Genomic DNA, 243,535 nt, shown 5'->3' on the forward strand with positions numbered 1-243,535 from the left:
AGCTCAGGCCACACTGCCACGGCCAAGCCTACCCCAAGAACACACAGTACACAAGGAAACGGGTAATTAGTAGACCAGATGGTGTAAGCATAGAATATAAAAGTATGTTATTTTCAAACTGATAAAAATCCTTACGTGTGTTCCAGAGTTCAAAAGCAGCGTTGTTTAGGTTATTCATTCTGGAGGGAGATTTTCAGAAGTTTGACTGGCCCTTCTCGTGCCCCAACCATGTCATCTCACACCTCCCACAAACCCAAATACAGAGAGAGGTTCAGGGCCCTGCCTAGTTTAACCTCAAATACACTAAAAGTTTAAAATGTCCAACACTGCAGGAAAGTTATCCTGCAACAAGGTGATCAAATTAAAATCTTACATCTGTAACACTGCTCATAATTTGTCTCTTCCAACCTGAGGTACAATTTGACCTCCCGCTGTTGACATTTCCTGAATTGCCCCCCGAGTACTCTGTTTCGGTGGAAGCGAAGCCCCCTCTTCTTGAAGAGAAAAGACCCCGATTGAGCGAGACCTAGGCCAGACACCCCACTCACCCCAGTCTGAGATTAGATACAGAAACATAAGCCCTTCATGGAAGACAGATGGATAATGTTTGGCAGAATATACAGATGGATAAGGTTTGGACTCTGCTGCTCCCCCGAGCGCTATGGAAGGGGGACTGGAGTGCTCTGTTCATCCCAGAGAGACAGAGAGCGCTGAGCTGAGCTGACCCCCTGCACCTCCACTGATGCTTTCCCCACTGTAGGGCATATAGGGCACAAGGGAAGTGCACACAATCGAAAGGACGAAGTGTGGATAAAGACTCATTAACTCTGTTCATTCCAATTCCACAGTGTACAGCCCTGGACTCATCAGCCCACAAAGGGCTCTTCTTGGCACATGAGGCTCATCGATCAACATGGCCAACTGCTGTATGAAACTGTTGAAGATGCTGAAAAGGAACTAAGAGGTGTTGTAGTGTTGAAGCCCTGTGTTCACCTTGAAGCTGATCTGGCTGGTATTCAGGAGGTGCAACAATATGTAACTTTGCAGATAGAAAAGTCCCAGGGCAGTACTCAGTCTAAAACCCCCCAGCTGACGAAACAGGGAATGAAGGCTATTACCGTAAAACATGGCCAGCCATCAGCTAAACCACACTATTACTACAACGTGTTCTTCAGACCACACATCATCTGGGTTAAGGTGTTGCATGTGATTGGGGTCCATTGGGTCTTCATTGGTGGACAGTGAGAGCAGGGATGGACTTGCTTTTCTACTGAAATGACAAGGAGTCATTGTCTGGAAACCTGCCCATATGGACACCGTTATACTGTACTACAATAAATATGTTTGAGAAATGCAAAGTAAGATTATTTGGAAGAGCTGAGATGATTCCAGAACGGCTAATATTGTAAAGTCAGAAAATTGTAAGTTAAAGCATACTGTCATTGGAAGTATGAGTAATTTGGTTGTCTGTGACCTGACTGGGTTTACCACAATCAAACAGCTTGGGGAGAGTCTGACTCACATACCTCATTCCAATATGCTTTCAACGACCTGACACACACACAAACACAAACTCAGAGAAGAAATCAAGATTGTGCAATGCTACAGAAGCTGTTGCGAAGAATAGTGCTGTTTAGCGCCGACTAAGAGAGGACAAACACACTACAGTACAGTCGTGACCAAAAGTTGAGAATGACACAAATATTAATTTCCACAAAGTTTGCTGCTTCAGTGTCTTTAGATATTTTTGTCAGATGTTACTATGGAATACTGAAGTATAATTACAAGCATTTCATAAGTGTCAAAGGCTTTTATTGACAATTACATGAAGTTGATGCAAAGGGTCAATATTTACAGTGTTGACACTTCTTTTTCAAGACCTCTGCAATCTGCCCTGGCATGCTGTCAATTAACTTCTGGCCCACATCCTTACTGATGGCAGCCCATTCTTGCATAGTCAATGCTTGGAGTTTGTCAGAATTTGTGGGTTTTTGTTTGTCCACCCGCCTCTTGAGGATTGACCACAAGTTCTCAATGGGATTAAGGTCTGGGAAGTTTCCTGGCCATGGACCCAAAATATCAATGTTTTGTTCTCCGAGCCACTTAGTTATCACTTTTGCCTTATGGCAAGGTGCTCCATCATGCTGGAAAAGGCATTGTTCGTCACCAAACTGTTCCTGGATGGTTGGGAGAAGTTGCTCTCAGAGGATGTGTTGGTACAATTCTTTATTCATGGCTGTATTCTTAGGCAAAATTGTGAGTGAGCCCTCTCCCTTGGCTGAAAAGCAACCCCACACATGAATGGTCTCAGGATGCTTTACTGTTGGCATGACACAGGACTGATGGTAGCGCTCACCTTGTCTTCTCCGGACAAGCTTTTTTCCAGATGCCCCAAACAAATCAGAAAGGGGATTCATCAGAGAAAATGACTTTACCCCAGTCCTCAGCAGTCCAATCCCTGTACCTTTTGCAGAATATCAGTCGGTCCCTGATGTTTTTCCTGGAGAGAAGTGGCTTCTTTGCTGCCCTTCTTGACACCAGGCCATCCTCCAAAAGTCTTCGCCTCACTGCGCGTGCAGATGCACTCACACCTGCCTGCTGCCATTCCTGAGCAAGCTCTGTACTGGTGGTGCCCCGATCCCACAGCTGAATCAACTTTAGGAGACGGTCCTGGCGCTTGCTGGACTTTCTTGGGCGCCCTGAAGCCTTCTTCACAACAATTGAACCGCTCTCCTTGAAGTTATTGATGCTCCGATAAATAGTTGATTTAGGTGCAATCTTACTGGCAGCAATATCCTTGCCTGTGAAGCCCTTTTTGTGCAAATAAATGATGACGACACGTGTTTCCTTGCAGGTAAAAAATGGTTGACAGAGGAAGAACAATGATTCCAAGCACCACCCTCCTTTTGAAGCTTCCAGTCTGTTATTTGAACTCAATCAGCATGACAGAGTGATCTCCAGTCTTGTCCTCATCAACACTCACACCTGTGTTAACAAAAGAATCACTGACATGATGTCAGCTGGTCCTTTTGTGGCAGGGCTGAAATGTAGTGGAAATGTTTTTTGGGGGTTCAGTTCATTTGCATGGCAAAGAGGGACTTTGCAATTAATTGCAATTCATCTGATCACTCTTCATAACATTCTGGAGTATATGCAAATTGCCATCAAACTGAGGCAGCAGACTTTGTGAAAATGTATATTTGTGTCATTCTCAACTTTTGGCCACGACTGTACATTACTTCCTTATTGTACAGCGGCGTACCACATCATCCTTTTGTTTGATCAATTGTGGCATGTGTGTCTAGACGCTGTGAAAACAGCGGGGCTGGAGCAGGGCTTGGGGAGGGGTCATCCAGTGTGTGTGTGTGTGTGTGTGTGTGTGTGTGTGTGTGTGTGTGTGTGTGTGTGTGTGTGTGTGTGTGCAACAGAAGGGGCTGGGCTCCCAGTTATCAGGAAGTCCAGAGAGAGGCTCTGTTATTCTGCAGCTCAAAGACAAACTGGCACCAGAAGCAACCAGGCAAGCCACTGCTGGCTGACTGCATGAGACAATACGCGCCAAGACTGGACTCAGACATTCACGGTCTACTTGCCTCCCTGGCTTGGCCCGGCCTGACAAGCTCAGCCAGTATGCCTGTTATATAAACCCTCACCACCTCCCTTTCTCACTGTCTCTGGTGCTGCCACGTAGCCAAACAAGCAAGAGAAAAAGAGAGAGCGAGTAAGCGAGAGAGAGATAGAGAGAGGGAGGGGGAGAGAGAGATGGCGAGAAAGACTGGCACTTTGAGGCTTACTGGGTGATCTGAAAGGACTCAATGAGTTCGTAGCAGATCTACAATACAGGCCGCTCTCCCTCGTGAATATAACTTTACCTCTTTCTTTCTCTCTCTTGCTCTCACACTCACACGTTTGCATTCACACACTTGCATTTTAGACACACATGCCACACTTGCCTCACCATCTCACACACAGGTGTGGAAAATAAGTTGGCTCTGCCTGGAGAGCCCCACACACACACACACACACACACACACACACACACACACACACACACACACACACACACACACACACGCACACACACACCATCCAATCCAGCCCCAGTTCTTCTCTCAACACCAGCCTCTCCACTGGGGTGTTAATGAGTCTGATGTGGTAGTGTCAGAGTATAACAATTCTGTAACTACATGCTGGGAGACGGGAAGCAAGTACAGGGTGAGGATTTAATAATAAACAGACATGTAACTAAACAAGAACAGCATCTTAACAAGAGAAACAAAACAACATCAATGCAGACACAGGAATGAAACTGAGGAAGTGACAGAATTAGGGGAGGCAATCAGTGCCGTGATGGCGTCCAGGTGAGTCCGATGAAGCACTGGTGCGCGTAACAATGGTGACAGGTGTGCGAAATGATGAGCAGCCTGGCAAACTCGAACGCCAAAGAGGGGGAGCCGGAGCAGATGTGACACAGAGACCCCAGGGAGAGAGCGGGGGGCAGTGTTAGCTAGTTGGTGTGCTGGCCTAGCACCCTGACTGAGCCAAGGCACACAGGGCTGATCTCTGATGGACAGCATGGGGAGAGAGTGACAGCACTGCACCACAGATTTTTGTACAGGCTGGATCACACGTGTCGAGTGAGAAGCAGAGCATTTCCTGTACATGCATACGCTGGGGGCATGGACATAAAGAATGAATGAACAGAGACAGGAGGAAGACAAGGAGCAGAATCACTGGATTACCCGTCAGAACACTGCAAATCCAATGGAGGATGAAAGTGGAGTGAGTTGCAAGGAATAGTTTTACGGAGCTTCGGAGCACCACACCCAAGATGAGATATAGCACCACTCTGATCTTCTCATGTGAAACTCCTAGTATGGATGGCTCTCTTAAGAGAGTGTAGGATGTCCATTCAAAAACGCATCTTTTGACTAATGAGTCATGTTAATTGTGTATATAATGCTCTAAGAAAGTCAATGGTCTAAACCTCATGTCACTATCACAATCTGTTTAAGTTATTGGAGTTTTTACCCTTGTAGGATAGCCAGAATTAGGGTGACTAAATCAATGGAGATCAGATTTTTTTAAAAAAAAAAAGATAAAAGAAAACTGGAAAATTGCATCGCGTCAGTTAGGCTAGATTCTGTACAAGAATTAAGGCTACTGGCTACCTGACAGGCTCACTTTACCATTGAACTAGTCATCTTTCTTCTCGAATCCGTAGGACATATAGGTAAGATAGATATCGATTTTGATACAAGACTTAGTATTTCCATATTTTAGTATACGCTTTCAAATTAATTCAAAATTCACTTCTTTCTTGAAGTTTTCTCACAAAAACAAGCTTGTCTCTGAAATGTCAACGCAGCACTGAACATATACCAAGCATTCTATTTTCCAAAGCCGTTAACATTTAATTCAGCTCGTGTCATTCTAATTTAGCTTTTTGCGACCTGTGGAAACAACTTCAAAGACAACAAAATGTAAAATCCTCAAAAGTTGTTAGGAGAAATCTGCACCGCTATGTCAGAGCTCAGTGCTTATTATCAGATGTATTAGGTTATAAAATCCGACTTTTTGGATATAATGTTAATGATATGCTAGAGAAAGACCCCCCTGAATGATTCAGAACTCGAGTAATCATATTTATCTTGGTAAAATGTATTTTATAACATAAGGAAGTTCAAATTCATAACAAAAGCGCCTGGGGATGGCGCTGGAGAAGGCGGCTGACGTTTTACGTGTTCCTATCCAATTGTGTTTTTTTGTTTGTTTCTTTGTGTTGTTTGTAAGTTATTTTGTACATAATGTTGCTGCTACCATCTCGTATGACCGAAAATAACTTCTGGACATCAGACCTGCGATTACTCACTATGAACTGGTAGAATCAAGGAAGAAGCCACTGCTCCAAAACCGCCATAAAAAAGCCAGACTACCGTCTGCAACTGCACATGGGGACAAAGATTGTACTTTTTGGAGAAATGTCCTCTGGTTTGATGAAACAAAAATATAACTGTTTGGCCATAATGAAAATCGTTATGTTTGGAAGAAAAAGTGGGATGCTTGCAAGCCGAAGAACACCATCCCAACCGTGAAGTACGGGGGTGGCAGCATCATGTTGTGGGGGTGCTTTGCTGCAGGAGGGACTGGTGCACTTCACAAAATAGATGCATCATGAGGACAGAAAATGATGTGGATATATTGAAGCAACATCTCAAGACATCAGTCAGGAAGTTAAAGCTTGGTCGCAAATGGGTCTTCCAAATGGACAATGACCCCAAGCATACTTCCAAAGTTGTGGAAAAATGGCTTAAGGACAAGAGAGTCAAGGTATTGGAGTGGTCATCACAAATCCCTGACCTCAATCCTATAGAACATTTGTTGGCAGAACTGAAAAGGTGTGTGCGAGCAAGGAGGCCTACAAACCGGACTCAGTTACAAAAATCACCCAACTTATTGTGGGAAGCTTGTGGAAGACTACCCAGAAACGTTTGACCCAAGTTAAACAATTTAAAGGCAATGCTACCAAATACTAACTGAGTGTAAGTAAACGTCTGACCCACTGGGAATGTGATGAAAGAAATAAAAGCTGAAATAAATAATTCTCTACCATTATTCTGACATTTCACATTCTTAAAATAAAGTGTTGATCCTAACTGACCTAAAACAGGGAATTTGAAATGTGAAAAACTGAGTTTAAATGTATTTGGCTAAGGTGTATGTAAGGGTATATATTTTCTCAAGCATTTCTTGAGAAATGTATTATTCCAATAAGTAAATATGTGTATGTGACCAATACAATTTGATTTGATTTACAGGCAATGATTCTCCTATATGCATTTAACAGCTGCTGCTAAACCGTTGCCCCTAATGATTTTTTTCCCAAGAAAAGATCTTTAAAATGGTTAAATGTTCTCTCTGCCCCATGGCAAAATTGTCTCTGCGGCCTAGAAGAGGGCCTTGGCACTGGCCACCACCCTCCCGCTAACTTGCCACTGCAAGGGGAAACACTAACATGTTACATATCAGGAAGTAACAGATCATGGTTTGTACAAACATCCGAAATCATCACTGGACCTTTTGTTCCAAAGGTCTTTAGGCCATTCTACACCACATAAATTCTCTGCACAGACGAGGAAATGCTACTGGAATTTGCACTCTTATCACAATGGAAAAGCTCTATCGCTCATACAGCACATTAAGTCTGGTCTTGGTCTGTCTTCGAGACGTTTACAACTGTCTGCCTCTGGGATCGTCTCTTTTTCGGACCCAATAACAATCAAGCATGAACAGGTAGAGACATACATTATTTTTAATGTATGTTTTTCAACCTAGGGTACTACTAGTTCCCCTGGAGATACTTGAGGGGGTACTTAAGAAAGTCTTAAGAAAACTCAAAGCTATGACCAGTTGCACATGAGGGGGACAGGTACTTTGGGTACAGTTAAATGTGATTGGGAGTTCAGTAACCAAAGATGGTTGAGAACCACTGTTTTAGAGGATAGTATCGCCTTTCCAGCAGCCTCTTCTCCTTGCTTTTATGGTCACTCAGTACAAAGACTTGGATGAATCAAATGACTGGTTAGATTTAGGAACAAGACACGCATGAGAAATGGAAGCACCTGTCCCATGTTTAAAATAGCTAAATCAGGAGATTCCTCTGAAAGCGAGGCCAGGAAACCAAATCTGATTACTAAGAGAGACTTCAAGCAGACAGAAACTCTGCCAGCACATGTTCACAGCAAACAAACTATATCTGTCTGTGAGTCAGTCATTCAGTCATTATGTTTCTAATAAAACAAATCCAAATGGTGCCAAATACATGTAAATTAGGCTATAACGCCTACATAACATATTCACAATGTTTCAAACATATTCTCTCATAACCTAGGACTAGGCAATGATTAACGTTGATGACAGAATGATCACATTTTGTATGGACAGCCACACCTTGTATGGAGAGCCAGTGGGTTTGGGGACGAGTATGAAGCGAGGGCCAGCCAACGAGATCATACAGGTCGCAGTGGTGGGTAGTATATGGGGCTTTGGTGACAAAACGGATGGCACTGTGATAGACTGCATCCAATTTGTTGAGTAGAGTGTTGGAGGCTATTTTTTAAATGACATCGCCAAAGTCGAGAATCGGTAGGATGGTCAGTTTTACGACGCTATGTTTGGCAGCATGAGTGAAGGATGCTTTGTTGCGAAATAGGAAGCCGATTCTAGATTTAATTTTGGATTGGAGATGTCTAATGTGAGTCTGGAAGGAGAGTTTACAGTCTAACCAGACATCTGGAATATGTGGACAACTACAATTACTTAAGTCAGAACCGTCCAGAGTAGTGATGCTGGATGAGCGGGCAGGTGCGGGCAGCGATCGGTTGAAGAGCATGCATTTAGTTTCACTTGCATTTAAGAGCAGTTGGAGGCCACGGAAGGAGAGTATGGCATTGAAGCTCATCTGGAGGTTAGTTAACACAGTGTCCAACGAAGGGCCAGAGGTATACAGAATGGTGTCGTCTGCGTAGAGGTGGATCAAAGAATCACCAGCAGCGAGAGCGACATCATTGATGTATACAGAGAAGCGAGTCGGCCCGAGAATTGAGCCCTGTGGCACCCCCATAGAGACTGCCAGAGGTCCGGACAACAGGCCCTCCGATTTGACATACTGAACTCTATCGGAGAAGTAGCTGGTTAACCAAGCGAGGCAATCATTTGAGAAACCAAGGCTGTTGAGTCTGCCAATAAGAATGTTGTGATTGACAGAGTCGAAAGCCTTAGCAAGGTCGATAAATACGGCTGCACAGTAATGTCTCTTATCGATGGCGGTTATGATATCGTTTAGGACCTTGAGCGTGGCTGAGGTGCACCCATGACCAGCTCTGAAACCAGATTGCATAGCGGAGAAGGTATGGTGAGATTCGAAATGGTCGGTAATCTGTTTGTTAACTTGGCTTTCAAAGACCTTAGAAAGGCAGGGTAGAATAGATATAGGTCTGTAGCAGTTTGGGGCTAGAGTGTCTCCGCCTTTGAACAGGGGGATGATCGCGGCAGCTTTCCAATCTATGGGAATCTCAGACAATACGAAAGAGAGGTTGAACAGGCTTGCAATAATTTCGGCTGAAAATTTTAGAAAGAGAGGGTCCAGATTGTATAGTCCGGCAGATTTGTAGGGGTCCAGATTTTGCAGCTCTTTCAGAACATCAGCTATCTGGATTTGGGTGAAGGAGAAGTGGGGAAGGTTTGGGCGAGTTGCTGTGGGGAGCACAGGGCTGTTGACCGGGGTAGCCAGGTAGAAAGCATGGCCAGCCGTAGAAAAATGCTTATTAAAATTCTCAATTATTAGTGACAGTGTTTCCTAGCCTCAGTGCAGTGGGCAGCTGGGAGGAGGTGCTCTTATTCTCCATGGATTTTACAGTGTCCCAGAACTTTTGAGTTTGTACTACAGGATGCAAATTTCTGTTTGAAAAAGCTAGCCTTAGCTTTCCTAACTGCCTGTGTATATTGGTTCCTAACTTCCCTAAAAAGTTGCATATCACAGGGGCTATTCGATGCTAATGCAGAACGCCACAGGAATATTTTCTGCTAGTCAAGGGCAGACAGGTCTGGAGTGAACCAAGGGCTATATCTATTCATAGTTCTAAATTTTTTGAATGGAGCATGCTTATTTAAGATGGTGAGGAAGGCACTTTTAAAGAATAACCCATTACGGATGTAGGCAATGAGGCAGTGATCGCTGAGATCTTGGTTGAAAACAGCAGAGGTGTATTTGGAGGGCGAGTTAGTTAGGATGATATCTATGAGGGTGCCCGTGTTTACGGATTTGGGGTTGTACCTGGTAGGTTCATTGATAATTTGTGTGAGATTGAGGGCATAAAGCTTAGATTGTAGGATGGCCAGGGTGTTAAGCATGTCACAGTTTAGGTCACCTAGCAGCACGAGCTCAGAAGATAGATGGGGGCAATCAATTCACATATGGTGTCCAGGGCACAGCTGGGGGCAGAGGGTGGTCTATAGCAAGCGGAAACGGTGAGAGACTTGTTTCTGGAAAGGGTAATTTTTAGAAGTAGAAGCTCGAATTGTTTTGGTACAGACCTGGATAGTAAGACAGAACTCTGCAGGCTCTCTCTGCAGTAGATTGCAACACCGCCCCCTTTGGCAGTTCTATCTTGGTGGAAAATGTTATAGTTAGGGATGGAGATTTCAGGGTTTTTGGTTGTTTTCCTAAGCCAGCATTCAGACACGGCTAAGACATCTGGGTTGGCAGAATGTGCTAAAGCAGTGAATAAAGTAGGCTTCTAATGTTAACATGCATGAAACCAAGGCTTTTACGGTTACAGAAGTAAACAAATGAGAGCACCTGGGGAGTAGGAGTGGAGCTAGGCACTGCAGGTACTGGATTAACCTCTACATCACCAGAGGAACAGAGGAGAAGTAGGATAAGGGTACGGCTAAAGGTTATAGGAACTGGCCGTCTAGCACGTTCAGAACAGAGAGTAAAGGGAGCAGGTTTCTGGGCACGATAGCATAGATTAAAGGCATAATGTACAGACAAAGGTATGGTAGGAAGAGAGTACATTGGAGGTAAACCTAGGCACTTGAGTAATGAAGAGAGAGATATAGTCTCTAGAGAAGTTTAAACCAGGTGATGTCATCGCATATGTGGGAGGTGGAACAACATGGTTGGTTAAGGCATTTTGAACAGGGCTATAGGCTCTACACAGTGAAATAAGACAGTAATCACTAACCAGGACAGTAATGGACAAGGCATATTGATATTAGGGAGAGGCATGCGTAGCCAAGTGATTGTATGGGTCCAGTGAGTGGTTGGGCTGGCTGGGTACACGGCGATTCAGACAGTTAGCAGGCCGGGGATAGCAAGCTAGCATAAGGGCCTTAGAGGGACGTCGCGATGGGGGAAAAGTCTGTTTTTGCCTCCTCGTGTGATGACGTCGATAGACCAGTCGTGGAATTAGTAGGGTTCCAAGTAGCAGAGGGGTCCAAGTCCAATTGGCAAAATGGGTATAGTGGTCCAAGAAACTGGCCGGTGGATCAGCTAACAGTTCAATATGCTATAGATAGCTAGCGGGCAGTGGTTAGCAGAATGGGCCTTCAGGGGACGTCACGCCTGAGGGGCCTGTTGGGATCCTCGGGCAGATTATGTCGGTATTCCAGTCGTGAAGGATCGGCGGGGTTCCGTGCCCTGTACCGGCAGTAGAAGGGGTCCGGATATTGTAGCCGAGGAGTGGGCTTCAGGAGTAGCCCAGAAGCCCTAGCCGGGAGATGGGTCTAGCATGGGCTAGCCCCAGGCTAGTTGGTGCTTGCTCCGGGACAGAAACGTTAGCCAGTAGTAGTCAACCCGGGTTGCGGTTAGCTAGCTGCCATGATCCAGATGAAAGGGTTCAGTTTGCGGTAGGAATCCGGGGATATGGAGAGAAAAATTGGTCCGGTATGCTCTGGTTTGAAAACGCGTTGTACGAACTGGCGAGAGCTTTCCGAGCTAAAGGTTAGCTGACTAATAGCTAGCTAGCTTCAGTTGAGGTATTCCAGTTTGGAGGTAAATAGAAATACTTTAGAAAAAAAACAGATCCACAACACATTGGGTGAGGCGGGTTGCAGGAGAGTATTTTGAAGTTGAGTTTTAGGAAAAATATTTAAAAGAATGTGAAGAAAAAGATATATACATGGGACGAGACAAGACAAAGACGTCTGACTGCTACGCCATCTTGGATTCCATATGCATATGCCGCTGCTCCTGCTTATTATCTATCCTGTTGCCTAGTCACTTTATCCCTATCTATATGTACATATCTACCTCAATTACCTCGTACCCCTGCTCATCGACTCGGTACTGGTACCCCGTGTACATAGCCAAGTTATCATTACTTATTGTGTACTTATTATTACTTTTCTATTATTTCTCTTTTCTTTCTCTCTACATTGTTGGGAAGGTCCCGTAAGTAAGTATTTCATTGCTAGTCTACACCCGTTGTTTGGGGAGCATGTGACAAATAACATTTTATTTGAAAAAGGCTAGTAAACATTTACAAGGGACCGTATAATATGTAAGAAATAGTCCTATAGCCTAGGGCTAGGCTATTGTAAGATGCACAAAAGTCAAGTGAAGTCTAGATTATGCAGGTTCTAATTATAACAGAGGACAACATTGACAGTAGTGCCACCTTCATCGTAAGTCGATCATATAATTTAAAATGCAGGAAGAAAGGAGTAGGCCTAACATTCAATAGTTTCTCTGAAAGACATGCAGCCAAGGTCTTACAGCAGTGCAATGCACATCCCACCCACTTAACCCACTAATGTACACAGACACTATTGATGGAAGCTCCTCCTCCTCCACTCATAACTCTACACACCTTAAATAATCATGGCATTGAACTCTGCTATCTGACACTATGTTGAAAACAAAAGTGGCTGCTATGGTTTCCAGTTACCAACCCCACTGGCTGCCCTCACTTCCCCACTAAAAAGTCACTCCTCCATTCTGACACTTCCGTCCTTTTCAAATTGCCCCCACAAACTAGAAAAGTTTGTGGTCATACACATCCTTAAAGATGTCGGTGCTGGGCTAATAAAATAAAACTTGTAAAGAACAGGAAGGCCAGCACACCGTTTATGCTCCCAATTCACCGCTTTATTGACAGCGTTTCGATCTGAAACCTCTCTCTCTCTCTCTCAATTCAATTTCAATTCAATATAAGGGGCTTTATTGGCATAGGAAACTTATGTTTGCATTTCCAAAGCAAGTGAAATGGATCATAAACAAAAGTGAAATAAACAAAAAATGTACAGTAAACATTACACTCACAGAAGTTCCAAAATAATAATTTCAAATGTCATATGTCTATATACAGTGGCTTTACACCCCCTGCGATAATGTGGATGAAGAGTTACTTGTTTAACAGAACAGAGGGTGTTCTTTAATGGAAGGCTGATTGGTTGTCTATTTGTGCCAGTAAAGGGTCTTGGGTAGCGGAATGACTTTAGCTTCCCTCCAAGCCTGAGGACACACACTTTCTAGTAGGCTATAATCCTCAGTAATTTTCCATCCAGATTGTCAGACCCCAGCGGCTTGTCATTGTTGATAGACAATCATTTTTTCACCTCTTCCACATTGACTTTACGGAATTCAAAAGTAACATTATTGTCTTTCATAATTTGGTCAGATATACTTGGATGTGTAGTGTAAGTGTTTGTTGCTGGCATGTCATCCCTACGTTTGCTTATCTTGACAATGAAAAAAAATTAAGTAGTTGGCAATATCATTGGGTTTTGTGATGAATGAGCCATGTGATTCAATGAATTATGGAGCCGAGTTGGCTTTATTCCCCCAAAATGTAATTTAAAGGCGCTCCAAAGCTTTTTACTATCATTCTTTATATCATTTACCTTTGTTACATAGTATAGTTTATTTAGCTTAGTCACATGATTTCTTAATTTGCAGTACGTTTGCCAATCAGTTGGGCTGCCAGACTTATTTGCCTCATCCATCTCAACCATACAATTTTTCAATTCCTCATCAATCCAAGGGGATTCAACAGTTTTTACAGTAATTGTCTTGAAGGGTGTGTGCTTATTAGTAACTGGAATAAGCAATTTCATAAATGTGTCAAGTGCAGCATCTAGTTGCTCCTCATTACACACCACAGACCAGCAAATATTCTTTATATCATCAACATATGAATCACTAGAAAACTTATTGTATGACCTCTTATACACTATATTAGGCCCAGCCTTTGGAACTTGGGTTTTCCTAAGATTTATATATTGTGATCACTACATCTTATGGCTTTGGACACTGCTTTCAAGCTAATTTCTGCAGCATTAGTAAAGATATGATTAATACATGTTGATGATTTCATTCCTGTGCTTTTTGTTAATAATACCCTGGTAGGTTGACAGACAACATGAACCAGGCACTGGTTACAGTTTGACTTTTTTTTTCTTCAACTCACTCACTCACTCACCCAACCATGTTCTGTTATAATCTCCACCTGGCACAGCCAGAAGAGGACTGGCTACCCCTCATAGCCTGGTTCCTCTCTAGGTTTCTTCCTAGGTTCTGGCCTTTTCTAGGGAGTTTTTCCTAGCCACCGTGCTTCTACACCTGCATTGCTTGCTGTTTGGGGTTTTAGGCTGGGTTTCTGTACAGCACTTTGAGATATCAGCTGATGTAAGAAGAGCTTTATAAAATACATTTGATTATCAAGCATTTCACACATATTATCCAGATACTGACTGTTCACACTTGGTCTATAGCAGCTTCCCACAAGAATGAGCTTAACTTCAACAGTATTTAACATTAGATCGTCTCTAAGCTTTACAGGAATGTGGTTCTGAATATAGACCGCAAAACTGTTGGCGTTTCTGTCTTTCCGGTAGATGTTATAACCATGTATTGCTATCACTGTATCAAAGGTATTATCTATGTGAGTTTCAGAGATCATAAGAATGCATGTCATCCGTTACAAGCAAGATATTGACTTCGTGGACATGGTTTCTCAGGCTGCATCTGTTAATATGGGCTATTTTTAGCACTTTTCTGGGTTGCTTGATTGTTTTTAATGCTTTACTGGGAAGCTTATCAGAAGTAGACTTGCTCATCTTATTTATATTGGAGCTGATCGTGCAGGGTGAGCTGCACAAAGTGGTCTTCCTACTTGGAAACACCTAGCACACATATGGGAGTTTATCAAAATTGTATTTGTTTTCAAATTCTTTGTGGGTCTGTAATCTGAGGGAAATATGGGTCTCAATTTGGTCATACATTTGACAGGAGGTTAGGAAGTGCAGCTCAGTATCCACCTCATTTTGTGGGCAGTGTGCACACAGCCTGTCTTGTCTTGAGAGCCAGGTCTGCCTTTGGCGGCCTTTCTCAATAACAAGGCTATACTTACTGAGTCTGTACATAGTCGAAGATTTCCTTAATTTTGGGTCAGTCACAGTGGTCAGGTATTCTGACACTGTGTACTCTCCGTTTAGTGCCAAATAGCATTCTAGTTTGCGCTGTTTTTTGTAAATTCTTTCCAATGTGACAAGTAATTATCTTTTTGTTTTCTCATGATTTGGTTGTTTCTAATTGTGTTGCTGACCTGGGGCTCTGTGGGATCTGTTTGTGTTTGTGAACAAAGCCCCAGGACCAGCTTGCTTAGGGGGCTTTTCTTCAGGTTAATTTCTCTGTAGGTGATGGCTTTGCTATGGAAGGTTTGGGAATTGCTTCCTTTTAGCAGGTTGAAGAATTGAATGGCTCTTTTCTGGATTTTGATAATTAGGGTTAACTCTGCTCTGCATGCATTATTTGGTGTTTTACGTTGTACATGGAGGATATTTCTGCATGCAGAATTCTGCATGCAGTCTCAATTTGGTGTTTGTCCCATTTTGTGTATTCTTGGTTGTTGAGCAGACCCCAGACCTCACAACCATAAAGGGCATTGGGTTCTATAACTGATTCAAGTATGTTTTGCCAGATCCTAATTGGTATGTTGAATTTTATGGTCCTTTTGATGGCATAGAAGGCCCTTCTTGCCTTGTCTCTCAGATCGTTCACAGCTTTGTAGAAGTTACCTGTGGCGCTGACGTTTAGGCCAAGTATGTATAGTTTTTTTGTGTGCTCAAGGGCAACGGTGTCTAGATGGAATTTGTATTCGTGGTCCTGGCAACTGGACCTTTTTTGGAACACCATTATTTTTGTCTTACTGAGATTTACTGTCAGGGCCCAGATCTGACAGAAACTGTGCAAAAGATCTAGGTGCTGTTGTAGGCCCTCCTTGTTTGGGGACAGAAGCACCAGATCATCAGCAAACAGTAGACATTCGACTTCAGATTCTAGTAAGGTTGTCCCATCCACATCGAAGGGACAGTAGTGGAGAAGATGGAAAGTTTTAAGTTACTCGGCGTACACATCATGGACAAACTGAAATGGTCCACCCACACAGACAGCGTGGTGACGAAGGCGCAATAGCACCTCTTCAACCTCAGGAGGCTGAAGAAATTTGGCTTGTCACCAAAAACACACAAACTTTTAGAGATGCACAATCGAGAGCATCCTGTCGGGCTGTATCACCGCCTGGTACGGCAACTGCTCCACCCACAACCGTAAGGCTCTCCAGAGGGTATTGAGGTCTGCACAACGCATCACCGGGGGCAAACTACCTGCCCTCCAGGACACCTACACCACCCAATGTCACAGGAAGGCCAAAAAGATCATCAAGGACAACAACCACCCGAGCCACTGCCTGTTCACCCTGCTATCATCCAGAAGGCGAGGTCAGTACAGGTGCATCAAAGCTGGAACTGAGAGACTGAAAAACAGCTTTTATCTCAAGGCCATCAGACTGTTAAACAGCCTTCACTAACATTGAGTGGCTGCTGCCGACATTCTGACTCAAATCTCTAGCCACTTTAATAATAAAAAATTTTACGTAATAAATGTATCATAGTCACTTTAAACAATGACACGTTCTAGTGCCCTCGCCAATTCGTTGATAAATATAGAAGAGGGTGGGCTTAAGCTGCATCCCTGTCTCACCCCCGGCCCTGTGGAACAAAATGTCTGTGTTTTTTTGCCAATTTTAACTGCACACTTGCTTGTATACATGGATTTTATTAATGTCGTATGTTTTTCCCCCACCCCACTTTCCATTAATTTGTATAGCAGAACCTCATGCCAAAGAGTCGAAAGCTTTTTTGAAATCAACAAAGCATGAGAAGACTTTGCCTTTGTTTTGGTTTGTTTGCTTGTCAATTAGGGTGTGCAGGGTGAATACGTGGTCAGTCGTACGGTAATTCGGTAAAAAGCCCCATTTGGCAATTGCTCAGTACATAGTTTTCACTGAGGAAATATACGTGTCTGCTGTTAATGATAATGTAGACGATTTTCCCAAGGTTGCTGTTGACCTACCGTACAGGCTAATATAGGGGAGACATGTCATTCAGTGCAACACATAAAACTATGGGGCTGAAACTGTTACAGCTCAAGAAAAATACTAGGACTGTGGACCATGGTGGATTAATCTAACCATTGTGAGTAGAGGGGAAAGGGACTTAGTCAGATAAATCAAATAAGACAAAGCTTTTGTCCAGTGATTTGTTTCTAACCGTGTGTTCGGCTAAGAAGGCTCAATATCCATGTTGCTAAATAAAATAAATACACAACTCTTAGACACACACAAGTGCACACACCTTTCCCTACCACCACACACTTACTGTATAGTCCTAGCCCTCGTTAATCTGAATTTGACATGTAGGTTACATTCCGCCTTCAGGACAATTACTTATTATTTGAACAGCGATAATATTTCATTCTTTCAAATATTTTTTCATTAATCAAACAAAGCCTTGTTTCCCATTTGTTTCCATCCATCCACCCATATCACCAGAAGTGAATTTACCGTTAATCCCAGTCATTTCTCAGTCTGTTACTTCATTCTATTAGTGCATTATAAAAAGTCTAACTTAAACTCAGCAAAAAAAGAAACGGCCCTTTTTCAGGACCCTGTCTTTCGAAGATAATTCATAAAAATACAAATAACTTCACAGATCTTCATTGTAAAGGGTTAAAACACTGTTTCCCATGCTTGTTCAATGAACCATAAACAATTAATGAACATGCACCTGTGGAACGGTCGTTAAGACACTAACAGTTTACAGACGGTAGGCAATTATGGTCACAGTTAGGAAAACTTAGGACACTAAAGAGGCCTTTCTAATGACTCTGAAAAACAAAAGAAAGATGCCCATGGTCCCTGCTCATCTGTGTGAACGTGCCTTAGGCATGCTGCAAGGAGGCATGAGGACTGTAGATGTAGAAAGGGCAATACATTGCAATGTCCATACTGTGAGCTGCCTAAGACAGCGCTACAGGGAGACAGGATGGACAGCTGATCGTCCTCGCAGTGGCAGACCATGTGTATCCATACCTGCACAGGATCGGTAAATCCGAACATCATACCTGTGGGACAGGTACAAGATGGCAACAACAACTGCCCGAGTTACACCAGGAACACACAATCCACAATCCCTCCATCGGTGCTCAGACTGTCCGCAATAGGGTGAGAGGCTGGACTGAGGGCTTGTAGGCCTGTTGTAAGGCAGGTCCTCACCAGACATCACCGGCAACAACGTCGCCTATGGGCACAAACCCACCGTCGCTGGACCAGACAGGACTGGCAAAAAGTGCTCTTCACTGACGAGTCGCGGTTTTGTCTCACCAGAGGTGATGGTCGGATTTGCGTTTATCGTCAAAGGAATGAGTGTTACACTGAGGCCTGTACTTTGGAGCGGGATCAATTTGGAAGTGGTGGATCCGTCATGGTCTGGGGCGGTGTGTCACAGCATCATCGGACTGAGCTTGTTGTCATTGCAGGCAATCTCAATGCTGTGCGTTACAGGGAAGACATCCTCCTCCCTCATGTGGTACCCTTCCTGCAGGTTCATCCTGACATGACCCTCCAGCATGACAATGCCACCAGCCATACTGCTCATTCTGTGCGTGATTTCCTGCAAGACAGGAATGTCAGTATTCTGCCATGGCCAGCGAAGAGCCCGGATCTCAATCCCATTGAGCACGTCTGGGACCTGTTGGAACCCAGGGTGAGGGCTAGGGCCATTCCCCCCAGAAATGTCTGGGAACTTGCAGGTGCCTAAGTGGAAGAGTGGGGTAACACCTCACAGCAAGAACTGCCAAATCTGGTGCAGTCCATGAGGAGAAGATGCACTGCAGTAATTAATGCAGCTGGTGGCCACACCAGATACTGACAAGTTACTTTTGATTTTCACTCCCCCTTTGTTCAGGGACACATTATTCCATTTCTGTTAGTCACATGTCTGTGGAACTTGTTCAGTTTATATCTCAGTTGTTGAATCTTGTCATGTTCATACAAATATTTACACATGTTAAGTTTGCTGAAAATGAACGCAGTTGACAGTGAGAGGACGTTTCTTTTTTTGCTGAGTTTAGAATAATTTACCAATGTAAGTACGGATATGGAAATTTCCTTTTATATTGTTGGACCAGTTTATTGGTAATTTCCAATTGGATAATTGTATGGACCTGGTAGGGGCCAAGTGCATATACACATACAGATTTTATTTCTCAAGGGGAGGAAGTGTAGTCTTGCCCTCTACCTGTGGCTGTTCAGATTATATCAGGCTTAATCTGTCCTGAGGCTATTTCTTTAGGGCTGTTGCCCGTGTATATTTTGTAAATCTACTCGTTTGATATATGGCACCTTTACTGTTGGATCAGCAAGACTTGTAAATAGATCTACATTGAGTACTTCGACCTGCTTTCCTTCCACTGATTATTGCCCTTATGACTGCTACAACATTTGTAAACACTTGCATACCAAGACATAATTGGGTCATTAGTTGGAATCACGGGCAGAAAACGTGTTAATATGCCAACTTTGTTTAGAGAGTGGTTGTCATCAGGACCTAAACATTTGCAGCTAGTAATAATAACTTAGGAGAGAGAATAAGGAATAAGTAGGGTAAGTGGAGAGAGATAGCATGGAGGCATTCCTACCGAAGCTGAGAAAAGTGAAGGAAAGTATATGGTGGTGTGATATAGTATAGTAGTCTATGAGAGGTGTGCTATTGGAAGTAGAGAGACAAGGACACCAAGGGGCCAGTAGATAGACGCACAAGGTCTTCTGGAAAGGCTATTTATGAAACTTTCCCAATTTACATGTCACAACTGACCCATGACCAAATTAAACAGGCATTGGAAAATTTGACTTAACACACAATTTTGCTCTCAGGAGTAAAGGCCAGCCTTAGTTTAGTTCACTAAGCTGTCAGTTTTCAACAGCACCATGCTGTAGACTTTAGCCTCCACATTATCCAGAACCTCAGTTGACAGTCTGATGAGTATATTTCACTTCTAAATTGGCTTCATAGTCAGTTGCTTATTTCCATTGTGTTTAAGCCTGCTTGGACGTGGCGTCACCTTGGATGACAGCCGTTCTTAAGACTGGATGACACAGTGACCGTGACCAGTGGTCAGCCCCACAGGACTCAAACAACATAACATGCAGAGTAAACAACCATCACAGACACGTCCATATGGCATACCACAGCCCAGCACTGTTCCAAAACCACCATTAGTAAGCACAACATTAAAACCTATTTAGGTTATCTCCACTTCCATTAAGTCATCCTCATCCTGAAAACTCCACCCATCTGTGCTCCCATTCTCTTTTGACTGAGAGGACCTTCTAAAAGTCTTCCTTCTGAGCAAATATGTGAACCCACGGGGCTCTGTAAATCAGTGAAGTGTCAACTTGTGAATTTATGGACACTCTTGCTGGTTAAACAGCCTTGAAAACGGAGGTGGGCCGGGGTGTGGGATGTAAGACTTAAAATGCAGCCTTCTGCCGTGGTCTTCTCATGCTCTGTGTACGGGGGTCCCTAGGGAGCTACAGTATTGCCAGGCAAGAGTCCAAGTCTCTAAACAAATCTGCAACTCTGTGAAGCCTTGGGCTAAACATTCCCATACTTCAGGCCAGTCCCTACTCAGCACTCATTAGTCTAGTTCCAAAAACAGTCTGGGCAGATATAGCACGTCTGATGGACAGTGCTTATGCAAACAGGCAGCACTGTCAGAAGGCATTAAAATCCCTCTGTCACTCTCACAGCTACCCTGTAGGCGACAGTCACTATGCTATTCAACATGTTGTTCCCTTGTGACAGCTAAACCAAGCCCACACCCAGAATGCAGCTAAATCCATTTTAAAGAAGCTGTACATCAAGGGTCATGAGGTCATTTCTGAGCAATATGTCCGTCCATTTAATGGACAACTTTTGGCTCAGGAGCACCCCTAGAGGCAACATTTCTGTATAGCCACAAAGTATAAAGTATGCTACAGAAATGTTTTAAGTTAGGCTACATATGAGGGGAGAAACTTACAAATCTAATAGCTAAAGTCTGTTAGCTACTGAATTGCTACTGTATTGCTTTTCTCAGTCTAAATTCCTAATCAATTTGGCTTCTGTTCTGTTCCCAGAAATAAGTAAATCAATGTTGAACTGCTATCTCAGAATAACACCACAACACTGTGAACTCACTAGAGTGAGTGAAAGAGAGTCCTGTGAAGTCACAGCCTTGTTGGCTCCACATATTTTCTGTAATTTCATTATCAAAGTAGGTAGGCTGATTGATTCCAGGTTTACAATTGTCAGAACTGAAACGCTTTGGCCGTGTTTTTAGGTGGGCTGATTTATTTACAGTTGTACAATCATCAGAATTTAAATGCTTTGGCCATGTCTTAAATGACAGCCATCTCTAAGCATACACCATGCTGGAGTATAGCCTTGGAATAGCCAGTGTGAATGGGATTCCAGTTAGAATAGGATGCATGACATAGGTTTACCATCAATGGACATTGTGTGTTAACATGAAACTTATGAAAGGGTTACACAAATGGTTGTCCCTTGTCCCCACTGCCTTTTATATCTTCCATCCACTGCCTTTTATCATATCTTCATTCACAAGGCCCACCTACATCACAACCGGTGCCCTGAATTAATCTTTCCAAAAAACACAAAGGCGAAAAAAAGTGAAGCATTGGAACTTGTTTCGAGCTATGCAAATACCTTCACCATTACAATGAGCAAAGGTTGTAACTGCAACCCCATAACATAACTCCAATGCCAGTGGCTCAGGGGGATAGAGTGCTGGTCTTCAACAATCCCATAACTTTCCTTGTGACAGCATTCCATTTCACAGTGATGTTGTGCTTGGACCCGAGCTTGTACTGCTGCTTGTGCAGGCCAGATTGTGTTTCTCCACTGTTTCCTAGAAAGTGGATATGGAGGCCCATTGACCAGTTTGACTTTCAGTCATTGACGTTTGGTCATATTCAAAGTCCTTTGGGAATCGTGTCAAATCTGATAAGCCAAAACCAGACCCTCAACCTGTTTATCAGACAATTTCCTCACACAACCTCCTTTATGATACAATAGGTCATTCCAAATTCCAAATCCACTGACTAGCCATGTTAAACCCCTGTCCTCACTGGGATAGGCCTAGTCCTCATCTCAATAGCATTAGGTCTGTTCCGTTGGTTATTCCCTTGGTTCTCCATCTCTAGATCCATATTTATGTCAGGACTTTGTAAGACTTTCCCTTTCAAACAACAAACAAAAGCTGTATTGAGTAACAAAGGGAGTGACAAGAGCAACAGATGGGTGGGGAGCGGAGGACTGAGCCATGCTTCATAGGCAGGCGATGAGTCCATCACTGTCTCCCTCTATGTGTCTGGGACCAGTCTAATGGCTTCTCCATTGTCTAGATCTGAAAAAGACTGTCTTAGAGAAAACAAAGTCTCAACGAACCAGCAGGTTAAGGGATTTAGATGTGTCTGTCCCAGAGAAACAAAACAGGCCAGAACGAACAGGCAGATTGAGATCTTGTGAGTGTGTGACAGGGTAAAAATCAGGCTGCTTGGCAGGTGCGGGGGCACTTTCCCCGTCTGGCCGATCCACTCCAGGCCATCAGTGGAATGTCTGGCGTCCGGCGATGCGTGCGGTTGCACTGCCACACCTGGAGACACCTGGGATACCAGTCCTGGGAGTTCTAGAGTTCTAGTTCCTAGTGAGGGAGATTGACAGGATCATCTGACCTGTGATAGAGCAAGAACAGAGCACTCTTTGTCCCATAGCCAGTCATCAGTTTAACAGTGTCATGAAAGCTTATTGCCAGCTAACACCCGCTTGCATCTCACATTGGCCCTAAAAAAACGAGTTTCTGTACTACTCATAACAGAACGGCCTATGTCTTTATAGGACAGTGTACATATTATATACATCAGCGATGGCTACACAGGGCCCCCACATAGAGTTGTGAACTTGTGACAATAACAAGTTTCCCAACATTCCAAAATATTTGGAGAGACATGCTCATTCTGTAGGTGAACAAGTCAGGGCTAGGCCCCATACTCTCACAATCATCCAATGGCACATTTTCCCAATTAGGACAGCATTGGGTTATACCTTGGTCCAAGTATTACAGCCCAGACTGAAGAACATTAGGATTCACACAAAACCAGTCCCTCTCAATCACTGGCTGCTCTTCCAACCAACCAACCAACCAACCAACCAAGAGTGCTGGCTAATGATTACTTCTATTTGTTAAAGACAGAGGATTATGATAACCCAGCTCCATTTCCAGGGTCAGCCAGTTGGCATTCCAGCACATCCTCGTTGTCCAATCAGATACAGTGCTGTTCCACAGAATATTCACTAAGCCAAGAACACAGATTAATGGACGTCTGTTGTCGGATGGGCCATCTGCGATGTCAATGTGGACAAAGAGTTACTTGCCTAACAGAACACAGAGGGTGTTCCTTAATGGAAGGCTCTCAAACATAATCCAGGTAGAATGAATTCCCCAGGATAGCTGTTTAGGCCCCTTGCTTTTTAAATGTTTTACTAATGACATGCCACTGACTTTGAGTAAAGCCAGAGTGTTTATGTATATGGATGACTCAACACTATACACGTCAGCTACTACAGCGACTGAAATGACTGCAACACTTAACAAAGAGCTGCAGTTCGTGTCAGAATGGGGGGCAAGGAATAAGTTAGCCCTAAATATTTCTAAAACTAAAAGTATTGTATTTGGTACAAAACATTCATTAAACCCTAAACCTCAACTAAATCTTGTACTAAATAATGTGGAAATTGAGCAAGTTGAGATGACTAAACTGCTTGGAGTAATCCTGGATTGTAAAACTGTCACAGTCAAAACATATTGATATAATGGTAGCTAAGATGGGGAGAAGTATGTCCATAATAAAGAGCTGCTCTGCCTTTTTAACAACACTATCAACAAGGAAGGTACTACAGGCCCTAGTTGTCACACCTTGACTAAATCAGCAGCAGTAAAATAACAAGCGAGGCTATATACAGGGGGTACCGGTACAGAGTCAACGTGCGGGGGCACCGGTTAGTTGAGGTAATATGTACATGTAGGTAGAGTAAAAGTGACTATGCATAGATTATAAACAGAGAGTAGCAGCAGCATAAAAGAGGGGTCTGGGTAGCCCTTTGATTAGCTGTTCAGGAGTCTTATGTCTTGGGGGTAGAAGCTGTTAAAAAGCCTTTTGGACCTAGACTTGATGCTCCTGTACCGCTTGCCATGTAGTAGCAGAGAGAAGAGTCTATGACTAGGGTGGCTGGAGTCTAACAATTTTTAGGGACTTCCTCTGACACCGCCTGGTATAGAGGTCCTGAATGGCAGGAAGCATGGCCCCGGTGATGTACTGGGCCGTACGCACTACCCTCTGTAGTGCCTTGCGGTCGGAGGCCGAGCAGTTGCCATACCAGGCAGTGATGCAACCAGTCAGGATGCTCTCGATGGTGCAGCTGTAGAATCTTTTGAGGATCTGAGGACCCATACCAAATATTTTCAGTCTTCTGAAGGGCAATAGGCTTTGTCATGCCCTCTTCACGACTGTCTTAGTGTGTTTGGCCCATGATAGTTTGTTGGTGATGTGGACACCAAGGAACTTGAAGCGCAACCTGTTCCACTACAACCACATCGATGAGAATGGGGGCGTGTTTGGTCTGACTGTTCAGTCATGTGTTCAGGTGCCACAAAAAAAGAACTTAGGAAAATTGCAATTGGCTCAGAACAGGGCCCTTAGATGTACTGTGAGGGAAAAAAGTATTTGATCCCCTGCTGATTTTGAACGTTTGCCCACAGACAAAGAAATATATATATATATCAAAAATATTATAAATTGATTTGCATTTTAATGAGGGAAATAAGTATTTGACCCCCTCTCAATCAGAAAGATTTCTGGCTCCCAGGTGTCTTTTATACAGGTAACGAGCTGAGATTAGGAGCACACTCTTAAAGGGAGTGCTCCTAGTCTCAGCTTGTTACCTGTATAAAAGACACCTGTCCACAGAAGCAATCAATCAATCAGATTCCAAACTCTCCACCATGGCCAAGACCAAAGAGCTTTCCAAGGATATCAGAGACAAGGTTGTAGACCTACACAAGGCTGGAATGGGCTACAAGACCATCGCCAAGCAGCTTGGTGAGAAGCTGACAACAGTTGGTGCGATTATTCGCAAATGGAAGAAACACAAAAGAACTGTCAATCTCCCTCGGCCTGGGGCTCCATGCAAGATCTCACCTTGTGGAGTTGCAATGATCCTGAGAACGGTGAGGAATCAGCCCAGAACTACACGGGAGGATCTTGTCAATGATCTCAAGGCAGCTGGGACTATAGTCACCAAGAAAACAATTGGTAACACACTACGCCGTGAAGGACTGAAATCCTGCAGCGCCCGCAAGGTCCCCCTGCTCAAGAAAGCACATATACATGCCCGTCTGAAGTTTGCCAATGAACATCTGAATGATTCAGAGGACAACTGGGTGAAAGTGTTGTGGTCAGATGAGACCAAAATGGAGCTCTTTGGCATCAACTCAACTCGGTGTGTTTGGAGGAGGAGGAATGCTGCCTATGACCCCAAGGACACCATCCCCACCGTCAAACATGGAGGTGGAAAAATTATGCTTTGGGGGTGTTTTTCTGCTAAGGGGACAGGACAACTTCACCACATCAAAAGGGACGATGGACGGGCATCAAGTCTTGGGTGAGAACCTCCTTCCCTCAGCCAGGGCATTGAAAATGGGTCGTGGATGGGTATTCCAGCATGACAATGACCCAAAACACACGGCCAAGGCAACAAAGGAGTGGCTCAAGAAGAAGCACATTGACGTCCTGGAGTGGCCTAGCCAGTCTCCAGACCTTAATCCCATAGAAAATCTGTGGAGGGAGCTGAAGGTTCGAGTTGCCAAACGTCAGCCTCGAAACCTTAATAACTTGGAAAATATCTGCAAAGAGGAGTGGGACAAAATCCCTCCTGAGATGTGTGCAAACCTGGTGGCCAACTACAAGAAACGTCTGACCTCTGATTGCCAACAAGGGTTTTGCCACTAAGTACTAAGTCATGTTTTGCAGAGGGGTAAAATACTTATTTCCCTCATTAAAACGCAAATCATTTTATAACATTTTTTACATGCGTTTTTCTGGATTTTTTTGTTGTTATTCTGTCTCTCACTGTTCAAATAAACCTACCATTAAAATTATAGACTGATCATTTCTTTGTCAGTGGGCAAACGTTCAAAATCAGCAGGGGATCAAATACTTTTTTCCCCTCACTGTACACAGAGAGATAATATTAATAATATGCATGTTAATCTCTCCTGGCTCAAAGTGGAGGAGAGATTGACTTTATCACTACTTGTATTTAAGAGAGGTAATATCATATTGAATGCACCGAGCTGTCTGTCTAAACTACTGGCACACAGCTCAGACACCCATGCATACCCAACAAGACATGCCACAAGAGGTCTCTTCAAAAGTCCCCAAGTCCAGAACAGACTATGGGAGGTGCACAGTACTACATAGAACTCTATTCCACATCAAGTAACTGATGCACGCAGTAAAAATAGATTTAAAAAACAAAGAAAAAAAACACTTCATGAAGCAGCGGGGACTGTGAAGCAACAAACATAGGCACAGACATGCATACACACACAATAACATACGCACTATTCACACACATACACATGAATTTAGTACTGTAGATATGTGGTAGTGGTGGAGTAGGGGCCTGAGGGCACACAGTGTGTTGTGAAATCTGTGAATGTATTGTAATGTTTTTAAAATTGTATAAACTGTCTTAATTTTGCTGGACCCCAGGAAGAGTATCTAATGGGGATCCATAATAAATACAAATGTGGAGCCTGTGGTTACAAATGGGGTATCCAATTGCTGTTCTGGTGAAGACCACAGTTTGATTTTGGGCTGAAATGTTACATAACACCAGCTATTTAAACCTCAAACTGCATATTACTGCTTAATCAAGGGATCTTCATTTTCTGGAGAGTTGAAAGTTGATGCCAGGTTGAACTTTGCACCATTCCACACTATTTTGGTGAAATTGAATACCAATCCATGATGAACAGCTGAAAATCTTCTGTGCATCATAGGGGTCTTCTGAGGAGAGCCATCTTCCTTAACATCCAGAGATGTCAGAGGACTGTCCCAATTCAAGGTCTTCATTGATGCCACCCTGACCCTCTAATGAATGCTAAAGGCAAAGTGTCCATCCATAGCGTGACCAAACTCAGCACAGGGTTAGCCTAGTTAGCACACAAAGACTGACTGAATGGGCATCTGTTGGATCACCTGCGCTCCACTACCTCTGTGTTTGAGGTGAAACACAATCCCTGATAGGGCGCTCAGAGAGAGTGTTTCACTTCTTGTTGTTTTTCATGCCAGCGTTTCGTGGCAGCCCAGCAAGCATCAGAGGGCTGCAGTGTGGCCTGGGAGCCTGGGATTCACACAGGCTTCTCATTAATACCTGACCAACTCAGAGAGACAGAGGACGTCTGTGGAGTCCGGCCAGCTCTCTCTTCCTCCCCACAGAGACCCCTTTCTTTGCCTCGCTCCCCACTTTATTTCTTTATTGCGTGGTGTGCACACAGAAAACACACCTATAATATCCTGTTCCACCTTTTCAAAGGGGCGGAGTGAGTGTTGAGCGAGAAAGGAGGGGTACAAGGTGAATGGAGAGTGAGTGGAGGGGGATGAAAACAAAATTGACTCCTGCAGATGTGAGGACACACCGCTTTTAGCAACCTCCGTCCCTCGGCATCAATTAGTGTGTTGTCCTTCTCACTGGCTCCTGTCTGAGGCTGAAGTGGGTCAGGTGAGGGAGGTAAACACATATCCCCAGGGTGTGCTGAACCCAGGAGATGGCAACAATGTCCCACTGCTGGGCCCACAGAAGGCTGCCTGTTGTTGAGAAGCATAACATGCTTTAGCAGGCATTTCCTACTTTCTCCTCTAATTTCCTCCTGCTGGTTCATGGACAAGGTTGACAGTGAATGGTTCACCCCGCTGCATAAAAAGCCTTTTTCTCCTTTTTCTCCTCCTCTCCTCTGTGCACTTGTGTGTTTAAGTGTGTGCCAACGTCAGTTTCAACTTGACTTATGAGGGTATCAGGTAGATCATACCAAACCAAAGCTGGACCATTCAAGAAGGCAATCTCAGTGTCTTTGCACTTAGTGTTTATACTTCATTGACTGCTGGCAGTCAAAAATAATTGTGGTTTAGCCCTACTTATAGAAAAATAAACGTTCTTTAAAAGAATAGCATATCTATTGTAAAGGACAATCTCGGTTATTATCAATTGACAAAGAGAGAAACCCATTGTAGCCTTCTTTGACTGATGCAAATAGACCAGGCAATTTTTTACTCACACTGACTATTAAGCCTGTACTTTGGTCCTCACAGTCTTTTGGTGTATTAGGCCTAACTTAATGTTTTCCAGACGAAGTTCGTTTACTATAGAAGGAGAGTTAAATAAATAGGTTGCTGCACTCCGTCTCCAATGACTCCCAATTTAAAGCAGTTTGAAAGCAGTTTCTCTTAATTAATCTCATTAAACCCCCAGTCTTCTCCAAAACAAAGCAATAACACATGCTCTAGCGAGCTCATTACGACAGGATACATAGAAGTAACATCAAAAACTCAGACACAGAGGGATGAGCATAGAAATAATGGATAGACCAGCCAGGGTCTCTAGGTCTATAGCTCATAGCCTAGTTCATGTGACCAAATCCAAAATGGCCACCCAAATAAAATATTGTTGTGCTGACACGTGTCTTTGTGGTTTGCACCTAGTGAAGCATGCTTGAGAAGTTGTGCAACTCAAATCAAATATCCTAACCATTCCTTCTGGAATTTCAACATTCAATGCCATTCAAGAATCAAATTCACTGTGTTTGTCTGACCAATCAACTTGTCAAATTCACTGTCCAAATTCAAGCTTGCACTGAAGGGCTAATAGCTCTCTTGTACAGACGGTCCATTCAAACCACTTGGGCGCAAACTGGGATGTGCGGCAGGTAGCCTAGTTGGTAAGAGCATTGGGCCAGTAACTGAAAGGTTGCTGGCTCGAATACCTGAGCTGACTAGATGAAAGATCCATCGATGTGCCCTTGAGCAAGGCACTTAACCCTAATTGCTCCTGTACGTCGCTCTGGATAAGAGTGTCTGCTATCTGACTAAAATGTGTATTTAATGTAAACAACCAGTTTACTAGATGTAAACAAACAATTTAGACAGGGTTCAGAGCTGACATGAGCAACTTGAGTTAAAACAGCAGAAGCAAGAACCTGGCTCAAGCTTTTAGTCTATCAATGATTGGGGCTTAGAATCAGATTCATGGCAGATTCAGTGCTCCCAGTGACCAATATCACATATGCTACCCTTGACAAAACCCCTTTCTTATTGGATTAACAATAAATGTAGTTATGGAACTGTACAACACAAAGCAAAGCCTAATCATACTCCACCATGCAGCCAGCCACATTCACTGTGTAAAAAAAGGCTCCACTCAAAACCATCATGCGGTAGGGCACATTACGCATTAATAAAAAAATTGTGACCTAATTTTGTGTCACATTGCACACACACATGCATGCACGCACACAAACACCTGTGCATGCACTCCTTGTGTGAGAGCTGGTCTTAGAGGAGTGGACTCATTAACCTTCCTGACAAACTGGGCTTTGTGTAAGCAGTGGGGCCTTCCGTGTCCCCCCCTCCAGGAGGCAGGATGTTTGAACTGCACTGACTGACTTATCAGCAGCTAGGTAGGGACAAGGACCCTGACAACCCTTTCAACAGTAGTAAATGCCCCTCTTTATCAGATAAAGGAGAGCTTTCACCCAAAGTCCTCTGCTGCTGAATGGCATCATGCTGTGCTTCAAGGCAATCAGAGAGACATTTTGAGACCAAAGGTGGGGAATATAGCAGGGGTCATTCAAAAAAAAAGATGGTTACTTAAGGCAAAAATGAAAGTAGGGTGGTTTGTCAGCAATATAACACCAATGTCTAGCAACCCAAAGGTTGCGAGTTCGAATCCCATCACGGACAGCTTTAGCATTTTAGCTAATTAGAACTATTCAACTGCATAGTACTTTTTAGCTACTTTGCAACTACTTAGCATGTTACCTAACCCTTCCCCTAACCCTTTAATCTAACTCCTAAACTTAACCCTAACCCCTAGCCTAGCTAACGTTAGCCAGCTAGAATTTGTAAGTTTTGCACATTTGTAATATATAATACAAATTGTAATTCATAACATATCATATGAAATGGGTGATGGACATCCACAAATGAATACATACCATACGAAATGTAACATATCATAATAAATGGAGTGTCTCGGATTTACCCACAGACTAATATTAAATGCTCTAAGAGCTGGTTGCCCCAATCGGTCCCAATTAATGGACAACGGCAATACAACAATAATGGAGAGTTCAACAGGCAATTCGTTTTTCTGACTTTAGTACACTACAAATGTCTAATTAAACAGTTTTGTTTTTTTCTGTTGACAGATGGCCCACAATTTGCACTCATCGTGATGACCTGATCAGAACCATGGACAGGGATAGTAAGCTGTCACTCTCCCACATGTTGACGAACAACATGTAGCCTCACTAGCCTGTGACCGAAAATCTATAGGGGAGGCGTGGCTCGTGCGACCAAGAAAAACACTAGAAAGCTCCCTCGGTTACCACAATGACTATGCTTTGCAGCCTAGCAAAGCCATCTCCTGACCTTTTGGCTAATTTCGTTAACCGTTGTGCCAGCCTCTCTGTGCTATTTTGAAAACATATTCCTAAAGTGGCAGCCTGTGACAAAAACTGGAAGAGTTTTTCGAAGTCTGACAAGCAAGTCGAGGGTGGACATATGCTTCCATAGCTTCATTCCACTCATGCAACGGCGAAGGTTACCAGCTGACCGACTTTAGTTCTTCTTCTCGCCAAATGAAAATATATTGTTAGCTCGTTAATTTTAATTCACAAGTCTCAATCATCCACAGTGGGCTGGCTGTCATTTAATATTTGAAAAGCTGAACTTGTGTAATGGGTATTACGCGGGGAGGATGGGCTTTCGCGTCATTTCTTGTAGCTAGGGGCTACTAGAAAAAAACGCAAAGGCGAGAGTGGAACAACTTCATGTAAACCGCTTCGAGGGGCATTGTGCTCCTTTAAATCTAAATATAGCCTGCTCTGAAGCTGATACTCCTAAACATGTAGGCTAAAGCTAATACTTCGTTTAGAAAAGAAACGTACAAAATAAACACAAAAAGCACTTGTTTTGGTTACCTTGTTCAGGTAGGGGTTACGTGTAACGTCATACCCCCTCTTCTTCGTATAAACAAAGATCTTACTTTGGTCTTCGGGTTTATGCATCTCACTCTCAACTGATTCCCGTTTGACTAAACCGTGTGCCATGTTGCCTCCCTCTTTAAATAGCGTACAGTAACCCTGAACTCTGTTGTGAACACAAGTCAACAAGTGGATGCGCCGGTGAATGCTCTCCCAGTTACAACACAGAACGATGAGCACGAGCGCAACGGATCAGTCTACCTACCGCGAGGAATGAAGTTAGTCTACATTCATTAACAACAATACTATTTTATTGCTAGGATAAGACTCCTTCATACCTTAATGCAACTATTTACTTTATTGGACATTTTATCAAAGCCTATTGGATGGCATCTTATTTTTACAAAGGACAGAATCATTTATAACTCACTTTTTCCTACATATAGGTACAGCAGATCCCCTTATTGTGAGAGAGTTTTAGAGGCAATGCAATTCAATATTCATATTTAAAACAAAAGCAATTTAGGTCAAAATAATTCATATTAACAAAGGAAATAGATATCATGACACAAGGCGAGACCCAGATGCAGACACAGGAGGCAGATGGTTGGAGTCTTAATGTTTTTTAATCCAAAGGGGTAGGCAAGAGAATGGTCGTGGACAGGCAAAAAGGTCAAAACCAGATCAGAGTCCAGGAGGTACAGAGTGGCAGAAAGGCTCGTGGTCAAGGCAGGCAGAATGGTCAAGCAGGCGGCTACAAAGTCCAGAAACAGGCAAGGGTCAAAACCAGGAGGACTAGAAAAAGGTGAACGGGAAAACTGCTGGTTGACTTGGAAACATACAAGACGAACTGGCACAGAAAGACAGGAAACACAGGGATAAATACACTGGGAAAACAAGTGACACCTGGAGGGGGTGGAGACAATAACGAGGACAGGTGAAACTGATCAGTTTGGGACAATTGAGGAATTTACTGTACAGATAGATAGCAATAAAAACGTACTATAGAAGCACAGAATAAAAGTAATGGAGTAACTTATTTAAGAACGATAAAGTGTACTATATTATAAAAATAAAGCGATCTGGATGAAATACCAATTTTTTTTTTTATGTTCAACATTTCAATGCTACCAAAAATAATGTACTGAAACTTGTTACCCATGATTCACCAAAAAATATGTTGAAAGTATGTTGAAAGAGGAAGCAAAGTACTTTAAGCATATGTTTTCATTTCAGTCTCCTCCATCTCCACAAACCATAGTTAATTGTAAGGATTTCTTTTCAATTAATAATGTCAAGTTAACGGCTGTACAGAAAGACTCATGTGAAGGCCAAATTACAGAGGAGGAACTTCTTGATGCAAATAAAGCCTTTAAGTCTTTTATTTATTTTCTATTTAACCTTTATTTAACCAGGTAGGCCAGTTAAGAACAGGTTCTCATTTACAACTGCGACTTGGCCAAGATAAAGCAAAGCAGTGCGACAAAAACAACAACAAAGAGTTACACATGGGATAAACAAATGTACAGTCAAAAAACACAATAGAAAAATCTATGTACAGTGTGTGCATATGTAGTAAGGTTAGGGAGGTAAGGCAATAAATAGGCCATGGTGGCAAAATAATTACAATTTAGCATTAACACTGGAGTGATAGATGTGCAGATGATGATGTGCAAGTAGAGATACTGGGGTGCAAAAGAGCAAAAAAAAATAATAACAACAATATGGGGATGAGGTAGTTGGGTGTGCTACTTACAGATGGGCTGTGTACAGGTACAGTGATCGGTAAGCTGCTCTGACAGCTGATGCTTAAAGTTAGTGAGGGAGATATAAGCCTCCAGCTTCAGTGAATTTTGCAATTCGTTCCAGTCATTGGCAGCTGAGAACTGGAAGGAAAGGCGACCAAAGAAGGTGTTGGCTTTGGGGATGACCAGTAAAATATACCTGCTGGAGCGCGTGCTACGGGTGGGTGTTGCTATGGTGACCAGTGAGCTGAGATAAGGTGGGGCTTTACCTAGCAAAGACTTATAGATGACCTGGAGCCAGTGGGTTTGGCGACGAATATGTAGCGAGCCAACGAGAGCATACAGGTCTCAGTGGTGGGTAGTATATGGGGCTTTGGTTACAAAACAGATGGCACTGTGATAGATTACGTCCAATTTTCCGAGTAGAGTGTTGGAGGCTATTTTGTAAATGACAACGCTGAAGTCAACGATCGATAGGATAGTCAGTTTTACGAGGGTATGTTTGGCAGCATGAGTGAAGGATGCATTGTTGCGAAATAAGAAGTTGATTCTAGATTTAATTTAGGATTGGACATGCTTATTGTGAGTCTGGAAGGAGAGTTTACAGTCTAACCAGACACATAGGTATTTGTAGTTGTCCACATATTCTAAGTCAGAACCATCCAGAGTAGTGATGCTGGGCGGGTGGGCAGGTGCCGGTAGCAATCGTGAAGAGCATGCATTTAGTTTTACTAGCATTTAAGAGCAGTTGGAGGCCACGGAGGGAGTGTTGTATGGCATTGAAGCTCATTTGGAGGTTTGTTAACCCAGTGTCCAAGGAAGGGCCCGATGTATACAGAATGGTGTCGTCTGCGAATAGGTGGATCAGAGAATCACCAGCAGCAAGAGCGACATCATTGATATATACCGAGAAAAGAGTAGGCCCGAGAATTGAACCCTGTGGCACCCCATAGAGACTGCCAGAGGTCCGGACAACAGGTCTTCCGATTTGACACGCTGAACTCTATCTGAAAGTAGTTGGTGAACCAGGCGAGGCAGTCATTTGAGAAACCAAGGCTGTTGAGTCTGCTGATAAGAATTTGGTGATTGACAGAGTCGAAAGCCTTAGCCAGGTTGATGAAAACGGCTGCACAGTACTGTCTTTTATCTATGGCTGTTATGATATCGTTTAGGACCTTGAGCGTGGCTGAGGTGCACCCATGACCATCTCGGAAACCAGATTGCATAGTGGAGAAGGTACGGTGGGATTTGAAATGGTCGGTGATCTGTTTGTTAACTTGGCTTTCGAAGACTTTAGATAGGCAGGGCAGGATGGAAATAGGTCTGTAACAGTTTGGGTCTAGGGTGTCACCCCCTTTGAAGAGGGGGATGACCGCGGCAGCTTTCCAGTCTTTAGGGATCTCGGACGATACGAAAGAGAGGGCGGATAGTTTTAGAAAGAGAGGGTCCAGATTGTCTAGCCCAGCTGATTTGTATGGGTCCAGGTTTTGCAGCTCTTTCAGAACATCTGCTATCTCGATTTTGGTGAAGGAGACACTGGTGAGGCTTGGGCGAGTAGCTGTGGGGGGGGGGAGCTGGGGGTTGGAGTAGCCAGGAGGAAGGCATGGCCAGCCATTGAGAAATGCTTATTGAAACTTTCGATTATGATGGATTTATCGGTGGTGACCGTGTTACCTAGCCTCAGTGCAGTGGGCAGCTGGGAGGAGGTGCTCTTGTTCTCCATGAACTTTACAGTGTCCCACAACTTTTTGGTGTTAGAGCTACAGGATGCAAATTTCTGCTTGAAAAAGCTAGCCTTTGCTTTCCTGACTGACTGCGTGAATTGGTTCCTGACTTCCCAGAACAGTTGCATATCACGGGGACTTTTCGATGCTATTGCAGTACGCCACAGGATGTTTTTGTGCTGGTCAAGGGCAGTCAGGTCTGGAGTGAACCAAGGCATATATCTGTTCTTAGTTCTGCATTTTTTGAACGGGGCATGCTTATCTAAGATGGTGAGGAAATTACTTTTAAAGAATGACCAGGCATCCTCGACTGACGGGATGAGGTCAATATCCTTCCAGGATACCCGGGCCAGGTCGATTAGAAAGGCCTGCTCGCAGAAGTGTTTTAGGGAGTGATGAGGGGTGGTCATTTGACCGCAGACCCATTGCGGATACAGGCAATGAGGCAGTGATCGCTGAGATCCTGATTGAAAACAGCGGAGGGTTATTTGGAGGGCAAGTTTGTCAGGATAATGTCTATGAGGGTGCCCATGTTTACGGATTTAGGGTTGTACCTGGTGGGTTCCTTGATGATTTGTGTGAGATTGAGGGCATCTAGCTTAGAATGTAGGACTGCCGGGGTGTTAAGCATATCCCAGTTTAGGTCACCTAACAGAACGAACTCTGAGGCTAGATGGGGGGCGATCAATTCACAAATGGTGTCCAGGGCACAGCTGGTAGCGGAGGGGGGTCGATAGAAGGCGGCAACAGTGAGAGACTTGTTTCTGGAGAGATTAATTTTTAAAATTAGAAGTTCAAACTGTTTGGGTATAGACCTGGAAAGTATGACAGAACTTTGCAGGCTATCTCTGCAGTAGATTGCAACTCCTCCCCCTTTGGCAGTTCTATCTTGACGGAAAAAGTTGTAGTTGGGTATCGAAATCTCAGAATTTTAGGTGGCCTTCCTAAGCCAGAATTCAGACACGGCAAGGACATCAGGGTTGGCGGAGTGTGCTATAGCAGTGAGTAAAACAAACTTAGGGAGGAGGCTTCTGATGTTGACATGCATGAAACCAAAGGCTTTTTCGATCACAGAAGTCAACAAATGAGGGTGCCTGGGGACACGCAGGGCCTGGGTTTACCTCCACATCACCCGAGGAACAGAGGAGGAGTTGGAATAGGAGCAGATTTCTGGGCGTGGTAGAATAGATTCAGGGCATAATGTGCAGACAGGGGTATGGTGGGGTGCGGGTACAGCGGAGGTAAGCCCAGGCACTGAGTGATGGTAAGAGAGGTTGTATCTCTGGACATGCTGGTTATAATGGGTGAGGTCACCGCATGTGTGGGAGGTGGGACAAAGGAGGTATCAGAGGTATGATGAGTAGAACTAGGGGCTCCATTGTAAACTAAAACAATGATAACTAACCTAAACAACAGTATACAAGGCATATTGACATTCGAGAGAGACATACAGCGAGGCATAAAGTAATCACAGGTGTTGATTGGGAGAGCTAGCTAGACAACAACGGGTGAGACGACAACAACAGCTGATCAGCTAAAACAACAACAACAGGTAAAATGGCGATGACTGGGCAGAGAGGGTCGGTTAACTACACACAAAGCCTGAGTTCGCGGATGGAGTATTCGTCGGCAGACCAGTCGTGGTGGTGCGGCGGGGCGCCGTGTCGACAAAGGATCCAAGCCAGATGGCGAAAGAGGTATTGTAGTTGTAGTAATTTAGTTTGCTAGCCGGAAGATGCGCCTGGCTCACGGCTAACTGGTCCTAGCTTCGGGGCAGGGGCGTTAGCCACTATAGCCACTCAGTAGCAGCGGTGATCCGGTGCCAAGGTCCAGAGCTTACGGCGAAGATCCGGTGGAGTAGTGGGTTCTAGCCGTGTTTGGGTGGAGTCCGGGTGAACAACTGAGTAGGCCGGGAGGTGGGCCTCAGAGATAGCTTCGGTACTAGGTAACTCGGTGGGTGCTAGCTAGCTGTGAAGATCAGGAGTAATGGTCCTGGGATTACGGCAGGAATCTGGCGTTGTAGTGGAGAGACAGTCCGATACTGGTAGGCTGGCGAGTATTATCCAGGCTAAAAAAGGGCTGGTATCTGTGCAGAAGGTAAAGCCCGCTAGCAGTGGCTAACAATGACTAAATAGCTTGTAGCTAATTAGCTGGTTAGCTTCTGATGGCTACGTGGTTCTTGCTATAAGGTCTAAAAATAAAAGATAATAGCGATTCCGTCTCACATTGGGTGAGGCAGGTTACCGGAAGGTATAATTGAATTAAAATGGAAAAGAGATTGAAAATAAAATTGAAATATATACAAAAAAAGATGAAAAATACAAAAGTACACGAGAACATTTACAATTGTTTACAGACAGATTATTTCACCTATAATTCACTGCATCACAGTTCCAGTGGGTCAGAGTTTACAAACACTAAGTTGACTGTGCCTTTAAACAGCTTTGAAAATTCCAGAAATGATGTCATGGCTTTTGAAGCTTCTGATAGGCTAATTGGCATAATTTGAGTCAATTGGAGATGTGCCTGTGGATGTATTTCAAGGCCTACCTTCAAACTCAGTGCCTCTTTGCTTGACTTCATGGGAAAATCAAAATAAATCAGCCAAGACCTCATAAAAAAGATTGTAGACCTCCACAAGTCTGGTTCATCCTTGGAAGCAATTTCCAAACGCCTTAAGGTACCACGTTCATCTGTACAAACAATAGTATGCAAGTATAAACACCATGGGACCACGCAGCTGTCATACCGCTCAGGAAGGAGATGAACGTCTCCTAGAGATGAACGTACTTTGGTGCGAAAAGTGCAAATCAATCCCAGAACAACAGCAAAGGACCTTGAGAAGATGCTGGAGGAAACAGGTACAAAAGTATCTATATCCACAGTAAAACGAGTCCTATATACTGAAGGGCTGCTCAGCAAGGAAGAAACCACTGCTCCAAAACTGCCATAAAAAAGCCAGACTACGGTTTGCAACTGCACATGGGGACAAAGATCGTACTTTTTGAAGAAATGTCCCCTGTTCTGATGAAACTAAAATAGAACTGTTTGGCCATAATGACCATCGTGACCATCGTTATGTTTGGAGGAAAAAGGGGGAGGCTTGCAAGCTGAAGAACACCATCCCAACTGTGAAGCACGGGGTGGCAGCATCATGTTGTGGGGGTGCTTTGCTGCAGGAGGGACTGGTGCACTTCACAAAATAGATGGCAACATGAGGTAGGAAAATTATCTGGATATATTGAAGCAACATCTCAAGACATCAGTCAGGAAGTTAAAGCTTGGGTCTTCCAAATGGACAATGACCCCAAGCCTACTTCCATAGTTGTGGCAAAATGGCTTAAGGACAACAAAGTCAAGGTATTGGAGAGGCCATCGCAAAGCCCTGACCTCAATCCTTTAGAGAATTTGTGGACAGAACTGAAAAAGCGTGTGCGAGCAAGGAGGCATACAAACCTGATTCAGTTACACCAGCTCTGTCCAGAGGAATGGGCCAAGATTCACCCAACTTATTGTGGGAAGCTTGTGAAAGGCTTCCCAAAACGTTTGACCCAAGTTAAATAATTTAAAGGCAATGCTACCAAATACTAATTGACTGTACGTAAACTTCTGACCCACTGGGAATGTGATGAAAGAAATAAAAGCTGACATAAATCATTCTCTCTACTATTATTCTGACATTTCACATTCTTCAAATAAAGTGGTGATCCTAACTGACCTAAAACAGTGAATTTTTGGGATTAAATGTCAGGAATTGTGAAAAACTGAGTTTAAATGTATTTGGCTAAGGTGTATGTTAACTTCCGACTTCAACTGTATATGGAAATGTTTGCTCAACTCAAAATTACAGCCAACTAATTACAGATTTACTGCAAAAATGGGGGAAAGTGGAAGGGGGAGAAAGTAAGGAACTTGTCTGTCGGCCCTGCTTTAAATACCAAAATTGGTTAAAGAAAATTGTGAGTAATAAATGGCACAGCTGTGCCATATAGATTACAAAATAGTTGGGAAGAGACTTTCAATGTACCGATTCCATGGCACATGGTTTATCAACTGATACTCAAGACGATGCTGCATTCAAAAATGTGTGTTGTCCATTTAAATTATTATACAAAATTATAGAATGTTTTATATATGGAGGATACAACCATCCCAGCTCTGCATATTTTGCTGTGAAGAGACAAAATCATTTGTTTTGGTACTGTCCATATGTAGCTTGTTTTCGGTCCCAGGTTCAGGAATGGCTGAAGAATAGCAACATTTACGTGGAGCTAGCTATGCAAATATCACTGCTGGGTGATTTAAAAGTCATAGTCAATCGATCAATAATATATTAATACTTTATCTTTAATTTACAATCTGTAGAAACTATGAGAATAGAAAGGTTCAGAACTTTTGTGAAACTTCACAGCACAGTTGAACAATGTAATAAAAACAAATGGAAACGGGATGGTGTTCAGAGATAGATGGGAGGAGCTGAGGGTAAATGAACGATGGGACTAAAAACAAACAAAATATAACTATTGTAAAATATACTGTGTCCGTAAATATATACAGCAGTATGTACAGTACATTCAGAAAGTATTCAGACCCCTTGACTTTTTTCACATTTTATTACGTTAAAGCCTTTTTCCTCATCAATCTACACACAATACCCCATAATGACAAAGAAAAAAATGATTTTTTTGCACATTTATTAAATATCAACCAGAAATATCACATGTACATAAGTATTCAGACTCTTTGCTCACTACTTTGGCAGCGATTACAGCCTCGAGTCTTCTTGGGCACACCTATATTTGGGGAGCTTCTCCCTTTCTTCTCTGCAGATCCTCTCAAGCTCTGTCAGGTTGGATGGGGAGCGTCGCTGCACAGCTATTTTCAGGTCTCTCCAGAGATGTTTGATCGGGTTCAAGTCCGGGCTCTGGCTGGGCCACTCAAGGACATTCAGAGACTTGTCCCGAAGCCACTCCTGCATTGTCTTGGCTGTGTGCTTAGGGTCATTGTCTGAGGTCCTGAACGCTCTGGAGCAGGTTTTCATCGAGGATCTCTCTGTAATTTGCTCCATTCATCTTTCCCTCGATCCTGACTCGTCTCCCAGTCCCTGCCGCTGAAAAACATCCACACAGCATGATGCTGCCACCACCATGCTTCACTGTATGGATGATGCCAGTTTTCCTCCAGACGTGCCGCTTGGCATTAAGGCCAAAGAGTTCTATATTGGTTTCATTAGACCAAAGAATCTTGTTTCTCATGGTCTGAGAGTCTTTAGCGGGCTGCCATGTGCCTTTTACTGAGGAGTGGCTTCCGTCTGGCCACTCTACCATAAACGCCTGATTATGGAATGCTGCAGAGATTGTTGTCCTTCTGGAAGGTTCTCCCATCTCCACAGAGGAACTCTGGCACTCTATCAGAGTGACCATCGAGTTCTTGGTCACCTCCCTGACCAAGGCCCTTCTCCCCCGTTTAGATGGGAGGTGGTTCCAGACTTCTTCCATTTAAGAATGAAGGAGGCCACTGTGTCCTTGAGACCTTTAATGCTGCAGACATTTTTAATTAAGTACCCATCTGTGCCTCGACACAATCTTGCTCTGCAGACTATTCCTTCGACCTCATGGTTTGGTTTTTGTTCTGACAGGCACTGTCAACTGTGGGACCTTATATAGACAGGTGTCTGCTTTTCCAAATTAATTGAATTACTTTCCGAAAGCACTGTATAAGCTGGAAGTAGAAGCGTAAGTGTTATTGTCCACTAGTTTCCTCCAATTAGGGAGGAGTAGTAGGGTTAGGGGAAAATAATGAAGGAAAATATATTTAAAAAATATATACACTACCGTTCAAAAGTTTGGGGTCACTTAGAAATGTCCTTAATTTTTTATTGTCCATTACAATAACATCAAATTGATCAGAAATACAGTGTAAATGTTGTAAATGACTATTGTAGCTGGAAATGGCTGATTTTTCTATGGAATATCTGCATAGGGGCGGCAGGGTAGCCTAGTGGTTAGAGCATTGGGCTAGTAACCGAAAGATTGCAAGTTCGAATCCCCGAGCTGACAAAGTACAAATCTGTCGTTCTGCCCCTGAACAAGGCAGTTAACCCACTGTTCCTAGGCCGTCATTGAAAATAAGAGTTTGTTCTTAATTGACTTGCCTAGTTAAATAAAGGATAAAAAAATAGGCGAACAGAGGCCCATTATCAGCAACCATCACTCCTGTGTTCTAATGGCACGCTCTGTTTGCTAATCCAAGTTTATCATTTTAAAAGGCTAATTGATCATTAGAAAACCCTTTTGCAATTATGTTAGCATAGCTGAAAACTGTTGTTCTGATTAAAGAAGCAATCACACTGGCCTTCTTTAGACTAGTTGAGTATCTGGAGCATCAGCATTTGTGGGTTCGATTACAGGCTCAAAATGTCCAGAAACAAAGGCCTTTCTTCTGAAACTCATCAGTCTATTCTTGTTCTGAGAAATGAAGGCTATTCCATGCGAGAAATTGCCAAGAAACTTGGCAAATTTGGTTTTCAAAAACAAGGACATTTCTAAGTGACCCCCAAACGTTTGAACAGTAGTGTGTGAATATATATATATATATACATATATACACACTACTGTTCAAACGTTTATATACATATATATACAGTACCAGTCAAAAGGACAAAGTTCCACTGATCTAATGTCTATTGCTTGTATTTCTTGGCTCAAGCAAGTCTCTTCTTATTATTGTCTTCCTTTAGTAGTGGTTTCTTTGCAGCAATTCGACCATGAAGGCCTGATTCACGCAGTCTCCTTTGAACATTTGATGTTGAGAGGAGTCTGTTACTTGAACTCTGGGAAGCAATTATTTGGGCTGTAATTTCTGAGGCTGGTAACTCTAATGAACGTATCCTTTGCAGCAGAGGTAACTCTGGGTCTTCCTTTCCTGTGGCGGTCCTCATGAGAGCCAGTTTCGTCATAGCGCTTGATGGTTTTGGCAACTGCACATGAAGATACTGTAAAGGTCTTGAAATTTTCCGCATTGACTGACCTTCATGTCTTAAAGTAATGATGGACTGTCGTTTCTCTTTCGTTTTTTGAGCTGTTCTTGCCATAATATGGACTTTGTCTTTTACCAAATAGGGTTATCTTCTGTTTATCACCCCTGTCTTGTCATAACACAACTGATTGGCTCAAACCCATTCACTTGTTATGGATAGGGGGCAGTATTTTCACGGCCGGATAAAAAACGTACCCGATTTAATCTGGTTATTACTCCTGCCCAGAAACTAGAATATGCATATAATTAGTAGGTTTGGATAGAAAACAATCCAACGTTTCTAAAACTGTTTGAATGGTGTCTGTGAGTATAACAGAACTCAAATGGCAGGCCAAAACCTGTGAAGATTCTGTACAGGAAGTACCCTGTCTGACCATTTCTTGGCCTTCTTTGTCATCTCTATCCAAAACAGAGGATCTCTGCTGTAACGTGACACTTTCTAAGGCTCCCATAGGCTCTCAGAAGGCGCCAGAACGTTGAATGATGACTCTGCAGTCTCTGGCTGAAAAACAGTAGCGCATTTGGCAAGTGGTCGATCTGAGAACAATTAGACGGGTGCGCGCGTGCACGAGACGACTCCATTTTCAACTTTGAGTCTTTGAACGAAAACACGCTTTCCCGTTCGGAATATTATCGCTATTTTACGAGAAAAATCGCATAAAAATTGATTTTAAACAGCGTTTGACATGCTTCGAAGTACGGTAACGGAATATTTTGAATTTTTTTGTCACGATACGCGCCGGGCGCGTCACCCTTCGTTACCCTTTGGATAGTGTCTTGAACGCATGAACAAAACGCCGCTATTTGGATATAAATATGGATTATTTGGAACCAAAACAACATTGGGTGATGAAGTAGAAGTCCTGGGAGTCCATTCTGATGAAGAAGAGCAAAGGTAATCCAATTTTTCTTATAGTAAATCTGAGTTTGGTGAGTGCCAAACTTGGTGGGTGTCAAAATAGCTAGCCTGTGATGGCCGGGCTATCTACTCAGAATATTACAAAATGTGCTTTCACCGAAAAGCTATTTTAAAATCGGACACCGCGATTGCATAAAGGAGTTCTGTATCTATAATTCTTAAAATAATTGTTATGTTTTTTGTGAACGTTTATCGTGAGTAATTTAGTAAATTCACCGGAAGTGTTCGGTGGGAATGCTAGTTCTGAACGTCACATGCTAATGTAAAAAGCTGGTTTTTGATATAAATATGAACTTGATTGAACAAAACATGCATGTATTGTATAACATAATGTCCTAGGAGTGTCATCTGATGAAGATCATCAAAGGTTAGTGCTGCATTTAGCTGTGGTTTTGGTTTTTGTGACATTATATGCTAGCTTGAAAAATGGGTGTCTGATTATTTCTGTCTGGGTACTCTGCTGACATAATCTAATGTTTTGCTTTCGTTGTAAAGCCTTTTTGAAATCGGACAGTGTGGTTAGATAAAGGAGAGTCTTGTCTTTAAAATGGTGTAAAATAGTCATATGTTTGAAAAATGGAAGTTTTCGGATTTTCGAGGAGTTTGTATTTCGCGCCACGCCCTATCATTGGATATTGGAGCGGTGTTCCGCTAGCGGAACGTCTAGATGTAAGTTAATTAAGAAGGAAAGAAATTCCATGAATTAAATTCCATGAATTAACAATTAACAGGGCACACCTGTTAATTGAAATGCATTCCAGGTGACTACCTCATGAAGCTGGTTGAGAGAATGCCAAGAGTGTGCAAAGCTGTCATCAAAGCAATGGGTAGCTACTTTTGAAGAATCTCAAAATATATTTTGATTTGTTTAACACTTTTTTGGTTACTACATGATTCCATATGTGTTATTTCATAGTGTTGTGTATGTTATGTTCTACAATGTAGAAAATAGTAAAAATAAAGAAAAACCCTTGAATGAGTAGGTGTGTCCAAACTTTTGAATGATTCTGTATGTACACTGTGAATGCAGTTTAGATTTTTTTTACCTTGGTTTCTTACCAGGGTTAGGGTTAATTCCATTTAAATTCCTGTAAAGACCAACGCTGGAGACAAGTAGCAAGTACAGGGAGTGAACATTTAATGGAAAACGGATATCAAACAAAACAAGAACAGCGTCTGGACGGGGGAACAAAACAACATTATGAAAATAATGTAGACACGGTGAACAAAACTGAGGAACAGACAGATATAGAGGGGGCAATCAACAACGTGCAGGAGTCCAGGTGAGTCCAATGAGCGCTGATGCGTGTAATGATGGTGACAGGTGTGTGTAATGAAGGACAGCCTGGCACCCTCGAGCACCAGAGAGGGGGAGTGGGAGCATAAAACACTGTTTATTTTCAGCCATATTCCCAGACCTCTTTCCATGGTTAAATGCGGTGGTTCGCGCTTTCAGTTTTGCGCGAATGCCGCCATCCACGGTTTCTGGTTAGGTAGGTTTTAATAGTCACAATGGGTACAACATCTCCAATGCACTTCTTTATAAACTCACTCACTGAGTCAGTGTATAGATCAATGTTGTTATCTGAGGCTGACCGGAACATATGCCAGTCCGCGTGATCAAAACAATCTTGAAGCAAGGATTCCGATTGGTCAGACCAGCGTTGAATGGTTCTAGTCACTGGTACATCCTGTTTGAGTTTCTGCCTATAAGACGGTAGGAGCAAGATGGCGTCGTGGTCGGATTTGCCGAGGGCGGGGGAGGGCTTTGTACACTTTGCGGAAGTTAGAGTAGCAGTGATCGAGTGTATTACCCCCGGGCGTAGTGCAATCAATATGCTGATAGAATTTAGGTAGCCTTGTTCTCAAATTTCCTTTGTTAAAATCCCCAGCTACAATAAATGCAGCCTCAAGATATATGGTTTCCAGTTTGCATAGAGTCCTGTGAAGTTCCTTGAGGGCCGTCTTGGTGTCTGTGTAACCAATGTGAAATGGCTAGCTAGTTAGCGGTGGTGCGTGCTAATAGCGTTTCAATCGGCGACGTCACTCACTCTGAGATCTTGAAGTAGTTGTTCCCCTTGCTCGGCAAGGGCCGCAGCTTTTGTGGCGCGATGGGTAATGATGCTTCGTGGGTGGCTTTTGTTGATGTGTGCAGAGGGTCCCTGGTTCGAGCCCAGGTAGGGGCGAGAACAGGGAAGGAAGCTAAACTGTATCATCTGCTTGAGGGGGAATGTAGACAGCTGTGATGATAAATGATGAGAATTTTCTTGGGAGGTAATATGGCTGACATTTTATTGTTAGGAATTCTAGGTCAGGTGAGCAGAAGGACTTGAGTTCCTGTATGTTGTTATGATTACACCATGAGTAGTTAATCATGAAGCGTACACCCCCGCCCTTCCTCTTCCCAGAGAGGTGTTTATCTCTGTCGGCGCAATGTATGGAGAAGCCTGGTGGCTGAACCGATTACGACAACATATCCCGAGAGAGCCATGTTTCTGTGAAACAGAGAATTTGACAATCTCTTATGTCTCTCTGGAAGGCAACGGTTGCTCGAATTTCATCTACCTTGTTGTCAAGAGACTGGACATTGGCGAGTTGTATACTCAGGATTAGGGAAGTGGTCAGTTCTACTTTGCACACTGAATCACTCCTGCACCATTTACATGTTCCTAAATCATTTCATAGCTTTATCATGTGATTTAATAGCATAGGTCTATTCCATACTGTACATCTTTTTATGTTTATAGTGGTTGCCTCTAGAGTAAGTCTTTACTCTCCCATATTAGTCCAATTAGTTTTACAATCACATTTAACAAGACATCAAAAGAGTTTCAAAATGTGCAAGAATATGAAACCAGATAAGTCCTTTGTGTGTCAGCACTCATATTGTCTCTGCAATGACAACAGGCTGTTGTCCTTCTGTTTCTACTTGCTTGTGCCTGTTCAACTGTAACATATTGCTGTCCATAAAATTGCGATAAGGAAAGATTATGTGGATGTGCATGTGAAGCTGTTCTATCTGGACCTTGTTCCGTGCTGGTGCATGCGTGTGCATGCTTGTGTGTATGAAGACATGGAGAGACACAGAGACGTACTGACAGAGTGAGAGAGAGAAGAGAGAGAGAGATCAGCTAGAGTAATTAAAGGCCAACTGAACGACAGTGCGTCTGGCTGGCACTTAGCTTTGTGCTGACTCACAGATCAAACAGTCAGATAGAGTCTGCTGCTGATTCACTGTGACTGACTGCAGGCCTGGCTGGCAGTTTGTCCTCCTTGGCCCTGAGTCAGCGCTACAGCGCTCTGCTGCCTGCCTACTGGAAGAGGAGGGCCAAACACGCCCCCAATCACATCGACACGGTTCCTTGGTGTCCACATCACCAACAAACTATCATGGAGCCAAACACACCAAGAAAGTCGTGAAGAGGGCACGATAATGCCTTTCCCCCCTCAGGACACTGAAAAGATTTGTCATGGGTCCCCAGATCCTTAAAAAGTTCTACAGCTGCCTCATCGAGAGCATCCTGACCAGTTGCATCACCGCCTGGTATGGCAACTGCTCGGCCTCCGACCGTAAGGCGCTACAGATGGTAATGCGTACAGACCAGTACATCACTGGGGCCAAGCTTCCTGCCATCCAGGACCTATATACTAGGCGGTGTCAGAGGAAGGCCCAAACATTTTTCAAAGACTTCGGTCACCCAAGTCATAGAACAGGGCTGCCAAGCCCTCTTCCTGGAGATCTACCGTCGCCCGTGTTTTTACACTGCTGCTACTCGCTGTTTATTATCTATGCATAGCCACTTTACCCCTACCTACCTGTACAAATTACCTCGACTAACCTGTACCCCCGCATATTGACTCGGTACATTATTGTTATTTTACTGTTACTTTATTTTATTTTTTTTCATTTAGTTTATTTGGTAGTAAAAAAAAATTCTTAAGTCTATTTTCTTAAAACTGCATTGTTGGTTAAAGGCATGTAAGTAAGCATTTCACAGTAAGGTCTACACCTGTTGTATTTGGCGCATGTGACAAATAACATTTCATTTGATCAGTGACAGAGAGGCAGTGGAGACCCCTGACTGAGACTTTCCACCTCATGCTAAGAGCACCATAGAAACCACTGAAATTACTTGGGCTTAGTAATAATGTAAAATCTATTCAGAGCATCACTCACCAACAGCTGCTCTGCTGCTACCTGGCTTACATCAGTGGGTAAATTCCATTTATGCATGGTTATTTTATTAGAGAAACTGTCAAAGATGAATGATCGGGGATAGTTAATTGTTAAGATAGACCTCTTCTTATACCAATGGATGGTGACATACATGCCATTCAACAGGCCCCTTGCAAGGCAGACAACTTCCCTCTGTTCAAAACACTCAGGGTTGGAGGATATCATTGTTCATTGTGCTGGGTGATTTCTCATTTTTCCTAACTGAGTAGTTGGTTTACTTAAAGAATAGGGTGTCGAATGAAATTTCAAAGTGTACAACTACAGGATGGAAGAGCAAAATGCCAAGAAGTGAAACTTGAACTACAAGAAGTGAAACCTGCACTACTGAAGCCCAGGTTTAACCCTCTGCAGCCAATCAGCTCTGCATGCCCAGTGAGTTTAGCCCATAGGAGGGCAAATGGAAACCCATTACTCCCTTTTTCCCCTCAAGAACGATAATGTGTCAATCAGACTTTCCAGCTAAATCCCTCCAGAAATCTAGTAGTTTGATAATGGCTGAGCATCCTGGCACTCCACACTGTCAGAAGACTTTCACCCAAAGTCTCAATGATTTATCCAGATGACTAACAGCTGTTGTCTCCAATTGGACCGGGAGCCGGGAGTAACTGTGTTGCAGGTTGGGCAGCTAGCCAGCTGGCCGAGGGAGGAACATTTTGGGAACCACCTCCACCGACCATATCAACATGTTGGTTAGAGAGGGGGAAAGGAGCTGATCACAGTGCTGGATATGATCTACAGGAAGTTGTATACATCTGGTGATAAAGCACTGGCGGTAGGGATCCCTTGTTGTGTGTGGTTTGAAGAAAGAGAGATAGAGGGAGCTGAAAAATAGAGAGGAAGACTTAGTTTTAGAGGGGTGGTGCATGTACAGCATAGCTTTTTTATTTATTTCACCTTTATTTAACCAGGTAGGCAAGTTGAGAACAAGTACTCATTTACAATTGTGACCTGGCCAAAGATTAGCATAGCTAAGGCCAAAGGTCACCTTTTAAGCATCAATATGTTATCAGGCTCTCTGACCTTGTGATCTTCGGGTAAATGGATGTTCCTGGTTGAATAACATACTGTACATGACATGGTCACTCACTCTACATTACACTGCACAGGCCTCATACCTGAGTAAATACCCTCGTAAAAGCTAGTACATTCACCTATCAATAACTTTCATTGTTTTTCCTCACTCATTTGTATTTTCTAGGAAAACTGAGTTGAATTGTGAGGTAAATACTGTGTATCTGTCTCGAAACCGGTTCAAGCTTTCCATATAATTACCTGTGAATAATGCTTATCTAATGGCCACAATCCTGGTTTAGATTTATCCACGCCTTAAGACTTTGTTGATAGATCATTTCTTGCAATAACAAAAGTTAAGTTGTCAGGTTTTTGATAATGGTCTGTTTGTCCCATCAAGGCGTTATAATGACAGACTCTCTGATTAAATACACTTGCCATACATAGCCTGTATTTGAGTGAAAAATATTAACTCCATTCACATACAACAAGTAGCTCAGTTTCTTCTGTGTGATGTGTTTAACCCTTTAGGGCACTACTAACAGGAGAGGGAGGGGAAGGATGAACAGAGACGAGTGAAATTACAGAGGGTCAGAATGTCTGCTCAAACAGGATTACCGCACTTCCTCCGCACACTGTATCACAACAGCAACACCTGGTCACACTTCCATAGCTGGGGCTGATGCTAAAGGATTTATTCACAGACACGCTTATTATATATGATTACAGACAGACTGCCAGGAATGAGGAAACCTACCAGGCCTGGATTTACACCTGCCAATGCAAACTATGCATACAGTAAGAGTTCATAGCATGAAGAAAAAGACCACCAGAAATGCATGGAATGGCTCCGTTTCAGTTCCCCTGGCGGAAATGACTTTGGTCAGTTTTAACAGGCTGACATCCACATTGTGAAGTTCACTGGTGTGAGTGAGAAAGGTACAAAGGAGGAGAAATATGAAAACAGCTCCAGTGGTTTGGGGTGTAGGAAGAGGGCTGAGTGGGCTGTGGGTGTGTCTGGACCAGGAGTGACTGTTGGAGAGATTTGGATAGGAGAAATATGGCTGTTGGGGTATGGTGTTGAATGTCAAAAGGGCATAAAAAGTTCATTTGAAAATTCCCAAGGTCAGGGAGTAGGATTAGCAATAGCTATAGACTAACTCTCTCAGGTGTGTTAACCTGCTTTAGTCCCCTAAGGTGTAGCACTCTCCCTCCCCCTTTCCCATTGACCACAGCTGTAGGACATATAGTAATGTGAGTTTCTGTGTGTGTATTCTGCCTCATATGCCTAGCTCCATGTACTAGACCTGTTCAGTATCCTGGAATGGGCGCACAGATACGCACATACTACGTAACATAACTTCCTTCTCTTAGTTAAAGCCATCCATCCCTAAAAATACCTGAGATCTATAATGTACTTCCAGCAATCTGAACTTTTACCCCAAAATTCTGATCGATGCCAGAATCAGAAACACATTTCTTCCCTCTGGGTGGGTGTATTAAAACCTAGTTGTTGTTTGGTTCCAGATCAGAACACACACAACGGTACTTCTGGGTTTGGCAGGTTGAGATGGAGGAAATGGGTGGATGTTTTTGAGACTGTCCTGTAGGACAGTGCCCTTCCGGATCTGTAGCCATGCAGTTCTTACCACCAGCACTTTGGCTCTGGCTAAGATATCAGGCCCATAGGCCCTGTGTGGCCTATGGGCCCACTTAACACCACCAGCCTCCTATTCAATGGGGCCTTTTACTGATCATGGGAATTAATGACCCAGTGTTTGAGCCCAGGGATATTTTAGGGATGTTGAAACTAAGAATAACAGCTATAAGAAATCTTGAAACTTAAGTTACTTTCTTGCTTTATTGCAAAGAGTTGGGTTGCAATGTAGGTATAGAGCAAAGAGGAGTCTGATCATTTAAAGGCTAGTTTGATTTAAGGTCCGGTTGGTTCAACATTTCCGCAGAAAAGCATTCCTGAGCCTATGATTTAATGAACTATTTGAACAGGTTTATCAACTGGTTTCTTTCTTTTAGCAGTCGGTTTGTGTGTGTCTGTGTGTGTGCATGTTTATGTGTGTCTCTGTGTGTTTGCGTGCATGTGCGTGTGTCTGTGTGTGCATGCTTGTCTCTGTTTGTGTGTGTGTGTGTGCGTGCGTGCGTTTGCTTCAACAAAACCCCCTTTCTTCTACAGGGCAAAGGACATTGATTTACATAGTGGGGTGTGTTAAGGTATGTTAATGTGTGTGTGTCTGTGTGTGTTTTTGAGTGTGAGTATGCATGTGTGAGTGTGTACATGTACTGTATGTGTGAGTGTGTGTGCACACACTCGTCTGCTTAATTTACTAAAATGTAAATATTAAATGTTTGTGACAGGGCTGCTTGTAATTGAGTTGGATACTCTCACTAAGCGTGTAAATAATGTCCAGGCTTCAGAGAGCAACTATGCACAACTTCTGAGCTCATCAAATAACTTTTTTTTTGTTTTTTTTACCCCTTTTTTTCTCCCGAATTTTGTGGTATCGAAATTGGTAGTAGTTACAGTCTTGTCTCATTGCTGCAACTCCCGCACGGACTCGGGAGAGGCGAAGGTCGAGAGCCATGCGTCCTCCGAAACACAACCCAACCTAGCTGCACTGCTTCTTGACACAATGCACATCCAACCCGGAAGCCAGCTGCACCAATGTGTCGGAGGAAACACCTTACACCTGGCGACCTGGTCAGCGTGCACTGCGCCCGGCCCAACACAGAAGTTGCTAGTGCGCGATGAGACAAGGATATCCCTGCAGGCCTAACCCTCCCTAACCCGGACGACGCTGGGCCAATTGTGCGCCGCCCCATGGGCCTCCCGGTCGCGCCGGCTGCGACAGAGCCTGGGCTCAAACCCAGATGCGATGCAGTGCCTTAGACCACTGCGCCACCCGGGTGGCCCCTCTCATCAAATAACTTAATCCACCGACTCCTCTCTTCTCCCTTCAACTGTCTCGAGTGCTGGCTGGCTGCACTAATCTCTAAAGAAAACACCTCCTCTGTCCAAGTCTTCACTATAAACAAGAGGCCTGTCAGGCTGACTACATGTCCTGCGTCAGCTTGTTTGTCTCAGCGTGTATAAATTGATTCATGGATTATTGTTTGCACAGTCCTTGAGGGTATGATAAGGCTTGACTGTAGAATAACAATATACGGAAGTTACAGTATTTGACTAAACTAATGTGTGTGTGTGTGTGTGTGTGTGTGTGTGTGTGTGTGTGTGTGTGTGTGTGTGTGTGTGTGTGTGTGTGTGTGTGTTTGTGTGTGTGTGTTTGTGTGTACTTTGTTGTGTGTGTGAACCTTATTGGCTTGCCATGATAAGACATAAGGTTGTGTATATACTGCAAAAATACTGCATTGGATCTGGGTGGTTTGTGTGTAACACGCACTGAGATCATGTTGGGTTTGTGTTGCCTCTTTTCACGCTTGAACCGTTCAGCTGCACTGTGTATGTTGGCACTGGGACCAGAGATGATGGGGGAGGACATTTCTTCACTGTAACTGGGCTGATTGCACCAGACCGCTTTGATGGCGAGAGCGATTTCAGTGCCTTGCTCAGTAGGACACAGCCAAAGCATGTTCTGTATGCAGTATAATGAGGCTTCTGTGTGAGAAATCATTGAAACAACAAAGTTAGGGCCCTTAAATGGCTCAGCAGCAGAGGACCAAAGACATCCTATTTCTAGGCCGCACATTTCTGTGGGCTGAAACTCTTAGCTGCTTTTCCTGTGAAATGTAAGAAGTTATGATTACTGTACACAAATTACAATCTCAATCAAGGAGGCTTTATACTTTAGATGTCCAAAGTTAGAACAGAGTCTTACTCATGAGCAGGGGAACTTGCTCTCCTCCTTAATCTTTCTTCTCAATGGTGATATTCATTAGGGATGACCTTGGTTGTAGCCAGGTTGCTTCAGGTGGAGATATGGGATGTGGAATGTGCATGTGTGGTGTAAGAGATATGAGTGATCAATTTAAAGTGAGCTCCAAAAGTATTGGGACAGTGACATTTTTTGTTGTTTTTGCTCTGTACTCCAGCACTGTGGATTTGAAGTGATACAATGACTATGAGGTTAAATTGCAGACGCACAAATATCATTACCTCCCCCCCAAAAAAGAAATTATGCTAAACTCCCCTGTTATTGTAATGGTGATAGGCTAGCAGGTCTTGGGGTATGATATTTGTGCGTCTAACTTTGTCACTCATCATTATTCATTCAGGATTATCCGTAATCATACTAGCATCCACGTTAATGTAGAAGTGTTTAGAAAACATATTATATTCTTATTTACTAAAAAAGTGACTCCAAAATGACACAACACATTATTTCCCGTTCTTTTCTATTGGGCACAAAATAAAATGAAACACAACCAAAACCAACAGCAAATGCATCCAACAAATGTATAGATTCACAAGCTTGATGTAATCATTGCGTGCTATGAATATGGGACCAAATACTTAACTTTTTAAGAGTGAATTTGTCCCAATACTTTTGGTCCCCTAAAATGGGGGGGGTTATGTACACAAAGTGCATAATTACTAAACGGTTCACCCAATATGGATGAAAATACCCTCAAATTAAAGCTGACAGTCTTCACTTTAACCTCAGTCATTGTATCATTTCAAATCCAAAGTGATTGTACCGAGCCAAAACAACAAAACATGTCACTGTCCCTGTCACGTCCTGACCATAGTAAGATGTTATTTTCTATGGTAGAGTAGGTCAGGGCGTGACAGGGGGTGTTTTGTGTTTTTCTATGTTTTTCATATCTATGTTTAGTTCAAGTTTTCTATTTCTATGTTGTTGTTTTTTGGGATGATCTCCAATTAGAGGCAGCTGGTCCTCGTTGTCTCTAATTGGAGATCATATATAGTAGGGTTTTTTTCCACCTGTGTTTGTGGGTAGTTGTATTCTGTTTAGTCTGTGTACCTGACAGAACTGTGCGCTTTCGTTTTTCTCTTTGTTATTTTGTCTTTAGTGTTTTTGAGTTAAAATACATTTCATCATGAGCACTCAACACGCTGCACTTTGGTCCCCTCTCTGCGACAGCCGTTACAGTCCCAGTACTTTTAGAGAACATGTGCATGAAAAAGTAGGGACATACAGTGCATTCGGAAAGCATTCAGACCCCTTGACTTTTTCCACATTTTGTTACGTTACAGCCTTATTCTAAAATGAATTAAGTAGTTTTTTCCCTCATCAATCTACACACAATACCCCATAATGACAAAACAAAAACAGGTTTAGAATTTTTTGTTGTTGCAAAAACTGAAATATCACATTTACATAAGTATTCAGACCCTTTACTCAGTACTTTGTTGAAGCACCTTTGGGAGTGATTACTGCCTCGATTCTTTTTAGGTATGACACTACAAGCTTGGCACACTTGTATTTGGGAATTTCTCCCATTCTTCTCTGTATCAAGGCACAAGGCGAGACCCAAATGCAGACACAGGAGGCAGATGGTTGGAGTCTTACAATGTTTATTAATCCAAAGGGGTAGGCAAGAGAATGGTCGTGGACAGGCAAAATGGTCAAAACCAGATCAGAGTCCAGGAGGTACAGAGTGGCAGACAGGCTCGAAGTAAAGGCAGGCAGAATTGTCAGGAAGGTGGGTACAAAGTCCAGAAACAGGCAAGGGTCAAAACCGGGAGGACTAGAAAAAGGTGAATGCAAAAAGCAGGAGAACGGGAAAACCGCTGGTTGACTTGGAAACATACAAGACGAACTGGCACAGAGAGACAGGAAACACAGGGATAAATACACTGGGGAAAACAAGCGACACCTGGAAGGGCTGGAGACAATAACGAGGATAGGTGAAACAGATCAGGGTGTGACACTCTGAATATTCTTTCAAGCTCTCAGCATGGATGGGAGCGTCGCTGCACAGCTATTTTCAGGTCTCTCCAGAGATATTCGATCGGGTTCAAGTCCGGGATCTGGCTGCGCCACATCAGGACATTCAGAGACTTGTCCCGAAGCCACTCCTACGTTGTCTTGGCTGTGTGCTTAGGGTCGTTGTCCTGTTGGAAGGTGAACCTTCGACCCCACTCTGAGGTCCCGAGCGCTCTGGAGCAGGTTTAGATCAAGGATCTCTCTGTACTTTGCTCCATTCATCTTTCCCTCGATCCTGACTAGTCTCCCAGTCCCTGCTGCTGAAAAACATTCCCCACAGCATGATGCTGCTACCACCATGCTACACCATACGAATGCTGCCAGGTTTCCTCCAGACGTGACGCTTGGCATTCAGGTCAAAGAGGCCAGAAAATCTTGTTTATCATGGTCTAAGAGTCCTTTAGGTGCCTTTTGGCAAACTCCAAGCGGGTTCTTGGTCACCTCCCTGACCAAGGCCCTTTTCCCCCGATTACTCAGTTTGGCCGGGTGGCTAGCACTAGAAAGAGTCTTGGTTGTTCCAAACTTCTTCCATTTAAGAATGATGAAGGTCACTGTGTTCTTGGGGACCTTCAATACTGCAGAAATGTTTTGGTAACCTTCCCCAGATCTGTGTCTCGACACAATCCTGTCTCGGAGCTCTACTAACAATTCCTTTGACCTCGTAGTTTTGTTTTTGCTCTGACATGCGCTGTCAACTGTGGGACCTTTATATAGACTGTTGTGTGCCTTTCCAAATCATGTCCAATCAATTGAATTTACCACAGGTGGACTCCAATCAATTTCGAGTCTCATAGCAAAGGGTATGAATACTTGTGTAAATAAGGTATTCAGTTTTTTATTTGTAAGAAACTGGCAAAAATGTCTGAAAACCTGTTTTTGCTCTGTCATTATGGGGTATTGGGTGTAGATTTCTGAGTACAATTTTTTATTGAATCCATTTTATAATAAGGCTGTAACGTAACAAAATGTGGAAAAAGGGAAGGGGTTTGAATACTTTCCGAATGCACTGTACAAACACACAAACTCACAAATTCACAAACAGACACAAACACACCACTGACACTCACACTTGAGTGAATACAGTAAACTTTATGACTTGTTGAAATATCAGGGGTGGTCTCATTCAGCAGCATACTGCCTGCCCTCCAGGACATCTACAGCACCCGATGTCACAGGAAGTCCAAGAAGATCATCAGGGACCTCAGCCTCCTAGCCTCCTGAGCCACAGCCTGTTCACTCTGCTACCATCCAGAAGGCGAGGTCAGAACAGGTGCTTCAATGCTGGGACCGAGAGACTGAAAAACAGTTTCTATGGCCAGGCCATCAGACTGTGAAATAGTCACCGCTAGCTGGCCTCTGCCCAGTACCCTGCCCTGAACTTTAGTCACTGTCACTAGCCAGCTACCATCCGGTTACTCAATCAACCCTGCGCCTTAGACACTGCTGCCTATATACATAGACGTGGACCACTGGTAACTTTAATAATGGAACTCTGGCCACTTTAATAATGTTTGCATACTGTTTTACCCACTTCATATGTATATACAGTATTCTAAGCAAGGCCTATCCTATTTAACTATTGCTGTACATACGGTATACTATTCTATCCTAAGTATTATTCAGATATACTACATATTCTATCCATATACTGTCCCTAATGTCTATATATCCCATCATAAATATATTTATACTCCGGACTCCGTCATTGCTCGTCGAAATATTTATATATTTCTTAATTCCATTCTTTTACGTTTTAGATTTGTGTGTATTGTTAGATATTACTGCACTGTTGGTGCTCGGAACACAAGCATTACACTACACCCACAATAACATCTGCTAAATAATTGTATGCGACCAAATACATTTGATTTAATTTGAGGTTTGAAGTGAAGGACTATTATTTATATATACACTAGCTCAGTGGTTCCCAAACTTTTTATAGTCCCGTACCCCTTCAAACATTCAACTTCCAGTTGCGTACCCCCTCAAGCACCAGGGTCAGCGCACTCTCAAATGTTGTTTTTTGCCATCATTGTATGCCTGCCACACACATACTATACGATACATTTATCAAACATAAGAATGAGTGTGAGTTTTTGTCACAACCCGGCTCGTGGGAAGTGACAAAGAGCTCTTATAGGACCAGGGCACAAATAATAATATAATAATAATCAATCATTTTGCTCTTTATTTCGCCATCTTACATATAAAACTTTATTTGTTCATCGAAAATTGTGAATAACTCACCACAGGTTAATGAGAAGGGTGTGCTTGAATGGATGCACATAACTCTGCAATGTTGGGTTGTATTGGAGAGAGTCTCAGTCTTAAATCATTTTCCACACACAGTCTGTGCCCGTATTTAGTTTTCATGCTAGTGAGGGCCGAGAATCCACTCTCACATAGTAGCAAAGGGCATCAGTGTCTTAACAGCACGATTTGCCAAGGCAGCATACTCTAGCCACTCGGTAGCTCACCATATAAGACGCTTCTAGCCCCTTCTTATTAATGATATCTGTTGCTTTTATACATGTCTTACTACTCGAAATTTGTCTTACTTTTCAAATTGGCATGTTTTGTTTCTAAATGTTTGCACAAGAGTGGAGGTTTCATCGAGTTGTGAGACAGTACTTTTGCACATATAACACACTATGGCTAAGGAAAGGCACTACTCCCAATATAAGTGAACCCCAAATCAATGTAGTTCTCACCATATTTGCGCTTCTTCGATGGTCCAACGTCCCTGTCTGTTGTTCGGTGCTTTCCCGGGTAAGGGGGCAGTAGCTCTTCGGCTGCATCAGATTCACAACTGTCAGTGTCAATGCTAGCTGGGCTAACAACAAATGTAGAATTACTGATGCTAAAATTGGATGTGCTTGTGGAAGCAGAACAACTTGTGTCGTCGACAGTTGCAGGTGTAGTACTGCTGGTAGTAGCAGTACTACCATTAGAGCTGGTATGTGTTTCTATGGGCCTTACTTTTTTAACCCTTTATCCATTTTCGAGCAAAAGGAATGAGCAGCAGCTACGTTTGGCTACATACGGACCATTAGTGGAATTCCCGCGAGAGAGTAATGGTTAATGTGAATGGATGTTAATTATTTGACTAGGCTACCTGTATTTGACATTGTGTTGTTCTTTCGCTGAACACTAGACGGTTTAATTACATTTTTGGCAGTGAAACGAAGCTACTCAGGTGAGAGAAAAAAAATCACCTAAATGTATAGCCCCGTTGCAAAATATAAATGGACAGTTTGAAAATGTGAAAAAAACATATATATACTACCGTTCAAAAGTTTGGAGTCACTTAGAAATGTCCTTGTTTTTGAAAGAAAAGCATTTTTTTTGTCCATTAACCTGTTAGGGCTAGGGGGCAGTATTGACACGGCCGGATAAAAAACGTACCCGATTTAATCTGGTTACTACTCCTGCCCAGAAACTAGAATATGCATATAATTATTAGCTTTTGATAGAAAACACTCCAAAGTTTCTAAAACTGTTTGAATGGTGTCTGTGAGTATAACAGAACTCATTTGGCAGGCCAAAACCTGAGAAGATTCCATGCAGGAAGTGCCCTGTCTGACAATTTCTTGCCCTTCTTGATTATCTCTATCCATTACAGAGGATCTCTGCTGTTACGTGACACTTCCTACGGCTCCCATGGGCTCTCAGAAGGCGGCAAAAAGCTGAATCGTGGCTTTGCAGGCTCTGGCTGAAAAAAAGTAGCGCGTTTGGGTAGTGGCTGGTTACAGTACTGTGAGACTCAGGCGCGTGCCCGAGTCGACCTCATGCTTTGTTTTCTTTCGTCTGTTTACCTAAACGCAGATTCCCGGTCGGAATATTATCGCTTTTTTACGAGAAAAATGGCATAAAAATGGATTTTAAACAGCGGTTGACATGCTTCGAAGTACGGTAATGGAATATTTAGAAATGTTTTGTCACGAAATGCGCCATGCTCGTGACCCTTATTTACACTTCGGATAGTGTCTTGAACGCACGAACAAAACGCCGCCATTTGGATATAACGATGGATTATTTTGGACCAAACCAACATTTGTTATTGAAGTAGCAGTCCTGGGAGTGGATTCTGACGAAGAACACCAAAGGTAATCAAACTTTTGTAATAGTAAATCGGAGTTTGGTCAGGGCTAAACTTGGTGGGTCTAAATAGCTAGCCGTGATGGCTGGGCTATGTACTCAGAATATTGCAAAATGTGCTTTCACCGAAAAGCTATTTTAAAATCGGACACCTCGATTGCACAAAGGAGTTCTGTATCTATAATTCTTAAAATAATTGTTATGTTTTTTGTGAACGTTTATCGTGAGTAAATTTAGTAAATTCACCGGAGGTTTGCGGGGGGTATGTTAGTTCTGAACGTCATATGCTAATGTAAAAAGCTGGTTTTTGATATAAATATGAACTTGATTGAACAAAACATGCATGTATTGTATAACATAATGTCCTAGGTGTGTCATCTGATGAAGATCATCAAAGGTTAGTGCTGCATTTAGCTGTCTTCTGGGTTTTTGTGACATTATATGCTAGCTTGAAAAATGGGTGTCTGATTATTTCTGTCTGGGTACTCTGCTGACATAATCTAATGTTTTGCTTTCGTTGTAAAGCCTTTTTGAAATCGGACAGTGTGGTTAGATTAACGAGAGTCTTGCCTTTAAAATGGTGTAAAATAGTCATATGTTTGAGAAATTGAAGTAATAGCATTTCTAAGGTATTTGAAAATCGCGCCACGAGATTACACTGGCTGTTGCGTAGGTGGGACGATTTCGTCCCACCTAGCCCAGAGAGGCTAAAATAACATCAAATTGATCAGAAATCCAGTGTAGACATTGTTAATGTTGTAAATGACTACTGTAGCTGGAAACTGTTGATTTTTAATAGAATATCTACATAGGAGTACTGAGGCCCATTATCAGCAACCATCACTCCTGTGTTCCAATGCCACGTTGTGTTAGCTAATCCAAGTTTATAATTTATAAGGCTAATTGATTATTAGAAAACCCTTTTGCAATTATGTTAGAACAGCTGAAAACTGTTGTTCTGATTAATGAAGCAATAAATCTGGCCTGCTTTAGACTAGTTGAGTATCTGGAGCATCAGCATTTGTGGGTTTGATTACAGGCTCAAAATGGCCAGAAACAAAGACTTTCTTCGGAAACTCGTCAGTCTATTCTTGTTCTGAGAAATGAAGGCTATTCCATACGAGAAATTGGCAATAAACTGAAGATCTCGTACAACGCTGTGTACTACTCCCTTCACAGAACAGCGCAAACTGTGGGAGCGGGAGTGGGGGGCCCCGGTGCACAACTGAGCAAGAGGACAAGTACATTAGACTGTCTAGTTTGAGAAACAGATGCCTCACAAGTCCTCAACTGGCAGCTCTCCGACGAACCATCAAACAGGCAAAGCATCAATACAGGACTAAGATTGAATCGTACTACACCGGCTCCGACGCTTGACTAATGTGACAGGGCTTGCAAACTATTACAGACTACAAAGGGAAGCACAGCCGAGAGCTGCCCAGTGACTCGAGCGTACCAGACTTGCTAAAAAACCTCTATGCTTGTGTAGCGTGGTTCGTTCTGCTTTGTATACTTTTAATTAGGACACTGCCACAACTGGAGGTCTGCTGGTTGGATTATTTTTATTTTCCCTGCACACAAAGAGACAACACACAATATTTTAGTCCTTGGCGCAGTCACAGCTCTCAGGCACCTTGCTAGCCAAAGGTCAGGCAAAAGAGAACGCCAAAAAAGAAATAACAGGTGTTGCGCGCACACATTCAGTGCACAACAGCACACCATACAATACAAGTAAAATGATATAGAACATAATTCGGACAAAATAAAAGACATACCTGCACACGAAGAGACAACACACAATATTTTAGCCCTTGGCGCAGTCACAGCTCTTAGGCACCTGCACGAGCACATAGAAACTCACTCAAACACTGTCCCAAGTACTCACAAGTTACAATAGGTACCCTAGTTAGCGAGCTCGGTGAAACTTGTTAACATAAATCTTTATATTGTCCACATTGTAACAAAACTTCTGGTTCCATAACAGCACATTGTGTAACATTACCACGGTTTTATATTGAACAATTTCAGAGCCAAGGACAACATACCTTGCTAGCCGAAGGTCAGGCAAAAGAGAACAATAAGGGGGTACGGAAATACAGATAACCTGCGATGGGCCAAACCAAATATACAAAACATTTACAATCATGTGTATGTACAATATAGATATGAAAAAGTGTTTGTACACCAAAAACTAACATTAGCTATGCAGCTGTAATTAAATAAAAAAAACACACTGAATTATTATTATCAAATTATTAACATCCCCTCTTGACTTGACCTATTTGAATTGGTCCTTGTGTGCAACTTGGTGCATAATCTAGGGGAACAACATCACACTGCTACACTCGCTTCGGGGCAAGTAATACTGAAACATGCATGAGAGCATAAGCTGTTCCGGACGACTGTGGGGTCATGCTCTCCGCAGCCGATGTGCGTGAGACCTTTAAACAGGTCAACATTCACAAGACCGCAGGGCAAGATGGATTACCAGGACATGTACTCCAAGCATGCACTGACCAACTGGCAAGTGTCTTCACTGACATTTTCAACCTCTCCCTGTCTGAGTCTGTAATACCAACATGTTTCAAGCAGACCATCATAGTCCTGTGCCCAAGAACACTAAGGTAACCTGCCTAAATGACTACCGACCGTAGCACTCATGTCTGTAGCCATGACATGCTTTGAAAGGCTGGTCATGGCTCACATCAACACCATTATCCCAGAAACCCTAGACCCACTCTAATTTGCATACCGCACCAACAGATCCACAGATGATGCAATTTCTATTGCACTCCACACTGCCCTTTCACACCTGGACAAAAGGAACACCTATGTGAGAATGCTATTCATTGACTACAGATCAGCATTCTACACCATAGTGCCCTCAAAGCTCATCACTAAGCTAAGGACCCTGGGACTATACACCTCCCTCTGCAACTGGATCCTGGACTTCCTGACGGGCCACCCCCAGGTGGTAAGGGTAGGTAACAACATATCTGCCACGCTGATCCTCAACACGGGGGCACCTCAAGGGTGCGTGCTCAGTCCCCTCCTGTACTCCCTGTTCACTCATGACTGCACGGCCAGGCATGACACAACAGTGGTAGGCCTGATCACCGACAATGATGAGAAAGCCTATGAGAGGAGGTCAGAGACCTGACCGTGTGGTGCAAGGACAACAACCTCTCCCTCAACGTGACCAAGACAAATGAGATGATTGTGGTCAACAGGAAAAGGAGGAGCGAGCACACCCCCATTCTTATCGACGGGACTGAAGTGGAGCAGGTTGAGAGCGTCATAGTTCCTTGGCGTCTACATCACCAACAAACTAACATGGTCCAACCACACCAAGACAGTCATGAAGAGGGCACGGCAAAACCTATTCCCCCTCAGGAGACTGAAAAGATTTGGTATGGGTCCTCAGATCCTCAAAAGGTTTTACAGCTGCACCATCGAGAGCATCCTGACGGGTTGCATCACTGCCTGGTATGGCAACTGCTCAGCCTCCGACCGCAAGGCACTACAGAGGGTAGTGCGTACGGCCCAGTACATCACCGGGGCCAAGCTTCCTGCCATCCAGGACCTCTATACCAGGAGGTGTCAGAGGAAGGCCCTAAAAATTGTTAAAGACTCCAGCCACCCTCGTCATAGACTGTTTTCTCTGCTACCACACGGCAAGCGGTACCGGAGCGCCAAGTCTTGGTGCAAGAGGCTTCTAAACAGCTTCTACCCCCAAAGCCATAATACTTTTACGCTGCTGCTACTCTCTGTTATTATCTATGCATAGTCACTTTAATAACTCTACCTACATGTACATATTACCTCAATTACCTCGACACCGGTGCCCCACAAATTGATTCTGTACCGTTACACCCTGTATATAGCCCCGCTATTGTTATTTACTGCTGCACTTTAATTATTTCTTATTCTTATCTCTTACTTTTTTGTCTGTATTTTCTTAAAACTGCATAGTTGGTTAAGGGCTTGTAAGTAAGCACCTGTTGTATTTGGTGCATATGACTAATAACATTTGATTTGATTTGATTTGAAATACTATATCAGGGGATGACCTTTGCAGCCCACAGTTCCTCAAAAGGTCAAGAGGTGTGGACGGTAGTTGAACAGGATTTAGTTTCTTCAGGTCTACAATGATAATGAACTATTATTGAATTGCTTCCAGTGGCTGTGTTTTTTTGCACCATTTAAGGTGTCTCATAGGGTGTTCGGTAGAGAGGTAACATTGAGTTCAAGATCAGTCCTATGGTCCATGAGTGCATAAGTTCATAAGCACGTGTGAATGTGTGTTCTGTCAGCCTTTCATCAATATGGCTACAGTTTCTACTGTAAACTTGGCATACTAAACTTTTACTCAAATATTTACAATTACAGTTTTTTCTCGATTGCTAAGACACTTTTAATGAAACTGGGGTCCACTCCATCATCACCTAATGAGTGCAATGCTGTTATTTTTTGCAAAACATCATTTCTCATTGCTTTCACACACAATGCAAATACTAAGCACATTTTCCAAAACAGCAAACACAACTCTCTACAAAAGATGCAAAACAGTTGAGTAAATCATGACCAACAAAATTAAAAGGCAGAGGCAGAGGGGCCCATAGAGGAAGATAGTTCATCTCTGAGTTAAAATGGAAAAGGTCAAATAAAGCCTTTTTTTCTGGATTTTCATATTCAGTGAAATTCTTTCTGCATTGGTAATCTTTGGTAAAATAATTTTAGGACAAAAGAGGACAGCCCATGCTGTGATAATATGTTTACTTGCCTTTTATGGTGCATACTATAGTTATAGTATCAACAAATAGCACAGTCATATAAAAGACAGTTAACCATGTTAGGTTTAGGGTCTTAATGCATTTTGCAAATGAAATGAAATAATTTTGGCCAACGTGTTAATTGTTTTGAAAAAGTGAATTCTGTTTTCACCAATGTGCTCAAGCAATTGGGAAAAACGGTAAACAGATTAATCTAAGTGGGACCTTTCACCTTTGGGACCTTTGTCCCATAAGTGTGTGCGTATGTGTGTGTGTGTGTCTGAGTGTCTGTGAGCACTCATGACATATGTTCATGTATACAATCACATAAGTAATCCAAATGAGTGTAACCATGCTAAACAGATCAGGTGGATGGAATGGACCTGCTTTTCAGGCTCTCAGGTTTACTGGTCAGGGCCTTGGGTGTCCCTATAGGACTGAATGTGTAACAAGAAGTCAGAGTATTACCCCACCCATACACTATAACAACCTATGACTGTCATGGCAACCATTTCAATGTGAGATAAAGAAACATAGTAACTTTTCTGTTTTCAGTCCAAAGTCAAAGGTCATGAATGTGGTGTGAGAGAGGCTCTAAATGGAAAAACAGTGAGTGATATTTCTGGTTATGTTTAGGGTCTGGTCTGCAGGGTGCATAGACAGGCTTTTGTACCTCGGAACACCCTTGCAGGAAGTCCTCCTTCTGCATTCAGAAGATCCAGGGCGTTCTAGGGGGTTTAGGCAGCTCAACGTTTAGGTGATATATGATGGTGTATGTTTTAGACGAAGGAGCCAGTGTCCAGTTTCAACATAATAAATCACTATGAATCACTAAGACCTGAACATCCAACTGTCCTCTTACTGAACACCGGGTATAGAGATTAACTGCAGGGGACATGGAGGGATATTTATTTGTTTTCAGTTTAGAGGTGAAGTACAGGGTACTGATTTACAGCTTTGATTCAAACAATAATAACCTCGCCAATTATGACTTTGGTCTATTATATAGGCAGACCACACCAATAAACCATCTCAGTAGGCAGTAATGACCCAGCCTTCACTGCCACATGCTTTATTTGGCCGTTTAGCCACTATTGACAATTCACACTGAACACAGACTGCCATTGATCAGCAGGTCCTCTAAAGTTTAAACCTCTCTCGCTATCGCTTTCTCCATATGACTCTCTTCCAGCCTCTCTCTCTCGCAACCTTTCTCTCTCGCTCGCTCTCTCTCTCTCTCTATTGCACTCTCTCTCAACGTTGTCCCCTATCAACCTCTCTCACACACACACACACACCCACACATGGAGGAGGGGCTGATATGCTCTACAATGTTTGTGAGTGCATCAGTGAGTGTAAGCCTACTGTACATCAAGGTCAGTGACAATGTGACTACATGTGGATCAGTTTCCAAGTGACATCCTGTAATCCACTCAGTCAGCTTGGACCGAATATGTATCATTGTACCTCCCTTTTCTCTCCATTGAACGTATTCTTTCCATCTCTCTTTTCTTGGCTCCTTGGGGCTTTGACAATTGCCACTGCATTCCCATCTGCCTCTGGACCTGGCCTGACCTCACAGGTCCATAGACAAAGTGCTGACATGCTTAGATATTCCAACACTCAACTTTGAACACATACTCTCTCAATCTGGAATTAGTTGCTAGCTCATCATCACAATGTCCAAGTCCACTATGATACACACATTCTTGAGAAGAAAATACGGGACATTTCTTTCCATCAACACATTTTCTTCCAAAGGTTGTTGAACTATTGGTTTAGGGAATACTATTGTAATACTGTAAATACTGCTATAAGCTAAAACAAATCATGTTGATTAAATGTATTGTAATTGTAAGGCAACCAGATGCAATAGGATTATGAGTTTTCTCAACATTTGGGCATATACAGTTGAAGTCGGAAGTTTACACCTTTACCAAATACATTTAAACTCAGTTTTTCACAATTCTTGACATTTAATCCTAGGAAAAATTCCCTGTCTTAGGTCAGTTAGGATCACCACTTTATTTTAAGAATGTGAAATGTCAGAATAATAGTAGAGAGAATTGTTTATTTCAGCTTTTATTTCTTTCATCACATTCCCAGCAGTGATGCCAACTTAGCAATTTGTTGCTAGATTTAGCAACTTTTCAGACTACCCTGGCAACTTCTTTTTCAAACAGCACCTAGCAACAAATTTAGCTACTTTTAAAAATGTATTTTGAACTTTTAGCAACTTTTGAAAAGTGACTCAAACGCTAAAATGCACGCATTTTCCCTCTAAATTACACCAAAAAAATTTTTTTCTCTGTCACACACTCAGTCACAACACACATGCCTGGCTGCAAAAGTGCATTGTAAGTGACGTCAGCAGCAGGCGCTCAGCTCGTGCACAGGCAGCAGCAGGCCAGCAGCAATTTCAGCAAATTGCATATCATTGTTGGCTGACTGCAGCAACAGTAGTATGCGTTCGACAAGACAAACCCAATGCATATAGTTGGTCACGAATGTTTGATCTTGAACAGAACTTACATCAATTAACATGTCTCAATCAAAATTGAACAGTCAGAGGTACAGAAAAGAGCGGGAGTCTGTACCTGAATTTAAATTGTGGCTGAAGCCAGTAATTGGGGATGATTGACGGGCATACTGTGCGTACCGCAAATCAGATATGCTTGCAAAAATGTATGACATCAAAAAACATTGTGCTACAGCAAAGCATATAAATAAATCAAAACCGTACAACCCCGCAATGCAGTCTACATTACCACAGTTGGTTAAGAAAGTGGATAACTGCAAAAGCGCATTGCGGAGCATTGCTCGCTGCTAGCATGCAACCATTTAGGTATGGCTCGCAAGGCCGCCTTTTCAGATTCTGTGGCAGCAACAAACTTCCAAATGCACTGCACCAAGTGCACAGAAATGATTAGGGGTAACATCAGATGTGGGGGATGAGAAGTTCAGTCTCCTTTTGGATGAGTCCATTGATGTCAGTGTCTCAAAATACCTGGGTGTGGTGATTCGGTATTTCAGTGCTAAAAAAATAACAGTTGTGTCCACATTTCTCGGGCTGGTTGAATTGGAGCGGGGCAATGCCAGATCAAAAGCAAAGGCGGTAGTTGAGTTTCTTGAGAAGTGTAACCTTAAAAAAGAGAATCTTCAGGGTATTGGCACTGATAATGCGTCCGTGATGACTGGGGTGCACAACGGGGTGCACAAGATTTTAAAGGAAGAATGTGCTTTGCCCAATTTGGTACTCATCCGCTGTGTGTGCCATTCTTTATAATTGTCTGTCAGTGCAGCATCCAAAGAAACCATCCCTAGGAGTGTTGAGTACTTAATCAGGGAAACCTACAACTGGTTTTCGATTTCCCCAAAACGGCGTGAGGCGTACAAAGCAGTGTATGCCACCATTAATTGTGGCCGGAAACTCCTGCAGCTATCGATTGAGCCTGCGGTAACTCGTATATTGAGCCAGTGGGAAGAACTGAAGCTCCACTTTGAGTTGACAAAGGCCAGTGAGCATTGATACATGGCGGGTGTGCTCCACGCTATGTACATGGACAAGACCAACTATGTCTACCTGACATTCTTGAAATCAACCCTGTCTGACGTACAAGTTGCAGTGAAATCATTTGAGGGAGAGCAAACAGATCCTGTCAAGCTTTTGGACAATCTGGTACACCTCTTAACATCAATTTGCAGCAGAGTAGTCAACCCTATGGCAAAAATGTATGTCCTGAAGGATGCCATTGATTGACATCTCAGTCCATCACCATACATTGGGTACCTTTTCGAGAGCAGGGTGTACCAACTCAGTCTTGCGCCAGAGGACGAAAAGGTCATTCGGAGACAGTGCATCAACTACATTGTTGCTTTAAGCAAGGAGCTGCAAGCAAGGCTCCCAGACAACCTAGAAGCCTTGCGAAACATGGCCTTGTTCAGTGTTAAGGAAACGCTAAAGCACAATAAAGGCACAACTGAAATTATTAAAGTAGCTGAGCTACTGGGGTATAAGCCCCAAACAATTGATAAAATTGTTTCCCAATGGAGTAACATCCATCTGTTTAGGTGGGACTCAACTGAAAATACAGTTGAGTTTTGGAGTGAAGTGAATGACTACATGGACTCTTCTCTTTCATTTGAAGAACTGTGCAAAGCTGCACTCGCTGCCCTCTCCTTGCCACACTCAAATGCGAAGGTTGAACGGCTGTTCAGCCAAATGAGTGTGGTCAAGTCAAAGTTAAGAAATAGAATGTCACTGCACACTCTCAACTCCATACTCCTGGTGCGGAATGGACTGAAGCTTGCTGGTGATACCTGTTACCACCATAAACTACCAAGTGAAGTTCTGCAGCAGTTTGGCACCACAGCAGCATACAGCTTTAAGGCCGCTCCATCCTCTTCTGCTTGTTCCAGCTCCGTGACAATGCAGTTGGACAGTGAAGATGAAGAGGATTTCCTTGCCAATCTATGATTCATCATATTTACAGTACGTATGCAAGGAGTGGACTTTCTGGAACTGGCGGAGACACACAGCTGATGGTGACAGTGTGCACTGCAGTGTCAACAAGAACAGTGGCCATATCTGGAGGAAACCATTGAGCAGCTAGCCAGCCCAGCAGCACAACAACCTGGAGAGAGCTGGAGAGAGATGCCTAGCATACACATCATTATTTGAGTTAAGTTGCTTGTTCAATAAGATAGCATATATACCTTGTTATTAGCTTGTACCTATAATTGTTGATCAGTTAGGTACCATGTTAACTAACTACCAATACATTGCTTCAAACTATAATTGTTCAGAATGTGTAGTTTTACTAGTTAAAAAGAAAATAAGTAAAATGTAATTGTTCAATAATGTGCAATGTGTAAATGTTCAATAATTGAATGTGTTGTGTTTAAAAATAAAAATATCTGATCATATAAAATGTGTTGTGTTTATATTACTTTTACAAATAAAAATATGTGATGATAAACAAACAAATCTAAACAAATGACAAATCATATTTCTCGCCGAGAAAGCCAGTCAATTTGAGTAGCGTTATTGTGTATTCTACGTAATGACGCAGTTTTACGTAATGACGTCATCACGCAATGACATCACAATGTAATTTAGCTACTTTTAGCAACAAATCGACCTGACCCTAGCAACTTCCCCTGAAAATTAGTTGGCAACACTGATTCCCAGTGGGTCAGAAGTTTACATACACTCAAATAGTATTTGGTAGCATTGCCTTTAAATTGTTTAACTTGGGTGAAACGTTTGGGGTAGCCTTCCACAATCTTCCCACAATAAGTTCCTCCTGACAGAACTGGTGTAACTGATTAAGGTTTGTAGGCCTCCTTGCTCGCACACGCTTTTTCAGTTCTGTCCACAAATTTTCTATAGGATTGAGGTCAGGGCTTTGTGATGAACATTCCAATACCTTGACTTTGTTGTCCTTAAGCCATTTTGCCACAACTTTGGAAGTATGCTTGGGGTCATTGTCCATTTGGAAGACCCATTTGTGACCAAGCTTTAACTTCCTGACTGATGTCTTGAGATGTTGCTTCAATATATCCACATAATTTTCTGTCCTCGTGATGCCATCTATTTTATGAAGTGCACCAGTCCCTCCTGCAGCAAAGCACCCCCACAACATGATGCTGCCACCCTCGTGCTTTATGGTTGGGATGGTGTTCTTCAGCTTGCAATCCTCACCCTTTTTCCTCCAAACATAACGATGGACATTATGGGCAAACATTTCTATTTTTATTTCATCAGACCAGAGGACATTTCTCCAAAAACTACAATCTTTGTCCCCATGTGCAGTTGCAAACCGTAGTCTGTCTTTTTTATGGCAGTTTTGGAGCTCTGGCTTCTTCCTTGCTCAGCGGCCTTTCAGGTTATGTCATTATAGGACTCGTTTTACTGTGGATATAGATACTTTTGTACCTGTTTCCTCCAGCATCTTCACAAGGTCCTTTGCTGTTGTTCTGGGATTGGTTTGCACTTTTCGCACTAAAGTAAGTTTTTCTCTAGGAGACAGAACGTGTCTCCTTCCTGAGCGGTATGATGGCTGCGTGGTCCCATGGTGTTTATACTTGCTTGCTATTGTTTGTACAGATGAACGTGGTACCTTCAGGCGTTTGGAAATTGCTCTCAAGGATGAACCAGACTTGTGAAGGTCTACAATTTTTATTCTGAGGTCTTGGCTGATTTCTTTTGATTTTCCCATGATGTCAAGCAGAGGCACTGAGTTTGAAGGTAGGCCTTGAAATACATCCACAGGTACACCTCCAATTGACTCAAATGATGTCAATTAGCCTATCAGAAGCTTCTAAAGCCAGGACATCATTTTCTGGAATTTTCCAAGCTGTTTTTAAAGGCACAGTCAACTTAATGTATGTAAACTTCTGACCCACTGGAATTGTGATATAGTGAATTATAAGTGAAATAATCTGTCTGTAAACAATTGTTGTAAAAATGACTTGTATCATGCACAAAGTAGATGTCCTAACTGACTTGCCAAAACTATAGTTTGTTAACAAGAAATTTGTGGAGTGGTTGAAAAACAAGTTTTAATGACTCCAACCTTAGTGTATGTAAACTTCCGACTTCAACTGTAGCTGAACCATCAACATTCTCAAGTTGAATTGTATGTTCACTTTGAATTTGCTTGAGTGAACATACAATTCAACTTGAGAATGTATTCTACCTTATTTGCATATTTCCCAGTGTAAAATTTAACTCTTTATGACAATACATTACATATATCACAAGGCCTTTCTTTGAGGGACCAGTTACACCCTAATGAAGTGGTCTGAAACTCCTGCCTTACTGGCCACATCAAGCTTGCAAGTCACATTGTGATGGCTTATAAACTCAGCAAAAAAAAAGAAACGTCCCTTTCTCAGGTCCCTGTCTTTCAAAGATAATTCGTAAAAATCCATATAACTTCACAGATCTTCATTGTAAAGGGTTTAAACACTGTTTCCCATGCTTGTTCAGTGAACCATAAACAATTAATGAACATGCACCTGTGGAACGTTCGTTAAGATACTAACAGCTTACAGACGGTAGGCAATTAAGGTCACAGTTATCAAAGATGCCAGGGTCCCTACTCATCTGCATGAACGAGCCTTGGGCATGCTGCAAGGAAGCATGAGGACTGCAAATGAGGCCAGGGCAATAAATTGCAATGTCCGTACTGTGAGACGCCTAAGACAGCGCTACAGGGAGACAGGACAGACAGCTGATCGTCAACGCAGTGGCAGACCACGTGTAACCATACCTGCACAGGATCGGTACATCCGAACATCACACCTGCGGAACAGGTACAGGATGGCAACAACAACTGCCCGAGTTACACCAGGAACGCACAATCCCTCCATCAGTGCTCAAAATGTCCGCAATAGGCTGAGAGAGGGTGTACTGAGGGCTTGTAGGCCAGCAACAACGTCGCCTATGGGCACAAACCCACCGTCGCTGGACCAGACAGGACTGGCAAAAAGTGCTCTTCACTGATGAGTCGTGGTTTTGTCTCACCAGGGGTGATGGTCAGATTTGTGTTTATCGTCGAAGGAAGGAGCGTTACACTGAGGCTTGTACTCTGGAGCGGGACTGATTTGGAGGTGGAGGGTCCGTCATGGTCTGGGGTGGTGTGTTACAGCATCATCGGATTGAGCTTGTAATCATTGCAGTCAATCTCAACGCTGTGCGTTACAGGGAAGACATCCTCCTCCCTCATGTGGTACCCTTCCTGCAGGCTCACCCTGACATGACCCTCCAGCATGACAATGTCACCAGCCATACTGCTCGTTCTGTGCGTGATTTCCTGCAAGACAGGAATGTCAGTGTAGTGCCATGGCCGGCGAAGAGCCCGGATCTCAATCCCATTGAGCACATCTGGGACCTGTTGGATCGAAGGCTGATGGCTCGGGCCATTCTCCCAGAAATGTCCGGGAACTTGCAGGTGCCTTGGTGGAAGAGTGGGGTAACATCTCACAGCAAGAACTGGCAAATCTGGTGCAGTAATTGAGGAGGAGATGCACTGCAGTACTTAACCTGTTAGGGCTAGGGGGCAGCATTTGCACGTCTGGATAAAAAAAATGTACCCGATTTAATCTGGTTACTAATCCTACCCAGTAACTAGAATATGCATATACTTATTATATATGGATAGAAAACACCCTAAAGTTTCTAAAACTGTTTGAATGGTGTCTGTGAGTATAACAGAACTCATTTGGCAGGCAAAACCCTGAGACATTTTCTGACAGGAAGTGGATACCTGATGTGTTGTATTGACTTTAAACCTATCCCATTGAAAAACACAGGGGCTGAGGAATATTTTGGCACTTCCTATTGCTTCCACTAGATGTCACCAGCCTTTACAAAGTGTTTTGAGTCTTCTGGAGGGAGATCTGACCGAACAAGAGCCATGGAACGATGATGTCCCATTAGACACCTGGCGCGCGAGTTCATGTTGGGTACCCTCGTTCCAATACGTTATAAAAGAGTATGCATTCGTCCACCTTGAATATTATTCATGTTCTGGTTAAAAAAAGGCCCTAATGATTTATGCTATACAACGTTTGACATGTTTGAACGAACGGAAATATATTTTTTCCCCTCGTTCATGACGAGAAGTCCGGCTGGCTTAGATCATGTGCTAACAAGACGGAGATTTTTGGACATAAATGATGAGCTTTTTTGAACAAAACTACATTCGTTATGGACCTGTGATACCTGGAAGTGACATCTGATGAAGAGAATCAAAGGTAATGGATTATTTACATAGTATTTTCGATTTTAGATCTCCCCAACATGACGTCTAGTCTGTATCGCAACGCGTATTTTTCTGGGCGCAGTGCTCAGATTATTGCAAAGTGTGATTTCCCAGTAAGGTTATTTTTAAATCTGGCAAGTTGATTGCGTTCAAGAGATGTAAATCTATAATTCTTTAAATGACAATATAATATTTTACCAATGTTTTCTAATTTTAATTATTTAATTTGTGACGCTGACTTGACTGCCGGTTATTGGAGGGAAACGATTTCCTCAACATCAATGCCATAGTAAAACGCTGTTTTTGGATATAAATATGAACTTGATAGAACTAAAAATGCATGCATTGTCTAACATAATGTCCTAGGAGTGTCATCTGATGGAGATTGTAAAAGGTTAGTGCATCATTTTAGCTGGTTTTATGGTTTTGGTGACCCTGTCTTTGACTTGACAAAACATTACACACAACTCTTGTAAATGTACTGTCCTAACATACTCTAAATTTATGCTTTCGCCGTAAAACCTTTTTGAAATCGTAAAACGTGGTTAGATTAAGGAGATGTTTATCTTTCAAATGGTGTAAAATAGTTGTATTTTTGAAAAATTTGAATTTTGACATTTATTTGGATTCAAATTTGCCGCTCTTGAAATGCACCTGCTGTTGATGGAGTGCACCACGGGTGGCACGCTAGCGTCCCACCTAGCCCATAGAGGTTAATGCAGCTGGTGGCCACACCAGATACTGACTGTTACTTTTGATTTTGACCCCTCCTTTGTTCAGGGACACATTATTCCATTTCTGTTAGTCACATGTCTGTGGAACTTGTTCAGTTTCTCAGTTGTTGAATCTTGTTATGTTCATACAAATATTTACACATGTTAAGTTTGCTGAAAATAAACGAAGTTGACAGTGAGTGGATGTTTCTATTTTTGCTGAGTTTAGATAGGTTTATTTGATCATTTTAAACAAAATACAACCACACGTGGATAATACATTTAAAATTATTGAGGATGACACAAGAAAGTTTGAAAACGTATTTCCATTGTGGTCCTCTGTAAATAAATGGCTTAAACAAATGTGCAAACATAACATAGTAGGCCTAGACTACTGTAGTAGACTTAACCTACTAGGCATACTTGGATTACAGATATAATAATAATAATTACTCAATTTATTAACTTGTATTGTGCTTTTCAAAGAATCTCAAAGTGCATAAAATGTAAAACAACGAACAACCATTTTTTATTTAACTAGGCAAGTCAGTTAAGAACAAATTCTTACTTAGAAGGGCAGCCTAACCCGGCCAAACCCGGACAACGCTGGGCCAATTGTGCACCGCCCTATGGGATTCCCAATCACGGCTGGATGTGACACCTCTTGCACTGAGACCACGGCGCCACTAAGGGAGCCCATTTTAAATGATGGAGATTGAATGTCTCAGTCGGTTTAGGATGAAGTTGAGACAGTTTGGGCTGGAAAGGTAGTAGAGATTCAGTGGAGGTTCAGTGGAGGGGGCATCGATGGGACAGCCAAGGATAAACAAAGACAGTCTAAAATAACAGGCCCCGAGCTCTTCAACAATGCACCACACCTGCTTCTCTGAATGGTAAGTCACTTCATTGGAGCCACTCCTCAGGTACTGGTCCTCTATTGCCAAGATTATATCACCCACCTGGGTGATGCCATGGCTGCTGAAAAGCCACCACATCTTGGCAGTGGTTAGGAGCATTCCCTGAACAGTATCTGAACTTCCTCTGCTACCTCTGGACATAGCATGCAGTCCTTGATGTAATACAGATTAAACAACAAACCAATCGTAGTCTATCAGATTCTACAGCAGTGACTTATGTAGCATTATATTCTACTGTTATTAGTAGGCTGCCATTGCATAGTTTCTGTAACTTTCCAGCTCTATCCAGCTTGCTCTCGCATGCTCAGTAGCCATGCCTCCAGATAACATCTAGCCCTTGATCATGACTCTTAGTTCCATTACAGTATACATAAGAGTAATTGGACGAAGGAGTTTTCTGTAGGGGGAGAATTGTTAGGATCTTGTCGCTCGGTCTGAACATTAACATGCATCGCTTGCAGTACGGTTTTGGAAGCATAAGAACCTTATCTTGTATATCAGCGTGAAGTAATTTTCACAAAACAACTTGATAGGGTTAGGGTTAGTGTTACCACAGGGCAATATCTCTGTTACATCACTTGTTTACGGAAAACCGACAGAAGACAAGAGGCAACCACCTCTCTCGTGCTAATTAACTATCTAACATGCTCTGAACACCTGTGTGTAAGCATAACTCAGGAAGTGTAGCGGAAGTGTAGTTTCGTCAGATGGAGACACCCATAGCCTTGTGGATCTATGCAAAACTGCTACAGTAAATGTATCTTTTTTATTCTTTCTCGCTGATGAAAGATGTATTTATTTTTTTCACCTTTATTTAACCAGGTAGGCTAGTTGAGAACAAGTTCTCATTTGCAACTGCGACCTGGCCAAGATAGAGCAAAGCAGTTCGACACATAGGGTGTGCAGAAGATGAATGTGCAAGTAGAGATACTGGGGTGCAAAGGAGCAAGATAAATAAATAAATACAGTATGGGGATGAGGTAGATTGAATGGGCTATTTACAGATGAGCTATCTACAGGTGCAGTGATCTGTGAGCTGCTCTGACAGCTGGTGCTTAAAGCTAGTGAGGGAGGTAAGAGTCTCCAGCTTCAGAGATTTTTGCAGTTCGTTCCAGTCATTGGCAGCAGAGAACAGGAAGGAGAGGCGGCCAAAGGAAGAATTGGCTTTGGGGGTCCCCAGTGAGATATACCTGCTTGAGCGCGTGCTACGGGTGGGTGCTGCTATGGTGACCAGTGAGCTGAGATAAGGTGGGGCTTTACCTAGCAGAGACTTGTAGATAACCTGGAGCCAGTGAGTTTGGGTACGTGTATGAAGCGAGGGCCAGCCAACGAGAGCATACAGGCCGCAGTGGTGGGTAGTGTATGGGGCTTTGGTGACAAAACGGATGGCACTGTGATAGACTGCATCCAATTTGTTGAGTAGAGTGTTGGAGGCTATTTTGTATATGACATTGCCGAAGTCGAGGATCAGTAGGATAGTCAGTTTTACGAGGGTATGTTTGGCAGCATGAGTGAAGGATGCTTTGTTGCGAAATAGGAAGCCGATTCTAGATTTAATTTTGGATTGGAGATGTCTAATGTGAGTCTGGAAGGAGAGTTTACAGTCTAACCAGACATCTAGAATATGTGGACAACTACAATTACTTAAGTCAGAACCGTCCAGAGTAGTGATACTGGATGAACGGGCAGGTGCACTTGCATTTAAGAGCAGTTGGAGGCCACGGAAGGAGAGTATGGCATTGAAGCTCATCTGGAGGTTAGTTAACACAGTGTCCAAAAGAAGGGCCAGAGGTATACAGAATGGTGTCGTCTGCATAGAGGTGGATCAAAGAATCACCAACAGTGAGAGCGACATCACTGATGTATACAGAGAAGAGAGTCGGCCCGAGAATTGAACCCTGTGGCACCCCCATAGAGACTGCCAGAGGTCCGGACAACAGGCCCTCCGATTTGACATACTGAACTCTATCGGAGAAGTAGTTGGTGAACCAAGCGAGGCAATCATTTGAGAAACCAAGGCTGTTGAGTCTGCCAGTAAAAATGTTGTGATTGACAGAGTCAAAAGCCTTAGCACAGTAATGTCTCTTATCGATGGCGGTTATGATATCGTTTAGGACCTTGAGCGTGGCTGAGGTGCACCCATTACCAGCTCTGAAACCAGATTGCATAGCGGAGAAGGTATGGTGAGATTTGAAGTGGTCGGTAATCTGTTTGTTAACTTGGCTTTCAAAGACCTTAGAAAGGCAGGGTAGAATAGATATAGGTCTGTAGCAGTTTGGGTCTAGAGTGTCTCCCCTTTGAAGAGGGGGATGACCGCGGCAGCTTTCCAATCTATGGGGATCTCAGACGATATGAAAGAGAGGTTGAACAGGCTAGTAATTGGGGTTGCAACAATTTCAGCAGATAATTTTAGAAAGAGAGGGTACAGATTGTATAGCCCGGCTGATTTGTAGGGGTCCAGATTTTGCAGCTCTTTCAGAACATCAGCTATCTGGATTTGGGTGAAGGAGAAGTGGGGGAGGTTTGGGCGAGTTGCTGTGGGGAGTGCAGGGCTGTTGACCGGGGTAGGAGTAGCCAGGTGGAAAGCATTGCCAGCCGTACAAAAATGCTTATTGAAATTCTCAATTATTTTGGATTTATCGGTAGTGACAGTGTTTGTGGGCAGCTGGGAGGAGGTGCTCTTATTCTCCATGGACTTTACAGTGACCCAGAACTTTTTTGACTTTGTACTACAGGATGCAAATTTCTGTTTGAAAAAGCTAGCCTTAGCTTTCCTAACTGCCAGTGTATATTGGTTCCTAACTTCCCTTAAAAGTTGCATATCACGGGGGCTATTCGATGCTAATGCAGAACGCCACAGGATGTTTTTGTGCTGGTCAAGGGCAGACAGGTCTCGAGTGAACCAAGGGCTATATTTCTTCCTGGTTCTACATTTTTTGAATGGAGCATGCTTATTTAAGATGGTGAGGAAGGCACTTTTAAAGAATAACCAAGCATCCTCTACTGATGGGATGAGGTCAATGTCATGCCAGAATACCCCGGCCAGTTCGATTAGAAAGGCCTGTTCGCTGAAGTGTTTTATGGAGCGTTTGACAGTGATGAGGGGTGGTCGTTTGACCGCAGACCCATTATGGATGTAGGCAATGAGGCAGTGATCGCTGAGATCTTGGTTGAAAACAGCAGAGGTGTATTTGGAGGGCGAGTTAGTTAGGATGATATCTATGAGGGTGCCCATGTTTATGGATTTGGGGTTGTACCTGCTAGGTTCATTGATCATTTATGTGAGATTGAGGGCATCAAGCTTAGATTGTAGGATGGCCGGGGTGTTAAGCATGTCCCAGTTTAGATCACCTAGCAGCACGAGCTCAGAAGATAGATGGGGGGCAATCAATTCACAAATGGTGTCCAGGGCACACCTGGGGGCAGAGGGTGGTCTATAGCAAGCGGCAACGGTGAGAGACTTGTTTCTGGAAAGGTGCATTTTTAGAAGTAGAAGCTCAAATTGTTTTGGTATAGACCTGGATAGTAAGACAGAACTCTGCAGACTATCTCTGCAGTAGATTGCAACACCGCCCCCTTTGGCAGTTCTATCTTGGTGGAAAATGTTACAGTTAGGGATGGAAATTGCAGGGTTTTTGGTGGTTTTCCTAAGCCAGGATTCAGACACGGCTAAGACATCCGGGTTGACAGAATGTGCTAAAGCAGTGAATAAAGCAAACTTAGGGAGTAGGCTTCTAATGTTAACATGCATGAAACCAAGGCTTTTACGGTTACAGAAGTCAACAAATGAGAGCACCTGGGGAGTAGGAGTGAAGCTAGGCACTGCAAAGATAAGGGACATACGTTTCGAAAGCCGTATCACAAGCGATGATTATTGACGTTTCTAAACGTTAAAACATAGCGTCGGGTTTGTATTTCACGAGGCAGTTGTGGCCGAAGGTTTGTGACTTTAAGAAAATCTGTTTTTTGGAGCTAACTCGCTTGCCACTTATTCCATGTGTTTTCTTCCTTCACAGACTCCATAAAATGATGACCTCTTCCTAAATATTTGGTCATACGATTCATTTTGTGTATTGTTTCCTGGATACAAGGGGTGGCTGAACTAACACTTTGGCTCAGCTTACCCCACTCTCCCCTACAGTGTTCTCTTCCAAACATTCATTTGTAATTCCACTCAACAAGTTTTTATACATTCAGATTACTGTGAGCAAAGTTTGTTGAGTGAACAAATGTTCACACTAGCTCAATTTCTTGTCCTTCTGAAGTCCACCCAACTCACAGAATAACGCTGATTAAGCAATTGGTTAAATTGGCTTTTTTACAGTACATGGATAGTCAAGTGTGGCAGAGGAGGCTGGTGGGAGGAGCTAGAGGAGGACGGCTCATTGTAATGACTGGAATGGAATTAATGGAATGGAGTCAAACATGTGGTTTCCATATGTTTGATGTGATTGATACCTTTCCATTTATTCCATTCCAGTCTTTACAATGAGCCTATATTCATATAGCTCCTCCAACCAGCCTCCTCTGATTAGTGTGGGTATATCTTTACACATGATGCATGTGTGGACAGACGCAGATCCAAGTGAAGCACATCCTCCCTATAAAACTGGAAATGAGCATCCATTAATTTACTCTACATCCCGTTGGACAGTTAGCTTCACTATTCTAGGCATGTTTTCATGAATAGTGCTCTCTGTCACCGCATGGGTGCATACAGCGCAAAGACCCCCTGCCAGTGTGTTTACCACTTCATCGAGCACAGAGACAAGTGCAGCAGATGTGGAAGTTCAGACGGGCGACAATGAAAACAGTCTGCGAGGGCCATTGTGGGCTCCCTGGAACTAATTCCAGTCCCCGGTCGAATGAAAGCTCCATTGAATAAAGCGCACAAAATGACACTGAAATGTAATATTTCCCTATTTCATAGGGCGCAACAGCATCTCATGAGCGCACCATCCCATTGACGACCACATAGGACTGTTGGGTTGCATAGACGGACTAATACTCACTCATTCAATCAATCCAGCCTTTTTAGCTGGACCGGCTGGTCACTCCCATGTAGGCCTATGTAAACAGCTTTGTCGCAAGTGAAAAAATATTTTTCAGACCTTTTTTCCCTCCTCCCTCTCTCAGCATCAAGCGCAGCCCGCACGGAGGGCTCTGGCTGCTGCGACTTTCTCTCAGCCTCTTTGGTGCAAATGCGATGAGGAGAAGGGGACTGTCGTCCGCTGATTAAGAAGACGTCTTAGATGCAATAGCAGTTTCTTTCTGGAAATAAAAAACTGATTTGCGGAATTGTCATATCAATCAATCGAATGAAAGCAGGTATGGAGTTCCAGAGCCTTTTGTTTATTTTGTTGATGGAGCCACTTGGACAATGGGGCTCTCACTTCATTCTTTTCATAATACGGTTTTTGATCTATTTTCTTTATTTCTGGTGGTCTGGTTTGGTAATGGTGATATTGCAAAATTATATATTGATGTGAATTTTCATTTTATTCTATTCATTACAAGGCTAATTAGTCATTGACACAACAATATGGAATACGTGACAGTTCGTTTTTTTACATGAAAATGTGTTAGGTTAATTCATTAACTAATTGTTTTTTTATTCTTGTTTCGTTTTTAGGCTACAATCTTCTTAATAATATATTTTCCCATAGAGGTACTTCAAAATAAAATATTTATATATAGTAACATAAAACAATTATTTATAATGCACATCATTTATTTAACCTTGAGATTAGAAACCTATTTTGCCAGGTAATTATGGATTTTTATATTAATCGCCAACTCATGGCTTTATTGATAACCAATAGTTGATCTCATTTTCCCTTTGCAAGATAGGTTGTGTGAGTCTAAAGTTATTAGCAAAAACATATTTGCAGTGATTTTTATTGTATCGACATTTTCCACTTTGATTTTAGCGGATGTTTTCCAATAAAAATCAGAATTATGAACAAAAAAATGAAGGAGCGCGCGAGAGAGATTGCGTTCTAGCACCATCTTTTCGACCACGCGCTGGAGTGGAAAATGGTGTATTGAATGGCGTTTGAGAGATTATACTGTAATGGAAAATCACTCAGTTAAATGCAGGCCTTCTTTAACAGAAAATTATACTGGCAACATATCAGTTTCCACTCTATCCTCAGTAATTTCACTTTTCTGTTGAATTTGTGCTATTTCTTGGTCTGGGAAAACTTGTCTTGTTGGCCAGAAACCTGGGTCAAATTCCTGACATCACATTTCTAATGCATTGAGTCATTCTAATGTCATGTTTTATATTCTACCTTGTTTTATTTCAGGGTAAGGTTGGTTTGAAGATGTATGGCGTTGTGTACATGGCTATCCCATCCACAGTTGAGCGATTTGATTTGTAGACAAAAACTGAGGCCAATAAATAAGAATACTCAGGTGTCAAGACCTACCATTGACAGAACTGCATTAAGATTACATAACATGGCATTATACATGCTATTCTGGGATAGGTCATGTGTGACCTTTGCCCTTACAGTAGACATACCACTTGTCTGAAACAGGCAGGGCATATGGTTTGCTACATGAGGTGGAAGAAGGATAACCCCCCTGTGAGAGGTGTGGTTGGATAATGCCAAACTGGCCTGGTCCCCTGTAACCTATGGTTGGTGATGCAACAGCACATCTTTTGATGGGATTATTTCCTACCATTTGTCTTCTTCATCTGTCCACCGTGCAACGCCTGGTGGCTTCTCACTTTCACACTGCCTAGCATCTGATTGAATGTGAACGCAAGGAAGACACCTGGCCACCAACGCTCGCCCCTCCCTCACAGGCCAGCTGGAAGGTCAGATGTTAGCCAGTATGCCAAAGGCTATTTAGGCTCTTCAAACAGGCTGGATGAATGTACTGTAATCACATCGGGGTTTTTTCTCACTTTACCTCTATCCCACCCCACCATTGTTTGAAATGGTTGTTGGATTTGTACTACTGCACTACTTCACTACAGCACTACTGCTTAGGCCCCTTTATGAAATGCACTGTAGCTCAAATGACTTCCCCTGTTCTATTCTCTGTATAGAATTGCGGTTGAGCTACGTCTAGGCAACTGCTGACAAAGGGCTATTTCTCTGCTCAGTAGTGAAGTGATGGTCTGTTGAATGAATAAAATGCCCTGAATTAAAATTTCCTCCACAGCTATCAGCCCAGTTTGGCCACAGTCTAACTCTCATCTTGTGTGATGTCATGTCGGCCTACGTCTTCAAACTGTGGGCGGAATGAAGCAGAGAGCAGCATAGACTCAGAGAGAAACCAGATATGGTCATTACTGACAGCTAAAGGCTAACCATGTGGCTAAGCTCCAAGCCACCATCTCAGTACAGTCAGAGCCCCCAGGATGGTCCTCTCTTCCTCACTGGCCACAGCCTCCACTCAGCCTCAGGCTCCATAAATCTGCTCTCAACCACACAGCTCCTATGTTAACTCAATGAAATGCTATGATTTCTTGAGAGACCGTTGGTTATTCTGTTGGTTATATTTAATCGTTTCCATATGAAGATGCTGCGACCCCTTCTTTTTGTTGATATGAGCATTTTGAAGATGGTTGTGTCCATGAAAAAAAACTGTGCTAGTAAACAAGGAGTGCTCTTGTGTCTTTTGTTAGCCACAGACACGGCCCACTTTTATGACAGCTTTGCTTCTTCTCAGTGCTCTGAATTTGGCAACTGTGAGACTTTCATTTTCTGGGTTACATTGCCCTCCTGTGGATGTGGCACGCTGGTGCTGGATGTATTTTGGGGAAAGGGGGGATTTGACCTCATTTATCTTTGTCTGAGTATGTTTCTATTCAGAGTCAGGCTTATAAAAATACCCTCCAAATGAAATTCCATCCCATCCCAGCTGAAAGATTTGACCAACAACAGATGGATGCCTCAAACTGTAAATTGCCAACAGTGGTTTCTGTAACAACCACATGAAAAGGTGTTTTAGTAGAACGTTTTTACTAACCCACAGATTTGGTTGCCTATACTGCTTGTGTGTGTATGTTGTGGGAGTAGAGAAGCAAGCACATTTTTGTCTCTTTCTGTCTATTCTATTCAATAGAGACATATGAAGCCATTTAAAAAGCCCTTCATGCATGTTGACAAAGCATTGACAGCACACTGTATTTGCACCTCAGCGTTCTCCACCATCCCTTATAGTGTCTTTCTCTCCTCTCCCCTCCAGAGCCAGGCCCATCTATGCAATGGTCCCCATACCCCTGTGTCTCCTGCTCTCAGTGACGTCGCTGGCCGTGGTGGTGGCTGTGGAAGCCCATGAGGCCACAGGAGGAGATGATGAGTATACCTGGCCGCAGTGGAAGGTGCCGCTGGTGAGGAACAGGAGGACGGTGGCCCTTAGCAGCCCCGGCTTCACGGCCAAACCTCAGGGAGAGCTGAACGGGACCTGTGGGATTGAGTGCCAGCGTCACCTCCCCGACCCCTCTCTGGCTGACCTGGAGGAGTTCCTGTCCTATGAGACGGTGTACGAGAACGGAACGCGCACCCTGACCTCTGTGTCTGTGCAGGGCCTCAACGAAGTCAACACTTGGCCTGCTGGGAACTCCTCCTCTTCCTCCAAGTCACGCCGCAGACGGGAGGTCTATGGCACAGACACCCGCTTCAGCATCGCTGACAAGCAGTTCTCCACTAAGTACCCCTTCTCCACCTCCGTCAAGATCTCCACGGGCTGCTCTGGTGTCCTGTTATCCCCCAAACACGTCCTGACGGCCGCCCACTGCATCCACGACGGACAGGACTACGTGAGCGGAGCACAGAAGCTACGCGTGGGCGTCCTCAAGGAGAAATCCCGGCGTGGGAAAGGAGGGAAGGGGAAGAGAGGACGAGGTAAAGGCAAGAGGAGGAAAGGAGGAGACAAGGAAGAAAAAGAGAAAGAGGAGAAAGATGGAGAGAATGAGAGGAAAGGAAGGAAAGGGAAAGACAGAAAGAGCCGCAGTCGTCGCAGCGCAGAGGTCGAGAAGCCATCCTTCCGGTGGACCAGAGTGAAGCAGACCCAGGTCCCTAAAGGCTGGTTCAAAGGCGGGGCATCGGACGGTGTGGCGGCTGACTACGACTATGCCGTGCTGGAGCTGAAGAAGGCCCAGAAGGTCAAGCACATGGACCTGGGCGTCATCCCTTCGGTCAAGAAGCTGCCCGCCGGCAGAATCCACTTCTCAGGCTTCGACGACGACCGGCCCGGCAACTTGGTGTACCGCTTCTGCTCGGTGTCGGAGGAGTCCAAAGACCTGCTGTATCAGTACTGTGATGCCAAGCCCGGCTCCAGCGGCTCCGGGGTCTACATCCGCCTCAAAGAGCCCGGCAAGAAGAAATGGAAGAGGAAGATCATCGGGGTGTTCTCGGGACATCAGTGGGTGGATGTCAACGGCAATGGGGCGCAGCAGGATTACAATGTGGCGGTGAGGATTACGCCCCTCAAGTATGCCCAGATCTGTTACTGGGTCCATGGGGACTCCAGCGAGTGCCGGGACGCCTGAGGGACACACAACATGCCACAACACCCCTCCACCCTCCTCCCTCCATCACCAACAAACCAGGGGCCCGCCCGACTGCCTCTCCTCTGTCTTCTTCTCTATTACCTCCTGTGCTTCCCACTGGCAACTGGCACAGATTGCCTCATCACAGCATTCATCGCACACAAGCGGCCATACAGACTCACTGTTGTTGATTACAGGAACTCGTCAACAGATCAAAGAGAACTATGGCTGTTCTGCCTTGTCTAATTTATTTAATTATTAAAAATTATTAAAAAGCAAACATTCTAGAAATATCATGATTATATATTGACAGGTCCTACTAGGTCTGTGTTTATGCTAACGGGAATATTTTTGACAGATTTTTAGGTTAGACCAATTTTGATAACATTTTGTATATTCAGCTGTTTCAGGGGAGCGATGCTTGTTATTTCATATATTCCAGGCAGGCTTAATGAACGCAGAGACGTTAACATTTTCAAATGTGTTCCCTTTTCTAGCAAAAGGAACAAGAAAGTTTGCATTGGCTTTGGTGAACGACCCAGAAAAAAAGCAACATTTTTTCGGAGAAATTAACATTTGAGTATATTAAGAGGTTATAACTGTCTTTTTTCTAAATCAACGTGCTGGTGTTTAAAAGAGTGTATATATAGCTCTTTGAGTTTCCTGTAATGTCCCTTTTTGTAAAACGACCTTTTCTTATAAGATTATGTTTCTATGACTAATTAGTGAAAGGTTTCAGAGTGATCCTGGATGAAACATGATTGTTTTCAGTCCTACCGTTCGTTCTTTTTTTACTCTAGCAGTGCATTAAATTGTGGTTTCATTGCCATGCACATAAAAATGATGGTGCTTATCCAGAGACTTGGTGCTAATTTAATTAATATGAAATTGTACACTTTGGGGAGACCTATTGGAATATATTTTTGATAGCCTATTACTGTAACTATGTATTTAATATGAGGCTACACAGTGGGTTTGATGTAACAGAGCTTTCAGATTAAAAACGTTATTTCAATATTCAGTTTCCCATTAGATTCATGTAATTTGAAGGGTAGTGGTGACAACAAATGCCATAGTGTTATGTGATGAAAATCAGCACTCTAAAGGGTTCACGTTGATGAATCTTGTTTATTATGTGCCACAATTTATACGAGTTTGCCATTGATGACAAAATACATCAAATTAATCAAATTTCACCATGATTGAAAAAACAACAATTAAACCAAGATTACAACTTGTATGTGTATGTGTGTTTACCGTGAGGAGAAGTGATGTACTGTATGTATCTATGACACATCTATGCCTGTAGCCAGGGTCATTAGGCACCAAATGGAAGAAAACAGACTGAAACATGGAGGGACTACTTGGACTTGTCCAATAAGAAACAGTCATTAACATTTTTAAATGTTTTCAGTTGTGCGCCCTAATGAACGCAACCCAGGTTAGGCCTACTGATGTCATTACAATGTCATGACATTTAGTGCACCAGATTAAAAATGCAATGCGTCCATGATCTGATATATCAACATGAGAAAAAGATGGCCGATCATTAATGGGCGATTCTTTCCATCATTGAGTTTATTGCATCTCAAAGGGCTTACATGCACTGGGGAGGGGCATAGTAAATAATAATAATAATAATAAAATATTTAAAAAATGTAACTCAATAATGAAAAAAAAGAACGTTTTCCCTTTTTTCTAATCCATATTTTTTCCCACAACAATTGTGGAAACATACTTGTAAATGACACAAAGTATCTGTTATATCTGGGGGTGTACAGCACAGGACTGGTTTCACTGGTTCTAAACAGCTACCTAGATATACATGGAAGCCACACTGTTCAACAGTGTCCTCTTCTGACTGGGTATACACAGGCTCTCCTCTCCGCCCATGCTACCATGTACAATATTACTGGTTCACTAACAAGGGGGGAGGAAATGGAACAGAAATATGTAACAAAATCTGGGGTGGGGGAATAGGGAGATAAGGATGTTTCTGTTTCTTCTCAAATACAAAAATAACACTACATATCCAGTACCTAACCGTGGTCTAGTTATAGTAATAATGCTAATAATAAAGTACAAGCATTTATGAAAATCAAACAGACCACTGATGAGGAGGACAGTGATAGGTCCATAAGGAGAGTGCCGGTGATACCAGGAAGTAGACTAACTGTACACAACTTGTTTTAGTGGTTTAACAAAAGACTGTTCTCCTCTGTATTGAGATATGAGGTACTGGCAACATCTGGCTCCTGATATGCACTCTTTGAACTTTATCTTGAATAGGAATAGGAAAACACATTTTCTCTGAAAATAAGCGGTAAGATACGATCTGTTGATAAAAATATCCGACAATGTTTTACAGCAGATTCACAAACAATGTCAACAGAGAGAGAAAATACAAATAAAGCTGGACATGATGCGCAAAATCTAAAAAAATAAATAGAAAAATAAGCGCTGAAAAAAAAAAAAATATGCTGAACATCATTAAAAAAAAAAAATCATTGGATGGTCATTTAGGATTCAGGAGCCCATACATGTTACTTATTCATATTAATCATATATTCATATCATATTTGTTTCTAAATACGTTCAAAAGAAGACGGGAAATAAGATAATGGTCACATGACTTCTTACAATTTGATATCAGATTCACATCAATATGCTCTTCCACAGACATACAGAATAGAGACAGAATCCTTAAAGATTTGCCAGTGTAATGTATATACAACAACGAAGAAGAACTTCTGCGAACGACACATTCCACGTTTCATCCAAAAAATGACGGGGCTGCTTTGCTTACCCCTCTTATCCAATCAGGGTGAGGCAGGGTGGAACCCCCTCCTCTCTTGAGTGATCAGAAGGCCAGTGCAGGGCTGAAGGTGGCGCTGAGGGCATCAAACAAACACGCATCCATCATTCAACTCAACACGCCAACACTACTGGAAAAAATTATCTAAATACATACAGCACATACGGCTTCAGCTTCCGCTCGAGTTTCTGGCTTGCTTTGATAGACTTTTTTGTTTTTTTAGGTTTTGTGTGGTTTTGTTTAGACAAAGGGTTACATCTAGTTAAGCACACATTTGTTTTTTTTCCTCACTAAGGTTTCACTTTCACAGTTTGTGCTACAACATTACACAGGGGGCTGGGATGGGGTGGAGGAAAGGGGTCTCCTATGGGTGAGTAGCTGAGGAGGGTCTCTGGTGTCCCGGGATGTACAGAACGCCAAAATAGGACAGGTGGCCAGAGGGCTCAGCTCCAGAAAAACAAGAGCTGGAAGACAATAAGGAGAAAAACATACCCTAAGTTTGACCACTGACACATGACTAGCATTAGCCTGGTCCCAGATCTCTTTGTGTTGTATAACCAACTCCTATAGTCATTGGCATGACAATGAACATAAGTTGCCAAAACCACACAAACAGATCTGAGACCAGGCAAGACTAGCATCACACCAAGATGACAGCTGAAAGTGCTGAACACACACCTGGGCTGGGAGATTACATTAAGTCCTTGAGGTTGAGGTCTGCCAGTGGGTCCTTGGGCTTTTTGCTCTGGGTGGCAGCAGGTCCTGGAGACAGCTGCAAAACAGAACAACTAATTGAGTACCACTTCAAAAACATTGCCTTTAAAATATATTTATTTTGCACATACAAGCCTCATAGCTTTCCTAATAGAAAGCCTGTGTTTACTTTGTAGAAAAGTCTTATGATGATGTTTTGCACTTTGATTTTGGTCATCAGGAGACTAAAAGCAATATATCTTAAAAACATGAATGTTGACATGCATCATTTTATGGGACTGCATCAAAAGTGGACTAATATATGAGTATATTAGTATATGAGTATATTTCCCCTTTAAATAAGTTTATAACTGAAGGAGTAACAGGTGATTCTGTATACTTATGTGCACTCTACTGTGTACTGTATGTGTTTGAGGGTGTGGAAAAAAATGTATCTGAGAATGAATGTGAGTGTGTATCTGTGTGCGTGTGTGTGTGTGCATCCATGTGTGTTACCGGTGCCCCTGGTGCTGCAGCTCCTGGCAGGGGTGGTCTCATGGGTTGACCCATCATTGGCTGGCCCATCATCATGGGAGGCATCATGGGAACTCCAGATCCAGCTGCTGAGGCCTGGACAGAGATGGAAGGGGTTAATGGAATTGACCAATAACTACATCCTGTCTTGAATAAGAACACTGAGCTCATTTATAAGTATAGCGGTCCATATTGGTTTCTGGGCATCCAGTCCAGGATCTCACCATGCCAAAGCCAGGATGTGCTCCCATGGGCGGAGGGATGGCTCCAGGGGCACCGGAGGCTCCAGGGGCGGAGCCACCCTAGAAACAGGAAGTCAAGACATAAACAGTTCACAGCTCTATGACATAGAACATAATTTCCATTCCTGAACAATCCTTATATATACCCTGTATATTCTTATTGTGTATATTTCTAAACATTACTATTTTTATAACTTTTCATTTGTATAAATTGTACTGTTTATTTGTACAGTATTGTACTGTTGAGGAGAGCTTGCAAGTAAGCATTTCACTGTACAATTTACAACCTGTATCCTGTGCACATGACCAATAAACTTTGATTTGATTTCAATTTTAAATGTCCCAATAACGGTTCTTTGCTAATATTGGGAGGCTTGTGGAGGCTTTTACCATCATAGATCCAGGAGCGCCCCAGCTGGGAGGGGCTACCTGGGGGGTCCAGTTTGATCCTCCTGTCAGCTTCTTCTCATTCCACTGATGGTCCCTATATGAGACACACATGACACCAAAGTCGTCATCAGCTAGCTGGAAGGTTTGGGAATACACTAGATACCTTTTGACTTTGATTGTTATTTAGGAAGCACACAAGGAAAAGGAGAACACGCACATGCACACACAGAGACATTCCGTACGTACTTTTTCTGAATCCCCAGATCTGCAAGAGAAGAAAACGTCATTTCAGAACTCATTATTAAACTGACAAAAAAACTGTAATCAGAACCATCAAGACTGTCCAGGTGTGATCAATACATACCTCCAACCAGGTTTGCCAGGGAGGAGTCCAAGTCGCCCCCAATGGATGGCCGTTTAATAGCTGTGGCGCCTGTCATGCCACCCCCAACCGCGGGTGTCACCTTGGTACTGAACCCACCACTGAGAGTGCTGCCCACACTACCCCCAGTGGACTGGGGTGTTATGGCTGGCATTAGTAAATCCCCTAATCCACCAAACACTTAGAGAGAAAGGGTAGAAATAAGGGGAGTAAGATGTTAGTGACATACACCATGGATGAAAACCTTTATAATCCCTAATCTTCACAAAGAGGGGCAGATGTGAAATCATCACCATACAATTCATCACCACAACAATAGCCATTCAGTGCAGTACTCTGGTGTGCAATGCATGTACCCAACAGGGTGGAAACAATATACACCTAATCTCGGTTAACCCAGAACAAAAATCTTGCGGAATTTGGTACCTTTTATGTTTACGTAGTGTTGTCCACGAGAGATTAATATATACCCACTGTAAGGCCTTCACTACCACAGCATCTGAACATTCAAGTCTATAACTGTGTTTTAAATGTGGTTGAAGACCACCAGAGTGCCAGCATCGCAGCTTCAAAGAGCACTATGTTGAATTGAGGGTAGAATCTGGCAAATGTTACAAATGGGAGTAATACATACATTACACTGTCTCATATGTGAGACAAACATGCAAAAAGGGGAATATTTCCTAAAATGGGGAACGTCTCAAAACAGCAAATACTGCAAAGCACTAGCGGGAGAAAGGCTTTTGAACTCACCAATTACGCAGTAGCAGCAAGCAATGACCCAGCAGTGACAGAGAGAGAGAGAGGGGATGGCAGAAAGAGACAAGGGCCGAGGGGTCAAGAGGAGGGGATTGAAGGGGTGGACAAAGGAAGGATGTGAGGAGAGAAATGTGGAAAGGTAGTATGTGACAGAGAGAGAGAACACAGAGAACGCGAGGACGGGGGGAGGTAGAGGGAGACCAACATATAGAGAAAGAAGGAGTTGAAATAGGATGGGTAGCACAGTAGTAAGTATTGGCATGTGCGCATGTGAGACAAGAGAGAGTGAGAGTGAGTGAGTGAGAGTGAGAGAGACAGAGAGAGAGAGAGAGAGAGAGAGAGAGAGAGAGAGAGAGAGAGAGAGAGAGAGAGAGAGAAAGCACTGTTGAGGAATTAAACCGTCAGAAGTGGTGACCGTTGATCCCTCAGCGTTACATAATAGGGACAGCGGCGGTGGAGCGTGGCAGCGTCAGTCATGCATGCAGAACACACACACACCTCAGGATATATTCATGTAGCAGACTGTGTCCCCTACCTGATGCATCAAAGCCACCAGAGGGTGCTGCTGCGGCCGGCACCGTGTCTGCAGCTGCTGGTGTGGCGGGCATTAGTGGGGGTAGGGAGCCGAAGGTGTCGAAGCCACCCTCCAGCAAGTCATTCTGGGCTGAGACAGGAGCCAGGGTAGGAGCGAGGGCCGGGGCCAAAGCGGGGGCCAAAGAAGCAGCCGCTGCCGTGGGAGCCAGGCTAGGAGACATCAGTCCTGGAAGTGGGGAACCATTTGAATGAGAGTATAATATACGATGATAATGATTTTCATTTCCATTGATTACAATTCCATTGATTTAAGTTACATTGTGTCATGGTATTCAATATTAACATACTGTACATGCAGTATGAATCACAAACGGCAGATGGATGTCTTAGAGCAGGGGCTCCCAACCCTTCTCCTGGAGAACTACAGTCCTGCAGGCTTTTACTTCAACCCTAATCCAGCTCACTTTATTCGACTAATTAGCTGCTCACCGGGACATTGATTGTGGTGTGTTACAACTGGGTTAAAGCTAAAGTGTGTGTGTGTGTGTGTGTGTGTGTGTGTGTGCGTGCGTACCACCCAACAGATCCTCTCCTGGTTCCCCGGGGGCAGCGGGCGTTGCGTCCAACAGAGCAGGACTACTGAATGTGTCTATAGAGCGACAGCCAGCCAGCCATCCGGAACGCAGCATGAGGGTAAAGAAGAGTTAGTTAGCCATGAGCCAGGAAGGGAGGAGGAGGCAAACAGGCAGTAAACCAGGGTTGGGTAGGTTACTTTCTAAATGTAATCCGTTACTAGTTACCTGTCCAAAATTGTAATGAGTAATGTAACGTTTGGATTACCCAAACTCAGTAATGTAATCTGATTACATTCCGTTACTTTTAGATTACTTTCCCCTTAACCTGTTGGGGCTAGGGGGCAGTATTTTCACGGCTGGATAAAAAAACGTACCCGATTTAATCTGGTTACTAATCCTACCCAGTAACTAGAATATGCATATACTTATTATATATGGATAGAAAACACCCTAAAGTTTCTAAAACTGTTTGAATGGTGTCTGTGAGTATAACAGAACTCATTTGGCAGGCAAAACCCTGAGACATTTTCTGACAGGAAGTGGATACCTGATGTGTTGAATTACCTTTAAGCCTATGCCATTGAAACACACAGGGGCTGATTAATGTTTTGGCACTTCCTATTGCTTCCACTAGATGTCACCAGCCTTTACAAAGTGTTTTGAATCTTCTACTATGAGGAACAAGAGCCTTGGAACGGTGATGGCCGATTAGACTCTGGCGCGCGAGGTCATGTTGGGTACCCTCGTTCCAAAACGTTTTAAAAGAGAATGCATTCGTCCACCTTGAATATTATTCATGTTCTGGTTAAAAAAGGCCCTAATGATTTATGCTATACAACGTTTGACATGTTTGAACGAACGTAAATATATTTTTTCCCCTCGTTCATGACGAGAAGTCCGGCTGGCTTAGATCATGTGCTAACAACACGGATCTTTTTGGATATAAATGATGAGCTTTTTTGAACAAAACTACATTCGTTATGGACCTGGGATTCCGGGAAGTGACATCTGATGAAGAGAATCAAGGGTAATGGATTATTTACATAGTATTTTCGATTTTAGATCTCTCCAACATGGCCGTTTGTCTGTATAGCAAAGCATATTTTTCTGGGCGCAGTGCTCAGATTATTGCAAAGTGTGATTTCCCAGTAAGGTTATTTTTAAATCTGGCAAGTTGATTGCGTTCAAGAGATGTAAATCTATAATTCTTTAAATGACAATATAATATTTTACCAATGTTTTCTAATTTTTATTATTTAATTTGTGGTGCTGACTTGACTGCCGGTTATTGGAGGGAAACGATTTCCTCAACATCAATGCCATAGTAAAACGCTGTTTTTGGATATAAATGTGAACTTGATAGAACTAAAAATGCATGCATTGTCTAACATAATGTCCTAGGAGTGTCATCTGATGGAGATTGTAAAAGGTTAGTGCATCATTTTAGCTGGTTTTATGGTTTTGGTGACCCTGTCTTTGAATTGACAAAACATTACACACAGCTATTGTCAATGTACTCTCCTAACATAATCTAACTTTATGCTTTCGCCGTAAAACCTTTTTGAAATCGGACAACGTGGTTAGATTAAGGAGATGTTTATCTTTCAAAGGGTGTAAGATAGTTGTATGTTTGAAAAATTTGAATTTTGACATTTATTTGGTTTCAAATTTGCCGCTCTTGAAATGCACCTGCTGTTGATAGGGTGCACCACGGGTGGCACGCTAGCGTCCCACATAGCCCCAAGAGGTTTTAAGAGGCATTACATAGCTGGTCGTATATGGATGTTACGTTTTACTTTATGGGGGCTTCTTCTAACCCATTGCTTTCTACTACATATAATAATACAATTAAATTATATCTTTACATTAAAAATCTAAGTATATCAGAATTCCAGTCATTCCAGTTATAATTCCAGTTATACCCCTTGATCGTCAAGAATAGGACTTGGAAATATGGAAGTATAGATTAGCCTAATTGTTTTACCCGAGCATAAATTCGAGTTGAAAAATAAATGCTGCACTCATTTAGATTTATGAACAGCCATCCACAACAACCACAATCCGTAACGCGCAATTAGCTAAATGAGAGAGCAGCAGTGTGATTCACATCAATGCGCTATGTAGACATCAATAATAAGTGATATCCGTATCGCCGTAGACTACACCACTACTGTCATCCTTACCTCCAAGCGTTTATTCAAGTTGGATAATCTTTCGGGTGCCGACAGCAGTCTCACCATTGGAATATTTAGCTTGGACTGTAGCCTACAAAAGCCTATTCCTGCTCTTTTCCCGCGATCCATCGAACACATTTTCTATGTCATCATAGTGGTCTCTGATTTGTGATCAGACTCGCTCAGCTGGAACAAATGTAAACTTGAGCCTTTTTTCAATGCTGATTTGAATGTCATTGAGAAAACAGAGAAGTGTCAAAGATTTTAAAAGTCATCCTCGAAGAAATCATTTAGTTTTTCAAAAGTATTGGTAATCTGATTACAATATTTTAGCTGGTAACGTAACGGATTACAGTTACCATTTTTGTAATCCCTTACATTTAACGGATTACATGTAATCCGTTACTCCCCAACCCTGCAGTAAACACACGCACGTGCACGCATGCACGCAAGCACACACACACCTCTAAGTACCATGCAATTGCGAGAGGGTAGAATTTCTGTCCCAACCTGTGTATGAACTCAAAACTCTCTGCACACCAAAACATCGCAACTCAAGAAGCCTTAATACCACTGACCCAGAAAATCCAAAGGTGTTTCTTGGTGCGGGCGACAGTATTTGTAGGTTTCAGGGCGGGTGACGTCTCTACACAATGGCTGCTACTAACGCATTCACAGCCAACTAAAAAGCAATGCTACATTGGCTACATAATCCAAAAGCAGTTGCAGAAGAAAACCTCTGGGATATACTGCCACCAAACATATGACACTATCTCTCTCCTAGACCTAGACTTATCAGGGGTCTATTACCCTGGCTACGAAGATTCTTACACATGAAAAGCTCTCCATATACAAATATCCTTCACACCTAATAGCTACATTTAACAATGGAGAAATGGCAATAAAAAAATCACTGTAAACAAAGTACACAAAATAGATGAACAGAGTATGGAAAAGGTCAGATGTTACTCAGCATGAGTCAAATCAACCCATGAAGGTGTACAGGAAGTGGTGGATTTCGTGGTACAGTACGCACCCAGCAGATCAATGACAGGTGCAGGTGCAGAGGGCTCAGGTTTGGGAGGAGAGACCGTTGCAGGGGCAGGAGCTGGAGCTGGTGCCGGGGCTTGAGCTGGAGTTGGCGCCACTGCTGGTGCTGGAGCCATAGCAGAGAATGCATCTACAGAATGAGAGAGGAGAGTATTGCACCACAATTTGAAAAAACGTCATTATATAGAGTACCAGTCAAAAGTATGGAAACACCTACTCATTCAAGGGTTTTTCTTTATTTTTACTATTTTCTACATTGTAGAATAATTGTGAAGACATCAAAACTAGGAAATAACACATGATGGACGGTCGTTTCTCTTTGCTTATTTGAGCTATTATTGCAATAATATGGACTTGGTCTTTTGATTATAGATTTTGTTGTCACGGAGGACTGATTGGGCTCATTGATTTGAGTTGAAAAATATATGCTGTGCTCATGGAATGGCATGCTTTGCCAAGAGTGTACAAAGCTGTCATCAAGGCAAAGGCTGGCTACTTTGAAGAATCTTAAATATAAAATTGATATATTTAACATATATATATATAACACTTTTTTGGTTACTACATGATTCCATATGTGTTATTTCATAGTTTGATGTCTTCACTACTATTCTACAATGTAGAAAATAGTAAAAAAAAAACTTGAATGAGTAGGTGTGTCCATACTTTTGAGTGGTACTATATATACAGTTGAAGTCGGAAGTTTACATACACTTAGGTTGGAGTCATTAAAACTTGTTTTTCAACCGCTCCACAAATTTCTTGTTAACAAACTATAGTTTTGGCAAGTCAGTTAAGACATCTACTTTGTGCATGACACAAGTAATTTTTCCGACAATTGTTTACAGACAGATTATTTCACTGATAATTCACTGTATCACAATTCCAGTGGGTCAGAAGTTTACATACACTAAGTTGACTGTGCCTTTAAACCGCTTGGAAAATTCCAGAAAATGATGTTCTGGCTTTAGAAGCTTCTGATAGGCTAATTGACAGCATTTGAGTCAATTGGAGGTGTACCTGTGGATGTATTTCAAAGCCTACCTTCAAACTCAGCGCCTCTTTGCTTGACATCATGGGAAAATCAAAAGAAATCAGCCAAGACCTCAGAAAAAGAATTGTAGACCTCCACAAGTCTGGTTCATTCTTGGGAGAAATTTCCAAATGCCTTAAGGTACCACTTTCATCTGTACAAACAATAGTACGCAAGTATAAACACCATGGGACCACGCAGCCGTCATACCGCTCAGGAAGGAGACGCGTTCTGTCTCCTAGAGATGAACGTACTTTGGTGCGAAAAGTGCAAATCAATCCCAGACCAACGGCAAAGGACCTTGTTGAAGATGCTGGAGGAAACAGGTACAAAAGTATCTATATCCACAATAAAACGAGTCCTATATCCACATAACCTGAAAGGCCACTCAGCAAGAAAGAAGCCACTGCTCCAAAACCGCCATAAAAAAAGTCTGACTACAGTTTGCAACTGCACATGGGGACAAAGATTGGACTTTTTGAAGAAATGTCCTCTGGTCTGATGAAATAAAAATAGAACTGTTTGGCCATAATGACCATCATTATGTTTGGAGGAAAAAGGGGGAGGATTGCAAGCCAAAGAACACCATCCTAACCGTGAAGCACGGGGGTGGCAGCATCATGTTGTGGGGGTGCTTTGCTGCAGGAGGGACTGGTACACTTCACAAAATAGATGGCATCATGAGGTAGGAAAATTATCTGGATTTATTGAAGCAACATCTCAAGACATCAGTCAGGAAGTTAAAGCTTGGTCGCAAATGGGTCTTCCAAATGGACAATGACCCCAAACATACTTCCAAAGTTGTGGCAAAATGGCCTAAGGACACAAAGTCAAGGTATTGGAGTGGCCATCACAAAGCCCTGTCCTCGTCCTATAGAAAATGTATGGGCAGAACTGAAAAAGCTTGTGCGAGCAAGGAGGCATACAAACCTGACTCAGTTACACCAGCTCTGTCTGGAGGAATGAGCCAAAATTCACCCAACTTACTGTGGGAAGCTTGTGGAAGGCTACCTGAAACGTTTGACCCAAGTTAAACAATTTAAAGGCAATGCTGCCAAATACTAATTGAGTGTATGTAAACTTCTGACCCACTGGAAATAAAAGCTGAAATAAATCATTCTCTCTACTATTATTCTAACATTTCACATTTTTTAAATAAAGTGGTGATCCTAACTGAACTAAGACAGGGGATTTTTACTAGGATTAAATGTCAGGAATAGTGAAAAACTGAGATTAAATGTATTTTGGATAAAATGTATGTAAACTTCCGACTTCAACTGTATCATCTACAGTAAATATGTTTATGCATCCTTACTACACATCATTGTTTGGTTTTTGTTGTTTACACTGTACATAATGGTATGTGGATTTGTGTAAATTCTTTGTCTATATATTCTGTCTGTTTATTGTGGCAGCACCACTTCCCCACGTCAAATTCCTGGTACAGGCCAAAAAAAATATTCTGTTTCTTCTGATCACAAAAAGACAAAGTTCCAGTCACTTCCTGAAGAAATACATTGATTGACAGGCTGACAGAGAAGTGCATTACCAAACTTGTACTACTGTATGCTGTAGTCATGCAGGCAGAGTTGGAGATACAGGATGTAGACCCATAGGTGATCATGAATTGAGGTCAGCTAAGAGTGAGCAGATAGTGTAACTCACCAGTCACACCAGACAAGAGGTCTTCATCAGCATTGGCCTCGGGAGGCAAAGGAGAGGGCCCGCGAGAGATAGTAGGGAGATCTTCCAGGGAAACACCCGAAGAAGAATGTAGAGGAAGTAGGAAGAGTGAAGTAGAAGAGCACAGAGGAGCATTAGCATAACAGAGAGAGTGAAAGCAGTGGTAGGAGTTACTGTTATTAAGCCAGTGGGTCCAGGGTTGGGATTAATTTGAAGTCAGTCAATACAGGAAGTAAAATGAAATTACGATTTAATAATTGAAAATAAATTAAATTACTTGTCAGTAAACTGAAAAGAAGAAGCTACTTGTTTCAAATAATTTACCAATTTTGAATGTTCAATTCAAATCACTTCCTGAATTGACTGACTTCAATTCAAATTGACCCAACCCTGGATTGGGTGCATGCACAAGTCGCATACCACTATGGGGACAAACCAAGACGTGTGGTAAAACAGATGGCTGAGGAGGAAGGACAGAAGAGATGAAGAAGAGGTTCCAAAAAAAGAAAGCAATCCACATCCTGTACCTGCCCCAAATAGGTCTACGCTAGGAGTGACAGCAGCATCAGCTTTTTCTGCGGTAGGGCTTTTCTCAGGAATAGAATCAAACATAGAATCTATAAACAAGGACACACAGTTACATTCAGTTTACAATCTATACAGCACGAGTTAAGAGGGATAAGGGAGAAAAGCAACAACAACAACAAAAAAATGTTTAAAAGAGGACATCTAAAGTAGCGCAACACTTTACAAGTGCTTATTCATGAAAGTTGTTACAAAGTGTTACTGATTACTCTTTATTTAAAAACATAATTGCAAACTATTTATTTAAACAAAGGAAAATATTGACTAAAATCAGGTGAAAGATAAAATTAAGATTTGCTCAAATGAAGGGTGTTGATATCTACAACCTTGGTCAGAAGTTGGAGGCGAAGAAAGCAAAGGTTGTCATGCAGGCACACTGCAGTTAGAGTGTCCATAACAACTAGGTCGAGTTCAGTAAGGCACACCGTATCAAACACTTTTGCAACAGAAAATGAAAATATGTTTTCTTATTTAACACGTTCAGGTAATACCTCCGCGTTTCACTCCTTTTCAAAAAAAATTCTCCCTACTAAACACAACTCTGCTCACTTCCCTCTAGCTTTGACTGACTATAATGGTTCACGGTAGAGGTTGGGTTGAAATCACAACATGTTGAGCCACCCCTATGAATGCAAACAGTTGACAGGCCAATATCTGGTGCTGACAGATTACTTAATCAATGCCTCTGGAAGCCAATACAACTAATGGCGTCACAAAGATTTACTGACAACTGAAAAGGTTTGTTTTGTAACAGCCTGCAGGTATAATACTTCAAAACCTGTTATAAGCATGTCTGAGGCTTTATAATGTCTAATAATAAGCCCTATAATATGTTTTGTCTCATATTTCAACTGACTCAAACTGACTGTTTAGTCACGATCATTATGAAATGATTATAAGACATTATAAGGGGCTCATAGTCATACATGCTCATGACATCTTACAATACACGATAACAGCATATTTGCTGGTTTTAAGTAAAGTGTTGCAGTTAGTTTCAATAGTTGTAGTATACCATTAGAAGGCATCCAGTTTTGAGATCTGTGTATTTACTCCTAGTCTGCACAGGAATGATGCAGAGAATAACCATAATTTGATAGATCCATATACTGTACCCATCCTCATTACCATTTAATTTGTAATTTGCAAAGGGTGGTCAAAATGTGTGATTCACTCAATGCCTATGACTTAAATCAAATGAATAATAACATAAAAAAACATAGCCATAATTACAAAAATGTAGGGAAGTTACTGTATCATCGTCATTATCATCATCATTGTCATAGTGCAGAGCAATGCAGTGTGCGAAGTAGAATGTGCACTTTACCACCAAAGAGGTCTAGAGTGGGGACGGCAGGGGCGGGGGCAGCTGCAGAGTCAGTGGTGGTAGTGGAGGGAGCGGGGGCGGCAGCAGGGGGCTCGGTGGGGGCGACAATGATCGGCACTGCGCTAGAGGTGGGGCTGGCTGCTTCTGGGGCAGCCAGTGTGTTATCGAACTTCATAGCAAAGAGGTCCATCTCTGGGGCCATGTTCGCACTCCCCTCCGATGGAGCGAAGGGGTCTTCAGGAGGGGGGAGGAATTGGGAGGAAGGAGGATGGGGGTTAGGGGGTTTAAGGGATATGACCAGAAAAGGGAGGATGGGAAGAGAGTAGGGGGAGTTGAGAGTTTGTTAAAACAACAAACACTGTAAAATACGTATTATTGGGAGTCTAGAGGAGCTTCCATAATGAGGGTTAGTGGGAAGTAAAGAAAAGATACCATTAACTTTATACTACAGCCACAGGTTAGAATACTCATTGTCTAACACTCAGACTCATTAAAAGAAATGGGCTACAGCTGGTTTTGGTAAATACTGTGGTTACAAAGACAGGCCACAGAGGACGATGTCTAGTGGTTACATTAGAACTAGTACATACACATGGAAGCAGAATCATACCAAAACATATACAATTAATACAATGTTGGCATGAATCTGCTTCCACACTGATAAGCTCTGTCTACATAGAATCCAAATACATGATAAAGGCGCAGAATTAAGTTAATGTAGAGAAATGTGCATAATTCAACATAAAACTGTCCTACTAGACCAAAGCTCCATACACACACAGTAATGGAGCCATGTGAATTACAAACACTGTACTGTTGGACTTCTACAGTCCCAGTAGTCGATTAATACTTACACATTCAGGCCAAAGAGAGAAACAAAACAGGGTAAATAGAGATGGTCAGTTGGTATGATTAGTAAGTGGCATCATTTATATGAAATATAAACAATTGTAGGATTTGGGCAAAAATTATACAACTGTGTTTTACTCGAGTATTCATCACCAGGTGAATATTACGAGCTGAGAGACGCAGGGGGAGTGTTCTGAAGCAGGGCTGAGTGGCGGAGGGGTAGAGAGGGGGGCCGAGGCTTGAGCCCCCAATAGTGGGGTTAGGGTCAGGACGGTAGGCCCCAATGCAATGTTTCAGATGATTTACTACTGTCCCATATGGTAGCAGAAGCAGCTTGGAGCTACCCAAGCTTTGGGATCTCACACACACACACTCTTGCACAAACACACGTGTGTTGGAAGGGTGCACACACGTACAAGCATATGCTCACTTACACACACACACACACACACACACACACACACACACACACACACACACACACACACACACACACACACACACACACACACACACACACACACACACACACACACACACACAGAGCAGTGTTATCACCCACCAGATCCGGCACATGCATCAGCAGCAGGCGCCCTGCTGGGCGGGCCGTCACCTGGGGAGGGTGCAAACGCGTCTGGGGTACCGGACATGAGAGGATGGAAGAGTGGACACAAACCACAATGCAACACCCAGAGAAAAACAGGGGGAGGCAGGAGAAAGAGAGATGAGGAGGTAAATAAAGAGCAGGAGAATAGAGAGAATGAGAGAAACAGAAAGATGAGCGATCAGCATTAGGAGAAAACAGAGAATACAAGATGTATTGCTGAAATTGCTGATCTTATTAGTATCATATGAATTGGGCCTGTACTTTCCCGGCTTCATAAAGCTGCATTCAGTGTGCACAATGTTTGTGCACGCTGGGAAAGTGAAGAGATAACATGATGCTATCATAAGCTTGTACTGTGTGACAGGAAATGCCATGCTCAGCGATGGGCAAAGCAACATCTCTATTTGACAGAGGCTGTTTTCCATGGAAAAGAGGGCCACACTTTGCTATACAATTTTGATAGGGGATTTAATTCGGTATATCTGCTATTAGATATGTGAGCGAAAAGAGGAGATATGCTGGGTATGGGCTACAATTTCTACTGTTCTCCATACAGTGCAGAGCAAAAACTTCCTCACCTGCTTGCTGTCTTGGATAAATAATTGATTGATTGATGTAGTGCCCAAATAATGAATAATCTAATCATTATTTAGCGAGATGGAACATTTGGAAATGAGTTTCCTTATTAGATGTCAGTAACTATGTCAATAACTAGAATTTTGCACAAATACAGAATTTCATGAACAGAATATTTTTGTTAAGGTGTATGTATACTGAAATTCGTAAATGTGAGAGTGTGAGAACCAGGTGGTGTAACTACATGTGAGCATGTCAGAGGTTTCTCCAAACAAGCAGACAGCTGCTGTGTAGTCTGCCATGATGATCCCTCCCATGAGGCTGACCCCCACTGACCTCCGAACAGATCCATGTCTGAGGCGGTAGTGGTGGGCACGGGCAGCACCACCACCGGGGCCACAGAGGGCGCGGCGGGGCCATCCGTATGGGCCACCGTGGGCGTGGAAGCCGGACCGGCTGCAGCATCAGCAGCAACAGCGGCTGGCTCTGAGGTGCTAGTGGGATCAGGGGGGGTATCTAAACCTACACCACCCCATCCATCCCCACCCAAGCCCATCCCCAATCACAACAGGATAGAGGAACAGGGGGAATATAACAGGGAGAGAGAAGTAGAGAGATTGTGTTGAGAAAAATAAGATAAGCGTAAGATATGTCAAAAAGAACAGTGGTAATAGAGAAGTGTTGGAGAGGAGTATGTTACACCTTGAGAGGCATTGTTAGAGATCACAGAGCAAGAATAAGAAGGAGGCTGCCACCTATATATGCTGATCCTCTCAGATCCTAGGTCTACAGCTGGAGTCACGCACTGAAAGCCCAGTGAGCCACAGGTACAATGGTCACGTTCCAGACCGACTCCATTGCAGTACATCATTGCATCAACTTATGGTTGTGTGAAACGTCATTGACTGCGCAGTCGGTATCAGATTGCTATATCGTATGATATGGTTAGCTGATGATGTGGTTAGATGATATGTTAAACACCTATTCAGGTGATGTGATATCTAATAGGCGTCTGCAATGCAGTCAGCCTGGAATGTGGCCAAAGCCTCCAGATAGGTATTAATCATAACTTCAGGTGTAAATCCTAGCAGTTGTCATGCTCTGCTGTGGATGGGAGCTGTGTAAAGAATGTAAAGAACAGTATGTTCCCCAGTACTCACCGCCACCAAGCAGATCTGTACAAGACAATGAAAGAGAGAGAGAGAGAGAGAGAGAGAGAGAGAGAGAGAGAGAGACAAAGAGAAGATGTGAGTGAGGGATTACATACAGAGAATATAAACATAGAAATGCCAATCAGGATCAATAACTCACTACCATACCACGTGACTACTGTAATTCTGATTTTCTAACTGCCATCTAAAAAAAAAACACTCCAAGGAAAAAGTGTTATATGAGTAAGAGGCCCTTAAAGCAATTTCAATCTGCAGAGCGGCCAGGTTTGAATATCTGCTAACATTAGTCCTTCCCTTGAGTAAGGGTGGAGAGGAGGATGTAGATAGAAAGCATAAAAGAGAGCAGGGTGGAATTCATTAGGCACCAATCGGAAGAAAACTAACTGAAACAGGGAGGAAGTCCTGGGCCTGCAATGAGAAACGCTCATGTACATACATACATACATACATACAGACAGACAGACATATATATATATATGTATATATATGTATATATATACATATATGTATATATATATATATATATATATATATATATAGTGTGCCATAAAGAATGCAACCCAGATATTAACTGTATTGAAGGGCTTACCTCCCCATGACGAGATAGAGGCTGTTGCTCCACCTGCTGATGGGGAGGCTGACAATGGATCCAAGTCTAGCAGAGCACTGCAGATAGAAAGAGAGTAACAGAGAGAGAGCGAGAAAGAATGAAAAAATGAAGAAGAGGGAGAGGCGAAGGAGAGACAGGAAGAAGGAAAAACAGAACGACAAAAGGGTTAAATGTAAACTGTAGATTGTACAACATAGCTAATTGTTAAAGCTAGTGTGGCACCTGAAGTGGCACTTGAAGTGGCCAACCTAAGAGCCCACAGCAGATGGGCACCTACTTGTTGGAGCTCTTGAAGGTGGGTGCCGCCGTGGGTCTGGCAGGTGGTCCAGGGCGGGCAGGAGCAACCGGAGCAGCAGCAGCTGCAGGGGCCGCTTGAGCTTTTGTAGGCGTGGCGGCTGCGGCCGGGGAGCCATTTGCTTCACACTCCTGTCAGACGGAGGGTTAGCCTCGTTAGTCAGTTACCATGGCGACGCACCACAGTTACAGAAGCAGACATGGCTATGCTGTTTTACGCATTAATAAACACACTTCAAATTATTGTCAAATTGTCGGCAGTTGCCAAAAAGATTTGTTGAGGTGCAGAGACAGAGTAAAATAAGGGGTAGCTAACTCACCTTGGTTGGTGACCTGCAAAATGATACAATAAGAACGAGTTAAAGCCATCATAGCATCACCAGATGATATGCATGGTGAAGCACAATGGCTGTTATTGAGCTGTGTCAAAGTGACAGCTAAAGAAGCACTGTTGTTTTGGTTGCAGAGAGCAGACATTTCGAGGCAATTCCATTGTGAAAACATACACTCTTAGAAAAAAAAGTGCTATCTAGAATCTATAAGGGTTCTTTGGCTGTCCCCATAAGAGAACCCTTTGAAGAACCCTTTTTGCTTCCAGGTAGAACCCTTTTGGATCCTGGTAGAAGCCTTTTGGGTTCCATGTAGAACCCTTATCACAGAGTGTTCTACATGGAATCCAAAAGAGTTCTACCTGGAACCAAAAACAGTTCTCCTATGGGGACAGCCGAAGTACCCTTATGAAGCCTTTTTTCTAAGAGTGTACTGCATCTGTAGAGTTTAGATTTGCAACACTGAATAAAACTAAATTCATTTCCTTGCATAAAGCTTCTCATTCTTTTTTTCCAGACATAACAAACCCATGTTTTGCAATGACATGCATCAAAAGGTTTGAGGAGTTGAGTTGATCCCAATAATATGACAATGAAGTTAATATGAACATTGAAGAGCTAAGACACCAGATTCACGTCATATTAAAAAAAACTATGCAAAGTGAATCTTGGGTAAGTCCCGAGTCAGCTGTCAATAGTTCATATTAATATTGAGAGAGAGGCAAAACTCAGGAGAGACACTGACAAATCACAAATATGCCAAATTCACATAAATTCTATAGAATCCCATTTGAACTTTACAACACTGCGAAACAGGACTTTAAACTGGAGGTTCAAATGTCAATTCCATAGAATCCTCATGTGAATGTCACGAAACAATTGGGGATTTTTTTTTTTACAGTTTCATTCATTTCAATACAAGACAACAGCAAATAATGACCCAGCCCTCCACGTCAACTCATTCTATAGTAGATCCAGCAGAATACTTACGCATCCTCTCTGTGAACATCCTCTCTGTAACACACATTGACAATCACTGGCATTTGCTAAGACTTCATCTGCTAAGTTTCTTTCCATACATCCGATCTGATGATGCCCCCCCACCCCACAAATACTATCTTGTATCATTGTCCTACTAAGGTCCTGTCGAGAACACACCCGACCTGACAGTCTGGTGATGACAGATTCGGTCCAATCAGTGCCCATAAAAACTGCACAATCTAGAGGGCGTACACTGGAGGTCCTAATGATGTTAATTGAGAGAGGCTGCGCATAATTAAAGCCGATGGGACAACAGGGACAAGCACAGTTCTAATTTGGGTTCACTGGATGGTCACAGACTATTTTCACACCCTGATGGAGGCTCTTTAGCCGAAGTGTTGGTAAAATAAATCCACAGCAAAAGGAGGCAGAATGTTTCCATTTCAGGCATTTAACAGATGCACTCATCCAGAGCTACTTACAGGAGCAATTAGGGTTAAGATTTCTCACTTAGTCGGCTCAGGGATTTGAACCAGAGACCTTTCGGTTACTGGCTCAATGCTCTTAACCGCTCTCAACCGTTAGGCTACCTGTCACTCCCAGTATGACTTGCTGTTTCACCTTTAGGGTGTGTGTTCTTTATTTATTTACTCCACATACTTTTTTAAACCCAAAGTATGTGCGTGCATGTATATGAACTAGACTGAGATTGCTGAATTCTCAAATATGAAGTAAATAGGAAGTAAAGTAGTCCCACTCCCAAGTAGCCCTGGTTACAAAGACACCCATGGGGTAAGGATACGAGTGTGGTTGGTGGAGAGTGTGGTTGGTACTTACGGCTTCTTCCCCTCCAGAGTGTTCAGGTGAGTCTCCAGGGACTGCAGGAGACTCTCAGGGGCCTGGAGAACGAGACGAGATGGGCAACATATTACTACAGGGGCCACAGGGCTATAGTATACCGTACAGTACATGGATCAGACACATAGGTTATGAGCAGGGGTTTCCAACTTTGAACCAAGAGAGCTACTGGCGGTGCCGGCTTTTATTCCAGCCCAGCAGGCTTAGATTGGAAAATACCATAATTAGTTGATTATTTGTACTATTAGTGTGATGGTGCTGAGCTGGAACAAAAGCCTGCACACCCAGTAACTTTCCAGGACCCTGGGGAAATGTTCAACGCTAAAACATGAAGACACAAGGGAAAATTTATGTCAGGGCACACAGAGTATCAGGGGAGCTCTTGACAGGTGATGACACTTGACTTGATTAAAGGGTCTGGAGGGAAACAGAGGGATGAGAAGAAGAGCCAGAGGAGGTCTGACACAAAGAATGCTCACATTGGGCCTAACAGGGGACAGAGAATGGTCACATTGGGCCTAACAGGGGACAGAGAATGGTCACATTGTGCCTAACAGGGGACAGAGAATGGTCACATTGGGGCTAACAGGGAATATAGAGAATGGTCACATTATATCTAATAGGGAACACAGAGAATGGTCACATTGGGGCTAACAGGGAATATAGAGAATAGTCACATTGGGGCTAACAGGGTACACACAAAGAATTATCACATTGGGGCTATCAGGGGACATACAAATAATTATCACATTGGAGCTAACAGGGTACACTGGGTCTAACAGTGGACACAGAATTATCACATCGGGACTAACAGGGGACATATAGAAGGATCACATTGGGGCAATGGAAGTAATGGGGGGGACAATAGGAAAACAATGCTAATTGTGCGCCACTTCAAAATGTACTTCACACAGCAGTTCAGTCCATTCATAACTTAAATGTAGTAAACTACTCATGCGTATGTTAAAGAACAATGCTTCAAACAATGCCAGACCGACTGTAAACACATCATAGCAAAACATGCTGCACAGCCACAGATGGCAGTACACCTGATAGGCTAAGCAGTTAGCATCTAGCAAGCCACGTGTGCGCTGTCAAAGCTAAATGGGCCAGCTAAATAAGTCTCACACACTTCCCTCTTAAATCACTATTATTTTCCTGCCCATTTACCTTGGTCTACTTCCTCTGATAACCCAATAAATGTCTTGGCATTCTAGGTAATTGTGCCTGAAATGTAAGAGGGCTCGGAGGCCTTTTCAATATGAAAGAGGACAGCCCATTTCAGATCTAAGTACCAGCAGTAGTGTGTCTACTCTGACCTTTCTATTTTTATTAGGTCACACCGTAGCAAAAGATTTTGCAACGGACAATGAAAAAACAGCGTTTCTTATCAGACACATTCAGATAACACCTCCCAATTTAACTTAGTTTTGGACAGTTTTCTTCCATTTCGTGCCTACTGAAAACAACCCAGGTGTGTGATTGACTGTCACAGAGCTTCCAGAGGGAGAAGTGACAGTTCCATCACTTCCAGAGGCCAATTGGGCCATGTACAGACCCACAGGGGTCCAAGTATTAAACAGGTGTCTCAACCTGATACAATCCAAAATCACATACCTTTTTTTTCAGACAGCAAGCTGTTCAGGGAACATTTAGGTACATTTAGGGAGGGTCTGCTCTACACTGTTGGCAGTGATATCGCTGTAATGACTTTCTAAGCATCTTCACTGAGCATTCAAAGGAAAATAACGACTGTATGAATTGGAACAGTTTTCTCCTGGAATCTCCTAGATTCTGTTCAGCCTAGAGTACGCTTATAATGTGCATGTATATATGTAATGAATGCATTATGAAGATGGCCGTAATGTAAATCGTTACACAGCATTTGCCTCTGCCAAGCGATACACTCCAAAGAGGGGTTAAGAGATCTGATGATTAGACGCTAATACAATCTATTTAGATGCTATTACAGACAATACACAGCCACAAACATAGTAGACGGGTGCAAATATGTTATTTCCCTGCTTCACGCCGTTCCAATGCTTTTGTATTCCCTACAGCACTGTGGGATCATCAAGATCCACCTGAAATTGACATATCGGTCTATCTGTCATAGATAAGAGGTTGCTGTTTCCATACAACAGAGAATAATACAAAACATATGCTTATGGCTTTCAGGTAAATCCAGTAATAAGAGAAATATATAACATCTGGGGAAACGACATGATTTGTTTTCATTTCGCTCAACTAATTCTATGGCTTTTTTTATTCGATTTCTAAAAGCTACCGCTAAATCACCAGGCCGTTTAGCTGCCCAAATGGTGACTCATGGGACAGAGAATTCAGTAGAATTTATTGTGGAGCGTCACTTGTCTCAGCTGCCTAAGCACTGGCACTTGGAGTCTAATAACTCACACCTCTAGGCCAGGACAGCATCCCTAAAACGATACTGCCTAAGAAAGAGCCTTAAAGGACATTGCCTAAGAAAGAGCCTTAAAGGATACTGCCTAAGAAGGAGCCTTAAAGGATACTGCCTAAGAAGGAGCCTTAAAGGATACTGCCTAAGAAGGAGCCTTAAAGGATACTGCCTAAGAAGGAGCCAAGTCTAGACATAGTGTGTGTAGGCTTTCTCTTCACCTCTCCACCACATGCATACAAACATACATGAAGACACATAAATTGTTCTACAAGCCAGTCATTTCATTTGACAGTTTATAAACAACTAGTAATAGTAATAGTGCAAGTAATATGGCAGGAATCTCTCAACACAATAAGGAGCAACCAGAATGTCCAAACTGTGACATAATGCTAACCAGTCAATCTGCTAGTTAGCCAATGGACTCCATCAAAATCCAACCACACACACAGGGCTTTCAACCCAAATCCATGCTCAACAACTCCCCCAAACTCACAATCATGATTCAATGTATCATTACCATGCTTTAACCAGCTCCTCTTTAGAGTAATACCATGACATGACAGTAAGCCCAACCCCCCATTTCACATCCCACCACCCTCCCGGTTGGCTAGTAGTCCAATCAATCATGCATGTTAGGGTGGTCAAACCCCCTGCAGATCTGCATCTGCCCAAGGCTGTGATATTAAAGCAATCCCTATCCCTCCACAGGGCACAGTCCACACAGTCATCAGTACATCATGCTCTCAGTGTAAAGTCAGCCACACTGCCCGCATTTGCCATGGAAATACCCCAGCCATGTCTATAGAGCCTTCATAACGTTGATGAGTGAGAGTGTACCCCTTCTCCTTGGCCTAAACCCCTTTGATGTTTGGAGATCTGACGGGTCTGAAAAGGTAAAAGCAGTGTGGGGGTTGAGCTTCAGATATGCAAACATTAAAGCTTTATAGGGCCAAAATGAAGGGTTCGGGAGTGGTTGGGACACACAGTAAGCTACTACATACTTAATTCAAATAAAATAAAATGTTATTGGTCACATAAACGTGATTAGCAGATGTTATTGCGGTGTGTAGCGAAATGCTTGTGCTTCTAGCTCCGACAGTGCAGTAATATCTAACAAGAAATATCTAACAAATTACGCAACATATAACCAATACACACAAATCTAAGTAGGAATGAATTAAGACTATATACATATGGACAAGTGATGTCAGAGCGGAATGGACTAAGATACAGTAGAATAGCATAGAAAACAGTATATACATATGAGATGAGTAACGCAAGATATGTAAACATTATTAAGTGAATGAGATACTGTAGAATATAATAGAAAACAGTATATAGTGTGGAAGGACCACCAGAGGGCAGGCTGGGCTCATAGATAGTAGCCCAACAAGGCATGTGAGACAAGGTAACCAGAGTCAATTAAGCACAGCTGACGGTACTAATGAGATATTCTCTTTCCCCTACAAGAGAGAGGATGGAACCAGCAAGAAGGGAGGAAGATAAACTATCTCTGGAGAATGGCTACGGAGAGAGAGGTGCTATCCAAGAAGATTCATTAAGACGGTGACGAATATGTGATTGTTGTTATAATTTGAAGATAACCGTAATGTGATCCTGTGTCATCTAAAGAAGACGTATGTTGTTCCTTTGGAGATTCTCATTGACTGTGTTGGAGTGTTTGTAGTGTCAGAAATCCCTCAATAGAGAACTGTGTTGAATCAAGAAAACCTACTCTGGACTCGTTTATTCCACCTTTCCACTTTAGAGTGAAACCAAATGACTTGGTCCGCTCACATTGGTGGAGAATGTGGGCAACTAGGTGGACGAGTGACACAAGGATAAGTGAGTAAATCAAGATTCTTCCAGTAGACAGAGGAACCATTCAAGAACGATGGACAACGCTCTACTACAACAGTTGATCACGGCACAGCAGACAACCATAGAACTCCTGCAACGACAGCTGAGTGGGCGAGAAGAACCTAGAGTGAAGCCAAGAGCGGCTGCTCACGCCATCTTACCTCGTCTCTCCAAGGACGATGATATCGAGGCCTTCCTCATGACCTTCGAAAGGACGGCCACCTTGGAAGAGTGGCCGCCCACAGAATGGGCGGCGCATTAGCACCTCTTTTGACCAGGGTGGCCCAGGAAGCCTATTTTGACCTGGATTCCCACGAAGCTGCGGACTATGGGCGACTAAAAACCGAGATCTTGTCCCGGTACCAGCTGACTGCCAGAGATAGAGCTGTAAAGTTCCATCAGTGGACCTATATGACTGACCAACCCGTCCGTGCCCAGATCTTCGCTCTAATACGACTGATGAAACAGTGGCTGGAACCCGGAAAGGGAGTAGGACATGTAATTGAGACCCTCGTTGTGGACAAGATATTGAGGAATTACCCAGTGACTTAAAAAGGGTTGTGGGTCAAACCAACCCGTTGTCAGCCGACGACATAGCCCAGGCGGTGGAAACATACCGATCTACAGGGAGTTGTTAAAAGGGGACAAGAAGGAACGGAAGGATTCTGCAAATCCCGTACCACGACTCGCCCCGGCACGTCCGCCACCGAAACCTCCAAACCCCCTCCGGAGGTGGGAGAAGTCATCCCCCACACAGCAGGGTCGGTGTTTTAAATGTCAGTCTCCAGACCATTATGCCTCACAATGTCCTAGCAAGGACGAGTCCATGGTCACGGAGTCATCGATGCCCATCCCCACGCATCCCGGTTCGAGAGGGCATGATCAACACTGTTGGTTAACAGAAATAGCCCCAGCCCCAGAGATTCCGGTTCGAGTAGAAGGACAAGATGTGGTTGCCATTCTCGACTCGGGAAGTATGGTTACGTTAGTAGAGGAGCAGATGGTGACCTCAGCAACACTGCTACCAGACAAAGTAGCCGTGTCCTGTATCCATGGAGACACCCACTATTACCCCACCGTGAATCTGTCTATTCTCACTCCGAAAGGAAGGTGTACAGTCAGGGCAGGAAAAGTACCCCAGCTGAAGGTGCCATTATTGATAGGGAGAGACTGTCCTCTATATAAAGAGCTGCGGCAGATGACGTTATGCATGGGAAGAAGGGGGGACAGGAAAGAAAAAAAAAAAATCCAAGCCCGAGGTAGTAGTCCTACAAGGAGACGTAGCCTCGTCCTTGTCCTCTGGAGCAGAGGAAGAAATAGAGACCCAACGTTTACGACAGATATTCCAGGAAACCACCGATGAAGACACCTGCGAAGGGTTATACACGACGCAGGAAGGAAGGAGCAACCAGGCGCTAAGAGATATATTTGAAGCCCCATCCGAGGAGGGAACCTGGAAGGGATTCTCCTCGGTCACCCCTGGAGGGGATGGGGAACAACCTCCACACCCCTCTACCGAGGTTGACCTGCCCCAGGAATTAAAGGGACAGTTCGGCACCTCGCAGCATAGAGACCCAGACCTAAGGGAGGCCATGAGGAAGGTGAAGGTGATCGACGGGAGGAACGTCGACGGATCAGGTGAGCCCCCTCTTCCTTACTATGCAATCAGGCGGGGTCTCTTATATTGGGTCGTGCAACGAAGGGGGGAAATCCAGGAATTACTAATGGTGCCTAGACCATACAGGGATACAGTCCTACAGTTAGCCGATTCCCACGTCCTAGGAGGACACCTGGCACGGGACAAGACTATCGACAGAATCATGCAGAGATTCTATTGGCCCTGTGTCACCCGTGATGTGGCCAGGTATTGTAGGACGTGTGATCAATGTCAGCGTACAGCTCCACGGCCACACCTACGTAACCCTTTGATTCCTCTCCCCATCATAGAGACTCCCTTTGAACGCATAGCTATGGACCTCGTGGGACCCCTCCCAAAATCTGCCAGAGGACACGAGTACATCCTAGTGGTCGTAGATTACGCTACCAAGTTCCCAGAGGCCATACCCCTGCGTAACATGTCGTCCAAGGGAATTGCCAAGGAATTGTTCATGATGTTCTCTCGGGTAGGCCTTCCCAAGACGATCCTAACCCGATCAGGGAACCCCGTTCATGTCCCGGTTGATGAAGGACTTGTGTCGGTTATATCAGGTTCAACAGATACGTACAAGCATATTCCACCCTCAAACAGATGGGTTGTGCGAACGCTTGAACAAAACGATTAAAAGCATGTTGAGAAGAGTGGTGTCCAGAGACGGGAAAAACTGGGACATGCTTCTCCCACACTTAATGTTTGCCCTGCGAGAAGTACCCCAGGCGTCCACTGGATTCTCCCCGTTTGAATTGCTCTACGGCAGACCCTGTCGAGGGATCCTCGACTTAGCCAAGGAGACCTGGGAGACCCAACCATGTCCCTTCCGATCCACAATAGAACATGTTACCCTGATGAGAGACCGCGTGTCGGCAGTGTGGCCCATAGTAAAGGAGCATATGGAGAAGGCGCAAAGGACCCAAGGCTGGGCCTACGATAAGTCCGCGACATCCCGTGAGTTCTCCGTGGGAGAGAAAGTGATGGTGCTCGTGCCCACAGTTGAACACCGCTTGCTGGCACAGTGGAGGGGGCCCTACGAGGTAATGAAAAGGGTCTCACCGGTCAATTACCTCATCAAACAACCTGACAGGAGGAAGAAGGTCCAACTCTATCACATAAACCTGTTGAAGAAGTACCATGGAAGAGAGGAGGAGGTGGCTTTGATGGCCATGGAGGGCCAAGGAAAAGAGGAGGTTCTACCACAGGTGCGCCATGGCCAAACTCTCTTGCCGGAACAGTCGAGACAGCTAGACAAGCTGATTATTCACTTCGACCGGGTATTCTCTGCGTTCCCAGGACAAACAGATGTCTTGTTCCACCATATCCACACTGAACCCGGCAAGAAGGTGCATATCCGTCCTTACAGGATTCCTGAGGCCCGCCGAGTCATCGCCAAGAACGAGGTAAGGGAGATGCTGAGGATGGGTGTGATCGAGCCATCGACGAGTGAGTGGTCCAGTCCCATAGTCCTGGTCCCCAAACCCGATGGTAGTATGAGACTCTGCAACGACTTTAGGAGCGTGAATGCAATCTCTACATTCGACGCATATCCCATGCCCCGCGTGGATGAACTCTTGGAGCGCTTAGGAAAGGCCAAGTTCATCACCACCCTGGATTTGACGAAGGGATATTGGCAAGTGCCGGTGGCTCCAGAGGACCGCCCAAAGACCGCCTTCGCCACACCGGAGGGGCTTTTTCAGTATGTGAGGATGCCCTTCGGACTGCATGGTGCTGCTGCAACTTTCCAACGCCTCATGGATGCCATTCTACGGCCCCATCAAGAGTACGCAGCGGCGTACATAGACGATGTGGTCATCCACAGCGAGGACTGGGATAGTCACCTCCTACGACTACGGGCGGTGCTCATGAGTCTGGAAGCCACAGGGTTGACGGCCAATCCAAAAAAATGCTGCCTGGGTCTGTCCGAAGCGGAATACCTGGGGTACACCGTGGGGAATGGGAAAATACGCCCACAGGCAGAGAAGACCAGGGCAATTCGGGACTGGCCTCGACCCCAGACCAAGCGGGACGTTCGGGCCTTCTTAGGGATAACGGGATATTATCGCCGTTTTATCCCTGGATATGCAACCATTGCCAACCCCTCACAAACCTCATCAAGAAAAACTTGCCAAACCGGGTAGAGTGGAAAGATGAGGCGGAGGAGGCCTTTCAATTGCTAAAGAGGGCCTGTGTTCTGATCCCGTCCTACAGGCTCCGGACTTCTCACAAGAGTTCATTGTACAGGTAGACGCCTCGGATACGGGGCTCGGGGCCGTACTAGCTCAGGGTGAAGGCGAAGCAGAGAGGCCGATTCTCTTTATAAGTAGAAAGCTCAGCGATCGGGAACAGAGATATGCTACCGTAGAGAAAGAGGCCCTAGCCATTAAGTGGGCCCTCGATTATCTCCGGTACTACCTACTGGGTCGGAGGTTTGCATTAGTTACGGACCATGCGCCCCTCACGTGGATGGCTGGTAAGAGAAACAATAACAACCGAATAGCCAGATGGTTTCTTGCTTTACAACCGTTCTCTTTCCATGTCATCCACAGGGCCGGATCGAGGAACGGGAATGCAGACGCGCTGTCCCGACGCGACCAAGACGGTGCGTCTGGCGCCCGACCCTCCGGTCCGGTCCTGAGGGGGGAGGTATGTGGAAGGACCACCAGAGGGCAGGCTGGGCTCATAGATAGTAGCCCAACAAGGCATGTGAGACAAGGTAACCAGAGTCAATTAAGCACAGCTGACGGTACTAATGAGATATTCTCTTTCCCCTACAAGAGAGAGGATGGAACCAGCAAGAAGGGAGGAAGATAAACTATCTCTGGAGAATGGCTACGGAGAGAGAGGTGCTATCCAAGAAGATTCATTAAGACGGTGACGAATATGTGATTGTTGTTATAATTTGAAGATAACCGTAATGTGATCCTGTGTCATCTAAAGAAGACGTATGTTGTTCCTTTGGAGATTCTCATTGACTGTGTTGGAGTGTTTGTAGTGTCAGAAATCCCTCAATAGAGAACTGTGTTGAATCAAGAAAACCTACTCTGGACTCGTTTATTCCACCTTTCCACTTTAGAGTGACACCAAATGACTTGGTCCGTTCACAATACATATGAGATGAGTAATGCCAAATATGTAAACATTAAGTGACTAAGATACTGTAGAATAGTATAGAATACAGTATATACATATGAGATGAGTAATGCCAGATATGTAAACATTATTAAAGTGACTAGCGTTCCATTCCTTAAAGTGGCCAGTGATTCCTAGTCTATGCCTATAGGCAGCAGCCTCTAATGTGCTAGTGATGGCTGTTTAACAGTCTGATGGCCTTGAGATAGAAGCTGTTTTTCAGTCTCTCGGTCCCAGCTTTGATGCACCTGTACTGATCTCGCCTTCTGGATGATAGCGGGGTGAACAGGCAGTGGCTTGGGTGGTTGATGTTCTTGATGATCTTTTTGGCCTTCCTGTGACATAAGGTGTTGTAGGTGTCCTGGAGGGCGAGTAGTTGCCCCCGACGAGTCTCTCAAAGCACTTCATAATGACAGAGGTGAGTGCTACGGGGCGATAGTCATTATGTTCAGTTACCTTTGCCTTCTTGGGTACAGGAACAATGGTGGCCATCTTGAAGCATGTGGGCACAGGGATAGGGAGAGATTGAATATGCCCGTAAACACACCAGCCAGCTGGTCTGTGCATGCTCTGAGAACACGGCTAGGGATGCCGTCTGGGCCTTCAGCCTTGCGAAGGTTAACACATTTAAACGTTTTACTCATGTCGGCCACGGAGAAGGAGAGCCCACAGCCCTTGGTAGCGGGCCGCGTCGGTGGCACTGTGTTATCCTCAAAGCGTGCGAAGAATGTGTTTCGCCTGTCCGGAAGCAAGACGTCGGTCTCAGCGACGTGGCTGGTTTTCCTTTTGTAGTCCGTGATTGTCTGTAGTCCCTGCCACATACGTCTCGTGTCTGAGCCATTGAATTTCGACTCCACTTTATCTCTATACTGACGTTTAGCTTGTTTGATTGTCTTGGGGAGTGAATAACTACACTGTTTATATTCTGCCATATTCCCAGTCATCTTTCCATGGTTAAACGCGGTGGTTCGCAGTTTTCAGTTTCACGTGAATGCTACCATCTATTTTCTGGTTAGGGTAGATTTTAATAGTCACAGTGGGTACTACATCTCCTATACACTTCCTTATGAACTCAGTTACCGTGTCCGTGTACGCATCTAGATTATTTTTACAAACTACCTGGAACATATCCCAGTCCACATGATCAAAACAATCGCGAGGCGTGGGTACCGATTGGTCAGACCAGCGTTGAATAGTACGAAGCACGGGCACTTCCTGTTTGAGTTTCTGCCTATAGGACGCGAGGAGCAAGATAGAGTCGTGGTCAGATTTGCCGAAAGGGCAGCGGGGGAGGGCCTTGTAAGCATTCCGGAAGTTTGAATAGCAATGGTCGAGAGTCTTAGCAGCGTGAGTAGTACAGTCAATATGTTGATAGAACTTTGGCAGCCTAGTCCTCAGATTTGCTTTGTTAAAATCCCCAGCTACAATAAATGCAGCCTCATGATATGTGGCTTCCAGTTTGCCTAAAGTCCAGTGAAGTTCTTCGAGGGCTGTCGAGATTTCGGCTTGAGGTGGGATGTAAACGGCCGTGGCGATGACGGAGGAGAATTCTCTTGGAAGATATGAGGTATTCTAGGTCGGGTGAACAAAATGACTTGAGTTCCTGTATGTTCCTAGAATTACACCATGAGTCATTAACCTGTTGGGGATAGGAGGCAGTATTTGCACGGCCGGATAAAAAACGTACCCGATTTAATCTGGTTACTACTCCTGCCCAGTAACTAGAATATGCATATAATTATTGGCTTTGGATAGAAAACACCCTAAAGTTTCTAAAACTGTTTGAATGGTGTCTGTGAGTATAACAGAACTCATATGGCAGGCAAAAAACCTGAGAAGATTCCTTACAGGAAATGGCCTGTCTGACCATTCCTTGAGCTTCTTGACTCTGTTTATTGAAGACTGAGGATCTTTGCTGTAACGTGACACTTCCTACGGCTCCCATAGGCTCTCAGAAGGCGGGAAAAAGCTGAATGATGTAATTCCAGCCCCAGGCTGAAACACATTAGCGCTTTTGGCAAGTGCTCTATCAGAGGACAATGGGCTGAGGCGCGTGCACGTGACCCCATGTTTTTATTTCCTATCGTCTTTGAACCTAAACACAGATTCCCGGTCGGAATATTGTTGCTTTTTTACGAGAAAAATGGCATAAAAATTGATTTTAAACAGCGGTTGACATGCTTCGAAGTACGGTAATGGAATATTTCGAATTTTTTTGTCACGAAATGCGTTGTGCGCGTCACCCTTCTTTACCATTCGGATAGTGTCTTGAACGCACGAACAAAACAGAGGATATTTGAACATAACTATGGATTATTTTGAACCAAACCAACATTTGTTATTGAAGTAGAAGTCCTGGGAGTGCATTCTGACGAAGACAGCAAAGGTAATAACATTTTTCTTATAGTAAATCTGATTTTGGTGAGTGCTAAACTTGGTGGGTGTCTAAATAGCTAGCCCTGTGATGCCGGGTTATCTACTGAGAATATTGCAAAATGTGCTTTCACCGAAAAGCTATTTTAAAATCGGACATAGCGAGTGCATAGAGGAGTTCTGTATCTATAATTCTTAAAATAATTGTTATGTTTTTTGTGAACGTTTATCGTGAGTAATTTAGTAAATTCACCGGAAGTTTGCGGGGGGTATGCTAGTTCTGAACGTCACATGCTAATGTAAAAAGCTGGTTTTTGATATAAATATGAACTTGATTGAACAAAACATGCATGTATTGTATAACATAATGTCCTAGGGTTGTCATCTGATGAAGATCATCAAAGGTTAGTGCTGCATTTAGCTGTGGTTTGGGTTTATGTGACATTATATGCTAGCTTGAAAAATGGGTGTCTGATTATTTCTGGCTGGGTACTCTGCTGACATAATCTAATGTTTTGCTTTCGTTGTAAAGCGGTGTAAAATGGTGTAAAATAGTCATATGTTTGAGAAATTGAAGTAATAGCATTTCTAAGGTATTTGAATAACGCGCCACGGGATTCAACTGGCTGTTGAGTAGGTGGGACGATTTCGTCCCGCCGACCCTAGAGAGGTTAATCATGAAACACACCCCTCCGCCCTTCTGCTTCCCGGAGAGATATTTATTTCTCTGTGCGATGTACTGAGAAACCTGCTGGCTTTCCCGACTCCGACAGAGTATCCCGAGAGAGCCATGTTTCTGTGAAACAAAGTATGTTACAGGCCCTGAAGTCTCTCTGGAAAGAAATCCTTGCTCTAAGCTCATCAACTTTGCTATCCAAAGACGGACTTTATCGAGTAATATACTCGGAAGCGGTGGGTGGTGTGCGCGCCTCCTATGTCGAACCAGCAGGCCGCCTCGAGTGCCTTTCCTCCGCCGGTGATGTTTTGGGTCGGCCTCTGGAATAAGTTAAATTGCTCTGGGGAGAGTGAACAAAGTCATATTCCTTGTTGTAATGCTGGTAGTTCTGGTGAGTTACCGTCGCTCTAATATCCAATAGTTGTTCCCGGCTGTATGTAATGAAACAAAACATTTCCTGTGCTAATAACGTAAAAAAATATTACATAAAAAAAAAAAAATACTGCAAAGTTTTCTAAGAGCTAGTCGCGATACTGCCATCTCCGTCGGCACCATCTTCTCCTTAATTGAGGGACGTATACTACCCATGGGATTTCAGATACCATCTCAGGTGATTTTGACATTATGGAAACTCTATAGTAACATTCTGGTGAATTAAGATACAATTGTTGAGCTAAAACCAATGTTAGCTCAGATTTTAGCTATCAGCGAAATAGCTCTGCAAGTATTGCGACTTCTCCAATCTGTTCCTTCAATCACATCAACCTGGTTTCATAGGTAGACGTAACATAGTAAATGTAAATCCGGGACTCCAATTATGTTATGTTTCATATGGTATGTATTAATTTGTGGATGTCCATCATCCATTTCATATATGATATGTTACAAATTTAAATGTGTACAATATGTTACGAATTGCAATTCGTAAAATATGTCACAAATTTGCAAAACGGATGATATGTTACGAACTCCAATTAGTTGTGGCTAAAGTTAGCTAGGTGGCTAGTGGCTAACGCTAACTTTAGCTAGGTTACTAATGTTAGTTAGGCTAGAAGTTAGGGGTTAAGAGTTATGTTAAAGGGGAAGGGTTAGCTAACATGCTATGTAGTTGCAAAGTAGCTCAAACGTAGTAATTAGTTGCAAAGTTGCTAATTAGTTAACATTATAAAGTTGTCCGTGATGAGATTTGAATATGCAACCTTTGGGTTGCTACACATTCACATTATACATCCACCCATCCATCCACCCACCCGACCGACCAACCACTGTATTTTCATTTTTGCCTTATTTAATCATACCAAACGTAACATATCATACTAATTTGGGTGTCCTGGATTGACATTTACTATGTTATGTCTAGTCTATGAGACCAGGCTGTTGACATCCAACTTCATCCAAGAGTATCTGCTGTATTTGCAGTTCAATGGATTCAAGAGAGTTCAGTGTTGTTATTCTATTTCCTATAGGCTGCTTTGCTCCCCAAAAGCGAGGTTTTGACTAGACGGAATTCAGCTTTTGTCAGATTTGACTTTTTGTAGAAGGTTAGGAGAATTTACGCAGCAGGCTAGGATAATTAGGTTAAGGTTAGGAAAAGAGTTAGGGTTAGGTTTAGCAACAACAAGAAAAATCTACCTTTGACGTCAGCCACGACTAGCCACGACCCAAAGGCAAGCTGTATGTACTACACACTACTCACACTCTCAGCCTGTAAGATCAAGCTGCACCTCTGGAAGTAAGAAGAGAGGGGGCAGAGTGGCTGTCAATCCCAGGGGAAGCACAGCTCATTGGCTGCATGGAGGACAGAACGGATCAAAGGGATACGCCCCCATTCTATGAAAAGCTCACCATTGGTCAGGTAGACAATGACCTGTCAACTCTGTACATGACTGTGATTGGCCAGGGCTACGTGTCCAAAAAAAGGACCAATACTGTGATTGGTCAATGCTGATAGAGAAGAGATTTATGAGTTGTAGGTCATGCCCAAAACGCATGCTACGCCAGGTTAAAGAAAACCATAACACTGAGATGCAATGCTGGTACAATGTAAGTACAATGTCAATACAATGTTAGTAGATTAGGAGAAAGTGTATCATCACAGTGAAAATTTGGGAAATTAGGCTTAAAAGGTCAAACAGGACTTACCTGAGTGAGCTCGGGGATATCATTTTTGTCAATTCCTATGGTCTGTAAAAAAAGATGTTGACATTTCAGCTGAGCCTCCATATACCAAGCTTGTCATACTGGCTGTGGATTGAACTTTTCAACAATAAAGTGTATTGTCGGGTTTGTCTTTTACCTCAGCAATTTTGAAGACCTCAGAAACCCTGGTCATCCGTGTCAAGAATCTCTTGTAGATCTCCAGTCCGTCTTTGCACTGTCCTCTCTTCATCTGGAAAAATTTCTCTGTGAGGAAAAAGGGGAATGAACATGTTTATTGTTACACAAGAACCATTGAGACATTACTATTACATCAAATTAACAGGACCACATCTATTTCCATGTCTTGAATAAAATTAAACCTGTAGTATTCATCAAATATAAAAATACATGATTATTGTCCCAGGAAGTTGAAGAAAACGGTCAAGCCTTGCCTAATACATTGATGATCCCGTCGTTGTAGCAGGCATATAACTTGATCAGGTCTTTGAACATCAGGAGGAAGCATGCGTTGATCACCCCATTGGTCAGTTCATTGGGATGGACCTATAGATAAACAAGGTAAGATTAGATCACACTAAGGATGGGAGATTTGAGTTAATATGGTAATATGTTTCTAGGTAACTGCTTGGCAATAGTGGAAGAAGTACCCAATTGTCATACTTGAGTAAAAGCAAAGATACCTTAATAGAAAATGACTAGTAAAAGTGAAAGTCCCCCAGTAAAAAATATTTGAGTAGAAGTTTTAAAGTATTTGGTTTTAAATATACTTAAGTATCAAAAGTAAATATAATTGCTCAAATATACTTAAGTATGAAAAGTAAAAGTACAAGTATAAATCATTTAAAATTTTGTATATTAAGAGAGAATGCCAAGAGTGTGCTAAGCTGTCATCAAGGCAAAGGGTGGCTACTTTGAAGAATCTCAAATATAAAATATATTTTGATTTGTTTAATAACTTTTTGGTTACTACATGATTCCATATGTGTTATTTCATAGTTTTGATGTCTTCACAATTATTCTACAATGTAGAAAATATTAAAAATAAAGAAAAACCCTTGAATGAGTAGGTGTGTCCAAACTTTTGACTGGTACTTTAGGTATACTGGCATGCTGTATGACAGAGAGCATTTCCTAAGGCAGTGTATTTTTATTCTAGTCCTGGGGACCCAAGAGGTGCACATTTTAGTTTTTGCCCTAGCACTACACAGCTGATTCAAATGATCCACTCATCATCAAGCTTAGATGATTTGAATCAGGTGTCTAGTGCTAAGGCAAAAACAAAAATACCCTTCCTAACGGATACAAAAAGTCCTTCTCATCATCATCATAATACTCACATCAAACTCCAGCAGGGCGTCTATCTGGCTCTGCAGAGTGGGCATTCCTTTCAATAGCTTCTCTACGGGCATCGTCCTCATCACCCCCTCAGCTCTGAGACAGACAGACAGACAGACAGACAGACAGACAGACAGACAGACAGACAGACAGACAGACAGACAGACAGACAGACAGACAGACAGACAGACAGACAGACAGACAGACAGACAGACAGACAGACAGACAGACAGACAGAGACAGACAGACGACACAGGAGCAACGACATGGTACAGTATGAGCATGAGAAAACCCTGAATGTTGGTTTGAGGTCCATTAAAAAAACATTGTGGAGAGTCTTTAATCCAGTTGTTTGTGTTGATGATGTGATGTTTTTAACGTTGTCTATATTTTCATTGTTGTTTCTGTGCTGGGTTTATTGGTACTTGTTTGTATTATCTGGTGTAGTCAAATTTCCCATTAGCGGATCAATACAAAAATCTTTCTTGATACAGTATGATGAGTTAAACCCTAATGAAGGTCTATTGACGAACACAATTAAAAACATTGTGGAGCATGCCATAATGTGCTGCCATTTCTTTTTCCAGCAATATGAGATGAGAGGAAACAACTTAATACTCTCTACATTGGGATAAATAATATATAGACCTCTGGGACAGTGAATCTATAAGGAAGTACTGTAGATAGGCGTTAGCAAAACAAAGGGAGTGTCCTGTGGTCCTGTATAGCTCAGTTGGTAGAGCATGGTGCGTGCAACGCCAGGATTATGGGTTTGTAACCAGGACCACCCAAATGTATGGATTCATGACAATAAGTTGCTATTGATAAATGGCTGCTAAATGGTATATATATTTCAATTCTTGCAGGGTTCACATGCACATACTAAAGACTTATACACTCACTGTATTGTTAGTGGCTTTGTATGAAGGCTTCTGCTAAGTGACATTTACAATTATATTATTGCTAGAGATCTGCCAAGGCCAAGGCCTTGTGATGCAGCACTAACACAGCAACAGATTTAGATGGATCCAGCTTCCTAGCTACTTTAGGTAAGACACCTGACATGAGACACTCGGTCAGAGCTCTATCTGCACACCTGGCTGTTCTGTCTGTCTGCCACATGGCTGGCACAGACTGTGCTGTGGGACCTTGTTCCTGCCAGCAAAACGCAACAGTCTGGACAGGAGTCTAAGTAATAGCTCACTGTCTGTATTCAGACTGTGTAGTCTATATTCATCTGTCTGTTTCTGTACAGGCACAGGCATGGACAGCCCACTCACTCTGCCCTCAACCATAGTGCAATCAAAGAATTTCTAAACCCAGAGGCACAACATCGCGATACTTCCGGGAATGCTTGTGAAACAGACCCAACAGAACAGACTGGGGTTTGGGGTTTGAGAAGTCAATGAGAAAAGTGAAAAAATTCTTCCTTAATTGTACATTTTCAGGAAAACTAAAGGCACAACCTGGATTTGAGCCAATGTATTAAGTAGTTGAACATTACTCCAACCTCGTGAAAGTGACAAACTGACACGTTTTCATTTTCAACTTTATATTGAACGAGTACCTTTGATTTGACGGCCTGCACATGCGCAGTTCGGCACGAGACAACCGTTAGAGCATGCTAGCCAACGTTGCCATGATATCGCCTACAAGTGTGATCAGGAATTTCTATTGGAGAAGCAGTTTTAGCTTATCTTCATACTGTACTGTCTTTGGTGCAACCCTAGCTTTAAGATGAATCACTCCCACCTACTGACCCCTGAGACTGACTGACAGGTCAGGTGGCTGTGATTCTGCCAAGTGTTGTCTCTATGAGAAATAGAATATAAATCTACTTCTATGTTTTTATACTGAACAAAAATATAAACGCAACATGCAACAATTTCAATGATTTTACTGAGTTACAGTTCACCCGACCTAGAATTCCTTACAATCAAATGCCGACGCATTATCTTCCAAGAGAATTCTCTTTGCTTATAGTCACAGCCGTGTATATGTATGGCATTGTGTTGTGTGACAAAACGGCACATTTTAGAGTGGCCTTTTATTGTCCCCAGCACATGCTGCACCTGTGTGAGGATCATCCTGTTTAATCAGCTTCTTGATATGCCACACCTGTCAGGTGGATGGATTATTTTGGCAAAGGAGAAATGCTGACTAACAGGCATGTAAACAGATTTGTGAACAAACTTTGAGAGAAATACGTTTTTTATGCATATGGAAAATTTCCGGAATATTTTTTTTTCACCTCATGAAACAGTTTTTTATATTTCTGTTCAGTATATATGATTCTGAGGGGGGTGGGAGGGTGAGGGGTCAAAAGATATCTTGTATATTGCAGCTAGACTGTGTGTTTTGCTCTATTTGAAGCTTGATCGTCCTTTTAAAAAAGCCATAAAGAGAAGAGCAGCACTGGTGGAGAGGATAGACAGAGTTATTGAGAGACAACACACCCCTTCTTCACTCTGCCAAAGTCGAAGGACATCTGTCTGTAGGCGAACGCCTTCTCGTTGAGGTACCGGCTGTAGCGTCTGATAAACGTGGACATGTCGTAGCCTGGGGGAGGAACAACAGGCCAATGTCACTTCCACGTCTCCATAGAAACCACACCTCACAGAGGACCATTTCCGTCACCCGAGAAACCAGTTTACATGGCCATGGGAGCCCATATTAATCACCATGGACACAGTTTTTACAGTGATCACGCTGGGTGACAGCTTGATTCGACATCAGAGCTGGTTGTTTGGTAAACCCATCGAGGGAAGGGGCTGCCGGAGCAAGTGTTAACTCACCATGGGAGCCAGTTTTGTCCAGAAAGTTACTGAGGTTGAAGAGGGTGTTCCTGGAGGCAAGGAACTGCAGGAACCTCTGAGGAAGAGAGAGAGAGAGACAGACGGAGAGAGAGAGAGAGAGAGAGAGAGAGAGAGAGAGAGAGAGAGGAAAGAGAGATTTAGAGAGAGAGAGAGAGAGAGAGAGAGAGAGAGAGAGAGAGAGCGCGAGACAATACACACCAGTCAGAGGAGACAGGATCAATACACTAAAACAACAAACTAGCTCAGCAAATAATTGAGTCTGTTATGCTAAAGAACCAGACATTTGGACAGGTATTAAAACACGTACACATATTAAAACACACACACACACACTCGCACACAAACACACAACTGCCTTCAAAAGATAATTATCTTCAAAGGATTGAATGAGTCACGAAAGGAAATGGATTAGATGTGTAATTTCAGAGGAGCTGTTTCATATTCTAAACACATCATTGTGTTGAGGAGGAACTGGAATTCATGTGAAAAGTGTGATAGGATCATGCTGCAGCTTAATTGATTACAGAGAGCCAACATCAAAGAAAACAGCGCCTGAGTGGGAGGGTGAGAATGAGAATGCTTCTGCTCAAATACAGAATGTATCACCCACTGAACAATAATACATTAATGGCAAATAGGCTTCTATGGAGGAATTGTGAAACATGACAATAAAATCATACTCTGCACACACACACACCTATACACATGATATGTGCACGCACACACACATACACACCTGGGTTTTCGTTTACACTCTTAATTCAAAAGTCAAAGCCCAGTTTAATGAGGTGAAATAAATGAGAGGTCCTCTCTAGGGGGGCAGGTAGCCTAGCGATTAGAGCGTTGTACCAGTAACTGAAAGGTTGCTGGTTCAAATGCCCAAGCTGACTATCGGAAAAATCTGTTGAGGTGCACTTGATCAAGGCACTTAACTCTCATTTGCTCGGCGGGTGCTGAACTACGACTCTATAAAGCACCACATTTCACTGTACCTGTCTGGTGTAAAACACATAATTTTGTGATACTGTAGTACACTCCTTCTCCTCCTCCCTCTTTCAGACAGTGTACAGTCTCATACCAACAGACACACTCCAGACGTTGAGCTAAACCCCACACATCTGTCTCTACACATAAGGCTCTGGGAAAATGTATGCTGAGGGGCTGTAATTCACTGTCCAGTCAAATACACACCCATACACAGATGCACGCACATACATACACACACACACTGTGATGAGATGAATAATGGTGGAGGGGAAGGGCATATGAATGAAGAGACCTCTTCAAAAAGCCAGTTACCCTGTGTCACCAATGGCAACATAAGTGCACATGTCCTCTTCCCCGTTGATTTCTCCTCCACAGACACTGAGTTTAATTTCATTATCACAGTGTGTCCGTTCGACATGACACAGCTCTTTGTGATCTCTCTCTCTCTCTCTCTCTCTCTCTCTCTCTCTCTCTCTCTCTCTCTCTCTCTCTCTCTCTCTGTGGCCATAGACCGACTAGACAGGCTAAACAGACAGTAAACAGATCTGCTTATCTGACTGTGTTACCCCTGGTTGACCCCAGTGACATAACAATGGAGGTCAGGATGAATGATGGAATTACTGAATATCTAAATGGCTGACTGAACACCTGCTCTTTCCATGACATAGACTGACCAGGTTAATCCAGGTGAAAGGTATGATCCCTTATTGATGTCACCTGTTAAATCCACTTCAATTAGAGATTTTTGAGATCTGCAAATGTATTTTTTTCAGCAGGATAATTAATGCCCAATGCCACAAGGCTAGGAGTATCCAGGAATGGCTCCACGAACATGACAGTGAATTCAGCTTACTGCATTGGCCTGCCTCGTCACCAGATCTCATTCCAATTGAGCATATGTGGGATGAGATGGAATGAGCTATTTGGACTAGAGATCGACTATCAGCCAACTTTACACAACTGTGAGAATCATTGGAGTCAACATGGGCCAGCATCCCTGTGGAATGCTTTAGAGACCTTGTAAAGTCCATGCCCCAACGAATTGAGGCTGTTCTGAGGGCAAAAGGGGTGCAACTCAATATTAGGAAGCTGTTCCTAATGTTTTGTACACTCAGTGTATTCAGACAAACAGGCTTATCATCTAACCTTAACAAACCCTCCGGAGCAGAGGTAGCCAACCCTCTCCCTGGAAAGCTAATGGGTATGCAGGTTTGTGCTCCAGCCCTTCTTTAACACACCCGATTCAGCTAATCAAGGTCTTGATGAGTAGCTGATTACTAGAATATGACATGTTAAAGTAGGGAAAGAGCTAAAGCCTACACACCCAGTAGCTCTCCAGGAGGTGGGTTGGCCAACTAAAAACTCAGCATGTCCAATACAACCAAAGTATATAAAAAAGAGCCAATCACATCTCAGCCCTTTAAAATACAGGCCCTCCCATAGGAACAGTAGTGGTGATGCTGGCTTTAACACTCACCTCATTGCCAGCGACCATCATGTGATGCGTAGTGATCAGGGCCTTGAACACCACCACCCAGCTGGCATTGGTGGCCCTCTCAAACAACGTGTCCGCCATCTGTGGGATGTTCACATTGGACTCCTTGGTGGCCTCAATCAGGTCTGAGGGAGAATAATGAAGAGAAATATATTGCGTAGTTACATTTTCCCATACATGTAATGTACAATCCCCATACATAATCAGGCTTGGTCAATATGTACCTCGATCAGGTCTGAGCGAACAGCGACAATGATAGGTTGCACACTACAAACAGGTTACAAAGTGTACAAATATGTTACAAACTCTCCAAGTACTTTACATTGAGTGTAATCTATGTCATTTTGACAATGTATTTCCCCCTGGCTGTATTGCTTTAACCCAGATCTTCTACTTCCTGGAAATAGTTACATTGGTCCTGAACTGACAGACAGACAGACAGAGCATCCTTTTGTCAATAGTTTCCTTTAATCACCCGGTCACACTGACACAGGTACAGAGTGAGGACAAGAGAGAGGAATTTCCCTACAATTGTGAGAGAAAGGCATCACTCAGGGTAGAGCTGGAGAGACAGAGAGCCAGAGAGACAGAGAGAGCGGTGGTGCCATCTGAGCAGACAGACAGGGTGGGAAATTTCAAGCTGCTCTGCCTCCCCCTCACCAACACAAATCAGCCAACGTGCTCAGAGAAAATCAATTTACTGTGGCGGGATGGTAAGGATTCCTCAATCGCGCTTGGTCGTTTTCAGTTACATTCCTCATATAACTGACTGATATAAATGCCTGATATATGAGATATTGCAGATGAGTTTGCCACTCAGAAAGAGGGAGGAACTCACTCTAAGAACAGAAAATAGGTCATAGCTATCAAGTCCTGCATGGGAGAAGAAGTGAGTCACACACAGTACAAAATATTTCTGTCACTCTGCCAATAGTCAGAGCAAGCTGAGAGGTTGGTACTGAATTTCCCCTTTCTGACTTTACACACCGGAAATTACCAATACAGCCCATCCACGTCCAAAACACTTTGTCAATTTGATTTGTTGTAATAAGATCTTCCTGCACTCAATAAAGATTTAGAAGCAAAATTGAGATGGACAGGAAGGTTGGATATATTTATATAGTACACAATGAGGCAGAGAGATGGAGGGACGGAGGGAGTGATAGAGAGGATCGAGGTAGTGATAGAGAGATGAATAAAGAGGAGAGGGATGCTCTGAAGGTCAAGGTTCTGTCACAGACATGTTACAGTGATGTCTCCCTTCAGCCTTTTAGCATCATGCAATCATCATGAATGGCTGATTGGTGTGGACGTCCCCTCCAGTGAGGTAGGGTGCCTCTTGCGTGTGTATACCAACATACGTTAACCCACACACATACGTATATGTAGGTATTACACATACTCACGCACGCAGACACACACACGCGTGCACGTACACACACACACACACACACACACACACACACACACACACACACACACACACACACACACACACACACACACACACACACACACACATAAAACACACACACAGAGTGAGAAAGATCATCCCTGAGGGATTGATGAGTCAGCAGCCTGTACTCCACCTCCTCCGTTTCTCTTTCTTTATATCCCTCTCTCCCTCACTCTTGCCTTCTCTCTCAAAATACACACACTGAGCCGTACACAAACAGACATAGAAAACACATGGACAAACACACAATGACCAAGTTAAAACACCGATTCAGATCATCTATACACCAACAAACAGACACATACACACAAACAGAAACCCATGGATACCTCTGGGCCAAAGGCTACGCATAACATCTGGGGCAATTCTAGTGGCTATCCAATGGTGACTTCACCTCGACTCCTCACAGAGACCCAAACCAAGCCAGTGACCGATTGTGGTTCAAAGGTGAGTCTCCCGGGTGCCTCAAATCTGTGTTACCCCGCTGAGCAAGAGCCTTGGCATTCACCAAACCACCATAAATGAAGACTCCCAACCGTGCAGGTTGGATAGGATAAAGTTGAATGACAAACAGAGAGGGTCCCCCTAGGCATCATTACACTGATAATAAATCCAGCACCGTTGAAGTCTGTTTTTTCTCACATAGACATCAACTATGGTCAGCAGGATCCAAATAACGGCCACAGTGGTCACAATAATACATTCCCAGAGATGCATAGATATGAGAGGAGAGAGAGGAAGGTAGAGAGAGATCATTTAAATTCAATTTAGAGAGAGAGAGAGAGAGAGAGAGAGAGAGAGAGAAACGGAGAGAGAGAACGGAGAGAGAGAAAGAAAAGAGAGAGCAGAGAGAAAGCAGAGATATAGAGAGCGAATGGAGAGAGCAGACAGAGAGAGAGAGAAAGAGGAGGAAGAGAGCATAGAGAGAGAGAAAGGGTGGGTTAGAGATGAGGAGAAATGTGACTCAGGGCTGAGCTAATCAGATTGAGATGCTGAGCAGCAGGAACCCCAGCACAGCAAACAGCAGCCCTGACTCACTGTCTCAGCACAGCTCTCCCTCCCCCTCTCTCCATTATTCATACTGAGAGAGATGAGAGAGACAGAGCAATAGATACAGTATAGAGAGGGAGTGTGTGTGTGTGTGTGCCTGCGTAATTATGCACACAGCAATTTCACGAATATCCCCTACTCACAAAGTCGCATACGTGTAGCATAGACCCACAAGGGATGTACAGTAGCTACTCACACTATGCAAATACAAACACATGAGTATGCACACAGTCATGCATTCACTTAGACAATGTTGTCATAGCAGCAGTAACACTGCCCTAGTTATTAGGGACTACTTCCATGTAGTCTACCTGCATGAGACACACAGGGTGAATCACCACCTTGTGACACTACTGGAGCCAACACAGGAAGGAGGAGGGATTATAAAGATTCCTGTCATGGATCAAGTATAATTGCCAAGTTGAAATAGCCTAGTAATATTGGAATAATGAGGAACAGTCAATGTGACAAGGGTGTTAGTGAAAACTTGAATCGTGTATTTTCTTGAAATCCTACTAATGCCACATTATGGGACCATTTCATTGCCTAACATTTAAAACATAATCTTTTCACTGGGTGGGCACTGAGCTCTTGAGTTAATATCATAAAAAGACATAAAGGAGATGATTTGCCTTGGAAGAAGCAACCAGAGCAGTATGTTATCAGTAGGGAGCCATAGAGGAAGAGCAGTGGCTGCAGTAATTGCAGTGCCAGTTAGGAAAGTGGTGGCAGTAATAGCAGCAGCCTTGGCAGTGATTACTGTAATAGTCACATTCCCATCTTCCACACTGCACCAGATACTACTCAATGGCACCATCATTCTGCAGCAGAGAGACAACACATACTCAGATACACACATTTAGTTCAGTTAGTATGTACCTCACACACACACACACACAAATATACACGCACACACACACAGATATACACACACACGCACACACACACACATTATCACACACACACAGACATGTGTAACTAACTGACTAGCGCAGGCAGAGTTAGCCCACTGAGCTAAAATGTATCAGGATTTAGGCAAGGTTATTCATTCACACAAGCGTAGGGAAATGCATCTATTCTACTTAACATACACAAACACAGTACACATACTACACACAGCCCTTCTGCCATATTCATAAAGCCCCACCACCTGAGGCGTCATCGTGCAGCAGAGCGAGCAGAAGAGGAACATCATGGGTCTGACATAATCTCATCCTTGTGCTGTATGTGAACAAAGGCAGGAGGGGGAGGAGTAGGCAGAGAAACCAGTCAGCGTCAAAGATACTACTACTCTACCTCAAATGCATCCATCATCCATCATCCATCATCCATCATCCATCAACCAACAGTTACACCAAGGCTCAGTATGTCAGTCGAATAGCCACAATGTTGACTGGAAAATTGCAATCTCACACACACACACTGCTGTTATTATGCATGACAAGACAGAGAACATCCACCCCCACACTGACAGCAGCATCATCACACTGCCATACTGCCGCTCACACTGTGCTTTCATCACTTCTTCATCTTTGAAGCAAGTGTAGCGTTACAATGTGACTGGAACTTACATTGAGGTTGCTTACTCTAAGCACGGGTTCAGACAAACGCTAAACACACACATGGCGCCTGCTACTCATCCTATGAACTCTCATTGACACAGCTTGTATGTATGTATGTATGTATGTATGTATGTATGTATGTATGTATGTATGTATGTATGTATGTATGTATGTATGTATGTATGTATGTATGTATGTATGTATGTATGTATGTATGAATGTATGTATGGATGTGTGTGTGTGCGCGCATGTGTGCATGTGCATGTGTTCTATTGACCGATATCGTGTTGGGTCACTGCCAGTGAAAACGATACCACAACACCCTGCCATATGTCCTTGTGCCAAGCTCTGAATCGAACTGGCCCATTTCATTCATCAATAGCTGAAAGTGATACTGGTGCCACAGGACACAAAAGGGACACACAAAGTCACACACATAAGCACATGCACACACATGTACACACACAAATAAGCACACATGCATGTGCACACTAATTCACACAGGAAATGTATTGTGTCTTTTTTTATAAACGGGTTTAGAGTACAAATGGGGATGAGCCAAGACTGTTTCCTTGGCAACTAGAAATCTCTCATAAGGTTGCAGTAAAATACCTTTGCAGAACATGTTACAGGTATATTTTCACTGCAACAGTTATAGACATAACATAGTAATGCCAGACTACACAGAAGCACAAGTTTACCTGATATTTCATGTCCCAATTTACTCCATTTCCCATACAGTGCATGACAAAGTGTATCACCAAGTGTATAACATACAATCAACTGGACAATACAAATGGATTCGAAAATAAGGATTTCAATATATACCGTGCACTCTCTTCAATATGTCCATATTGACTGGTGTCAGATACACCATCAAATCAAACCATTAAACCAAACCATGTAAAAGGTCCTGTTTCTGTGAGTGCTCTAGTATCTGTTGGAGGCATGCGCCGTAAGATCATGTTTCACTGCACATGAATGGACCATGAAAGGCCCATGTTATTTCTAGACCTCTTCCCCGAGCAGAACAGGTAAAATTACCCAGAAACCCCGCTGGGCAGCCGATTGCAAGCATATCATCCAAGAGAGAACCAGCAAAATCCAGAGCAGACAGCGAGAGAAGAGGAACATTGGGGAAAGAGAGACACATTTGAGGAATAAATGTCACTGTCAATTCCAGAGCATTTTAATCCCTTGTGTGTACCACTGTGAATCACGTGCTTTATCTCATTCTCAATTCCCCTTCTTTCGCTCCCTGTACATCCTACTATCTGACACTTACCCTACCCTCACTCCCTAAGCACCATAGTGACCATACATTCAGCCTACCACCTCTCCCTAAGCACCCTACATTCATTCTACCCTCATTCCTTTAGCATTCTACACTCAGCCACCCTCTTCCTAAGCACCCTACATTCAGCCTACTCTTACTGCTAAGCACCCTACACTCAGCCTACTCTCTCTCCGTAAGCATCCGATACTCTGTCTACTCTCTCTCCCTAAGCATCCAACACTCTGTCTACTCCCACTTCCTACATGCCCTACTATCCCTTCACTCCCAATGGGTCTAAATCAATCCTGTCTCTTCCTCCCCCTTCTCCATCCCCATGGGGCTGCCCTGACCCGGGTTCCCTCCTGGGTGCTTGTAGCAGTGCCCCTGGGAACAAAGCGCTGAGGCTGCAGGGCGAATAATCAGGAAACACAAACGTCCCTGCATTATTGAATCCCTGCTTGTGTAGAGAGACAGTGAGACACAGCCCAACCATCACTGCTGTGTGCAGGTTAGGAAAGGGAGGCCCACCTGGATGTTGGCTAGGAGCTGTGCCCTCATACAGGAGAGAAAAGTGTAAAGTCTTTAGCTTAGCGGGCTAACACAGTTCTTTAGCAGGCTAACACAGTCTTTAGCTCAGCAGGCTGACACAGTCTTTAGCTCAGCTCAGCGGCCTAACAATTTTTAGCGGAGCAAGCTAACACAGTCTTTAGCTCAGCGGGCAAACACAGTATTTAGCTCAGCAGACTAATACAGTTTTTAGCTCAGCAGGCTAATAGAGTTCTTAGCTCAGCAGGCTAACACAGTCTTGTGGCATGTAGACGACCTGGGTTTGAGCGCTGATCAGTCACAGAAGCAGCAAAAGAACTATTCGTCATAGGCCTACTGGTCTATATGTGTGGTAGAGCAGTAGATCATGTTTCAATGAGATTTCAGAATGACTGGGAATACATACAGTGGCTTGTGAAAGTATTCACCCCCGTTGGCATTTTTCCTATTTTGTTGCCTTACATCCTGGAATTAAAATGTATTTTTGGGGGGGTTTGTATCAATTGATTTAGACAACATGCCTACCACTTTGAAGATGCAAAATATTTTTTGGGGTGAAACAAACAAGAAATAACACAAAAAAACGGAAAACTTGAGCGTGCATAACTATTCACCCCCCCCCCCAAAAAAAAAAGGCAATACTTTGTAGAGCCACCTTTTGCAGCAATTACAGCTGCAAGTCTCTTGGGGTATGTCTCTATAAGCTTGGCATATCTAGCCACTGGGATTTTTGCCCATTCTTCAAGGCAAAACTGCTCCAGCTCCTTCAAGTTGGATGTGTTCCGCTGGTGTACAGCAATCTTTATGTAATACCACAGGTTCTCAACTGGATTGAGGTCTGGGCTTTGACTAGGCCATTCCAAGATATTTAAATGTTTCCCCTTAAACCACTCAAGTGTTGCTTTAGCAGTATAATTAGGGTCATTGTCCTGCTGGAAGGTGAATCTCTGTCCCAGTCTCAAATCTCTGGAAGACTGAAACAGGTTTCCCTCACAAATTTCCCAGTATTTAGAGCCATCGATCTAAATACTGGTAAAAATCTGTCGTTCTCCCTCTGAGCAAAAGGCAGTTAACCCACTGTTCCCCGGGCGCCGATGACATGGATGTCGATTAAGGCAGCCCCGCCCCCGCACCTCTCTGATTCAGAGGGGTTGGGTTAAATGCAGAAGACATATTTTAGTTGAATGCATTCAGTTGTACAACTGACTAGGTATCCCCTTTTCCCTTCAATAAGAGGACTTAATATCCATAAAACCAGGTCAAAAGCATGACCAGTGTTAGTATTTTTTATTTAACTAGACAAGTCAGTTAAGAACAAATTCTTATTTACAATGATGGCCTACCCCAGCCAACCCTAACCTGGACGACAATGGGCCAATTGTACATTTCCCTATGGGACTCCCAATCATGACCTGTTGTGATACAGCCTGGAATTGAACCAGGGTCTGTAGTGACACCTCTAGCACTGAGATACAGGGCCTTAGAGCGTTGCGCCACTCGGGAGCCAGAGTGCAGCTGTAGATACAGCACAATAGTTTGACTAGAGGGAGCATGTTATTTTATCACAGTATTAAGGGAAGATATAAATTGTATATTCCTCTTTCTCTCGCTATCCCTCTTCTATCCCCTTTTTACTGCAGCACACTAATTTCACTGTTCTCTACTGGGAGAGAATGAATAGGGGTGGGGTAAGGACAGGGGGGAGAGTGCCTAACAAAGCAGCAAGGAGAAGATATAGAAAAATGGAAAGAGCACAAGAAAGTTGGGGGGCGTAGCTGAACAACTTAGCCCTACCACTCCCTCTTATTTCTTCTCACTATACTAACACACTATACATCTCACAAAGTGAGCTTGCTCAATCTAGTCTCTCGTTACTCCACCTTGTCTCTCTTTAACTCTCCCTCTGCCACTACAGATGCATGTTTTCTCTCATTATATTCTGAAGGAGATCTTCACTCTCCATGAACGAGTTGATAGGACTTAAAATGCAGGAGCAACGTACTACATAAATACAGCTCCCTTTGGAATTACCTGGATTTCTGCATAAATTGGTTATACAATTTGATCTGATCTTCATCTAAGTCACAACAATAGACAAACACAGTGTGCTTAAACTAATTTCACATAAAATATTGTATTTTTCTTGTCTATATGGAATACATCATTTAAACATTCTCAGTGTAGGTTGGAAAAAGTATGCGAACCCCTAGGCTAATGACTTCTCCAAAAGCTAATTGGAGTCAGGAGTCAGCTAACTTGGAGTCCAATCAATGAGATGAGATTGGATATGTTGGTTAGAACTGCCCTGCCCTATAAAAAATACAGACAAAATTTGAATTTACAAGAAGCATTGCCTGATGTGAACCATGCCTCAAACAAAAGAGATCTCAGAAGACCTAAGATTAAGAATTGTTGACTTGCATAAAGCTGGAAAGGGTTACAAAAGTATCTCTAATAGCCTTGATGTTCATTAGTCCATGGTAAGACTATCAATGGAGAAAGTTCAGCACTGATGCTACTCTCCCTAGGAGTGGCCGTCCTGCAAAGATGACTGCAAGAGCACAGCGCACAATGCCCATTGAGGTTAAGAATAATCCTAGAGTGTCAGCTAAATACTTACAGAAATCTCTGGAACATAATAACATCTCTGTTGACAAGTCTATGATACGTAAAACACAAAACAAAAATGGTGTTCATGGGAGGACACCGCGGAAGAAGCCACTGCTGTCCAAAAAAAAAAACATTGCTGCACGTGTGAAGTTCGCAAAAGAGCACCTGGATGTTCCTGGCAAAATCTTCTGTGGACAGATTAAACTACAGTTGAGTTGTTTGGAAGGAACACACAACACCATGTGTGGAGAAAAAGAGGCACAGCACACATCAAAACCTTATCCCAACTGTAAAGTATTGTGGAGGGAGCATCATGTTTTGGGGCTGCTTTGCTGCATGCTATCATTGACGTAAAAAATGAATTCCCAAGTTTATCAAGACATTTTTCAGGAGAATGTACGGCTATCTATTGAAGCTCCACAGAAGTTGGGTGATGCAACAGGACAACGACCTGAAACACAGAAGTAAATCAACAACAGAATGGCTTCAACAGAAGAAAATACGCCTTCTGGAGTGGCCCAGTCAGAGTCCTGACCTCAACCCGATTGCGATGCTGTGGCATGACCTCAAGAGAGCGGTTCACACCAGACATCCCAAGAATATTAGTGAAGTGAAACAGTTTTGTAAAGAGGAATGGTCCAAAATGTATCCTGACCATTGTGCAGGTCTTATCCGCAACTACAGAAAATGTTTGGTTGAGGTTATTGCTGCTTCTAATTGCAGTCGCTGTACTCATAACATGCAGGAGAACAATCGCCTTATGGTGAGGATAGCAATGCTGCAAGCCCAGCTTCAGACGCAATCGTTAGGCAAGGGTAATTTAAGTGTAGGAGAGGATGAAACAGTGTCTGTGCCACCAATAAGTACAGATAGTAGTATAAATCCCGTCGCACAGTCCCCGCAGCCGGACAATTTTCTCATGGCTTCCGGAAGGAAATGCTGTAGGAATGCTCAACCGGTTTTCCCCATTAAGCAACGAGTTGGAGTCAGAGGCCGAGCCTTTTCTGGTCTCTCCTCCACCTCTTACGGGGTCTGAGATGCCGAAGCCTCCCACCATTATCTCTGACAAATTGAAAACCCTAGTCAATACCGACTCCATTACCCGAAGTATTAGACTTAAAAAGCGAAAATACACTGTTTACCAGGGGGCATGGCTACGGAAGTTAAGACTAATCTGAAGATGGTGCTGGCTAAGGCTAAAACTGTAGAGACTACAGGGATATTGTTATCCACGTCGGCACCAATGAAGTTAGGATGAAATAGTCAGAGGTCACCAAGTGCAACATAGCTTAAGCCTGTAAATCAGCTAGAAAGATGTGTCGGCATCGAGTAATTGTCTCTGGCCCCCTCCGACTTAGGGGGAGTGATGAGCTCTACAGCAGGTCTCACAACTCAATCGCTGGTTGAAAACTATTTTCTGCCCCTTCCAAAAGATAGAATTTGTAGATAATTGGCCTTCTTTCTAGGACTCACCCACAAACAGGTCCAAGCCTGGCCTGCTGAGGAGTGACGGACTCCATCTTAGCCGGAAGGATGCTCTCATCTTATCTATGAACATAGACAGGGCTCTAACTCCTCTAGCTCCACAATGAGCTAAACATGGCGGTGTTCGCTCTAGCAATCTCACTGGAATAAAGACCTCCTCCATTTCTGTCATTATTGAAAGAGATTGTGATATCTTACATCTCAAAATAGGGCTACTTAATGTTAGATCCCTCACTTCCAAGGCAGTTATAGTCAATGAACTAATCACTGATCATAATCTTGATGTGATTGGCCTGACTGAAACATGGCTTAAGCCTGATGAATTTACTGTGTTAAATGAGGCCTCTCCTCTTGGTTACACTAGTGACCATATCCCCCACGCATCCCGCAAAGGTGGAGGTGTTGCTAACATTTACAATAGCAAATTTCGTTTAAAAAAAAAAATGACAGCATTTTCGTCATTTGAGCTTCTAGGCATGAAATCTATGCAGCTTACTCAATCACTTTTTATAGCTACTGTTTACTGGCCGTATACAGCGTTCCTCACTGAGTTCCCTGAATTCCTATCGGACCTTGTAGTCATGGCAGATAATATAAAAAATGTTGGTGACTTCAATATTCACATGGAAAAGTCCACATACCTACTCCAAAAGGCTTTCGGAGCCATCATCGACTCAGTGGGTTTTGTCAAACATGTCTCCGGACCTACTCACTGCCACAGTCATACTCTGGAGCTAGTTTTGTCCCATGGAATAAATATTGTGGATCATAATGTGTGAAGGTGGTAAATTACCTTTTGATGGCGTCAGACCAAGGCTCTGCATCTGTCCTCGTGCTCCTAGACCTTAGTGTTGCTTTTGATACAATCGATCACCACATTCTTTTGGAGAGATTGGAAACCCAAATTGGTCTACACAGACAAGTTCTGGCCTGGTTAAGATCTTATCCTACGGAAAGATATCAGTTTGTCTCTGTGAATGGTTTGTCCTCTGACAAATCAACTGTACATTTCGGTGTTCCTCAAGGTTCAGTTTTAGGACCACTATAGTTTTCACTATATATTTTACCTCTTGGTGATGTCATTCAGAAACATAATGTTACACAGCTGTACATTTCGATGAAACATGGTGAAGCCCCAAAATTGCCCTCCCTGGAAGCCTGTGTTTCAGACATAAGGAAGTGGATGGCGGCAAATGTTTTACTTTTAAACTCAGACAAAACAGAGATGCTAGTCCTAGGTCCCAAGAAACAAAGAGAACTGCTGTTGGATCTGACAATTCATCTTGATGGTTGTACAATTGTCTCAAATAAACTGTGAAGGACCTCGGCGTAAGACTGTTTTAAGGACAGCTTTTTTCCATCTACGTAACATTGCAGAAATCAGAAACTTTCTGTCCAAAAATGATGCAGAAAAATGTATTCATGCTTTTGTCACTTCTAGATTAGACTACTGCAATGCTCTACTTTCCAGCTACCCAGAAAAAGCACCAGATAAACTTCTGTTAGTGCTAAACACAGCTGCTAGAATCTTGACTAGAACCAAGAAATTTGATCATTGTATTCCTGTGCTAGCCTCTCTACACTGGTTTCCTGTTAAGGCTAGGGCTGATTTCAAGGTTTTACTGCTAACCTACAAAGCATTACATGGGCTTGCTCCTACCTATCTTTCCGAATTGCTCCTGCCGTACATACCTACATGTACGTTATGGTCACAAGACGCAGGCCTTCTTATTGTCACTAGAATTTCTAAGCAAACAGCTGGTGGCAAGGCTTTCTCCTATAGATCTCCATTTTTATGGAATGCTCTGCCTATCCATGTGAGAGACGGAGACTTGGTCTCAACCTTTAAGTCTTTATTGAAGACTCATCTCTTCAGTAGGTCCTATTATTGAGTGTAGTCTGGCCCAGGGGTGTGAAGGTGAACAGAAAGGCACTGGAGCAACGAACTGCCCTTCCTGTCTCTGCCTGGCCGGTTCCCCTCTCTCCACTGGGATTCTCTGCCTCTAATCCTTTTACGGGGGCTGTCACTGGCTTACTGGTGCTCTTCCATGCCGTCCCTAGGAGGGGTGCGTCACTGAGTGGGTAGAGTCACTGATGTGATCTTCCTGTCCGGGTTGGCGCCCCCCTCGGGTTCATGCCGTGGAGGAGATCTTCGTGGGCTATACTCGGCATTGTCTCAGGGTAGTAAGTTGGTGGTTTGAAGATATCCCTCTACTGGTGTGGGGGCTGTGCTTGATTAGGTTTATATCCTGCCTGGTTGGCCCTGTCCGGGGGTATTGTCGGAAGGGGCCACACTGTCTCCTGACCCCTCCTGTCTCAGCCTCCAGTATTTATGCTGCAATAGTGTGATCGGGGGGCTAGGATCAGTCTGTTATATCTGCAGTATTTCTCCGGTCTTATCCTGTGTCCTGTGTGAAGTTAAGTATGCTCCCTCTAACTCTCTCTCTTTCTCTCTTTTCTCTCTTCTCTCGGAGGACCTGAGCCCTAGGACCATGCCTCAGGACTACCTGGCCTGATGACTCCTTGCTGTCCCCAGTGCACCTGGTCGTGCTGCTGCTCCAGTTTCAACTGTTCTGCCTATGGAACCCTGACCTTTTCACCGGACGTGCTACCTTGTCCCGGACCTGCTGTTTTTCGACTCTCTACCGCACCCGATGTCTCTAACTCTTAATGATTGGCTATAAAAAGCCATCTGACATTTACACCTGAGGTGCTGACCTGTTGCACCCTCTACAACCACTGTGATTATTATTTGACCCTGCTGGTCATCTATGAACGTTTGAACATCTTGGCCATGTACTGTTATAATCTCCACCCGGCACAGCCAGAAGAGGACTGGCGACCCCTCAGAGCCTGGTTCCTCTCTAGGTTTCTTCCTAGGTTCCTGCCTTTCCAGGGAGTTTTTCCTAGCCACCGTGCTTCTACATCTGCATTGCTTGCTGTTTGGGGTTTTAGGCTGGGTTTCTGTGTAGGACTTTGTGACATCAGCTGATGTAAATGGGGCTTTATAAATACATTTGATTGATTATGGTTCATTGTTTAACTAGCTAGCTACATGTCTAAACAAAAGACTCCACAATACAAATAACCATTTCACTGTACCATTTACATCTTCTGTATCCTATGCATGTGTAACGGCTGTCGTAGAGAGGGGACAAAAGTGCAGCGTGTTGAGTGCTCATGATGAATATTTATTTTAACTCAGAACACAAAAAAAATGATAAAGAGAAAACGAAAGCGCACAGTTCTGTCAGGTACAGAAAACTAAACAGAAGACAACTACCCACAAACACAGGTGGGAAAAAAAACTACTTAAGTATGATCTCCAATTAGAGACAACGAGGACCAGCTGCCTCTAATTGGAGATCCCCCCCCCAAAAAAAACATAGAAATAGAAAACTAGAAGCCAAACATAGAAATACAAAACATAGAAAAACACAAAACACCCACTGTCACGTCCTGACCTACTCTACCATAGAAAATAACATCTAACTATGGTCAGGACATGACAGCATGTGACAAATAAACATAACTTTTATTTGATATAGTACGTGTTTACCAGAGATGGTAACGTGAAGAACAACATGACCTGCACCAAAGTTAGGTTAGGATATAGGCCAAGGACTAGATAAAATGTATTTGTACTACTACTTTTTTGCTTCTACTTTTAGTCTTCAAATATTTGGTTGTTTAGTACACTACCTTATTAACTCTGTTTAGCACATGGCCTCACATGTGAATCCTTAAAGAGATGGGTGCGGTTAAGGTTTAAGATGGTGTGAACGATGTTGAACGGGTGTAGACAAAGAGAACTCTCCAGTAGGTGTACCAAAACATTTAAGGGCATTTTCAGAATAACTTCCCCATTGTTCCTCAACTGCAGTGTATGATATACTATTTTCTAACTCTGACTCTAATTTTATCCAATGTAACAAACACAATTTCAAATGTTGCTAAATAGGACCAAATCCAGGTGGTGGGTTACATATCTGCTGCCACCTCTCACCTCCTCTCACCTCCTCCTCCAACCCCTACTACTACATAAAATCTGTTAATTGGAATGACTGTTGATTTAGATTTAGGCAGTGCAGGTGATAATTAACAGTGCTGGTGATAATTAAGCTCACACACACACACACACACACACACACACACACACACACACACACACACACACACACACACACACACACACACACACACACACACACACACACACACACACACACACACACACACACACAGAGAGAGATGGGTATTCTGCTGCAAATGCCTGCCGGATGTCATGATAGAAGATATAATCATGAATATTGACTGTGTGTGTGTTGTTGGGTATGTATGTGTGTTGATGTGTGTACGTGCATGCGTGTGTGTCCACAACCCTGATCATGACTCATGTACACTCAAACAGCTGTTGTAGCAGGGCAAGAGGATGGAAGTCATATTGTTTAAATTGCATTGGATAAAGATGGTGGTCCTTCTGAGCAGCAGGGTAGCAGGTCTCCTCCTTCTGAACCATCTAATTTGGCTGTAATCCAAATCCTGCCAGTGCACTACCTCACTCTGGGCTCAGGCTAAGACTGTCCATCTCATCTTACTTGGGTCTTAACCTTTGAAGTCAGTATGAAAACCATCAGGTTTTCTGACCATAGGGACCAAAAAACACGGTAGAAGCCAGAATCCCAACATGGCCACAATAATAAGTTGATGTGAGAGTCATGAAGAGGTTAAAAGTTTCCCAAGACTTGTGCCCAGGCAGCTGGGGGCCATGAGTGGCACACAAAGCTGGGCTTCTTAATCCATAGCGTCCCCATACAGTTGTGTTCTCTATCCCCTTCCACACAAAGAGAACTTGGCAGGAGAACGTACTTAGCATTCACACATAAGCAGTGCAACAGCTCTAAGATTGCTGGAGCCTGCACTGAAGACACAAGCAGGCCCTGTCGAGCCACCATCAAGAGTGTTGAAAGATGTTAAAGCACCTCCTTGCTGTTCAGCTGTAATGATCACAATTCTAAAATAATTAACACATGGATCTTTCACACAGGTGTGTCTCCAACCCCCTGCTAAGATGATAGCTGACCTGACATCATACTCTTTTCAGGGCTTTCAATGTCAGCTGTGGTGTGAAGCTACACCATCTTCTAGGTGTGAAGGTGTGGTCTGAGGAATCCTGACTGACAGACGGACCATTACAGTCTACTGTGTTGTCTGGCAGGAGGAATTTTCTCAAGAGAGAAAATGTTTTGAAATAGGGAGATTTTAAATGCAAAATATTGCTTTACAAAATGTTTTGCTACAGAGTGCCCTACTGAACATGACCCGTGATCTAGTTCAGCTACTACACTGGTGTCCTATTACACTACTACTGTATTATGTCTAGTGAAATCCCTTGTCCAGTGAGGGTTGGACACCTGAGAGAGGTTGGAGGCTCTCTCTCTCCCTCTCTCCTCACTGCAGCACACTACTAGCACTGCATCATTTCACTCTCTACTGGGAGAGAATGAATAGGGGTGGGGTAAGGATGATTTGGAGAGAGAGCCTCTCTCCCTCTCGCTCTCCCGCTTATGGGTCAGCATGGAAAGCTCACAGGCTTGGTGTTTGACGATATTACACTCACGAAATCACCATGGAAACATCCCAGGACACAGAGTCTTCAAATGAAAAAGACATGAAAGACCTTTCAGCTTTTTAGATGGCACTACTCTATATCCAGACAAACTATTCCTTCATCACAAGATAACACATAGGATTGGGAAATGCCTTAACATTAAGTGTGCTTTGTTGTACATCAACCAGGCAAGAACATGTTCTGAATGAATATCAATTTCCAGTCCTCCTCTAGCCGATGGGGAAGCCTTGATGAACAAGACTTGGAAGGACAGCATCGCAACTAGTTCTAAATGAACAATAAAACAGTAGGATCCCCATTTTGCTCAAACATCATACTTCTTGTATATTTCCTTTTTTCCCCTCTCAATTATTGAAGTCTGAGAGGAAAATCTGCTGGATGCAAAAGTTATTAAATTCATAATGTTGTTAGAGCTAATAATGGTTTTGTGAGGGGTTCAGATCACAGTCCTGCAATAATCAAAAAAAATTACATATATTAAAACATTTAAAAAATAATTTCTATCTATATATATATATATATATATTATTTGTCCTGTCTGTCCCATCTCCCCCGCCCCCTTCTTAGGAGGTGCCACTATTTTCTATTCCCGCCTCCCTCCCTCCCTCCTCACTCCCTCTCCCCCTCCCCACCTCCCTCTCTCTTCCCCATGAGCTCATGTTGTGGACAAATCTATGCATAAAACAAAACATAATGGGTAGCTCATCTTATGTTTGAAAAATTGTTTGTGGGACCAAGGCACACATTAATAGAATTAACCTGTATGCATCGATATTCTATACTGACATTCAAAATACAATTGATAGATTCAAACAATTGTACATTTTTGACTGAATGTATCTAATGTTGTTTCCTTGGCGCTGTTCACACGAGCTATGGAGAGCTGTAGTGAAAGCCATCAAGGAAGTTTTGTAGCCATTGCGTTATGCTGAGGTTATGTTGAGGCTTGCATCTGGTCACTAACATTATTTTTGCCGCAGTCAGCCCAGACAACGATACTCGTTTCTGGGGTACTGTGAAAGTCAGTGAAGAGTCATCTTCAACAATAAAATACTGGGTAGATGGGGAATGGCAGCAGCAACTATGCTCGACACAGACCTGGCAACCTGTGACCAAAAGGTCTTCATAGTGGGGCAGTCCCACATCATGTGCATGTAGGTTCCAAAACTCAGTGGATGGAATGGTGTTCATAAGTGCACATAGCAGTTCTTAACTGCAAATGTAAAAAAAATGACACACCAAATTAAACATGTTTTTTTTAGGTCATGAAAGGATAATAAACCTTCATCATTCATTATGTCTGAAAATGTATGAATTGTTTGTACAGACCATTGTTTAAAAATAATAGGTTTCCCTCCCAAAGGTAAGGAGTTATTTCTAAATATTGGTGTTTGGGTATGCCATTGCACTTCCCAATTACCCAGTTTTTCGATTTGTTGCCAGGTCTGTATTGTGTGGGAGATGATTGGTCCTAACTGAGTACGGCACAACTTAGGAGATGAGGAACAGAATAGTATCTCTCAGTGTGAATGGTGACACTATATTTTCTTCAATTTCCAACCAAGAAAGACATTTATCTTGATCAAACTATTTCTTAAGTGGGCGGAGCACTAGAGACAAAGCATATTACTTGAAATTGGGTAAACCTAGACCCCCAAAACCTTTGGACTGCTGGAGTGTAGTCATTTTAATTCTGGGATGTGTCCCTTTCCATATAAAATTCAAGACTGAACTTTTGATATTTTCCCAGTACCCTAGTGGCGTGGGCAAAGGAAGCATGCCAACAAAGTGATTGAGTGATTGAGCAAGACATTAATTTTGACTTTTGAAATTCGACCTGATAAAGTGAATCTTAGATTAAACCATCTGTTGAGATCTGCTGTAATTGGAGCTGGGACTTGTTTGTAGATCTTCTAAACAAATGTATCTGGAAAGGGAAACATGCCAAGGTATTTAAAATGGGTCACAATTGGTATCTTCGATTCTATATTGAGATTGAACATTGCTTTGTTTAAGTGGGAGCAGAGATGATTTAGTGAGGTTAATCTTATAACTTGATATACTGCTGAATTGTCTGAATATACTTAATACATTAGGGAGGGATTGTGATATATTGTCAAGGTACAATAATACAGTACATTCAGAAAGTATTCAGACCCTTTCCCTTTTTCACATTTTGTTACATTACAGCCTTATTCTAAAATTGAGTAAATAAATAAACATCTTCATCAATCTACACACAATACCCCATAATGACAAAGCGACAACAGGTTGTCAGAATGTTTTGTCAGAATGTATTAGAAATAAAAACAGAAATACCTTATTTACATAAGTATTCAGTCCCTTTGCTATGACACTCAACATTTAGCTTAGGTGCATCCTGTTCCCATTGACCAATCTTGAGATGTTTCTACAACTTGATTAGAGTCCACCTGTGGTATATTTAATTGATTGGACATGAATTGGAAAGGCACGCACCTGTCTATATAAGGTCCCACAGTTGACAGTGCAGGTCAGAGCAAAAACCAACCCATGAGGTTGAAGGAATTGTCCATAGAGCTCCAAGACAGGATTGTGTCGAGGCACAGATCTGGGGACAGGTTCCAAAAATGTCAGCAACATTTAAGGTCCCCAAGAACACATTTGCCTCCATCATTCTTAAATGGCAGAAATTTGGAACGCCAAGACTCTTCCTAGAGCTGACTGCTCAGCCAAACTGAGAAATCGGGGGAGAAGGGCCTTGGTCAGGCAGGAAACCAAGAACCCGATGGTCAATCTGACAGAGCTACAGAGTTCCTCTGTAGAGGTGGGAGAAACTTCCAGAAAAACAACCATCTCTGCAGCACTCCACCAATCAGGCATTTATGGTAGAGTGGCCAGACAGAAGCCACTCCTCAGTAAAAAGCACATGACAGCCCTCTTGGAGATTGCCAAAAGGCACCTAAAGGACTCTCAGACCATGAGAAACAAGATTCTCTGGTCTGATGAAACCAAGATTGAACTATTTGGCCTGAATGCCAAGCGTCACGTCTGGAGGAAACCTGGCACCATCCCTACGGTGAAGTATGGTGGTGGCAGCATCATGCTGTGAGGATGTTTTTCAGTGGCAGGGACTGGAAGACTAGTCAGGATTGAGGGAAAGATGAACAGAACAGAGAGATCCTTGATGAAAACCTGCTCCAGAGGGCTCAGGACTTCAGACTCAGGCAAAGGTTCACCTTCCAACAGGACAATGACCCTAAGCACACAGCCAAGACTTCGGGACAAGTCTCTGAAAGTCCTTGAGTGGCCCAGCCAGAGCCCGGACTTGAACCCGATCTAACATCTCTGGAGAGACCTGAAAATAGCTGTGCAGCAAAGCTCCCCATCCAACCTGACAGAGCTTGAGAGGATCTTCAGAGAAGAAATGGAGAAACTCCCCAAATACCGATGTGCCAAGCTTGTAGCGTCATACGCAAGAAGACTCAAGAAGGTTCTTCAACAAAGTACTGAGTAAAGGGTTTAAATGCGTATGTAAATGTGATATTTATTATTTTTTTGACCCAAAAATGTAAACCCTGTTTTTGCTTTGTCATTATTGTCACGTCTGCTCCTGCTCCTCCCCTCCGGCGTACGACGTCGCCAGAGTACTAACCACCGGTCCTGGGATTCATCATTACGCACAGCTGGCACTCATCATTACGCACACCTGTGAATCATTATGATTCACACCTGGACTCCATTATCTTCATAATTTCCTCCCCTTTATATGTCACTCTCCCAGGTTCACTCACCAGTTGGTATTGTTCTTGTGTATCAGCGTACTGCCTTATTTTAGTGTCATGTTCTTGGTTTTGTTGTTTTATTAAAACGTTTCACCTGCACCTGCTTCCGACTCACCGCCCCATCATTACAATTATGGGGTATTGTGTGTAGATTGATGAGGAAAAAATAAAATGTAATCCATTTTAGAATAAGGCTGTAATGTAACAAAGTGTCGAAAAAGTCAAAGGGTCTGAATACTTTCCGAATGCACTGTATGCCATCTGCATATAATGAGATTTGGTGGTCCGTGTCCTCAACTGATATTTGCTCTAAATCTTGGGATTGACCTATTGTTTTAGCTAAAGGCTCCAGTGATAGGGCAAATAGGTGACTAGACGCTGGACAGCCTTGATGAGTTCCCCGTTTGATGTCGAACTGTGAGGAGCATTGGTTGCCCATCAAGACCATTGCAAAGGGGTTACGATACATATTTATAAATATTTAGCCAAATACCATTCTTTCCATAGAATACCAGAAACGGTCAAAGGCCTGACTGCACAGGGGGATGGTATATTAGGAGTAATGTGCATTATACATATGAGATGTCTCAGACTAGCGTCAGACAATCTATATTTGACAAAAGCTGTTTGATCTGGATTAACTAGTTTGGGTAAATGGTTTCAAGACGTTTGGCTAGAACCTTTGTGTACAATTTCATGTCACTGTTAATGAGGGAGAGAGGCCTATGACTTGAATAGAGAGTTGTGTCTTTACCTTTTTTATGTAACAGAGAGATAATTGCACTATTAACATCTCTATTGAAAAAGCCCATTTGAATAGATATTTGTACCATTTCTAATAATATCAAGCCAAGATCAGACCAAAAGGTTAAATAGAATTCCGGTGGGATGCCATCCCATCCAGGGGATTTACCTCAGTTCATGTCTTTCAATGCATCGTGCAGTTCATTGAGCATTATACTGTAGGTGCATTTAGAGTGTGAATCATCGCAGGAGAGTTGCGGTAGATTCAAGCCCTCGAAAAAGGGTCTCTTGCTTTCTGCTGTATTTTGTACTTCAGAACTGTATAATTTTTCATATACATTTTTAAATTGTAAATTGATTGATGGTGAAAAAGAGAGCACGTCAGCCTGAATGGAAACAACGTCAGCAAGACTATCCTTATTGCGTAATTTACTAGCTAAGAGGAAGCTAGGTCTATTACCGTCCACATAATCAGTTTGTCTGACTTCATGAATTAGAAATTCTGCTCTTAATCTCAGTAAGGAATTTAACTCAGATTTGATGATTAATAATTCTTTCTCCTTCTCGGCGTACATTTTTTTTTCTGCTGTTGACGAGTTAGTAAGAATAAAGTGAGACTGTTGAGACTTGTTCAAACCAGAAGCAAATGCTATTGTATTGTTTCTAATGAACCCTTTAATGGCATCCCACAGGAATCCATTGTCATTCACCAATTCTTTGTTGAGGAAGATAAATTCATGTAAATCAGACCTGAATTGATTACAGAAATCCAATTTTTTTAAGAGAGTGAGATTACTTGTGGCACGATTTGGAACATTGTTTATAGTTTGCATAAGTTTCATGATCAGACATAGACATACAGTATGTACAATTTCCACCTTTTGTACTAGATGCAATAACTGTGATGAAAGTAATATGTAATCAATCTATCCTTGAAAATTATCTGTGCCTAGCAGAGTAAAATGTATATTCTTTCAGGTGTGGATTATGCACTCTCCATATTGTATATCTACTAGTGTAACATCAGAAACCATATTTTGCTATGCTATAGTGGCTAGTGGTACAGTACCCGATTTGTTAGATTTACACATTGTCGGATTTATGGTTGTATTCATGTCACCACCTAAGACCATATGGAAATCAGATACTCCAGCAAGAATTTTGGATAGAGAGACAAAAAAACTAATAATCGTAAGTATTGGGGGCATATGCAGAAACCAAAATATATACAGTACCAGTCAAAAGTTTGGACACACATACTCATTCAAGGGTTTTTCTTTATTTTTACTATTTTCTACATTGAAGAATAATAGTGAAGACATCAAAACTATGAAAAAACACAGATGTATTAACCAAAAAAGTGTTGACATTTTTAAAATATATTTTACATTCTTCAAAGTAGCCACCCTTTGCCTTCATGACAGCTTTGAACACTCTTGGCATTCTCTCAACCAGCTTCATGAGGAATGCTTTTCCAACAGTCTTGAAGGAGTTCCCACATATGCTGAGCACTTGTTGGCTGCTTTTCCTTCACTCTGCGGTCCAACTCATCCCAAACCATCTCAATTGGGTTGAGGTTGGGTGATTGTGGAGGCCAGATCATCTGATGCAGCACTCCATCACTCTCCTCCTTGGTCAAATAACCCTTACACAGCCTGGAGGTGTGTTGGGTCATTGTACTGTTGAAAAACAAATGATAGTCCCACTAAGCACAAACCAGATGGGATGGCGTATCGTTGCAGAATGATGTGGTAGCCATGCTGGTGAAGTGTGCCTTAAATTCGAAATAAATCACTGACAGTGTCACCAGCAAAGCAGCCCCACACCATCACACCTCACTCCCATGCTTCACGGTGGGAACCACACATGCGGAGATCATCCGTTCATCTACTCTGTGTCTCACAAAGACACGGCGGTTGGAACCAAAATCTCCAATTTGTACTCATTAGACCAAAGGACAGATTTCCACCGGACTAACGTCAATTGCTGTGTTTCTTGGCCTAAGCAAGTCACTTCTTCTTATGTGTGTCCTTTATTAGTGGTTTCTTTGCAGCAATTCGACCATGAAGGCCTGGTTCACACAGCCTCCTCTGAACAGTTGATGTTGAGATGTGCCCGTTACTTGAACTCTGTGAAGCATTTATTTGGGCTGCAATCTGAGGTGCACTTAACTTAAATGAACTTCCCTGCAGCAGAGGTAACTGTGGGTCTTCCTTTCCTGTGGCGGTCCTCATGAGAGCCAGTTTCATCAAAGTGCTTGACGGTTTTTGCGACTGCACTTGAAGAAACATTCAAAGTTCTTGAAATGTTCCGCATTGACTGACCTTCATGTCTTAAAGTAATGAAGGATTGTCATTTCTCTTTGCTTATTTGAGCTGTTCTTGCCATAACATGGACTTGGTCTTTTACCAAATAGGGCTATCTTCTGTATACCAACTGATTTGTCTCAAACGCATTAAGAAGGAAAGAAATTCCACAAATTAACTTTTAACAAGGCACACCTGTTAATTGAATGCATTCTAGGTGACTACCTCATGAAGCTGGTTGAGAGAATGCCAAGAGTGTGCAAAGCTGTCATCAAGGCAAAGGGTGAATAATCTCAAATATAAAATATATTTAGATCTGTTTAACACTGTTTTGTTTACCACATGATTCCATATGAGTTATTTCATAGTGTTGATGTCTTCACTATTATTCTACAATGTAGAAAATAGTTTAAAAAATATATATATATATAAAAACCCTTGAATGAGTCAGTGTGTCCAAACTTTTGATTGGTGCTGGAAATTTGCCAGAAAATATTTCTTTCACATAGGCAATTCTCCCTTCTTGATCATTGAAACTTGAGATTACGGTGAAAAAAAAACAATTACCACTTTTGTTTTATTATTAACAGAAGAAAAGGCAGCCAACTTCAAGTTGTTGTTTTCTATTTTGCTTATATCATCCTTCATTATATCAGATTCCTGGAGCATGGCAATATCTACTCCTTTCCTATTCATAATATCAAAACAACTAGTATGCTTTTTTTTCTCCTTTTATGCCCTGTAAGTTCCAAGAAAGCACAGTTAGCTTAACCATTAAAAATCTGGAAAATACTTTGTTGCAAATGTAATAATGAGTAAATAAAGTAAATAAAAAGTAAATAGATGAGTAATCAATAATCAGCAAAGAATACAGTACGTAAAAATTAAAAATAAACTACATTTTCCAAGAGCCCTCCCAGATCGCAACTCATATAAACCTCCCCCTTTCCCTCCCCTACCCTCCCACTAAAAAGGGAATACTTGTGATTATATTGCAGTTGAATTAGACTTGTAATATCTACAGCAATGTTTGATTTAATTATGTGACTATTTGCCATATGTACTATTTTGTGTGTGTGTGTGTGTGTGTGTGTGTGTGTGTGTGTGTGTGTGTGTGTGTGTGTGTGTGTGTGCGCATGCGTACGTGTGCATGCCTATATATGTGTGTGAACCTGTTGTGTATTCAGTGGAGAGCATTGTCCCTTAGAGCTAGTCAGTGGGCGACATCACATATACTCAGAGCACTAAACGAGAGTGACTGGCTATGAGGAGCAGAGGACACCGAGTCTGCACTTTCCGAGATGTCAAAAGATTGCTGACACATGATTGGCCGGGGGTGGGCTTTCCAATCCCCCAATCCCATGAATAAGGGGAGTACATAAATATGCTTTACTCCCAGACTCAAAGAGGGTGGATTGGGTGGATTGAATTATCCCTGAGAGGTTTTGCCAAGGTCACTCTTGGTTTTCATATTGATGATGTACAGAAGGAGAAACTACAGCCTTAGGTTACCTAGCTGGCGCAGTATTGGGCTATCATCCTGGCAAGCAGACTCTCTTGGCCTAATTGCCACAGACTGATCACCACTGGTCCTTATGGAGAAAGTGAGGCAAACAAGCCACCTGCCATCAGTGATCATGTAGGCCTGATGCAAAACAGAGGCCTTTGGATTAAATTGATCTGGTGCCTGACTTGGGCACCCATGACAAAGATTCTCTCAGGTAGGAGTGTATGATCTTTCAAATGCTATACATAATCGCATACAGGGGTATACACTTAGTATACAAAACATTAAGAATACCTGCTCGTTCCATGACATAGACTGACCAGGTGAATCCAGGTGAACGCTTATGACCCCTTATCAATGTCACTTGTTAAATCCAATTCAATCAGTGTAGATGAAGGGGAGGAGACAGGTTAAATAATTATTTTCAAGCCTCGCGACAATTGAGGCATGGATCGTGCACCACTGAGTGGGTGAATGGGCAAGACAAAAGATTTAAGCACCTTTGAACGGGATATGGTTTGTGTCAAGAACTGCAACGCTGACGGATGCTTCACACTCAACAGTTTCCTGTGTGTATCAAGAATGGTCCACCACCCAAAGGACATCCAGCCAACTTGACACAACTGTGGGAAGTAATTGGAGTCAACATGGGCCAGCATCCCTGTGGAACGCTTTCAACAGCTTGTAGAGTCCATGCCCTGACAAATTGAAGCTGTTCTTAGGGCAAAAGGTTGGAGGTGCAACTCAGTATTAGGAAGGCGTTCCTAATGTTTGGTATGCTCAGTGTATATTGCGTGTTTTAGACATTTAGTAAAATACAACTCTGAAACTAAGAAGTTAATTCAGCACATCGGGTTTCCTATGTCATTGTAAGACAAAACCTGAAAAACAAACTTGTATCTCCTCACCATCTAACAAAGTGGGGCTTTGATACCAGACACAGCTGACAGACAGTGCCACTCCGCCTCCTATACCTCCTCACATTGGCCAGGTCCCGAGGTACAAGCCTGTGTTAGTAGTAGTGACAACAGGACCTCTCAGATGAGGGTGGAAGGAAGGATGCAGAGGTAGGAGGCTGATGGCTCTGTTCTGTTCAATGTCCTGGCTCGGAGTTGACTACTTCAGTCTAACTGCCCCTTTTATGAGCACAGCAGGCATCAATATTGATCGGTGATGCCTGGCAGGGGCCTGGATAGTCTGGCTAAAGCGAAACATCATTTGTTTTAGGTCTACATGCTGAAAACATTTATTTCACACAAGCAAAGCAAATGAAGATGGTGAACCATTGCTATTGATTTAATAATATTATAATATGGGTATAGGTATCACAGGAGGTTGGTGGCACCTTAATTGAGGAGGACGGGCTCGTGGTAATGGCTGGAGCGGAATGAGTAGACTAGTATTAAATACATGAAACAAATAGTTTGATGACATTCCATTTGCTCCATTATGAGCGTCCTCCCCTTAACAGCCTCCACTGATAGGTATAATATTATTCAATCACAGGAACACACACACACATACATACATACATACATACATACACACACACACACACACACACACACACACACACACACACAGGGAACCAGTACTTGTAAGGTGTGTGTAGAGATAGGGAGGAGAGGCCATAATTACATTCCAGGTGTTTTTTCTTGGGTGCTGTCTGCTCATGAGTGGTAGCTTTGCAGACAGCTCGAGCAACCTCCGATCCCGTCAAGCTGTATTGCGCCGCGGCAATGCGGTCCGTCAGCGTCTGCCCCGACATCTTCTCTCCGTGGCGTCAAACCTCACGAATCAAACGTCAAAAATGGTCCCCCCCAAAGCACAACCAGTCGTGGTATTCCAGAGTGCCCTTAAAAATCCACTGGGGAGGTGGATATAGGGAAAATACTCTCAGCCTAGATATTGGGAAATGTTCTGAGATCGGAAATGAAACGACAAATTGAAAAGGATGCTTGACATGGATAATGGCAAATAAGGTTGCGTCGTGCTTTCCTCTCGAGTCCAATTTACCGATAGCCTATGCCTTACTTAGGCCTAGCCCATGCTATATGAACTCGATTTGATAAATAAGATTGGCCTATAGGCTAACAGAGGTGCAATTTATCCTCAATATGCAATACAAAAAGGCAAAGGGAGAGATGAGGTCGATTTATTTTCTATGATAGCTTCTCGTTGTAATTGTCTATAAACGGGAATTTATTTTTTGCAATGTTTGATTTGTATAATTCTACATTAGTAATAAATGTTTTACAATTAAATATCAGTTAAATTACTTGTAGGTTATTCTATTCTAAAGTCCTTACTGTAACGGTTTGGATGGTCTCCTCATAAAATGATGGTTCGCTGTGGATGATGCTCGACCGACAACGCGTCCTTCCCTCTTCCAGCGAAGGACTATATTCCTCACCAAGGACCCCCGTTTTTCAGCCAACTATTTCGCCTCTCAATTTATGGGCCATTAAATAACAGTGGCGTTCTTTCCCCCCAGTGATCCACCGTTCACCACCGACGATGCTTGAAACTGAGGAAGTGGATGGTGGCGTTTCGATGGATTTGCCTTGTTTGTTTATTTATTTATTATCTCACTCCTCCCCCTCGTCTGAGTCAGATGACACGTCATTTAAGAACCCAGTAGCAGTAGCAGAATCGATATAATCAGCGGGCTGCATCCCAATGGCGAGGCGAGTTCTTAAAAGGTTAAAGGGGACTACAGAAGCCAACGATGCAACTGATAGGCAGATACGCACGAGTAACTAACAGCTGATCTAGCCAGTGCTGGAGAAGGATGTGGAAAGCTCCCTGACTCAACTATATTATGTTGTATTACGCTGCTTATTATGCTTTCATATGTAATCCCCGTTGGAAGTCTGTCTGTCTTTTCCTCTGGATTCCCCGAGAAGAATGTTTTGTTCACAATGATATGTTTGCGCATCTATTGGTGATTATAGAGAAAACTTCAAGTATTTATATTAGAACCATTTCAGCACCATGGTGCTGTCCACAAGTGCTGCCCAGTCTATGGATCTCGAACCATTGCAGCATCATGGCGCTGTCCTCAATTGGTTTCCACCAAAAACACCTTCCACCAAGAAGACCAGCATCCTGGAGTCGCCTCTTCACTGTTGACATTGAGACTGGTGTTTTGCGGGTACTATTTAATGAAGCTGCCAGTTGAGGACTTGTGAGGCATCTGTTTCTCAAACTAGACACTCTAATGTACTTGTCCTCTTGCTCAGTTGTGCACTGGGGCCTCCCACTCCTCTTTCTATTCTGGTTAGAGCCAGTTTGCGCTGTTCTGTGAAGGGAATAGTACACAGCATTGCACGAGATCTTCAGTTTCTTGCCAATTTATCGCATGGAATAGCCGTCATTTCTCAGAAGAAGAACAGACTGACGAGTTTCAGAAGTTCTTTGTTTCTTGTCATTTTGAGCCTGTAATCAAATCCACAAATGCTGATGCTCCAGATACTCAACTAGTCTTAAGAATGCCAGTTTTATTGCTTCTTTAATCAGAGCTGTGCTAAGATAATTGCCAAAGTTTTTTCTAATGATCAATTAGCCTTTTAAAATGATAAACTTGGATTAGCTAACACAACGTGCCATTGGAACACAGGAGTGATGGTTGCTGATAATGGGCCTCTGTATGCCTATGTAGATATTCCATAAAAAATCTGCTGTTTCCAGCTACAATAGTCCTTTACAACATTAACAATGTCTACACTGTATTTCTGATCAATTTGATGCTATTTTAATGGACAAAAAAATATATTTTCTCTCAAAAACAAAGACATTTCTAAGTGACCCCAAAATTTTGAATGGTAGTGTATATATTTTTTATTGTAGGCTATAAGGACTAATAACACTAATAATAGCCTATTTATAATTGTTTTTAGCTTAAATGTCTAGGCCTAGCCTTCTCTGGTTGCTTGTAAGATCAGGTGCAGGCCTATTATGAGATCATCTTTATGACACCTCCAGGTGTCGAATTTATCGTCCGCATTCACTTGTCCATATTTTGCTCATAAGACGTTTGTAGTCTACTGTGATCGAATGTGTTTTAACAAGTGGAGCGAGATTTTGAAAAGAACGTACATTCAGGGAGTAGGTGGAAAGCAGGTAGAGCATGAAACCTACAATATACAATGAGTTCCAAAAGTATTCGGACAGTGAAATATTTTTTTGTTGTTTTCGCTAAGTACTCCAGCACTTTGAATTTTAAGTGGAGACTGTCAGCTTTAATTTGAGGGTATTTTCATCTATATCGGGGAACCATTAAGAAATTACAGCCCTTTTTAAACATATTCCCCCAATTTTAGAGGACCAAAAGTATTGGGACAAATTCACTTATATGTGTATTAAAGTAGCCAAAAGTTTAATATTTGGTTCCATATTCCAAGCACGCAATAATTACATCAAGCTTGTGACTCTACAAACCTGTTGGATGCACTTGCTGTTTGTTTTGTTTGCGTTTCAGATTTTTGTGCCCAATAGAAATGAATGGTAAAAAATGTATTGTGTCATTTTGGAGTCACTTTTATTGTAAATAGAATATGTTTCTATCTTTCTAATATGTTACCCATGTCATGAAAAAAGTTTACTCAAGTTTGACAAGAAGCACCTGGATGATCATCAAGACTCTTGGAAGAATGTTATATGGACAGATTATTAAAAAGTATAACTTTTTGGACAACATGGGTCCCATTATGCCTGGTAAAAAAACAAAACACTGCATTCCACAGTAAGAACCTTATACTAACAGTCAAGCATGTTCTTCCTAGGTTCCTGCTGTCATGACTTTCCCTCCTGGGTGAGGATCAGAGAGAGCCCCCTCTCCCACCAGAGAGGAAGGGTGGGAGTTGGTGTCATAATCCGTGTATGTAGGTGGCAGGGAAGTCAGGTGCAGGAGAAACCAAAGTGGTTTAAAAAATGGAGTATTTATTTACAAAAACTAACTCCAAAACCAACAAATAACAAATAACCCGTCAGACACCGATACATAAACAACACGTACATAACATAACAAACAATCACCGACAAGGATATGAGGGGAAACAGAGGGTTAAATACACAACATGTAATTACTGGGATAAGAAACAGGTGTGTAAGGAAACCATACAAAACCAATGGAAAATGAAAAACTGATCAATGGTGGCTAGAAGACCGGTGACGTCGATCGCCGAGCACCACCCGAAAAAGGAGGGGCATCAACTTCGGTAGAAGTCGTGACAGTTGGCCAGTTTTATGACGGTCATAAATACCTTGCAGGAACTCTTTCTCCCACTCTGCAGAAATGGAAGTTAAAAATCCCTTTGTTACAACAGGGAGAGATTTTGCAGTACTGTAACATCAAACGGATGGACATTGAAACAATATTTCTAACGTAAATAATGTGGTAAATGGTTTGTGGGACTCTAAACAATAATCATGCCAAATAAGTTGTTGTTTTGTGATATCGTTAAGGATGGTATAACCAAATAACGGCAACTCTACAAATGTATATGTCCCAGTTATCAGATTTACATCTAAATGTTGTGGAACTTTTTGTGAGAAGATGAAATGTGATTTTAGCCTTCTAAATGAGATAATACTGTAACATCAAAATACTTTTGCGAAGTCAGTAACCACACCCACATGAGCACAGACATTGTGGCAACGGTATGGAACCACCCTCCAAGGCGAGTGCTTAAAAGGACTCTGAAGAATTAACATATTAGACCAGCATGACCGACAGCGTGAGCTGAAAGGTACGAAATGGTTAGAAACTCTGAAACTTTCAACAGAGAAAAATAAAATCTCTACCAGACCAGACAGCGTGAAGCGGTGGCTACACGGCTGAGAAATGGTTTAAAACTAAAGACCAGCCGAAGTACAGCACGAGCTGGATATGGCAAAATGGTTTGAAACTACAATACCAGAAAATTGTAAAGCCCTCTGAAACTCAAAGAAGAAGACTACACAGGAACATTCAGTCTGCAGCTGTTTATGCACTGTTAGCCTAGGAAACTCGACCGAAGACGAGAGACAAAGAACAATTTTCTCTCACCACTATAGGTATCTCTAGGGTATGAAGAATAAGGCCCGCTGGACATGGCGTGGTATACCTCTTGAAGATACATTCTAAATAACACTCCGAGACCAACCTACTACAACTACTAAGGACATGGTGACCTCTGGTGGACAATTAGAGACTTCTGATGAACTAGAGACGACAAAGACATACAAGCGTAAATATGTACTTTGCATTTCTAAATCCAAATGAGCGGTTGTTAGGGTGCTAAATATCCATATTTACGATGAGCGTATTATTCAACTGTATGTATGATTGTTGAATTCCTTTGTCTCTCCTCCTCCCGCTCTTTCGTTCCCCACCCCTTTCATTGTGTACCAAGCCATCATATCGGGTTTGTCCACTAGGGACTTTTCATTGCATCATGTTAGTAACCGATGTATAATCTATCCTGTGTGTGTGTTTATTTAATTCTGTGTGATTATTTAGTTATTTAATAAATAAATAATTAAGCCAATTTGTGTATCATCATGGATATAGGGTTCGTGTAGATTTGAAGTCAACGACGTTCAGAATGAGACTGATGATGTAATAATGATAATTAACGATAATTGGTATAACGATATATTTAGATATTTAGAGTTCATTCAGAAAACGGTAACTCATTAAATAAACTTTTTCCGTGGTGCCCCAAGATTGCTAATGAGTTAATTGTTACATGATTAATTTAATCATCATAATAATTAAACATAGTTCAATGATTTGCTAAAATAATCGCCATCAAATTAATGGTATCTACGTCATGACATAGTGATGGCCCGTGCGAGGAATCTAAGATAAAATGACGCCTTCATGTTGCAATTCAGCATATATGAAATTGAAAAGAAGATTATGTTATACACCATGGGAGCTGTAGACAGGAATTGTTGAGGTGTGCGTGTTCCGATTTGAACAAAAGATATGGAGGGTGCCTCCGTGATAAAAATGTCTAGTGCTGGTACACAATCCAGCTAATTATAGAAATTTGAGAAATAGAGCTTTGGGCTAAACGTTAGTGCTATTTCTGTCTCCCGCATTTCAGAAGCGAGTAGACTCGGTCAGTTTTAATTTCTTAATCCAGACATATGGGCTGGCAAATTAGAGAAATTTGAGTAGCGATATTAGCTTAACCGAAGTGGTTAATTATCTCTCGGTCTCTCGCGTTTTCAGCAGAGCGAGTAGACCAAAGGTGTATTTCGTTGTTTTCCGCACGGTCCGGTAAAATATTGCGAAAAATAACGCCGAAAGGGTTTGAACATAGGACATTATTAGTAAAACCGTTCCCTTGTTTAAGGGGATCCTATGTTACTCGGAAGTGGGAATTCTGGTAAAAAGTAGGATTAGCTTTGCATGAGATGCTAAGCTAACAAAGACAGAGCAGCCATTTTTCTTTTGTTCACAGGGCAATGCCTGTGCCGGGGAAAATGGATGTTCCGCCTCCTTTGGACTGCCGTTTGATTTCAGCTTTCTGCGATCAGTGACCCCTGGTGGTGAAGAATCAGCAGGCATATTTTTTTATCATTAATTCCACGTGACAGAAAACGTATGCTCATGTTTGTAACATGTAACATCCAGCCAATCTCAAATTTTTAGATATTGTTGTCTCATGCAATTAAACTAGGTAGTTCAATTGCCATCTAAACCTTTTCAGGTGGATATTTTGAATAATATCCAAATTGATTGATTTCTACAAATGAGAACATTTTAACTTTTCCATATTAAGGTTAATTGAAGTTTAATTCCCAAATGGCATATACAGGTATGATTCATTATTAACATTGATTAATCAATTACATTTTATTTTGCAAATTTATTCACGTCCAACTCCCACATTACCGATCCAGTATTGATGGTTCATTAACGTCTTTAAATAGATTCAAATAGTTTTTTGCAGCTCCACATTTTTTAAAGAATGTGAAAGCTATCAGAGGGGGTGGTTCGCAGTCCCCCTCTAATTAGTGAACCCTCACCCATAAAAGGATTGATCACTGACCTCAGCAGCGATACAAACCCTAACTATGACATTAGAGGAAAAACAGCAGGAATTGCGAAAACGCTCGCAAAATCAACCGTCGGATGCAGGCATTGTAAAGGTTCTCTCCACTTTAGCCCTTATGTATCGCCATCAGAGACTGGCATCGATCCAGCAGTGCTCAGCAGAAGCATGAGCAAGAAATGCCTGATATGAAGGGACAGGTGGAGAGAACCAAGCAACTAATGACAAAAGCAGGAAGTGAAAACATTTTGCTAGCCGAGGAACTGCGTTTGAAAACTGAACAATTAAAAAGTAATTGCAAATACTTATGATGATGAACGAGCACAAACTCTTCAACAAAATCGTTTTCTACAGGAACAACTTGATTTAGACAATACTAAATACGATGATGTCCACGCTAAACTAGATAAATCTGTCGAGTTATCTATAAACAGGAGCGCGCAATTTGATAACATGCATGCAGTTTTGATGAACGTTACTCAAAGCAATAATGTTCTAGTCCAAACAGGGGCGAACATCTGATATCAACTTTGGACGGGACAATTACATGAAATTTTCTCAAGAGCAATTCCTGAGGGGGACACCAAAAGTAGTGCTGTAACACATAGCCTACATTGTAATATGGTAAATGTATATTGAGGAACCAAAGAAATAAGGTGTTTGCCGTACTCCTAACTACCGGTACCCAAAACTACACAACTAATCACAACAGCAATACCATTGCCTTTAACAAATCTTAGTTCAGTCACCAGTTTAAGTTGAGAGTGGGGGTATCCATGGCATTTTCAAATTATGTTCCTATTTTACAAGTAAAAAAAAATGGAGAACCTTTCATAATGTTGCCAAACAAAGACTCAACAAACTTACCTGAGACTCCCTGTCTCTGCCAGTCTGTCCCTGCATATCTGTCCTCAACTCTGCTGTCTGTGTGCCATCTGTTGCCTGCTCTGCCTAATGACATCATTGTGAAACATTTCCATTAGAATTTCATTTCTTTCTTATGAACATTTTATCAACTAGTCTTTGAGATATTAGGCTACTAGGGTTCTTACTATGCGTTTTGGTGTATTGAAAAATACTCTGATGTCCGTCTTTTATTTTTCTGCCATTTTTCTACCTGGCTGGCTACACACACACACAGTGTGTAGGTTATTTACAGTAGGAGATGGGCTTCTATCATGTTCAATCATTCTATTTGGGCTTCGATCTAAAAGGTAGCTAGCAAATGTGAAACGGATTAAAATGACAAGAGTTGACAGCTGTATGAGTTCACCATTTACACAACATATGCTGCAACCTTTTGTAATTTTAATAGTTTGTTTCATATTGGCTGGCTTCCAACAATAGCTGAATTTGCAAAGCTAGCGAGCACCAATTCAGTTTCAGTGGTGTTTGCTATAATCTTTGCTACCCGGGTTAAATAAAGGTGAAATAAAATAAATAAATAAAAGTTTCCTTGCGACAATTTAGCTTTTGCAACGAGACCATTAAATATATTTAAGACAATGGTAGAAGAGAGTGTAGTTCTGTTCAGTTTGGATTTCAGTTTATCGCTAACCTTATCACAGGGACTTTGAAGCACTAACTTACATCATCTGCATGCTGATCTTGGAATAAATTGACGATAGCAAAGATTCCATCTTTGACGACGCCACATAAATGGAATAGGTACTAGCAAGCTTAATAGTTAATATTTGCGCGCTAGCTCTGCATATTCAGCTAGTGTGTGTGCGCGATTGACTGGATTAACCTCACGTCAGTTACGTGCATTGAGTGCCTATCAGACAGTAGATACGACCTCTCTGTTACCTAGCAAGCTAAGGAACTGGCAGTGGATCAAACCATTGTGAGGCAAAGGGTGGGGGGGTCGCAATCTTTTAAAACTTAAAAACACGCTATTAAGTGTCTATAATCAGCACAATTGCTTTCATTGCATATTATTAATATTATTTAAATTACATAGTTATGTTTCAGTGATATATTGGGGGGGACAAATCATATTTTTCCCAGGATGGGGGGTCGTGTCCCCCCGGCCCCCCCCCCCGGAATTTCCGCCCCTGAGTCCAAATGCTGCAAACCAAAGACAATGTATTAATGAACACAATGACTAAGTTGGATGACAAATCAGCAGAACTCATGGAAGTCACTGACCAAATGAATGATGAGAGAACTCAGGTGATGAAGATGGAAATATTGATTTTTAAGCAAGCGGAGGAAATCTCATCACTGAATCTCTCGCTGCGTACAAAAGACCTCTACCTGCAAACCCGTCAAAACTTTCCGCACCTTTGACCCCATTCCAGGTCAGCCAAACAACACTGAGACGTTCCTAGCAGACAAAGAGGACGCCTTGGATGACAGGCTTTACCTGTTGACGCGAACGTCGAATAGACACGTGACGAGGTTCATTCGTTTACCACAGCAACACGTGCAAAACAACTATGCTAAACTTGCCACAGCTTTGAAATTGAATTTCAGTGGTTCTGCGACTCGCAAACACAACAGCTCACTGGCTAACACTGTCAAACAAGCTCAGAATGAACACCCACAAGCTTACTATCATAGGCTTCGTTCAGCTTACTTTGGCCTACTCACTGAAACAGGAATGGAAGAGCTGTTACCATTCAAACAAATGTTTCTGTCGAACATGTATCCCACCTTCATTACCTACTTGGGCCCTACAGCCCACGTTGTCTTGCCTATTTTACAACTCAGAGAGCTTGCAAGGACAGCTTTTAAGGCATCATCAAAAGCACGCAACGCTAAGAGCCCTGGCATCTGGGTTTTGAAGTTTGACTAGGAGCACTCACTCGAGTTAGAGGGTACATTATCAGATATTGGAGAGTTGAGACATGACACACAACAACGGTTTCTACCACGAAACCACAAAACATGTTTCTACAAATGCTAAGGGAACTTTATAACTTTTCATCTATGATGGATGGACGCGCATCATGCCTTTTGGAATAGTGATCTGGACGCACGAACAAAATGGATTTATTTTGACATAAATGATGGACTTTATCGAACAAATGAACATTTCTTGTGGAAGTGGGAGTCCTTCCGAGTGCATTCCGCCGAAGATCAGCAAAGGTAAGAAAATATTTATAACAGTATTTTAGAGTTTTGACGACGCCGTGGCTTGACGGCTAACTGTATAGCTTGCATTGATGGCTGAGCTCTGTATTCAGAATATTGAACAATGTGCTTTGTCCGTAAAGTTATTTTGAAATCTGACACAGCGGATGCATTAAGGAGTAGTTAATCTATAAATCTTTAAATAATTGTTATATATTTTGTCAACGTTTATGATGAGTATTTCTGTAAATTGATGTGCTGATTCATCTGAGGTTTTGGGAGGAATACATTTTCTGAACGTCACACGCCAATGTAAAATGGGGTTTTTGGATATAAATATGAACTTGATCGAACAAAAAATGCATGTATTGTGTAACATGATGTCCTAGGAGTGTCATCTGATGAAGATCGTCAAAGGTTAGTGCATCATTTTAGCTGGTTTTCTGTTTTTTGTGACGCCTGTCCTTGCTAGGAAAATGGCTGTGTGGTTTTTCTTGTGTTGGCACGGTCCTAACATAATCTAACTTTATGCTTTCGCCGTAAAGCCTTTTTGAAATCGGACAATGTGGTTGGATTAAGGAGAGGTTTATCTTTAAAATGGTGTAAAATAGTTGTATGTTTGAGAAATTTGAATTATGACATTTTGTTGTTTTGAATATGCCACCCTGATATTTCACTGGCTGTTGAATAGTGTGAACCGTGGGTGGGACGGTAGAGTCCCACGCAGCCCTGAGAAGTTAACGAAGATTCCCTAACCTGACCTGTCATCACTGTGTGTGCTCCAAGAGTGTGAGTATGGGGTGGTTCCGGGCAGATAGGCTACAGGCAGGAGAGGGTTGGCGGTTTTTGGGAATATGGGGGACCCTAAGATGCATCATAGTACTACCGTAATTTCCGGACTATTGAGCGCACTTGAATACAAGCCGCACCCACTGAATTAAAAAAATATATATATTTTGAACATAAACAAGCCGCACATGTCTATAAGCCGCAGGTGCCTACATTGAAACAAATTAACTTTACACAGGCTTTTAACGAAACACGGCTTGTAACAAAAATAAATAGGCTTTAACGAAACACGGCTGGTAACAAAAAAATTATAATTAGCAGTAAGCTTTAGTTGTCTTTTTGCACTGAGTCAATTCCTAACGCTGCGGTTTCCAACGTCTTATCATCGACTCATTAAGACCAAGCTCCCGTGCAGCAGCTCTATTTCCTTTTCCAACAGCCAGATCAATCGCCTTCAACTTGAAAGCTGCATCATATGCATTTCTCCGTGTCTTTGCCATGATGAGGGTGACAAAATGACTACCGTAATCAGAATGATGGTAAGTTTGAGAGCGCTCGATTTAATCTAAACAGTAAACAAAAAAGTTGTTTGACCTTAACCCGTTTGGCAATTTCATTGGTCTAATGAAAGCTTCATGCCACCAAAAAACTGAGCACGTCACAGAATGTGTTTTTAAAAAAAAAACAACATTGAAAGCGGGAAAAATCCATATATTAGCCGCGTCATTGTTTAAGCCGCGAGGTTCAAAGCGTGGGAAAAAAGTTGCGGCTTATAGTCTGGAAATTACGGTAATAATATTCTTAATACATCCAGATCCACCACCAGTCGGCATAAATCGTACCGAATTTACCATTGTTGAGAAGCGAAAGACAAACTACTCAAAATAAGGACAGGCAAGGGAGAGTGACATATACAATAGGGGTTAGAGAAGGACAAAACGCGAAATGTAAGATAAGGGTACTAAATATGACTAACGGGTGGGATTACTGTTATAAGGAGATAACGGACGACAACACCCCCTTATACCTGTGTCAACCAACTATGTCCACGTGTTCCTGATCCCAGGTATTTAAACACACATGGGGCAGGGAATATGAGACTAATATCTGGAAATGGAGTGCACGATGGGGTGTTGAATGGAATAAGGATATTCCCTCATGTATGTTGGGAATAGTAGTAACTATACAAAAAGTAACTAGGAGAGACATGCAGATGAAGTATATGACATGCGCTGATGAGTATGGCAAGGATACCTGCCTATCATTTCAATTGACAGACACCACAATGAAATATCCTGTAGTAAATCCATTACTAGGAACAAATCGAGTTGATCATTCAGGTGGAAATTCCTTTGGTTCTACTAGTCTACCTGATGTGAAGGATTTCCTTCTCCAAGAAAGGAACCAAGGGGAGATAGAAGGAATACCAGATGAAAATCTCTGGTTAAGGTGGATGAATTACACGGCCAGGGCTCTGGGCCAAACCAATTGTTATGCATGTTCCACCGGGCGACCAACTATGTTGACTGCTCCAATGCCACAGACTACACATAAGGCAGATGCTACCAAAAGGGTGGGTAGGTACTTGCGCCCCGGTGTTATTGGTTCAACCAGTGAGGATTAGTCATCAACAGCCAGTTGTGAGTAAAATAGAAAGAAATAAGAGAAGTCTGGTCCTAGATGAGGGTTGCTCCATATGGATGGATTCCATAGGGATCCCTAGGGGAGTACCCGATGAATACAAGGCGTTGAATCAAAGAGGGGAAGGGTTCACTACTACTTTCTTTTGGTGGGTTATGATAAAAAAAGAATGTGGATTGGATAAACTATATCTATTATAATCAACAAAGATTTGTGAATCAGACTAGAGATGCAGTGAAGGGAATCTCTGACCAATTATCCGCCACCTCTCTCATGACCTGGCAAAATAGGTTGGCTCTCGATATGTTATTGGCAGAAATGGGTTGGGTTTGTAGAATGGTGGGGGGTTGCTGTACTTTTATTCCTAATAATGTATCACCAGAGGGGACTGTAACTAGAGCCTTGGCTGGGTTGACCGCACTAAGTGAAGAATGGCCTGAGAACTCAGGGGTTAATACATCTGTGACAGGGTGGTTTGATGAAATGTTTGGCAAATGGAAAACCATAGTCACTACCATCTTGGAGGCTGCTATTGTGTGTATGGGTATGCTGGTATTATGTGGTTGTTGTTTTATTCCCTGTGTCTGAGGTTTGGTGAGCAAGGTATTGGAGAATGCAGTGACTCAGCAGATGGTGAGGTACAGGCCCATCCCAGAGTCTGACCAATGGATTGAACACTATAGATATCCAGACCTGGTGGACACTGCGGATTCATTCGATTCTGAGGAGCCCGAATTAAATGAGACTATTTTCAATGTTTAGAAAGACTGTTTTTTCAATGAAAATCATAATGAAAATCCTAAACATTTACATTACATTTACATTTACATTTAAGTCATTTAGCAGACGCTCTTATCCAGAGCGACTTACAAATTGGTGCATTCACCTTATGATATCCAGTGGAACAACCACTTTACAATAGTGCATCTAAATCTTTTAAGGGGGGGGGGTTAGAAGGATTACTTTATCCTATCCTAGGTATTCCTTAAAGAGGTGGGGTTTCAGGTGTCTCCGGAAGGTGGTGATTGACTCCGCTGTCCTGGCGTCGTGAGGGAGCTTGTTCCACCATTGGGGTGCCAGAGCAGCGAACAGTTTTGACTGGGCTGAGCGGGAACTGTGCTTCCTCAGAGGTAGGGGGGCCAGCAGGCCAGAGGTGGATGAACGAAGTGCCCTTGTTTGGGTGTAGGGCCTGATCAGAGCCTGAAGGTATGGAGGTGCCGTTCCCATCACAGCTCCGTAGGCAATCACCATGGTCTTGTGGCGGATGCGAGCTTCAACTGGAAGCCAGTGGAGAGAGCGGAGGAGCGGGGTGACGTGAGAGAACTTGGGAAGGTTGAACACCAGACGGGCTGCGGCGTTCTGGATGAGTTGTAGGGGTTTAATGGCACAGGCAGGGAGCCCAGCCAACAGCGAGTTGCAGTAATCCAGACAGGAGATGACAAGTGCCTGGATTAGGACCTGCGCCGCTTCCTGTGTGAGGCAGGGTCGTACTCTGCGAATGTTGTAGAGCATGAACCTACAGGATCGGGTCACCGCCTTGATGTTAGTAAACAGAAGTTAATGTTCTAAACAGAAGTGTTATGGTTGGAAGTAGTAGGTAGATGATGTATATACATTTAATGGTTTGATTTGGTATGACTTTATTTTGTAATAAAAATTTAAGTATCAGTGTGTAACATTTAGTCAAAGGGTGGATTGATAGAATACTTTGTATGTTTTAGAATAATGGCTAAAGTGTTCCACTCTGAAATTGTATGATAGTGTGAAATGTTTGAGAATCATGAGAAGATAAAACGAGGATGTGTGTAGATCTGTTAGAATTTTAATACTAGGATATAATATTCTTTAGTAGAGATGTAAGCAGAGTGAAGTTGTAGAGTTGATAATAGAAAATCATTAGAGGTTTTCAAACCAAGAGGGCCCCAGCGGGGGAGGGGAGGTGAAAGCCTTGAAGGATGTGACAAAATGTATGGTTCTTTGTGGTTAGTGGAAATGTACTGGTTGTTTGAGCAGGGAGTGGTCTAAAGATAGGAATGTGTGTGTGTATTATAAAAGGATTGGGTCCTCATTTTTGACTTTAGAGCTCTCGTGAATAAAGATCAATGAACCTTTTATAAAATCTGAGACTTTGCCCAATTATTATTGAACCCGGGGTCTTACAAACCTCAGGAAATTGGTCAAAGATTAAATGATTGTTTAATTATCATTATTGGGATTGAAAATTCTCATGACACTCTGATACAAAAATTGTGAAGAAAAAGGTCAAAAGCTTCACAAAAGCCAAGTCAATTCAAAACCCGAAAAGTCGATCTGCTTTCACCTTGAACAGAAATGACACATTACGTCGTTGCGAACAACCACTCCACTTTGTGGGGAATATGTCCACTAAATGAAACTCAAAATGGCCATACCTGGAAACAGTCCCGGAGGACTGCTTAACCTCTCATATGGTAATTGATTCGGGCTCGACAATATTGCTCATCTCTCAAACTATGTTCAGTGATCTCAAAAGGGCTTTGAAGCCAACTAAATGTTGGTTAAAAAGGGAACGATCCGACACTACACTTTGAGGTTTCACTCTGCCTCGCCTGTCACACTGCCTCGCCTCTCACATTGAGACTCATGCTGAAACTACACTTCCAGGACGTATCGCCTGTTCACCTTGTGTATGTTACCAGCCTCGAATCTGAACCCCTGCTACTCGGAGCAGACTTGATGGATCGCTTACTCCCACTAATGGATTGGATAACCATTCACATATGGTCACAGGTCACAGTGCTTTCTCCACTGACCACACTGTCTTCCCCTAAAGCTAGCTGCAACGCAATCATCTAAAAGGGGTATCTGTCGACAGCACACCAGGAGATTTGGTTGAAAGGTTACAGCCAATCTAATAACGTGGCCGCTGACAACACATACATAGGGTTATATCTTTTTGTTTGTGCCAACACCAACCGCTGGTGGGGCGGTCCTGAGACACAAAGGGGGGAAATACTATTCCAGACCCATGATGATCCTCATCGAGGCCAGTGGGGGGGTTGAGACTACATGCAACACTGTACGAGGCAGCCAAAGCAGGAAACAAATCTAGCTGAAAACTTCCCAATGAGAACCTGAGAACAAATCTGAGATATCACAGCAACTAGTAAAATGCTATACTCATGTGTTCCGGTAGGATAACATTTCAGAATAAGTCAGTAGGATAACTGGTCCCCTTGAGTACCAGTACCAATGCCAGCACAGTCAGACCAGCCACAATCAGTAAGAAGGTTAGGGACCACACAAGTCAAATTGCTATTGATAACAGTGATAGAGGAGTTAGTAGTCACGCAGATTGCAACACGTAAGGGAATCTCCAGAACACTCTTCTGATGATTAACACACATGCCACTAATAAATAGAACTGTCCATTCAGGAGGAAAGTTATTAGAAGTCATGAACCATGATCACACCACGTATGACTATTTATATCTTTGGAGTTAATTTGGGAAACGGTAACTCATTAAACAAACTTTTTCTGTGGTGCCTCAAGATTGCTAAAGATTGTTAATACTTGTGACATGATTCATTGAATCATTGTAATAATTAAACATAGTTCATTGATTTGATAAAATAATCACCATCGCATTAATGGTACCAACGTCACGACACTGCCTTTCTAGGGAGTTTTTCCAAGCCACAGTGCTTCTACATCTGCATTGCTTGCTGTTTGGGGTTTTAGGCTGGGTTTCTGTATAGCACTTTATGACATCGGCTGATGTAAAAAGGGTTTAATAAATACATTTGATTGATTGAAGCATGGTGGTGGCATCATCATGCTGTGGGGATGTTTTTCAGCAGCAGGGACTGGGAGACTAGTAAGGATCAAGGCAAAGATGAATGGAGCAAAGTACAGAGATCCTTGATGAAAACCTGCTCCAGAGCACTCAGGACCTCAGACTGGGGCAAAGGTTCAGCTTCCTACAGGACCCTAAGCACACAGCCAAGACAACGCAGGAGTGGCTCCAGGACAAGTCTCTGAATGTCCTTGAGTGGCCCGGCCAGAGCCCGGACTTGAAGGAAGAATGGGAGGAACTCCCCGAATACAGGTGTGCCAAGCTTGTAGTGTCATACCCAAGAAGACTCGAGTCTGTAATCACTGCAAAAGGTGATTTAACAAAGTACTGAGTAAAGGTTCTGAATAGTTATGAAAATGTGATATTTCATTTTATCTTAAATAAATTAGCAAAAAATTCAATAAAACTGTTTTTGCTTTGTCATTATTGGGTATTGTGTGTAGATTGATGAGGTGAAAAAACGATTTAATACATTTTAGAATAAGGCTGTAACCTAACAAAATGTAGAACAAGTGAAGGGGTCTGAATACTTTTCAAAGGCACTGTATATTTTTAAAGAACAGCCAGGCCTCAGAGGCAGCACGGGACCAGGCTAAGATTGTCCACGAGGATGACTATTGCATTTGTAAGTCCATACATTAAGACCCCTTTAGTATATGGTTATGTTTAACTGTGTACAAAAAATGAAACAAATCTTTACATTTTATTCTGCCAATCAAGAATGTTTCGGCCTTTAATGTACTTCCAATGCCTCAACATGGACAGTCATTACAGTAAATATTAAAGTTTGGAGGAAAATGTTTGACAGACACAAATTCATGTCAACCCTCTCACCTGCCTAGCACCGTACATATTGCCAGAAAATCTACCTCTCAACCACAGTAGAAACCATGCAAGCACTCCCTCTTTGTGAGGATGTTTTCATGCCTGAGGAAGACTTCCAAAAAAATCTTCCTGCTGCAAGACCTTGTAGAGGAATGTATTAGTCTTATTATACTAATCTTATTGTAGTTTGTCTTTTGAATCTATCTAATATCATATTTCACAAAGTGGTGGATGTAACTGGCCAAAATGTGTGGCAACATTCTAGTTATTCATTCAATTAGTCACGAAGCCAAAATAAGCACAAATTACAGCTTCTGTCCCCAACCCTATATATGAAATTACACACAAAAATGGTATAAATCAATCACACTATTTATGTACAACATGAGAGAGAACATGTTAAAGGCCCAGTGCAGTAAAAAGTGATTTTCCTGTGTTTCCACACACTTTCAGTGACAGCGGTTTGAAAAGACTGAAATATCAGCATGTTCTGGGGGATTAAGTTTGGCCTGCCTGGTGAATAGACCAATAAGATAGAGAGTTCCAAACCTCTCTGCAAATAACAGCTAGCTTTCAGTTTTCCCCTCTTCACTCAGACGACTTCCAGACAGTCCTAGCAAAATTCTTGCTTGAGAAATTGCTCTTTGCCAAGAAGCTATTATTATTTTTTGACAATTTTAATTGAAAACAATCACAGTAAGGGATTTAATTGCTTAACAGAAATGTGTTATTGAGATAAAAACAGCTGCACTGGACCTTTAAGTGCTTTCCACCCTATGATGCTCAAAACATTTCAAATAACATGTCTGTCCATGGTGAGGGTGAGACCGAGACACATAGGGCATGTGGATCTCATGATGTCTTTAATTCAGTAAGTCACAACAATATAGAATTGCACTGCATCTTCACATTGTCCCAGAGGGCTTACACAAACTGTCAAAATCAGTCTTCACAGCTGCCCTGTATATACAAATAATTAAAAGCCTTTGAAAAGTAAAATACAGTCATAAATACAAAAACAGAAAACAGATTTATTTTTACTTCCCATGGTTTATGTCCCTAATATGTTCCATTATATACAAGATTAGTCTAATTCACTAATGTTTTTCATTAATATATATCGCCTCGGAAAATACATTTCCCTCTGTCCCTCGTATTCACGTCTTGATAAGGCCCTCTAAAAAGTCTTTCTCCACCATCTCCTCAATGTTCTGCCGTGCCCGGCTCCAGAACACTTTTTGGCTCTCCAGCTTGCCCTCCTTGTTGGGGAAGGAGTGGCCAGAGTGGCTAGGGGCGGCGTTGTGGGTGGGGCCATTGCGGCTGCTGGCCTTACTGTTGAACACCTGACTGAGCAGGTTGAAGAAGGGGAGGAGCTGCTCCATGCTGCGGATCATGTAGAGTGTCAGGGTGAGGTGGCCCGGTTCCCAGGACAGAGTACGCAGGGAACAGTCCTCCTCTGGGTTCTTCTATGGACAAATGGATGGAAACAGACGACAGCAGAATGAGCAAAGAGTTGTGACTTTATACAGCTATGAATACATTATATGTACACTACCGTTCAAAAGTTTGGGGTCACTTAGAAATGTCCTGGATTTTGAAAGAAAAGCAAATTTTTTGGTCCATTAAAATAACATCAAATTGATCAGAAATACAGTGTAGACATTGTTAATGTTGTAAATGACTATTGTAGCTGGAAATGAAAAGGACAACATCCCAGAGTCGCCTCTTCACTGTTGACGTTGAGACTGGTGTTTTGTGGGTACTATTTAATGAAGCTGCCAGTTGAGGACTTGTGAGGCGTCTGTTTCTCAAACCACTTTAATGTACTTGTCCTCTTGCTCAGTTGTGCATTCATTTCTCAGAACAAGAATAGATTGTGGTCCCGTGTGGCTCAGTTGATAGAGCATGGTGTTTGCACGCCAGGGTTGTGGGTTCGATTCCCACGGGGGACCAGTACAGAAAACAATGTATGAAATGTATGCATTCACTACTGTAAGTCGCTCTGGATAAGAGCGTCTGCTAAAATGACTAAAATGTAAAAAATGTAGATTGATGAGTTTCAGAAGAAAGTTCTTTATTTCTTGCCATTTTGAGCTTGTAATCGAATCCAAAAATGCTGATGTTTCAGATACTCAACTAGTCTAAAGAAGGCCCGTTTTATTGCTTCTTTAATCAGAATAACAGTTTTCAGCTGTGCTAACATAATTGCCAAAGGGTTTTCTAATGATCAATTAGATTTTTAAATAAAAAAACTTGGATTAGCTAACATAAAAAAAACAATCTGCGGTTTCCAGCTACAATAGTCAAATACAATCATTAACAATGTCTACACTGTATTTCTGATCAATTTGATGTTATTTAATGGACAAAAAAAAAAGTGCTTTTCTTTCAAAAACAAGGACATTTCTAAGTGACCCCAAACTTTTGAATGGTAGTGTATGTGCTTTGTTGGTGTGCCATTATCTGACTGGATTGTCTGCCAGAATTTTTCTAACATATTCATTTTTTACAAATTAAGTACAAAACCTGCTGGAACACACTGTCCAGGCTACAGCTGACATTTACATTTCTCAAGTTTCATTTTTGTTGTCACATGGGGAAAGCGCCCTAGCGCTCTGATTGGCTCAAGGGTGTGAAGCTATTCCTGACGCTCCTCCAACATTCTACATGTTGAATCGTGAAAGATTGCCATCACTCTCGACCACCCGGCAGGTGGCCCCCGGAACACACCGTGTGGACTGCAGCTGATGTTCGCCCACTGATAGCCTTCAGAAAAGATTTTCAGCCTGCTGTGTCCAGGCTCTTACACTACTGGCCTTAGGGGTACAGTAAGTTGTCCCAAATGTCAGTAATAGCTAAAGTTACCATGGTCATTGGGATTGGTCACTTTTGCTAATGTGGGTCTATGTCCAGCCTTGCATTATGTTTCTCTGAAGGTAGACCAGAGCAGTTACCTTGGCTCGTTTCCTCAGCAGCTTGGCAAGTCGGACAACATAGGGTTTGAACTCTCTCTGGTGGGTCCCCTGTCGTCTCACCTCCAGGCCAGAGTCATCAGATGCCTCAGGGATAAAGGCCCAGCGGTACCTGGGAAAGAACACAGCCAATGCCCAAACATTACACAGACATAAACCTTTTCACACTCCTGAGCAAAAAACACACAATTTATGATGGAAAGGACAAAGTTACAGGAAAATATATGAGCCATCACTGAATGGTTTCGTTCAGTATGATAGTGTGAAAAGGCTTGAGGACATCATTGGGTAAAAGTGTTGCAACGTAGATTGTGTTTCATAACACATTAAAGTATGTGCTTAAACCTTTTATACCTTCCAAAAAAATCTAAATGAAATAGTGCAGTGTGCAGTCTTCAGATAAATGTACTGTATGTGAGTGTATGAATCCAGGCACGAGTAGTGGGTTAGTACACACATCTGGAACTGGGGAAGGCTCTCTGAGGGCAGGGCCAGGGCCAGGTCCAGCAGTTTGCAGGCAGACAGGTAGAGGTTGAGCCAGCGCTGGCTGTTGTAGGAGGTGGAGAAACCGTTCCCTCCAGAGTAGGTGGTCTCCAGGCCAGCCACCGATGGACCTGACGTCCTACAAGTCAAACCCAGATGGAAACATGACCAATGCATACACACAGCATAGATTCAGACAGTACTGACCAGTTTCCTGGACACAGATTAAACCTAGCCCTGGACTCAAATACACTTTCAACAGAGAATCTCCATTGAACATGCTTTTACATTTCAGGTCTATTCGTAATCTGTGTCCAGGAAACAAGCCCTACAAAGTCACCCAGGTTGAAGATACACATTGGTTGTGGATGTTTCCCCACCATACAATCTAAATCGCGTTGAGCACCTGAAAACTCGATAAATCCAATCCATCATCATCAAGTCACATTTCTATGGCAGGAAAAACACACACTCTCATTATCATGTATTAATCAATGTCCACTCCCATTTGGTGGACTGACAGTTACCTTGACATGTCCTCGTCTGCAGTAAGCTCCTGCTCCATGAGTAAAAATACCTGAACCTGAGAGGGAGGAAATACATAGGTAAGTAAATAGGAGAAAAGCCACACAATGTTAGGATTATATACAGTGCCTTGCGAAAGTATTCGGCCCCCTTGAACTTTTCGACCTTTTGCCACATTTCAGGCTTCAAACATAAAGATATAAAACTGTAATTTTTTGTGAAGAATCAACAACAAGTGGGACACAATCATGAAGTGGAACAAAATTTATTGGATATTTCAAACGTTTTTAACAAATAAACTGAAAAATTGGGCGTGCAAAATTATTCAGCCCCCCTTAACTTAATACTTTGTAGCGCCACCTTTTGCTGCGATTACAGCTGTAAGTCGCTTGGGGTATGTCTATCAGTTTTGCACATCGAGAGACTGAAAATTTTCCCCATTCCTCCTTGCAAAACAGCTCGAGCTCAGTGAGGTTGGATGGAGAGCGTTTGTGAACAGCAGTTTTCAGTTCTTTCCACAGATTCTTGATTGGATTCAGGTCTGGACTTTGACTTGGCCATTCTAACACCTGGATATGTTTATATGTGAACCATTCCATTGTAGATTTTGCTTTATGTTTTGGATCATTGTCTTGTTGGAAGACAAATCTCCGTCCCAGTCTCAGGTCTTTTGCAGACTCCATCAGGTTTTCTTCTAGAATGGTCCTGTATTTGGCACCATCCATCTTCCCATCAATTTTAACCATCTTCCCTGCCCCTGCTGAAGAAAAGCAGGCCCAAACCATGATGCTGCCACCACCATGTTTGACAGTGGGGATGGTGTGTTCAGGGTGATGAGCTGTGTTGCTTTTACGCCAAACATAACGTTTTGCATTGTTGCCAAAAAGTTCGATTTTGGTTTCATCTGACCAGAGCACCTTCTTCCACATGTTTGGTGTGTCTCCCAGGTGGCTAGTGGCAAACTTTAAACGACACTTTTTATGGATATCTTTAAGAAATGGCTTTCTTCTTGCCACTCTTCCATAAAGGCCAGATTTGTGCAGTATACGATTGTTGTCCTATGGACAGAGTCTCCCACCTCAGCTGTAGATCTCTGCAGTTCATCCAGAGTGATCATGGGCCTCTTGGCTGCATCTCTGATCAGTTTTCTCCTTGTATGAGCTGAAAGTTTAGAGGGACGGCCGGGTCTTCGTAGATTTGCAGTGGTTCGATACTCCTTCCATTTCAATATTATCGCTTGCACAGTGCTCCTTGGGATGTTTAAAGCTTGGGAAATCTTTTTGTATCCAAATCCGGCTTTAAACTTCTCCACAACAGTATCTCGGACCTGCCTGGTGTGTTCCTTGTTCTTCATGATGCTCTCTGCGCTTTAAACGGACCTCTGAGACTATCACAGAGCAGGTGCATTTATACGGAGACTTGATTACACACAGGTGGATTCTATTTATCATCATTAGTCATTTAGGTCAACATTGGATCATTCAGAGATCCTCACTGAACTTCTGGAGAGAGTTTACTGCACTGAAAGTAAAGGGGCTGAATAATTTTGCACGGCCAATGTTTCAGTTTTTTATTTGTTAAAAAAAGTTTGAAATATCCAATAAATTTCGTTCCACTTCATAATTGTGTCCCACTTGTTGTTGATTCTTCACAAAAAATTACAGTTTTATATCTTTATGTTTGAAGCCTGAAATGTGTCAAAAGGTCGAAAAGTTCAAGGGGGCCGAATACTTTCGCAAGGCACTGTATAACAATCTATTATCTTGGTCGACGATCTATAGTACAGTAGTTTGAGACAAAGGGGATGATAACCACAACTCAGCAATCGAAAAGTATTGCAAGAATAACAGTGGGGCTTACTTATCCAATCAAGATACTCATTACTTGGAAATTCTATCGAAATATTTATAAAACAGCAGGACAAACAAAACGCAGAGGTGTTTGGGCTTGGCGTAGGCCTTCATCAGGCTGTTCATCGGCAGTTGTCGCTTGTGTGTGTGTGCGTGAGAGAGACTAAGTGCGTACATTTTTTGTGGTGTATGTTTGTAGTGTGCTCTAGTGTCTCTCACCAGTTCAGTGATCATGGTGGGCCACAGTGAGGTGAGGTGTTGAGGAGACATGCGCAGCAGTAGAACTCTGAAGAACAGGAACACCTGGGCATGGAGGATGGGCACCTGGGGCAGACGAAGACTCTCCACCAGCCGCTCTGATAGGGGAAACACACACACTCATAAGTCAATACTCCATCGCTGTGTGTGTGTGTGTGTGTGTGTGTGTGTGTGTGTGTGTGTGTGTGTGTGTGTTGTGTGTGTAAATATTTGAAAACAGAAGGATGTTTGTGTTTATTTCTTAGTGGCGTGTGTGTGTGTTTGTGTGCATGCCTGTCTGCATGTGTGTGTTTACCCTGTATGTCAGGTAGGTATTTCTGGTACTGGTCCACCTCGCTGCTGTAGATGGTGAAGGCCAGGCGTTTGAGCAGCATTGCTCTCTGCTCCAGCTCTGCGTCTCGGTTAGAGAACAGATTCAGAGAGCTGCTCTGAGCCACCGCCACACGAGCTGCAGACACACGCGTGTTAACTATTATACTATAACAGTTCTAATATAATATCTACCCATATATTTACCTGTAAAGCACACATACAACTATACACAGAAATTATATACACACAGAAATTCTCATTTAGAAGAATCAGGCTACTCAATTATACTTACTCATAAGATCTCTAAACGTGGTCTTGTCGTGGGTCATAAGATGATCAATGATGGCTCTCCAACTGGAAAATACAGGAGAGGACGTCAGATAGAATCCTATTATATGAAACACATATAACAAAAATACACGATCCCCGTCCCCCAATGTTCCCCTCCCCCACACACACTCAACAATTCTCAACTCACTGGCTGACACAGGAGGAATCCATCTGGAAAAAGGTGTGGTCCATGAAAAGGTCGAAGGCTTCTTTCTTCCAGGCCCGCCGGGTGTACTGGTACCCACTCAGGCTGCTCAGCAGCTGGATACACGCCCGGTAGCTGGGGGCGTTGTGGGCACTGCCAGGGAAGAGGGCACAGAGACACACTGCACATTAGAGATAGGACCCAGATATGACCTGACCAGGAAATACTAGGCCCTAGTTATACAGCTTGGGAGTGTTTCCTTGGCAGATCCCATGGGCATGTTATTTAGTGTAACTGAGGACCTGGGTGTACTCTAGGCTCTAGTGAAGGAGTGTAGTGTATTGGCTGGTCCATCCTTACCTGTGGTTGCGGAGGTAGGGCACGACATAGTGCATAATGTTCACCAGTAGGGGGATCACCCTCTCCTTCTCATCACTGTAGAACACCATGTCTAGGAGATGGGCCAGCACCTGACAACACACAATCACTACACTCAATACTCTGCACTGTTCAGATAGGATACATGGCAACAGCATACTACACTAAAATGTAATATAAAACTTAGCAAATTGCAATATTGCTTTAAAAGATACATCCTTGCACTACAGCAGACATAAACCGACCAATAAACACTAATGCACCGCAATGAGTAAACGGGTCATGTGAGAGTGACATAATCCTAAACAATGGGAAGAGAGGGAGGTCTGTTTATAACACTAAAGCAAGAGAGGCACACTTAGTGCCTCCAGTTTCTATCTGGCTTCAACAGCAACAGTGTCCAGGGAAGGATGTATTGCTTTGCTAATACTGATTGAGGTTGGGCCTGGGGGAGGGAGAGCTGATCGTAAATCAGCTGAGTGCGAGTAGACTGTGTGTGGGTCCTAATAGCAGAAGCAAGGCTGTTGGTAGCCGTGAGTGGAGAGGATGCACAGACGGACGGCCACAGACCGCCAAACAGACGGCCAGACAGTGCGCTTGGTGTTTTTACCTCCGCTAGCAGTGTGAGGGCGTGAACGCTGTACACAGATGGAGTGAAGCTGGACGCCTCCATCACTGTGAGCATTAGATCTGAAACACACACGCCATTAGTGACAGATCATACGCAGCACACACACATGCAGACACATGCTGTTCGTGTGCACGATCAAATATCCACACTAACATAACATACCCCTTTGAATGCATTCCCAATACATTGGGTCATTCTAAGTGGTATGATAGTGTGGATATTGAAAACACAGCCATACATTCAGTCACACAAGAAACACATCTAATCTGCACATTCCCAATTAAGGTTGTGTTCATTAGGGACCAAACAGAAGAAAACGGACTGTAACAGGGAGGGACTACCCTGGACTTGTCCAATAAGAATCCGGTGCCCCAATGAACATGAAGCTGACGTATTGTACACAACTAGCACAGACAGCCAGGGTCCTCTCATTGCTCCTACCCTCTACGTCTTGCTCCAGGCTGGTCCCGTCCACCATGATCTGTGGCGAGGCCTTGACCTCCAGGTTCCTCCTCAGCCAGGTGGTCTGCTCCAGAGAGGAGCCTGCGATGGTCCCGATGGCCTCCACCACCTTGTGGGTCACATCCTGCGCACGCACGCGCACACACACACACACACACACACACACACACACACACACACACACACACACACACACACACACACACACACACACACGGTGAATAATCATACTAGCTTCATTACAATACCCATACTACCATACCAATAAAATGCATGCCCAATACATTGCTTCAATCTAATTGGCATGCTGGGGTAAATAATGGAACGGAACTCTTGAATTGAATTTATTTGGGCAAAAACATATTCAGCAATATGTACATTGTAATCCCAGAAGATAGCACTTAAAATTATTATTCAAAACACTTGATTCCAAAGTGGTCCTTGATGGGGCTTTTACCTCGATTAATATTATCTTATCTAGAAGATAAGATTTGTGAATTATGTCATCTTAAAGATAGAAGAATAGTGAATCCTTTTGCATGGGACTGAGGCTTACCTGCAGCTCTCGTTGGTCCTTCTTGCTCTCTAGGTTTGGGTTCTTGAGGATAAACTCATTCAGAACTCTGGGGAAGAGAGATGGATAGGTTAGTCTGGTGGCTGCGTATGTACAGGGTAGATAAGGGGAAGGGAGTGATGGTGTAAGTGAGAGAGGGCAGAGTCTCAGAAAGCGTCGTAAAGCGCAGTTATACCAAAAACTACAAAGTAGTAAGGAATCGCAGAGCTCTCCCCCTTTGTGGGTGTAGCTTCCAAACAACAGGCTCACAACGTCACGTTGGATATTAGCGTATTCAGCACAGTGTCAAAGCTAGCTCGCAGGATTCTCCCTCCTCCGACTTGATTATTAGCTAATTATAAACTGTGTGGTTCGAGCCCTGAATGCTGACTGGCTGACAGCTGTGGTATATTAGCTGCTCTAATTACTTTGGTAAGCAGTTTATAATAGCAATAAGGCACCTGGGGGTTTGTGGTACATGGCCAATATACCACGGCTAAGGGGTTAGTCCAGGCAATCCGCGTTGCGCACAAGAACAGCCCTTAGCCGCGGTATATTGGCCATATACCCCAGGCCTTATTGCTTAAAATGTATCCTTGTGTCTTCTTCCCCTTATAGAAAATGACTGGTCTTCAGTAGCTTGATCACTAGAGCCTGGTATAATTTGTATTTATTAAATGTTTTTATTTTATTTAACTACGCAAGTCAGTTAAGAATAAATTCTTATTTACAATAACTGCCTACCCCGGCCAAACCCGGATAACACTGGGCCAATTGTGCAGCGCCCTATGGGTCTCCCAATCACGGCCGGATGTGATACAGCCTGGATTCGAACCTAGGACAGTAGTGACGCCTCTTGCACTGAGATGCAGTGGCTTAGAACGCTGCGCCACTCGGGAGCTGGTGTGTGTGCATGTGTGCGTGCGTGCGCGTGCGTGCGTGTGTGTGTGCGTGCGGTCTAACCCCAGTATGAGGAACTGTCCAGGAGCAGGCAGCCCCAGCTGTATCGAGTCCTTCAGCAGTGCCAGCAGAGACGGCCAACTGTCCACCAGACTGGACACAGGGATCCTACATAGACAGACAAGAAGGATACAGTCACAAACAATGTTCTAATGATGGGTCAAGTATTAATTTAAGTAAGACACCTGTATAAACAGTTTAGTACGAATAATAGTAAAGCTACAGAACTCAATGAATTGGACTAACAAAATTCAGGGGTTTTATCCGAATTTAACTTGATTTTATTCTACATGCTCAACACACTTGACATACAGAAATGTCAAACTAAACATGACATCACATGAACTAAACTACAAAAGAGGGAAAGCTCAGTTGGTACACTTCTTCCAGGCATTGATTGTCTTAGGAATCATATGGATTTTCATTGCCAACATCTCATATATTTGTTACTTATGCTTAACACACTTGACAGACAGGTGGAGGTCTGTTGGTCTCACCTCTGAACGTAGGCATAGAAGAACTGCAGCATGCACACCTCCAGAGAGAGATGCTTCTATGGAGAGACGGTGAGAAAGAGGGAAGGCGAGTGAGAGAGGGTTGAGGAAGAGGTAACACTGGACAGAATTACATTTAATTAGAAAATAATGAGGCCGTGGCAGGGAAGCTGCCAGTTTACTTTGATATACTGTAACAATAAGATGGTATCTGTCCAATGTAATAGTAACAGAGGACCTGCATTAGGGTGAATTAGGACTAATGGAAGCAGGAGGCTAGGAGTCGTGCAGCTTTGTATGTAGTCATAAACTGTAACAAGGTTAGAGTAGCACAGTGTGCTCTAAGCGTATGTATTGGGAAACTAATTCGCTTTATTTTAACGGTAAAACAGAGAATGTCAGTTTATATTCCAGACTATTGGGAGACCGCAGCACCAACCTTCTCTTTGGCGATGGCCGGCGGCTGCTTCAGGACCTCTTTGACCGTCTGCATCACGGTCTCGGTCCGCATGGCGCTGACCGACCGCACCAGCTCCACCAACAACAACTGCTCCTCACTGGCAGTGGGGATCACCTACACACACACATACACACGTGCGCGAACATGGACACGGACACAAGCAGGTTAAGAGACCTCCGCGCACCGCCATTAACCACACAAATAACAAAATGTATGTGTTTAGTAAGGGTTTCTGCCATGTTGATTTCTGGAGCTTACCTTGTAAGCGGCAGAGGTCTTGACCTGCTTCCTCTCGTTCCACACGTAGGCGATAGCTGCCATGAAGTGGGCTCCGTGGTTCATGGAGATGGGGCCTAGCAGCTCCAGGATCTGCTGACGCAAGTTCTGAAGAGAAAGAGGAAAGATTGAGCTCTCTATGCAGTGTCAGAAATAAGACCAGGCCAACAAGCAGTGGGCGGTCCATCCTCCTTGAACAATATTTGAGTCCTGGGGAAACCCACACGTTGTGCAGGCTTTTGTTCCAGTCCAACGCTAACGAATGCTTAGTCGAATCCTCAAATCAGGAGTACTGGGCTGAAACAAAAGCCTGCACACCCTGTAGGGTCCCTAGGAGCATGATAGTTAGGAGCTAGTAACATAAGCATTTTGCTGTATCCACTATAACACATGCTAAACCGGGTACACTACCAAAAAAATAATAATAATTAGATTTGACTATATTGAAGAACACTGATCTAGGTATCAACTACAGGTACTCTATTCACAGTATCGTGTCGACCCAGACCAAACTGTGATGGCTATTATCACATTGTCCATTTCAGCTCAGTTCTAGCAACTATGGATGGATGAGTAATCAGATCAGCTCAGTAGAGCTTGGTTTGGCTCGCCTTAGTCCGATTCAGTACTGTGAAAAGGCTTAGGGTCAGTGTGTAACCGCAGTACCTTGGTGGATCCCAGGTTGATGTTGGAAGTGGATGCAGCGGAGGCGGCAGCTGGCCGGTCAGTGCTGTCGGCCTGGTATAGGACGCTCCACAGCAGGGTGACGGAGGACATAATGGTGTGGAGGATGGACAGGATCCCTGAGCGAGCCTCCGCCAAGTGCTTCTGGTCCACACTCACCTGCAGCTGAGAGGAGAAACAGGGACATGGAGATACAGTCACTAGTCAGTCAACACACCCCACGCAGTCTTCACGTTTAGCTGCCTTAAAAGGACATCTAAAAAGGGATTATATTCAACAACAAAAAATCCTACCAATATACTCAACCTACTCCACATTTTCAAAGTTAAAGAAAAATGATAGAAACATTAACAAATGAATAAAAAATGTAAAGTAAAAGGAAGATGTATTGATTGCGTATGTACTCACACCCCAGAGTTAACATTTGGTGGAAGCACCATTGGCAGCCAAATTTTGACAAAATTGCTCAAGCTCAGTAAATGTGGTTGGGAGTCATTGATGGACAGCAATATTTAAACCTTGTCTCTACATTTCCAAGCAGATTTTCATGTCAGGACTGAGACTGGACTATTCAGGAACACTCACCACCTCTAGGAAAGCCATTCTGGTGTGTCTTTGGCATTAAAGCTTGTGTAATTGTCACATTGAAAAATAAAACTCTATCCCGGGGATAGGTTTTCAGAAGACTACGTTCGGTTTCCCGCTAACTTTTTACCTGGGCTTTGCTTCTTTCATATTTATTTTGATCATGACAAACTCCCAAGTCCCTGCCGGTGACAAGCATACCCATAACTTGATGCTGCTACCACAATAGCCATGATAATAGCAATCACTGTTTGAATATTGCTGTCCATTAATGACTTCCAACAAAATGCACTGAGCTGGAGCAATTTTGACAATAACAATGGATACATGTTGCCCTAAGTGCAAAGTTGGTAAAATCTTCTTCAAAATGATTTACAGATGTAATGGCTGCCAAAGGAGCTTCCACCAAGTATTAACTCTGGGGTGTGAAGACATACGCAATCAAGACATCTTAGTTTTTTATTTATTAACTTGGGAAAATGTCCAATAATTTTATTTCACTTTGAAAATGGTGTCGTAGGTTGTGTAGATCTGTACAGAAAATGTCATCCTTTTTAGATAAATGTGTGCTTTATAAACGAAGGAGTTCTGTCGATGTGTAAATAAGTGACATCAGCATTAAATCAATGCAGATATGACATGTCTGTCTACTTGGCAGTGCAGTACGGCGGACTAGCGCCCTCACCTGGTGGTACTGGGAGGATGGGTCCAGTAGACAGTAGTGGATGATAGCTGTCACTCCTTCCAGTACTGTTAGAATCAAATCCGGGGGGATGCACAGGGCCATCCACTGAGGTCTGGAAGAGGGATAGTGGGGAAAGTATAAATTGATAGTCATCATTTGGTATAAAAAACTATTTTGCCATAAACAATTCATCTTGTCATAGAATATACAGTACCAATTTAGAATCCACAAAGGCATAAGTCAAAGGTGGGTAATTGAGGTAACTGCTGGTCAAGAGAGACATCGTGTGGCAGCATCACTCACCTAATTTCTCACAAACATTCCCTCTACTACAAAACAGCTGTAAATCCATTGCCTTGGATATGTACTTAAATTAACCAATTCATCCTCATACAAATATTTCACTTCACTAGCTAGGTTCATCCAATTGGCGACAGATTTTCTGATGAATACTCAAAAATCTGCATAAAAGAATATGCGCATTTTCCCACCAGTGGCGTTTCCACCAAACTGACTTGTGAATAGAAATCACTACGTGATGAAGTAGAGCACATAAAAAGGTAACATTTTTTCTTTTAAAGGGATGGTTTGAGATTTTGTGAATGAAGCCCTTTATATACTTTCCCAGAGCCAGATGAACTTGTGGATACCATTTTTATGTCTCTGTTTGCAGTTTGAAGGAAGTTGCTAAGTAGCATGCTAGGTGTTCCTGTAGACTTCAAGTTATTGCGCTAACGCTAGTTAGCATTGGCTCATGAAACTACCTCTAACTTCCAGATATAAAAATGTTATCCACGGGTCCATCTGATTTTGGGGAAATAGATAAAAGGGCTTCACGGCCAAAATCTTGAACTATCCCTTTAAATGTGTACCGAATAGAAACCTATAGTTCAACGTGTCTTCATCTCATTTTCAACTGTACCGATGGTTTTGTCACAAAAACTGTTGCGTTAAATAGCTAATGTGCCCACTATGGTCTTGGTATCTGCAGTTTGCAGATACAGTGTGGGTAAGGCTAGCCTATATGATGACATTATTATGGATAAGAGCGAGATTATTTTTATTTATCAAATGGCAGCCAAGCATCGATTATCATGTCACCAGAATAAGACCATTGATATTTATTGTAAAGGCGCATCAAGCTCATCACCGTGCACTTTCGCAACCTTTTGAAGTTCATCATGTATTTAATCTGACGCCTAATAAACTGCATGCTTTCCCCGAGTCGTAGTGGGAGGACCACACAAAATAGAATCGCGTGACTCCAAGTTTATTTCGGTTATTAAATCAATATTTGCACATGGGGCGGCAGTAGCCTAGTGGTTAGAGCGTTGGAATAGTAACCAAAAGGTTGCAAGATCGAATCCCCGAGCTGACAAGGTAAAAATCTGTCGCTCTGCCCTTGAACAAGGCAGTTAATAATGCACTGTTCCTAGGCTGTCATTAAAAATAAGAATCTGTTCCTAACTGACCTGCCTAGTTAAATAAAATTTAAAAAAAATCGATAAATAAAAGCGTTTCCACTTGCATTTCTCGCATAATTAGCCAAATTTTACTGACACCATGTCGAATCAACAAATTGTTCCCCAACATTTCCTGTTTCCATTAGCCCGGTCGTGACATTTTTTTTGCATGAGGTAATTCATGAAATGGTTGGATGGAAACCTGGTTACTGACAATCTGCTTGCAGTTGCCTTCACACCAGATCCTGGAACACCAATTTCTACACTTTTACATTTAAGTTATTTAGCAGACACTTTTATTCAGAGTGACTTAGAATCAGTACAATCAACTTAAGTAGGTAGGCCTAAAACACACACATTAACAGTGCATGTAAAAACCTTCCAATATAGCCACTATCCCATCGTCCTGTGGACGACAAAGGAAGCAGTTGGTGTGGTTTTACAATGGCTAACCAGTACTGATGGATGGGTGGGTGGATATGGATGTCTCAGTACCATTTCAAATGCCTATCCCATATGGCCTTATAAGAAACTATACTATAGCAGTTACCTGGTGTCTGTGATAGCGGTCTCATAGCGGTACTGTTGAATGAGGTTATCCAGGTTCCTACAGAGCTGCAGCGTGACCGAGGCCACCACCCTGCGCAGTACCTTGCCCATGTAGGGCAGCGTGGCCGTGATCAGGCCGATCCACTGCGGGTGCATCTTACACGCGTGGTGCTGGTGCAGCGCCCGGATCACCGCACACAGGAACATACCCTGCGCCGTGATAGGCTGCCCGTGAAGGTACTGCAGCGACGTCATTGGCTGCTGTGGGTTCATGTGCTCCACCTCACCTCCCAGCAGTTCGAAGCCCGTCCCTGCCCCGCTACCTGTCCCTAATGTTACACCGCCCGGGACGACCACGGGCCCCCCGTCGCCCCCCTCCTCGGCGGGCACTAGCACCCTGTGCTCCAGCACCACCAGGCTCTGGAGAAGCCTCAGCAACTGGGACTGAACGGCGCTGCAGCCGTCCATCTGATCTTCTGAGAGGTTGATTACGCTGTCCTCTGAGAGACCCTCCTCTTGGGAGGCCACGTTGACACCGGCCGACCGCTGCTCGTGCCACTTCTGGGCCGAAAAGATGGAGGAGAGCAGGCAGTGGAGCACCACCTTCTGGACCTTACACTTGGACAGCACGTCACTGATGAAGCTGGCGAAGCCTTTGGCCGAGCCGCCGGTCACCTTGGACAGCTCGCTGAAGAGAAGGGTGAGGACCTCCAAGCTGGTCAGCTGCATGGCCCGGTTGCCCGCCAGGTCGGTGGCGGCCGTGCCCACGTGGGCAGAGTAGTAGGAGCGCAGGAAGTAGAGGCAGAGGGAGATGATGATCTCTAGGAACATGGCGCTGCGGAACGAGTGGGAGTGGCTGTCCTGGGAGATGGGGCAGTAGAAGTCCTTACCTGGGAGGAGGAGGAGATTGAACATCACATTATTTTACATCCTAATAATAAGAAAACTTTAGATTGTATGGTTTTTAAGGTCTTTGTGTACATTTTAAATTGACATTTTAGTCATTTAGTAGCTCTTATCCAGCGCAACTTAGAATCAGCGTAATGTGTTACACCTCTGGCATACATTTTACCCCTTTAGTTCATATGTGTTTAGCGGTCTTTATCCGTGTTGTTATGCATAAAAAATTAAATATGACTTGCCCATGACGGAGACGCGGTGGCGTGCCAGCAGGTTCTGCAGCAGTGACAGCTGGGGCGTGTAGGTGTTGTTGATGCTGGTGGTGGAGATGGCGTCCACAAAGTCCGATGGCACTGCCCGCAGCATGGCGGCGATGGCCGAAAGGGCGTGCAGTGTGCGGGATGAGTCGTACAGCTGCAGGTAGAGCAGCACGTGCTGGTAGAGGGGGTGGATGTTGAACCGAGGCGGCGAGGCGGAAGCTCTACACCCCGCTCTCCCATTGGGACCATTGCCCCCGCTCACCCCTTCGCCCCCACTGGGCGAGCCGGTGTCACTCTCGATCTCGGACACCTCACCTTCTCCGCAGCTATACCAATTCTCCAGATCCAGGCTGTCTCCGAAGAAGATACTGGGCGGCCGGAGCTTCTCGGCCTGCAGGGCCTTCCTCTGCCTCTCCTCCTCCTTCCGCTTGCTCTTCTTCACCTTGGGCTTGGCACCGGGGGACTTGTCTTGCAGACGCTCCATGATCTTACCCTTGAGGCTGAGCTGGGTGCTGCTGTGGGAGCGCTTACGGGCCCGCAGGTCCACGACGTCCAAGCGCCGGTTCCGGTCGTGAGGGGCTGCCGGGCCCGAGCTGTCCGGTAGGGTCACGATGGAGGGGGACGAGCTGTGGCGAGTGATGCCCTCACGGTGCCTCTCCCACTCCTCCCCTGTCTGGTCCGGTGGGGTGACATGGAAGAACCCCAGGGTGCCTCCCGCTAACATCTCGAGGCGGTGGGAGGGGGCGTGGGGGCCCGAATCGAGCCGAAGACCGGCCTGCGTGTCTGATGAGGAGCTATCTGAGTCTGTTTGCGCCCACGCTTCAGGGGGGGACGGCGTTTCAGGTGGCCCCTCCTCCTCTCCCATAACCACCACCCTGTCTATCAACTCATTTAACACCGACAACACAACCTCTTCTAGTGAATTTTCCTCATCAGGAACCGTACTGTCTGACTCGATAAGGACAGGGACTTGGTCGGATCCACATCCGTTCACTGTGCTGCAGGTGCCGTCTGGCTCCTCGAAGCTGCCATTGTCTATGGAGGAGGAGTGGGAGCCGCTGGACTCAGAGCCATGGAGGTGGGGTTCCCCCTGCTGGTCAGGAGAACGGTAGTCACCGCTCAGCGCCAGGTTCTCACTGCTCAGGCTGAGCAAGGACAGGCTGTCACTCAGAGGGTTGACTGTCAGGCAGAAGGGCTCCATGTCGCTCAACGGCAGCCCTCGGAGCCCTGACTTCAGAGAGTCCCCCGGCATCTGGCTGAAGTCTGAGAGAAGAGGATATGTGACATACTGATTATGAAAATAAATTACAGAGTCGAAATGAACCTTGAACTAGATTCACTCCAAACCAATGTTCACCAAACTACACTGATCCTTTAGAGCTATAGACTTTTCTTCCAGCCCAACATTATACAATCATGAGATGAGTGTTGAATCTATTAGTGCTGGGCTGGAACAAAAGCCTGCAGTGCCCTGTATCTCTTCACGACCATGGCTGTCCTGTCCACCACCATTCTAACCCGTGTCTCCCCTATACTCACTGTCAGAGATTCCTGAGTCTCTCATGTAGATGGGTTCTGAGGGGTCCTGTTCGGCCTGGGGGTTGTGGTTAGGGAACGCCTGGGCCCAGTGGCGCTGGGCCTGGACGCGCTGGATGGACACACGGTGGGTCTTGGGGTGCAGCAGCAGCAGCAGGAGGGGCTCCAGGACCCGGGCGATGTCGTGCCTCTGGAGCACCTGGTTGAGCCAGGCCCGGCCCACTGCGCTGGCTGACGCATCCCAGTAACTTAGACTGTCCAGCATGATGAACAGAGACCTGGGAGAGGGAGAGAGATAGACAGAAGCCACACCGGCAATCACGAGTCATGACCACAGTCAAAATCCAAGTGACCGCTGAGTCACAGTAATCTCCTCCTATTCTCCGCTCTGTAGTTGATGCATTGGTAGAAACCCAACTCGCTAACGGCCTGGTACTCAGCACTTGATTGTCTCTAATCAGTCTGACATCAATTCAAATGCATCCAAAAATAACATCAAACATTTCAAGACTGAATTATAAGAATCTGAATGATGAGGATAACTGGTGATGGCGGGAGTTCTACATCTTTATCAATGGCAGTCTGATTATTTTGGGGTGGGTGTTTGGGAATATCCTGCTTGCGAAACTCAGCATTAGTCTCCATTGGTTAACCTCGCTGATTAATTCAAAGCAATTAAGACGTCACATGCAGAACCCTCATATGCATATTAGAGCTTATGCATATGCATAAGCCTAGCCTATATGAATCCAAGCGTGAATTAAAATAATTACAATACATACATATAGCTCTGCCTAAACCTATATAAGCCTATTTTAAAGCTTATACATACACTGAGTGTACAAAACATTAAGGACACCTGCTCTTTCCATGACAGACTGACCAAGTAAATCCAGGTGAAAGCTATAATCCCTTATTGATGTCACTTGTTAAATCCACTTCAATCCGTGTAGATTAAGGGGAGGCGACAGGTTAAAGAAGGATTTTTAAGCCTCAATATTATAGAGCCATGGATTGTGTATGTGTGCCATTCAGAAGGTGAATGGGCAAGCAAATATTTAAGTGCCTTTGAACGGTGTATGGTAGTAGGTGCCAGGCGCATCGGTTGGTGTCAAGAACTGCAACACTGCTGGGGTTTTCACACTCAACAGCTTCCCGTATGGATCGAGATTGGTCCACCACCCAAAGGACATTCAGCAAACTTGACACAACTGGAGTCAACATGGACCAGCATCCTGTGGAACACTTTCAACACCTTGTAGAGTCCATACCCCGATGAATTGAGGCTGTTCTGAGGGCAAAGGGGGGTGGGGGTTTACCATCGATGTTTCCGAATAGATTTCACTTGGTTTTCGATGTTGTGGCTTAAGTGGGCTACTGTCCGTTCCCAAATTAAGCACTGGGTAGCTTGCAGGGACAGGGTTGGAGTCTGACATACATAGTTTGAGCTGGTTGATGCGTGGCGTGAAGTAAGTTCTTATTAGCCCATATATTTCTATACGCAATCCCGCTGTAGCCTACCCAGCATGATTGAAAAAGGAAGCACGGGAAAGCGCATGCTCCATTCTCTATTAGAGTGCATATGGATTACTTGTCTTTTTTCCCTCTACGCCTGCATCGCTGATAATGGACATTCTAAATTGAAAAAAAAATCATTCAAGTAAAAATTGTCAAATAGCTCTAAATGAAGCGTATAGGACCTTCATGTACGCACTCACTCAATAATCGTTTGGGGAAAATATCCTTTCTATTTTATTCAACTAAGATCAATTATATTCATATAACTCTAAAATGATATATTATAAAATAACGGTATGGGAATTATAAGCATATCTTGTCTGCTCAATGAACTAGTCTACAGCTTAAGCTGCCATTGGCATGGCGCATAGCCAGATCTATGCTATCCAGTTCTTCTGAAATACATTTAAAACATATCATGTTTCTTAATGGATTTATTGTGATGTGTATATTAATAATCCACCGAGCGTCAATCTAAGTAACATCTTTAAACAAAATCCCTATCAAAATTGGTCAGTTTACGCAAGAGACATGTTTCTTTGGCATGGGCTGCATCTCAATCTGCCGAGGAAGGTGGCCGAGCTACAGCGGTCTTTGTCGGACCATGAGACATCCCGAAAATTGGTCTTCTCACAAAAAAAGTCTGTAGCGTCCAAACGGTATGTGTGCGTGCGTGCGTGAGATGCCGACAGAAAAAGAGTACGAGATATGTATTACATTAATATATTAGCAGCTGTTCTGTCCACCCTTGATAAAACAAGGGATAAAACCAAACTTTTGAGTGGGGTGTCAGTAGAGAGGGAAGGCCTACCTGTCAAAGGTGCGGTTGAAAGGGGAAGACTTGGCGATGTTCAAGTCTCTGGTCAGATGCCAAAGCACAGAGAACTTCACATGGGCCTCAAGACGGATTACCTGAAAAAAACACACAAAAAAAACACAGAAATCGTGTGTGGATGCGTGTGTGTTGGAGCGTATTCCTTCAGGCATACAGAATTCTTACAAGCATACTGTGAAGCTGTGTGTGTTCCTATGTGTCTGACTTCATATGTACTGAGCTGACCAACCTTGTCTCTGTGCATGAGCTGCTGGCTGATGACATCCTCACAGATGCTGGAGGAGGGCACCAGGTTGTGGAGCTGGTAGAAGAGCTCCACACTGCGCTGGTGGTGCTGAGGGGTCCCCTCCCCTAACTGTCCCCACAGGATAAGGGCCACACTCTGGAGAGGTGAGGGGGAGAGAGAGAGCGTGTTAGAGATATCTAAAGCTTCGAAGATGCATGATTTATTAGCATAGGTTTACTACCATTTATCATGCTGAAAAACAGATTTATCAACATACAGTACCAGCCAACAGTTAGGACACACCTACTCATTCAAGGGTTTTTCTTTATTTGTACTATTTTCTACATTGTAAAATAATAGTGAAGACATCAAAACTATGAAATAACACATATGGAATCATGTAGTAACCAACAACAAAAAATATATGTTATTCTATATTTGAGATTATTCAAAGTAGCCACCCTTTCCATTGATGAGAGCTTTGCACACTCTTGGCATTATTTTAACCAGCTTCATGAAGTAGACACCTGGAATGCATTTCAATTAACAAGTTAGTCTTGTTAAAAAGTTCATTTGTGGAATTTCTTTCCTTCTTAATGCGTTTCAGCCAATCAGTTGTGTTGTGACAAGGTAGGGGTGGTATACAGAAGATAGCCCTATTTGGTAAAATACCAAGTCCATATTACGGCAAGAACAGCTCAAATAAGCAAAGAGAAATGACAATCCATCATTACTTTAAGACACGAAGGTCAGTTATAACAGAAAATTAAGAACTTTGAATGTTTCTTCAAGTGCAGTTACAAAAACCATCAAGCGCTGTGATGAAACTGGCTCTCATGAGGACCTACACAGGAAAGGAAGACCCACATTTTTGCATGGGTATTTTACCAAATAGTTACCTCTGCTGCAGAGGATAAGTTCATTAGAGTTACCAGCCTAAGAAGTTGCAGCCCAAATAAATGCTTCACAGAGTTCAAGTAGCAGACACATCCCAACAACAACTGTTCAGAGGAGACCGCGTGAAATCAGGCCTTCATGGTCAAATTGCTGCAAAAAAACCACTACTAAACGACACCAATAAGAAGAAGAGACTTGCTTGGGCCAAGAAACACGAGCAATGGACATTAGACCGGAGAAAATCTGTCCATTGTTCTGATGAGGCCAAATTTGAGATTTTTGGTTCAAACCGCCGTGTCTGTGAGATGCAGAGTAGGTGAACAGATGATCTCTCCATGTATAGTTTCCACCTTGACGCATGGAAGAGAAGGTGTGATGGTGCTTTGTTGGTGACTGTCAGTGATTTATTTAGAATTTAAAGGCACACTTAACCAGCATGGTTACCACAGAATTCTGCAGCGATACGCCATCTGGTTTGCGCTTAGTGGGACTATCATTTGTTTTTCAACAGGACAATGACCCAACACACCTACAGGCTGTGTAAGGGCTATTTGACCAAGAAGGAGAGTGATGGAGTGCTGCATCAGATGATCTGGCCTCCACAATCACCCGACCTCAACCCAATTGAGATGGTTTGGGATGAGTTGGACCGCAGAGTGAAGGAAAAGCCGCCAACAAGTACTCAGCATATGTGGGAACTCCTTCAAGACTGGAAAAGCATTCCAGGTGAAGCTGGTTGAGAGAATACCAAGAGTGTGCAAAACTGGCATCAAGGCAAAGGGTGGCTACATTGAAGAACCTAAAATATTAAATATATTTTGATTTGTTTAACACTTTTTTTGGTTACTACATGATTCCATGTGTGTTATTTCATAGTTGTGATGTCTTCACTATTATTCTACAATGTAGAAAATATTTAAAAAATAAAGAAAAACCCTTGAATGAGTAGGTGTGTCCAAACCTTTGACTGGTACTTCTAAACATCTCAACAATATCAGATTCAAATAAGCCACACATCTCTTCCCTGTCACTTACCTTGAAGAAGTCTGTCTTTTCTGCGATGTACTTCAGGATTCCCTGTGTGAGTGGTGGCCTGATCACCACAGCAACACGGCCCTGGCTAGGGCTCATGGGCTGGGTGGAGTCTGGGTTGCCACCGGCGATGCTGCCCTCAGCGGTGACCATGGCGACGGACTGGGTGAGGCCCACCAGGTCCATGACCAGGGAGATGGCCACGCCCTGGACGCTGAAGTCACTGGCCAGGCAGCAGGCGTCCATCAGGGTCTGCAACCACACGGCAGGACACATCTGCTCGCTGTCTGCAGGAGAGAATAGAAACGATACTGTATTGAGAGAAGGGGAGAAGACATACAACAGTAAATAGATGTAGTCCAGATGTGCTCATCTAACACAAAGGGGAGAGACCATATGTTTGACAGATGGAGAAGGGCATAGGATTATCATATCAAACTGAAATGTAGTTAAACGCTTCTCCAGCCATAGTGAAGATCTGTTCATCTGCACAGAGCCTGTACTGTATCTCAAACGTGGTCAGTCAGTCTGTCTTACCAGTCTGCTCCTTAGGCAGGGGCGTGGACTTGAGGTTGCCCTCGGCGATGTAGACGGGGAAGCTGGAGCACTCCAGGAAGAGCTGGCAGGCGGCAGTAAAGGCCGCCAGACACTCCCTTTGCCCCGGCACCTCAACCACATCACGCCCGTTCTGCTGGGCGCCACCCTCTGGTTCCGCTCGTACCACTTCGCTCCTCTCACCCCCAGCTCCTTCTACCATCCCCGGGGTGATGTAAAGGGTGACCAGGCGGGAGAGGAAGTGCTGGAAATGCTCCAGACAGCACTGCATGACGGGCTTGTCTTGCGGCTTGTTCTGGGAGGCTGGGAGGGAGCCGCTGCAGCCCGTCTTGAGGGAAGGCTGAGTGGGTAGTGCTGGTTCCTCAGAGGCCTGGTACTGGACAAAGTCTGTGAAGCCACTCTCAGAGGATCGACTGCTGTTGGGGTTCTCAAACACCTCGCCGCTGGGGAGCTCCAGAGTAGAGGGCAGGGGCTTAGGAGAACAGGAAGAAGAGAGGAGAAAGGAGAAGAGGTCAAACACAGACAGCAACAATACATATCAGGAGTGGAAACAAAAGGCATCCATGTTAAACAAGCTGGAAACCAAAAACTGGACCCTCCAGTGAACAAATTGACCGTGTAACAAGGGCAGGGTTCTTAATAATTCTAACGGGGACTGTTTTAGGATTATCAGTGAGGACCAAAGTGCATCAGGTCAAGAGAAGAGCGCAGGTCTCTCAGGAGACAAGGAGGGAGAGGATTTCTAAGCACAGACACTCCCTGACAGGCTCCCCCCCTCACACCTTGGGCACCCACAGCACAGACAGGGAAGTGGACAGCTGTTGCCCCAAACTGAATGGACTCTACTACACCCTACATACAGCTCCCTCCCTGCATCATGCCAGCCAGCTTAGGACAGATCGACAGACAGCCCCACCCCCACATTGCCATGCCACAAAACAGCCCCAGGGCTATCCCAGCATGCAATGCAGCAGGCTGAGGCTACACATTCTGGCGGCAGGACTCAGATGGCAAACTACGTCCTGTAAATGTCCCCAGGAGGGTAGCTGGAGAGAAGGGAGAGGGGGGAGGATGGATAGAGCTGAAGGGAGGGAAGGAAGCCTTCCACTCCAATGGAGCAGACAGACCCAAGGGGAAACCATAGGGTAGTCTGATCCTCCTCAGAGAGAAAGAGGGGCTCAGCTGTTTGTTAGTTACCACATGTGTGTGTCTCTATGTGCCCCCTCCCTGGCCTCTACCTCTAGCCTAGGAGTCTGTCAACTTTTAGTCAAGCCTTACTGAGCACTGAAACACTCTACCAGACCGCCAGGTAACAGACAGGGGGGCAAAGACAGTTGGGACATCTACACCACCCGATGTCACAGGAAGGCCAAAAAGATCATCAAGGACAACAACCACCCGAGCCACTGCCTGTTCACCCCGCTACCATCCAGAAGGCGAGGTCAGTACAGGTGCATCAAAGCGGGGACCGAGAGACTGAAAAACAGCTTCTATCTCAAGGCCATCAGACTGTTAAACAGCCATCACTAACATTGAGTGGCTGCTGCCAACACACTGACTCAACAACAGCCACTTTAATAATGGAAAAATTGATGTAATCAATTTATCACTAGCCACTTTATATTACATGTTTACTTACCCTACATTACTCATCTCATATGTATATACTGTACTCTATACCATCCACTGCATCTTGCCTATGCCGTTCGGCCATCACTCATTTATATATTTTTATGTACACATTCGTATTCATTCCTTTACACTTGTGTGTATAAGGTAGTTGTTGTGAAATTGTTAGGTTATATTACTTGTTAGATATTACTGCATGGTCGGAACTAGAAGCACAAGCATTTCACTACACTTGCATTAACACCTGCTAACCATGTGTATGTGACAAATAAATTTGATTTGATTTTTTTGAGTTGACTGATCCCAGCTTCTAACGCCTCTGTCTGGGGAAAGGGGGAGGGACAGTTCTCCAGCTCCCCGCCAGTCCTGGAGTGGGGACCACCCAGCCAAATTAAGGGGGTAGAGGGGTGGGGGCCAGCTCTGGGACCAGGGGACACCACGAGGGCCTTGGATAGTTGTTTATGTTTTTGAGGGCGAGGGAAGCAGGCCAAATGGCTGTTGTCTCTGATAGGTCAACAACAGAGGAGCCCTGCTCTGATGATTTTATTTGGCAGGAAGTGAAAGAAGTGACATTTGTCTACTATCAAAGGTAGTCAGTCATCAGCTAGGAACTGAAAAATTTACAAAGTTTTAATTTTCAAAGTGAGAATCAATGAACGTGGGCGTGTTAGGGGGTTGAATGTTTGCCTTTGAACATCCACTTGACAGTGACAAAAGGCAAAAACGATTTAACCTTTGCATGGATTTCATACTGTTCAGAGATAAAAGGAACCATGTTATTTTATGATCAACCAAATGCTCAGAGACAATATGCTAAAGAAAACTGTAAAGGCAGGGAAGAACTAGGAAGACAACAGGATGCTTTCAGACTTGGCAGAGGTCATGACTGAAACTCATTCATCATCACCAATGCTTTACGGGATCAAATGTAACTGGGTTAAAAGCGCAAGTCAGGATAGACAAAGTCCAGTTGCTTTTGTCATGAAAAGGTAGCCTATAGATTATCCTTATTACCTGGGAAATGTCTGCAAGAAATACTGATTCATCATACATTGCGGCGGCAGGTAGCCTAGTGGTTAGCGCATTGGCCTAGTAACCGAAAGGTTGCAAGATCAAATCCCCGAGCTGACAAGGTAAAAATCTGTCTTCCTGCCCCTGAACAAGGCAGTTAACCCACTGTTTCTAGGCCGTCATTGAAAATAAGAATTTGTTCCTAACTGATTTGCCTAGTTAAAGGTGAAATATATATATTTTTTAAATACATCTAAGCATCCATTTTACATATGCATACAATGGTTAAAAAAAAACACACATAAACAACAAAAGCTATAGAATATGCTCTGGCTATAACAACCAAGGTTAATCTAACTCGTATAGGTGTCCCAGACTGGGGCACCATCTCAGTACTTCTTACCCGTTTCTCCTCCTTAGCAGAGACTGTGGAGGCGAGGTGGCCCGTGGGCAGGGACAGGGGGGACACCAGAGGGGGCTGCACCTTGCTAAGGATCTTGGAGCAGAGGCGCAGGCAGTGGGTGAGCTCCCCAAGGCCCAGGGCCGGGAGGTGAGAGGTCAGGGCAGAAACCATGCGCAGCAGAAGCTGGGGAAGGTGCTCCGTCTGGATCTCTATGTAGGTCTCCTGAAGGGAGGAGGAAGAGGAGGGTGAGAGGGCTCTGGAGAATAGGGTCGCCACTCGCCTGGTGACTGGAGATGGAAATTAGATGCCTAGATTAATCTGGTACAATGCATCACATTACCTGATTTGTGTTTTAATTGTAAATAGTCCCTGTCAAATAAACGTAATAACATAAAAAGGCAGCATCAAGCATATCTGAGAAAGCTCTTGTTGGTGCTTGATGTAATTAAAATCCAATTCCAAATCTATATAGTTATTTATTATTATAAGTTATCAGTACAACGCTGTGTTTAACCTCTCGATTCTTTAAAATAAGTCCACACATTAGAGAAACTGTATACCATTACCCTGGCTTTGTTAGCATTTCCAGAATAATCTGTGGTTGTTTTGGACCCAGTACCGCATCCAACAATTTGGAGGGAAAGGGGGATACCCTGTCAGTTGTATAACTGAATGCAATAAACTAAAATGTGTCTGAATACTTACGTCAATGAGATATATTTCTGTATTTCATTTTCAATAGATTTGCAAAACATTCTATAAAACACGTTTCCACTTTGTCATTATGGGGTATTGTGTGTAAATGGGTGAGAGAAAAAGATCTTTAACAGCAAAATGTGGAATAAGTCAAGGGGTATAAATACTTTCTGAAAGCACTGTATATAATTCCAGCAAGACAAAAAATGAAGGCATGGCACGTTGCCCCCCCACCCCCCCAAAGAAAAACATTAACTAAAATCAATGTGTTTTTTTTTTGCCTGCTGCATCTCGGGCTCTGTAGTAGTCACACTGTTTTTCTTTATCAGAATCCAACAGTTCTTACCTTTCTAACAGTACTAAGCATGTGCTTATAGGACTTACAGTTTTGAAACTTAAAATGTACAGTGCCTTCAGAAAGTATTCACACCCCTTTTTCCACATTGTGTTTTGTTACAGCCTGAATTGAGATTGTGTCACTGGCTAGGACTAGGGAGTTTTTTTTTGTTAATAAAAATAAATGGAATATAGCTAAGCACAGGCAAAATCTCAGAGGAAAGCTTGGTTCAGTCTGTTTTAAGAAATGTTTACAGTTCTAAAAGCTGACTGAACCAGAAATTGTCTTGAGTCAATAAGTATTCAACCCTTTTGTTATGGCAAGCTTAAATAAATGTAGGAGCAAAAATCTGCTTAACAAATCACATAAGTTGAATGGACTCACTGTGTGCAATAATTGTGTTTAATATTATTTTTAAATGATTACCCCATCTCTGTACCCTACACATACAATTATCTGCAAGGTCCCTCAGTCTAGCAGTGAATTTCAAGCAGATTCAACCATGAAGACCAGGGAGGTTTTCCTGTGGTTCGCAAAGAAAGGCACCTATTGGTAGATGGTAAGTTAAAAAAAAAGCTGACATTGAATATCCCTTTGAGAATGGCGTCAGTTATTAATTTTACACTTTGGATGGTGTATCAATATACGCAGTCACTACAAAGACACAGGTGCTCTTCCCAAATCAGTTGCCAGAGGGGAAGAAAAACCCTCAGGGATATTACCATGAGGCCAATGGTGATCTTACAACAGTTACAGAGTTTAATGGCTGTGATAGGAGATAACTGAGTGTGGCTCAACAACACTAACATAAATCCAAAATACTAAAGCTTGTAAAAACATAACTATTCCGAAGCATGCATCCTGTTTTCAATAAGGCACTACTAATAGTGCAAGAAATGTGGCAAAGAAATTAACTTTTTTTCCTGAATACAAAGTGTTATGTAGGGGCAAATCCAACAAAATGCATCATGTTATGGACTAGTGAGTTTCTTGGGGGATAAAAATAAACAGAATAAAGTTAGGCACAGGGAAAATCCTTGAGAAAAACCTGGTTCAGTCTGCTTTTCAACAGACACTGGAAGACAAATTCACCTTTCAGCAAGACAATAAGTTAAAACACAAGGCCATATCTACACTGGAGTTGATTACCAAGACGACATTGAATGTTCCTGAGTGGCCGAGTTACAATTGACTTAAATTGGCTTGAAAATCTATGGCAAGACTTGAAAATGGCTGTCTTGCAATGATCAACAACCAAGTTGACAGAGCTTGAAGAATTTTTTTAAGAATAAGGTGCAAATATTGTACAATACAGATGTGCAAAGCTTACCCAGAAAGACACACAGCTATAGTCGCTGCCAAATGTGATTCTAACATGTATTGACTAAGGGGGTTGAATACTTATCTAATCAAGATATATTAATGTTTTATTTTCCATTAAAAATATTATTCCACTTTGACATGAGTATTTTGTGTAGGTCGTTCACTTAAAATTACAACTAAATCCATTTTAATCCCACTTTGTAAAAAAAATAAACATTTTGAAAAAGTCAAGGGGTGTGAATACTTTCGGAAAGCATTGTATTTTATGAGGGTAGTACACAATATTATGCGTTGTTTAGAAAAAGCCATCAGAGGCCGTCAAAGTTTAAGAGGTTAGACCATTTGAAAAATACAACCCCCACTAAAATATTTCATCATGAGCAGGCATCCTCAAATCATTGTCATCTTACATTGTACCTTTTCCTTGAATGTTGTAATGGACATTTTCTTTACAAATGACATTAAAAAATAATGCTAAAAGAAAACAGAACAATGGGCAAATGAAGAATAAACAAACGTGAAATTTTCAAAAAGCCAAAGGCTACTTCTTTAAATGTGAGCAATGGAAGCATATTATTCTGTGCATGCAGGATAATGACACACCAGGCTGAAATTTTATTTTCACAACATCCCCTACCAAACTATGAATATATATAAAGTATATTCTGACAAAAAAAATCCAAATTCTATTGGACTAGGTAGAAATTCCACCATATTCCCAACATTACAGGAAAATTTCACTCACTCTGAAGAACAATAACCATATTCAAAGCCAGAAAAAAAACCACAATTAAAAATTGGCTTTATGAATGTTGCTAAAATGTTATCCAAGCACAGTAAAGCAGTCAGGCAGGATGAAGGGTGAAGAAGCAGGAGAGAGCAGTACTTTACCTGGCAGATTACCCTCATGCTTCTAGTAGGCTTCAAGGAAAGAGAGCAGATAGATTGAACAGACAGGAGAAGGCAGAGCATAGGCCAGAGGACACTTTGTATGCAGAACATAATCATGCAGAGAAACATCTGCACGCTCACACACACACTCAAGCACGCAAACACCTGCGCATGGTCGCACGCAATCACTCACACACACGCTGTGCACTCACACAGACAGTAATAAAGGTGTCAGGGGCTTTCCAACCTATTCAGATTGGAAATGAAGACAAGCATTCTCTCTACTAGAAGATGCAATGACACTAAATACAGGCAGTTCTAGAACCTGTTAATGCATTGCACACACACAGATAGAAAGACAGCACACACCATAAGGGATTGCCATGAGCACTCACATTCAGAAACTGCGACTTATAATTAGTAAATATTCTATTGTATGAGTGCTGATATTTCAATGGCTGTTGTTCTGTATAGAGAGACTATAGTATGAGTGAGAAAGGAAGGTGGGGAGAGAAGGGTGTGTGTGTGTCTCACCAAGGACACAATGTCCAGTAGGAAGTCCACCAGCTGACAGAACTCCACCAATGAGAGCCCTAAGGACTCTGTGCTCCCAGCATTCCCTGGTCCATTCTTTGCCTTCCTGCAAGATGGACAGAGTGACCCATATACAAACACAAAACAGGATGGTGTTCCTCCCGCAAAAAACTGAGTAAAACTTGTCCAATAAGAAATGCTGAACTTTATTTTCTGTTGCGAAACATTTTGCTACGGTGTGGCCTAATGAACACGACTCCGGCTCTATCTCGCTATCTTACCATGTCAGCATACACACATGGAGCAGCACATACACACAGACCTGCAGCAGTCCTCGAACCAGCGAGCGATGTAGTCCCACATGTAGTACGGCTCAAAAGAGTTGAACAGGAGATTGGCCGTTTTGATAAGCTCCGCAGTTTTCTTGTTCTCTCGCAGTTTGCTGAGGGAAACAATCAATACGACCCTTAGCTTACAATGGTTATTAAAGCTTTGGCTTTTTTCATGTGTTTAGTGTTACACGCGCGCACACACACACACACACACACACACACACACACACACACACACACACACACACACACACATACACACGCACACGCACACGCTGGCCAACCTGCTGAGATGAGCATGATCCTTGCTGAATGGGTTGTGGTTCTGCAGGTCCAGCTCTGCTCGGCACTGTGTGTGTAATGTCCTGAACACCTCGATCAGAACGTCCTCCAGGATGGCTGGTCCTGGAACACACAGGATTACAAATCAGTCACTGATCATGTCCATTTACAAATGTATCTTGAACAGTCGAAGGGAAATAGGGTCATTAGGCACCAAATGGTAGGAAATGAACTGAAACGGGGACGGACTGCCTGGATTTGTCCAATAAGAAGCGCTCATTTTAATTGTCAGCTGTGAAACGTTTTGCTATGGTGTTCCCTTCTGAAAGCGGCACAGTAGTGACATGTGGATCACTATGACCAAAATGTTGTTTGTGTTCTATTCGGTGTGTAACAGTGACATGAATGATATGTGTTGCATTGATCTGATGGATGTAGTAATGTACCGTACCGAGTTCAGGTTTGTCCAGCAGACTGATGAGAATGCGGAAAGGCTTGAGGTCATGCATCAGGACGCTCTCCTCCTCCCCGCCTCGGGCCTTCCCTTGCAGGATCCCCACCATTGCCTGCACACACACGGTCAAAACTTCTGGATCAAACCGCATTCAAAAAATACAGAACGATCAAAGCAACTCCAGAGACAGGCGGCAGAACATGGACTCAGCTGGTTAGCTATCTAGTTTCTGGTTGGGATTACATTTTTGGGTAAAGGGCCTGGGGACATTTTCCAAGGCAAGTCTTATTTTTGTCCTTCAGTGTGTGTGTGTGTTTTTCACGCCTCGTCTAACACAGAAGCGGATGGGTCTGGGGAACAGACGGTCCCTGCAGTAGCCCCGTTTCCCAGCAGGAGACACAACAAGTGTCCATGAACAGATGGCAGATGAACAAATTAAAGCCCTGGTCTGTCTGTCCCAACCCCTGGAGTAACAGGACACATCACATGTAGGCCCCGCCGTCATAAGGGCCAATGCTGTTGGAGCATGACACTGCATTACAAATGGGAATAGTGTGCGAGTGTGTGATCATGGCCCAGGCACGGAGCAGATTTAGGGAGCGCTTCAAAGAGAAGGCCCCTGGGATTAGATGGGGTGTGGAAGTAGGGGGCTACAGGCATTACAGGCAAACCCCTAAGGGTGTGTGTGTGTGTGTGTGTAGGTGGGGGGGGAGTAGTTTAGAGATTAAAAGGGGGCACAGAGGGGGAGCAGTAGGGGTCTGAATTTCACCTGCTGAAAAATGTAAGGCATTTACCTTGCTCCCTTTCAGACGACCCACTCAAACTTTGAGGTCTTTGAAAATAATAATTTAAGCAAATAGCTTTGTAACAGTTTGTCTTGTAAGTGTGTGTTAGCAATCTGTATTTAAAGGCTGAGCAAATGCACATGGAAAAGCTTGTCTTGTTTTTGTACGCATGTTTTTTTTTATAGAAGGCCATAAAGCACCTGTGTGTGTGTGTGTGTGTGTTGTAGGTGTGGGTGGGTTTGTGTGCATACAAGGCGTACCTGGACCAGCATGTCCTTGGAGTAGGCATTGAAATACTGGGTAGCATGGTCCTCAGGGTTGCTCTGTCGAGAGCTGCGAGGGCCTGTCCTCACACCATTGTTGTCAAAGCCTAGGAGCACAGCACACACACACGCACACAATATGACAAAAGACAAGGGAGAAGAGGGTGGGGTGAGATTGAGTTACCAGTAATTTAGCAAACAAACAAGCTTTTCTGAGTGTAAAAAAAGGAGCCCTGCTCAGCCAAGCAGACACTTACCAGCATTTTTTTTTTTTTAATCCACAGCAAGAAAGACGCAAATAAGACAAAACAAAGTAGGGAAATAAGCACTGGCATATGACTTGTTACAAGACATGTTACTGCACAAGACATAAATGGCCGGATGATCATTCCAACAGGCAAAGTCCAACAGCTCAACTATACTAAGTTGTACAGAACGCATGCAGTGGTATGTATGTGTGCATGTGCTTGTTTGTGCCTGCATACCAGGGTTTCCATTATGAAAATGTGGCGCCGGATATTTGACCAGCAGCACTTCAATTACCGGAAATATACCGAACCCATATGCATTGGATGTGTGACCTGATTAGGGCTTCCACCCAGTGATTAGAATAACAGAAATCACATTTAGATTATGGTAATTCATATTAAAAGAACATGCAAGACGAGGAGGCAACAATGTTCTTACCAAATTCTGATGTGCACTTTGAAGATAGAATAACTGTCCATATTTACTTTTCCTCAGCCAACAAGACGAGGGAGTAATGAACAGCAAAATCACTAGCCTATGTCAATCTACTATTCCCCCATAGAAAAGCTGACCTATTCTATTGGTCATCTTGTCATTCTGTGCAAGAAAGAAATAACCTAATCCAAACAGACTCTGGGACAGTTGTGGCACGATAGATCCTAAATTCATACAACCAGTGGCCTAGGCTACGTAAATACTTGTTTTTTTTTTTTAAAGCAATGATTCTGATGCAACAGATCAGAACGTTTAGCTTAAAAATGTTGATAAACTATTATTTCTTCACATTATAAGTGCAGCAATGCTCACAAGGCAGTAGGTAGGCGTGAATGTTCGTTCCATAATGCAATTAGTGGGAAAACACAGTTGGAGAAAGCACACCCCACATTCTAGTGGTTTCATGTGACAGAGAGAGGAGAGATATGCAGCCACTAGCATGGGTTGCTAATATGACTAGGATTGTGCCTTTGGCTACTGGACAATGAAAGAAAGTTGAGAACACCTGCTCTTTCTATGATACACTAACCAGGTGAATCCAGGTGAAGGCTAAGATCCCTTATTGATGTCACTTGTTAAATCCACTTCAATCAGTATAGGGGAGGAGACAGGTTAAAGAAGGATTTTAAAGCCTTGAGACAATTGAGACGTGGATTGTGTATGTGTGCCATTCAGAGGGTGAATGGTCAAGACAAAAATTTGGAATGCCTTTGAACAGGGTATGGTGGTAGGTGCCAGGTACACTGGTTTGTGTCAAGAACTGCAACGCTGCTGGGTTTCACACTCAACTGTTTCCCGTGTGTATCAAGAATGGTCCACCAGCCAAAGAACATCCAGCCAACTTGACACAACTCATTGCAAATTGGTGTGACACGCTGATGAAGCCTGTTTTCGGTTGCCTATGCCTTTGCTGTTGCAGCAGCTAGCGCGCTGTCCGACAGATTCTCCGCTAAAACGCTCTGTATGCTGTACGCATGTGATAAATATACTGAACACGCGCCAATTTAATTTCACTAAATTATGCTAATTATCTTATAGACTGATAAGCATGACCAGTCAAATGTATTTACATAGACTGGTATTTCCATCAGTGAATAGGCTAAAAAGTATTATTTCGCAAAGGGATTTTTTTTCTTCTTCTCCCAGACAATTTGCCGGTGCCAATTTTATTTATCGGATTTTCAAAAAAAGGATTACGTCCAGAAGCCAGCTATTACCGGCTAAGGAAAACCATTGCGTGTGCGTGAGTGTGTATTTTACCCAGCAGCCAGGCGTACAGTCTGCGGTTGAGTGACATGTCCCTCCTCAGAACCACGTGCAGCGCTGCAGAGAGGATCCGAATCATGTCTGGACGGGTGGCCTGGAACAGCAACACACACAACAAAAGTAATGAAATAATAGCTGAGGTCAAATGAGTTCTTAATTAGAAGGATGCCGTAATTTGGGCTGTTTTGGCTCTGAGGCACATTGTGCTTCGATGATTGAATGGAGAGGTGAACAGCCAAACAAGCATCCACTGTGAGTCACTGCATTCTCTCTCTCTCCCTCTAACTGGATGTCGGATAGCCTCATCATCAAGAATGGCCAGTTCCCAAAAGTGCTATGACTGCGGTCTTGTGTGCTGAGCAGTGCTGACAAGAGTAGTGCAGATCTGTCCTTACCTGACTCATGTGAAATGGGAAGCAGAAGAGGATCAGGTCCAGGGTGCTCCTCTGGACCAGAACACTGGAGTCCTGCACTGACGTGCTGACTGCCTCTACCTGCAGGGTTCGACACCACACAGGGTTAAATCAAGCCCCATTTACATCTATCTAATGTACAGTAAATCATTTTGTGAATATGTCGAATTTCAGAACAACCAAACTAGGTTGACTCCTATTGCATTTGTTGCTTGTTCTTGTTCTTCAGGAAAGAAGTAGGGCCCAAAGTTGAAGTTGTTTTTTTATTAGGAAAAACTCCTGGCCCTACTCAATACAAGTTCACAGGATTTAATTTCTCAGTCTGCATCATGAATACACTTCTAATGATTTCTAAATGTTCCCCAAACACAGGCACTACAAGCTCTACTTGGTGTGTATCTTGGGGGGGTTGGGATAAAGGAAAAAGACAAGTGTCTCTGAAAATGATTCTTCTTTTCGTGTACCATGAGCTCGATGTCGCTGCCCATGACGTAGAGCTGGTCCTCCATGGAGAGTTTGCGGTTGAGGTGCAGCAGGACAAAGGTGACCCCAGGCAGGCGCACGGCAGGGCTGGTCAGGATGCTGCCCCACAGGGCGCTGTAGAAGGCCGACTGCTCCACCGCCGCAGCCACCTTCTCCAGCAACATGTTGGTCCTGGAGAGGATTGCATTGAATTGAAATAACTGAATGTGGGTTGCAAATCAAACATACATTGACAAGACAACTGAATCCCAGATGATTGAATAGTTACTAAGGTTGATTCTGACTGAATATTTTTTTTCTTCATTATTAGCAATTTACTTCATTCAATGAAATAATTTATCTTTCTCCAGCCCTCCATCTCTTACCTATCATAGTATTCAGAGCCCTCCTCCAGGCCCGGTAGGACCCCAGTCAGCAGCCCCTGCAGGCCAGGTTTGAGGGTCTTTCCCAGGGGCAGGTAGTATGTCTCATACAGGCCCAGCAGCACCGGCTTCACAGACATAGCAGCATTGGAGAGTAGAGGGAAAAGCCCAGAGCTGAAACAGAAAGCAGGGGGCAGGTGTTAGGTGGTGGGGTAATAGAGTAAAGGGGAAATTATAGGGCAGATAGGTCAACTGTAGAAAAATATGCCTTATTTTCATTCTCTTACTAGTTCTAAGGCGATGGATTGAGGGTAAGGCCCTGCGATAGACTAGCGTTCTGTCCAGGGGGTGTACTTCTACATCATGCTGCCTCACGCTACAGAAACAGGAGAAACAGGCTCCTGCCCTATGGACCATTCTGGCATGGACAAGGCTTATTTACTTACTTCACTAGTTCAAATTCAGTTCATGACATGTTCTCCAGTTACAATAAAGCTACTGTACTTCTCCTACTGTCCTGAACAAGTGTTGACATCCAGTAGCCTAGTCGGTACCTGTAGAGGAAGAGGTCTTTGGCCAGCCTCTTGGGCCCTATGATCTTGAAGATGATCTCATAGGTCTCCAGGGCCTTGCGATGCACCCCGCTGGGCAGAGCTGGGTGGAGGCATTGAGCCAGACGCTTGCCTATCGTCAGCTTCTTGGGCACCACCTGGTACTTGGCATTGCTTTGCAAAACCTGAGAAACAGATTCAAACATCAGATGTGGGGTACCAGTGGCCAATCTACATCTTTCCACAATAGTGTCGAGTTTCAAAATAAATGCATTTAGCGCATTAGACTATGCAGATCTGGTTTAAATTGCTGATGTGGTCATTGTGTATCCATTCCAAACTAAAATGTACATATGTGAAATATCCAAACAAGTAAATGTTTGTGGTCATTACCTTGTTGAGTTTGCCCAGTGCAGAGATGAGGTCTGCCCATTCGCTAGAGTACTCAAAGTTCTTGAGGGCCTTGTCCACCGCCGCCACATAATTCCTGTACTTGGAGTCACTGAGCAGCTCCACTTCCTCTGCATTCATCCTCCTGGGTGGTTATTCTGCTACTTGTCAACACCAAGCTCACATACACACATCACACCTGGAGTGAATGAGTCAGGAGGGGGGCAGAAAGAGAAGATCATTAATCTGAGTCATAGTGAGTGATTAATCAGAACATTGCGTAGGGAAGCTTCATTAGTCTCACACTACATATGTGTCCTTAATGTGCAGGCCAGTGAATCTGTCAGAATGAGAGCATTACAGAGGAGAAGTACATGGATTGATGATGGTGCACAGATGGAGCTGTTTATTGACCAGTCATATACACATGACAAATGTTTATTAGGAACAAAGTCTGACAGGGTACAGGAAATTGATACAGTTAATGTTGGTATGTGAAGATAGTGCTTAATCATGAGTGTCTTCTTCTAGACATGTCTTAGTGAAACAGATGCCTTAGGGATGGAAGAGGTAGATAGATGGGCGAGCTTCAACAGAAGATACAGAAGTCAAGTGAACAGAGAGAGCTGAACAGAGAGAAAGATGTGTGTGAGAGTTGGGTTCCAACTACAATCAAATCAAATAACATTTTATTTGTCACATGCTTTGTAGACAAGAGGTGTAGACTAACAGTGAAATGCTTATTTATGGGTCCATTTCCAACAGTGCAGAGTTACAGATTATAAAAAATAATACATGGAAATCGTGGCACAGTGAATAGCAAATAAAAATAATGAGTTAAAAAAAAAAAAAAACATGGCTATATATAGGGAGTAGAAAATAACATGGCTTGATACAGGGAGTACCAGTATCGAATACAATGTCAACCTTGGCAGAAACCTAAATTCCTGCCGCCTGGTAATCAGGGAAGGGACAGACCTACGTGGTACAGTACATGCATCACATGATAGCCCCGTCATTGCCTCAATAAAATGTGTTCCTGGTGGGGTGGGCGACACAGGAAACTAAGTGACAGCCCTAGTCGTTGTACTTGCTGCAATAGTTGTAGATAGTTGGCAAAAGAGCCTAATTTCATAATGACACCAACTAGATATTGAGAAGAACAATATAATGATATGCAAATTATAAAACGCAAGATCAAACAAGCTAGCAAGTCACCTATTTAAAAAGATGGAGACAAGACAGCAAGTGTTACTTCGAAGGCAAACGACGTTATACACGTATCAAGGCAGCTAAAAATAACTCGCAACCAAACTTGAATGACATCACCTATCGTAATAAGTTAGCGAGCTAACTCAGTCAATGCATGGAACCAACACCCAGATGGCTACAATAGTACCATGTAACTTAGTTAGCTGTAACGTTACAGCCTGCAAAGTCTAGCTTTGGGACACATCATCTCAGACAGACTTAACTCCCGATGTTGTGTCCCAAAGCTAGCAACGACAGTCTGTTATTTCTCGGCCGTGACAATCAACGATAAATGCTTACCGTTAGTAGGATATTTGAAAACCACGGTCACTAAATTATTTATCCATCTTGACGAATGAAAAAACATTCAGTCTGCGCTATTGGCACAGTGGGAAATGTATCCTTGCTAGCTAACGGTATGTGACAGCAATGCCCGTATTGATGTTGCTGCTGCCGGGCCCCCGTCGTCGACTCAGTTAAACCGTGGCACTTGTCAAGTAAGCATACAACGCTCACGGGTCAGATAATAACGTGTATCCTACATATTCTGAGATTGTCGATGTCTTTACCTTTATTATTGAATAACAAACTACCATCAAAACCACACCTGCCCTACGTTCAGGTTCACAAAGCCCAAACAATCCCGTTTACAGCTGTCCCAGACTGCATTGCAGATTGTTGCACGTCTACTTCATTTGTCCGACTGCAATCCATTTAGCAGTAGACAAGTTCCGGATCGTGTTGATGGCTAGTCAAATATATGCCTTAAAAGTCTTCACTGTTTTAAATTGATAGGCTGATTATTTTTATTGCTACATTTACTTTAAGTCACCATACTGACAATCAGATGTACAAAGCCATTTCGCTTTGGACTCAGTTATCTCTGTTAAAGCAACAAGTAAACTGCACGTGTCTTTGTTGTTAAATGTTAGCCAGCTAACGTTAGCCATTGCGAGTCCCAGAAGTAAATAGAAGAAAAAGACAAGACACACCATGGGAGAAAATACCAAAGGAGCTGGGGACCCCAGTGGGGTGTTTATCGAACTAAGGAAGCGGTTGCAAAGTGGTCTTCTTGTTCTCCGGTAATTATTTGCGAAATAGTTAGCAAGCTCTAGCTAGGTAACGTTATCTAGTCTTAGCTAACGTTAGCACGACAGGACAGAGGAGGTGCGTTCGTGCCGTACACAAATTCTCGCAGAACATACGCAAAGAAAGGGATTCAACATCTCAAGCAAGGACCACACACTTATGTGATATTTATAACATCAACTCCGGGCCCTACATCACAGGGACTTAACCAGGACCTGGTTTTAGTCCCGATTGATTTTGGGTCAACCCCGAATCTTTTGCGCTGCTGCAATGTTGTAAAACAATTATAACGTTAGTCAACTGAATGCGCCGCTTAGTTCATTGAGCTGCCGTTATGTGTATTTCCCGAAGTCATCCAACGGTTATAATCAGGGGTGTAGTTCTGCTGGTGCCACTTCTCAGAATCAAATCAAATGTATTTATATAGCCCTTCTTACATCAGCTGATATCTCAAAGTGCTGTACAGAAACCCAGCCTAAAACCCCAAACAGCAAGCAATGCAGGTGTAGAAGTACGGTGGCTAGGAAAAACTCCATAGAAAGGCCAAAACCAAGGAAGAAACCTAGAGAGGAACCAGGCTATGAGGGGTGGCCAGTCCTCTTCTGTCTGTGCCGGGTGGAGAATGGTGATATTTCTCGCAAGATCACTTAATGATTAATTAGTATTCTACATAACACACCAAATATAATAGCATAGATAATGTCAGGCTTCTGTTATACCAAAAACACCACGTAATTGTTTATGTCAATTTAGGATGATTGTGTTGCATTTTTGTTCTCATGCTCCATCTGCTAGAAAATTCGATTAGACAGTAGTTAGGCCCTTACATAATTCAAGATGTAAATGCATATTCCCATGAAACTGATTGGATCAAATGGTTGGCATGCACGCAGCATGGACGTTTCACATGTAAAACGTGAAGAATTATTATTCACGATTGACAGTGATGACGGCCTAATTTATAATAAACTAGGCATAATTTGGAATTTTAGAATTAAAAAAATATACAATTTTCCTTGAGCTACTTACAGTATGTGTAGGAAATCGTGCAATTTGGATTGTGCATTGTATGTATATTATAAAATGATCTTATACAATGTCGGTACCGACTTTCATTCAGGAATGATGACGTAATAATAATGCAAAATTGTGCTCCTGTAGGCAACCTAAAAAAACATCACTACACCGCTGGTTATAATAAATGTAACGCGATTGCCATGTGTGGTCAACTGATAATACCAGCACCGTTTTGATTGAGACAGCGTCATTGTGCTGTTTTGAGACACGCATGGGAACTCATCTTGATAAATCAATCTATGTCCGATTTTTGTTTTCAGTGAATCTCCGTTTGGATATTTGGTTACAATTATGCTGGGAAATGGTAGCTAAAATGAGGTGAGTGCTCATGATCTTTAGTCTAGCAATTGAAAGCAATTCGGAACTTCTCTACACACACATTAGGCCTATAGCCCAACTTTCCAATACTTTTCTGATGCATTTCAGTCACATAGCCTACTGATGCAAATACACGTGTACACTTTTCCTATAGGCTATTCAAGTCATTGGACATCTTTTCTTATTGGTTAAAAAGGTCATAAGGCCTATAACAGTATAGCTGAAACCACTATTGGGTCCATTGACTTACTGAAATGATTATCTTGTAATAGGCTAGGCTACTTGTTGATATATTATTGTTACAGTAGGGCTACCTTGACAATAACCTCATGGGGGTTATTGACCACAATCAATTTAATTAATAATAAGAAGTGTTGATTATTTGGCCTTGGAGAATACAGCGCATGGAAGAAAACATCGCGCTGCAGGAAGGGGTGCTGGAAGTGCTCCAGTTAAATTGAAATGCATGTGCCAATTATGTAACTACTCCCGTCTCTACAGAAATAAATTAAATCGTTGAAAATACTACACCAGAGAGCATAATATAGCCATAGATGATCAATATCTCTCTTCTTTTTTTAATGCTGTTGATTGTGTTTTGTCACATGAGCGCCAAGGCTGCAGTCGGAAATGAGTGCCAAGGCTGCAGCCCGCGCGCCAAATATCAAACCGCCGACTGTTGAGTTGTAGCTGTCAATGAACAGCATTTTCTAGGTATTTTTGCAATATTTCAAAATACAATTGCGGGAAAAAAATCTGTATAAGTGAGTGCCACCAGAAAGTTGGTGTACTTTAATTTCCTCATATTGTAGGCCTAAAATCTGTATCCTCTCTTAATTGGCCTATGCTATTGATTGCGTTTAAGACATGGGCAGTTCGTTTTATTGATCTCAGTAGGCCTATTTCAACGTCAGAGTAGCTTGCCATTTTCATAATTTGTGTGGTATAAAAAATATGAATATCTCCAGTCATATAAAATGACGTAGAATTGCAGGAAGTTATATTGGAAAAGGGCCTCTTTTTCTCCTCTGACCTGCAGGAAACCCCCTCCGCCCCTGCTCTTCAGATATGACCCCCGAAAGTTATGAAACTGGTGACGGCCTTTACATCACATATATTGGGCCAACATGTTCTCATGGATGTAATGCTATATTTTGACACCAGGTGGGGTTTTGAAGTAGGAAATGAACAGTTTCACATTGGGCTATTTTTTGTTTCGTTGATATTGTAAAATGAAATGGGCCATTCAGACTTAACATGGACTTGAGTCCATAAAACATGCTCTTAAGTCAAAATGTTTTGTTTTAATAGGGCCCTAATGCTGCATTTGGACAAAAGCAGCATTAGGGCCCTATTCAGACTTGAGATAAGTTGACTTAAGATGGACTTAAAACAAAATATTTTGACTTAAATCCATGTTTTATGGACCTAAGTCCATGTTTAGTTTGCATATCTCAAATTTGAATCAGCCCCTAATGAATCTTTCCATCTCTGAGAATAAATGTATACTCTTCTCACTTAATGCTGCTTTTTGACTAGCACCAGTGTTACACTAGTGTATACACCCTTCTGCGATACTAGGGAAATTGTGTTTCCACTGTTGGGGCTGACAGTGAGGACTTGTGAAGAGCAGAATCAACAACCTCTGCATAGGTTATCAAAACAGTTGCTTTGTGAGAAGGTTTTAATGTTCACAGTTAGCCATTGTTATGTAAATACAATCTGAAAAGTACCAGTGGCCTGGCTTTTGCCCCAAGTGAGAGCAGGTCTGCCGGAGCCATGGCCCAGTGAGACACAGTACATTTACATTTTAGTCTTTTAGCAGATGCGCTTATCCAGAGCGACTTACAGTAGTGAATGCATACATTTCATTTCATGCATTTTTTTTGTACTGGCCCCCCGTGGGAATCGAACCCACAACCCTGGCGTTGCACACACCATGCTGGTGTTGCAAACACCACGCTCTACCAACTGAGCCAGATGGAAACAGAAAAGTCCCCTAAATATGTTACAGATTATTGGTGTGGGATTCTGTAGGTTAGGCCTATAGCCTAGTCGGTGCTTTGCTGCATAGCCTAATTGTTCTATAGTTGGATAATATCTTGTAAAAAAGAGCAGGTTTACTGGTTAGAGACCCATGTTTTACCAATCGCTTGTGTATTGTCTGGTGTGGCAGTAGTAGCCTATATGAAGTAGACTTGTGTCAAAATATCTAATTGTAGACAGAATAATTTAGAGCAAATCTGACGATGGTTCCTTCCAGTTGTTTGTTGTTGCTTCCTCCACCCGGTTGGAAGTGAGAAAATTCAATGCAGCCGACCCAAGTCTTTAAAGCTCTCTTCGCTGGGAAATATGTTTTTCTTCCTGGGGGGCAGCAGTTGTGTCAAGCATGGACAGAGACACATTGCATGGCTAATGAAAATAATTGTATCGAACCCAGAGATTGAGCAGAGGGCAACATATCATCCGTGCATGAGTGCATCAGGGGTGTCGCTGCCAGGGGGAGAAAAAAAACCCTTTTTCTGTATTAGACAAACATTGTACATGCGCTTTCCCCTACCCACCACTCTTTTTATCTTCCTTCATTTCACTTTCTTACACACACACACACACAATATACATCTCTTTATTTCTCTCTCCCTCTCTCTCTTCAGTTGGCCTACAGCTGTTTTCCCTTCCTCCAGAGCAGTGAGTGCATCCTCTCTCTTTGCAAGTTTTCCTCTAACTCATTAGACTTCTACTTTGAGCTGAGACAGCAACAGGCAGGAGGTAGAGGGGGATAAGGACAGGTTGGAAGGTTATGATAAATGACGTTAGTACTGTCACACACACACACTGGTCTACCATTCACTTGTTTATCATCCACTTGTCAAGGAACGCGGTCTCATTTGTCTGTTAGCCATTGTGCAGAAGCCTGCCATTATGCTGAATCATTAATCCATTTGTATATGTTTTGTTACCAGGTTTATCTGTGCTTAGAAAAATAAGACACTCTCTGTCTGTCCCTCCCTCAGGAGAGATGTGGCTAAGAGCTATGCAGAGGTGAGAGTTACAGGAGGAGATTCGTCCCTCCACATCCGGACTCCTCGGGGCCTGCTAATCGTGGAGCTGCCAGCAGGGGTCAGCCTGGTGGAGGGCTCCTGCAGGGAGGCACCTGGAACAGGAGATGAGATACACTTCAGAATGCGCCTTAATGTGGACCAGCACACAGATGACACAGGTAATGGTGAGGGTAGCTGTATGGACGCACTCAAAAATAAATGTGTGCACGTACGCACATACACCACACACACAGAGACAGAGAATTACTACCATGTAAATGTATGTTTCTCACATAGCCTAATTACCATCTCCACTTCAGGTAAGATGGAACAGTATCAGCAGATCATTTGTTATTTATGGCTGATTATATAATTTATTCACATCTGGTTTGAGTCAGTTAGTCCGTGGCTGTGAAGCCTTCCCTCTAACTGAGACAGTGGAGGAGTCCTCCTGTGTGCTCTCTGTAGCCTGATCAGCCCACACAGTACTGATCTATAAAGGACTGAGTCATCAGCTCAGTAATTGTCCCGTCTTGTCTGGTGCCTAAAGCTATACACACTGATAGATATACAGACAATGTGAATATTTGACCTGAATCAGCTGTAACTTGATTTTCCTATTAGTCTGGGTAGCCATTTGATTAGATGTTCAGGATTCTTATGGCTTGGGGGTAGAAGCTGTTTAGAAGCCTCTTGGACCTAGACGTGGCGCACCGGTACCGCTTGCCGTGCGGTAGCAGAGAGAACAGTCTATGACTATTGTGGCTGGAGTCTTTTGACAATTTTTAGGGCCTTCCTCTGACACCGCCTGGTATAGAGGTCCTGGATGGCAGGAAGCTTGGCCCCAGTGATGTACTGGGTCGTACGCACTATCCACTGTAGTGCCTTGCGGTTGGAGGCCGAGCAGTTGCCATACCAGGCAGTGATGCAACCAGTCAGGATGCTCTCGATGGTGCAGCTGTAGAACCTTTTGAGGATCTGAGGACCCATGACAAATATTCTCATCAGGGGGAATAGGTATTGTCATGCCCTCTTCACAACTGTCTTGGTGTGCTTGGACCATGTTAGTTTGTTGGTGATGTGGACACCAAGGAACTTGAAGCTCTCAACCTGCTCCACTACAGCCCCATCGATGAGAATGGGGGCATACTCGGCCCTCCTTTTCCTGTAGTCCACAATCATCTCCTTTGTCTTGATCACGTTGAGGGAGAGGTTGTTGTCCTGGCACCAGTCTGTTTTCTTCCGTTTGGTGTCCAATGAATACACCCCAGGTTTACTTTGTCTCACACATCAGATCTGGCTTATATTAACTGTAGTCATTGCAGCACTAACCTGGGAACCAGAGGAGATTGCTCCCATGTCTCTCTCCCTGAGAGAACAGGGCCCACATCCATATCCACAAAAAGTCTGATCTAGGGGGCAAAAGTCGATAAACACTGCGGTGGTAGTGGACTGGCGGTGGTGAAAGCAGCTTGGAAGAAAGCTGGCAATTAATCTGTTTTTGAGCACTCCTTCTCTGAAATGCTTTTTGGATATGGGCCCAGACCCCTAAGACCCCAGGCCTTCATCTCTCTGCCTGTGTTCACTCTGTGTGTTTTATGGTGTGAGGGAGTAATTTAGCGCCCCACCCAACGGTCTCTCTCCAGCTGAGAGGAAGCCGGCCCAGCCGACACAACACAAGGACAGCTGGGGGGGGTATTCATTGACAAATCCAATCAAAAACAGATTGATTGGCAGCTTTCTTCCAAGCTTCTTTCACCACCGCCAGTCCGCCACCACCCCAGTGTTTATCGACTTTTGCTCCGTCTCTAGGTGAAGCTCTTTTCCGCCGATAGAGTTGTTTATGTTTTCTGTGGTTACTCTCCCATAACAGGGGCCCTGGGGAGTGTGATGGAGAGGCTGCTGGTCCAAGAGAGTTATTGCTTCCACTGCCAGTCCTGTGGGACCAGGGTGCTGGAGGAGAGGTGAGATGACCACAGGAAGGAAGTTGGTTTGTTGGTTGATTTACATCCTCCGTTCAGACACAGGAAGTGGTGCCGCTCATAATAGTGGAGAAGATGGGTTCAGTGAGGGAGATGGATGGCTGTTTGAGCTAGAGGACAATGCTGTGTTCTGTCTCAGCTCATCTCCCAATGTCATGGAGACATTGGATAGGGGGATACATGCACACCCACACACACCTGCCATAGCTTAGTGAATACATATGTTTGTGACATTATGTCATGGAAAATGGGTAGAACTGGAATATTGCCCAGCTTTCCCTGTTAATGCAAATATGTTTTTGATTGATTCATGCAAATAGGTTTTTGATTGAAGTTATCGATTAATTTCATCACAGTACAAATAGTCTCCATTGTGTAACAATGTAATGTCATTGATTTTTCTCAGGGTGTTCAAGCGAGTGCTCCCTCTCCCCAACGGCAACTGGAGCTCCCTGGTGGATGACTGGTGCTGCCATCCGGACCCCTTTGCCAACCTGAAGCTGCTGCCCAGAGCGGAGGACTGTTTACTGGGCGACACTCACCTCCTTGTGCACCGGGATAGAGGCTGTGAGGAGACTCTCACCCAGGAGCTCAGCCCCAGCCCCAGGCCCATCACAAACAAAATGGCTGATGGTAAAAATCAGGACACACAGGTGAGAGGAGGCAAGGAAGGAAGGAACCTCTGAGGCAGAAGATCAATGCTGTTTTAGCATTGCTCATCACTTTGATGTTCGTTAGATACATAAGTTTGGCGTTTCACCTCCCTCTCACTCCCTCCCCAATGTGCCGTATACCTACCAAAAAGTAAAGCAACATTTTCAAAAGTTTCCCTCATGTTTGGAAAGTGTACTGTAGTTATTACATCAGCAGTGTATGTGCTTCAGGCTCATTGTTAGTGGGAGACTGTATCTGTATACCCCCATCCCACTGGGCCTGAGACTGGCAGGATTAGATGGACACATTCTACTTCACTACCAGCAGCAGCTAGCAGCACTCCTTTTTAGAGAGGAAACTTGAGGAGGCGGACAGACAGGCAGCACATCAACACATATCGTGAGCCACTTTAACCCGAGCCTACAGCCAGGCCTGGTGTTTGAAGCCAAGCTTTTTTTTTATATATCTCTCTGCTGCTCTCTCTCGCTCTCGCTCTCTCTCTCTCTCTCTCTCTCTCTCTCTCTCTCTCTCTCTCTCTCCCTCCCTCCATCACTATCTGGAGTGGGATTTATTTCCCTCTCCATCTATTAGTCACTATCTGTGGCTCAGCCTGGGCCTTTTAGTGTGGCTGTGGTTGAGAGGATGGGAAGTGGAAAGAGAGACGAGGAGAGGAATTCTGCCTGCCCGTTGCTCTCTCCTCTTTTTAGGCTGTTTGATTGTGGTTATCGATTTCCGTTTTGGAGGAACTTAAATTCGAACTGTGTGTTCTTGTCTTTTAGCTTTATTTTGTATTTTTCTGTTCTTTTTGTAGAAACCCAACCGCAGGCGTACACTTGTCTCCTGTAAGAGCTGTACAGCCGGCCTGGGAGAGGCTGTGGCACCAGGTACACAACAGTCATTATAGAATAGATACTGTATATTGTCCATTTTTTTCAACAGGAATTTATTGATTTGATGTCATAATACCCAATGTCTCACACACACACACACACACACACACACACACACACACACACACACACACACACACACACACACACACACAAGCACACACTGGTTGGGAGCAGCACAGCGTCTGCCTCAGAGCGGCACTACCAGAGCAATTTTAGTGCTTAAGTTCCTTGCTCAAGGGCACATAGGCAGTGAATGGCATGAGATCAGCAGCCCTTCGTTTGCCAGTTCAATTCCCAACTTTTATCATCTACCCTGGGGCTTGAACCATAACAAAGTTTCATTGCATTAGGAAAGACGGCCAGGCCAGGTTCGGTCTACATGAGGGTTCGCTCAGTAGTAACAGTTTCTGTAAATGTTGCAGGGACCCTGAAACTCTACATCACAGAGGTGACAGTGAGACCCAGTGTGGGAGACAGCCAGTTTGATACCTCTCTAGACAGGTAACTATGCTGATGCTTCTCAGACTGGTGCATATTGCTGTAACGTCTGTGGACACTCGTCATCATACGGATACTCAGCTTCTCAAAGTGCAAATCAATGTAAATGTATCGTTTCTCATTATGCAGATGCCAGATATGACCTTTTGTTACTACAATGCCAATGAGATGTAGAATATTATAATAGACACAGGAAGATAGAGTTCATAATGATGGTTAACCATGCCCTACTCTTCCACAGGTCACTGTTCCTGGAACAGACCATAGCTGCCAGACTGGTGGAGCTGTCCTCCTCCCAGAGCATGTATCGTTTCTTTATCCAGACCCCAGATGGAAAAGCCTTAATATTGGTAAGAGGTGTGCATATGGGTGAGCGAGAGCGCTTGAAATATGTTTTACATTTTTACATTTTAGTCATTTAGCAGATGCTCTTATCCAGAGCGACTTACAGTAGTGAATACATACATTTCATACATTTTTTTAATTTATTTTCGTACTGTGAGGTAGAGGTGGTGTTTGCATTGGTGAAATGTGTGTGGCTTTAACAGAGAGGATGTGAAGTGTTAAATGACTTCTTCTGATCCTCAGCTCTGGCTCCTGAACAGTGACTCCCTCATCGTCTCTCTCTCTGCCGCTATGTCATCGACTGTCAGAGGTGATGCTGTCACTTCTCCCAGCCACCGCCAGTGTTCTGAGCGTCAATCACCCACTAAGGCTGGCAGCACCGTCAAAGTCCTCTATCTCCCCTGTTCTCCCTCTGGCAGCACACACCAAGAGTGAGATATAGCCTACATACCAATCTCCTGCTGAATGTCAGCCTGACAGCCTCTGCATTTCTGCTAGAGTATGATTTTTTTATTATAAAATTGTGTTTTGCAACTGAGAACAGAAATGAGTCACAGATAGATGTGGTGGCTGCTCCATGTTCCTCCATGCTGAGTTCCCCGCAGGAGGATTCTTCACTTCTGTTATGATTTCCTTCTTCCTCTTCACCTTAGAGAAGTCTTGTTTTGCTAGTAGGATGTGACAGCCCCTCCGGCAGACTGGCAGCAGAGCTGTAATTAACAAACTGTAGATGAAAGGAGAGGACTCCACTCCTATCCGCACGGCGCTACAGTACAGCGTAGCTCAGCGCATCACATCAGTGCTGTTAACTGCATGTAGGATGGGAAATTGCCTGCTGTTTTAAGTATGACAGGGGGTATTCAGGGGTATTCAAATCTGGACCTCGAAGCCAGTTCCACTGCTGATTTTCATTCTTCCGGTCTAATCAGGGACTGATTTAGACCTGGGACACCAGGTGGGTGGAATTAAATATCAGGTAAGAACAGAAAGCCTGCAATACTCTGGAACTCCAGGCATGGATTTTAATACACGAACACCCTACGTCAAGGCTCTCCAACCCTGCTCCTGGAGAGCTATCATCCTGTAGGTTTTCGCTCCAACCTTAGCACGCAGGTTGATAATTAGCAGGTCGATAAGCTAAATCAGGTTAGTTACAACTGGGGTTGGAGCGAAAACCTACAGGAGGTTAGCTCTCCAGGAACCAGGTTGGAGAGGCCTGACCTACAGTAGTTTAAACCGGATCACTCCTCCAACATTTCATGAAGAAAACAGCGTGGCTATTGGTTGACACAGCTTATATGAAGGTGGGGAAGAGGTAGAGAAACATCTGTTTCATCTAGGCCTAACGTTACCTACTGTTACATATGTGACATTCATCCCTGACCATGTTTTAATTCAGTCAGCCGTGTAAGTCACAGAGCACCGGCTGTCTTGGTTGAATATACTGGAGGTGACGTGGTGTTTGTTGGAGATGCACACCAGCAATGTGTCTCTAATTGGTTGGAGAATCAGTGAGCCTCTGCTTAATTGAATTGTGGCTGTCACTGAGGGCAATGACTTGATTAGTGTAGAGTTGACAACTGCAGAACTCATCTAATTTAATACCAGGGGTGTACTCATTAGTACAAACCGTATAATTTTTTTTTTGTTCAATGAATACGAGGGTTTCTTATTGGACAAGTTCAGGTTAGTCCCTCCCTGTTTCAGCTGTTTGCTTCTGTTTGGACAATGGTTCCTAAACACTACACCCCAGGTGGACTTGGGTGACTGTTGAAGTGTTATGACCAGCGCTGCATGTGTTATGCTTTTCTTTACTGTAAAAGCAGTTGTATTCACTGTATACTGAGTGTTACTTTCTGTACTAAGGGCTTATCAGCATTATAATTCTGAGTGTCTCTCACAGAGCTACTGCACAGATGGCCAAATGTAATGACAAAACCTGGATCGCTTCCACAACCTGTGACAGGGAATCAATCACTTTCTCATTCCTCCATCCCTTTCAAACTCCCGCTGTTCAACATTACCATGGGATATATTAGAATTATTTGATTAACATCATAACACTTCAAACTGGGATTTATGTCCCCTTGCCTAGAAGATGTGAACCTCTGAGAGATATTTGACTTATGTATTACTCTGACTGATGCAGTGTTGTACATTTTCTTCATGTCTTTCTCTCGGTCTCGTAATCTTTTTTATTTCTTTGTCTCTTTCTCTCGCTATCCCGTATCTCTGTGTGTGTCCAGTGTTGTAGACACCTGGGAGAAGGACATCGGTGTCCACCCCCTAGACCTGCCCCAGACCACGTGCCAGGAGCTGTTGGCGGTGCTGACAGCCAGTACTTCCTGTCTCCCTCTGTCGCTGCATTCCATGAACTCCTACCAGGTAACAGGGCCTCTGGGTAATGTAGGCATAGCTTCTCCCTTTGGCAGGAGGAGCATAACACTGTTTGATTCCATATTGCTGCTATCCATTATTTACAGCCTCTGCCTAGTAGCTATCGTTGCGCCCATTTTCTTTAAGCTCATTTTCGAAAAGAGGTCCAGAGGGATTTTTTTGACAAACTATCTTTAGAAGACGCTGGAGCACCGCCAATACTGTTGGGCAGTCTAACTTATTAGTGCACACAAAAACAGTCTCCTCTACAGTACAAAAGGGAGAGTTTTCTTGCACCAAGGCAAGACTAGGAGGTGTAAACTTTTCTGACTTCACCAGGGACTCTCCGAAGACTTTCCAGACAGTTGCACAGTAATTACCAACATTGTCTCATCCCTGCCTCTTTACCTGTCACAGCAGCACTCACCTGAGAGAAAGACGTATAGTTGAAGTAGCCTAACATCCACAAAACATTTGAAAAATAACAAACATTTGAGCTCCTGCATATTTAGTGTGGCTGTAAATAAGGCCTCTGGCTCCTGTCTCATTATATAGTTATCATGACTCTGGGTCCTTTGATTAAAATGCTTTCTACTTACTGTTCACACTTCCCACCACTACTACAGTACCAAACCTCTACGAGACTGCTTATTACATTTAAGAGCTCCCCTCCCTATCTCTCTCTCTCTCTCTCTCTCTCTCTCTCTCCCAGGCTTTGCAATCTCATATTTTGTGTTCCTTCCCTCTTTCACAAAACTCTGTTACTTGCCCTCTGGGTCTGTACAGGGGAGGAGGAACTCATTTTGACTCTGGTAGAAGCTATCAATTCTCCTTAGATAGAGGGAGGGGAGAGAGAAAATTGAAAAAGTAAGGAAATAAGTTATTTTCAGTTTGTCGTATTTCAGTCTGATGGGCGTGCAGGGTGTTAAGAGTTAGTAATTCTGTACATTCCAGATGTCGCAATAATTCTTTTTAGTTTACATGCATATTTTCCATAGAAACCATCAATTGTCTACAGTTGCGATGCCATACTCCTCCCACGTTACCATATTCCCAAGTCCCGTTCATCAATCAGCTGGAAAGCCTGGAAATTGAGGATATCAATGGCTTGTCCTGACCGTGAGTGATTATCCTACTGCTGACAAGGGACTTGTTTTAGGACGGGGTACTTAGACTGCATGCCACTAAAATGGAGAAGAGACAAGAGGGACTGAGGGGAGTGATGAAGAGTGTCTGATTTTAGTCACTTAAATACCTCCGTGAGTGATTAGAGAGATGAGCCTACTAGAGAGATGGATTCACTGCTCTGCTGTAGGCCTAGTAGTACCAGAGAGTAGTGCGATCACATAGTCAGATAGAGATACAGCATATGAGGGCTGAAAACTCCCAAATTGATAATGTAGCCTTAATAGTGTGTGTATGTTTTTGTTTGTGTGCATATGTGTTGGCATGTGAAATGGTGAGTGTGCCAGTCTATTGTGTTAGCCCTTCTAACCAGATCTAGCCTCTCATTTATTGGAGGAGGAATGGTGTGTTGTCTGGGGTGTTGTGTTCCACCTCTGAGCTGTGCTGCGGTGTAATGGGGTGTAAAGTAGTTCCAGTGCAGAGTGCCACCTGCATCAGGGAACAGACAGAACCCTGCCCACCAACTCATTAATCTCCCACACAGAGAGGCACACTGGAAGATAAAACTGGACAGAAAAGGGTAAGGGGCAAAATGCAGAAAAAATTTGATCTAAATCAAGTCTCACCCTAATGATGTCTTGAACACTAGTGTGGCGCATTGTTGAAATCAATTACCTCCCTCAGATAGACGCGCCTCTTTTCATTACTTCTGTGCCAGGGGATGCATGAAAAAAAGGGATTTCGGAAGAAGAATTCTCTGCTAACCCGCACTTAATTGTATTAGACTGAATGACTTGTGAAACTCAGTCAGTGTGGCTGGTACCCATAATTTAGATTACTCAGTCAGTTGCTGTGGCTCTCAATCAGAATCGGAAACCTCCCTCAGTCAGTAGCCTATTTTTTTAATTATTATTATTAAAAAAATTGCCTTTATTTAACTTGGCAAGTCAGATAAGAACAAATTCTTATTTACAATGACGGCCTACACCGGCCAAACCCGAACAACGCTGGGGCAATTGTGCGCCGTCCTATGGGACTCCCAATCACGGCCGGTTGTGATACAGCCTGGATTCGAACCAGGGTGTCTGTAGTGACGCCTCTAGCACTGAGATACAGTGCCTTAGACCGCTGCGCCACTAGATCACACTTTCAGAAATGCCTTAATCCCTATAGAACACAGTTTTAGTGTAGGCAAACTGCTTTCACTTCAGCAGCTCATTCCCGTTCACACATCATTTATGTGTTTTCCCCCTCAGTTATATTTATTGTCAAGTGAAGAAAATAATATTCCCTCTGTCACCTTGCCAAGATGTTGAGTGTTGTGATAACAGAACGCCTGTACGAGAGCATCAAAGCTGAGCCTATAGCGTATCAGCCCTTTTAATGCTGACAGATAAACACACCGCTGTGAATAGTACTAACTCTGACAAAAGAGCCATAGTACGGTGATAGAAATAAAATAAACTGTACTGGCAAATGCAATATCCTACTACTGGAAGAAGTGTTTCTCTTAAATACATATATAAAAAAGAATATCCCTAGGACGTCGGGGGAGAATAGACGGCCTAAAATTGTATTTCCATTATTCGAATTTGTAACTGCTGTGAGCTCACGACGAAGCTGTGATGAGAAACTGTTGGGTAGAACATTAGCATATCACAACTATTCTTGGAATGTAGCAGGACCTTATGTCAATAATAATTCATTTAATTTGTAACTTGTTTTTCTCACACCGAAGGCGCCATTTAAAAAAAAATAATAATAATAAAAACAATCCACAAAACAGAACATAGACAGACAAGAAACAAAGCTATATACAGGTATCATCAACTCTGGAGGACATGAGAACAGAATTAGCTGAGGTCCTTGAAAGCTTTTCTGAACAGCACGGTCTTGAGCTGCGCCTTAAAGGAGGACAGAGACACTGCACTAATAATGTCTGGAAGAGACTCTGCCCTAATAGTGTCTGGACGTGTGTTCCACAGCCACGGAGCTGCACAACTGAAAGCCCTGTCACCTGTCGTTTTTAGTCTGCTGCAGGGCTGCTGAAGGAAGACGGACCTGGAGGAGCTAAGGGTGCAGGAGGATAGAACGAGGTTCAGCAGGTACTTGGGTCCAGAGTTGTGGATAGCTCAGTAGGTGTGAACCAGGATTTTGTAGTCGATGCCTGAGCATATGAATTGATGTGCTCACGGAGGGACGTGTGGATGAGGACACGTCCAGCACAGTTCTGGACATATTGTAGCCTGTTTAGGCACTTGGCCGATAGGGCAACAAAAGGGGTGTTTAAACTGAAATAAAGCCGTGGATGAGTGGCTCAGCTGTAGGTTTTGATAGCATAGGTCGTAACCTGGCAAATGTTCCATAGATGGAAAAATTTGACTTTGGTCACACATTTGACGTGGGCTTCAAACGAGAGCTGACTGTCAAATATCACACCCAGGTTGTGAACCTCACTGGAGGGGAGGACCTTGACACCATCAATATTGAGGCTGTAGCTGCTGATTTAGTCAATGATGATGAGAGTGCCAATCAGGACGACCTCTATCTTAACTGCAGGAAACTAAACTGCATCCACGCTTTGATGTCCTGCAGGCAGCTGACCAGGAGTGCAGTGGCATTGGCAGTGTCAGTGTTTGTGGAGACAAACAGCTGAGTGTCATCATAGAAGTGAAAGCCCAGTCCGTGTTTCCTCAGGATGTTTCTCAGTGGCAACATGTAGATACAAAACAGTAGTGGCCCCAGAACCGAGCCTTGAGGGGGACCCCTTGTCGGACCACAACTGTCTCACCTACTAGGACCGACGGCTACAAACTGGTAGCGAGCCGTGGGATAGGTCCTGAACCAGAACAGTGTCTGACAGGCCCAGGTGCTTCTCCATGCAGTCCAGCAGGATGGTGTGGCTGACCGTGTTGAGTATGAAGATGATGGCAGCCCCAGAGTTAGCATTCATGAGGTCGTCATTGGTGACCCTTACCGGGGCAGTCTTGGTGCTGTGTCTAGCTCTGAAACTAAACTGGAAGGGTTCAAGTAGGTTGTGAGTGGCCAGGTGGTTTTGGAGTTGGTTAGAAACAGCACGTTTGAGGGAGGAGCTGACTCGGGAAGGGCAGATTGGAAATATGCCTGTAGTTCTGGAGGTTGTCAGGCTTTATAAGTACTGATGTGACTGTGGACCGTTTGAGCTGAGGAGGGACACATCCAGTGATGAGGGACTTGTTGATAATTTCTGTGAAGAAACGCTCCAGAGCAGGTAAGCAGGTCTTGACGAGGTGGGGATAGGGTCAAGTGAGCAAGTTGTTCTAACAAGCTTGGTTACATCAGCTGCAGTGACTGCGGTGAAGGTGGAGAACCTTGACTCAGAGAGTGTAGGACTGGGTAGATCAACTACAGGGGCTGGAATGGACAGGATGGTGTTTTGGGGTTTTCAATTTTGCTTTGGAAGAAGCACAGGTATTTGTTGCACTGTTCTGGGGAGGCTGAGGTAGCAGAATTGTTGACAGGTTGGAGGAGCTTGCTCACAGTAGAGAACAGCACCCGGGAGTTGTTGATCAGTTGGGAGAAGTAGATTGTCCGAGCTGAATTTATGGTCTGTTTGTATTCTTGCTGATGTTGCTCAAACATCTGCGCATGTACTGTTAGCCCAGTTGTCTTATACTGTCGTTCTAGACGATAGCCAGTTGCTTAAAGAGAGCGTAGCTCCTCAGTGTACCAGGGAGAATATTTGGAGAAAGACACCAGGTGGGTTTTCAAAGGAGCAACTTCATCCAGTATGGAGGCCAAGGCAGTGTTGTATTGAGCCACAGATAGTTCCACAAAAAAGTCAGAGTTGAGCTTAGGAGGCCGATAAATCAGCACAGAAAGTACTGATACAGAGCCAGTGATTTTGAAAGCCATGCATTCAAAAGATGAGACAGCTGGTACTGGAGTAGACTTCACAGTGCAGTCACTCCTGCAGATTAGACAATCCAGCAAACCTGTCCAGATGTGCGAGGACAGTCCAGGTAGGTGTTGCCAGATGGAGTGCAATTGGTTGAGGGATATGTACTCAGTCTGTGAGGCAGCGAAAGTCTAGAACTCTGTCAGTGATGATGTCATTCAGTAGTTAGCCTTTGTTGCTTATGAATGTTGCATGTGAAAGCCTCAATTGAATTACTTTGGAAGTTGCCTGAGGGGAAACCTGCAGAACTGGCCAGTGTCTTTTATGATCCACATCCGGTGTGCACGATCTACTGCTCGCATTGCGAGTGCACACAATAGATTTAAGTTTGTTCATTAGTCTCCTGCCGCCCCGTCGTCCTCGCCATCTGCATTTTTTCCGGAGGATCCCGTATTGCATAAGATTGTTCTCTCTGCTCCCTGCACAGGGTTGTTTTAATATGTTCAACACTTCTGAGGAATCCTTGTGTGTAGTGAGTGATAGTTGCTGCCATTTCTGTATCTTTCTGTCCAGGCTTTGGTGCAGTAGATATGAGATCTAAGGATCTGTGCTGGTATTTGAATCCAAATAATTAGCTAGGAGTCAAATATGTTAACTAATTTTAACATTGTTGATTAAAAGAGAAAAACTAGATATGTGTTCAACACAAAAAACTAAAAGTTTATAAAAGCAATGCACATTAAAAAAAACTTAAAACAAATAATTAAGAATAAGTTTGCAGGAGTAAACTACCACGTCTGCCACTAGGCGCCATTGCAACCATCTATCAATGACAGCAGCTGGTTCAAAGGTACATACTTGAAAGCATTAACGTTAGAGGTTGAGGTTCACTCTCTTCAGTCAAAGGGAATAAATAGTAGCTTGTTTCTTGCTTAGTTTTTCTTGTATTCTTTGGGGGCTTAGCTATTTTGTAGCACATTCACCTTAGGGCTTAACAAATTAGTCTGTGACAGCAAATTATCATTTGTCTTGATGCGGTGTACAGGCTGAGTCATGAGTTTCGGGAGGGAGCCTTGAGTGAAGCCAATGCCCTCATCCATCATCCCAATATAGCGGTCTCACTGGAGATACAGCCAGGCATAGCTGTGACCCTCTTCCAGGCAAACAACCAGGACTAGGAGATGCCTTTGAGTTTTGTGTGCATGTATGTGCAAGACCTGTGTTTTTTAAATTATTTTTAATGTACTGTTATGTCAGCCATCTGACCATGAAAAAGGACAGGACGTGCCACGAGCCGACAAATACCCTAATTTTATCTGAGCACATTGTTTACCTAAATGTCACTGTTTTCACCATTGTTTTAAAACAATCCATACAGTATACTCATCATAAGTCAGTTTCATTGTACGTAATGAAGATTATATTTTGCTGGCTGTATATCTGAATGTACATATGCAGGTGAGAAAAGTAATACTGTTTCTCTTATTGTTACACTTTAGAGATCTAACCCTACCTCTCTGAATTCTCTACAGGTGGCGTACATGAGACTGTAATGTCAGAGGTCAAGAGCCATGGATCCACTCATCTTTCCTAGAGGGAGGACCAGCAGAAGCAGCACTGGAACACTAGAGTACAGTGACTTATCTGTCTTAGGCTGTGTTCAAGAGGCACGTAATGGAAAACCCAAGTTTTGAGCATTTTCCAAAAAGAACGCTCATTCCGTTATACGTTTTGAATAGGTTTATTCAGTTTGGTCCTACTGAACATGACCCTGATAGCTGCTGTAATGCAGACCATGTAAAAAGACTTGTAACTAATCATTCCATTGGAATGTCTGAGTTATTGATGACCTGCCCAGATTAAGTAGTGAATCTGACTAACATGCCTATGTTGAAGTGCATGTTTATTAGATGGGGGGGCACTTTTATTGTAAATAACAATAGAATATGTTTCTAAACACTTCTGCATGAATGTGGATGCTACCATGATTACAGGTAATCCTGAATGAATCGTGAATAATGATGAGTGACAAAGTTACAGACGCTCAAAAAATGGCTTGTAGGTATGATATTTGTGCATCTAACTTTCTCACTCATCATTATTCACGATTCCTTCAGGATTATCCGTCTATTCTTTTTTTTTTACAATAAAAGTGACTCCAAAATGACACAATAGATTATTTACCATTAATTTCTATTGGGCACAAAATCATCTGAAACACAACCAAAACAAACAGCAAATGCATCCAACAAATGTGTGGAGTCACAAGCTTGATGTAGTCAATGCGTGCTATGAATACTTAACTTTTTACTACTTTAATACACATAAGGGAATTTGTCCCAATACTTTTGCTCCCCCTAAAATGGGGGGACTATGTACAACAACAAAAAAACGGTTCACCCGATATGGATGAAAATACCCTCAAAATAAAGCTGACAGTCTACACTTTAACATTGTTTGATTTCAAATCCAAACTGTTGAAGTATAAAGCCAAAATAGCCAAAAATGCTTCACTGTCCCAATATTTACGGAGGGAACTATGTAACCTCTGTGACAGACGGTACCTTTTTGTGACAGGCTTTTCATTTGACCTCTACCCACTTTTCAAAGCCACACTACCTGCTACTGTGTGAGAGGAAAATCAACTGACAGCATCATTATAATAACTCCGCTATAATGACTTTTTTTTACCAGAGAGCTAGTAATTATGTGGTTGCTTATGAGATCGAATGCTCCAGAGTTTTCTGAATGTCAGCTAGTCAAGCTTTAATTACAAATACTTCCATAGATTAATGTGCAATAGAATATTGTTCTATAACTCCGTTAGACTCAAGGAAAGCCAGTGTGATTCAGTTTCATTTTGAGGATCTGGATGTTCTCTTACAGTGGGTCTATAAACAGGGCATAACCGATAATAGGACACAAATATTGTGCATCCCCATAGGCTATAAGGAGGTCATTGTTGGTAGCAACTGTAAATAGAATAGCAATGAAGTGGAACAGGGTCTGCACTATTTAGAATAAGGGAGGGGTTATATTCAGTATCACTTAATGTCTGTAGTGAGCAAGCTAAAAGGTCATGGTTTGAGTACCAGGAGCAGAGCTTCATGACAAACTAAGTTACCCAATTGTACAGATACATATATTTTTTTTGCTCTCTATTTTGGGGCTTTTCAGACCCATCTTGTCTATCATGGTTTTGTGAACCAATATTAGGACATAACTATAGTGAATCCCAACACAGGTACAGTATAAGAGGGTCATTGTTGGTAGCTGTACAACAGCAAGAAACTGTAACAGGGTCTGCCCTAGCTGATGTAGATGCAGAGTTAGACCAGCTTGTAGCTGTCTATAATAAGATAAAAGGTAGACCTTAACAGTACTGTATAACGGATGGGGGAACTAAGCTTCGCAACATTGATCCAACAGAAAGAACAAATGTATCAAGCTCTAGGCTCTATTCCTCAATATTTTTTTGCTGTCTCTGTTTTGGAGCTATTCAGGCCTACCCCTCTCCATCATTGTTTTGTGAATAAGACAAGCTATCTGCGTAGGTTATGTAGCAGACAATGAAAGACTATTCAGCATGGTGTCTCTGTCGACATAAGGTGTCTAACGTTATTTTTACAAGCTCCCCAGCAGATGTAGATTCCTCTGGTTTGTCTTCCTGGATCAGCCATGTGCTGATGCGGCAACTGACAATAACTTTGAAACAATACAAAGGCACATTGTGCTCACTGAGGTGGCAAAGCAGAGAGTGAATTGGCTAATTAAATATTTCCCGTGTTGAACGGTCAAGAGGGTCTCGGCTTTCTTTCCAGCCCTTGTCACACGAGAGTCAATTAAGCGAGCTCTATATAAACCATCAGCATGAACCAAAGCAGACTGAGTGGGAAGAGGTACTGGAAGAGTTGCCCTCGTTCTGAAGACACACACACACGACAGATACATTAACAGTGTTTATTGTTCGGAATCACTGCGTTTCGTAGCCTTGAGGAGATGCTTTCTTTCATTCCTCTCGTCTTTGATCAAAGAAAACAGTGTCAAAAAAAGAGAAAACATCCTCCAAGGTGATGTTGGGCTGCCCTGTGTTGTCATTGTACTGCTCATTAGTCTCCTCACCTAATTATCGCTAGAGAAATGCACGACTGCAAAAAAAAAAAAGAGAAACATTTTCAGGATTAATTCTCTTCCTATTTGGATGTAGCTTGACAGGTTTTTTTCATCTCAGAGGATGCCTTAGAAAAGGTAGAAGGTAAAAAAGGAAGGGATCAAAACCTACCTTGAGAGAATGAAAGGTTGTAACTAGCCTTTAGTACTGTAACTCTCAAATGTGATTACGGTCTTACATTTATCTAATCTAAGGGGTGAACACTGGCTGAGTGTGTGAGTGTGTTTGTCAATCAGGGAGCTTGTATGTGATAGCAAGATTGAAAATGTGTTGCGTGTGAGATTAGGCACACACTATTTCTGGAGAACACACACCAATTTAAGAAAGGGGACCCATTCAAACTCATTCAGGTATGGATTGCATTAACACATTTCAAATACATTTCTCCCCATCCTCACTGACTCTCTGGAGTTCTCAGTGCCCCCAAAACAGACACAGTAGGCCGGTTTCCCGGACACAGATTAAACCCAATCCGGGACTAGAACACATTTTCAATGGAGACTGATTTTGTAATTTTTTTTTATCTGTGTCTTGGAAACCAGCCCAGTGAGTATAAGACATTGATATCCCATTTTACTCTCCAACCCCTGCAAATGTTTTCAGTTTTCTCCCAACTCCCATTGTAGATAACATCGCATACGTACAGACAGACCCATTCAGAGCTCTCCGATATCAATTTCAGATTGGATGTTCCAGGCATGTGCCCAAATGAATTCGTTCTGTATTATTTTTCGATTAACTGGGACGGGTGGTGTGTGAGATTACGTGACCTGTGTAGAGGGTGAGATCCATTGGTATAATGTCAGAGGAACCAAGCTCCTACCTCATTTATTTTAGTCAATGAGGCATCAGATAGAGTTCCTGCTGCAGTCAACCAGCCCTAATGTTTTCTCTGCCCAAGTGCATCTTCAAGCTCATTCCCCCTACAAATGATTCCTGAACCTTTGTTATTCTCTCTTTGTGAATCCTTGTCATTACTGGGGTTAAAAGATATGGGTAAAAAAAAGAATGATATTGATAGCAGGTGGAATTAATATGATAGCTTTCTTTGCTGTAGGGCACCCCAAGATAATATTGCCATCTTTTATTTCTCTCTTTCCTCCCTCTTTGAGCATGCTTATTACTCTTCACATCTTTCTATAATTCGTCTTGTTCTCTCATTTTCTCGTCTGGTACATTTCTCTTGTTGCTCTTCCGACTGCATTGTCAGCTTCTTCTCATCCTATCCTAACCCCTTCCTCATCCCCCTCTCTGTCCCTCTCCGAACCTTCAGCTACTTCCACTATTACCTCCTATGCTCCTTCTCCTCCCTCCCTCCCCCTCTCTCTCTCCTCTGCGCTTACCTTACTCCCTCTCTCTTCCTACCGCTCACTAATATGGCATCGTGGTGTATCTGCGGGTCCCCTGTGACTCATTAGTTTGCCCATTGGCCTGGGTGCCACCCCCGGACGAGAACCTGTGAAAATGCCATGCCCGCAGTGAAAGGTTTGAGCATACAGTAGTGCCAGCCCTCCCCTGGGCAAGGATCGTACCACCACATCAGTAGGCATGAGATGCTCAAGAATAAATCTTGCTCTGGATTCTGTGCTACTGTTCTCCCAAAAATAAAAATCCATAATATATGAGTCCATTGCATAGCAGACACACATTACAATATTAAACATACTAATGTATGTTACATGTTAATTAACTGTTAATTGGTGAGTTGTACTCCCACAGATGTCCACTAAGACTTATGATAGTACAAGATGGTGTGATGGCATGCAGTCAGTCAATTTTAACATTCTAATCGAAACAATCTGAATCAGCATCTGTGTGCTCAGTATCTATATTTTATGATATATGCAAGCCATTAGGAACACCTGCTCTTTCCATGGCATAGACTGACCCGGTGAATCCACGTGAAAGCTATGATCCCTTATTGATGTCGCTTAAATCCTCTTCAGTCAGTGTAGATGAGTTAAAGGTTAAAGGAGACATGGATTGAGACATGGATTGTGTATGTGTGCCATTCAGAGGGTGAATGGGCAAGACCAAAGATTTAAGTGCCTTTGAACAGGGTATGGTAGTAGGTGTCAGGTGCACCGGTTTAAGTATGTCAAGCACTGCAATGCTACTGGGTGGTCTACCACCTAAAGGACATCCAACTTGACACAACTGTGTGAAGCATTGGAGTCAACATGGGCTTGTAGAGTCTATGCCCTGGTGAATTCAGGCTGTTCTGAGGTCAAAAGGGGGTGCAACTCAATGTTAGGAAGGTGTTCCTAATGTTTAATACACTCTGTATATCTATCTATAAACAGGTAACTGCCAAAATAAAGGAAACACTTGAGTAAATGAGGGATACAAAGTATATTGAAAGCAAGTGCTTCCACACAGGTGTGGTCCCTGAGTTAATTAAGCAATGAATTCATCCCATCATGCTTAGGGTCATGTATACAAATGCCCAGTTGCCCATTATTGTGGCTACCGTGTCTCAAAGAAGAGATCTCAGGGAATTTGAAAGAGGTGTCACAAGCGAGCATAGGGGGTTTAAAGGGTGTGGGTGTCTCAATCACCAGATCTCAACCCAATTGAACACTTATGGGAGATTCTGGAGCAGTGCCTGAGACAGCGTTTTCCACCACCATCAACAAAACATCAAATTCTGGAATTTCTCATAGAAGGATGGTGTCGCATCCCTCCAATAGAGTTCCAGACACTTGTAGAATCTATGCAAAGGTGCATTGAAGCTGTTCTGGCAGCCAACGCCCTATTAAGACAGTATGTGTTTCCTTTTTTTTAGCGGTTACCTGTGTATCTTCACTATATAAGATAAACATTTGAACAGCAATGTGTGGTTGTTTTTGTATATTTCAACTTTTCCTTAAAGGCAGCGTGGAGTTCTCAGTATAGATTGATGGCGTGTCTGAGTGGTAGACCTGACAGTCAGGAGAACAGACTTTCCAGTGACAGTTGACAGGAGAGATTGGAGCGTTGGTAATGATGAGACCAGGGTGTACAGCGCCTGTATGGTGTAGCAGTAGATATTTTAGTATCTTTCAAGAGGAACGGAACAGCTGCTCAGTCTTTTAAACGTCACTGTCCGAGGTCAACTGCATAGGGGCAGTTAGATACTCTGAGTATACCAAACATCTTGTGTCTTGCCCATTCACCCTCTGAATGTCACATATACACAATTCATCTCTAAATTGTCCCAAGGCTTAGAAATCCTTATTTAACCCCTCCTCCCATTCATCTACTCTGATTGAAGTGGATCTAACAAGTGACATCTATAAGAGATCATAGCTTTCACCTGGTCAGTCTGTTCTTAATGTTTTGTATACTCAGTGTATATTACTGTCATTATGTACACATAGTATAAATATGGAAAAGTTCCATGATGTGGTAACCATAGAATATGGTGGGGATCAACCTTGGTCATAAAGACCTACAGGATATGCAGGCTTTGGTTGCGGCCCAGCAATAATACACCTGAGATGACTAGGTGATTAGTAGAATCATATGTTTTAGCGTAGGGCTGGAACAAAAATGCACACTTGGTAGTAGCTTAGTATAGTTGGTGAGCAGACCGCTGAAGTAAATAAATGGAAAAGGAATGGTTTCTATAATGAAGATAGCAATCTACACTAAACAAAAATACAAACACAACATGTAAAGTGTTGGTCTCAGAAATCCCAGAAATGTTCCATACGCACAAAACGCTTATTTCTCTCAAATGTTGTGCACAAATTTGTTTACATTCCTGTTGGTGAGCATTTCTCCTTTGCCAAGATAATCCGTCCACCTGGCAGGTGTGGTATATCAAGAAACTGATTAAACAGCATGATAGTGGGGTGGCAGGTATCCTAGTGGTTCGAGCTTTGGACTAGTAACCGAAAGGTTGCAAGATCGAATCCCCGAGCTGACAAGGTAAAAATCTGTTGTTCTACCCCTGAACAAGGCAGTTAACCCACTGTTCCTAAGCCGTCATTGAAAATAAGAATGTGTTCTTGACTGACTTGCCTAGTTAAATAAAGGTAAAATAAAAGAATAGGGGGCTGAGGTGTATTTCTGTCTGTAATAAAGCTCTTTTGTGGGGAAAAACTCATTCTGATTGGCTGGGCTGCCAAGTGGGTGGGCCTATGCACTCCCGGGCCCCCTGCCCAGTCATGTGAAATCCATAGATTAGGGCCTAATGAATTTATTTCAATTGACTGATTTCCTTATATGAACTGTAACTCAGTAAAATCTTTGAAACTGTTGCATGTTGCGTTTTATATTTTTTGTTCAGTATATTTTAGCATGGTCTTTGTGGCTGTATGAGTTGTGGTACCTGAGTTTGACTAGTTAGACCAGGTGAGGTCCCCATGATAAAAGACAGTTAGTTGGGATGATAACCACTTACTCCCAACACACGGATGAATCTCTCACCAAGTCTCAAATGACATGTCAGTAAAATGAACTTCTGAGCTGACTTGACCTCTCTAGGGGAGTGCTACATGAGAGGTGAATAGATACATGGATGGATGGAGGGGGTTATGGACAGGGCAATCTGTTAGCATCTAAAGCCAAGATGAATGGCCCTATTTGAGCAGGCCAATGTCTCTTCTGTTTGCCTCGTGGCATCCCTCCCTGCAGCAGCTGTGTCCTGAGCCTACGTTACCCATGTAGGAGCATCAGCACAGAGGGAAATATGTTCTGTCACCTCAAACTGCCGGGTCATAGCAGGATCAGAAAATAGGGTCTGTAAAGAGAAAGGTCTTTCTCTCGCTCTCACTCGCTCTCTCTCTCTCTCACACTCACTCTTCCACTCCTACTCCGTCTATCTGTTTTCAGTTATCATGGTCTTGGTGAGAGGGGCTGCTGTTTGTGTGGGAGACGAAGCCTCAGGACACGGGAGCAATATCCCACTCATGTGATTAGCTCAAGAGAGCTGTAAACCAAATTAAATAATGTCCAGCAGATAATCCTGCTGGCCAGTATCCAGAATGTGTGTCTGTGTATGGCTAAAGGTTGTTCTACTACTGTTAAGTGCTGCAGAAGAAGTCTCATGCACATTTCCCTGGATTCATCTGAGTTTGGTGGCATACTTGAAAGTCATTGTGACCAAAACCTTTCTTTCGCTTGCTGAATGAGGCATGCACTTTCCACATTATTCTGATGTGCTGAGGTGCTTTGTGGTCTGTGAGTTCTGTCTCACAGAGCAGTCGCAGGTGATTGTAGTTCACCCAAAACAAAGGTCTCAGAGGCAGCTTGCTCTATACGATCCCAGACTTTATTCTGGGATGGAGATATTACCGTGTCTTCTGACTGACGAAAGACCTACACTCAACCAAATGGGGTGAGGAGGAAGTGAGCGGGGGCGGTGGAGGGCTCACCCTAACAAATAGAGAGCACATTATACATTTTTTCTTGGTCTCGCTCTTTAAAGCGCCCCTGCCACCCTATTTCATCATAATGCCTCATCGCCCATAGAAAAAAGGGAAGATGTACTTTCTGCTATTTTTCTTTTAAGGGGATTTCTTTTGATGCAATGTCTGTGCTGCTGTGTTGCTGCTTTAAATCATTTTTTTCCATCTTTATTTCATCAGTCAGTAAGCTGCCATTTTGACTTTATGTGCAAATGATCTGAAATTCTCATTGCAGCTTCTCATCAAAAGTTAGGAGACATTTCAAGTTACTGTGTCGTGTATTGTAACTGGATAAAATGTGGCTTTTTAACACGTCAACACATTTTTATCTTTGTATCACATGGCATATCCTTGCTAATTTACACACACACAAAACATTTGCTATATGCCCTCACACTGACAGTAGCTTTTGGCTGTCATAGTGTACTGGTAGCTATCATTTATCCCTAGCCTCCATCTGCCATCTCACAAGCCTGTCTCTATCTCTGAATTAGAATCTCTCTCGCTCTCTCTCTCTCTCTTTCCTCTCTCTTTCTATTCCTCTGCTCAGGTGCCTGTCTCTGCCATGCAATCCCAGGGCACTCTGTTCAGATGAGCGGGCCGAAGGATTGGTTTGTGGAGTTGACTGGGTTCCATATTATTGGAATGGAATTTACTACTGTGAAGCGCAGTGAGGAGTGGAGTCTAAACTCACTGTCAGAACACTATAGGCCATTAGTTTGTGCATGTGTACGCGCCACCTACATATGTTCATACGTATATAAGTAAAACAAATCAAATGAAGATGTGTGTATGCATGCACATTCTGTATAAGCATATTTTATTATGTTGTATTATGTTTGAGTGCCATTATGATTTAGGTAAAAAGAGTTTAATACTTACCCCAGGGCCAGAACTACTCCTTTGTGACATAATATCTCCAGAATGTAGGTGCACGCAGTCATGTCCCTGACACACACCCATCTCAGCCCTCACTCTGAGTTCATTTTGTGGCTCAGCGTTGATGAGACATTGCCTGAATGAACCACATGGAGGAAACAGTCATTTAACACTGCAGATGTCAGCTTGACTCCTTACAACCCCCCCCATCCCCCTTTTTATTCCATTCTCCTGATTCCTTTCTCTCTCTCTCTCTCTCTCTCTCTCTCTCTCTCTCTCTCTCTCTCTCACAGCAAACATTTAGTCTCTTCTATCCATCTTTGTTAATCTATCTCTCTAATTATTGCCGGAGCCTCACCTGCTGTCTTGCCGGGCTAAATGAGCTTGTAGCGTAGCCCTTTGTTTTCAGTCTTCAATGCACTTGAATATTCTCACTGCATGGTAAAACTGAGCTAAACAAGGGGGACTCAAGCTGAACACAAATGCAGAATGAAAGAGATTTGAAATAAATGGTCTGGCTGTTGTTGCTCTGATCATCATATATCCTCTCTAATCACAGAGATATTTACAGAATAGCTCCCAGCATGCAGTGGGGTGTATCGTGTTCCTTCTTCATGCACTTGGAAGGAACAGTGCCCTGCAGCCATTGTTTGGGAAGATTTCCTCCCCAGATCTTGGCATATTTGTTTTTTGTGACGTGATTAAAATGATTAATCTGAATTCAGCATTATTCAAGTTGCTCTAGGGAAAGAGAGACAGAAAGTATAAGAGGGAAGTAAGCAAAGTAGAGTATCGGAGATAGAAAAGTGTAAATTCAGTTTCATTGGCAGAGAGCATACACAGCAGATTATTGGTGTAACGTATTCCTGATTCTTATAGCTGTACAGTATCCACAATATACAGTACATGTCAAAGGTTTGGACACACCTACTCATTCAAGGGTTTTTCTTAATTTTTACTATTTTCTACATTGTAGAATAATAGTGAAGACATCAAAACTATGAAATAACACATCATGTAGTAACCAAAAAAGTGTTAAACAAATCAAAATATATTTTAGATTTTAGATTCTTCAAAGTAGCCACCCTTTGCCTTGATGAAAGCTTTGCACACTCCTGGCATTCTCTCAACCTTGAAGAAGTTCCCACATATGCTGTTCCCACAACTCATCCCAAACCCTGGCTACTTTGAAGAATCTCAAATATAAAATATATTTTGATTAACACATTTTGGTTACTACATGATTCCATATGTGTTATTTCATAGTTTTGATGTCTTCACTATTATTCTACAGTGTAGAAAATAGTAAAAATAAAGAAAAACCCTGGAATGAGTAGGTGTGTCCAAACATTTGACAGGTACTGTACGTATTGTTGTTTAAGATACAGATGCCAGTTAAGTTGGTGAATGCCAGAAGAACAATGATTAAAACCTATAGGCACAGATACCTAAATACCTGCTCAAGTACCATTAAAACCTCTTAGATGTCATGTCCCCTATTTGGGGGAATTTGACCGGTTCTGGACCGGTTCAGACTGACATTTTGGTGTACAAAGTGCTCTGTGAACATCGTATGGTCCCGTGTCTTAAAGTACAAGAAAGCCCCATCTCTCTGCTCTCTGCTCCCACTCTTCCAGCAGGTTTCACACCCTACATTTGCATAGGGAGTGACGTGTAACATTTTCTGTCCTATCCAGACAAAGGAACGGTTTCCTGTGTCGGTGAAACTCACAATTGCAATAGCGCATATGAAACTGAGACCGCCGCCCCCCCCACCCCCCCCCCCCCTCCTCACACACACCCAAAAAAAATGGGGGGGGCAATTAATTATTTAAAGTGAGAATCTGGCAGATGCAACAATACTAGTTTCATCTCGCTGTGATATCCTCAGCCGGATTTAGAGCTCTCAACATCATAGGATTAAATGAAATTAAGACTTCTTTCTCGAAATCCCTTCATGCTTAAAGGTGAAGTTGTAACGAGTCTGCCCACATTTGAATGGTGTCTGTGCAGTTCAGTGAACGTTTAGGAGAAAATTCTCTGCCGGCGGTTATATGAAAAACTGCCAATATTGTACTGTCACTAATTTTACATTTATAAGAAATGTGAAATCTTATAGTTAGTTGTATAAGTTGTATTGTTACTATATTTAGAAAGTATTTCAGTCATTTCAAGCCCTATTGCCCCACTTTTGTTAAATAATATTTGTACTATGTACTTGAGCTTGGGTCCTCAAAAGTGAGTACACCTCCGCAATTTATAACTATTTTACGAAAGGTGAGATCCAGAATGATTGATTGTTTATGGCCATCCCTTGAAAAACAATTATTTTGGGGTGTCTATTTAGGTAGAAATAAAAATGTTGCCCTATCATTTAACTTTTACTTTACTTCATTGAGATTATTTTTTACAGGTACAGCGTTTCAGTAAAAGTGCCTGGTTTTAGCCAGCCGGCTAATTTTCAACTGCAGTCCCTGGGCAGGTTATTAACTCAAGGCTAAATTGTCGTATCGGGTTTTTAAAGGCACCATCTAACCGTCTATTCACCGTTTATTTTCACATAGTTAATTGGATTTGTTGGAGAGCACAAGAGATGAATCCTCTCTACAGCTCTGCTCTACTCCAGCGCATTTCAGGAATTTGCTTTTGTCAGGACAAATTGGATTACCATTTTGAAATCACGAGTCGTGAGTACAACGGTCAAACCGGGCAACTGGAGAGCACTTATGTCAGTGTTTGAAACAACAAAGTACCTGGCTGTGGTCTGTGGTTGGACATGGGCTGGCACGAGTGAGATAGGCAAGTCCCTACAAGCCTAAATTAGCTTTTTTCCTTGTCATCTCCTCTGAGCTCATAGACTTCTATTTTGTATTTATTTACTTAACCCTTATTTAACCAGTTAAGTTGACTGACAACACATTCTCATTTACAGCAACGACCTGGGGAATAGTTACAGGGGAAAGGAGGGGGATGAATGAGCGAATTGGAAGGGGGTAGTAAGTGGAGAGGGGCTCAATTGCACAAAATGTTGGATTGTAGACGATATCGGGAGGTCTTGTCAAGTGCCACATAATTGATCTGATATCTACATATAATACTCAGATTACACAGCACTTTAAGAATATTTCATTACATCTGTCGGGACTCGGGAGGCAGTCTGTGTCTGTGTCTCACTGTCTCAGGCCTATTTCATTATTCCCCTTGTCGAATGCCAGTAAGCTTCCCTGGTGAGGCGACTCGTCTCATTTCATAAAGAGAATGGAAAATGACAAGATGGAGATCAGGCGGGCGGAACGACGATGCAGTTGACAACAGGGAGCTGATATTGTAATCAGAGAAATTTAGTATGGGAGTGTTTCCACTAGCACTCAGGTTCCATGGATGGACTCTGGGGTTGTCATGAATGTGTGCAAGTGCATAATGTATACACACATGTATACACCACACACACAAAGATACACACACAAATGCATGTAAGTGGTGAATGGCATGGTATGTTCATGTTGTTTCAGACATAGAACACTCTACACCTCTCAGACCCAGGTGGGAACTTGTTGGCACCGAAATAGGGAATAAGAACAGTGTTAATATATTCAACCAGGCTTACAATTATGAGTCATAACACCTTTGAGATAAGTGCATTTGAGTTGAATAAATTAGCACACCATCTGTGTAGGACCAGTGTGTAACCCTGTAAAACATCATCGTGTATCTTGTTGGATTCTGGGGTAAACTTTGAACATTGTAATACTCAAGAGTATAGGAACATTAGTTTCAAAGGAGACATGGGGGGTGCCATAATGAAGCTTGGGAGGGGCCGAGTGCAGGGGAAACGTGTGACAGTACTGATAAGGGGAGATAAGACATATTTTATTTGACCTTGTTTCAATGTTGATGGTAAAATGGTATGTTTGAATCAACGTCCTTGTTTCAACGTCATGCTACAATATCAACCTAAATAAAGAGGTACTTTGTAATAATGTGAAGCCAGAGGCCCAAGATTTCTGACTGAACAGTTACTTTATTGGTATACGAGGAGTAATGCACTTCAGTGAGAACAAGTCTATCATCCTGATACCTACCTCTATGTACTCTGCTTAGCTTTAAAAAATAAAATAAAATACAAACAAAAACTGTTATTTCCAGGACATAGATTGACCAGGTAAATCCAGGTGAAAGCTATGATCCCTTATTGATGTCACTTGTTAAATCCACTTCAATCAGTGTAGATGAAAGGGAGGAGACAGGTTAAAGAAGGATTTTTAAGCCTTGAGACATGTCGCTTAAATCCTCTTCAGTCAGTGTAGATGAGTTAAAGGTTAAAGGAGACATGGATTGAGACATGGATTGTGTTTGTGTGCCATTCAGAGGGGGAATGGGCAAGACAAAATATTTAAGTGCCTTTGAACAGTGTATGGTAGTAGGTGCAGTCCAGTTTGCAGCCCAACATGCAGCATAGAGAAGACCAGCAAGAGGGCCATTATCAGCATTATACAGGCATGCCCTCGCTATGAGAATTCCAATGAATGGAACAGTCAGCCACATTTTGGCAAGTATCTGGCCAGCAACCTTCACCTGTCAGTGGCAACAGCTTTCACAGACTCAGAATGTGTACAAATACGAAAGGTAACCCACTTCATTACTTTTGTACATTTGATAAACCAACTATGAAACATAATTTATGTAATCTGATATTATTTGCTGCTTATTTTAGATGCAAAATGGCGCCGATTGTAACGGTCGTCGTAGGAAGTGGACCAAGGCGCAGCAGGTTGAGTGCTCATTTTTAACATTTATTGAACACTTAAACAAGAAAACGAACGGACGACAAACAGTAATGCAGGCTAACACACAGCAATGCAAAATCAACCTCCCACAATTCCCATAAGAAACACACCCCTATATATAGGACCTTCAATCAGAGGCAACGAGACACAGCTGCCTCCAATTGAAGGCCCAATCCCAATAAACTAAACATAGAACTAAACACCCTAGATCAGACATAGAAATACACAACATAGAACCTAACCAAAAACCCCGGACTAATCTAAACAAACACCCCTCTACAAAATACATACTCTAACATACCCCGAACCACATAAAACAAATACCCCCCTGCCACGTCCTGACCAAACTACAATAACAAATAACCCCTACTGGTCAGAATGTGACAGTAGTACCCCCCCCCCAAAGGTGCAGACCCCGGATACACCTCACACAAAAAATATACCCAAAAATAAACCCCCCAAACTAAAGGGAGGGAAGGGAGGGTGGCTGCCGTGCTACACCCCCCTCCCCAAACCTCCTACTGTGGAGGTGGCTCAGGCTCTGGCCTTAGTCCCCCAGCTAACCAGTCCACCCCTGCTGAATACCTCGGCCTGAAGCGCGTCACTGTAGACCTCGGACTGTAGGGCGACTCTGGGAGCTCCGAACTGTAGGCCGTCTCAATCGGTTCCGGACTGTAGGCCATCTCACTCGGTTCCGGACTGTGGGCCATTTCTAGACGGGGCATTGTCGCCGGACACTCTGGACGGGGCACTGTTGCCGGACACTCTGGACGGGGCACTGTTGCCGGACACTCTGGACGGGGCACTGTTGCCGGACACTCTGGATGGGGCACTGTTGCCGGAAGGCCTGATGCGTGGGGCTGGCTTAGGACGCGCCGGACTAAGGACACACACCACAGGGCTAGTACGAGGAGCAGGGACAGGACGAGCTGGACTGGGCTGACGCACTGTAGGCCTGGTGCGTGGGGTGGTAGTGGAGGTACCAGACTGGAGACACGCACCTCAGGGCTAGTGCGAGGAGCAGGAACAGGACGAGTTGGACTGGGCTGATGCACTGGAAGCCTGGTGCGTGGGACTGGTACTGGAGGTATCAGACTGGAGACACGCACCCCAAGGCTAGTGCGAGGAGCAGGAACAGGACGTACAGGACTGGGCTGATGCACTGGAAGCCTAGTGCGTTGGGCTGGCTTGGGAGGTGCCAGACTGGAAACACGCACCTCAAGGCAAGTGCGAGGAGCGGGAACAGGATACACTGGGCCGTCAAGGCGCACTGGCGGTCTCGAGTTAGAACGTGACACCGATAGTCATTTTTGTGTGTTATTTCTTACATTATTAGTTCAGAAAGTTTTTTTGCGTAATTATATACAGACGGAAATTACTTTTTGATATCAGAGCGGCAGTAACTCATCAGCATTCCGACCAGAAATACGACTTTGGATTGGATGCAAGACAATTTTAACTTATCCCTGAGGCTGCTCCAAGATGCCACCGGCGGAGAAGAGGTATTCGGAGTGAACTTCTAGTTCAACTCAGGAGGCGTGCACACCATCCACCGCTTCCGAGTATATTACTCGCTAATGTTCAGTCCCTGGACAATAATGTAGATGAGCTCAGGGTGAGGATCTCCTTCCAGAGAGACATCAGGAACTGTAACATAATCTGTTTCAAGCAATCATGGCTTTCTCTGGATATACAGACATCTGGGTTCTCAGTACATGCAGATAGGAATAAAGAACTCTGCAAAGAAGAAAGGCGGAGGTATATGTTTCATGACTAAATACTTATGGTGTATTTGTATTTATAATGGATCTGGCAGCAGCTACTCTTCCTGGGGTCCAGCAAAATTACGGCAGTTCTACAATTTTAAAAACATTACAATACATTCATAACAGATTAAGTGTGTGCCCTCAGGCCCCTACTCTACTACCACATATCTACAACACAAAATCCATATGTACGTGTGTGTATAGTCTACGTTATTGTGTGTTTGTATGCATGTGTCTATGTTTGTGTTGCTTCACAGTCCCCTCTGTTCCATAAGGTGTATTTTATCTGTTTTTTATCTACTTTTACTGCTTGCATGAGTTACTTGATGTGGAATAGAGTTCCATGTATTCATGGCTCATGTAGTACTGTGCACCTCCCATAGTCTGTTCTGGACTTGGGGGCCGTGAAGAGACCTCTGGTGGCATGTCTTATGCGGTATGCATGGATGTCTGAGCTGTGTGCCAGTAGTTCAAACAGACAGCTCGGTGCATTCATCATATCAATACCTCTCACAAATACAAGTAGTGATGAAGTCAGTCTCTCTTCCACTTTGAGCCATTAGAGATTGACATGCATATTATTAATGTTAGCTCTCTGTGTGCATCTAAGGGCCAGCCGTGCTACCCTCTTCTGAGCCAAATGCAATTTTTCTATGTCCCTCTTTGGGGCACTTGACCACATGACTGAACAGTAGTTCAGGTGCGACAAAACTAGGGCCTGTAGGACCTGCCTTGTTGATAGTGCCTCTAGGTCACCAGGCTGCTTGTTTATGGCGTACACCTTTCACCAGCTTGTCACGTCCTGACCATAGAGTGCTCTTATTTTCTATGGTAGAGTAGGTCAGGGCATGACTGGGGGGATTTATCTAGTTTATTTTTTCTATGCTGTGTTCTAGTTTATTTTTTCTATGTTGGGGGTTTTGTATGATTCCCAATTAGAGGCAGCTGGTCATCGTTGTCTCTAATTGGGGATTTAAGTAGTTGTTTTTCCCACCTGTATTTGTGGGAGATTATTTTGAGTTAGTGCATGTTGCACCGCTGTCGTCCCGGTTTGTGTTTTGTTTATAGTTTATTGTTTGTTTGGCTACGTTTCACTATATAATAAAGATGTGGAATGATACGCACGCTGCGCCTTGGTCCGTTCCTACACACAGTCGTGACACAGCTATTACGTGCATAATGACACTCACCTGGACACCATCACCTCCTGGATAACCTGCTCTTTATATGTCACTCCCTTTTGTTTCTTTCCCAGTCGTCATTGTTTCTGTTTCATGTCGGTGCACTGTTTGTGTTTCTTGTTTTGTTCATTTATTTATTAAATGTATTCACTCCCTGAACTTGCTTCCCGACTCTCAGCGTACATCGTTACACCAGGGATACTCCAAGCAGTTTAGTCCCCTCAACTTGCCCAATTTCCACATTATTCATTACAAGATTTAGTTGCAGTTTAGTGAATTATTTGTCCCAAATGCAATGCTTTTAGCTTTTGAAATATTTAGGACTAACTTATTCCTTGCCACCCATTCTGAAACTAACTACAGCTCTTTGTTAAGTGTTGCAGTCATTTCAGTCACCGTAGTAGCTGACGTGTATAGTGTTGAGGCATTCGCATACATAGACGCTTTGCTCAAAGTCAGTGACATGTCGTTAGTAAAGATTGAAAAAAGTAAGGGGCCTAAACAGCTGCCCTGGGGAATTCCTGATTCTACCTGGATTATGTTGGATAGTCTTCCATTAAAGAACATCCTCTGTGTTCTGTTAGACAGGTAACATTTTATCCACAATATAGCAGGGTGTGTAAAGCCATAACACTTTCATTTTTCCAGCAGTAGACTATGATCGATAATGTCAAAAGTCGCACTGAAGTCTAACAAAACAGCCCCCGCAATCTTTTTATAATCAATTTCTCTCAGCCAGGCATCAGTCATTTGTGTAAGTGTTGTGCTTGTTGAATGTCCTTCCCTATAAGTGTGCTGAAAGTCTTCTGTTAATTTATTTACTGTGAAATGGCATTGTATCTGGTCAAACACCATTTTTTCCAAAAGTTTACTAAGGGTTGGTAACAGGCTGCTTGGTCGGCTATTTGAGCCAGTAAAGGGGACTAGACTATTCCTAGGTAGGGGAATGACATTTGCTTCCCTCCAGGCCTGAGGGCACACACTTTATAATAGGCTTAAATTGAAGATATGGCAAATAGGAGTGGCAATATTATCCATTATTATGCTCAGTAATTTCCATCCAAGTTGTCAGACCCCGGGGGCTTGTTATTGTTGATAGACAACAATATTTTTTTCACATCTTCCACACTCACTTTACGGAATTCAAATGACAATGCTTGTCTTTCATAATTTGGTCAGATACACATGGATGTGTAGTGTCAGCGTTTGTTGTTGGCATGACATGCCTAAGTTTGTTATAATCTTGCAAATGAAAAAATCATCAAAGTAGTTGGCAATATCAGTGGGTTTTGATGAATGAGCCATCTGATTCAATGAATGATGGAGCGGAGTTTGCCTTTTTGACCAAAACTTCATTTAAGGTGCTCCAAAGCTTTTTACTATCATTCTTTATGTCATTTATCTTTTTTCATAGTGTAGTTTCTTCTTCTTTTTAGTCAGTTTAGTCACATGATTTCTCTATTTGCAGTACGTTTGCCTATCAGTTGTGCAGCCAGACTTATTTGCCCTTTCTTTTGCATCATCCCTCTCAACCATACCATTTTTCAATTCCTAATCAATCCACAGGGATTTAAGAGAACAGAAGGGTGCATGCTTATTAGTAACTGGGCAATTTCTTAAATGTGTCAAGTGCAGCAGTTGGTTGCTTCTCATAACACACCACGGACCAACAAATATTCTTTATATCAACAACATAGGAATCACTACAAAACTTATTGTATATTATATATTAGGCCTGGCCTTTGGAACCATGTTTTTCCTAGACATGGCTACTATATTGTGATCACTACATCCGATGGATTTGGATACTGTTTTCAAGCAAATTTATGCAGCATTAGTAAAGATGTGATCAATACATGTTGATTTCATTCCTGTGCTGTTTGTAACTACCCTGGTAGGTTACTGATAACCTGAACCAGGTTGCAGGCACTAATTACAGTTTGAAGCTTTCTCTTGAGCAGCCTGATGAAAGCCAGTCAACATTTAAATCACCCAGAAAATATACCTCTCTGTTGATATCACATACATTATCAAGCATTTGATTGTGGTGTGTACAGGAACTTGAGAAAACGCTACCAAAGTTCTTTGTCTAATTTTATTATTGAATTGAATGGTATCAGTTAGTATGGGGAGGAAGAAATCCTGTGTATTCTGCGCCAGGATCAGGGAACTCCTGTTGAATACGGGACACCACACAGGAAGGTATGACCACTCTGACATGTTTGCCAAGGTAGCCCCATTACCACAAGACAAAATGCCGATAGGCACAGTATCTTTATCGGCTGGGAAAGACAATGAAAGGTGCACATTGTTATATTAGCAGAACACTGCTTCTATGGTATTATGTAAAGGGTTGTTTATTCTTCATGGACCTGTTACTACATTTGCAAGTTATTAAAACACTTAGTTCAGAATATCTACATAAATTCAGCAATTGTATTCTTCTCATATTACTCTGTAAGCTACTGACCTATTCAAAACTTCCTCCGGCATCTTACCATACATCTGCCTGTAGTTATTGAACCTAACCTGCAGGAGTTTTTTTTGTATGGACTGAGTTGGGGGAAACAGCTGCAAGGTTCTGACAGATGGGTGTCTTGATAGTGGCAAGGAAACACCCACATCAAACCACACACCCAAGCCAACTCACGTTTGGCTTCTGTCATGGCCCCCAGCATTTCTTGAGGAGCAAGCCAAAAAAACGAGGCCAAATCAGCAGGTGCAGTTCCCCTTTAACCCATTTTACCTCTTTTCCACTCCTGTGGTAAATAACCCCTAGCATCCCGTAGCTGATTTTCCCAGACTTCAAAAACATTAAATCTGTCACTGCTTGTTTGGACATTAAATAAAAAGATTGCAGTAGAGGTTCACTTAATCAGTCTTTCTCCCCTCTCTTTCTCGCTGTCTCTCTCTCTCCCTTTCCCTCTCTCTCTCTCTGTCTCTCTTTCACTTGCTGCTGTGGTCCTGTATTGAAAGGACACTGGGGAAGGAAGGTGTGTGTGTGTGTGTGTGTGTGTGTGTGTGTGTGTGTGTGTGTGTGTGTGTGTGTGTGTGTGTGTGTGTGTGTGTGTGTGTGTGTGTGGGAGTGAAATCCCTGCATGTAGTGACTGGGTGTGTTGATACACCATCCAAAGTGTAATTAATAACTTCATGCTCAAAAGGATATTCAATGTTTGATAAATGCATGTTCAAATTAAGCATGCAAAGATCACAGGTCTGTAATAATCCGCACAGAATCTTGAACAGCATTGATCACCTGCACTACGCACTTTTAATGTAATCTCAACTACAATCCAGGTCACTTGGTTGTGCTATTAGATGAAGCACAGTGATAACACATTATTTTTTTTACAAATACAAAATATCTGACATTGTATTCCCATTTGAACCTTTTTGTGCTTTTAAATGGTTCAAAGCGCAGCAATAACACATTTGGATGACAACTAAACCAAAAATCTGACATTGTTTTTTGATTGGAATTTGGATGTGCTTTTAGATGGTTGAAAGCATAGTGATAATACATTGGGAATACCCAAACTTCTGACTGTCTTTTTCAGTGGGTGAATAAAGGTTAACATCTCATTGAATAAAGGTGAAATAAATAAAATAAATTGATCAATGTCTCAACCAAAAATTACCCACATTTCCACTCCTTTTTCTAAAATGTTGGAGAACACATTGGGAAGGATTCTTAGTCCTTCTCCGAACAATCCTTTCAGATCCTTTGATATCCTTCGTTTGCGATTATCGACTGCCCTCTTCAGTTCAAACCACAGGTTTTCAATCACTTTCAAGACCAGAGACTGAGATGGCCATTGCAAAATGTTGATTTTGTGGCCAATTAGCTATTTTGGGCTTGGGGTTATTGTCTTGCTGGAAGTTCCACTTGCGGCCAAGTTTCAGCCTCCTGGCAGAAGCAACCAGGTTTTTGGCTAAAATGCCCTTGTACTGGGTGAAGTTCATGATGTCAGGCCCATTTTACAGTAGGTATGGGGTTCTTTTAGGCTTATGCATTCTCATTTCGATGCAAAACCCACCACTGGTGTGCGTGGACAAAGAGCTCTATTTTCATGTCATCTGACCAAAGCACCAGATTCAATCCATGTGCAGATGCTGTTTAGCAAACTCCAGGCACTTACATTTGTTGGATGACATG

The 243,535-nt window shown here is 43.1% G+C and overlaps 4 protein-coding genes across 21 annotated transcripts; 2 read left to right on the top strand and 2 right to left on the bottom strand.

Moving 5' to 3' along the window:
* The first annotated feature begins 31,212 nt into the window (after window positions 1-31,212).
* Window positions 31,213-83,843, top strand: LOC106605048 (inactive serine protease 35). 2 transcript variants are annotated; one of them, XM_045718315.1, is made up of 2 exons: window positions 31,213-31,503; window positions 81,300-83,843. In XM_045718315.1, exons 1-2 carry the CDS (start codon window positions 31,499-31,501, stop codon window positions 82,603-82,605), a joined length of 1,311 nt encoding a protein of 436 aa, XP_045574271.1. In that variant the 5' UTR covers window positions 31,213-31,498; the 3' UTR covers window positions 82,606-83,843. The 2 variants fall into 2 exon arrangements, with proteins under 2 accessions (XP_045574271.1, XP_014055771.1); XM_014200296.2 differs by lacking the exon at window positions 31,213-31,503 and adding an exon at window positions 78,055-78,422.
* On the bottom strand, window positions 83,714-151,085 carry LOC106605045 (clathrin coat assembly protein AP180). Of its 8 annotated transcripts, none has more exons than XM_014200289.2 (30): window positions 150,806-151,084; window positions 150,135-150,363; window positions 124,541-124,683; window positions 122,056-122,131; window positions 121,717-121,819; window positions 119,263-119,356; window positions 118,357-118,468; window positions 118,062-118,168; window positions 117,908-117,949; window positions 103,637-103,698; window positions 102,809-102,832; window positions 101,810-101,822; window positions 101,473-101,621; window positions 101,175-101,251; window positions 100,574-100,588; window positions 99,750-99,935; window positions 98,793-98,864; window positions 97,382-97,615; window positions 95,997-96,086; window positions 95,452-95,532; window positions 92,740-92,883; window positions 89,529-89,603; window positions 88,956-89,180; window positions 87,644-87,826; window positions 87,526-87,544; window positions 87,280-87,373; window positions 86,872-86,949; window positions 86,630-86,743; window positions 86,099-86,192; window positions 83,714-85,884 (listed from the first exon to the last, which is right to left on the bottom strand). In XM_014200289.2, the coding sequence occupies exons 2-29, from the start codon at window positions 150,262-150,264 to the stop codon at window positions 86,112-86,114; spliced, it is 2,823 nt and encodes a 940-aa protein (XP_014055764.1). In that variant the 5' UTR covers window positions 150,265-150,363; window positions 150,806-151,084; the 3' UTR covers window positions 83,714-85,884; window positions 86,099-86,111. The 8 variants fall into 8 exon arrangements, with proteins under 8 accessions (XP_014055764.1, XP_014055761.1, XP_014055763.1 ...); XM_014200286.2 differs by having other exon boundaries at window positions 87,644-87,841; XM_014200288.2 differs by having other exon boundaries at window positions 87,644-87,841; window positions 150,135-150,416.
* Window positions 151,086-167,559: 16,474 nt separating this feature from the next.
* LOC106605043 (protein dopey-1) lies at window positions 167,560-206,120 on the bottom strand. Of its 9 annotated transcripts, none has more exons than XM_045718317.1 (39): window positions 206,046-206,120; window positions 202,680-202,875; window positions 202,290-202,471; window positions 201,739-201,909; window positions 201,355-201,544; window positions 200,873-200,971; window positions 200,472-200,571; window positions 198,465-198,574; window positions 197,417-197,531; window positions 196,968-197,088; window positions 196,674-196,793; window positions 196,352-196,457; window positions 195,818-195,847; window positions 192,571-192,792; window positions 189,510-189,999; window positions 188,976-189,283; window positions 187,047-187,199; window positions 186,794-186,894; window positions 184,468-184,742; window positions 182,911-184,191; window positions 181,770-182,658; window positions 179,757-179,868; window positions 178,469-178,651; window positions 177,785-177,910; window positions 177,506-177,640; window positions 177,070-177,125; window positions 176,576-176,680; window positions 175,616-175,682; window positions 175,039-175,183; window positions 174,577-174,656; window positions 173,949-174,058; window positions 173,592-173,741; window positions 173,406-173,467; window positions 173,097-173,249; window positions 172,763-172,899; window positions 170,696-170,751; window positions 170,143-170,307; window positions 169,668-169,797; window positions 167,560-168,179 (listed from the first exon to the last, which is right to left on the bottom strand). In XM_045718317.1, exons 2-39 carry the CDS (start codon window positions 202,815-202,817, stop codon window positions 167,871-167,873), a joined length of 7,482 nt encoding a protein of 2,493 aa, XP_045574273.1. In that variant the 5' UTR covers window positions 202,818-202,875; window positions 206,046-206,120; the 3' UTR covers window positions 167,560-167,870. The 9 variants fall into 9 exon arrangements, with proteins under 9 accessions (XP_045574273.1, XP_014055758.2, XP_014055756.2 ...); XM_014200283.2 differs by lacking the exon at window positions 206,046-206,120 and adding an exon at window positions 204,228-204,639 and having other exon boundaries at window positions 188,976-189,259; window positions 198,465-198,547; XM_014200281.2 differs by lacking the exon at window positions 206,046-206,120 and adding an exon at window positions 204,228-204,639 and having other exon boundaries at window positions 198,465-198,547.
* LOC106605047 (E3 ubiquitin-protein ligase E3D) lies at window positions 204,644-223,653 on the top strand. 2 transcript variants are annotated; one of them, XM_045718321.1, is made up of 10 exons: window positions 204,644-205,009; window positions 209,426-209,631; window positions 211,326-211,416; window positions 211,841-212,087; window positions 212,900-212,972; window positions 213,404-213,482; window positions 213,721-213,829; window positions 214,068-214,255; window positions 216,071-216,209; window positions 222,735-223,653. In XM_045718321.1, exons 1-10 carry the CDS (start codon window positions 204,921-204,923, stop codon window positions 222,753-222,755), a joined length of 1,242 nt encoding a protein of 413 aa, XP_045574277.1. In that variant the 5' UTR covers window positions 204,644-204,920; the 3' UTR covers window positions 222,756-223,653. The 2 variants fall into 2 exon arrangements, with proteins under 2 accessions (XP_045574277.1, XP_014055769.1); XM_014200294.2 differs by lacking the exon at window positions 204,644-205,009 and adding an exon at window positions 206,173-206,411.
* Window positions 223,654-243,535: the final 19,882 nt, after the last annotated feature.

Source organism: Salmo salar, chromosome ssa05, assembly GCF_905237065.1.
Source record: "Salmo salar chromosome ssa05, Ssal_v3.1, whole genome shotgun sequence".
Classification (NCBI taxonomy): Eukaryota; Metazoa; Chordata; class Actinopteri; order Salmoniformes; family Salmonidae; genus Salmo; species Salmo salar.

Bases quoted from the DNA above. Each gene is read 5' to 3' on its own strand.
- LOC106605045 (XM_014200286.2), bottom strand. From the start codon at position 150,264: ATGTCGGGGCAGACGCTGACGGACCGCATTGCCGCGGCGCAATACAGC. The intron at 117,950-118,061 runs GTAAAAGACAAA...CTTTTTTTACAG, and splicing joins AGGTCTTCAAAATTGCTGAG to ACCATAGGAATTGACAAAAA. The intron at 96,087-97,381 runs GTAAAGTGCACA...CCTTGTTTATAG, and splicing joins CACTCTAGACCTCTTTGGTG to ATTCTATGTTTGATTCTATT.
- LOC106605043 (XM_045718317.1), bottom strand. From the start codon at position 202,817: ATGAATGCAGAGGAAGTGGAGCTGCTCAGTGACTCCAAGTACAGGAAT. The intron at 190,000-192,570 runs GTAAGAAGTACT...TGTTCTCCTAAG, and splicing joins CTGCTAAGGAGGAGAAACGG to CCCCTGCCCTCTACTCTGGA. The intron at 173,468-173,591 runs GTGAGTTGAGAA...TGTATTTTCCAG, and splicing joins GATTCCTCCTGTGTCAGCCA to TTGGAGAGCCATCATTGATC.
- LOC106605047 (XM_014200294.2), top strand. From the start codon at position 206,305: ATGGGAACTCATCTTGATAAATCAATCTATGTCCGATTTTTGTTTTCA. The intron at 206,412-209,425 runs GTGAGTGCTCAT...TCCCTCCCTCAG, and splicing joins GAAATGGTAGCTAAAATGAG to GAGAGATGTGGCTAAGAGCT. The intron at 212,973-213,403 runs GTACACAACAGT...TAAATGTTGCAG, and splicing joins GGGAGAGGCTGTGGCACCAG to GGACCCTGAAACTCTACATC.